Source organism: Leptonotus elevatus, chromosome 1 (assembly GCF_054856555.1).
Source record: "Leptonotus elevatus isolate MCC_2025b chromosome 1, RoL_Lele_1.0, whole genome shotgun sequence".
NCBI classification, from domain to species: domain Eukaryota; kingdom Metazoa; phylum Chordata; class Actinopteri; order Syngnathiformes; family Syngnathidae; genus Leptonotus; species Leptonotus elevatus.
In genome coordinates, this window is record NC_141239.1 from 52,679 (window position 1) to 295,035 (window position 242,357).

Below are 242,357 nucleotides of genomic sequence, written 5' to 3' on the forward strand. Positions count from 1 at the left end.
ACTCCTTTCTATTAAATGAAAGATTAAAAACATTATTATACATCAATTACCTTAAAAAGGAATCTGAGATATAAAATAAAGTATGATGGATGGTGGGTGGACTGTTGTCCGCAATGGGCGGAGACGCCAGCCCACACATCAGTGGAAGGAACGTGACGACGGGAGGTACCAAGGACGGAAGGACCGTGCGATTCCCTTTTGCTCCAGGAGGGGGGGATCAATTCCCCTATCCTGGTCGAGGAAGGGCTCAATCCCTCATTCCTAACCATTTGTTATTTATTCAATAGGAGTGGCCTTTGTTATATATGTAATCACGACCTATTAATATAAAACAATAAAACAAAAACAATCAAAAAATGAGTTGTAATTCCTAATGAGTATAATTAAATGCAAGTGTGCCTTGACAAGGTTTCGGCCGTAAAGAGCCTTCTTCAGGTCGAGCACACGACAATTGTTCAATGAATTGTCTGAGATGTTGCCTCTTCGAACCCTAACCTCAACCCTCGTGTCTGTGTACTATAAATGCGCTAACCCTAATGTGGAGTATGTAGGATGAAACCCTAACCATGATGTCATCCTAACCCTAACGTCTGTAGTATAAACGAGTTTACCCGAATCTCAACCCTAATCCGACATCTGCGTTCATAAATAATGTACATTTGTTTACATAACAGTTGATATAAAATATATCCAATATATACATATACAAAGTGTGCACTATACCTGATGAGGGCCGTGTTGGCGACGTTGGTCCTTCTTCAGGCGGAGTCTCATCCGGATGATTCATTCATTTCTATCAAACAAAAGCGAGCTTCCAAATGACGACCAGGTCAACCAAAACGTGGGGAAGAGAGACGAGGCAAAAACGGGCAGCGTGACACGAGGAAAGACAACCAACCGACACAGACGGAGGGGAGACGGCAGACTAAATACACAGACACTAACGACGCAACAAGACACACCTGGGGCGAGACACACCTGGCTGAGGGCACTGATTGGATGACACTTAAACAAGACCAAGGGAGACACACAAGGACAACACAAGCCAAACATGACAAGGACAACAACATATCCTCATATAAGAGGTTACATGAGGACATCTCAAACCATGGTTCTTTTCCCTTCAACTTTCTATCTTGCACTTGACGTCTCGCTTGACTTTCCTTCTTTCCTTCCTTGCTCTCCTTTTTGGCTTCGTTGCTCTCCTTCTTTCTTTGCTTTCTTACGGACTCCCAAATTCATCCATAACTCCACTCTTAGCTACATATTTAATATATATTTACATTTCATTTCAATTGATAAAAAATATACATACATAAATAAGACATTCATAAAACCATATATTTACATATACAATATATATAGAATTGATTATGTACATAGTGTAATCACAGTCAGTTCACATAAAAGGTTTATTTGAAAAGAAACATCCTGGGAAACACAGTTTGACCGTTAAATGACATTTTAGAAACACTTCATCAAAAGAAATTCATTAATGGTCACCAGAAACCATATTTGAAAGGAGACACAGAACCACCAGCGAGGAGATTCCCGAAAATCCATCAAAATCCTGAGTCTTGGACAGTCCCCTTTTCAGTTCCGCCTGGCAGACCCATTGTCTCGGACTGCGGAAGTGAGACTTACCGGATTGCGGAATTCATAGACCACTATTTGAATCCATTATCCACTAAACATGATTCTTATATAAAGGATATTTGTCATTTCATTGAAAGAATTAAGAGAATTTGAAATCCCCAATGATGCAATATTATTTATAATTGATATAAACAGTCTATGTACAAATATTGACACCCCATCAGGACTGGCGGCTGTAAAAAAAAGATTTTTGAAAAGTATCCCGATTCTAGGTGCCCGGATAAGGAACTCATAAAACTGCTAGAAATGAGTTTAAATAGAAATGATTTTGAATTTGACCAGAATTTTTATTTACAAATAAAAGGCACGGCCATGGGCAAGACATTTGCGCCCGCGTATGCCAATATTTTTATGGCCACTTGGGAGGAAGGAGTCCTTCCCAAATGTCCAAAGAAACCACTACATGTCCTCAGATACCAGATAGTGCCTTGCCCTTGGCATCTTGATAAGCGTCCAGTCGGCGGATGAGGCGGGAGATACCCGGGAGTTAACCCCTTTCCAAAAACCTAACCCTAACCCAATGGGTAGGTAAAGGAGCCGATATTAAAGTTAATATTCAGATGAGTAGGATTGCGCAATCCGATGGTGGAGGATACATCTTTTTCTCATATGGGACTCTTTATAATGTGAACTAAAGGTGAGCCTCACACAAATAAATCATTGTATCCCTGATGACTTTTGTATATAATAATAATAAAAAAATGTGTATGTTGGACTACTTTCACTCTTCTTCCCATTCTTCCCTCAGGATAGGAGGGAGTCAGTGGGAGGTTGGAGTCGCCAGCCCGGTCCGGCGACGGAGTGCTCGGTCCGTACAGACCCCTCTCCGAGACTCGAACCTCTCCTTCTCAAAGATTATGAATCTGCTCTTGATTTTGCTTGTTCTTTTCTTTCGCCATTCTCTCAAGCCTTTTTTCCCTTCCCTCCTTCTCCAACCCCCCCCCCCCTAATTTTCTCATTCTTCTTTCCTCCCTCTCTCTTTTCTTTCTCCCCCGCATCACTTTTTCTCACTATCTCTTAATCCCCCTTTCTTCTATTTCTCTCTCTCTTCCTTCCCCTATTTGTCTCCTTTCTTTCCTTTTCCTCATTAAAAGAAATTTTAACTCAATGATTTAATTAATAAACTTTGAGATTGTCTTCTAACTAACTCGTTTTCTGCAGGAGAGATTGTTTTAATTTGAAGGATTTCTCAGGTTGACCACTTGATGGCGGTAGGGTTCAATATATGGACTCCAAATGAATATAAAAATTAACACTTATGGACAAATAACCATAAAACTGGCACGTCTTAATGGCCTTAAGAAAGTATGGGATTATAAGGTATTTTTTATACAATATAGTATTTTTAGTTCTCCTAAAAGGACTTCGAATTGTAAGTGATTATTGGCGGAAAGAAAAGCACATTATGATTGAATTTATTTATCTCCAAGTTCTTAAATCAGATGATGCGGATGAATAAACGCAATTGGATCGTATAGAATGTGGAGGGGAACGCGAGTAAGTTATGGCAACTACCCATAATGCATTGCCACTACCGTATAGAAACAAGGACATTAATATCGGGATATACGAGTTTAAGGGAGGACGGTCATTAGAAAAAACACGGAAAATGTATTTTTCTTAGGAACTTCGATTTGGAAATAACAAACGGTTGAAAGAAAACCACAATAGGGTCAAATCGTTTCTAAATTGGCAAACCGTTTAAGATGGGGAAATATTTACAATTAATGTTCTCAGGTTAGGGAGGAGTTTGAGAGGAGGTCGTGGAAATGACCCAGAACGCACTGCATATTCCGTTTCAAAATAAGACTTCAAATCGTTTGCAGAAGTAGATTGAATTCGCAGAATTTGGATTTAATAACTAAATATGACAATAGAGATTAAAACCCGATGATTTATTTGAAGAAAAATGACAGCGTAAATTAAAATAGTACTGATAAGAATGACATCCGGGGATTGTGTCAAACATTCATTCATATCCAAATTTCACATTTGTCATTTTTCTTCAAAGAAATCATTGGGTTTTAATCCCCGTTATCATATTTAGGCATTTAATCCAAATTCCCAGAATTCAATCTATTTATGCAAACGATTGAAAGCATTATTTTGAAACGGAATATGCAGTGTGTTATGGGTAATTCCCTCCCTAATATAAGAAATCCAATTGTGTGTATTTCCCCATCCTATCCGGTTTGCTACTTTAGAAATGGAATAATTGAACCCTAATGTGGTTTTCTTTCAGCCAGTTGTCATTTCCAAATGGAAATTTCTAAGAATCCCATTTTCCATGTTTTCTAATGACCGTCCTCCCTTAAACTCATTATCCCGATATTAATTAATTTCGCTGTTTTTATACGGTAGTGGTAATGCATTATGGGTAGTTGCCATAACTTACTCTCGTCCTCCTCCACATTCTATACGATCCAATTGCGTATATTCGCCCACATCACGCGATTTAATCATTTAGAGATAAACAAATTCAATCATAATGTGCTTTTCTTTCCACCATTAATCACTTTCAATTCGAAGTAATTTTAAGAGAACTATAAATTCCATGTTGTATGAAAAACTATACTTTCTTAAGCCCATTAAGACTTTCCAGTTTTATGGTTATTTGTCTATAAGTGTTAATTTTATATGAGTTGAGAGTACATGGATTAAAGCACACTGCCATCCAGTGGCCAACCTGAGAAACGGTTCAAATTAAATCAATCTCTCCTGCATACAGAAGGAGTCGGAGACAGAGTGAGTTCGAAGAAAACCTCAAAGTTTATTAATGACATCATTGAGTTGAAAATCATTTGAATGAGGACAAGGAAAGAAGGGAGAAAAAAGAGAGTTCTGTCTTTGGAAGCTCGTTGGACGCGTTCATTAGTGGAATGTAAATTTCCGCCCGAGGGAAAGTTTGTTCATTTCTTTTTTTACATGAATCGTGTTCGAGTAGTGTCGGTTGTTGATCCCAAATGAAAGAATGACTTGAATGACCTCTTCTGATGTTCTTTTTCAAAATGTTTGTGGCATTGTCTCGTTTGGCCCCCGGGAAGCAGTCAATTTGGACCCTGCTGTGCTCAACTTTTGCTAAATTTGCCATATTTGAATCTCCCATAACAACTATAGGACGCGTCGGAGTCAAAGTCCAGTTATTTAGTTGATCGCGTCGTGTTCATGCCTCTCGAATAACGATAATTGTGGCACAGTTGTCGGAAAGCGTGTCATTGGGAAAGTCGGCGATCGTTACCTCCTCTTCCTCCTCCTCTTCCTCTTCCGTTGGCCAAAGCTGCGCATGTGAATCCAGCCAAAGTGGTTCGGGGCGTTGAGTTTTCGCCCGCCGCGTCTCGGGGTCCAGCGGTTCCGGTGGAGCGTCTGCCCGACGTTTACGTGAAGATTCCATTGGTGATGTCATCCATTGCCGCAATTCCCGCAGTTACGCAATCCTGGTTGACTCTCGTAAGATCCTCGTTAAGCCGTCTTTTTGCCACTGCGACAGCGTCTTCCCACTTGTCTCTCGGAAGACCCTTCTGACAAGACGTGGCAGTTTTAGGACTTCATGGGAGCGGCCTTTTTCCATGCTTGCCTCGGGGGCAAATTGAACCCCCAACCCGAACACCTTCCAACACTTCTGGATTAAAAAAAAAGATTGGCATATACGTTGGACGAAAATGAGATTTTACTAATACTAATGAATTTGATCGGTTACGTGTTGACCGAAAGAACGAGATCTCACATACAAGCGGCCGAAATGAGTTTCCTCCGCAGGGTGTCTAAGCTCTCCTTTAGAGATCAGGTTAAAAGCGCAATCATTGGGAGGGTCAGAGTTGGCGCGAGGAGACAGCTGAGGTGGCTCGGGCATCTGGCGAGGATACCCGGAGACGTGTCCCACTGGCGGGAGGCCCCGGAGACGACCCGGGACACGCCGGAGAGGCGCCTGCCTCTCAGCTGGCCTGGAGCTGATTGAAGTGGCTGGGGAGAAGGACGTCTTAGCGGCAGGCAGAAGATGGATGGATGGAGGTTAGGTCATGTGTTATGTTAATTAGAAAATGACTTTGAATTTAGGGTCGTTTTTGTCATGTCTGATGTTCCCAATCAGTTTTTGAAGGTAAACGTGACCTCTTTTGTTTGTACTTTGCATTGTTTGTGATTTTAAGAACAGTTGCTATGCAACATGCATGGATTGATCAGGTTTTTATCCGAATGGGAAAACGGAAGCCGACTGCGACAACTGCAAGCTTCTGTCAAACTTTTTACTGTGACGAGACAATCGAATACAGACAGTGACACGATCCCGTTTTCATCTCGGCCTTTGCAAACTTCTTCCGTCTTGCAGTCTGGGTCTCGCGTGACTTTTCTCCCGACAAGTCAGGCGAAGGTTCGAAATACAATTTCATTTGTCACTATTACATGAGCATGTTAAAAGAAAGACGACATTACTACATAAATGTCACAACGTGTTGCACTGATCAACAAACAAAACATGAGCACGGCAGCACAACGAAACGTCATCCGGCACATCGCGTCAATGGCGGGCAGAAAATCGGAAACAGACTTTGGGGTGACAACATCGGCTTTGGAGCCGCCGATCACGTAGTGACAAGCCGTAACGTAATCCAAGTCCCGAACCCGCAACCTTTACTTGCGCACACCAGTTTGACGCCAGTTTCGTGAAGTTTGTTGAAAGGTTGAGTTCCAGGACACGGCAAACATTTCATACAACATATGTGATGTTTCTGTGTCCGCGTTGTCGCGCCTCGACGGATTTCCTGTTTTTGTTTCTCGTCGCCATGACAACGGTGGCGAGCAGAACCGGCGCACCTGCTGCTCGTCAACAATGAGCTGGCTTTAAAAGCTGAGCAACTGCGAGCAGGAGGTGTCAAAGTATTCACCTTGCTTACCTTGCTTACCTTGCTCGCAACCCACAAAGAACCTGATCCTTCGCCTTGTTATCGCTCTGGCTTTACTTTTGCTTATATCCTCCCGTCCGCAGCGGCTTCGCCTTATTGTGTTTTTTTCATAAATGAGTATTTTGGCTCCAGATCATCTTCGTTGTACTTTCGGGCTTTTTGTTATTTTGTGTTTTTCCTCCATGGCTCGTTCCTTGCGCTTGCGCTTTAACTAACTCTGTGTTTTACTTAAGATACTTTTGTACTCGGTGGATTTGTCCTGGCGCCTTTTGTTAGCATGAAACCATTTTCAACACGATTGTTGTCTGCTCCGTGGGATCCAAAACGCGCACCGTCTCACACTCTTTGTTTTGTAAATGCGCTTCCAGTTCATTTTAAGCAGCAGCAGACAAACGGACGGACGAGAGATCGGACCAACCATTGAGGGAAATGCAGACAAACGGATGCAGAGAGTCTGACATCGAAACATTTCATCCAAAAACAAGAAGTAGCGATGCACCGAAAATATTCGGCCAAAAACGGCAAAAATAGTCATTTTTGGCATACGGCCGAATTAGGATATTGTGGTGACGCAATCAAAAAAAACAACAACACTGTAACGAAGCGTCTCATTTTTTGGGGCGTTTTTGGTCAAGCATTTCTCGTTTTCGGCCAAAAATGTCATTTCGGTGCATCCATAACAAGAAGTGATTAAAAAAAAGAGTTTGCCAGGCCAGTGACTCAATAATCACCCAACAATGTGCTCGCTTCAGGACTTGTATGACATTATTGGTCAGTTACGTTACGAGGCTATTCCCTAACTTTTTTCAAATGGGTTTGGGGTTATTACGTTGCGGACTTGTAGACCACTTCACACGGGAACATGCACACACAAGCCCGTCGCCATGAAATGGAAGCGACCGGCGGTGACAAGGTTGCGTTGGATCCTGGCAAGGGTTTCCCAAGACCTCTTTGGCATGCGGGCCAGAAAAGTTGTCAGTCCAAACGCTGAGTGAAGTTTTGTGGGAAAAGCCCCTTTTGCGCTGCCGGTCCCAGCATCATCCAGTCGCTTTGTTTGAATCCCGTCAGCCAGCCGGCGTCCTGCAGCGGCATACAAACACGCGTCTTGAACCGGACGGCGCTCTGCCGCGGACGGCGCTCTGCCGCGGACGGCGACTCACCTGATCCTCCAGCGAAGCGGTGGGGACCACCAAGACCACATCGCCTTGCTTCAGGTCCAGCTCGTCGCTGTTGGCCGCCTCAAAGTCGTGCATGGTCTCCACCTGCGCAGTTTGCAGCCCTTTCATGCAGTTTTTGGCGTGATGGCAATTTGCAGACTTGCGAAAAGGTCTGACCTTGTACAGGAAGTGGTCCGGGAGCCCTCCCGGAGCCCAACCGGCGCCTTTGGCCGGAGCCGTGTCGTCCGCCACGCAGTTGTCGCTGACGGCGGCCGGCGAGACGATGTCGGCGTCGCGATCGTCATCGCCTTCGTTGCTGGAGGCGGGTTCGATGACCACGGACGGGATGGCCATGCTTTCCTGCAAAGGACACGCAAGTTGCCGTCAACGCGCGTCGACCTGAAAGCCAAAAGTGGACCTTGGCGCTCGTTCTTCTTTTGCTTGCAAGGAAAGCGCAACGCTAACATATTTAATTGTCGGACATTAACGGTGACGGCCTCGCGAAAACGTTCACACATTAGGATAAAAAAAATTGACAGAAGCTGTTTCAACATGAATTGAAAAGTGTTTTGTGGAGAGAATCCCATTCGGACGACAAGTGACTCCATTTTGGCATTTTCAGCAAGCAGGTGCCATTTATTCACCTTTTGACCCGAAGGAAGGTGTGAATTCTTACAAATTGATGTTTGTGTCTCCTCAGCCTTGAACACGTAAAGCTGGAGCTCCGTCAATATCCGTCAATATTTCACGGACATTTCAAACACGTTGAAACTTTGGACCAGTCCAGATTTGACCAAACTTTCGTCCACAAAACTTTGCTTCTTTTCTTCTGGAGAAATGTCTCAAGTTAGTGCTGGGCTGACCGATGAATTGCATTTGCAATCAAATAGCGGTTTGACGCAACGCCATTACGTCATCATGAGAAGCTGCTATTTAAATGCTCATTGAAACGGAGCGGAAGGCGGGCCAGAACGTCGCCGCTGTAACTGGCGCCGAAGTGCACGTCATTTTGGTGAGTTTTTTTTTGTCTCATGAGACCTTGAACGAGTGTCTAACATGTTTAATCTTGCTTTTAAAACAACACTTCACCGTTGTGAGTTATGACTTTTCGGCTGCCGTAGTGTCGCGCGTTTTGGGGAGCGGCTGATCAATTTGAGTCGTCTTATATTTTGATGCTAAATAGGTCTTGTCTGTATGTGGCCATATGTTGTGTCCGATTTCATGAATGAAAATGAGGACGTACGAAATGATTATTGCCCGTCATTGAGGTGCCGCCGCAGCCTCTTTGAATGCGCATGTGTCGTAGCGTTGGTGAACTAATCAGGCCAAGCGGCAAACGAACAACGCTTTCATGACAATTTGCAAGCAACTGTTGGATTATTAACATTGTTTTTCAGTTTCAATTTATATTTTAGCCGTTTTGGATTTAGGTATAATTATGTTAACTCAGTATAGCTCAATGAATAGTATTGTCTATTGTATTCTTATCTGTCTCTCTCGCCTGAGAAAAGAAGGGCAACAAGTTTCTTTTTTATATTATCTAAAAGGGAGTATAGCTAGTACCGGTCTCAGTCGGTCGAAGAGAGTCCAAGGACAGGCTGATGTATTATTGTTCAAGTCTAATCTGATTTGCATTCATGGGAACTTGATGCTTTTTTGTGCTGAAGGGAGGGGAGAGGAGACTTTTTGTATTCACCCACTTTTCAATAAATAATGATGTGCGAGGGAAGGACGGACACACAATCTGAACGGAACACGGCTTCAGTGTCTTCATTATTGTGTGATCAGAAGCTTCTGAAAATAATTATACTTTTGCAAAGGGACTTCTTCACCAGAATCTCACCATTCAGTTAATTGAACACGCAAAGAGTACAATACAAATATTGTCAACTATAACACAACTGTCGGCCTAACCACGCCAGAACACATCAGGTTCGAATGCCCTTAGCTTACCGAAACAAAAGTTTGTGTTGCGTTCACGCACCGTCCAGACCATGGGAAACCCGTGACCCACCCACAAGGATTGCTACAGAATGCGAGAGATATTTTTAATCAAATCGGAAAAAGCAGCTATAATTTTACTTTGCCTACACTTTAGCATGTGAGTTTACTGACTGGAGAAAAACATTTTATTTTTTTAATACATATATTGCATTGATTTATTGATAAATGCAGTGTTTAAAAAATGCAGAGTTTACATGTCATGTCATGCAACATTAAAAGTTGGATATGTTATAGTAGTATATTGTAACTGTAATTGTAGTAGAATTTTTTTTTTTATATTGTTATGTTTCGATTGTCAGCTGTTTCCGATTTCTCCCTTGCAGTTGCTGGGGAAACAGCTGGAGGGGGGGGGGGGGGGATCCTGCCGACACACCTGCTGCCCATGAGGTCATCAGGCCAAAATAAAAGCCCGGCAGCAACAGAGAGGAGTGTCGGCTTGATGCTCCGTGACGCGACTCGCCATACCTGTCGTTTTGATACTGCTACCTTTCGAGCGGCAATCTGTCTTGGTGTTGTGGACGCCACTAGTAATTGGACTAGTAGCGTTTTTCTTTCATCTACTTTGTGTGCTCCACTCCTCTCTGTCTTATTCGCCCTCCGGCGTGATTTGGTGTTTTCTTGTTTTTGCCCACGACGTACACCTTTTTGTCATCGTCGCTTTTTGTTGGTTGATTACAATTGAGTTGCATGCATCGCTGCCGCGGTTCTCCTGCCTCCCTGCATTTGGGTCCTCCAACCCGACCGAGACAGATATTAAGGCTTCATTTGCCTTTATTTTAACATTCTGTCATCTATAATGCGCATAACAGTGCTAATCAGGAGCTCAAGCTACATGCTACTTGGATCCGCGGCTTCGAAGACGGGGCTAATGTTTACCCGGACCGGACCGGACCGCAGCTCGCATCATTGTCCTCTCAAGTCAAACATCTGACAGCGGGGTGTCAAACATACATTCCCGCGGGCCGGATTAGGCCCGCAAAGGGGTTCAATCCTGCCCGCGAGATGATTTTGTAACGTTAAAAACAAATAATAATAGTCAGACCAAATAATCAGCTGGCCACAATCAAAACATACAAATTCATAATTTCAAAGCAATCCTCAGATGAGCAATACAACTTGTACATGGAATTGCCCTGGATGTCATTATTTTACACACCACATGGTTACGGTTTGTTTAAAAAAAATAATCATAGACCGACAAACATGTTCAATACGACACAAATTAAATAACTGGTAACATGAACACACATAACAAGGATGGACGTCCTTTAACTCCATTAACTGCCGCACAATGCATTCTAGGAACTGACACAGCGAGGAAGGGACGACCCAGACGCCGGAGCAGGTTGGCCTCAACCGCAGCAGTTTGTTCACAAACTCAAAATCACCTCGAGCAGAGGGAAAAAAACGCTGAACACAAATTGCTGAAAACTGGAGAACCCCCCCCCCCCCCCCCCCAAAAAAAAGGGACAACTAAAGGCGCCCAATTCCAACCCTTAATGAGTGTCAAGCAGGGCGGCAATGGGTCCCATTTTTATAGTCTTTAGTATGACCCGGCCGGGGATTAAACCCGCAACCTCCCAGTTTTAGGGCGGCCACTGAGCTGGCGAAGGGAGGTCTGTCACTGTGACACCATCTTCGTCAAATAGCCGCTAATTCCCAGATAAGGTTCAAATGTATCCACATTTATTATGAGTCCATTTTCAAAAGTATTACTCAGACGTGTACGCATCAAATTGAAGCGCATGCACAATTTGATCTTGTTTCGATTCTTTGGCCATCGCCCCTCTTGACTCGGACGTCAGTCCTTCCTTGACAGGCCTGTCGCCGCTGAGGAGATGCAAAATGCTATGAATTCCACGCGAGGCGGTCGGGCAGCGGCAAACGACGGCTTTTGCGGTGACTACTTGAAAGTGTTTGCATCTAAAGGAGTGCCTCTCCTTAAATGGAGGTACGATTAAACCTTGGATCGTGGCAGCCGACCGCCAACGCTCACTCAAGCCGCCGTATCCTTAATATTGGAAAAAAGGACAAGGACGCACTTGATTGCTCTCCCTTTAGACCCGTAAGTCTTCTTTGTTGTGATTGTAAAATCTTAAGTCGCTTGCAAATCATTTGATGGACGTGATTCCGACTGTTGTCTCATTGCTTATGTTAAGTTCTTAGTTTTTAGTCCTGTCTTTTTTGTAGTTGTGCCTGCTTTTATTTTGTAGTTATAGTTCCCTGATGTGTCAGTAGCTTTACTTCCTGCCCGTGTTTGCCGGTTAGCCTGATTGTCTCCACCGCCATAAATAGTCGGAGTCAGTTTGTCGTGTTTGTCGCCACGTCCCGAGCCGGACCGTCACAGCAAGCGGTGCCTTGTTTCATGTCCATGTCTCTATTCTTTTTGTTGCTAAAGTCCGTTTTTTTTAATACCAGCTTATTTCCGCTGCACAGAGGGAGGCTTGCCAGTTTGTCAGCATTTCTATTTGGTTTAGCCACAGAACCTCTTGCTTGTTGCTGTTGCTGTTGCTGTTGCTGTTGCTGTTGCTGTTGCTGTTGGGAGTGACAGTAAAATCAGCGGTGTTACGAAGGAGACACCATTCATAAAATTGCACTCTACGCGGATGATAAGTCTCTACCTCACCTTTGACACCTTTTGGGGGTCTCTCGGGCCACAAATGGAATTGAGAAAAAAGTTGACTATTGCCAATTGACGATGAAGGCAGAACGTTGTCATACGACTCCTTTCCTTTTAAAACTGAACGCCAGGCCTTTAAATACTTGGGTGGAAATGGAACCAGCTTATAAGGCACACTTAAAGAAGCAAACTTTGACAGTCTACGAGGCCCCGGTTTCTCAGCCCCAGTCCTGGAGTACCCCTATCCAGTCTATTTTTTATGTCTCCCCAGCCAACACATTACCGACATTTCTGTATTTGTTTGCGTCCGTTCCCGTTTGGCTTCCGAAGCATTTCTTAATTCAGCTGGATACGAATATTTGGTCCTTGATATGGAATCGTTCGTTGCCGCGACCGAGGAGGATTTATTTGGAAAGGTCCAAGTCTGAAGGCGCATTGGGTCTCCTTAATGTTCTTTCTTATTATTGGGCTGCAAACATTTGCAAATTGTCGTACTGGCTGACAACATTTTCAACAACAATGGAACTCTCATCGCGCTCCTCAGCATCACCATTTTGTTTTGCGACTGCTCCACTGTTGCTTTGCAGGACAACAACATTGTTCACATTCTATTAGGATAGTTTTGCAAACATTTCCGTGTTAAATCCAATGGATGGCCTTTCTCCTTTGTCCCGTAACCATTCTTTTGCGCCTTCTCTGACAGATTCATCGACATAACTGGTTCTCTTTGAGGATCTGTTCGATGAAAAGTCCTTTTTGTCTTTTGAAATGCTTGCATAAGAACCTAATATCCCAAAGTCGCACCGCTTTCTTCAGAGACCTTCAAATCCGTAGGTTTTGCTTCTAAGCGTTTCCACATTTTTCACGTTATTTGCTAAACTGGAATCCCTGGAATAGGGGTCTTGTCTGCAGGACTTATAATCTATTTCCCAACATTGATCCTCCAACACATACGAGAACTCGCGAGGCTTGGGACCAGGATTTAGGCGACATGCGTCACCAACATGATGTATGACATGAGCTAATACAATTTAAGATATTCCATAGGATTCATTATTCTATCCCGACAAACTGGCAAAAATCGAACCCGTGTGTTCGCCGCATCTGTCCAAGGTGTGCAACTCAGTGACTATGTTTACATGCAGGCAAGAACCCGTTTGAAACCGGAATATTGGCAAAATTCTGGTTTTGTAAGGTCATGTAAACGTGCGCAATAACCGGAATATGCTCGTATTCGGTCGGGTTCCCCCTTTCAGAACCGGAATACTGCTTCATATGAACGCAATGGGAATACCTGGAAAGAGTGGCCATTGATTTTCCTCTTCTTCGTCTCCTTTTCTTGATCTTGGCTTAAGGACCCTCGGTCTATGTCGTCACAACTTGTGCGGCTCCGTCCTACTTGCGTAAGGAATCCTCCCTGGAGCGCGTCGATGTCTCCGCTGCGGTGTCGCCTTATTTTGTGTGTCTACGGCGAAAACGCCACAGTTCGTGCCGATTTACAAGCCGTGCTTCTGCCGTGTAAGCCAGCGAGTCGATGTCAACAAACGTGACGCTTGCCGCAAAGAAGCACTTCTGGAGCCGGGAGGAAACCGACGACTTTATATATAAATATGTCTTTTATTGAACGTATAGTAAGTTCAAAGTGCAAATGACGCTATTTACGAAATGATGTTGTGTGTGTTTGTTTTTTCTCTCTCTTCTTGGTTCTCGGGGTGTGTTTGTGGGGGGTGCAGAAGTTGTCTTTATATGAAAATCTTTTAATAACACTGCAGACCCGATCCGCCTGTCGATCTCCTGCCCTCACACGTGAACAAGACCCCAAGATACTTGAACTCTTCCACTTGGAGCAGGATCTCATCCCCGACCCAGAGAGGGCACTCCACCCTTGGTCTCGGATTTGGAGGTGCTGATCTTCATCCCAACCGCTTCACACTCGGCTGCGAAGCGCTCCAGTGAGAGTTGGAGATCACAGCCTTATGAAGCCAACAGCACCACATCATCAGCAAAAAGCAGAGATGCAATGCCGAGGCCACCAAACCGGACCCCCGCAACACCTAGAAATTCTGTCCATAAAAGTTCTGAACAGAATCGGTGACAAAGGGCAACCTTGGCGGAGTCCAACCCTCACTGGGAACGAATCCGACTTACTGCCGGCAACGTGGAGCAAACTCTGACACCGTTCGTGCGAGGACCGAACAGCCCATATCAGGGGGCTCGGTACCCTGGCCTCCCGAAGCACCCCCCACAGGACTCCCCGAGGAACACGATCGAACGCCTTCTCCAAGTCCACGAAACACAGGTAGACTGGTTGGGCGAACTCCCGTGCACCCTGGAAGATCCTGCCGAGGGTGTAGAGCTGGCGCACTGTTCCGCGGCCGGGACGAAAACCACAATGCTCCTCCTGAATCCGAGATTGGACTTCACTCTCGCACGCCTCCGGCTAAGTTGTGATCAACTTGAACAATTATGAAGTTGTAAGTGAAGTGAGAATGAAAAGTGTTGTTGAACTCACAGCAGGATTTTCTTCCAGAGGAGGGGCACAACTTTCTGCTGCTGTATTTCCTTCAGCAGCAGGGGGCGCCAGCGAGGGTTCTTCCTCAGCAGCCAGGGAAGCCTGAGGCGTTTCTTCACCAGCATTCGGCATCTCGGAAGTCTCAGCTGGTCCAGGTTTTACGTCCTTCATGTTCCCAAGACAGACACCAAATTCAATTCTGGAAATTTGATAGCAATCAAGACACTGAAAATGACCAAATGTCGACTCACCATTTGATCAAAATCGGCAAAGAAGGTCGGGCCGGCGACATCCTTCAGAATGCATGTTTAAAAGGAGACAAGAAGAAGCTCAAATGGCGATCAAAAAAACAAAGACAAAGACAGATCACGGGGAAGGTCACTATGGGGTTGCAGGGAAAGGATCCTTCTGCGCTAGGACAGACTGACAGATCCATCAATCGATTGATCGAATTTGTCAGCCGTTCCAATTGCTGCTTGAAGTTGAAAATGCGAAAACCGCAACCACATGCTTGCGAGCTGTCAAACACGGGAAGGAAAGCGGAGGTTAGGCTTGGTAGGAGGGTTCAAATCTCAACTGCGTCTACTTGCTGACAAACGAGCACACTACAAATGGGACCGTGTACCTCTTCCTTTCCTTTCGCTACATCTTCGTGGTACACGTTTCCAAATGGCAGGTTTGCGGGCTCTTCTTGGGACAAGTCACAACTTTGGGCTTCCTTGCGCACTTTGGGAGCATTTAAACCTTGGCCTTGCGTCCTTGAACATCCGTGTTCATTTGGAGGGTCCGAGCGGCCGCTCTTGGCCGCTTGCTCGTGGGACGCGTCACCGTGAGCCACGCCATCGGCAGAAGCTGCACAAAGACTGTTTGCAAACGGATCCCAGCTGCTGCCGACGTCTCCAGAGACCCCCAAACCCGCATCCTCCAAACTGGCTTCTGACTTCAAACGCTGATCTGCATCCTCTCCAGCAAAAACCACGACGCCATCAAATGAATCTCCGTGCCGGGTTTGGGCAAAAGGATCGGAACGAAAGGCACCTCCTCCCGGTGATTCGGCAAACGGGTCCGAATCAAACGCGCCTCCTCCCTGGAGGTCGGCAAAAGGATCCGAATTCAACACTCCTCCTTCCCGTGATTCGGCAAACGGGTCCGAATCAAACGCGCCTCCTCCCTGTAGGTCGGCAAAAGGATCCGAATTCAACACTCCTCCTTCCCGTGATTCGGCAAAAGGGTCCGAATCAAACGCGCCTCCTCCTTGTAGGTCTGCGAAAGGATCCGAATCAAACGTTCCTTCGCCCTGTAGGTCGGCAAAAGGATCCGAATTCAACACTCCTCCTTCCCGTGATTCGGCGAAAGGATCCAAATCAAACGTTCCTTCTGCCTCCTGGGATTGTGCAAAAGGATCAGAACCGAACCCTCCTCCTTTCTGTATGTGGGCAAAAGGATCGGAATCAAACGTTCCTCCTCCTCGCATTTCAGCAAAAGGAGGTGAAGCAAACCCTCCTCGTCCTCCTTCCTGCGTTGCCGCAAACGGATCAGAATCAAAGGCAACTGCTTGCAACGGGTTGGACGCACCTCGTTCCGCTGCTTCCGTCCCGGGTGGTGGCGAATCCTTGCGTGCCGCATCTGCGGACACGACATCTGGCGTTTTTTGCTCCTCATTCACACTTTGTCCTTTTTCAGCATCAGGACGACGGTCACGTGAATGTTGGGCCTCTGCGCCGGCGCAGGCCCCGCCCCATTCTTCGGGGCTTTCGTATTCGGAACCCGAGCCGTCGGGAGAGCCGGGCCGCTTGTCTGACCCGTGCTCAATCCGTTCGCCAAACTCGTTGGTAAAGATGAGGCCAGGGGTGGATTTGCGGCGACCTGCCTCCAACTCCGCCTGCCCTTTTTCCAATTGATCAGCGGCGCCATACAGAAGGTCGGGGTCACTTTGTGACGGTGGATCTCGGCCGCTAACCTCATCGTCTGCCGCCTCACTGTCCTCGGGAGCAGGAGGAGGCGTGGCTTCATCTCCACGATCACCCCCATCCGCTCCCTCCGCCCCCGCGGGAGCTCCGGCGGCAGTTTCCTCGGCGGCAGCTTCCCCGGCGGCAGTTTCCTCGGCGGCAGTTTCCACGGCGGCAGTTTCCCCGGCGGCAGTTTCCCCGCCGGCAGTTTCCCCGGCGGCAGCTTCCCCGTTGGTTGCTGCTGAAGCAAAATCAGCCGACCAGTCGGCGACAAAGCCGCTTTCTGAATCCTGAGCAAACGCAAAAGAATGAAATGAAGTCGCTCGCGTGTTTGCGCTCCAACAAGGTGTCGCCACGCCGAGCGCATCCGGTGTGTGCGGTACTTACAGTCTGGGCCGGCTGAGCCTAAAAGGGAGGAGCAGGACACAGTTGACGTACGCACGCATCCCTTCACCGGCAAATCAAATGCGGCAAAGCCAAATGTACTCACCGACCACGTGTCCCAAGGCACGGCAGTCTGCTCGGGGGGGAAAAAGAGGGGCTTCAAGTTGGGACCGTGTTCCGATTCAGTCCAAAAGACATTCCACAACAGTCAGCGCACTCTATAGCGCCTCCTCTGTTAAAAGCGGAGCTGCGTCGGCAACTTCCGGCGAGCGCTTTCTGGCGCCGTGTTTTGCAAAAATACCCGGACTGAGAAAGACTGAGAAAGACGAAAACCTGCTTCAGTCGCTGCTCAGTCGGTGTCTTTTTTTTTTAGACTTTGCATCAAAAAGCATTCGCCGAAAGTTGGCCGTCCGTCAATGGCGGCCCGACGGAAGGACGGTTTGGCCCGACTCTGGTTAAAAGCATGTTCAGAACCTTCGCGTTCAACATGGACGGCGAAGGGTGAGCCGGCAAATAGGAATGCGTTGAGAACCCGTGTGAGTTTCGTCAACAAGTGCTCATAATGGCTGCCGCCGCTAATCAACTCCTCTTTTCTGTGTTGACGGCACGTTTAAGCAGGACACATTGTGATTGGCTGCCGGCAGGGTTGAGCAAGGCAGCCGCCTCCTTCCTTTGGTTGCCAAAAATGCACTTTTTGTTTGTCCTTCTTGGTGACCAGAAAGGGAGAGAAGGGGGGGGGGGGGGTGTCTCGTTTGGTTTTAGACAAAAGAGACGCGTTACACTTACTGATAAAAAATACCTTCAGTCTCCTAAAAAAAATCAATACATCGGCGGCAGCCGCAAGCACAAGGCCAGAAGTTCACGGCTCTGTTCTAAAAATAGCTCTGCAGTGACATCGTCACTTGCTCAAAATTCCAAAAAAAGAGGAACATTTCGTGGTTGATGGACTTACTTTAGCCTTAACCTTAACTTCACATTTGAATTTGCTGCCGCGGGGATGATCTGATTAACGGAGCGCAAAATGTCAACGGCAGATCGCAATGGATCGCGTCACATGGAAACAAGAACTAAAACGTCTCCATGGAAACCACATTCATGTTGCCGGCATAAGGCGCTAGCTCGCCGTCAGTAATTTGCCTGGAAAATGACGGCCAACACTCCTCCGCGTGTGTGCGTGTGCGTGTGCGTGTGCGTGTAAGTAAAGACCTGCGGTAGCGGCGACACGGTCTCATCGGGCTGGAAGGCGTCGAAGTCCAGATCCAGAAGAGATTCTCCCGGCCGCTCGTTGGGCTGCCGACACACCTGGCGGTGAGCGAGCGAGGCAAAACGGACGGGCAACGGCGCAGCTCGTTTGCGGCCAAATGCTCACAGACCTGCGATGGCGACGGCGCTGGCAAAAAGTCTCCTCCGAACAGGTCGATGATCTGCTCCTCCGCCACCTCCTTGGAAGGCGTGGCTTTGGGGGGCGGAGGCACCGGGGGCCCCTTTTTCATCTGACAAACAGCCACATGCATTAGTCAGCGTTTGGCGTTCTTGGTCTTGTGTGGACGCAATCGCAGCAAGTTTGGCTTTGCCGGAAAATGCCGACGCGAGGTTTAGGGTTCGTAACCCGTCCTGTTGTGGGCTGCGCCGTCTGGCGTCCCCGCATTGTTTACGTCCGTCATCGGAGGTGGACTCGCTCGCGCAAGCGGTTAGCCGGTAAACAAAACGCCACGTTGGCAAATAGTGCCAGTCATTCGCGCAAAGGATCATGGGAGTGAATACGGCGGCGAATGCCACGGAGGAGGCGGGACTTTGGACTTGCGGGTTTCCCACATCAGCTTAGTTTGCGATTCCGCTTTGCGACGTGTCCCGGAGCTTGCGTCTTTGTGCTCCTCGGTCGACGGGTGCGAGCGTGTCGTGCGTCCGTTTTCAGCATTTCAGAGAGCGGAGACGAGTTGGCAGTTTTGGAACGCGGCCAGAAACGGCGCTGATGTGAGGAAGTCGGAGTCCGTGGCATCCAACCCGTTCATTTTGTTTTCTAACCTGTTGCTCGCACTTCCCTCGTCGTAACTGTACGCCATTTTGCACATCGTATGCAACATAATGTACCCGTGTCCAATGTTTTTTCGGGTTTTTTGGTGCTTTTTCTGCCACTCAAGTAGAGAAAATGCGGCTTTGAGCGTCCTCGCTTAGCAACGCGGTATTCATGCAGTTGAGAAGGGTCATGTAGTATCGGCATATCGCGCGTTACTTGACACGGCGGCAAGTCAAGCCATACGATTAGCGGAGTCAGGAAATAGAAAGTTGCGTCGATATTTTCACAGGCTGGCAACCATCAACTTCCAAATCAAATCATCTGTTCGATATTTGGCATTTTGATAAGTATCAGCCTTTTTGTGAATCTGAAGACCGATAAAGCGGACGCCATCTTGCCGAGCGGTGAATGCTAGCAAATGTTGTGTTTCCGTCAGCTTTCGTAAGATGGTCGCAGTTTTTACTTGTCAAAAAGACATTTTAAATGTTGAGACAATTTTTCACTGTCTGTGAAGGTCTATTGAAACCTTTTATGGACCCTGACCTCGACCCCCAAATGGGCCACATTCGCATGCTTTTGTCGCTCAGCGGTAAACAAAGAACTTTTCACTTGACTTTTTTTTCTTTTTTTTCAACCTTTTTTTCACTTCACTTTTTTTTTCTTTTTTTCTTTTTTTTCATTTCACTTTTTCATTTCACTTTTTTTTCTTTTTTTAAACTTTTTTTCACTTTTGATTTTCTCTTTGACTGCAAATGAAGATCGGCTTGAAATATCGGTTATCGGCCTCCTTGACAATTAATAATCGTTATCGGCCATGAAAAAAAAACACATGGATGTATCGCTTTTGGTTCATTTTTGATGGGCAATGTTATCAAATGAGGTTGAAAAGATAGAAAGGCGTTTCAATCGTAAATTGAAATCAAATGATCGGTTTGTTTGAAACAAACAGATTTTCGTCGGGGCTCGGTCCCTCGTCACAAATGGGCTTGACCTGGAAGTTGCCGCACTTTGAACAGGAAAGGACAACATGGGCGAAAAGCAAAGAATGACTGGGAGACGTTGAAGGACATTGGACTGCTGATGATGAGGATGATGATGATGATGATGATGTCACGTCCTGCAGCGGCTTCAAAGACGCATTGACGCTCTTTGGCTTTGGACGAGCAGACAAAACACGACAAAAACACGACTCATTTGCTCTACAAGTCTGATTCCCACAAAAATTCCGTCGGCCCGAGTGTGAACACGACTCGCAATCGATCGTCTCGTCCATCAATATTTTTCTTCCCGTCCTCGGCTGAAATCAGCTCGAGGTCATCGAGGTCATCCTGCTCACGTCCTCAAAGGCAAAGCATGAAAATGTGTTGAAACGGCAAAACTGCAAAACTGCCTCGGACATTTTTTCTTCTTCAACTGCAACGCCGAACTTTGTTGTCAGCCTCAAATATGTTCGGCAAGCACCGATTTTCAACGGGTCGGCAAAGGCCGGCGCGGGGACCGTCCGCGTGAGGCGTACGTCGACACTGCAAAAAACGAGATCTTAAGTAAGATGTCATTTCTTAAATGGAACCAAAATGAGCTTATTTTGCGTTACGACGAGTTACTTTGACTTCAAATGAAATTTGTCGGACGAGATCACCGCTTATTTGAAGATGCTTCTTCCTAATGATTTGATTTGATCAAGCAATCTTGGCAGTGAGTGGAAGCAGCGAGTTTGAAGTCCTGTGAGGCTTAAAAGCAGCATTTTTCACAACTAAACCACATCAAAGGCCCTGAACTGGACTTGATGAATTTTCTCGTTTTAAGATCTTGCATAATCTGAAAACAATCAGACAAAAGTGCAATATAGTTCTTTATTGCAAGCATTTTTTTTCCTGTTTGTACTTTGTTTTGTTATATTTACCAAGCTCATTTTTCCTCTTGCATGTGAAGGCACCACCTGCTCAGAGTGTCTGCACTCAGAATGGGAAGTTGTGGGTTCAAGACAGTAAGAATGGAACACGTTATCTCCCTGCGAGACACGCAGGCTAAAATGGCCAACTGTAAATGAATATGCATGTATTTTAAGAAAATAGTTTGATACATTACAGAATGAAAAAAGTCCATATTACGTCTAAAAATACTATTTTCAAGACTGCTGTGGTTGATAATGGCCTACTATTATTTTCTTATTTTTTTAAATCGAATCTAGGTAAATGTAAGTAAAATGTCCTTGTTCTGTTGGCAGATAATTTTGCTTCTTTGAATTCATCATTTTCTTATTTTACTATTTTTTTCTTCATTTTCCGACTTTTTCTTTTTGCAGTGTAATCACAACAAGCTTGTTTTCTATGTTTTTACAAAATGCCAACAAAACAAAGTTTGCTGAAAGACCAGCGCGAACACCAACATCTCGCTGACTCGCCATCTGCACGAGTGGACCAAGAACATGAGAAGCAGATTTGTAGATTTGCAGACATGTTTGTCCAAATGTGCTGGACAAACATGTTGCTCATGCCGCTACGTCGCTAGCAATCCACAGACCGCAACACACACGCACACGCACACGCACGCACACGTATGTGACACAGGTGACATGTTGACTCACCATCCCAGAGATGAGTGTGCAGCAAAGAAGAACAGCCACAGAACATTAAACCACAAAAACAGCCTGTCTGCTAGCGTGCTAGCATGCTAGCATGCTAAAAGCTCATCATTGGCTGCTTTCAAATCACTTGATGAAAGCGTTTACAAATTGCAACGTAGGGCTGGGCGATAGCAACGGTATAATCAATATAAGGTATCAGGTAGAGATGTTGGCGCATATTGATGACATCACCGCAGAGCGCGTGTTGATGACGTCATTGGATCTGCGTTCTGGCCTTGCGCAACTGTCGACTTCCACCGACGCCACCTCAAAATGATATTCAATTGACAATTGAGGACGCTAAGAAAGTCAATTGGTCTGTTAATGAGTCTGTCGTCGTACGACACGACACGCGTCGGTGGCACGAGCAACTCGCCACTCACGGGAGCGAAAACAAATGACAGCGTTCGGCGATGCATTCAAATACCGTCGGACATTTCAAACTCAGACCCCGTCATTCTTTACGTCATCTGAAAGCACGCTAAGTAAGTATACATGAGCAAATACGATCAAGCTGTATCACCCCAAAAAAGGTGCGACCAAAACCTTTTTCATTTGGTCGCACCAGTGCTACGAGTGCAAAAGTTAGTGTCGAGCCCGGAATATTATTTGTTTGCACTATTTTGCACCAGAGAGTGCTGACTTTTCATTTGGATTTAAGATTTGCACAATAAATGTTGTTATCCAAAGTCAATTCTTCCATTGCTTTTTTTTTTAATCCATATCGCTTCTATAAAGCAAATTATTTCTTAACAAAAACCACTTGTGACATACCGTTACCTTAAAAGGGATGCAGTTTATACCGTGATATGAATTTTGGGCCATATCGCCCAGCCCTATTGGAACGCTTCTTCGTACACCTCGGGTAGCCCGCCCGTGCCCGCCCGCCCGTGCCCGCCCGTGCCCGCCCGTGCCCGCCCGCCGTCCGACTTGTTTACCTGCACGGGAGATTTGGGACGCGACGGTCCCGGAGAGACCGGGCGGAGCGTGTGATTGGAAGCGGCGTCCGGACTCTCGGGCGGACTCTCGTCTTCGGGTGGCGACGGCGTCCGAGCCAGCCGCAGCGGACCCGAATCGCTGCAAGAGCCAAATGGAAATAGGTGACCTCCGACCTTCCCGACTCGCCAATACAATCAATGGACGCGTGTGGATACATTTCAGAAGACGTCCTTACCTTGGTGCTCCTTGGATGGTGAACATCTTGTCGGCATGTTGTTCACTAAGTTGCATCATTACTTCGTACAGCTGCTTACACACCTGCACATCACGCACGCACAAAACCGAGAAACCACTTGGAAATTGGAAAACGGCTTGGAAATCGGAAAAAACGCTTGGAAATTGGAAAACGGCTTGGAAATTGGAAAACGGCTTGGAGATTGCAAAACGGCTTGGAAATCGGAAAAAACGCTTGGAGATTGGAAAACCGCTTGGAAATTGGAAAACCGCTTGGAAATCTGAGAAACCGCTTGGAAATTGGAAAACGGCTTGGAGATTGCAAAACGGCTTGGAAATCGGAAAAAACACTTGGAAATTGGAAAACGCTCACCAGGGAAATCTCTCGGTGAAATCTGGTCTCCAGGCTGGTCACGCTCTTGAAGGTGCCGATGTAGAATCCCACTCGGCTGAAAGGCAACCACTCACAATTTCAGTACACTCAAAATCTGACTAACATCTTGCAAAAGGAAACTTGCAGGATGCTGAAGGTTCGAGTCCATATGATGCAAAATCAACTTTTTGGAGCATTTTAGTCATTGCTCACCAAAAACCTTCCTCCATTTGGCCAAGTCGGCGCATTCCTGCTCTCGAGGCACCAGCCCCGCCCACTGCACGAAAGTCTGCGTCGCGCCCCTGCAGACTGAACGCCCGCCTGCTAATTTCATGACGTCATGGTTTGGATTTGATCTCGTGAAAAGCGATCATCCTCTTTCTGCGAGTTCAGAATGCAAATGCAAGCGAAGGACGTTCGAGCGCATCCCGCCGGGCGGGGCCGACGTTTGCCGTTGTTGATTTCCCGTCAGGTTGCGACAAGGAAAAACGGCTGGCCAACGTTTTGCGGGCGACTTTAGTGAGTCGGCCGCTGGGCCAACATCCAATCATATGAAAGCTTGACATTGCATCATATGGAAACAATTCAAGAATTCAATCTGCTTTCTTTGCGGATTTGAAAAATGCCAGACAAAAATCAATGATATGAAAATGGACGTGACGCAACCACGAGGTGAGACCACCTGTCCCAAAGAGTTGGAAGTTCATCCTGCAGGCCAACGTTGAGCTCGTCAAACACTCGCTGGGCCTTTCGAAGCTCCTCATCGGCCTGAAAAAGGGAATGACACGCACGCCACGCGTCACAAATGACGACGTCAACTTTGCTTCGCGTCATCGCGGACGGCAAACGCCAGCTGCCGTATTGATGTCATCAACATTGGCCCCTCCCACAACAATTAGCATGTTTTCCAATCCCGCGGAGCGCGCAGGAAACCTTTTCCCGTTCCCAATAAATCAAAAGTCAACTTTGTCCGTGCGTTTGTCGAAGGTTCAACTCCTGCCGACGACCGTCGAGAGGCGGGCTACTGCCAACGACCTCGCCATACCGTACGTACCGCCATACAGGGGTCACGATGCGATACGTATCGCAATACATGATCTTCAAAGCGATCCATATCCCAATATTTGACATGACTTGCATTTTTATTTTAACAGTCATTTGTCTGTTTTTGTTAGCAGCTCTTCTGGTTTATCACCAAGTGACAAGCGCGGTCTCAATGTGCGCGCACTGCAGAGCAAGGAGCCGCTTTCACAGACACGCCGGCCGGGGAACGTCGTAAAAAGGCATGGGCCGATAGGAGAACAAATATCAAAGTATTCAAATGACATAATTGGGGAAATAACTGCATTTTTTCATGTAACACATTCTATTTTGTTTTAAAATTTAAAAAAGGATTTAAAATAAACAAAACGTAGAAAAATAGACCAAAAATAGACAAATTGGTACATTAACTCTTTGACCGCCAAAAACGTTTAATAACGTTTAGTAAAATCCAAATGAGGGCCGCCAAAGACGTTAAAAGACGTTCACTATGTTTTTTTTTTGTTTTTTTGAAAACGGGTGGAGGAAAGCCTTGGCAAGCTGTGCTGAAAGTATCAAGCAGGTCGAGTTAGTATAATGACTATTTTTGGGCACTAGATGGCAGCGATGACTCTCTTTGGACAAGATCGGGTAGGAATAAGGTAGAAAATAAGGTAGAAACAAACTTTTTTTTTTCTGATGAAAAATGAGAGTTCAATCTTTCATTTGGTAGTATCTGTGTTTCCATAGTCCAAACACAGAATTTTCTGTGGACCTTGAAAGATCAGTCAAAACGCTTAAATCAGCTGGCACCCACACATCCTCTTTTCTGAAAATGCTTGGCAGTCAAAGAGTTAAGAAACATTTACCATGTTAAGTTTATAAGTGAATAAATAATGTCTGTTTTAATGTTTCCTAGAAAGACACAGTATCCAATCACTGGTGGGCTATTTTTAAAACACATTTCACACACACTTTTTTGGGGGGAATAAGTAGGCTACAATGCAAACTAAACACCCGAGGCACGTGACACGTGACACGTGACGCGTGACACGTGGACTCATTGAAGGCAATGACCTTCAAAGACCGCTTCAAAGGAACCCGTGTCTCTTAACTGCCCATTTTGTCAAATTAATGAGCAATATCCATTCTGACGCCTGCGAACGGAACCGTGTATTGTAATGAGGCCCGCAACGACGCATTGGGACGAGAGGCGGTGTAGACCCTGGACTGATCGCAGGGCACAAATGGACAAACAAGCGGACGTACTCATGGATTATTTGGAATCTTCAATCAAACCAGCAGTTTTGGCACACGTGGACATAAGCCACGCGGTCACAACATGTCAATATTGCCGCAAAAGCGATACCAAGCCAGCGAGACTTTTCCTCACCAAATGGCACAGAGGATTCACTCGGCCCTCGAGACAAACGGAACGGAACATTTTTTTGAAATGCGCACGTGGAAAACCATCCTAGCAGCTGTCCTGCTCGTCCCAGGAAACGCCTGTCAAATGTCGGGAACGTGCAAGCTCATCTTCATCATTATCATCATCATCCTTATCTTCATCATCATCCTTATCTTCATCATCATCATCCTTATCTTCATCATCATCCTCATCTTCATCATCTTCCTTATCTTCATCTTCATCAGTCCCTGCAGCCGGCCTCGCCCCCTAGACGGATGTCGTCTTGCGGCTTGCAGACATTTTCAGACAATTATGCGGTGGGATCGGTGGAGCTGCAACGATGAATGGATGAATCGGAAGCTCAGCGGCTAAATGCTAGAAACGCTCGACGCGCGCATGCACCGCTAGGAACGAGCGTCGTTACGGCAGATTGATTGGCGGGATGAAGAAACAATCGTTAAGATGATCCGCCCACCCGCAAGACGCAGCCACAAAAGATCCTTCAATTTCCTTCCTTCCTGCATTTGATCCTTTAAGGATTTTGTAGATGTGAGGAAAGACGAGACGTTTGTCCAAGAGACACTTGTTGCTAAAACAAACATTTGCCATCATCCAACAAAAAAACCTTTCTATGGAGTAGGGATGAAAGAGAGGACCTGAAAAGGATGTCTTGCCGACGGATGAAAAGAAGAATCCTATTTGCGGAACGGCGCTGTCCGTGCATCGCAGTTTATGATTGGCATTAGCATAAGCGCGGGAGCAACTGCCACTTATTCCGAATCTCTCCAAAATGGGAACACGGATATGGAGGACGTTTCAAGGGAGTCCGCGTTTGCTGGTTTACAAGTCGTTTGGGCGATTTGATTTTGAAGCAATCTGGAACAATCTGGATTAGGAACGCGACGCGTCGGAGGCAAGCAAAACATTTGCGAGGCGGACCTTCAGCATCTTGCGGTCGTTTTTCATGCCGGACGTCTGCAGCGTTTCCACGTGATGGCGAGCGCTGTCGTAGTCGATGAGCTTGCGACTTCTTTTGGCCACGCGGTTCTGAAGGCGGACGGGAAAGCGTCGGTGAGCTTGAAATGTTGACAACAGCTGACAACGTTGACAGACGATCACCTTCAGCTCCGGAAACTGCAGCAAATACGCATCCAGATTCAGCAGCGTGGAGTCCACCAGCTTATTGTGGAAGTTCTCCCACAATGCATCACAATCCTGCAGGGGAAGAAAACAACTTGAGTCAACTTCAAAATAAGAGCAAACACATTCGTGAGTGCGCATCAACTTGAATTCAAGTTGTTGAACTTTTTGCAGTGTTGGCCGCCATTGGCCGCCATTGGCCGCCATTGGCCGCCATTACAAAATCCCCCCCCAGCCCCAAATGGGTGAGGGTTCCCTCCACGACCTGCAGTGTGGCCACAAACTGACACATTTCAACCATTCATCCAAATTTCTTACAGCCACTCATCGTGGAATCAAGACGACTGGTCGCACGAACGGTCGCCTCGCTGATGCGTAAATTGTCTTTTTGTCATTTTGCTTTCGTTTTGACAACCCTTGCACGACTTCCATGCTCAGCATTAGCTCGTGTGCTCTCCACATTTTCTCGCCAACTTTTTGGGAGGAGGAGGAGCGGCAGCATTCGACGGCGGGCGGCGAAGCGAGCCGACCGATCGGCCTGCCGTTACGGTGCCACGCCGACCATTCCCAACTGGGCTCTGAGTTGGCTGCGCGAAGGCGTCACCTGGCCGACCTCCGACATCACCGAGCCGGTCAGAGACAAACACACTTTGACGTCACGGAGCTCGACACACACACGGACGGACGGACGGACGGACGGACGGACGGGCGGACGGACTCAATTGCTTGCATTGGACTGATTGCAAAAAGAATTCAAAGCAGCCGGCAGATGCGCCGTGCACACGTTCACTGGTTCTTATTAGTTTTGGATTTTTCATTCGAGTTACTTTTGATCTCGTTTTTGAAATGTCTCCAGTTTTGGTGAACTCAAATACGCTTGCTAGCAAGCAGCCAGCAGTTTGCGTGACTTGACGTGACTTGATGTGACTTGACGTGACGACGTGACTTGGCGTGACTTGGCGTGACTTGATGTGACTTGACGTGACTTGACGTGACTTGACGTGACTTGACGTGACGTGACTTGACGTGACTTGACGTGACTTGACGTGACTTGACGTGACTTGACGTGACGTGACTTGACGTGACGTGACTTGACGTGACGTGACGTGACGTGACTTGACGTGACTTGACGTGACTTGACGTGACTTGACGTGACTTGACGTGACGTGACTTGACGTGACGTGACTTGACGTGACTTGACGTGACGTGACGTGACGTGACTTGACGTGACTTGACGTGACGTGACGTGACTTGACGTGACGTGACGTGACGTGACTTGACGTGACGTGACGTGACTTGACGTGACTTGACGTGACGTGACGTGACGTGACTTGACGTGACTTGACGTGACGTGACTTGACGTGACTTGACTTGACGTGACTTGACGTGACTTGACGTGACGTGACGTGACTTGACGTGACTTGACGTGACGTGACGTGACTTGACGTGACGTGACGTGACGTGACTTGACGTGACGTGACGTGACTTGACGTGACTTGACGTGACGTGACGTGACGTGACTTGACGTGACTTGACGTGACGTGACTTGACGTGACTTGACTTCTGCATCCACGACGCAAACCAGATCACGTTGACGTGTGACCTCTTTTCAAAATCAATCTCAGGAAAATTCTGAACGATCTTGAACGAACTCTAAAGCGAGCGTGCATTTGCTACCTTGTCAAGGTCGTTGGTCCGGGTTCGTACATATTGCGCAATATGCCAAATGGAGAGCCGGCGCCATCTTCTCATGTCGACCTTCACTTTTTGTTGCTTAGAACGGCTGCTTCCATGAAAAAAATGCATCAAGTGGCCCAAAAGAAAAACTGGAGTGTGGAAAAAATCCCATTGTGACATGATTTGGAATTCAGATCGAGAAGATCTTTGGAAAATGTCCATTCAACAATTCTGAGCTCTTTTTGTCGTCGTCGAAATATCGGCCCAAAAAAAACGTCCCTTTCGTTGACATTTCAAATCAGTAAACTCAAGAAACAACCATTTTCCATGACTCGATTTTGTACCTTTCAAAGAATTCTATTGTATTATAAAGGAAGAATTCAATTGGAAAACAATTAGGGATGTTCAATACCACTTTTTTTTCAAACCGATACCGATGCAAGTACTCAACTCTTCAGTACTCACTGATAACAATTGCCGACGCTGACACGTGAAAATTTCACACACACAAAAAACTTTTTTAAAGAATGACCTACAGTACGTATGCCAAACTAGTAAATGTCCTTAAAATGACACGAAATTAATGGCAATGACACTTTTTCAATTTGCTCATAAAAGACATTTTGAATAGCGCACACAATGAAATCAATTTCAAAAAATACATCAATCCAGTGGCCAGAAAACAAAAAGCTTTTTAAGTGCAAAGAATTGAAGTGAACACGTTTGTTAGGAATATTGAAATGTTTGTCGCTGTTGAATTCAACTGCGGTGTCTCAGTCTGACCACTGGGTGGCGCTCACATAAGCACGTGCGTGAAGAACAACTCATCTTTTGGTGTTTAGTTTGGCTGGACGAGCAACTATTGAGGCCTCATGTGACGGAACTCATTTCCCCCAAAGGCGACCTACTTTCGTGTGTCGTGTGTTTGACTTTCTTGCCGAGTGAAATCACTTCAAAGCGACTTTGACATGAGGTTTTGTAAGCTACATGTCTTAAAGACGTTTCAATCATTTCCAGTGTGTTATTATTCAAAACCCAGCCTACTATTGTCATGTGACGGGGGCGTGTCATCAATCAAAAGAGTTTGACGTCGTATTTGCTATGATGATGTCATTGATGATTTTGCATCAAAGAAGGCTGGAAAAGTCACATTTCAGTTTGCACTTGACACTTAAAGAAACTGCCAGCTCGAAAGGGATTTTTCGAACATGTGCAATCTATTTTTAATTCATTGTATTTTATTTATTGATTCCGTTTTTTTCTTTGTTCTAGTTACGGTTTTGTATTATGATTTATGCAATAAAATAATGCGTTGGTAGCGGGTTTGGTGGCAAGTCCATTCTTGGTGGGGTTGCGGGGGCCCGGTGGTTTGGGGGGGTGCGGCGTTGTTGGCGTTGCTGGCGTTGCTGGCGTTGCTGGCGTTGCTGGCGTTGCAGGCGTTGCTGGCGTTGCTGGCGTTGCTGGCGTTGCTGGCGTTGCTGGCGTTGCTGGCGTTGCAGGCGTTGCTGGCGTTGCTGGCGTTGCTGGCGTTGCTGGCGTTGCTGGCGTTGCTGGCGTTGCTGAGGATGCGTCTGACGTGGATAAGCACGTGAGAGTTTTGACGAGGTTTTTGAGGCGTGTCGGGTTATTGCTCTGCAACGGACGCTACTTGCTCTAGCTGAGGTTTTTGGCACTGCTACCTTCCTAGCCGCAGTCTTTCACTAGTAATTAGACTAGTAGCGTTTTTCTCTGGTCATTTTTGTGCGCTACACTCCTCTCTGTTTTATCCGCCCTCCGTCGTGATTTTGTGTTTTCCTGTTTATGTCCACGACGAGCACCTTTTTGTCGACGTGGCCTTTTGTTAAAGCAACTTCTTGCTGTGCGCTTTTTGCCGTTCCATTCAAACGGAGTGACGTTCGCTCTGGCAGGTTCCGCCCTCTTCAAACACAACCCACACGTGACAATGACCCGGTATTGGTCCAATACCGATACCTGCTATCGGTACTCGCCCATCCTTAACTCATTTACTGGCAGCCATTTGCACTGATTTTGCAAGGCCCACACAATATTGTGTTCTATTGCTATAAAAACCTACCAAGAAAATGTGAGTCTCTTCTTTCATCAGGAAAAAAAAGTATATTTCCAACAGTTTCCGTTTTGCAGCAATTAACATTAGAATATAGCTAAGTTTGATCATTATTCACAAATCTGTTCAGAAGTGTGGGTAAATTGGTTGATCTCTTATACTCTGCTGCCACCTGCTGGCCTTTTTGTAATGACTATCATTGCTTCACCCGTTCACGTTGCGTCCAAGCCTTCGTGTGTGCGCTAGCATAAAGAAACATATCGAAAACGAATAAATGTGTCTTTGTGATAGCAAAACGAACGTATTTCTACGTTTTGGGGAGCAAATGAGAAACTTCTCCAGAAATGATTTTGATGGACTTGTTGATGTCGTGAGTGTGTTGCCGGCAACGGAAGCGACGCGGTACCTTGCCGATGATCATGACGTCGTCCCGTCCGTGCCAGTCGGGCTCGTAGACCTCATGGAGGGACTGGGTCAGGTTGATGGAGGCCTGCTGCATCCCTGCGCAAACGCCACAGCCAGCGCGTCACACCAACGCCAAGTGTGCGTGCGTGACACGTGCGTGCGTGCGTGCGTGCGTGCGTGCGTGCGTGCGTGCGTGCGTGCGTCACCTTTGATGGACGCCATGTAACCCTTCATCTCCCTCTGCAGTCGCGAGCCTTCACCCTTGAGTCGCGCAAAACGCTCGTTAACAGGACAAAGAAGGCGAAGGTGCGCGCCGGCGGCTCGTTTACCTCTTGTCTTCTGAAGTTGATGACAACTTGCTCAAACTGCTCATCTTTGGTCTCGTCGGCTTTTCCCAGCTTCTGCAACACCTGAGCCGTCGCAAAACATTGGCGCCGTTACACAATCATTTCAAACGCGCACGGCACATTTTATGGCTTTTGCACGCCAAGCGTCAACGGAGATCTTCGCACGCACTCGGCAGACGTCGTCCGGACGAGCCGCCGACGATGGAAATGACGCCCTGGGGCCGCAATTTCAATTGGGCCCTTATTATTTGCAAACATCTGCACGAGATGCTCAATCATTTTCATTGATTGAACGTTCCAAAAACGGAATCCATCTGATTGATTTGCTTCATGAAAAAGCCACGCGCTGGCTCGTGCACATGGCCAATCGCGGCAGTGAGGGGCGTGGCTTTGCCAGACACTGGAGGGGGCGGAGCGAGGAGACAAGTGAGGCATACAGGATTTTTTATTAATTCATCGATTTTAATCTCATATCTGATAAAGGTCCCCAAATAAAGACTTTGAATTCTAGGATATTAAACAATTAATATATATATATATATACATATATATATATATATATATATATATACATATATACATGTATATATATATATATATATATATACATATATATATATATATATATATATATATATATATATATATATACATATATATATATATATATATATATATATATATGTATATATATATATATATATATATATATATATATGTATATATATATGTATATATATATATATATATATATATGTATATATATATATATATATATATATATATATATATATATATATATATATATATACATATATACATATATATATATATATATATACATATATATATACATATATATATATACATATATATATGTATATATATATATATATATATACATATACATATATATATATATATACATATATATATGTATATATATATATATATATATACATATACATATATATATATATATATATATATATATATCTCAAATGTTCATCCCCCATCATGTTATGCATGTAGTCACTTAATATGCTATGTACTGTCAATAGATTGAGGCTTAATTAGTCACACATGACGTCATCTCACGACAAAAGGGAACATTCATGCAGAATGAAGTCTCAGTAGAATTTGAGCCAACCAATCAATCGATCGATCTTTTTTGGCGCTTCATGCGTTGCTTTTCGCTCAACGGTGACGTCATCACTATCGCGCTCTAAAAACGTCCCTATTTGACGTTCGGAATCTGCCGCGGCCTGCAAGGACGTCAGCGCCCATCGCGTCGTCCTCCTCGTCCTCCTCCTCGTCCTCCTCCGCTTCATCCTCCGCTTCATCCTCACCTCCTCTCGGTCCCTCCTCCACCTGCTGCCGCTTACCTTCTCCTGCGCCCGGTTGAGTCTTTTCTGCACATTTTTGGCGAAGATTCCCGTCTTGATGTCCGCCATGACGCCGCACTGACATCCGCGGATTAGGTTGCGTCGAGGGGGGAGGGAAGGAGGCGCGTCGAGGGGGGAGGGGAGGAGGCGCGTCGAGGGGGGGGGGGAGGCGCGGGCCGCGGGGAAGGCGAGTGCGCCTGCGCGAAGCCTGATCAGATGGGACACGGAGGGGGCGGGGCCTAATCCTCAACGCCTGTGCGGACGCGGTGAAAACGACCATGCGAGTCGCGCGCACGCGCACATCCCACTCCACTTCATAGCAACATTGATCCGTCTATTCTGCACTTTTGGGTTCCACAAAACAAAAGACAGTCAAACGACATCATCAGAGGCGGGCCATCAATCAATTGTGTCGGTCCGTCATTCTTTCAAACACGAATTCAACCCGTCATCAAATTACAGCCGCTATTTGGAGACTGACGGTAAATTTCACAGGTCATCATTATCATGATTATTGTGACGAACACTTGAGTGGTGATATTTTTGTGTGCGTGACACAAGCAGCTCGAATGAAGCATAAAAATAACGTTTTTATTATATTTCTCAAAAATGGAAATTCTGCAACTTTTCTCGGGTTAGAGTTTTCTCATTTTTGGACCCTTTCTAATTGTTCAAACTTTAAAACTCCAATTTCCATTTCATTCATTTTTAATCTGACCAGGAAAGGATTTACATCACTGCATATTTTACCTTTGGCACAGTCACGCTGTCATTTCTTCTGGTGGCTAATATTTCGAACCCGGAAGTAAGACGCCCGGTTCAGTGAAACCCCGCCACTCCCGTGGGGCTGCTTCGTCGTCCGAACAGGTGACGGTGTACACCGCCCACAAAACAGGAAACCGGAAGACCTTCACCAGAGCCCAGGCCGCTTACATGAAAGAAAAAAAAAGGGGGGGGGGGAGCAGTTATCATGAAAACCCTATCAAACATATTTAGCACTGGCAAAACTTTCATTTCATCCAAGACAAGACAAGGATATTAAAATCAGCAGTTTCTAAATGAGGATTTGATGTAACAAGAGAAGAAAAAGTCATTTCCCTTTCAATCAAATGGTGACTTGTCGCACCTTTGGCACTGGCAGCAATAAGTCCAACCGAACATTTGCTTAAATTGGTGATGAGCGCTTTGAAGGACTTTTGCAGGATGGTTTCAATCACGCCAGCATCTGAAATGCCGACTTTGCCTTTGAGTTTCATTTTCTTCTTGTGGAACCGTTTTCGTGCGTTTGTCAACGACGGTCAATTCATTTTTCCGTCAATCGCGGCAAGTTGTCCTGGTCCTGAGGAAGATTCGACTTCGACAGAAGATGAGGATGCTCCAGTTTGGGTTGATAGGATATGACCAATTTTTCTCATCATACTCAACATCTTACTTAACCTTCCTCTTGTTTTAAAGAAGCTGCGCTCCCCAAAATGTTGGGTTTGATGGACTGCTGATATTTCATCCGTTACATTACTGCCATGATGATCATGTAGCGTATATTTATTTATTTATTTATGTTAGGCAGGGTACGAGTGGGCCGCAGACCGGTACCGGTCTGACCAAGTTGTCGGACCACTGCAGTAGGGGGGCAGGGCAGGTCCCGGACTGGGACTCATTTTCAGCCCTGGAGTTTCAGAGCTTCACGTTTTAAAGAACATTCACAATTTGACAGTTTGTGTATAATAGAGGAGCATTCCCTCCAACAATATTTATATCGCATGTGATCAAAAAGGGGGATCGTATGCCGAGAAGCGTTTCTTGGGAGTGGTAAGATGGCGGCCTCGCGGCATCAAAGTCACGCCATTTCCTGTGCAAACGTAAAAGGTCAAGCTCATTAAATACAGTATATTTCAAATGTTCTACTTTTAGGAAGATTTGCATGACCAAATATACATTGCATTGCATTGCATTGCATTGGACATATATATATTTTTTTCAATCTTAAATCGTTTTTTTGTTTAAAAAAAATATATTTTGTTTTAATTCAACAAACAACCTACATCAATCCAAGTTGAAAGAGTTGAAAGTACAAGCTGTGGTTTGACACAAATAGATGAACGACAGTACCATACTTAATTACAATATTGTTTTTGTTATTTGTGGACCAAATTTTTTTTTTATCTAATTTTTTTTATCTGCATCTGAAAAGAGGTTCACAAATGCAATTGTTATTGTGCGTATCTGACACATCTAAGACAGGGATAGGCAAGTTTGGTCCTCGAGAGCCTCAGTCCTGCATGTGTTCGGTGTCTCCTGCCTGCAACCCGGGTGTTTCAAATCAAATCAGCTGTGTTCGAGGAGGGAGACATCAAAAACATGCAGGACTGCTCTCGAGTTTGGCTTCTGTTTTTCCTTGCGTGTCTGCCTTAATCTTGTTAAGTGTGATCCCGCCCTTCCTCGTGTCAACCAATCCGTGCCCTCAGCCACTTGTGTCTTGCCGAAGGCGTGTCTTGTTGTGTCTTAGTGTGTATTTAGTCTCCTGTCTCTCTTCTGTCTGTGTGGATTCATTGTCGTTTTCCTCCCGTCATGCTGCCACTTTTTTTCCTTGTCCTCCCCACATTTTGTTTCACTTGCCGTTTGGAGTTTGCTTTTGTTGAGTATAATTCCATTTCTTTTTGTTTACATTACCTCTGCCTCCTTGCCCAGCTTCCCTGCGTTTGGGTCCTCCACCAAACTTGACCCCCCTGGCATCTAGGACCAAACTTACCTACCCCTGATCTAAGAATAAGGGAATACAAACAGGTTACACCACTAGGTGGCGTTGCCCACACCTTTTGAAAAGTATGCATCGTTAGGAGGCAATTTGAAAAGTTGCATATTTTAAATACAATATAGCTTAACTCTTTGACCGCCATAAACGTTATAAAACGTTTAGTAAAAACCTACGGAAGGGCGCCGAGGACGTTAAAAGACGTTCACTATGTTTTTGTTTTTGTTTTTTTGGAAACGGGTGGAGGAAAGCCTTGGGCAGCTGTGCTGAAAGTATCAAGCGGATCTAGTTAGTATAATGACTCGTTTTGGCCCCTAGATGGCAGCGATGACTCTCTTTGCACAAGGTTGGGTGGGCCGCCCACCGTGGGCGTCAGTAGAAGACGTGAGGCGGAGCTAGAGTGTTGATGTGTGATAGTGTGATGATACAACAATGGCGACCGGTTGCAAGCAGCTCACGCTTGAGCATTTTTTTCAAAGACGGAAAGCATCGATCAATACTAAAAAGCGCATTGATGTCGACGATGATGATGACTCCGAGCTTGACGCCAAAGTTGGAAGCCTTGACGCGACCGTTATGATCACGTAGTAAGCCTCACCGGCTAAGCGCGGCTAGCGCTGCTAACGCCGGAAAACGCGCACAATAACCAACCGGGTACTTCTACACAAGCGGACATTCGATCGGGCGATGGAGAGTTGTCGAAAAGCATCGACCAATGCACATTGATGATGATGATGATGATGGTGAATCCCGAGGTTGACGCCACAGTCGGACGCCACAGTTGGACGCGGCCTTTATTCTCACGTCATAAAGCCTCACCGGCTAGCGCTGCTAACGCCGGAGCTGCACAAGCGGACATTCGATCGGACGATGAAGAGTACCCCGAGTCCAATGCATATTCATCGGAGGAGCGGGTACAGTCTGATCACGGAGAAGACACTGGTTCTGGACTACGATGCCACCATGAATGGAGTGGATAAAATGGATCAGAACATCTCCTACCACCCGGTATAGCAACTGAAAGACACGAGGAAGCGAGACGTAACGAAACCGTAGCATGATCCTGATATTAGACTTGATGGCAACACACACTGCAGTATATACTTGCTATTCCCCGGAAAAAAACGGCCGGCAAGAAAGTGGAGCACGCGAAGAGGCAATCTTGTGCAAATGCTGTTGCGTCTCCTTGCACGCAGGAGAGTGTTACAAAAAGAAAAACTGTCGTTGAAACATCCACATATTTGTAAATAGCACCACAGTTGCACACATTTGTAAATAGTTTGCCAAATTGTTGTCAAATTGTTACACTGTTGAATGTAAATAAACGTATTTTGCTATCAAAAAACACTTTTTCATTCTTGGTGGTAGTGTTTTATAGAAGTAAAGCACTATTTAGGTGTTTGTGGCATCATTCATGGACAAAAAGAAGTGTCAAATTCACTAGAGTGCATGAAATAATATCGTTTCACTAAAAGCTTGATTTCTCCGTATTTTGGTCCAAAACAACCGCATTTGGGTCAAACTAACCATTTTCTATTATTGATTACTAAAGAACGGAATAAGGTAGAAACAAACTTTTCTGATGAAAGATGAAAGTTCAATCTTTCATTTGGTAGTACGTGTGTTTCCATAGTCCAAACAGAACATTTTCTGTGGACCTTGAAAGATCAGTCAAAATGCTTAAATCGGCTGGCACTGACGGCATCGCTTTTCTCAAAACGTCTGGCAGTCAAAGAGTTAATATAATTGCATCTCTCAGCCCTTAACTGACATTGGAGAGTTGAAAATAAAATTAAAAATCCCCTTTTTCTCTCTTCTCCTCCTTCTCTTCTTCCCCCTTTCTTTCCATTCCCCCAACACAGACGATTGTTCCCGAGCTTAGTTACAGTTGATTGACAATAAGACATCAACATAAGATTACGTGGATGCTCTTTACTTACAGGCTGATTTCAAAATGAATGTGTGGGCTGCTGCCTGCGATTCGTGGCCCACCAGGAATTGTCCCGTCCGTCCAGATGGCCCAGTCCGGGCCCGGTAGGGGGCGTGGGCCCCAGTCGAGCTTTCTGGCTAGCAACGCCCCTGGCACTAGCTACAAGCACTAGCATATTTACTGCAACAACATTGTTGACTCCTCACTTCTTTTGAACTGCCAAGAAAGGAAAACGACAGTTCCGTATGTAACTACGGTTCTATGAGTCCAGAACGACCACCAGGTGGCGGTGCTGAAGCAGCACGGAAATCCCCCACACGCATTCGTCATTCGAGAAAGAATTCATAAAAGGACATGTCCATTGTTCCGGCTGACATGTTCCTCATGAAAGCAACCAGAACCCAGTCTCTCAGAACCTTCTCGCGCAAATCAACACGAGGGCTCTGAGTGACAAGCAATGCTGGCGGTTGTTCGGGACTCATAGAACCGCAGTTACAGACGTAACTGAAAACAGCACGGATCGCCAAATATCACAGACCCTGGAAAATGTACCTCACAGAGGGGCCACTGCGGGACCGTGGGACCGCGAACCACATCCAGTGGATGAGGACAGGTGACATCCAAACTGTAGAATCTGGAGAACTTGCAAGGCGACGACCAGGAAGCAGCCGCACAGACGTCCTCCAAGGACAGTCCTTTCAGAACGGCCCATGACGTAGACACACTCCAGGTGGAGGGGGACCATCAGAGACCCGGTACCTTAGTCGCGCCGTTGCAAGACACTAAATGCTGGCTGGATGTACGGAAACGTTGTCGTAGCATCCGAGTAAAAGTGGAGCGCCCTCACAGGACAACAAAGACCGAGAGCGTCTTCCCCATCCGTCGACGCCGGAGTAAAACCAGCGAGACGAATAGGGTGGCTGGCTTGCGAGCCAGACAAAACTTTGGGAACAAAAGCAGCGTTTGGCCACAATGTGACCCCTGCCCCGTCGGGGTGCTAACAAAGGCACTCGGGGCTAACAGATAGGGCGTGGAGCCCCCCCACCCGCTTAGCGGATGCTATCGCAAGTAGAAACTAGTATTGTTCCGATACCGTTTTTTTGGCCCCCGATACCGATTTCAATACCCAGCTTTGCAGTATCGGCCGATACCGATACCCAAGTTTTTTTTTCTCACATGAAAAAGCTGTCCTGCCATTGGTTCGGAGCATGCAAGGGCCAATAAGATATCTTGGCTCGGCATGCAGTGAACATGGCACACATCAGTGAATGTTGTCGTGCATGAGCCCTATATTAGCGTCAGAATTAAGGGTATCGGCATGTTACTTGTAAGTACGCACCGATACTGATACCACTGTTTTAATGCAGTATCGGGGCCTCTGTCGATACCAGTATCGGTATCGGAGCAACACTAGTAGAAAAGCCATCTTACGAGACAACCAGTGAAATTTCACTTCGGTCAACGGCTCAAAAGGGTCACGCACAATCCGTCGAGCACCAATCGAAGGTCCCAGGCGGTGACTCGAGGCGGGTTCCTAGAACGAAGGCGAAGGGCGCCCCTGAGGAAGGAGGCCACTAGGCTATGGCAACCCACAGACTTGCCATCCACTGCAATATGGCGGGCCAAATTGGCCGCCACGTAAACCTTGATTGTAGAAGTGGAACGCCCCTTATCGAAAACAGATTGGAGGAATTCTAAAACACGAGGAATAGGGCTCGTTACGGGATCGATCCCGTAGCTTGCACACCACTACGCAAACAACTTCCACCTGTTAGCATACAGCAAACGAGTGGACGGAGCCCTGGCATTAAGGATTGTATGCTTAACAGAAGACGAGCGCTCCGTCAGCAATGGGTCTCGACCCTCAGTGGCCAGACACACAGATGGAGCCGACGGGGATTGGGGTTCTAAATCCGATCCCGCTGTTGGGACAGCAGATCCAACCGACTGGGTAGGAGCCACGGTTCGGAGGAGCAGAGACTGCGGAGGAGAGGGAACCAATTCTGGGCTGGCCAAAAAGGGGCCACCAGCAACAATGTGTGACCCTCCAGAAGGACCCTCTGAAGTGTCAGACGAATGGCCCCTGGGCCAGGGGTGTGCCAGAAGCATCCTGGCCTAGCGGGCTGCTCCGTTTCCTCAGGGAAAACCAGAGGGGACTGTGAGTGGACTCCTCGGAGGCAAAAAGATCTACCGTCGCTTTGCCGAAGCGACTCCCAATGGCGTTCACCACCTCCAGGTGGAGACGCCAATCCCCCTGGGGCGGACGACGGCGGGAGAGGGAATCCGATGACTGGTTGACAATGCCCGGGAGAAATATGGCCTGCAGGCTGGCAAGGCGGGGGGCGGTCCGTCTGAGAAGCCGCCGTGAGGCCCGTAGCAACTGGGCGGAGCTCGTCCCGCCCTGATGATTGATGTGATACACAGTGGAGGTGTTGTCCGATCGTACCAGGACATGGCGCCCTGCCACAAAGAGCAGAAAATGAATCGGGGCCAGATGCGCAGCGTCAGCACATTGATGTGCAGTGACCTGTCCCCTGCAGACCACCGGCCTTGAGCAGTCCTGTGTTGCCAAACTGCCCACCATCCGCTCAGGCTGACATCGGCGGTGACAACTTCGTGACGTGCAGGCACCACACCCGGCAGGACTCCCGCTGATAGAACAGAGCGGCGACCCCGAGGTGCGAGAGCACCCATGAACCGACTGGACACTCGGAGACGCTTCCGACGGTCCAGCAGCGGGTCGCCCCGGAAACTGAGCAACCACTGTTGCAATGGCCGCAGCGACAGCAGGCCTAGCGGCACAAGCGCCGTCAGGGACGTTAACTTGCCAAGCAGACGCAGAAAAGGGACATAAGGCAGCGTCCCATTGGCACGGAAGAGAGAGACGAGGCGTAGCACATCGTCGACCCTCTGTGGGGATGGCCGCGCAGTCATGGAGGTGGTGTTCAACGACATTCCGATGAACAGAGTCTGCTGAGAGGGAACGAGAGAGGACTTCTCCAGGTTGACCTTGAGACCAAGTCCTGATGTAGAAGCGTAGACGTGTCTTGGAGTGCCTGATCGCTGGACGGTGCGCGTATCATCCAGTGGTCCAAGTAGGGGAATACCTTCACGCCACTCGACTGCAGGGGTGCAAGGGCCGCCTTCACTACACGTGTGAACACAGCCCGAATGGGACGACTCTGAATTGCCAGTGGGGACCCCTGGAGGCAAAGCGGAAACACTTCCGCAATAGCAATAGGGACGTGGAAGTAAGCGTCCTTCAGATCGATTGACGTGAACCATTCGGCCGATCGTCCGACACACGGCCGGCGTAGTCAGCATGCGGAAGGGAAACACCCTGAGGTAACGGTTGAGACCTCCCAGATCCAGGATAGGGCGTAATCCACCTGTCATTTTTGGAATGAGGAATGAGTAGAGTCATCCGTGAGTCATCACCTTAACGTGGTGGAGGGGTTTGCGTGTCCCAATGAGCCTAGGAGCTATGTTGTCTGGGGCTTCATGCCCCTGGTAGGGTCACCCATGGCAAACAGGTCCGAGGTGAGGGACCAGACAAAGCATGGCTCAAAAGACCCCGATGATGAACACAAACTTTGGATCTTCGTTTCCCTTGCCCGGACGCGGGTCACCAGGGCCCCCCTCTGGAGCTAGGCCTGGTGGTGGGGCTCGAAGGCGAGCGTCTGGTGGCCGGGCCTAGACCCATGGGGCCCTGGCCGGGCACAGCCCGAAAAGGCAACGTGGGTCCCCTTTCCCATGGGCTCACCACCGGTGGAAGGGGCCAAAGGGGTCGGGTGCGCAGTGAGTTGGGTGGCAGCCAAAGGCCCCGGCTACTGAAACTAGCTCTGGGGACATGGAACCAGTTGAGGTGGCTCGGGCATCTGGTTCGGATGCTTCCTGGACGCCTCCCTGGGGAGGTGTTCCGGGCATGTCCCACCGGCGGGAGGCCCCTGGGGACGACCCAGGACACGCTGGAGAGACTACGTCTCTCGGCTGGCCTGGGAACGCCTTGGGATCCCGTCGGAGGAGCTGGCTAAAGTGGCTGGGGAGAGGGAAGTCTGGGCTTCCCTGCTAAAGCTGCTGCCCCCGCGACCCGACCCCGGATAAGCAGTAGAAGATGGATGGACGGATGGATGGGGAGCAGATGAGCCAAGGGAGCCACTGCTTTGATAGCGGACTTGGTGAGGCGGGTCGCTAGCTCCTGATCTAGAGCTAGTGTCTTTTCCGGGTCGCTGATGACCGTCTCCCAAACCCGGTTGGAGAGAGGGGGCCGGTGTCGGAACTGAATCCTGTACCCAAGTTGACAGCAACCATGGGTCCGAAGCGAGGGCAGCCCAGGAGTTGAGCTGACGACAGGAAAAGTAACCGACTGCCGGCGCCTTGGGTTCTAGCCTCGGCCCTCCTGGATTTAGTTGGGGGGGAAAAATACCTCCCTCCTTTTTTTTTTGCCTGCCTCAAAGTGTTCCACCTTTGAGCTGTTCAATTTCAAACAAACGGTTTCCCAAAGGCGTCTTTCACCTTGCAAGAGTCATCAGTCCCGTTGAACCAGGGAACGAAGTTGCGGAGCACTTGGAACATGCTTTTGATGGATGACATGGTGGCCAGCGGTCTGGGCTGCTGCCTCGCAGCAACAAGTGCCCAGGTTTGATTCCGGTTTGAAGCGCTGGGAAAATAGATCGGCCGATGCCAACTTCCTGTCACGCCCACCAGGACTTTCCTTCCGAATGGCGAACTCGCAGTCCCACATGACGATGTGATGTAACACTTCAATCCCACCAGCAGAGGCTGTGTGTGCGCACGTGCGCGTGTGTGCGCGTGTGTGCGTACGCGCTCCATCTGCTCTGCGATTGTAACAAGTTTTCTTTCAAAAAATTTCTCATACCAAGCAAGTCTCTCCTCCACGTGAGGCGATGATGATGATGATGATGATGATGATGATGATGATGACGCGGTGACTCATGACTGCGTGTGTGCGCGTGTGCGTGTGTGTGGCATGAATGAATCAGGGCCACATGGTGGTCCTCCTCCTCTGTCGTGACATCCATTGAGGAGAAAGTGTGTGTGTGACTCACAGGCAGGGAAATTCCGGCGGCGGAGGGCGGGATGAGAGGGAGCGGCAAGTATAATTAGTGTATGCGAGGAGCGCAGCTCACAAGATCGGCGCCGACGTGCTCGCCATCGAGAGCTTGATGGAAACGGACGGGCCGACTTAGGACCTGTTGCATTGTGGGAGATGGCCGTGAATCGCACTCGTCTGCCGGCGGCACTTTTGGCTCTGACGGCGGTGGCGGTCCACTTGTGCCCGGCGGCCTCGCTGGGACCCGCCGTCCGCCAGGGGGAGGAGCCCCCCGCCTGTGCCTCCTGCGCCGCGGCGGGCCAGCTGAGGAGCAACTCCAGCGAGATGGTGGACGCGGTCAAGCGGCACATCCTCAACATGCTCCACCTCAACGCGCCGCCCAACCTGACGCAAACGCTTCCTCGCGCCGCGCTCCTCAACGCCATCAAGAAAGTGCACGTGGGCCGCGTGGCCGCCGACGGCAGCGTGGAGGTCCAAGCGGACGGGACCGCCGCCGCCGCCGCCGAGGTCATCGCCTTTGCCGAGCCGGGTGAGTGAGACAGCGACGCGGTCGAGTGCCGAGCGCTCCGATCCGGCGGGTCCACAAAGTCAAACCCGCCCCAATTTGTCTTGAGCCGCAGGTGGTCGTCCTCCAGCGAGCACCTGCGGCTAACAAGTCCAAATTGGGGCAGACTTTTGACTTTGTGGATTTGATGCCTTCTGACATGTCCGTTTGTGTGACGCGTGATTGCGAGTCGGCCGGTCGGCGGCTGGAAACGCCTCAACTCCAACTCCAAAATTCGAACCTGGTGTACAAACTTGCTGAAATATTGAGACGACTTTTTGTCTTGAGTGCAGCGTAAGACGTTTGCTGCCATTTTCTCTCCATTGACTTTGACATTTTTCTTGAGCCGGCGAAGCCAACATCTCATTTCATGCGCCGCTGCCGCCCGACGCTGCCGACTTTGACGCGGTCCGCCTCCGGCAGCCCCGCCGGCACAATCTGCTGCCGTTTGTGTGTCACACAAACACATCAGTGTAATGAGCGTTGAGTGGCGAGCTATTAATAGCCGCGCTGGTAAAAGGACTCGCTAACGAGGGGGCGACTTGAAGGGAAGAATGATTTCATTCAGACTCACTAATGAGTCGGCACAGGAGACCGTGTGGGGGGGGGGGGGGATATGTGGGGCATCGGGGGGGGTTCTCAGCGTGTCTGCAAAGTGAGGCTAAAAAACGGACGTGTTTTTGTGTGCCAGGAGATGCCGGGAATGACCTGACCTTCGACCTCTCCAAGGAAAGCGGCAAGGCGGCGCTGGTGGAGCGAGCCGACCTGTGGATTTTCCTCAAGCTGCCGCGAGGGAATCGGGCCAAGGGCAAGGTGACGCTGCAGCTCCACCAGGCCGGGCAGGACGCGGCCGTCTCGGAGAAGTCGGCGGACGCTCGGCGCAGCGGCTGGCACGCGCTGGCCGTCCCGCGCTGCGTCCAGTCCTCGCTGGACCGAGACGACGGGCCGCTCCGCCTCCGGCTGTCCTGTCCGCTGTGCGCCGGCGCCGCGCCCGTCCTGCCTTCCGCCGACGGCGACCAATCCCACCGGCCCTTCCTGATGGTGGCGCTGCGCGGCGGAGAGGACGCGGCTCGCCGGCGGACCGCGCGCAGCTTGGAGTGCGACGGCAAAACCCGCACGTGCTGCAAGCGGCAGTTTTACGTCAGCTTTAAGGACATCGGCTGGAGCGACTGGATTATCGCGCCTTCCGGTTACCATGCCAACTACTGCCAGGGAGACTGTCCCGAGCACGCGGCGAGCGTGGGCGGCTCCTTCCACGCCGCCGTCATCAACCAGTACCGCATGAGGGGCTCAGGAACCTTGCGCGGCGTCAAGTCCTGCTGCGTGCCCACGCGGCTGCGCGCCATGTCCATGTTGTACTTTGACGACGAGCAGATGATCGTCAAGAAAGACATCCGCGACATGATCGTCGAGCAATGCGGCTGCTGGTGAACATGAAAATCACACGTCGTCTTTTCCACATTGGAAAGAAAGCAGCCGGCCGGCACATCGCGCCGATGACGTCGTTCGGGCACTTTTTAGTCTCGGCGGCGACTCGAGTTGCGTGAAAGAAGCGCAACGTTGGCTCGTCGTGGAATTTCAAAAGACTTCAAGCGCTTGGATCGGGCGACGTCCAAACTTTTGCCGCAAAACGGAAGGGCCACTTTCAACTCGAAGTTCGTCAAATCAGCCCAGCGAGCAATTTTGCTTTTGGACTTCTTTTGAAGAACTTCAAGTGAAAAGCCTCGTTAACGTCGCTGCGGCAAAACGTTGGACTTTTCGGGCCTGCACTGAAAAGCGGACAAATTCACAATCCGGCAAACTCGTTTGGCGGCCGAGAGCGCATGACCTCGTTTCTACCACTAGAGGCAGCATCGGCTGCAGCGCTCTTCTCCCTTTGAAGTCGGGAGAGCGGACGTGTCCTTTTGTTTGCTTTTGACCGATTCCGGTTCTCTTCGCCGGCGAAATGCATGAGAATATAAACCAGACGGGAACGCGGGCCTCGTGGCGTGTCCTGGAATTGTATTGGAGCGTTTATGCTCGTTCGCCATTGGCGGGTTATGAAATCAACGCCGCCCTTAACGAAAGAAATATTAAATGTCAAGAAATATGTTTGCGGACACGAGCCTGGCTTTCACGGCGACGTGCATTCCGATGAGAACGAGTCCAAACGGACAAACGGAATGAAAAACTCCTCAAAGTCTGAATCGGGAATCAGCAGGTGGTCTGCCGCGTTCGTCAATCCCAACGAGCGCCATTCGGAATGGCGAGGCTGCGTCCGGCATGCGCGTGCTCCGTCTTGACGTAAAGGCGTCACGATGCCGCCATTTCCAGCCACCAAAATGGCGGCGTCTCACCAGCGCGCTTGTCTGCGAGGGCAGAACTTGTTTTGAAGTACTTGACACTTGTTTTGATCAATAAAAGTGTTAACGCATCACAACTGCGCTAAATGACCAATGAACTCCATCTTGGTTGAATCAGGCGGTCGATGTCCGTGCGTCCTGCCGCGGACCCGATCCGATGGAAAGGGGAGGAGCATATAAAGGGCCAATCGGAATCCCGTCACGTGTTAACAGATCTTCGTTCGGAATGATTTCAATCGGAGCGACTCCAAAGTCTCGACGGAACGAGAATGTTGGAAATGTTGACGGCCTTTGAAACCGGCTTCGGAGACGACCAATCATTACCGATCAATCCCTGCAGGTTATTCCAACTCACAGCACGAAATATACCCGCAGATGCCACGCCATGTTTTGTTAAATATTGAAGGTCAATAATAATAAACTTTCAAACTTAGGTTTGTGTGAAGGCCGCAGGCGTAAACTCTGAACTGTTTTGGGAATTGATGTTTCCATCTGCTATTTTGTAATATTTGTGAATTTCCAGGAGAATTTGCATGCGAACAAGCTCAAAGGCATAACAATGTGTTTCTTGGTCGTCGCGGCGTCTGTTGGCACCTTTTTGCTGGTTCTGAACTCGCCTCGCAGGCTGCGTCCATTTTCAGTATTTGTCAGCGAAAAACGGACGGCGGGACTCAAAAGGCCCGGGCTGCAGTTTGGACACCCCTGCAGCCGAGTGACAGGAAGTGGGCGTGTCCCCCCGACTGACAGGAAGCGGGCCGCCGGCCGGTGAGATCAACGTTTCCAAAGTGAAGAACCAGGCCGTCCAAAATTGGTCACCGTGGCAACGATGTGTTTGTTCACTGACCTACAAACTCCCGGCCGAGCGGAGAATTTGATTTCAGAAAGACAAAGAGGGCAACGCGATGCATTGTGGGTAGCGGAGCATGTGTCAATAATAGCAATCAAATATTCTTAGGCTGGCCTAATTGTTGACGTGCGTGCGCGTGCGCGTGCGCGTGCCTGCGGTATTGCGCAATCAACGCCGTGACGACCGATCGTATCGCATCGTCTTCAATCGTGGGACGCTTTTGTCTCAACTGGGAACGTCGCGCTCCAAGAAACCTCAAGGTCATTGAGGTCAAACACGGCCTCAGGCAAGAAATGTCCTTTTTGTGTGTTTGTTTATGTTGCAGACGAGGGACAAGTGGCGTGTCCCGCGCCGCTGTGACGTCATCACGTTGGAGTCTTTACTAAGGTTCGACTGACGACTTCTCATTTGTGGCTGAACGGGGTCAAATAAACCACGCTTTTGTAGAAAGTCTGACAAAGTCCGATATCTTGTCCTGAAAAGCCCGATTGGAAGCTCACTGTGCCATTTTGACTCGCCGTCCCCACAAGATCCGATCGTTGGAAAGCCCGTTCAGGTCTGCTTGACTCACCGTCAGCGGAGGTGCGGAAGCAAATCCTACACGACTCGATCAGAACTCGCCGATTCTGATCGTGCACGCTTGACATCGTGCAGAAGCGGGGACGAGCCGCGGTCAGGAAAGGCAAAGAGGAACGACTCGCCGCTGCCTCCTGGTGGTCTTTCCTGCCTCCTGCGCCTCAACACTCGCCAAAAACAACATATGACGCCACGGCAGGCGAAGATGTGAGGATCGAAACTCTGCTGCCGTCTTTTAACCAATTGTATTGTTTGAATGTCCAAATCTCCAACATGTGGAAAACACGGGCGGGCACTTTTGCAAGACGTGCAGCTTGCGACTTCCGCGGCAAGACGCGACCTTCTTCCTCTTTGTTGCGCTTCTCGGCTCGATGGCAAGTTGATGTGGAGTTGCGCCGTATTCCAAAGATTGCGTTTGCACTCGTGATGGCCAAATGGAAAGTGCGTTGTGGGACGTACCGGATTGCAGTCGCGTTCCTAAATCTCAGAATCAGGACGTCACGTGACTTCAGCAAGTGCCTTTTCTCCAATTCCATCAAACGCGACCATTGCGCTCTCTTCAAATGTCTTGAATGTGAACTCAATCCAACCGAAGTATACTTGCTGTGTCAAATGTCAACATCCTCTTGCTTTGGTGGCAACGCACCCGTAAAATGGGCCCAGGTTCAATTCCCGCTACGGGCGTCATGTTTTTGCAGGTCATTCGTTTTCCTCTCTAATACTTTCTGTCAAAACTTGATGCCCTTTCGCAAAGCAAAACAAAAATGTCGTTTTGTATTCAATGTGCTGGAATTTCATCAAAGCATTTGCGTCAAGTTGAAAAGTATCAGCAACAAAAAGCTCATTTGTACTTCTCGACTTATTTTGACGGGGTGCGGCTTATTCCGTTTTTGTTTCCCATGACATGATTTCTCTCTCGTATGGCGTCCATTAAAATGATGGCCCGATTGGCACTTGTGTCGATTCGGCGATGACAGACAGCCAAAAGTTGGTTTCCTCAAAAAAGATCTGGCAACGCTGAGCTGCTGTTTGATTGTAATCTTTTACACTTGGCCACCAGATGTCGCTGTGGGGAGATGTTCCAAACGTTCCAAAAGATGGATTCTTTTTGCGAATCAATCGTTCCAAAGGATTTGATCGTTTCAATGTTCCATTTCTGCCCTCCCTGGTTTGCACGCTTTTGCACGCTTTTGCACGCTTGCACGGCCAACATCAAGTTTCCTCGTCACATTCACCCCACCAGGTGATCAATGCCAGACACAGGTGAGCCCACTTATTAATAAGCAAGGCCACTCCCACTGGTGACACCGCCAGTCATCGCGGTAGAAGAATGTGCGGACCTAGGGCGCGTGCACGTCACACGTGCACACAACCCAAAACAGGAAGAAACCACCAAAGGTCTTAAACGGCTCCTTCAGTACACGTTTGTTCCATTTTCATTCTACTGTCCATGCTTTAGGTTTTCTTTTCAATCCTAAAATAATAATAATAACAATAATAACTAGAGCTGCGGGCAGCTATTAAGGGACCTCGCAGCCCCCACTTTGGGGTACCGGCACGTTGGGGTACCGGCACGTTGGAAGCAGAATTTCGTTGAAAATGGCATAATAAACCTTTACATATGGATTATAATTTTTTTGCCAGGTGTGATGAGTGTGTTACGCTTTTTGGTCAATGATAAAACCCTCAAAAATCTGCATCCAATTTTATGTTTTGGCAATGAGTTTCCCCCATTGGCATTGTTTTAAAAGTACAAACATATATATATATATATATATATATATATATATACACGTCATAGTTAGTTTTACTCATAGCACAATATTGCTTTTATTGTCCATAGAAGGCATCATAAATAAATAAATAAATAAATAAAAGTACATATGTATGGATTGTTGTGATGTCACTGAACATTTTGAGTGGTGAAAAGTAAAAAGAAAAAAATTCATAAATGATTTGGTATCACACTTACAAAGCGTATCCAAATTTGGGACAAAATACCTTATCAAATACCTCGTCCACCCCCAAGGGCTAGGTGGCGCTATATTTACAACTGACTATGGCCATAGAGATGCCTTCAGGCGGTGATTATAAACATACAAGTGACGTTTGGGATTTTTGGGAGTTATTACGTATTTTGTCTTTCATAGCGAAGGAAATATGAAGCACAAAATATGATGCCCCGCCCCCGTCATATCGTCTTTAGAAAACTCAAGACTTCAGCCCCCCTGTTGATGGCCCAGGTCTTGACATGGTCCAGGCCAAGACTCAAGTCAATTGGATCAAACGTGTCGGAGAAATGAGCAAGACAATGGCCGCCTGCATATGTTCAAAAATGGGCCAAAATTGGACATTCCAAAATCTGACTTCACTTTCTGTACATTTTAGGATTTGGCTTCCGCTGACTTTTTGGTGTTTCTCGCGGCGCTTCACGTGCCTGACAATTTTTGGAGCTCTCGGACAAACGTGCCGGGATTGGTGCATATTTTTCCACGCTAGGGGGCGCTATACGTTATGTTGTTATGACAACTTCATAATATCACAATGTTCACCGAACCCGAGGAGTGTTTGGTGAGTTTTTGTAAATGTTTAGGTCCCCAAAAATGAGATTGTTTAAAAAGAAGAAGAAGAAGGAAAAACAATAGGGACCATAATGCTCGGGTCCGAATAATGATAGTGAATGCAGTGGCGTCACCATGCTCAGAGGCCCCGGTGCAAAAAAATAAATTCCGCCATCCACCGCCCCAACAACACTAACACGCACACACAAGTGCTCCCGCGCACACACGCACGTGCGCGCACACACGCACGTGCGCGCACAGCCATTGGAGAGAAGTGTCACTTTTCGCAGGGCCTCCAATTTGAATATTGTGATATTTATATTGAACATTAAAACATCTTCCAATGCATGATGTTCTATTTGGCAACTTTTAAATCTGTTTGAAATGCGCAGAAGGCTCACGTGTGGCACCAAAAAACAATGAAGTCATTTGCCATCGATTGGAATCCCACCAACTGCATTTGTAAAACAATTTGTAGCTCTAATCGCTCATTCGAACCCGATCTGCGCGTCGCGCTCAGCGAAGTCATTTGCGACGCTCCGATAAGTCCAAAGTGGAGCATTCGTCAGAAAAACATCTGTTTCCGTGGAGAAGGATTCCGAGCGCCTGAGCCAAATGCCATGTTAGCTTTTTGCATTTGCCGTCAAATTCATCCCCTGAGGCGGCGGCGGCGGCGGCGGCGGCGGCGGCGCGTGGAAGCCGCCTTTTGACCTCCGGGAGAAGCGACACGCGGCTGGAGGGTGGCTTCTGCCGCTTCTGCCGCTTCTGCGATGGAGCTAGCTGCCGGCAAGCTACAGCTCGACTCGGGTGGGAGCGGGACACTCGATTTTGCTAATGGCCTGGACTCGAACCGCGTTCATCACATCTCTTCCAATAGCTTGAACGTCATGTTTTTTTGGTCTTTTCTTTTTTGCGTGTCACTTTTTCTTTTCTTTTTTTAGTTAGCAAAGCATCACGGCGACCATGGCACTCACACTATACCACTTTATTTTCAACTCACGTCATCGTGACTGACAGATGCCGAAGTCAAGTGATTAAATGATCATTATTATAAAATAACTGGCCGTTTATTTCCCCGTTTTTCTTTCTTTCTTTCTTTCTTTCTTTCTAACCCAAAAAATAGCATTTTTGCTCAATAGCTTCCAGGTCATGTGACCTATTGACCCCAAATCAGTGCCGCATCATAGTGGCATGCCGGCTGGATGATGCCCGCCTCTTTTTTCTCAATTTCAACCTTTGTCTCATTTTCAATCAACTTAATACTGCACATATCAACGTTGCAGCTCAATACCAGGCCATGGAAGCTATTTACCCCAAAAGAGTGCATACCCAATGAAACGTGAATTAGTGATGTATGATAAACTGTTTTCCATTTGAAAAAGAAAAAAATAATATTTTTAAACTGCTTTTCAGTAAGGTTTTATTTTGAAAATGTGACTTTTATTTTGAAAACCGGATGTCGTTCTCCGCGCCAGCGTCCCTTTGCGCATACTACCGTAAGTCCTATAAAGGGGCAAGAGAAAGGGCGAACTTGAAATGAAGAGCGGCTGGCTTGACTGTAAAAAAGGCGGCAAGCTTTACCGCAGTCCCGGTTTTTGTCTTTCCGGAAGCGGCTTTTACGCTTTTGCGACAACAGAGGCTGACCCGGATGTGACTGACGAGCACTTCCGTGCCGTCAGCCCACTGAGCTGAGCTGGCCGATCGCATTCGGATTCGAATTCGGCTGCGGCTCGGCAGGCGGCCACGCGACGACGCAAGATGACGGCGGGCGGATGGCTTACGTTTTGCGGCTTGCTTCTCTTGTCCCTCGGCCTCCCGTCGGACGCTTGGGACGCGGACCTGGAGCTTCTGGACCTGGTCGAGGAGATCCCGGACACCTTCTACCGCTTCCTGGCGCTCGAGCAGGTTCGTTGCCACTCTGGCCGTCTCCATGGTAACACGCACGTCGACTCGAACCGGCGGTGTACCGCGCGGCCCGGTTCCGATCCATAACGATGAACAGAGACGTCTTTGACAAAACTGGACAAAATCAACAACAGTCATCACATCACAGTCGATTTTCAACTCAAGAGAGGAAAATACGTTGTAAATAATATATTGAAACAAGTCATGCAAATGCAACGTGGCAACACTTTGCCCAAGTTAAGGTCAGGTGGTGATCGCGGAATGCAGGCAAGCAGGGCAAGGAATTGAAGACGGAAAAAGGAATTGAATTAAAGAAAACAAAAGCGAACTCCAAATGGCGAGCGCGATACAAGACGGAGGGGATGACAAGAAGGCAAAAAAGAAAAAGTGGCAGCATGACGGGAGGAAAACAACAATGAATCGACAAGAGACTCAATTCCCGTCCACACGAAAGCCACTTTCAATGAAGCCTCACAAGTTTCTTAGCGTTTCGGCCGTTCGTCCCGATGATCCGTTGGGCCGACATTACTCGGCATCTGACGGGCCCGCGGGCCGTACGTTTTCGAGGCTTGTTATTGTTGTCATTAGGACGACAGGCTGAAAGGTGTGCGAGGTTCACGTCTGAACACAACCACAACACGGTACGAGTTAGGGCGGCGCCATATTGGGAAATACATCGTTGCAGAATATAGCGATATCCATATTATTGCGATATTTAACAACATGCTACTTGAGAAATGACATTTTTATGATTTAATGAAAGAATGACAACAAATTCATGCAGCAAAGTCAATCTATTCTTAGTTAATTCATTGTAATAACCTCTCGATGATGTTCAATTATTGGACGGCGGTGCACATTTTAGTTGACGTCGACTGTTCAAATTCAGATAAAAGCCTAAAATGCCACATGAAACTTATTGCATGTCTTTGCGATATGCATATTGCATGAGCCGATATCGCGATATCGGTATTTTTTCGATATTGTGCGCACGTCAACGCATCCTTGCCTTTCATCCATTACAGCTTCTGATGGCTTTAAAAAGGGAAAACCGTCTCCAACCCAGCAGCCATTTTGTCAAATCTGAACTTTTTACAAGATGTTTTGAAAGGTTTATATATGGCATCTTGCTATTTTGCCGTGAATCGTGCGCGAACGACAAGTACAAATCGTGCGCCAGTGAATGTGTACTTATGCGGTGGCGGGACGGTCTCCTCGAAAGGGTCTCGGGTTTGAATCCTGCTCCGTCCAATTTTTCTTGACATTGACCGACAGCAGCCGAACCGAAACGAAAAGTTGGTGAAAAGAGCGGTTCGCGGCGAAATATATATTTAAAAAAAAAATCCACCGGCACACTTGTGATCTTTGCGGCCAATCGAAGGAGCGCGTCGGTCCAACGGAAGCCACTGGAGTCTCCGCCTGTGCTGTTTTTTTCAGGATGCGTCGGCGTTGGAAATCAAAAAGGCCTACCGGCGCCTGTCGCTGGTTTTGCACCCCGACAAGAACAAAGAGGACGACGCGGAGTTGAAATTCCGACAGGTGACGACGACCCGAGCACACGCGCCCGCCGTGCGCAACGTGTCAAATGTTTTGTGCCGCTCCGCAGCTGGTGGCCATTTACGAAGTCCTGAAGGACGAGGAGAGGCGGCGCAGGTGAGCCGTCGCTCGCCTCTCGCGGGTTCTCGGGAGCGCCAGCCTGACCTCTGACCCCTGGCGCAGGTACGACGACATCCTGGTCAACGGACTCCCCGACTGGCGGCAGCCCGTCTTCTACTACCGCCGCGTGAGGAAGATGAGCAACAGCGAGCTGGCCTTCCTGCTCTTCATCATCGTCACCGTCGGCCACTACGCCGTCATCTGGTCCATCTACCTGGAGAAGATGCTGGTGAGTCGCACGCCGGCCGGCGGACGCGGGTGACGAGCGAGCGGGTGACGAACGAACGCGCGTCTGCAGGATGAGACGCTGGCCCGGAAGAAGAAAGACAAGAAGAAGAAGATGAGCGCCAAAGAAGACGTCAAAAGCGGCGCGGCCGACAGGTGCTCGTCCGAGGGTTCCGGTTCCCGCGCGTTGGCGTCATGGGCGCTGACGTGTGTGCGCGTGTGTGTGCGTGCGCAGGGCTCAGGAGCGCCCCCACTGGCAGGACCTTCTTCCTTTCCAAGTGGGCGTGTGGATCTACCTGTCAATCAAACGCATGCCTCAAACCCTGCAGGTAGCCGTCCGGTCAAGGTGCCAAAGTTTGCGGAAGCTTCTTGTGCTCGTCCCTTGCAGGAGCTGCAGCGCCACTACCAGGACTACGAGCGCGTCAAGCGGCAGCGCCGGCGAGAGGAGGAAGAGCGACGGGAAGAGAAAGCGCAACTGGAAGCGGCCGGCAGTAAGAAGTTTGCTTCCTCGTCGTCCTCGTCTTCGTCACCTCGGCCCATGACGCGAGCTTGCGCTTTCAGGAGACAAGAGGTCAAAGGTCAAGAAGCCCAAGATGGACTTCCCCATCTACCAGCCGGCGACGGAGCAGCCCAACTTGCAAACTTACCAGCAGACGGGATCCATCCAGGAAGTGGAAGAGCAGCTGGACCAATGGCTGCAGGGCCACACCGCCGCCAGGAAGAAGGTGACGTCCTCTTAGCGTTAGCCTTAGCGTTAGCCTTAGCGTTAGCCTGGACCAGGGTTACGGCGGCTTGCTGTTCCTTTTGACTCTTGTCAGCAGGTCAAAAAATAATAACAATAACAAATCCATTGAAACCAAAATATTCTTTTCAAGCACAGCTGGTCATCTGCACTGCAAAAAAGGACAGTAGGAAATTGAAGACCAAAAATAAATAAATAATAACGTTGTTAGACTAAAAACATGTCATGTTGACTTTTTTAATAATAAACACAACTCTCTTCTTAAAATACATAAGTCTTTCTTTTTAAACTTTGCCTGAGTGTCAAGCAGGGAGGGAGCAGGGTCCCATTTTGATATGGCGCAGCCAGGGATTGAACCCACAACCTCCAAGTTTGAGGCCACGAGACCACTGAGCTGAGCTTCGCACCGACCACTCACTTTGATCTTATTACTCGATGATGCAAAATGTTAAAAACAAGAACATTCGACTTGTGAAAGTCCAGTTCAGGGTCTTTGATGTTGTTTCGTTGTCATCTTCAAATGTGGCCTCAAAATACTTCAAACGGAACGTTAACGTTCAACACGGCAAATGGAGCAAAAGTTGACGTGTCGTCATAAAAGGCTGGAAATGTTTGACTTAGACATTTTAACCACGTTGTTTAAAGGTCGTTTTGTTGAAATCAGCACACGCACAAAATGGACAATTTGGGTAAACTTTTTTTTTTGCCTTAAAGCAACACTAAGGAGCTTTCAGTTTATGTTGACTATGGCGGCACCTTATGGACAAAAGCGGCATTCCCATTTTGGAGCTCCCGCCAACCAAATCGACTTCTGCCTTTGTGACGAATGGGAAAAGGGGGCGGTGACGTCTGCCATCAAGCAGTCGGCACATTTGTCCTTTTTTGTGCGCCGGAGTTCCTCGCATTCTCCTCAAAGTTGTTTAGTGGCAGTCAAAAGGAAACGGACCCCCTCGGCCACGACAAACGGGACCATTCCACTCGCTTGAAGTCCACGTTTCATCACAAGAGTTACGAGAATATCAGTGCTACTTTAATACATTCCGTACAAAATACGTAGAACACATGGCAGGTCCACAAGATGGCGTTTTTGTTTCTTTTTCACGGTTGACGTTATTAGTAAAGACATGAAAGGAGCGTTTTGTGTCCGCGGCGGCAGGTGTCGGAGTGGAGCGCCGACGACATCAGCCTCCTCAGCAGACTGATGGGAAAATTCCCGGGAGGAACGCCGGGTCGCTGGGAGAAAATCGCCCACGAGCTCGGGAGGTCCGTGCCGGACGTGAGTGACGCCCGCGTTAGCTCGCTCGCTAACTCCGCCGACTTGAAACTTTGGGCTTTTTTTCCATCATCTTTCCCGCCGACAGGTGACCTCCAAGGTCAAACAAGCCAAAGAGCTGAGCCACCTGAGCACAGGTGAGCACGTCGCCGGCCGCTTGCCGTCGCCTTTGCGCCGCGCTCCGGCATCCGCTTCAGCCGTTGTCCGCCCGCCGCCCGCCGCAGGTCTGGTCAAGCTGTCCGACCTGAAGGGGCCGTCTCGTCCCGCTTGCGACGGCGAGCAAGTGGCCGCGCTCAAGCGCAGGAACAGGAAATGTGCCGACGGGGAGGAGGGGGGGCGCCTCAGGTCCCGGCGGCAGAAAGACTTCGACCCTGACGAGGCGGACGAGGAGGAGGCGGAGGCGGCGCGGGAGAACAAGGACAAGACGGAGGTGGCGGCGACGGCGGCCTGGTCTCAGAACCAGCAGAAGCTTCTGGAACTGGCCCTGCAGCAGTTCCCCAGAGGAAGCGCCGAGCGCTGGGATCGCATCGCCAAAGTGGTTCCCGACAAAACCAAGGTGAGCCCAAGTTTGGCACCACGCGACAAAATTGGAAACATCACGCAAGCAATCTGGCGTGCTGGCGTGCGTCTTGTTTTTCAGGAGGACTGCATGATCCGGTGCAAGATGCTGGCAGAGCTGGTCCAGAAAAGGAACCAAAGCAAGAGCTGATGAAGGCCGACCGAGCGATCCGGGTTTTGGCTTTACGGCAGGACGGACCCGGTTGCTTCATGTGCCTTACTCGGCCCCTCCCTCCCGGCGTGCTGCCTGCCACTCACTTTTTGGGGGACTGATTAATAAACATATTTATTATCAAATCCAAAGTTGATTTCCTGCATTGCTCGTCTGGTTTGATTGACAACCGCTGACGACGGATTTCGGGGATATTTGCTTAACTCTTTACGGATTAAGATGGATGACAAACAAACGGATGGTGAACGCTTGGCGTTGACTTCCGTGTTGTTGAAAGGACAAACTGCAACACGCCATCGGACACGGGTGAAGATTTTCATTTCCTATTTGGGTTCTGATTAAACGCTTGCCAACCAAACCTTTAGTGAGTAACGCATCAGATTTCTATCGCACTTTTCAGGACACTGAAAGACGCTCAGCAACGCATACGTGTCATTCCTGCAATCACGCATTCACACTCTGGTGGCGCTAAATGGCGTTCGTAGCCACAGCCGTCTTGTGGCAGACTGACAGAAAGAAGCGTGGCTGCCAGCGTGTGCCAGTGGGCTCGCACCTGCTTGGCGAAGGCCGGGGGGGGGGGGCTTGGCGCTCCCTGGCGCTCCCATCCGCCCACCGTGGCAGGAAAGGAACTGGTGTGCGAGGTTGGCAAGCTCCGTCCGGATTTCATGGTCCGGCGGTCTTGGGCTCACGTGCAGAGTGGACGGAGTCTCTTGGGAGTCAAAGCAGCCGAGGCTCCCTCTAGTGGTTGCTTGTAGTTTTGGGAAGACGCCACACGCCGGCCGGCCACCAACTGCACGTGCATGTGCCGACGGGGCGGCCATGATGGTGAGGTCGACGTGGCGGCCATGATGGTGAGGTCGATGTGACGGCCATGATGGTGAGGTCGACGTGGCGGCCATGATGGTGAGGTCGACGCGGTCCCATTTACACCTGCCTGCGGCTGCGCAAATTTGACTTTGGAACGAAGACGTGATTTCCTGAAATCTCACAAGATTTTCATGAGGTTCAATTTTTTGGGGCCAACAAAGTGTGAGCTATCAATAAATGGGTCATTCCAGAATTGGAGAATATTTTGCATACCGCCCATCAAATGTGCAAAATTCTAAAATATGCGTACACTGACTTGTCCTGAGACTCAACTTTAAGAAGAAAAACGTGAAGGAATGCTTGCAAACATAGTTACCCTTGCTTGTCTCACTCGACCTCATGCAACCCTGCTGTGATTAGGATCAGAATAACGTTTTTCTTCTTTTTACAAACGTTTGTAGCAGTAAGAGACGCTAAACGGTTAGCTTCTACTCCTGAGAATTAAGCAAACATTCGTCCAGATTTGACACACTTGCTGTGATGAGAGTGACGGCTAGTGATTAAAAAAAATGGTAGCATTGATCTGTAAGCTGAGCTAATCAAGCTTTTGATAGTTTATTAGCTATTATTGATGAACCTGTAGTAGAAAAATCAGAAAATGTTTATTTTAATTCGTTTTAAAGAATTTTGAAGCCCAAATGTCTTCCGATTCTGGAAGGACCCAAAAGACGCCGAAGGAAGCCAAAACAATACTTGTCGTAGCACTTCTTGCGACGTCAGCGCCACCTTTTGTCTTTCTGGATTTTGCGGGCGTATTCTGACGATTCTGGCAGCTTGGAATTGGGAAAGGGGGCGTGGCCTACCTATTGGTCCTATTTGGCTGGTTCCTGGCGAAGGCGGAAGCGGCTAACAGTTAGCATCAGACGTCAAGACTCGCCGCCGCCGTAGTGAGTGAGTCTGCCTCCCTTCTGTTCCCTTTTCGCGCCTTTCTCCAGTGTTTCCTGTGAGCACATCGCGTCCGTTGAGCTGCTTGGCTTCTTTGAGCTCGCGCCGTTGAACAAGAACGACTCAAGTCAAGTCCCGCTTGTGAATGATCCTTGTTGTCGGAATGAGCGCTACTGAGCATGCGCGCGGCCCCAAGTCAGTCCTAGTTTTCACCTTGACGTTTCGTGCCTTTTCTAAGCATGTGAATAATACGTGTACCCGAAATATTGACGATCTCGCGAGATAATAGCGCAGCATCACGTGCTTCCCAATGCTAACTTCCGCCCGCTATTATGAGGCTATTTCGGTCCTCGAGGGCAGCCGGCAAAACCGCATACCGGTTGAACTTGGTGGCATACGTCGCAGTTCGCACTTGTGCGCATGCGCAGTGGGAACGGCTAGGATTTGGGGCGAGGCGACCAAGAGGCAGGTATGCTGATTTGATTTCCCTTCTCCAACACACCTGATTCTTATGATCAGCGAGTGTTGGAAGAGGTGTGGTATATTTTCACATATAATAACTAACATATTATATGAAAGTAACCTTTGTTTTCATTTAGTTACGTTAAGAGAAGGCGCTACACCTTCTAACAAAGAATGTAGGTCATAAATTGGAATGTTTTGACAAAGGGGATGAACCTTAATGAAAACGATGAGATAAGAGAACTTTGGAGCCAGTGTGACCTTTAGGGTCAGCACAGGTGGGAAATTACAGGGGGGGGCAGCAGCGACCACATGGCATCAGCGACATTTGTGAGCACAAATCCAATCTTTTTCCAAACTGGCAGTCGTGAGGCCTTTTCTTCCATCGTCAACCAGCGATTCTCTCCGCGCTCACAGAACTCGGACCGCCGAGGGAAACCCCCAACCGCTCGAGGACCGAGTTCGTCAAACTCAACCACTATAAATGAAATCACGTCAAAAGTAGTCCTGACTTGGGGTCTTTGTGCGCGTGCTCAGTAGAGCTAAGAAGCCCAAACTGACACCCGCCAACTTTCACCACTTTTTTCCCGTTTGTTTGTTAAATCTCAAATGCTGCAAATGTGAACGCGGCGCACGACTGCCTGTTGTGCGCCGCTTGGGGCATTTGGAAACGGCGGCGGCGTCTTTCTCCTTCCTGTCTTCATGTCTTGTGTACCCGCAGGTAGGATGCGCGCGTCATGACTCTGCAGGACGTGTTAGCCGAGCGAATGGGCGTGGCCAAGGCCTTGTGCCAGCGCGCCGAGCAAATCCCCGCCGCCGTGGAAGGCCGCGGGAAGCTGTGCGGCAAGCTGCGCGCCGAGCTGCGCTTCCTGCGGCGCGCGGAGGCCGGCGAGCTGGCGGTCAAAGAGTCGCACCTGCACAGCACCAACCTGACGCACCTGACGGCCGTGCTGGATTCGGCCGAGAGCCTGCCGGGAGTGCTGGCGGTGCTGCACGTCTTCTCGTACCGCGCCGCCGGCGGCGACAAGCGCACGCTGGTGGTGGACGTGGTGGGCGACGGCGGCCACACCTGGGTCAAGGCGGTGGGCAGGAAGGCCGAGGCGCTGCACAACATCTGGCAGGGCCGCGGCCGCTTTGGCGCCAAGAGCGTGGTGGGCCAGGCCCAGGACTTTGTGCTGGCCAGCCGGCAGCAGCCCGTCCAGTACCGGCACCCTCGCGTGGTCTTCGCCTTCTACAACGGCGTGTCCAGCCCCATGGCGCGGCGCCTGGAGGAGATGGGCGTGGCCGTGCGCGGGGACATCGTGGCCGTCAACGCCGTGCCGGCGGAGGGCGAGGACGACGAGGACGACGAGGATGACGACGAGCGGCGCGGAGAGGAGGAGCCCGAACCCGAGGCCAGCCGAGTGGACCGCGCCACGGTGGTGGCCAGCCTGGCGTTCCCCGCCGCCGTCCACGCCGAAGAATGCGGCCGCGTCAATCTGGACATCACGGCGCTCATCGCCTACGTGTCGGCGCTGAGTCACGGCCGCTGCCGGCTGGCCTTCCGCGAACCCGTCCTGACGGAGCAGGCGGCCCAGGAGCGCCGGCAGCCGGTCCTGCCGCTGCTGGACGCCTTCATGGCGGGCAAGGAGCTGTACGCCTGCAACGCCGCCGTCGGCGACTTCCGCCTGATCCTGGACACGCTGGGCGGGCCCGGCGAGAAGGAGCGCGCCCGCCGGCTGCTGGCCCGCCTGCGCCTGGTGGACGACCGGCCGTCGGAGCGGGCGCTGGCGCTGACGCCCAGCGCCAAGGTCAGCCGCCGCTCGCTCTTGATCTTCGGCACCGGGGACCGGCTGCGGGCCGTCACCGTCACGGCCAACGCCCGCTTCGTCAGGGCGGCGGCCAATCAGGGCGTCCGCTTCAGCGTCTTCCTGCACCAGCCGCGAGCGCTCACCGAGGGCAAGGAGTGGCGGGCCACGCCCGTCCCCCTTGACAACGCCGCTTCGTGACCTCGCTGGCGCTTTCCTTGCTGGAGGCCACGCCCCCATCACAAAAGTCAAGCTTCCCGCAAGTGCTCGTACTGGCTGTCAAGACTTTTTTCTTGCCGCTTGCAAAGAATCCTTTTTCAACTTCACTGCCTCCAATTTGCTCTTTTTTTTTTCCCGCCTTCTGGCCGCATAACGGAGGGCGGAGCAAGACGCGATACTTTTTGCTCTGATTAATGTGCATTGTCAAAATAAAGGCGTCAGCCCCAAGGGCAACATGAGTAGCGCACAGGTGTGTTCTAAAAATGGTGATGGGACACTGTGACTTACTGAGAAGAATTCAAACGTCAACACTGATCGAGAGTTAACGTGAGAACTGTTTCTCCTGCACCAAATAGTCTACATTTTCTTTCAAAATAAAATTTCAAAATTGAATGGGAACAAAAGTTGCTGGTTTCAAATATTCCAAAAAACCATCCGCATGATTGTATTTTTTCCAAGCTGCTATTTTTAATACAACGACCGCGCACTATTTTTGCTCACAATCCACACGTCGGCCGCCGTCAATCTGATGCTAACAATGCTAACGCGTCAACTGGAGCACATTTTTGCCGGAGGGTCACCGCGCACGCGCGCACGCGCACGCACACGCACAGTCAGGAGTCGGAAAAGTGTTTGCTTTATTTGTGTCGTCAACACAGAACTTTTGTCACGTGACGTACCGAGACTCATCAATTCAATCGATGGAATGTTTGATGATGGACGGAATTGTCACGTCGGCAAAAGCGGCCGTGAATGTTGCGTCATCATCCCAGAGGCCGTTTGCGGCACTTGGCAAAATACCACACACACCAAATTGATCCAAATTACAAACACACCAATTTTAGTAAGTCGTCAATGAGGCAGATAATCGATCAAAGCGAAAATATTGAATACAAAATTAAAAATACTACAAATGCCAACTCGGGCTGGACGATTAATGGAAGTTTTATCGTGATCTGGATTTTGGCTACTTGATCTGTCAAACGTAAAAAACGAAGACAAATGATTCATGTGCTCACGCTGTGCAAGTTCCTACGTTGTAAACGTGCCCTGAATGCACCATGCGGCTGGTAGCAAATCAATGCATTGTGCCGTCCTTCAAGATCATTCAAGACACTCCGGTTGGAGTTACGCGAAAAACCGCACACAAGAAGAATCGCAGCCTCGTGCTAATGCTAAAGAGAATGGAGTATCCCATGCAAATGCTAACAGGAAGTTAGCATGTCCTTCGAGAGTGATAGTCCTTCAAATAACAAATATAAAAGACAAATGCATACCCACAAGTGAGACAACACTTAAAGGCACATTTGTGAAAAACGAGTTTAATCGAATTTCATCGCAACTTTCTTGTTCTCATTGTGAGCGTGCACTCCATGGACGATGCATGGCACCACACTGCCCCAAGTGGCCAAAATGCGCACGAACGCCCACTTCTTTTCAAATGCTTTGAGTATATTCCTATTTTACTCTCTTACTCATTTCCTTTCTCGCTGTCCTTTTGAGTCATTTTTAAAGAAGAGTTTTCAAGTCATTTTCTTATGCTCAAAATTCAAGGATGCAAATATCCAAGGATTTATTTTTTGGGCTCATGCAACACACATTTCCACTTGACACAGCACAAAACAGAAGCCCTGAGGTCAAAGGTGAGCCCGTGAAGTCCCCAGATAGTGAACAGAAGAGCGCCAGGTGGCGGACAGGTTGGCGTGGGTTCGCTTCCCCGCCTGGGAGACCGAGTTGGCACGCGTGTTGGTGCGAGTGCAAAAAAAAAAAAGACGTGAACATAAGATGAAATAAAAATGCTCAGGAGGCTAATAATGTAAGAGACTTGAATTTCTTCGAAGGTTAACTTGCCAAAAAGACGTTCAAAAATAAAGTTCAACGTGGAGAGGAATCGGCGGAAGGCAATCGTCATCGTCTTTTTATGAATCGTGATTCCACTCGCAATCAAAATGATCGTGATTATTGTATTTCCCATCCTCGTCCGGCGCTCACGCCAACTCTTAACTTGATGGAACGCGGCAGAAGTTTGAAAGACGCTCAGCAGCATCGGAATTTCAAAGGGCGCTAAAAATGTCAATTAAGTTGCCGGATGTCTCGCCGGCCCCGCCCATCGCGGAAAATGTGCAGATTGGTCTCCGCCCGCCGCCGGTGACGCACCGCCTTTGTTGCTGACTGACGTCAGACAAAGGCGGCGCCGATCAGGAGGCGTCGTCGTCTCGCCGCACGCTGAAGGCGTCAATTTCTTTGACCAGACGCTCGGCGACGCTGCGGCTGTTGGCGGCCAAAACGCGGCGCGACATCAAGTCCAGCGGGCCTCCTGCGCGCACACACACACCACCGACGTGAAAGCACGGCGGCGCGTCACCGCGACGACGACGGCGCTCTCACCTTCGACGTCCATCAGGACGCCGCCGGCCTCGGAGACGATGAGCGAGCCGGCGGCGACGTCCCACACGTGGATGCCGATCTCGTAGTACGCCTCCACGCAGCCGGACGCCACCAGGCACATGTTGATGGCGGCGCTTCCCGCGCTGCGCACCCTGCAAGCACACACGTACGGCGTGACGGCGTGACGGCGTGACGGCGTGACGGGACTCCCCCGGATGACTGGCGGCGGCGCTTGCGGTACCCGTGGACGGGAATGCCGACCACCCTCTTGAGGCTGGAGAAGATCTTGTCCAGCGCTTGAGGGTCTCGGTTGGAGCCGAACTCGGTGGCGATGACGGCCTGCCGGATGTCTGACGGGAAGGCGGGTGACGTCACTTCCTGCTTACGGAACGACGGCGGGGCCGAATGCGCGCGGCAGACCTTGCTGACGGGAAACGTGCAGAGGGCGGCCGTCGCAGAAGGCGCCCTTCCCCCGCCGGGCCGTGTACATCTCATCTCGGAGGCAACTGTACACCACGCCAAACTCCACCTGCGGCGGACACGCACGCACGCACGCACGCACGCACGGCGCTTGAGCCACGGCTCGCCGTTTGGCGGCGCGAGAGGGGGCGGGGCTTCTCACCTGCTTGTTGACGGCAAATCCGATGCAAACGGCCACGAAAGGGAATCTGCGGAGGAGACGGACGGACGAGCCGGTCAGCGTCGCGACCGGCTGCCGGCAAAAGACGACGACGGATCAACTTCACGTGTGAACAAAGTTGGTGGTGCCGTCGATTGGGTCGATGATCCACGTGGGACCGTCGGTCAGGACGCAAACTTCTCCCGCCGCCACCGACTCCTCCCCGATGAAGCTGACACGCAAACGGCAACATTTGACGAAATCCAATTTAAAAGCACAAATGTGACGAAAAAACTGAAGTTCATAAAAGCAACTTTAAGCCAAAGAGTTTTTGCTTTCCTCAAAAACCTTCAAGCTTCATTTGAAATGTCATTTTGTTCCAAAAAATCTGGGAAAATGGCGTCGCGCACGAATGCTGTTTTTCGACCGCAAGGTCACGTGACTTCGGCCACCGGAACCGGAAGGTCAAAATGAAGCCGGCTGGTTGACGAGCAATGCAAAAGTGCTGCTTGTTTTCTTCTCGTTGATCTCGGGGGGGAAAACGCCGAAAACGGAGTCAACGCAGCTGTTGCGCAACTTTCAGAAGCGACTCCGGAGTCGCGACGAGCGTCCGCAGATCAACGATGGATTCTTGATTCCCGAACGGCAGCCAAGTGAAGACGTTCGCTCGCCTTCATATGGAGTCAACATTTTGTTCCCGTCACAATCGCAACCCTCACCGCCGGCCAATGACGTCCCCAAAAGAGGTCAGCCATTTTTTCCCCCTTTTTGTCTGTTTGGCCGACCGCGACTGCCGGACGATAACGAACGACGAGCAAAAAGGCTCAAATGGCTGTTTTGTGCCTTTCGTTTCGCTGCGACATGACGAAAATGCCTTTTCTGAATTCAAGCGGTTTCTAAGCGACGAGGACGTCATCGTGGGAAGAATTGAGGTCGAGCGAGTGTTGTCGTTCGCGGCCAAGAATTTCCGAGTTGAATTGCGACGCTCGCCCGAACCCGGTCAAAATGTCCCCCAACGACTGTGAAAGACGCAAGACAAGCAGATAGGACAGGCGGAAAAGGGCCGACGGTGCGAAAGGAAGGAACCGAGTGCAGAACGTCCGTGTCAGTTGCTACGACGATGTTTTGAGGGGAGGAAGAAGAAAAACGTGACCTCTGGGTCAAGTCGTCTCCTTTTCGCGTCTTTTTCAGCCCTCGACACTCAATAAAAAGTGAACAGGAATGAAAAATGCTGACCGATTCCAATTGTATTTTCAATGGAGGGAATTTTGTGTTTGGATCGAAAGAGTGGAAGGTGATCACGCGGCAAAACATTATCTTGTGGATCCGTCCAAATGTTCAGCAAGCGTCCATTTTGTTCTTGTCAAACATTTGCCCAAGTCCGGTCGTGAGGTCCCCGAGCCTATCCAGCCTGTTTTGCATGTCTCCCTCCTCCAACGCAGCTGAATCCAATGATCAGCTCAATCAGGTGCTGGAGACAAAATGGAAAACAAAAACAGGCGGGGGATCGCCAGGACCCGACTTGGGCACCCCTGTTTCCGATGCTTTTCACGCAATCGTTCCACTTTTGCCGTGTGTGTGTTTGCAACAAAGACAGCAGCCACGTCCAGGATTCCGAAAAGAAAAAGTGTGCCTTGTTGTCCGCGCACCGATTTTGCTGCCTTTTCCCAACGAGCACGCACGCACGCACGCACGCACGCACGCACGCACAGGACGGCATACCAGTGGGTTGGGAACTTGTCCTTGAGCGCCCGGATGATGAGCTTCTCCACTTTCTGGTCCGTCTGCGTCACCAAGTCGATGGGCGAGCTCTTCACCATCACCGCCTCCTCCCGCACGCCGCCCGCCGCGTCGCGCACCACCTCAACAAGCACAAGAGCAAACGGGCCATGAGAGGAGGCGCCCGCCGTCCCTCAGCCGCCGTGCACGGCGCGCGCGCACCTGTCCAGCTTTTCGCGCCACGGCGACGGCGTGGTCCATGGCGCTCTGCCAAATGTCCTCCATGCTGGATGGATGGGCGGCCTGCGTCACAACACACAAGAAGGCGTGACAAATATTCACGCGTGCAATGACGACCAATTGTTTACCAAATGGGATCAGCAGCTGCAGTGGCAACACACCGACGCTAGGTGGTGTAAACCGTTTCTCGAGTTAGTCATATTCTTCATATCTCCAGCGCTTCTGACGTCATTGACGATTTGTCGTCGATTTGGCATAAACTGCGTCACGTCGAAATCGTTTCAAGTACGTAGAGGTCAAGCAAAGGTTGGGCGAAAGATGGTGATTTATGTGTGTCCCGACTCGAAAGAAGTCACCCGTCTTAAGCTTCGAGCCCAAACAACATAGTCAAAGTTGACAATGACTGACTTACGCGTGTCAGCTTGAAGAAAAGGCAAAAAAGGACGGAATGAGGCTGGATTTGATCTTGACGCTGCGGATCAACGACGGCGCACACTTCCGGGTATCGTCTTCTTTGTTCTTCAAATCCGCCGGCGGCGTCACCGCCCTCTGCTGGTCAGTCACAGAGTGACACTTTTTCTTCTTCGAATGTTTTATTGGCTCATTTCAATACCGCCACATTTTGCCCATTAACACAAAAGAGTGATTGATGTCATGTGTCAATCATTATGAGTGATGTTGGAGTGGATTGTGAGAAAAGGACCTAAAACAAGCAGAGACGTCTGGAAGGAAATCCAATTGTTTGGACATATTGACGGCCGCGAAAAGGTTATTTTTATTGTCAGAACACGTTCATAGGCCATGCGATGCGAATTGTTTGGTATCATCTTTCATCAATCTCAAGCTCCTCCTCCAAGCAGCTCCGATGGCTCAACCATGGTTCGGTGTCGTCACGGCGACAGGGAAAGGCTCGTATCGCTCGACGAGCCCGCAGCGATGTCGAAGGGGGAGTCTGCGGAGGAGGACACGTGACGTGACGTGACGTGACGTGCGGGCGAGAGGCGGCAAAGCGAGGCGGACGCAAGCGCCCCCTCGGTATCCATGACGACGCCTCCGGCTTCCTGGACGATGATGGCGGAGGCGGCCATGTTCCAGCAGTGCATCCCGACGTGTTCGGAGACGTCAGCGGCGCCGTGCCCACCTGGCACGTGTCCACCGCCGCCGGTGCCCAACGCTCGCACCCTGCAACGTCGCCAAAGATGCCAGGATTTGTTCTCGTTTTGTTTGTTTGTTTTCAATGAACAGCTGGCACGCTCCACGTGACAAGAACCGCTTTTGGCGAAGAACGTCGCAGCCAACCACGTTGAAGTAAGTCGGCCTAAATGACAGCCAACGTCAACGCTAACCCGAGGAGTGCTTTGGTTTCTCAATCGAAGAGCTCTCGGGGCACCGGAGCTGCAAATGGACGAACTTTCTCGTTCTGTCTCGCTCTGGTGCCGATTGTGCTCCTTTTTCACATTTCTTGGACCGTTTTGTAGCTCGCATAAAGATCCATTCATTCATCACCACGAGGGTTGTCAATAGTAAGTCGAGATTCTGAAAGATGCGACGGTACTGCCTTTTTCTACAATACCCGAAGTACCGTTGGTACAGAGGCGGCAGAACCCACCCACGCAACGTCTAATGACGTCACGTGACGACAAGAAGGAAAGAGAACAACAGTCAACGCATGCAACATGGCGGGAGGTCGCACATCTGGTCGTCTTCAACTGCAGCGACATTTGCCCTCAATTGCCCTGAAATAATATAGCAAACATTATTCGTTATGTGTGTGTTGGTAAATAAGAACAGGATTATATTTTTTATTTTTTTAATGCTGCATGCACAGTATTGTATTTTAATGCTTTAAAGCGACTTGCCAATTGTTCCTTTTAAGCACACAGTATTGTTTGTTGTTCATTTCTAATAAAAGGAGTGCATGTTAAAGTACATGGGATTTAATGTTTATTTTCTATTTTTACCGTGGTATCGAAATGGCATCGACAATCGTGGAATTGAAATGGTATCGGCGTCGACTACTGCATTTCTGGTATCGCGACATCATCGGCGAGCGCGGTGACCTTGCTGTCGGGAGACGCGCAGCCGGCGTCCGTCTTCTACGCTCCCCCAGCGCGGCGAGCGTAGAAGAAAGACGGTTTGGTCCACGCAGCTCAAGACGATTCCAAATTCCGTCTAAAAGGTCACGGGCACGTCAGTCGGCATTTGACCTCCGACCTCAACAGACCCGTGGGGCCTCTTACCTGCTTGTTGACGCAGAAGGCGACTGAGACGGCCACAAAGTGAAACCTAACAGGAAGTGTGCAAAATTGACACGTGTGGATGACTTTGAATGCGGAATTGAATTCAATGCGTCAGAATTCCAAAGCTGATGCTTGGCAGCCAATTGAAGGCGTGGGATAGAGCAAAGTATTGTGGGAAATGAAGTCCTCTTCCTCTACCACCATTCAAAGTTTTTGTTCACAATTGGAACAAACCGTTTTTTTCGTCGGAGGCTTTCCATGTAAATTCGAAAAAGTCCTGTCAATAATACTTGTATGAAATCTAATTTTCATTTCACTACTTTGAAATGTGTTCAACTGCAATTCTACTTCCTGCAATTGCAATTGCGATTGTGATTCTGCAATTCGAGCCCTAAATTGGAATTTAGGGCTCATTCTCAATTCAATTCTGCATTTGCTGCCTGCCAGCGTCAGGGGGGCGGAGCCTCTGACCTGTGGACAAACGTCAACTCCAAACGCTCGCCCACCACTGACTCCTCCCCCAGGAACCTCAAGCCAGGAAGACAAAATCCAAAACAGGAAGCTGGCACTTCAACCAAAACCAATTGCAGCCCCAAGAGCTCTTTTGCCAGCAGATTTCAAAGGCCAGCCCGGCCGTGGTTACCATGACGACCAGTGGGCGGGAACTGGTGGGGCTGCCCAAAAAACTGGCACAAGCGGAAGACTTGCGTCCAAGTCGGAAGAAAGCGCGTGACCGGTGTTGCGGATATTTGGCGAGCGATGGCCGACTTGAGGAAGTTCTCCAGCTTCACGTGGTTTTGTGTCACTCGGTCGGCGCCGGAACTTTTACACGCAAACTCTTCACCTGGCCGCTCGTACGCCTCCATCGCCACCTGCCGCCAGCCACAAAAGTGTCACCTCTTACTGATGACATCACCGTGATCAAGAGATGTCAAAGGTCAGACCTGACTGGCCTGCTTGGCCACTGAGAGGCCAAAGGTCAAACCATCGCTCCAGTCGGCGGACATGACGAGCCGAGGAAGAAAAAGCTCTAACTTGTCAAATGATCGCTCGTTTTTTTGTTTTTTCCACTTGGCCAATCACAAGGCAGCATCTAAGTCAAGTGTCAGCAAACCAATCAAAGTCAAGCGTGGACCTCCAAGCTCCTCCCTTTGTCATCTGCTGCGTGCGTAACCTCGTTGAATGTCCAAATACGTCACTTTTGCCAAGCGTGCACTTGCCTCATCCATTGTGGCGTGCGCGTGCGCGTGATCTCACTTTTGAAGGAACGCCGTTCGCAAAGACGCGGCAGGTCGGCACGCACGGACGTGACCGGCGCATACGACGAGCGTTCAACGTTTACATTTGCAGGTTGCTTGCCGCGTTTCCTTTCTTTTCTTTAGTTTGTCGTGATGCTGCGAATGAGGAAAGGCGCGTGAATGTTTGCCCAAGATTGATTTAATGAAGGACTTGCTGCAGGCCGCCGAGCGGACGGAGGCCGACCTCGCCGTTGGTTCATCTTCCCTTCTTGCTCTTGGCCACTTTCTCCTTCCTCTTCTTCACGTGCTTTGGAACTTTGGACTTCCTCTTTTCTCTCTGGGCTTCTTTCACCAGCTTCTTCTTCTCCTGAACCCCCAAAAAAAGACAAAAAAAACACTTGGTCAGTTGTAGTGTTCATTGTATCCGCCATTTTGAAATGTAGTCTCAGTTGTAGTCCAGTTTCAATCACGCTTGTTACTTTTTGTCATAGTCAACATCATCTCTTTTTTTTTTGTGGACTATAAATCTGGCATCTTTAAGTCCAAAAAACATCATTTTATTACCGTAGTCTAGTTTTAGCCTCCCGGTAGTTTTCGGCCCAAACGCATGACTTCCTTTTCACCCCGAACCCTCCCGTTGTCTCGTTGACCCCCCCCCCCCTTCTCCTTCTTTGGGGAGGCGAAGACAACAAAATCCTCTCGGAATTAAGGGACTATCGCTATCCAATGCGTCCGCTACGTCGTTACCCGGAGCCGCCGCAGCTGCGTGCCGGTTGTGACATAACGGACGCGACAATAGCGAGCGTTGACCAAAACACACAATCGTGTCCATTTCTGCCAAAGTATACAAGACTCGATATCGTTCCTCTGACATTCAATAAATACGAGCACACTTCCATGTACGTGTCTCCTGCGTTTTGTTATTTCATGCTGTCGCCATTGCTTCCCGCGGTGTCGCCGAGGGGGCGTGACGGTAGTAAGGTGGGCATCCGTCTTCGTGAAAAGGCACCCGCAGCCCTCGTCTCTAACCCTCCCCCGACATTTGACGGTGAATTGGGAAACTCCTTTGTCGGCGCATGCATAAGGGGGAGGGACGAGAGGAGGGCTCAGGGGCGCTATTGGGATTGGGTCCGAGTCATGACAACCCTTTGACCCTGGATATATTTTCTTTTGTCAGCAGATACATTTGGGATGTAAAACTATTTCCCATCAAATGATTTGTTCTCATCTTTTTGATGAAAACCAACTTGACACACAAGGAGTCTATCACAACAAGTGGCTATTATGGCGCCACGCTACGAGCTAGTAAGTTAGCCGGCGTCCGTTAGCGGTCGATTAACAATATTGTTGCAACGTTATAACCGTTGGATTCATGCGAGAAAACTTTTTTTTTTAACCTTTCACCGTGAAGTACTGACATTCTCTACTTGAGTAAAAGTACAATTACTTGTGTGAAAACCAACTTTGGTAAAAGTACTCAGTCAAATAATTACTCAAGTAAAAGTACAGGCTCTTTTTCCCGTCTGTTCCCGCCTACGACAATTTGAAAGAAATGAGCGGTTTGTGCTCCGTACAATCGGAGACGCATCGGCCGATTGCTAGCGGCGAGTTCAAATGATTCTCCGTCGCGGCGGCTCATATTTGCCACTTGTTCCGATGCAGCCAATTGCACGTCATGGCCATGTGATGGCGTGTCATAGAGCCAATCACAAGCCGGGATGGAGGAGGCCATTTTTTCTTCCAGGTCAAGTCATTTAAAAACAAAAGGAACCACCTTGTTTTGAAAAAGTAAAAAGTAAAAAGTAAAAAGTAGACTCATGACGTCCAAATGTGATGGGCTCGGCCCACGGGAGGCGGCATCGCTCGCTCAATTCCTTTCCATTGGACGCGGGGCGACAAGGCGGAAATCGCCTCCCCCCCCCCCCCGGGGCGACACGCAACATTCGTGCATGTGAAATTTGCCGCTGGTACACGTAGACGTGCGCGCGTAGGCCCGCCACGCCGCACTACAACGTCGAAACATGTTCAACTTCTGCCGCCGCCGCCGACAACCAATCAGCAACGGTTTCATTGAAGAGCCAATCAACACGGACCACGCTACGCAGCAAAATGGAGGAGATCATTTGAGTCCATCATTTTGTCAAAACAAAAAACAAACATTTTGTACGATACTTGACGCAATCATTCCTGTGACGGTGCATGAGAGCTTGTTGGTTTGCCCGGCAAGTTGTCGTTACCATTTTTGTAACAGTTAATAATAATAATAATATTATATAGGAAACGGATGTCTCTTCTTAGTGGAATAATGTACTCCGATGAAAGTTCCAAGGAAAACCTTTGGATTCCCTCAAACCGAATGGACAACCGAGAGCGCCGTCTGTTGCCGCGGCCGCTTATCACATGCCGCGTGTCGAGAGCTGGGCGGCGGCGACGACGCACGTGTTGCGCCATCGCCTCCCGTGTGCCGAGCACATGACTCAGGAAAGTACTGAAAAAAGTATTTGTACTTTGTTACTTACTATTTTGTGAATTTATTTTGTTTGTTCTTTACTCGTTTACTTCACCTCGCGTCTGTCGCACGCGTTTGTGCATGTTGCACTCGCGAGCTGCAGGTTTGAAAGGGGGCGTGTCACATGACAGTGTCGCAGATGTGACAGATTAGCAGAGACAAGATTTGACAAAATCCTATCATTTTCCTCTCGTTTCTGGTCATGAACTATTACTAAGGATTTGAACAACATTTTCCTCTGGACTTCATTCGTCCAAAATGCAGACTGATCATGTCCCACTTTTTGTTTATTCACGAGGGTTTTAGTCCTGTTTTCGTCTGGTGAAAAATGTGTGTTGACAAACCGATTTTTGTTTAGTCAGTTGTGACTTTCCTGATGCTATCGCGGCTAACAAAAGCACCTTTTTGTCGTCGTCGGCGTCGTCGTCGGCAGGCGGCTGCCGAGCGGCCTCGCCGCCGCCGCCGCCTTCTTCTTCTGATTCTTCTTCGGACTCTTCTTCCTCCTCCGATGACGATGACGACGATGACGACGAAGCAGCGTCGTCCTCCAGCAGAGCCGGAACCTGAAGACGGAAATTGTGCTCATTTGGAGCAGCTGCAATCCAGTCAACATCACCAAAGGTTTGCTTTTGTTTGGCTTTTTGTGGCCATTTTGAAAAAGACTTCAACAAACGCTTGCGTTTCGATTTTGTGAGTGTGGCTTAAAAAGCAAGCGCGTGTTTGCGGCTGAATCTGAAGGTCACGCTACCATCTGAACGCCGGAAAGATCCTTCTTCAGGCCCGTCAGCGTCTGATAGAGAACCTGCGGAGGAGCAAGAAGACGGCGAGTTGATATTGCGATTTTGGCTGGCGGGCGCCGTCGCCTCCTGCCCGACTCACGTTGTCGTGGCGCCGGCCGTCGGCCGACTCCGCCGTCCTGACCAGGTCGACGTCTCGCTCGTAGTGGCTGACCTCGGTGAGCGTTCGCGGGATGTACGCCTTCTTGAACACCTGGCGGCGAGGTCAAAGGTCAGACGCACGCCGACGAAAAGCGCACGAGCGTCCCTCACCTCCTCGTCCACTCGGTCCCGATCCGAGCGCTCCGCCAACGTTCGCTGGGCCGCCACCGCCATCATCTGCATCGCAAAGGCGGTCAGGCGAGCGGCCAGGAAAGGTCAGAGGTCACTGGTCGTGTGCCGGTCACGCACCTTCTCCAAGTACTGGTCCATGTTGTCAGAGGTGATTGACAGGTCAGTGATGAATTCAAAGAGTTCTCGGACCGTCATCACCGCCACGCCGCGTTTCCCAAAGAAATCTGAAATGTCAAAACAAAATTGGATTTTTTTTCTGTCCTTTTCCTCAACTTGCAATCGCGTCGCACGCTCGCTGCTGCCACCTTTTGGGCATTTCAGGACATTTTCTTGACTCCGCTCCGTCTTTCAAAAAACTGAATTCACGCACGTTTCTTTGATGTTATGAAAATGAGTTTTTTTTTCTTCTTTTGAAACTTTTCGTAGTCTGCGAACTTGCTTGTGGTGGATTGTGGGTAATGGAGCGACTTTCCTTTCAGAAGCGCTTGGGATCGTTGATGCGTGCACGCGAGTGGACGGTGCGAGTCACGGCAGGCACATGCGACACCGCTGTCTTCATTTGACACTAAATGCGTGTGGGCGTGGTCAAGCATTGCCGCCATTCACAAAAAGGCACTTCCGGCCAAACCGATCGCAGAAGACGACAGTCGAGCCGAGTTTCATCACGCAATGAAAATTGTCACCAAAATCGATATGCCGAACAGTTTGAAAATAGGAGAAGGAAACTATAATAATGTTCATGTGGACAACTTTATTATGCATACGAACGTGCAACGAGGCTTCTGTCATAAACAATCGGCGGTCATATTTTCAGACTGCGATGCGCACGTACGTTTTGGTGACGAGCCGTCACGGTTCGTTTGCACTCGCAAACGCGGGTTGGATGTCTGCTTCCGCGAGAAACCTTTGGGGTTTTTTTTCCTTCTCAAGGGAACAATATGAAAGTTGCGACGGGTACGAATGCCACCCGAAAACATTTTTCGGGCAGGAAACGGGTCCAAAACCAACGGGCGGGGCCGTGTCACATCACAGGCATGACGTCTGCGCACACACAAAAACAGCCGACGTGCCATGGCATCATTTTGGCACGCCTTCAAATTTTTGTTGATGGAGTTCACGTTCGCGTTCGCGTTCGCGTTCGCGTTCGCGTTCGCGTTCGCGTTCGCGTTCGCGTTCGCGTTCGCGTTCGTCCTGCCAGACGAAACATCTTGTTGGCTTTTGGAGGAATTTCGCCGACGCGACTGAACATTCAGCATTTGTCAAATATAAACTGCAACGTGTTCAACGCAGCTCCATTTTTCAAATGTGACAATTATAGCAAACGTTCAGTCATTAGACAAGCCCCGCCCCTCACTCACCGTTAACGTTGGTGCAGTCTTTGCGCAGGAAGTGGAGCGCGTGCGGGTGGTCGTGTTCCACCGACTGCGACACGTCGATGATGTAAGCGTCGCCGTGGTGATACCTGGAAAAAAAAAGTTGCTCAGCGATCGAGTTGCTCCGCGATCGAGTTGCTCCGCGTGGGGATGTAACGATATCCAAACATCACCATACGAAATTTAGCACGATATGAAGGTCACGATACAATAATTATCACGATATTGCGGGGGGGGGGGGGGGGGGTTTGGCGATACAAAAAAAATAAAAACAGGTCGCTAATTTTTTCCCAAAAATGAGCTCATACAAAAAAAATTAACAAAAATTGTGCTTTTGTACACAATACATGTAAACAACCTACAATCCTAATAACACTTAACATTGCGGCACACTTTGACAAGCATGACGTTCCCCTTCAGCTGACCATTAGTGTGGATTTTTAATCGTAGAAGGGCCAAAACATGCCTTGTGAAAATTAAACTGCACTAAAAAAGTAGCCACCAGAATGTGCTCGAACTGCACACGTGAAAATCAACCTGACTTTTTCAACAGCTGCTCTTAATATCGCGACATGACGATGACGACATATTGTGGCAGTTTTAATATCGCGATATCACAATATTGCGGTTATCGTTACATCCCGAGTTGCCCGCCCGCCGCGGCGTCCTTACAGCATGTTGAACTCGCTGAGGTCGGCGTGAACCAGTCTGGCCCGGTGGAACATTTTCCTCATGTTGTGGACCACCTGCAGGTAGAGCTGGCGGGCCTTGGACTCGGACAGGACGGCGTTCTTCAGCAGCGGGGCGGGCCTGCAAAAGCAGGTGAGCCGTGAGAACGCCGGCCGGCCGCTCGCTCGGCGGGCCGCCGACGTCGTCTCACGTGTCGTCTTTGCCGATGAAGCTCATGAGCAGCACGTGACTCCGCAGCAGCAGCGGCGCCGGACTCGGGATCTCGGCCGCCTGCAACCTGACAGCGTTTGTTAGCTCGGGGTCGGCTCGCTCGATTGCTCGCTCGCTTCCGGAAAAGCCGGCGGCACCTGATCAGGTTCCTCATCTCCTTCTCGGCCCAAGTGCGCACCATCTTCCTGGGGTTGCCTTTGCAGTAACCGCGACGGAACCTGCGCGGCCGCAGCGGAAAAGCGCCAGTCAAGCAACGCGCGACCTTGGCCGACCGGTCGGCGGACGCGGGCGCCACACCTGAACTCGCCGCTGACGTATTTGTCCCGGTCCTTGAAGTGCAGGATGGACGTCTTGTAGATTTTAATGGCTCGGCTGTCTCCGCCGGCCGTGCCGGCGTGGTAGACGTTGGCCTGCCGAGAGCGGCGCATTGAGGGGAGGCGGCGCTTGCCACCTCGGGGTCAAAGTGCAGACGGGCTCACCTCTTTGCCGGTGCTGATGCAGCCGTTGATTTCCGAGATGATGCCGCGAGTCAGCATCTTGAAGAGGATCATCCGGGTTCGAGGATCTAAAACCTGAAAGCGCACTCGCCGCCGTCACAGCGCCATCCAAACGCCATCAAAACATCACCACGTTCATCGTTACCTGCTCCACGGTGGCCCGGTCAGATTTGTCCTTCACGCGGCACCTGCGGGGGGCGACAGCGCTCGTCATTCCGACACGGGTGCCGGCCACACAAAATGCTAACGTTTCCTCGAAGCGCGTGCGTCTGCGGCCGGTGGACGCCGGCCGGCAAAAAAAGTCTTTCAAACACGATCCAACAGGATTGGATCTGCTCCCAAATCTGGAAAATTCTAAAAAATGTCACGATTTGGAAATCCAATCCTGCCATGAATTCAGATTTTAAATTTGGATCAATCCGGCATTTGCTTTTCCGGGAATTGCATTATGGACGTTATGTCTTCTTCATGCTCCATTTTTCTTTGTTCCTTGGCAACAACAATTTGCTGCCGTGCACTTGCCACCATGATCACTTTTTGCTCCTCCTCCTCCTCATCATCATCATCATCATCATCATCATCATCATCATCATCATCATCCTCATCACGTCTTGTTTCAAATGAAGCCAACGTTGACTCCGTATTTGCAAGTTTTTTTTCTTCCAACTTTTGCATTTTGCCATCCTGACGTTTGAAACTCTCGATCTGGACAGGACATTTTCTGTCTCTTGTCTGCCATCCGGTGGAAATCGACACAAATCAGGATTCGTCACTTTCAAAGAGCGACATAAGAAATCTGGATCGAACGTTTTGATTTCACGCGCCGTTCAAACGAGCCCTTTCGGAGCAGCTGTTGCGTTTTCAAGATGGCAAAATTGTGCCGGGCGGGTTCGGCCGCACGTTCGAGCGGACAGAACAGGTGACGGTTGGAAATGCGCGGACGTACGTGTTGGCGTCCTTCCGCTTCTGCATCGCGGTCACTTTGTTGACCACCGAGTCGGACAAGTTGAGCTGATCTGCAAAACAAGCAAACGCGTGTGCCAAGGGTGCGCCTTACGCGTGCGTGCGTGCGTGCGTGCGTGCGTGCGTGCGTGCGTGCGTGCGTGCGTGCGTGCGCTACCCAGGTTGATCTTGTGCTCAAACCTCCTCAGCGACCTGTCCGTTGGAAGCAGCGCACGATTGGACGCCGTCTGTTTGTTAGCCTGGAAAACAAGCGAGCGCGGGATGACGGACAGCTGTCAATCATCAGCGCCGTCAATCGTCTCACCTGGCCGACGCCATTCCTGTTGTATCGTTTGGTCAGATCGCCGCCTCCTGCAGACCACGCCCACTCGTCGTCGTCATCATCGTCGCTATAGTCATCATCATCATCATCACCTTCGGCGTCGTCGCCGTTGCGGCGAAGGCCAACTTGATTGGCGCAATCGCGCGGGACGGCAAACGCTCGGGATTGGCTGCGGCCGATCACATGAGCAAAAAAACCAACTGCTCAGCGGCACTCAGGAAAGGCAACTTTGCTTTTGATTGACGCAGCGTTCGCGCTACCGACAAGTAGAAAACATTTGCTTTGTTGCTGACAAACTTGCAGTGGAGACAACAAAGACTTTAGCACGCGTCCCAAATCTGCCAAAGCGCTGACTCATCGTGCGGCCATTTTGTGACACGCTTATCCTCAGGACTGGTCGCCAGCCAACCACAAATCAATGATGTTCCCCACAGACTACTTTGGCTCCTATTTTGTGGTGAACGTGGCCCCGTCAAGCAAGCATTGGGCCAAAGGTCCATTTTGTGGATTTGCACCATCGCCACTGAGGCTTCAGGTTTTCTGGGGGGGTTGCATTCATTTTTTGAACAAATGAAGCTTTAAGAAAGCTCCAAATGAATAACACCTTTGCATGTCATCAAGACATTTCAAGAAAGTCACGTGAATCCAGCATGAATTAAGGTGATTAAGCGCTCAAATGATTTTGAAAACTTCCAATTCCAAATGTCAACTTTTTTTTTCTCGCTTATGACACAAACGTGTAACGTTTTGCCGCGGCACCAGCGGCTGAATGATGAGACCAACACCCGATTGGCCGAGTAACATCACGTGACATTTGTTCACTTGGCATTGTGGGCTGCTGACTTTGCTTGCAAATTGAATCCACTTTAAAATGTGATTTTGGAAAAAGCTGCGAGAAACAAATCATTTGAATAAATAAATGAGCTTTGAAGTGGATATTTTGTCGCGACTGGCAACTCGCAGTGCGTCGTGTGAGAGCTACAAGTAGAAATTCTGTGCCAGTGTACGTGTACTCGCTTGTGGGTTAACGGTTGAGGCGTCAGCCCAAAAGCAAAAGCGCAGGGTAACTCGCTTGAGTCACGGTTTCTGCCCCCCCCACACTTATAAAACCGATAGCGACCTAACTTTGTGAAACGACAAAGGGGGGAGGAACCACGCCCAGTCCCGCCCGGCGATTGACCAATTCCAGCCATTCAAGTTACAATAGCGCGAAGAGGAGAGTTGCCGGTCACGGCAAAACACCCACAGCCAATAAACTTTAAAAGTTGAAGATTCACGAACGAGATGATTTGCAAAAACTAAAGCAGATAGATACGTCTGCTCCGCCCACTTCCAAGCTTACGTCACAAGTCAAAATGGCGGTCAATTGGGTGAAATGACCTCTCCGCTCATCGAAAGGCTTTGGATCCTTGTAATTTCATTTGTGAGGATTATTTTGCTTTCAAAATGTGATGAGATATTGTTTGATTACTAGAACGATCAGACTGCGAGGTTCGTATGATGGTCACGTGCAAAAGCAACACAATAAGACGCCATTTGTTTTCAGGAAGCATTTGCATTGCGTTGCATTTGGGGGTATCACAATGCCCGGATGTTCGGAATGATCAATTAATGGACTGTGTGCTTTTCCCCATGTAATAGGAAAAGGTGCCTTGGTGCAAATATTAGGTTGGGAAACTGCCCTTGAAAAAAAACAACTGCTAAACATGCCCACAACTAAGCTCATCTTTTGTAGGCAGACTTTTTGGTGATTATTTGACCAAATACTGTACCTTCGTACACACGGGACGTACGTAACGACAGGAAGGGCGTAAGAATAATAAAATCTACTTTGACGCCATTATTAGGGTGACGTCAAACGTGTTTATCAAGGCGAATGGTGGTCATATACTGTACAACAAACACACACGCACGCGCCCTTTACCTGTTCTCTTCCTCCACGTCATCAAACTGTCCTGGAACAGAGTCGACCGCCAACGCCATGACGTCATATAACGTCCAACTAATGCTTGTGTGTGTGTGTCGATGATCAGGAAAGTCAATCGAGTGTGAATATTTTTCTTGTGTTCAGTCACGAACACGGCAGCCGCGTGTTCGGTTGACTTCCGGGTCTGGACACGTGACCAAGGCTCGCGAGAAATACTTTTTTTTATTCGAACGAAGCAGTAAGACACAAACAGCAACAATCAAGCTCGCGAGAAAAACGTGTGCGTCGTCATTTAGCTCGACAGCTTCCTGTTGAGCAGGAACTTTAAATTAAATGTCTAAATTAAATGTCTTGTTTGTTTAATAATAATAATAATAATTATTAGTTGTAGTAGTAGTAACCTTTATTTAACCAGGAAAAAAACTATTTTCTAAGGGAGTTGTTGTCGTGAATCAAAGGATATACCGCGAGATGCCAGTAGAGGGTGCTAGTGTTCCGTGTATAGAACAGTTACCCCCGACCGAGTCTCGCGTTTTTGTCGACCTGTTTGCAGTGTTATAGTGACCTGCATTAAAAGCCAACACAAATGGACATGAAGCGCGTGCATCCATTCATTACCACATCTCAAGACATTACAGCCTGTAATATACAGGAGTTTTTATTAGTTTTTGAACATGCTGAAGTTGCTGAACTGTACGTTTATTAAAAAAGAGCACAGAACATTGTGTTACACTCATGCAGTAAATCAGTTCATTAATATTGTGTGGGAAATGTCATGTTATGAAAAATAGTAGTCCTGTAGGAAATATGATCGCAAATAATGAGGAATTGCTTGCATGGAAACTATCATGGGGACTGTGCTTATGGATACTGAAATGATGGTGATTAATTGTGCTTATGAGTGCAGATAGTTGTTACGATAGATGAATGGTTAACAAATGTGATTGTTGGTGCGCGCCATGAGCGCACAACAAGCACTTCACCTTGCAATGCAAATGACATGTGAGTTTTCAAAGTAACGCATTGTGTTGACAAACCGGGGGAAACGTTCTTCTTCTTTTAGTAGCCCCCATGATTTAAAAACAAAAACAAAAAAACGTCTTAGGGGCAAATTTGCGACGCTCAAAACAGCCACTGACGCGCCACTTTAGCGAAGAAGCATTGCGCTTAATATGCTGCGCGAAACTGCAAAAGTCGAACCACTTCCTGGACCCATGAAGGGTCTAACGTAATCGGTGACGTCATTTCCCCGGAATGAATCACGCCTCGACACGCGCTTGAGAAATTTCTTCCTGGTTGCTCGACACGCGCTTCGAACCCCCGGCACATGACGTCCCATCACTCCCCAAAAGTGGTCGAAGCGAAGATGAGCAGCAGAACTCTGCTTCACTGTGAAACTTCTTTCCTGTCGCATCCAAACAACAGACTAAGCGCGCACCTCGAGCAGCTGCCGTTCATCTACAAGGTCAGTCGCTAACGCGGCAGTAGCATTAGCATTAGCATTAGCCGCCAGCTCCTTCGTCACGTGGCGTTGCAGTTGACATGGAAACCAAGCAGCGTAACTCATTGCGCTGTATGAAAAAGCGGGTTCGCCGCCCGTCCCAACCGTCGAGACGTTCAAAAACAATAACACGACACCACTCAATACCCCAACGTGATGTTTTATGCTTTGGAACCAAATTGATTTGAGAAGGTTAGCCTAGCATGCTAATGTGTCACGTGACTTCTCCGTTGTTTCGCGCAGGCGACTGTGCTGCTGCCAGATTGCGAGCGCGCGCCCCCGCAGCTCGATGCGGCATCAACAACTTTCCAAAGTTTCTACCTGGTCCGGAAGCTTCCGCTCTATGAACTCCTCGACAAGCACCTGAGCCGTGGTAGGCGCTCGTCACGTGAAGACAACGTCATAATAGCGTGACGTCACTGACGTGTGTGATTCAGGAAGCGTGTGCGGCCTGTCCTACAAGACTCGCATCAATGAAGACAATTGTGCTTTCCTCAAGTCAAATGGTAACACACACGCACACGCACACACACACACACACCTGGGGAAGCGCGCCCCCTGCTGCGTGCACATATAAAAGTGATTGGCGCGTGTGTGCAGGACGTCTGTGTCTGTCCCTGGACAAAGACTCGTACGAGCTGTTGGGCGTTGAGGGCAAAGCGTGCAAACCGAAGAACAGCCGATACGGTGCGAAGCGCTTCATCTTCTCCATAGCAACGGCACCGCTGCATGATGATGTCACGCATAAGGAAGCGTTAATAACGTTCTCGCTTGACTTTGGAGGCTCCCATCGTCCAAGTTTGCAGTTGCGACTCATCACATACGTGATTTTTTTTCCTTTTGTGACAAAATGAGTTGCGAGTAAGTGAAGTGGAACAAACAATGGAGCTAACGTCCTTCGCACTTTTATTTCTCGGCAGTCTTCACCCAAGAAAAGTGACCGCGTTCATTGGATTTCAATGAGGACGATTGATTCGAGAAGGTTAGCCTAGCATGCTAATGTGTCACGTGACTTCTCCGTAGTGGTCAGTGTGGATTTGAGTGACAGAAGCATGGCCCCCGGCAGGCCAGGCTACGAGCGTCTCCTCTGCGGTCTGACGAGACGCCTTCCGCTAAAGATGGACTTCCTGTTGGCGCCTCGTTCAGGTGACTTCCCCTCATGCACTTTTTTTTCCCCAACGTAAACATTTCCATGTACAGCCCAAGGGGCGGACATGGTAGCGTTGTTTCAAACTTTTCAACAAGTTTGCGAGCTACCCGCCTGGCAGGTTGTCGTCACCCGCTTCAAGAATTTGATGGGTTCGAATAGTGAAGGCACGAATGTAACGCGCAGGTGAATTTGCACCCAGGGGAAAGCGAGGCACTGCAGCCGCTGCTCTCAAGATACGATTGGACGCGGCACACGCCGAAGGTCAACGGCCGCCTTCTGACCCATTCCAGCCGTCCCGCCCCGCCCGCCCCGGACCCGCGCTCCTACGACCCCTTTGAGCTTCTGGAGTGGCTCGGGGCCGTCCAAGCCGACATCAGCTGGTGAGGAGGCGAGACCGGACGACTTTTGTCCGGTGGCCTCATCTTCGTGACCTTTTTGTCCTTTTGTCCTTGCCAGCGACAACGCCGCCGACAGCTTCCTGTCGGCCATGTCGTGCCCTCACCCGTCCGCCGAGTCTTCTCGCGGCTCCTTTCTGCTTGACGTGCGCGGCCTGCTGCTTCCCGAAAACATCAGCGCGCTCATCCAGCAGCTCAGGTAACCTTTGACCCCGCTTGGAGACCTCGACTGCCAATCAGCCGCTGTGTGTGTGTGTGTGTGTGTGTGTGTGTGTGTGTGTGTGTGTGTGTGTGTGTGTGTGTGTGTGTGTGTGTGTGTGTGTGTGTGTGTGTGTGTTGCAGTGGCTTCCTGGAGCAGCCCCGCTCGGCCCCCTGGGCGGCCATGACGGTTTACGGCTTTGCGGACAGTCTGCACGTGCACGAGCGACACTTTTACACACTGATGCTCTTTCCTGACCACGCCTACTGCCTGCACCTGGCCACGCCCTCCTCTTGACCACACCCACCTCATGAAAATATTGTCTTATTTGAAACATTCAATTTCATCAGATTGAACCATTTGAACTCGTGTCATCTTTTGTTCTCTTGACTGATTTTATTTTGCTACATAAATAAATCCAGTGGAGTTTGTTGGGAAGTGGAGTTAGTTGTCATTTATTTGTAAAGAGCCAAAAGTAAAAACAAAAAAAGGTGATTTTTACAGTACAACATGAAGAAGGAGGTGAAGTTGCAAGTTGAATTCTGGCCAAGAATCCATCTTGTGCCGAGCCTTCCTATTTGCGTCCATCCGTACACTTTCTGTATGGACCAATCACAAAGCAGTATTGTGTTTGAGGGCGGGACACGTGGCTGTGCCGAAGCCGTGGGAAACAAACAAACCTAAGATGGCCGCTGCAATGAATTGTGTTGTGGCAGAATTCCGTTTCCGCCTTTGAAATTGGAGCAGATGGAGATTGCGGAGATTGAAGTCCCTCGTCGGGCGAGTGACAATTTTCAATCTGGCTCTTGGCAGGTTGGTCCAAATCGGGTCCTTTCCCGATTCACGTGATCGGCGAGCTCCCGTCATTTGAATCAGGGGTGTTGGAGGAGGATCGTGTCCCTCCAGGCGGGGATTTGGCGAGTCAAAGTGCAGAAGGTGCACGCCACCTTTGATGTCGAGACCATCAAAGAAAGCGATGGATGGCCGGCAAACTTGTTTGACTTTGTGGCGTCTCCACAATCTTTTGCCTCGTCGTCTTTTTTATTATTATTTTTTTCCCAACTGCAGATGCTTTTGTTGTTTGAACTCACGTTTGCTAGCTTGCGGGCTTCCGGCAACGCGTGTCATCGTCCTCACGCAAAACTTTCTGGAGTCCTGGCGACTCCAAAAAGTTGGTTGGGGGTCGCGCATGGGCCAAGGTCAAAGGTTGTAATGACGCATGATGACCAGCAGGGGGCTGAATGAAACCTATGCACTTCTTCCCCCTTTACTTGGCAATGTAGAAAAGGTACAAATATGTCGTCCGCAGTCAAGCGACATCCAAAGGAGCTAGCTGTGCTAGCCTAGCATTGCATCAACGTCCAAACATGGACTTCCTGTCAGGTGAGCTCATCACATAACCTAACATCTGCACTCAGACAGAGTCCAGTCCACACGAAGACGCACAAGCTGGTCCGGGTCCCGGTCCTAGTAGGGATCTTTGCTTCTCTGCAGGTGCTGCAAGATGGCGTCGGTTCCCTGCGACGAGCTCCAAATTCTCTTCAAGGCTTCGCACTCGCACTCATTGGTTTGCTCCAGGGAACTTCGGCTGGAGTTCCTCAGCAGGGCTTTGGATTCCCGCAGGACCTGAGACACACACATACTTCAAATGATGTGGGGGAGGGGCTTGCAAAGAGGCTCGTCGTCCTCCAAAGTCAAATCCGCTTTGATGGAACGATAAGCAACATCACGTACGCCCGCCATCAGGCTCCGCCCACTGCAATCAAGACATCACAATAATAATAATGATAATGACTGAATCAAGGATGTGGGAACAGCTAAAAAGTGGGAGGGACCCGGTGGCGGTCGCACCAGCAACAAAGACAAACAAAAGAAAAAACGTCCGATTTGAACTTTTTGTGTTCTTTGGCAAGCGCCGGCGCTTTTACAGAACGGAGAAGCGAAGCAAAACTGACGGGAATGTTTGTTTGCTTTTCGAACCTCTGAAGAGTGCTTCCGTTCTCGGAAGAAGCTCAAAGAAAAACAAATCCGGGTGACGAGATCTCCGTCGGATTTGCTCACGTTTGGGACGTGCCGGCGAGACGCTTCGGCGTTTACGTGACCCGCCATTCGCTCCGGCGTCCGAACCGTTTCGCCCTCATCGTCCGCCGGCTGAAAATCACGACATTTCTTTCGTCACTAGCCAATGTCTACTCAATCCATTTTTCAATAGAATGAATGTGATCAAAATGTTCTTTTTCCCCGTTTTGGCTTTTCAAGTTATTTTGTGTATCAGACGATCGGCAACCTTCATTTGGCGGTCGGCTCGTTATTTTGCAACGTAAAAGCAGCAGTTTGCAAAAAGTCCCGTTTGGATTCGTCAAATCTGCCTTCATCAAAAAGCACAAAAGCACATGCGGCTTCCGTCCGCAAACGATGGCTCGGGATCGCTCAAATGTTGTCATTCTTTGGATTTGTTGAAATTCCAATTCTCGCCATCTGAAAAGCGCAACGGATGAAAATGATGAGTGAGCAGAACGACGTTGTGAGGGGAACCTGAATGCACCGCATGACAACCCACTTGATGACGACTCCACTCAAACTAAACGCTATGCTAATGCTAAAGTCAATGTAAAATGGCATTGACCTGCTAACGGGAAAATTAGCATCGTCTACCGGGAGAACGTTTTGACATTTGTTCAAAATGCTGTCAAACAATTACATTTTTTAATCACATCTTGGATTTATGGTTAAGCGCTTCATTAAAAAGGTTTTTATCAAAAAAATTGCCCGCCAAATTTGAAGAGCACCTGTTTGTTATTTCTCTCAACATTTAACGTTATGAGGACGTCTTCAACATTTATTTTTTATCCACTGCACGCTCATCCTCTTTTTCTAATAAATTAATGACTTAATTTAAAATGAAAAACAAATATTTTGACCAGAACAAATATTCTGAATGTCATCATGACATTTAGTAAATGCTTCACTTGAATACTTGGAGTTAACCTGCCATTAATTAATGAGTTCATGTTTTAACCTTGACAGCAATAAAACAAAGGTAAGATAAGAAAAAAGAAAGTTGAAACAACTTGTTGCCAATGTGAGGAAAAATTGTCTCCATGCAAGCGCGGCACCACACTGCCCCATAGAGGCCAACACGTGCGCTACACAGGATTGGAGTTATTGCTTTATTTTCGTTGCTATCGTTGGAGTCGATTTGCACGTTATTTTTGCTGCGATTTTTCGAACTCTCGTTTGTTCTTGCAAGTTTTGAAGATCCCCGAAAGGTCCCAGCAAGACTTGTGAACATTCCGAATCAATTGAAAAGAACGCAAATGACTTTGAGGTGACTTTCGACTTGACGGCGAGTTTGAGAACGGAATGTTGAGCGCGCACGGGTCAACTCGCGTCGACGACACTTCTTTGAAGTGGATCAATAACGCTCGGATGTGATGTGATGATCGATTGACTCACGAGAGAGTCGACGGCGAGCAGTTCTTTGACGCGCAGCGCCACTTCCTGCGTGAAGGTTCCGGGCCAGAGGACCTGCGAGACCAAGCCTTTGGCGCAGGCCTCCTGCGCCGTCAACTTCCTGCCGCTCAGGAGGAGCTCGTTGGCCTGCAAGCAAAAGCGGCGATCAGGCCGTTGGTTTGCAGACGGACGGACGGACGGACGGCCGGACGGCGCACCCACCGCGGGCGGCCCCATGATGCGGGGGAAGGTGAAGGTGGAGCAAGCGTCGGGCGTCTGGCCGTAGGCGGCGTACGGCGTCTGGAACCAGGCCTTCTCGTTGGCCCACACCACGTCGCACAGCGGCAAGATGGCGGCGCCAAGGCCCAGCGCCGGCCCGTTGACGGCCGCCACGATGGGCTTGCGGAACTGGATGAACGTGTTCACAAAGGTCCTGAGGCACGTCACAAAAGTCAGCACACCCCTCCTCAGCGCTATGGAGACCAACCGCTGACTTACCTGATGGTTTCGGCCATCTTGACGCTCTCCTTCTTCCTGTCGTCCGTCAGGCGTGCCAGCAAGTGGAGCAAGTCCAGGCCGCCGCAGAAGACGCTGCCGACGGCGCCCAGCAGCACCAGCTTGCTATCGTCGGACGCCGCCGTCGCCATGGCGCTCTGGATCTCCTTCATCACCTGCGGCCAGCACACGGCAAAGGTGAAAGGAGGAGGCACGGCGCGCTCGGCGGCGGCGGCGCGAGACGGCGGCGGCACCTCGGGGTTGAGCGCGTTGTTTTCCGAGCTCTTGGTGGACAGCAGGATGTGCGTCAAGCCGTCTTGCCTCTTGACCACGATGTCGCGGTAGCGGTAGGCGCTCTCCGTCTGGCGCACGCTGAAGCGCAAACGTTTGTCGAAAGCGGCGCGCTCCTCCGGACGCCGCTTGGCCGCAGCGCCCGTCGCCACGGTGAGCGCAGACGTCCCGCCGCCGTCCTCCCTCGTGCCCGCCGCGCCTAAGCGGACGCAAAGTCGGTCGGTCGGTCGGTCGGCAACCCGGACGCGGCCGCCACCCAGCTCGCTCTGCACCCGACCCCTTTGGCCCCGCCTACAGGCGGCGGGTGAGCCCATAGGAAGAGAAGAGCGCCAACTCCTCCCCTCACAATTTTCAACCCCTCGTCAACACACATTTTTCACCAGACTAGATTCGAACCCTCATGAATAAACAATCAGTGAGACTAAATCAGTCTGCATTTTGGCCGACTAATGAAGACGAGACGAAAACGTACTTCATAACAACTGGACTCAAATCTATGGACATTTTATTTCATCAACAGAAACGAAAATTCAACGATTTTGTCAAATCTTGTCTCCGCTCATCTGTCATGTGACACAGTGACACGCCCCCTTCAAATCTGCACGAGAGAGCAGGGAATGGCTGGTTCCCGCTCGCTGGCTGGCGGAAGCCGTTCGGCATGGGGACGAGCCCCGCCCCCCGCTCCCGCCACCGTCGGGGGCCCTTGGCGAGAGAGCGCGGGGACCGGCTCCGCTCCAAGCGGGGACCGGCTCCGCTTTCTCTCGCAAAAGGTACCTACTTTCAAACTAAAGGCGAGGGCCTCCGAATATGGTCCAAAATTTGGTGTGCAATTTCCCAAAGTGGGCGTGGCAACCAAACTTTGACGGGCCACAACTGGGAAACGGTTTGAGCGAGGAGGCTCAAACTTGACGAGAAGAGCCGAAAGGAACACAAATTGCAGCCGCGTCTGAAGTGAGCACCTGATCGTCCTCTTACCTGCTCCTCCATTGAGGGCTCGCACGGCAGCGAGCGTCTGGGCCGCGGCGTTGTGGCCCCGCGACCTGATCCCCATGCGGGCGCGCAGCTCCCCCGGGCCCAGCTGCACGCCGGCCGGTTGCTCCAGGGCAACCTCGGGGGGCACATCGTGGGCGTCGCGGGCGCCGGCGTCCGTGTTGTGGGTCGCCTCGCTGGGCGCCGCCTCGCTGGGCGACTCCTCGGCGTCCAGGGGGCTGTTCATGGGGCTTCGGGGCACCAGGATCTTGATCCCGCTTTTCGACAAGTCCAGGCTGCGGCGGGCGGGGCCCACCAGGGGCGCCGGCATCAGGGGCGCCGGCATCAGGGCCGCTGACATCGGGGACGCCGGCATGTCGCCTGCCGACGACTTGCCCTCCAGTCCGTTGGGCGGATGAGCCGGGGCGGGCCCCGGGTCCAAGACGGCTTCCGGGCTGGCGGGCGGAAGTCGCCCGACGGCGCACAGGTAGCTGCGGGTGGAGCGCATCATGGTGGCGTCTCTGTGCCGCCGGTTGAAGTCGTGCACGAAGGCCATGCAGGTGGTCAGGTGACTCTCGGGCTCCCACGTGTCGCCTTCGCAGCCGTAGCCTCGCCAGCGGACCAGGTACTCGGTCCGCCCCTTCCGGTTCTTGCGCTTGTTCACGATCCGCTCCACCTGCGGGCAGCACGCAGCCCAATGAGTTCATCAACTTCCTCCCACGTCCACATTCACGTCAAACTTTCACTTAGCTCGCCTATAAACGCGTCGCGCCACGCACGCCGCGCCACGCGCGCGCCCCAATGCGCATTTGACGACATTGAGTTGACATGACGTCACTCCGCGGCCCCTCTGCAACTTTTCTCCAAGTTAGCCCGCGTTAGCATGTTAGCGTCACCTCGTAAAAGTCTTCCGTTGCCATGGAGACGGCGCACGAGAGCCCACAAGTTCCTGGGGCGACGTCAGCCGCTCGCCGGCATGAAGAGCGTCCGGCGGTTCCGTTCGGTTGGACCTCTTAAACGTCACTTTGGCTAAAACACTCGGCTAGCAGCCTGTTAGCCGCTAGCTAGATGCTTGACTTGCGCCTCCAGGAAGCGTCCGCGGCCGCACCGACCTTTCACAATAAGGGCCTTCCCGTGCTCTTTTATTTTGATAGAATTGAACGTGACCTGGAAAGTTGTTGATTACGAACAAGCGAAAAGACACAAAGCTAAAATACATAGCATCTTCTAAATGGATGCGTTTTCAAAAATGATTAAATAATTATTTAAAGAAAACAGGTAGGTAATACCATGAAAATGAACACCTGTACGGGGGGTTAGTACGGCCTGACCCCAATTAACCCAATTAACCCAATTAACCCAGGCAGTCGTGATGAGGAGGAGGATCATGAAGAGAACCCGAAACAATTCCTCTTTTTTTTCATCCATTCCTCATCCATCCATCTTCTTGGGCTTATCCGGGTCACGCGGAGGCTGGACTTTCCTGTCCCCAGCCACTTCATCCAACTGGGTGGGATGTGCCTGCCTGGGGGGCTCAGCCGCCCTTGCCCAAATTGGAGCCCTAAGGAAGATTTCAGTTTGAGGGGCCCTTTACTTCCAGCTCTGTATGTCGTTTTTGCTTTTTGAGAGCCCCATTCGGCAGCTCGTCTTCTTGGGCTGCCAAATTCATTGCAATCCATTTTTAGACACACACAAAACAATCAATAAATAAAACCTCAACGTCAACACAATTAGATACGATTCAATAGATAACTAATACAATATCAATATCAATATTAATCAATCAATGGATTGTTTTGAGCTTTGAGCAATAATGATCCCAAATAAGTCCTCAAGTATCATGACGACGTGTTCCCTCAGAGGTCAGAGGTGACATGTTGCAAAATGCGGAGGGCCCCATGAATGACGGGCTTCGCGATCCGATGCCCTCGCCAGCTCATCTGCCCCCCCCCCCCCTAAAATCAAGTTTTTTTCAAATCCAAGAAAAACGGACGGACAAACAAACAGACTTCCAATCGTTCTTCAACACGAATCAATGTCTCATCAAGTACATCCACTTTTTTGTCGCATTTTTTATTGTCTCGCGCTTACAAGAACAACGGACACAAATTGGAGCGCTCACGTGACAAGACAATTGACAACACTCGACGTCTGTTCAACTCGCAAAGTTGCTCACGTTGGAATCTGCGGCGTCATTTTCGCTTCAAAAAGACATCGGGAAGCCGAGCCCGTTTGTTCGTCTTGTCACGTGCCGATCGGCGTCAATCGGACTTCTTGTCGGGTGTTTGTCTCCGGGAGAAGACGGTCACGCGTCAGTCGTCGTGGTCGTGGCCATTGGACCGGGACTTCCGGGACTTCCGGCCCAGCGCGCCCAGCGCGCCCAAGAGACCCAACGGGAAGGCCAGCAGGAAGCAGGCCAGCAGCGGCGCCTCACTCAGCAGCAGCTGGACGGACACAAAGCAGACGGTCAGGCGCGTGCGCGCGGCCGGCGCCAGGGCGCTCGGCCGCGCGCACGCACACGCGCGCGCGTACCAAGAGCGTGACTTTGGCGTCGTAGAGCAACCGTCGGACTCGCTGAGTCAGCCCGTTTCCTCCGCGGGCCTGAAAGAAGACAAAAGTGGCGTGAGAAGCTCGTCCGCTTTTCTGCCGGCGCTTTTTGGCGGACTTGCCTGGATGCTGCCGTCCAGAACCTGATCCACAAAGTCCAGCAGGTGGCGCTCCGTCTCCAGCGGGGCCGGCGGCAGGAAGTAGCTGTCGCTGGACAGATTCAACATGACGACGGCCGGAAGCAGCAGCTCGCTGAACGCGCCGCAAAACACCGGTCACATGCGGCGCAAACGTGCACGCGCGCGCGCGCACGTACTCACCCCATGATGAGCCCGTTGATGTATTGGTCGCCCTCCATGAAGCCAAAGTGAACGTTTCTGTGGGAAGGGAAACAGGATCAGCAGGTGCGCTAGATTTTCACAATAAAAGCCTGACCACTTGCTGACCTGCTGTAGACATCTTTGTAGTCTTGCGAAACTTTCCACACCAGACTTTTGTAGCTGAACGTGCGACAAGAAACGAAGGTCAGGCAGGAAGTGCCTCACGCAGGTCGGAGGTCATACCTGAGATTTTCTTGGCCGGCGCCGTCGTCGTCCAACAGCGCCAACAGAATCAACTTCCCTGCGCAAACACAAAAGCGGGTCGCAAAAGCGTGTGCGAGTTATTATGGCTTTGAAATCGTCATTTTCGTTCGTTTGGAGTTTTGTTTTTTTAAATAGAGTTACTTGTTATTAGTTTTCAGGGTGGTTCTGTTAGTTCTTATTCGTTTGAGTTATTTAATAAATGTTTAGTTTTAGTTCAGTTTCAGTATTAGTTAGAATAACACAAATCAAGTGTATTACTTGCGCGCAATATTAAAAAAACCACCATGAGAGCGACGTCATCGGAAGGTGCTTTCCTATTGGCTGCTGCTGGATGACGTCACTTGTGTGTGACACTTTCAAATGCGGTTAATATAAAAAATAAATCGACTTCAAATCGCATTCAAAATCATCCCCAAAGGCTCATGCATCAAATTCATGACCAAAGACTAAAACCAAGGACATTTTCGCTATCATTTGTTTTGTAAACACAAAATGTAGTTTCAGTTAGTTTTCGTTCTTTTAAATGCATTTTTTTTTGAATTTTATTTCATTAACAAAATTGTTTTTTGTTGTAGTCATTTTTGTTTCGTTAGTTTTAGTTAACTAAAAGAACCTTGGTGCGAGCGCGCTCACCCGAGTCTCCCATGGCGTACAGCGAGTAGTTGTCCACTTGGGCAAATCTGGCAAATCGCTCCGTTTGGATCCAGGCCTTCAGCGAGCCATCCTTAGCCTCTGAAATGTGTTGAGCAGGTCAAAGGTCAGCGTTCAAGACCCAAGGGTCCGAGGTCGGGTTCATTCCCACCGTCGTAGCTGAGACAAGCGCCATCTTTGAAGACCGCCACGGCCGGAAGAGCGGGAAGCGACACGGCCTGAAAAACACCACGTCAGCACGTGCGTGCGCGCGCGCGCACGTGCTCATCTTGACATTCGGACCTTGGGAAGGACGTCTCTGCTGGCCGAGAAGAACAACGTCGATACGATCATCTCCTGAGCCACTGACGCGTACTCACCCTGCAAACACAACTCACAGGTCACAGGTCACAGGTCACAGGTCGGCGTGCATGCGTGTGCGTTACTTTGAGTGGTGATGATGCTCCGATATACACAAACATGACATCATGGCGACTTAAAGCGTGCTGGAAGAGTTGCACGCTGGTCAAAGGGCGAATCAGCGGACTGAAAACAACACAATAATTGTTAGTGTGTGTGTGCGTGTGCGTGCGCGCGCGCGTGTCACCCTCACCCGCTAACTCTGTGAGCAAATTCAATGATGGCGTCGGTGGTTCGGGGGCCCAAGTGAAGATACTTCAGGTCCTTCTTCCACCTGAAATGTGACCATGATGACATCACGACGATGACGTCATCATGACATCACAACGCCACGTGCCGCAAACTCACATGAAGATGGCGGGATACGTGCGAACTTTGAACTCTTTGGCCAAGCCTGCGGGCGGAAGGCGCGCAGCGTTACCGTGGAGACACGATGGCGACGGCGGGGGGCGGGTTCGGGGGGCTCACCCGTGTTGGCGGTGGCGTCGCATTTGCCCACGTTGACCGGCGATCCGGCGCTCTTGAGCTCGGAGCCGATCCGGTGCCAGGTCGGGTCCAGCTGCTTGCAGATCTGGCACCAGGGGGAGTAAAACTGCACACAGGAGGTCGCGGGGACGGAGACGCGTGACATTTGCGGCAGTCGCGATGGAATGGCTAACTCGCGGGTTTTGAGATATGAGTGGAATTTGTTTCGTGGCCCCGCTTGTATGTCAAGACGCCCGACAAGCTGGAGGAATGATTTTTTTTTTCTCTTCCGTTTTTTTTGTTTTGACTCTATCACAATCTCCACGATCATGACTTAACTGTCAAACTTGAAGCCCCCCCCCCTTTTTTTTTTTTTACAAAATGGAGGGCAGTGAATTTGGCCGAGCGTCTTTTATTTTCCCACATGTGGACTCGCGTCATCTACTGTCGTTTTCATGCCATCATCACACGACCCCTCCCTTTTTCTTTTTTTTTATCTCCAAGTTCTGGACTTTTGAGCAGACGACATCGTAGTCCACGATGTCCAATCTTTTTTGTCGTGATGAAGACGTTGGAAATCGTTCACTCGATCGCTTGTCCCACTTCGCTACACTGTCAGGATGTGATCGTTCGCTTAATCTGTATTAATTCCACACGCGGCACTGTCTAGCTCCGCCCATCAGGTACCCGCCCCTCCCCTCCCCTCCCCCTCCCCCTCCCCCTCCCCCACCTGACCGGCAAACTTGTCACAGCAACGACGACAAATGATAATCGCGGTCGACGTACTTTAATCAGCCAAACGTCTTCCAGTTGTCTCGTCTCCAGCAAACTGTCGGAGAGGAAAAGAAAGAGTTGCCGGCGGACGATTGACAGGTGACGAGGGTTCAACGGCGCGGAAACAAAAGGTGGACTCACGAGTCGTCCAGCTCGTCCACGAAGGCCCAAAGCGGCGCCACCCGCGCGCACAGCAGCAGCGCTAGCACAAAAAGACGCCACGTCAGACAACAGACACAGCTTTTGTTTTTTTTAAAGCCCCCCCCCCCCCCCCCGACTGTCATGACAAGTTTGCTCTATATTATTTATTTGCTTGTTACTAACATCACTATGAGATGAATTTAAATAGATGAAAAATACGTCCAAATCAAGTTTCCACAAAATGTATTCAAGTGGAAGTGATTTTTGAAAAATAAATCTCATAGTTACAAGTAACGAGCAAATACTTAATATCGAGCAAGGGACCGATGCCTGCCCCTCGTCACCTTTGACCTCTGCAAACTGAAACAAAAAGACGAGGACGGCTTGATTTTGCGTGACGGCCCATCGGGGCAGACGCCATTGTTGTTACGCCGGGCGGTTCCGAGCCGCGCCAACGCCGTCCCAACGTTACGTGACAACTGACGCTGCTCGGACCTCGATCGCGTCCTAAATGCTGCTTTTTGCTCCACTTTTCATCTTTCCTGGGACAAAACTCCTCACGCGTTCCTCCTTGGACAATAACGTTGCTTGACATTTGAACGAGAAAATGGCGCCAACGAGGATAACAGCAAACGAGTGGCGCGCCTTTTGCGGCCGCTTTTACCTGCGAGCATGAAGATGGCGCTGCCGACCTCCTCAGACATGTTGAGCAGATTAACGGCAAAAGCGTCTGCGCGCTTGTAATCTCATCAGATTAGCCGCTTCTGTTCAAAGGCCTCAAACTTTATTAACAAGCGGACGTGGCACACAACTAAGCTTCCTGCTTGACAGTTTCTTATTATTTTAATCATAGAATCGTATATATATATATATATATATATATATATATATTTATTTTACATTGAACTATTCATTCTGATTAAAGATTTGTTTTGGCCCGTCTTGGATCCACGTTTTCCCTCCAAAATCCGCCGAGGCAAGCAAGCGACTCAATGGCATATGCAAATTGGCAGTGCAAATCCCTGCTCCTGATTGGTGGGCTGGTTTCACACTCGTTCCCGGTTGGCTGCTGTCCTCAAGCCTCAGTTTGGAATGCAACAGCGATCCGTGGGACCAAACCTTTCAAAATAATGTGTCAAATCATTTGCAAAATAATGTCATGGGGCCCACATGAGCGCCATTAATTCACCGCGTGACCGATCATATTCCATCCATATTTCATACACGTTAGTCAGATCTTGTTGCACTGCAGGTCATTCCAAGTTCTCATCCCGACTGTCAGTAGGCCAATTTCTAATATACGGTGGCAAACCTCATTCCAAAATATGAAAGAAAGAATTTGAGCTATATTTGTTTTAAGCTTGTAATTAAGTAACGAGACTAACAAAATAAGTTGTTTTAAAGTCAAGCAAACGACAATAAACAAAATGAACTTTTTTTTTTAAATCATCAACCGACGTGGCCGGCGGTGCTCTAAAGTTAAATCCTAATTTCTACCAGCCTTTTTATTATTATTATTTTCATAGTTCTGCTGTTTCAATCTATACCTCCCTCCAACTTTCTCTCTTCTTGCATTCTGGGCCACCCGGGTTCTGTCCATATGAGCTTCCGCCGAATGGCGCTAAGCGAGTGCAAAAGGGGAGACGCTTATTGTCCTGAAAATCAATCAATCAATCAATCAAGGGTAGGTGCAAACTCCTCAAGGACAACATGAGTAGCTGGGGTCTGTTCTAAAAATAGCTCACCAATGATGGGACTCTTTTTTTACTTCAACTTAGCGTGGTACGCGATTCTTAAAGGGATACTTTTCAGCAGTGAAAAGTTCCTATTTTGTCCACAATTCATGTGACAACTTGACTTTATTTTTTTTGTGTGTGTGAACTCCCTCGCAAAAACAGGGTCTCCCAGGCGGGGATGCGAACCCACGCCAACCTGCATCGGAGGCAAGTGACGGTACCACGCCGCCACCTGGAAGTAGATAACGGCTCAGTTTACTAACCAAACCCAGGAAACAGCTGAGCCATGATTGGTCGTTCCCTACTTCCTCAGCACAGGTGATGTCATCATCAGTCGACAATAAGTGGATTTTTTTTTAAGGTATTCTGGGCCAAATATGAACTTTTCACTGCTGAAAACGACTCATTGAGTCAAGTACCCCTTTAATGAATTATATTTTGTTTAAAAATGAAATAGAATGTGTTGAATGGAAAAAAAGACGTTTTTATTGAGCCCAAAAAAACAAAAACAAAAAAAGACACTTTAGAGCTGGATTTCTAATACGGTGAGCCCGCAATGTTGTTGCTGATCATGCTGTCGAAAATCGAAAATCGAAAATCAGCCCCGAGGCCATTTGCGGCGTGACGCGCGCGTCAAGGTGAGGCCGAGGCGTGCCGAGGATGAGGATGACGAAGAGGATGATGTCGGCGCGCGTGCCTCAACAGCAGCTGGCGGTCGGCGCTGGCGTAGTCGCAGCGTTGGCACGCGAAGGTCTCGCCGGTGTGATGGCGCCGCGTGTGAAGATCCAAACTCTTCTTCTGGATGCTGACAAGCGCACGCAGCGAGAGTGAGCGCCCGCGTCAGCGTGTGTGTGCGTGCGTGCGTGCGTGCGGCGTGCGTTACCTGCTGTAGTCGCACTGCGAACACTTGTGAGGTTTTTCTCGGCTGTGCGTTCGGGAATGTCGGCGCAGAGAACTGCGGTCGATGGCGGCGTACGGACACAAGGCACACCTGTACGGCTTCTCACCTGTTTACACACAAACAGTCACGCACCTTCCTTTGAGCGGCGTGCGTGCGTGCGTGCGTGCGAGCGAGCGACCGGTGTGCGTGCGGACGTGCTGCTGCAGCGACTCTTTCAGCCTGCTGGCGTACGAGCAGGTGGGACAGGAGAAGAGCTTGATTGCGCTGTGGACCCCCAGGTGGCGCTGCAGCGTCACTTTGCTGGACAACTTCCTGACAACAACAACAAGCAGCTCTGTGATTGGTGCAGGTGGCACAGCACGGCGAGGATGGTGCGTGACGGACTGACTTGTGACACAGCGAGCAGACAAATTCCTTCCCTCCTTCCGACCATCCTTGACCGGAGCTGTCAATCAAGCAATCAAGCAATCAAGCAATCAAGCAATCAAGCAATCACGCAATCGGTGAGTCGGGAGGCCCTCGGCAGTGAACGCGTCGTCAAGTGTCAATCGTCCACCTGTGCAGGTGCGTCGTCACCTGCTTCTTCTTCTTCCCGTCAGCTCGTCCAATCACACGTCGGCTTCCACCTGCAGGCGACACACCGTCAACCGACGGATTCAAGATGGCAGATGATCGCTCGGAGACGTTTTTACCGGCGTCGCCCAGGTCCCGTGACTCCGCCCTTTTCTCCTCCTCCTCCGTCGTCCTCCTGCCAGATTTTAGCGCCGCCCGCCTCTTCGCTTGCCGTCTCTTGGACGCACGTCCAGCGTCCTTTTTCGTTTTAGAATCCTTCCCGGCGTCCCGGGCCGGCGGATCGCTCGACGGCGCCTGTGCGCAGGCGGGAGGCCGCGGCGGCGTGGCGGGCGACGCTAATGTCTCCGGCGGCGGTCGCGCGGCGGCGATGCGACACAGCCCGAGCGTCATGAGGTGGGCGGATTGCGCCGTCTCCTCGCCGGCGCCGTCCTCCACACCCGACGCGGTCTTGACGGGGAAGGCCGACGCGTCGTCCTCAAACAGGCTGCTGACCTGCCGTCCAGACACGCCCACATCAGCACATCGCATACTAACAACATCCAATCATAAGCGAGGCTGTCAAGTGTTTAAATGCGACCCAATTTGATTTCCACGACGAGCTGCAAAATGATTAGGAATGGAACCAGATCCAAATGTCGCCATACCATAATGATCACCATATTGTGGGACCGTTGGCGATATAAAGACAGCTCACAATGCTGTATTCATTTTTTGAATCTTGCTATTGTTTCAAATGAAAAAGTCATATTGGAAAGCAGCACAATATTGTGATTTTGTCACGGGTGATTGTCGCGTTCCTATTGGCTCAGCAGTGCAAAGCATCATGGTCCGTGTAGTTCCCGATGCCACGTTCAGTGAAAAGTCGTGGTTTTTTGATGGAGCTGTTGACAAATATTTGCTAGTATGGCTGACTTATGGTTGTGAAACCGCCGCAGTGGCCAAAACATCCCCAATTAAAATGCATCAGCTCACCACCACCGTTCAATTTCCCTCAACGTTGGAAGAGAAGCTGCTGACCCTGGGAAGTCATTTTGTTTTGGTTTGAGAAGTCCAATTTTAATACTGAAAGATATTTTTAAATTTTGGAAAACTTTATTGACTGTAGAAAACAATAGGGAGCTATTTACTTGTTGAAGTGTTTATTTGACTTTTGAAGACACGCTACTGGCCTTGGGAGATCCAGCAACTTTTTGTTAGAAGTTACATGTTTTTCTTGACTCCAATATTTCACGAATCCAAAAAGTTGCTCAATAAACAAATGCTGAGAAATTCAACAAATTTAAGAGCTGGAGTTTGTCATTTTTTTGTACATTTGGATGCCAATATGTTCCTTTTTAGCGGAAACGAGTATCGGCTGCAAATAACGGTAATCGGTGTCCTTGGCTCCGAAATGACCACCAATAACACATCGGGTGAATTCTTTGCAGAAAAGTGCTTCAGTCCGCTTGTTTGGTCCGGACCAGAAGCCGACTTGATTTTTTCCGTTCGGTGCGGTTCATATTCACACTTTGCTTTTTGCAAGTGGACACTTTTTTCCTAATCACGTCGACCGCGAGACGGTCTGTGCTCCTATTGGACGAAAATGACATGACCAAACCCGGGAATGGAGGAAAACATGAACCGGTGCCGTGCTGCCTCGGCCCTGCATATTTGTGGCGTTATTAGAGAACGCAAGATATTTGCGAGCGTCACTGGCCGCTCATTCAACGCAAGTTCCGCGACGCCGTTTCTAATTTCGGAAGGCGTCGCCGATTGCGTGCGGTAACCGCAGTTGTTGCTCTCCGCAACACGCTGGCAACGCCGCGGCTAAACACAATACGGACGATTAGGAATGAACCGAGCACAATATTGACTGGTGGGCAATACCCCCCCGCCCCCCCTCGATGCGTGGCTACGACTGCGAAGCGAACCGCACCGAGTACGTTTGGAAGGGGGGTCTCGGTCCGCTTGTTTGGTCCTGACCTGGGTTGGTTTGTGTGTATTCAGACTTGCACAAAAGGTTCGGATCGGCGTGGGAAACCAACTCCGGTCCGTTTAAAGCAGGTCTGACTACACCCATAAACTAATGTTTGAAGTTGTGTGTGTGCGCGTGCGTCACCTCACAGTTGTGCGCGACCTTTAACCCGGCGTGAGCGCCGATGTCACGCAGCATGTCGTAGAGCAGGAAGTCGTCGTCGTCGTCGTGGTCGTGCTTGAAGTCGAGCGAGTAGGCGAGGGGCGGGCGCTGGAGCCCCGCCTCCTCCGGCGAGCCGTGAGCCAGCAGCAGGTGGCTGCCGATGGCGCTCTTGAGGCCGCAGGTGAAGCGGCACAGCTTGCAGCGGAAGATCTCCACCAGGAAGACCTCGGCCAGCCCGCCGCCGCCGCCGCCCTCCGCCAGCCCGTCCACCGCATCGCAGTAGAGGCGGGCGCTGGCCGGCCCGCCTTCCAGCTGTAGCGTGACGGGGCCCACGTCCCGGAAGCGGCGCGCCCAGCTCCACGCCGCCGGCCCGGACGTTAGCTCCGCGTCGTGGCCTTTGACCTCGTCGGGCGACCTTGTGGTCATGGCGCGCTTCCGCGTGGATTTCCCGGCGATGCCTTGGCAGACGCGGGCCGTCACCAAAGCGAAAAGTGTTTCCGCATTTGGCTGGGCGGCGCTTTCTTCTTGTGACCCAGCCCTCTTCAGCTTTCTGATTGCACCTGTTGACACATTGATGGAAGAAAAAAAACCTGAACAAAGCTTAGAATAGAAACTTCAATGGTCCGACTGCAAAGCAAATCTTGTTGATCTGCTGGACTCAACTAAACATCGAAGGTGAAACCATGAAATCTCACATCTCGCTATTCATTGCGCACGCTGACGCAAGCTGAAGAATGCTGGAGGTCTTCACTTCCTTGGTATGTTGCGAGGATACCTTTTAAGATATCACAAGATCTTTTTGGCGGCAAATTCTTCACCTAACTTTTCTCCATTTGGAACAATGAGTGCATTTCCAGGAGGAACAAATCCCTCAAGCTACAAAATTGGGTGTCTAACAGATCTGAAAGACGAAGCTAACCTCTGTCATTCATAGTGAATGATTCCACACAAATATCAGAGTGTCAAACAAGCACTGAAAAGTGTTATCAAGAAAGTGATCAGTATGAGTGGCAACGTAAGATGGCTGCCGTCTGGCTTCAGCCGAGTTTCTCCAAGCTGATTCACGCCACAGCGCCAACGTGACGTCAGTCATCTTGCTAACCGGCTACAAACGACGCTTCCAGGATGCTAACCTGCGAGCTAACACAAAACAGCACTCAAATAAATAATGATAATAATAAATACGTCTTTACAACTTTTCTGAAGTCGGTCCTGTTGTCGTTAACCACCACAACGGTTTCTCTTTCTCCGTGACGTCTCGTTGTTGCTCGTCTTCGTCTTCTTCCTTCTTCCTCTTCTTCTTGAGTGGGACTCAATGGCAGCCGGCTGCTATACTGCCCCCAGCAGGCGAGGCGGGCGACGGTGAGAGAAGCGCTCAGGCACAAATCAGGAGGGAAAGATTAGCTTCCTTTTCATCAGGGAGGGAAGAACTCTTTTTTCTTTTTTTTCATGCATGAGTAGCACTAGTACTGCGGCTACATAACATTCGTTTTCAACCAAAGAGAGATTATTTGAAAGACGTTTTGTTTGAATCCAATAAAAAGTGCGCAATTGGTACTGAAGTCCAAAATGCTTGTGGACATTCTCCTTCACGTCACAACATTGAAGAGATGGCAAAAGTGATGTTTGGTAAAAACCACACCGGCCTGATTGGTGTGCAAAAGTTCCAACCCCTTCAACCGGCTGAAGAAAGAAATAAAAAGAAAAAAAGACATTTCTTGTCACCACTAGGTGGCGCAAGATTTGTAACCGAATCTTCAGTCTGACTATTAACATACATGTGAAGTTTTTGGGAGCTTGTACAGACGTTTTTTGTTGTGGTTTGTTTTTTAGCAGCATTTGATGCCCCGCCCCCATCATATCGAATTTTGAAAACTCAACATTCCCGCCACCCGCCTGTTGTTGTGATGGCCAATTGGACAAATTGCACCTTTTTTTCTTTTTATTTTTTCTTAAAGAGCTCAGTATTGTTCATTCGGTTATTTTACCGTCATCATCATTGCGCTTTTTTTAATTTTAATTTTTAATTATTTTGTATGTGCGTGAGAATGTGTATGTGCGTGCGTGCGAGTGTGCGTGTGTGTGTATTCATTAGTTCACCAAAAACCTATTAAAAAAAACCATACCGTTCACCTAAAACGAACACCGCCGTCAGGAGACCCGAGGAAGGACCAAAGAAAAGAAAGGAAAGTGAAATCCAGCACCGACTAAACACCGCCCACCGGGCCACCCACCAGAATTATTCACCAACCTCGGAAACATCTAAATTCCAACAAATCAGGGAGACCTCAAGAGACCGAAGGAGAGACTGAGGAAAGGAAGGAAGGACAGACGAAGCCGAGCGAGATCCACAAACCTCAGACCTCCACCGATTCAACGACCCGAGGAAGAAGCCGATTGTGTCTGAGTTTCGATAGATGCTGGTGCGGTGGTTCTGGCGTGCATGAAAACCTCCACCAAAGAGGGGAGCCGTCGACCCCCGCCAGGACAGAGCAAGCGCAACACCTCAGGGCCCCCCAGGCCGCGGCAGCGCCAAGGGACGACCCCCGGGCCCCGCCGGGGCCACCGGCCGGAGAGCAAACCCAGGAGCAGGAGCGCCCCCCGCCCCGACACGGCCCGCGCCCCCGACCCAACGCAGCAGGACGGCACCCCACCGGTCCACAGCCCCCGCTACCCCCACGACACCCCACATCCACCCCAAACCCCCCAACCAAGCTGCCCCCCCCCCAACCTCACCCCCACCCCCACCAACCGGCAGCCCCCGACCCCCAGATCCTAGGGACCCCCCGCGCCCAGGCATCGGCGCCGAAGAGGGGCCGGACAGCGGAGCGGAGAGGGCAGCCGCGCCCACCCCCCGCCGCGTGGAGGGACGGAACACCGGGGGCAGAAGGGGGCACCGGAGGACGGGCGGCACCCCCGAACCCCAGGCCCAGCGGGGAAAGGCCCCGGTCGTCACTCCAGCGTTCTTTGTGAAAATTAACCCCGTTACTGAGTCCGCCGGCTCGCCGACTGGCGAACTCTAACCCTAAACCTTGAATGTGACCCCAATTGGGAGCAGGTGAACCGGAGCAGAGGGAAATGAGATCCCCGCTCCGATCCACCCGCCTCCAGGCATGTCAGTGAGTGTCTGTGGTGCGACCCGGACAGGGGACCGCCGCACTGCTCGATACTGCGGCTGCCCCAACCGATGGATTTCTATACATTTTGACATTTGGTTTTTATTTGAGGCAGATATTTTTTCCATTAAAATGTGATTTATGAGGAGGTTCGACCATTGGTCGATATTCAGAGTTTGTTTATTTTTCCAGTTAACAAGAATTGTTTTTTTTGCGATAGTAAGGGCGACGAGTGTCGATTGAAATTGTTTATGTGGTAAGTCGGTTGTTGTTAAGTCACCGAGCAAACACGTTTGGAGAGAACGGGATCCCGCAGTCCAAGACGGCGCAACGGGATCCCGCAGTCCAAGACGGCGCAACGGGATCCCGCAGTCCAAGATGGCGCAACGGGATCCCGCAGTCCAAGACGGCAGAACGGGATCCCGCAGTCCAAGACGGCGCAACGGGATCCCGCAGTCCAAGACGGCAGAACGGGATCCCGCAGTCCAAGACGGCGCAACGGGATCCCGCAGTCCAAGACGGCAGAACGGGATCCCGCAGTCCAAGACGGCGCAACGGGATCCCGCAGTCCAAGGCGGCGCAACGGGATCCCGCAGTCCAAGACGGCGCAACGGGATCCCGCAGTCCAAGACGGCGCAACGGGATCCCGCAGTCCAAGACGGCAGAACGGGATCCCGCAGTCCAAGACGGCGCAACGGGATCCCGCAGTCCAAGACGGCGCAACGGGATCCCGCAGTCCAAGACGGCGCAACGGGATCCCGCAGTCCAAGACGGGACGGCGCAACGGGATCCCGCAGTCCAAGACGGCGCAACGGGATCCCGCAGTCCAAGACGGCGCAACGGGATCCCGCAGTCCAAGACGGCGCAACGGGATCCCGCAGTCCAAGACGGCGCAACGGGATCCCGCAGTCCAAGACGGCGCAACGGGATCCCGCAGTCCAAGATGGCGCAACGTTTTAGTCCAGAAAAACGGCCTCACCACACGTCCAACTTTGCATGACATTTACTTTGTGGTCGTGAAATGTCCACAAGAGGGAGCCTCGGCCTCTTGCGACCGGTATCGGCCGCTGTCGCAACACAGGCCCGATACCAGGTATGGGTACTCGCCCGTCCCTCCGGAATGGTGTTGTTTTCCGGATCAAGATGGAATATTTCGAAATGGACCACTTTGCGCATTTCATGTCAGGGTTGTCAACAAAGCAGGCTTGCGTGCGAGCTTCTCGCTCACTTCCTGTTGCGTAAGAGCGCCGCTGCGGCTTCCACGCTTGAGTCACGCAACAGGAAGTCATCTTCATCCTCATCTTCGTCGTCTCGCGTTTGTTCCGACGTGCCTCTCTTGCTCGGCGGCTTACGAGACATGTGCAGAAGTATTGGGACGCGCGCAGTGTGCGGCCCAACGTTGACCTTGTGAGACGTGGCCAAAGGTCAAGCACACGCAACGTTGAGCGTGTCAACACGTTGGCACGCAACCGGGGTGAGACGCCCCCCCCCCCCCCCCCCGCCACGTGCAGCGCAACGTGAGAGAAGCAGAAAATGGAGGGAAGTCATCGGGGAGCTTTGTGGCCCCGCCCCTTCGTCTCACTTCTGCTTTGACTCGTCCAACCGCGTTAACGACATGAGAACGTCCGCGCCGTCGCCGCATCGAGACGTCCGCAACGTTGCTGTGAGTCCTTCGGCGTGTGCGCGCGTGCTTTGGGTCCCGTCCAAAGGCCTTTTTCGCTTGAATTTCCTTCCGGGCTTGTCGGCAGCGCGTCGGGCCATCTTGTCGGATGTCTTCCCTCGCCACATCCGACAACCTTGTCAGCTTTTGTCCCCCGAAACTTGGGCTGTCCTTCTGACGAGCTCGTTCGGAATCCCAAACAAACGGTGGACATCTTCATATGCGTCATCATGGCCGACCTCTGGCTCGGACCTCGCTCGACCCCGCTGACGCCTTCCGATTGGATGCGTTCCTGAGCGCATTGAGCGCGCGGCGGCCTGACGCGGCGGCGCTCGTCCGTACGTTCGCTCGCGTTTCTGCTCAACGAGGTCTGCGAACGTCCCCGGGGACGAGGCCGGTCCGACAGCGTGACGTTTGTCTTCGAGCGGATCCTCGAGGCAGACCGGGCTCCGTCCTCAAGGCCTCGGTCGCACCTGAGCTCACCTCGGCAACATTTTTCTGCCGTCACTTTCAAAATGTCTACAACGCTTTCGCTTTGATGGGTTTTCAGTCTCGTTTCAAAAATGCAGCGCCAGAGAAGAAAGTTTTCTTGTGGTTGTCAATCAACAGGCTCGCATTTTGAAAATCTTCCCGGTTTGCGTGACGGTCGACGTGCTCTTATTTTGAAAGTCTTCCCAGTTTGCGTGACGGTCGACATGCTCTTATTTTGAAAGTCTTCCCAGTTTGCGTGACCGTCAACATGCTCTTATTTTGAAAGTCTTCCCAGTTTGCGTGACGGTCGACATGCTCTTATTTTGAAAGTCTTCCCAGTTTGCGTGACCGTCGACATGCTCTTATTTTGAAAGTCTTCCCAGTTTGCGTGACCGTCAACATGCTCTTATTTTGAAAGTCTTCCCAGTTTGCGTGACGGTCGACGTGCTCTTATTTTGAAAGTCTTCCCAGTTTGCGTGACCGTCGACATGCTCTTATTTTGAAAATCTTCCCAGTTTGCGTGACGGTCGACGTGCTCTTATTTTGAAAGTCTTCTCAGTTTGCGTGACGGTCGACGTGCTCTTACTTTGAAAATCTTCCCGGTTTGCCTGACTCGGATGTTGACATCTGACGAAGGCGCGTTTTGTGTTTCAGCTGAAAGCAAGCCGAGCCGGTGACCTCATGGACGACTTCATGATGGAGCCCGCGACGGAGGTAGGAAGCCCCGCCCACAAAGGTAAGGCCGGCGGCGGGACGTGATTAGTGAAGCCCCGCCACCTCCTTTTCAGGACCCCCTGTACGGCGGCCCGACGGCCAGCACGGCGGACTACGACTACAGCTTCGTGATGTGCGACCTGTCGTCGGTGCGGGCCTTGCGGCGCGCGTTTGAGCCGCCGCTCTTCTGGATGATCGCGCTGGTGGGCGGCGCCGGCAACCTGGCGGTGGTGTGGATCTACCTGAACTTCCGCCGGCGCCTCAAGACCATGACCGACGTGTTCCTGCTCAACCTGGCCGTGGCCGACCTCTTGTTCTTGGTCACGCTGCCGCTGTGGGCCGCCGAGGCCACTCACGGATGGACCTTCGGCGCCGCCCTCTGCAAGGTAGTTTCACGGTCAGGCTCCGTTTTGCCGCCTTTGTCTTGACGGCCGGTGCGTTGGCAGGTGACGTCGGCGGTGTACAAGGTGAACCTGTTCAGCTCCACGCTGCTCCTGACGTGCATCAGCGTGGACCGCTACGTGGTCATCGTGCAGACGGCCAAGGCGCGAAACTCGCAGGCCGAGCGCCGGCGCTGCGGCCGGCTGGCGTGCGCGGCCGTCTGGCTGCTCGCCCTGCTGCTGGCCACGCCCGAGCTGGCCTTCGCCACGGCGGCGCCCGCCGAGGCGGACGACGGCCCGCGCCACTTCTGCCGGATGCTGATCCCGCCGCACGTGGGGCGGAGCACCAAGATGGCCACGCTGTGGGTGCAGGTGGTCATGGGCTTCTGCCTGCCCTTCGGCGTCATGGCGGCGTGCTACGGCGCCGTGGTGGCCACGCTGCTCAAGACGCGCGGCTTCCAGCGGCACAAGGCCATGCGCGTGGTGCTGGCGGTGGTGGCGGTCTTCCTGGCCACGCAGCTGCCCCACAACGCCGTCCTGGTGACGGAGGCGGCGCAGGCGGCCAACGTGACCGTCACCGACTGCCGCCAGCTCAACGGCTTGCTGAAGGCGGGCCAGGTCCTGAAGGGCGTGGCCTATCTGCACGCCTGCCTCAACCCCTTCCTCTACGCCTTTGTGGGCGTGCGCTTCCGCCGGGACCTCCTCCGGCTGCTGCGGCTCTGCGACTGCCGACGGCATCCCGCGCCGGCGGACGCGCCCGGCCGCCCGGGCAAAAGCACGCTGGCGTCCGCCAGGGCGTCCGACAGCGACACCTCGCAGGCGCTGTCGCTGTAGGCGGGCGGCAACAGGAAGTGTGACGGACGGATGGCAAACAGACAAAACAAGTGACAGGAAGTCGCTTATCACGCCTTTTTTTTCCACTTCCTTTCTATACTTCCTGTTTTCACCTCAACGCCGTCTGAGGACTGTCTGTGTGTGTGGGGGGGGGGGGGGGCTATGGAGGACCAAAACTGCCAAAATTAAAAATAAACAAATGAACAAATAAGTAAATGACTAAGTGAAAATAAAAACGGATATAAAATATATAACAATATAAATGGAAATGAAAAACAACAAAATACATCCATAAATAAAAGTAAAAATAAATCAATACAAAAATAACTCGAACTGCGTGGAGAGACATTGCTGCTCTCTCCTTGTTCGAAAAGGAAGTCCAAGCCAAGACACGCTTATATATTAACTTTGGTATTTATTTCCACATTTATTTTTGGAATCGCTTTCTTTTCTTTTATTTATTTATTTTGATGTTTTCATTTCCATTTATATGTTAAATTTTGCATTTCATTTCAGAACCATGTTTTTTATATCCGTTTTTATTTTCATTTATATTCATTCCTTGATTATCATTTGATTCATTTCTTTTATTTTGGCAGTCCTCCTTTTGGGGGTCTGCCACTTTTTGCAAACGTCCGTTTTGACCTCAACAACATTTAAGGACACAAAAGACGACGAAGAACGTTGTGGGACGTTTCGAGCAGAGAAATCAAACCAAAGCAAATTTGTGGCGTTGCAAATAAAAAGAGTTTGTCCTCACGTGACATGTGCAGAAACGTCTTCGCGGCGTGCCGTTTGTCACTTCCTGTCGCAAACAGGAAGTGACGCTCGAAGCCAGAATGTTTCTTTTGAGAGGAACAACAAACAAACAGCTGACTCACAGCGCATGTGTTTGCCTCGCGTGTGTGTGCTGACGCAGCGCACGCACACACACAAAGGTCAGGGGTCGGCGCATGCCGCAACACAAACACGGGCCGAACAAAGGCGCCATCTTTCCAGAATCCAGGCCTGGCATAAATGTGGGCGCGCGGGTCCCTCTGAGGTTTAGTCGGTCATGCCTCTGCCGCGACGCCGCTCCTCCTTTTTGGGCCAGTCGGCGTCCTCGTCGTCCTCGTCCGAGCGCCCCGGCGCCGCCTGCGTCCGGGTGGCCCCGGGCGGGGTCTCGTCCCGGGGCGTCTACGTGGGCGCGGCCTTCCCGGCCGGCGCCGGCGCCGCCCTGGGCACGCGCGTGTCTCGCAGGGCTTTGGGCATCAGCAGCATCTTCCTGCAGGGCACCAGGAGCAGCGCCGCGCCCCTCCTGCCCCGGGCCGGCGAGCGGGCGGCGGGCCAGGGCGGGGCGGGGGCCGGCGCCGACCTCAACAGCTGCCTGATGGAGTACCGAGACAAAGTCCAAGCGCTGGAGCAGCTCAACCAGCAGCTGGAGGAGCAAATCCGCATGAGTCTGGACCGCAAGGCGTCTTGCGCCGGCGCCTGGGGGCCGCTCAGGGGCCAGTGGGAGGAGGTCTACAGGCAGGTAGGTCAGAGGGCTTCGAGGCAAAAATCACGCCGCGGCTGCCTGCATGTGGAGCCTTCGGGTCGACAAAGTCATTTGGGGTTGGACAAACACACAAACGGAGGTTTTGCAAAACGTGCTGGTTCCAATATTTCGCTTCAAAAGTTCATTTGGAAATCAATACTTTTGAAAACATTTTGAAAAGTGGAGTCAATTTGCAATTTTGGTATTTCAACAAGAAACACGAAATCCATGCGCACACTTTGCTTTGATGTGGCGGGCCCGTTTCGGACCCCGGGCCCTTCGTTTGACACCGTGGTGGGCGGTGTCCAGCAAGAGACGGGAAAAAAAAACACACCGCACCAAACGAGAGGTGCAACAATGAATCCATTCATTGGCAACTCATTGATTATCTGATCGTGGACAACTATTTTGGGTTCGAATCATTTGAGGCCGCGTTCCACTTCAAAATACCAAATCATCAATTTTCTCTGATTTCTGTCGTCCTCCATCAAAGCAATATAGTTCTTTTTATTGGGAATCTTTGAATGTCTCACGATTCGATTCGGAATCGGTTTTCGATCGGGAACGCTTTTTGCTTCAAAATGATTTGACTGACAATGATTTTTGCTTCAATTTATGGATGTTCAAGGAATCGTAATGATCTACCGCAGTCTGACTCGCTAATGCTAATTAGCGCGCTACTCGCGGCACTTTTATCGCTCAAAAGAACGTCTCCACGCTGAAAAAAACAAACTTCTATTGGCATAACTTGAGCGTGACTTTTTCCTTCGATTCTCTAATGTGGCTCCAACTTAACAGTGTATCAGACCGTGTGGAACCACACTGCCCCTAAGTGGCCAAATTGGGTACAACATGAACAGCGCTCCCAATAGGAAGACGGTATCAAATAAAGAATTGGATTTTTTGGCACACTCCCAATTTTTAGGTTGACAATGTTGCAAATATTTGCTTTGACTTTGGAAAACAATCATCATTTTCCGAGGAAGTTTGTTTTGCTTGTTTTTGCCAATAAACGGCTCTTAAAGGAGAACTCAAGAGAAAGTCAGACTCTTGCTCAACCCCTCACTAAGATTTGTTTCTATAACTTTATTGAACAATTTTGTACACGTTATATAAACAACTTGTAAACATTACAGAAAAAAACAAGGCAGGGGTGATATTGAAATAAAAACATTAAAAACAGAGCACAAAGCCACACTTTTCATGGCTTTCTTGTTTATCGATCTCAATATTGTATGAATGAATTGTTTGGTTTGCAATTGATAAACGAAAAGCAAAGATTTTGAATGACTAACTTTGGATTTGTGTATATGAAATTTGGGCAAAATCATTCTCAAGTTAATCGGAATTTTTTTTGTTTTCTTTACTATCACAATTACAGAAACCAAATGTTTCCAGAAAAGACAGAAATGACATTCAATATGATGAATAATAAAACGAGACACATCTTTCCAGACGCTGTTGGTGTTAGGACAATGCCAGAATGTTTCAGGGGACATTTCAGGGACAGAATGAGCAATCAACGCGAATGTCTTTGTTGAACCTAAGAAGATGATTTTTGACAGGATCAACAATGACGTGTTGGATTGTTTTTGTTTGTTTTTGCCCGGGACGTCGAGCGTAACACAAACCAGACACAAGCAACAGTTTGTCCCATTTTGAAGTCAAAATCATCCCCACAAATCAAATGACAAGGATCCAAAGTCCCATTATTTCTTCCTTTCACCGCCATTCGTCGTACTATGTGGCGCTTATCAGTTTATCGATGACTGAATTAGCATATAGCATTTTCAAGCCGGTGGCTAACATGGGCTAACTTGTGCTCAGTTGTTTGTGCTGTGCGAGACATCGCGACAAAATTATTAGCGGGAAAGAACAGAGGGCAAAACAAACAATACAATTGGACTGGATTCGTAACTCAGTTACCTGGCTGGCGTGGAAGGAGACGCGTGCGTGCGCGCGCGCGTGCGCGTCTGACCCACACAGCGACCGTGGCTCATTAATTAGCGTTCACGTGACAAAGGAAGCCAGCGAGAGAGCAGGTCGGGTCGCATATTGTTGTTGTTGTTGTTTTTATAATCCTAATGCAGCTTTTCTGAAACATCGTGTCAACTTTGACCTGTCCTCACGAAAGTGTTTCTAAAACACACGCAAAGCTCGCCAAAGGGCAGAGAGAGAGCGAGGGCGCCCTCTAGGGGCCTGCCTGTGCACGCCACTGTCTTTTACTCATGAAAGCAGACTGCACTTGATCAATTACTGGATCCAGCACACCTTTAGCTCTTTCAGCGATTATAGAAGCGGACATGTTGTAGTCGTTGCCGGTCCATAAAGAAACGGGCCTCCAGTTATCTTTTTGTTGTGCTTTTCAAATGGAATTTAGTTGTAAATGGAATGACGAATTAATCGTGTACCGCAAAACGGACGTTTGGCTCATGTTCACAAGCGTCATGCCGTTGCCATGGTTACTGCCAGGCGGCCTTGACGTCGGATAGCTTACGTGGAGTGATGACGTCATCCAACCCCCAGCGATTGACAGCAGCGTCTCCGCGTGTGTTCAGGTCAGCGAGGCCATCCTGGACAACGCTCGACTGACGCTGCAGACGGAAAACGTGCAAGCCAACGCCGACGACTTCAAGGAAAGGTCAGAGGTCGTGAGCGGCCGCCGCCGCCAGGGGGCGGGGCCGCCTAGTCACGTGTGCGCTGCGCTGCCTCCGCCGTAGGTTCGAGAGCGAGCGGCCGTTCCGGAAGGCGGCGGAGGACGAGATGGCGTCGCTCTACAAAGTGTTGGAGGACGCCGGCCTGACTCGGACGGAGCTGAAGGAGCAGATGGACGCCATGAGGGCCGAACTGCAACAACTGGAGCGGCAGCACGAGCAGGTCAGACGCGGGCCCGAACGCCGGGGCAGAGGGGGCAAAATCGAAATCCCGCCATCGTCTGCTCGCTTTGAGCCGCGTTGGCCTGGCGGAGGTTTTAACCGCACGGATTCAGAGCAGATTCGGGTTATTGCGCGTGTTAACATTTGCAATATTACAGTTTTAAAACAGTGGAGGAAAGTAGCTATTAACTGTCCTAAAAGTCGCTAAATGACGTCATGGCCAAATTTGCTGATTTGGCCCTCGGCATGTCATTGTAAAAAGGCGCGGCTACAAAAGTTGTTGTTTTTTGCCTTTTCAGACCCACATTATATAAATCAATTTTTTCCTGAATCAAAAAATATTTTTGTTATATATACATATATATATATATATAATAAGAACAATGTCAGTCTCCAGAACAACAGAAAAAGTTGCTAGTTGCTTTTGACAAAAATAAATACCCCCCCCCCCCCCCCCCCAAAAAAAAAAGTTGTAGAAAGGCTTTGTAAAGTGGCCAGACTGTGGCGGGAGTTTCTGTTTCTGGACCTGGATTTGCCACCTGTGCCAAAACGGCCAGTAACTTTTGGACGGAAGACTCGCAAGTGCATTTCAACACCAGACTCGAGACCGACGAGCTCCAACTGACCCAAAATATTCCCGTCGCGTCCATCAACTGCATCTCGTTCCAAGCGATCTCATCCAGAACCAAAGCCACGAAAAACGCGCAGCTTGGCGTCGCTCACGTTTGTCACGTGGCCCCGCAGGACGTGCGCCTCCTCTACAGCCAAATGTCCGGGCGGGAACTGGACCAGCCGGACGCGCCCATTGAAACCAGCCTGGACCAGATCCTGGCCTACATCCGCAAGCACTGGGAGAAGGTGACGGAGAAGAACCGCGCCGAGACGGACAGCTACCAGGAATGCAAGGTGGGCCGCCGCCGGACCGCGCGGGACGCCGCGTGACGCCGCGTGACGCCGCGTGACGCCGCGTGACGCCGCGTGACGCCGCGTGACGCGCTTTGCGCCCGCAGGACGCCAAGTGCGTGAGTCGGCTGAGTCCGGAAGAGGAACAGCTGGAGGCGCTCAAGGTCCAGTGCGCCGACGCCGGCGGCAAGATCCAAAGCCTGCAGGCCGAGACGGAATCCATCCGAGCTCTGGTGAGATCCGCGACGCCGGCCGCGCGCGTGCGCGAGCGCGCGCCTCCTCGCTGACGGCGTTTTGCTACCTGCTCCAGAAGCGCGGGCTGGAGAACTCGCTGGGCGACGCCCGGCACTGGCACGACATGGAGCTCCAGAACCTGGGCTCGGTGGTGTCCAAGCTGGAGGCGGAACTGGCGGACGTGCGCGGCGAGATGGAGCAGCAGCGGCGAGACTACGACGCGCTCCTGGCCAACAAGCAGCGGCTGGAGCAGGAGATCCGCCTCTACCACGGGATCCTGGACGGCGAGGAACGCCGCTTCCAGCCCGCCGAGTGAGTCGGTTCGGGAAAAACAATTGCCGTCCGTCAGTCGCTTCCACTGATCCAAACGTCCTTCAGGTGTTCCGGACCGCAGAGCCATCGCGGCGACGGACTTTCCGGGACGCCGGCAGGTCAAGGACCCCCAGCGCAGTGCGGGCCCCAGGACCCCTCGGACCCCAGTACGCCTTCAGGGAATTAAAGAGGAAGTGGCGTGAGGTTGGCAATTGCACTTCCTGCTGCTGCGAGACACAATCAATAAAAAATCTTCTGCCTCTCAACCGAGCTTGTGGTCGCCATTATTCACTGCTTTGTTCCCTTATCGGGATTTCCATTCAGTCCAACCCCCGAGGCCCATAAAGGCGCCAAGGGAAGCTTCCTTCATCATCATCATCATCATCATCATCACTCCACGGCAGGGCGAAACTGGTGCTGTGGCTTCGTTCATCTTGTCGACGTTTTAACCGAGTTTTCCAGGAAAGAAAAGACTTCCTTGTGTGACGCGTCTTAAAAGCTCCCACGCACGCACCCGGGACACTCAAAGCGCAGTCCTGATTGGGTCGGAATTTACGATACATCACACCAGCAAGTTGGACAGGTCTGACCCAGGCTGAAGGGACACCTGAAACTCAGCAAGCTAACATTTGTATTCTTTCAACTCATGGCTGGACTGGCGCAAATAATCAACCCTGCCATTTTGATTGAGGCCGGTCGGCCGAGCCCGACTTTTGGCTAGCACCTCGCTCGGCCACTCTTGTTGAGTGGTTCTGTTTGTCCTGTCGAGTGTTAATGGATGAATGGGCTAGCCCCCCCCCCCCCCTCTATATTGTGTCAAATGGAGGAAAGTTGTCGGCCCAGCAGGCACGTGCCCCGTAGGCCAGGTGGCCGGTCCGGCCCTGTCCGACGGCAATTTGTAAAAATGTGCTTGGCTGGCGTCCGATCAAAAGCAAAAAATGTTTTGGGATGCGATTGCGGTCACAAAACGTTGCCAGTTGCTGGAGCCGACATCTTGATTGCAGTAAGAGACAAAGTACGTCACGCCATGTTTGATTTTGATTTCCTTTTGCTAACTACGTTTCAAAATGCATCAAGTTTTTTATTATTATTTTTTTGACAAACGAGGCGACAGCAGCCATCATCATCATCTTCATCATCATCATCATCATCCTGTAAGCAACTTTATTTCCTTTTCACTCCCACATTGACCTTGTGCCCGTTTGGACTGCCGAGGACACGGCTGTATTTCCTGTCCTTTCCAAAATAAAAGCCTTGCGAGCGCTTTTATTTTGGAGCAGATGTGCCACTTCCCGTCCCGGCCGAGAGGACGCGGCCAGCGCGCGACGGCGACGGCGCCGCCCGCCCGCCTGCCTGCCGCCGCTCGGAACGGCCACGGGCGCAATGCTAACCGCTAGCCGCAGCGGCTAACGCTACGGCGGCCTGTCCCAGCCTCCTCACCCGACAGCGGACCCGCCCGCCCGCCGGCTGCGACGGGGCCCGTTTAGGCGGGCTGCAAGGGGACGCAAGCCACGCCCACTCCGCCCTGGTGGCAGGCCATGGGCGCCATGAAGGTCCATCGGGCCGTGTCGGGGTTGAACATCTCCACGGAGCCCAGGTTGGTCTGGCCGTCGTAGCCGCCCACGGCGTACAGGCGACCCGACGCCGCCACCAGGGACACTCTGCTGCGCCGCGTGTTCATGGCCACCAGGTGGCTCCACTGGCCCGAGGCGGAGCTGAAGACCTCGGCGCCGCTCAGGAAGCCCGAACCGTCGTAGCCGCCCACGGCGTACAGGTGGCTGCCCAGTGAGGCCGCCCCGTGACGGCAACGCTTGTTCGACATGGACGTGGAGGCGTGCCAGCGGTTGGTGTGATGGTTGTAATACTCCACCTACGGCACGCGCACGCAACTGATGAGAAAGAAGACGGCAACGACGACGAAGGTGCGACTGACCGTGTTGAAGATCTGTAAGCCGTCATGACCTCCGGACACGAAGATGCGGCCGTCAAAGACGGCGACGCCGGCGGCGCTGCGACTGGCGCTCATCTCCGTCACCACAGACCACCTACGACACGCCGGAAGTCACCACGCGGACGCTGCGGCTGGCGATGGCGCCGACAAATGCGGCCATGGCAAAAAACCTTGGCAGCGGATCGCCGCCATGAGGCGGACCGACAATTTGTCTACTGCTTGTCAATCAAATCTTTTTCAAATTGATGATTCCGTTGAATAATTGAGGCTTTGCCCCTCCCCAATTTATTCCACTAAGATTGGATGCAAATTGAATTGCTGCTCAACAGTTCGCAATCACGATTAGAATTAGCGCTCTGGCGATGATCACTTCATCAAAAAAACAATTTGGGATTTTTGGATATGACTGGGAGCCAAAAGTGTATCTCGAAATTACACGTGCAAAAGATTTCTCCAATATATGATGGTTTCGGGGTGCCGCCATTTATTTGTTTTGTTGACTATTAGTCAATTGTGGTCAAAGGACGCCAAAGCGATGTGAGGTCAAACCAAAGACTGCTTCTCAAGAAACTGAAGTTTGAACCTTCATTGTTTCAGTTTGGGTACGTTACAGTCGTATTACTTTTTAGCATCATATCTGTTGTGTGTTGTTTTTTTGTTACTTTTACAGTCATAGAGGCCTCTAAATAGTTATTTTGTGTTCATTGCATCAAGCTAACATCAGCTAGCAAACGTTTGCAAAACCACGGGTCGGCTCGTTCATCAAACCTATTCAAAAATGGTGACATCATCATATGTTAAGATGGACCAGTAGCTTTTTCTGACCCTGATTGATATTAAATGCTACATTTGTGACTGTTAAAAGAAACAAACCCGTCTTATAGCTAAAATGGCCCCGAATAGCGACTGGTAATGACCCAATTAATGTTGACTACATTACACGATCATATCTGTAATTGTGTGTGTGTTTTTTAAAAAACCTTTACAGCCATTTAGATCTTTATATAGTTATTTTGGGTCCATTACATAAAGCTAACCAAGCTAGCAAAAGTTTGCTAACCAGTTAGGTTAGTTAACAAACCTATTTTAAAAATGGTGACATCATAACGTGTTAAGCTGGTTTCTCTGTTTCACGGTTTGATATGAAATCTTGACAATGAACTCTCAAGACGTCATAAGCTTCTTTTTGTGGACAGGAAGGTCCGACGCGGCTTCCGACTGAACGATTCGACTTGACTGCAATGCGATTGAAACGAAACGGCCAGCAGGTGGCAGTAAGTATGTTGCGCTTGAAATGCTTGTTTCACAAAAAGCTCTTTTTCCACCTTTTTCTCTCTCAGGAATTGGAATTTCGACAAAACTTGGCTTTTCATAACGGAAAAAGAGAAACTTTGTTTTTACCAACGAAAGAAGAGAGTCTAATCTTTCTTTTGGTAGGTTCCATGTTTGCATGGCAATCATATTCTGCGCGCTTTGCAAGATCAGTCCAAATGCAAAATAACGGCTGGTATGGGAGGGGGTCGCTCCAAAGAAAATGGCTGCCGTTCAACGAGGTCAAAGAAAAAACATTTAGCAACAATGCTAAAATGACACCGAAGCTAATAGAAATGACCCGATGGTTGCTAGCAATCGTGATTAAAAAGTCCAATCAATGTACGTGCAATCGATGTGATCAATGACTGTGCCGAGCGCGGCGGCGTCAAACTGGCATCCCATTTTGTTGCCGTGGCCGAGAAGAAGCCGCACGTGCAGAATGCGCTACGGGAGAGAGTTGAACGCGCATGCAGGTTTGAGTTGGTTCCGCCCACGAGCACACCTGATTCATACAATCAGCACGCCTGATAACGATCCTGATCTTTCGAACCCTGCTTTCGTTAATGTAGCCCTCTTATTTTTCTATTCGTTCGCCGCTAACGAGAAATCGTTCCTGTGTGTCAGCATTGCTCCTAAAAATCAATTCAACTTTATTTGTGTCTAATTTCCATCACGACTTCAAAAAATCAGGCTCAGTCCACACATGTATATATATATATATATATATGTGGGTATACATACACACATATATATACAGTAGTCTGCTCGCGAGATGGGAGGAGCAAGATGGCCGCCCTGTCGCTTCAATGGCTATCCAGTCATATATTCAGATCAGTGTGCTGCACTAACAGATTGAATACAGAATCAGACCACAACCGTGTGCCAAAAAAGAAAAAAGTCCGTGTATAAAACATGGAGGGCCCAAACATGGTTCCAGCAGAGCTTTGAGGCACAACATTTTGGTCAACCTTTTTTAAAGCTGACATATCCCAAAACACAGGAAAGGAAGCTAACAGCGAGCGAGCTAGCTCTTCTACCGTTGTAATAATGTTGGAGCGTGACGTTTACATCATGTCAATTACATGTGGAACGCACAGAAAATGACGCGTGAACTCAACGCTGGTTAGTGTTTGTTTACCTGAAGTGGTCATCGCTTGCACGCTAATGCTAATCGCAATTGCTAACTGTTTAGCATAGGCTCATTTTGTTGGTGTTTAATCATGCATAAGTATTAAAGAAAGTCAATTATGAGGTTTTACCCACTCAGTTCAATTGATGTCCAACCTTTTAGTAGTTTAACAAACAAAATAAACAAATAAATGATGGGGCGGAGGTGATTACTTGATTAATCGATGGGATTGGGTTTTTTTAAACACCGAAACACCAAAAAATAAAAGCGCAAAAAAGACAAAAGGGATCAATAAAAACACAAATTGAAAATGGAGCAAGGTTCGAGAAGAGAAGCGACCCTTAGCACACACGGTGACCAAATTGACATAAAACAGTCATCATAGCAAAGAAAGTCACTCACGCACACACCGAGGGCGAATGGATGAAAAAAAGAATTGATGGCATGCGCGGCCCCCGAAAGGAGGACGAGCGTCCCCTCGCCAGCGACGGTGCGAGCGGAGCGCCGCTCACCTGTCAGTGTGCGGCGAGTAGCGTTCCACGGAGTTGAGAGAAGATTTGCCGTCGTAGCCGCCGCATACGTAGACGTGGCCGTCCATCACCACCGTTCCCATGGCGCTGACCAACAAGCACAACAACGACAAGAGTCAGGTGGAGGCGTCGCCCGCCGGCCCGCCCGCCCGCCCGCCCGCCCGCCCGCGTCCCAGGACCGACCTGCGTTGGCTGTTCATGCTGGACACTCTGGTCCAAGCGTCCGTCTCGGGGTTGTACACCTCGACGGTGCTGAGTCGCGATTGGCCGTCGTAGCCTCCGATGGCGTAGAGGAGTCCGTTGACCACGGCCACGCCCACCCTGCTGCGGGCCGTCCTCATTGGCTGGCAGCGTTCCCACAAGTTCCCCGCCGGATCAAACACCTCCACCACGTTCAAGGAGTCGCCTACGGGCGGGAGAACGCCGGCGGGTTAGTCCCGCAAACCGTCGGTCGCACAAACTGCCGGCAAAGTCCCGCCCCCTGGCACCGGAGCTGTTGAGTCCTCCCACGGCGTAGATGAGCGCCATGATGGACGTGCAGCACCTCTGGCGCGTCTTGAAGGCAGCAAGGTGAGGACGGCGCTCCGACATCAGGTGGAAGTCTTTGGCCTCGTCCAGGAGGTCTCTGGGGGCGGGGCAAAGGAAGGAAGCAAGTCCAGTGGAACCAAAAGCAGCTCCTCCATCTTGCAAACGGGTCTGACCTGCATTTATGGCAGCAGCGCACCAGTTCTTCCTGCTGGACTCGCTCCGTCAGGAACTGCGGACGACAAAGCGGCAGTCGCACCTTGGACAGCAGCTCCGGCAGCAGCGATTGGCGCTTGACGCGGTCGTGACGGACCCACGACAGCGCCGCCTCAAACACCTGCAACAAGACGTCAACGTCAGCACACGCGAGAAACCCGAAGGAGGAACGCCGCCGTCGTCAGCAGCGCCGCCGCTCATTGCGCTTTGACGCCACTTTTCTTCAGCGCCCGATGCAATTTCTCCACATTTGGTTCAGCCGAGTTTTCCCCGCCACGCGTAGGCGGCGCGGCGTTCCTTCTCGGCGCGTCTCACCTGCTCCTCGCTTTTGACGTTGAGCTGATCGCAGGCCACCAGTTCCAGCAGCTCGTCGGCGCTCAGCGCGAGGAACTCGTCCGACAGCGACGCGTCCCGGAAGTGCCGCTGCAGGAAGTCGTTGGCCGAGTCGTAGAGGGCGGCGCACATCATGGTCTCCGCAAACTGACGCACCCCCAAGCAGTTCTTGGGATGCAACCTGAGGAAGACGCACGCCGGTCAACGCGCGCCGCCGGCCCGAGGGAAGGACGGCCAGGTGAGGCGACGTCACCTGTCCTGCAGGAAGGAGCAGCAGGCGTCTTTCACGCTCTGCAGCTGCAGGAAGCTGGCGCCGATGAGAAGGGCCTGAACGTTCTGCTGGTCGATGGCGACGTGGCCGCTGTACGCAAAGTTGATCAGCGCCTCCAGAGCGCTAAACAAACGCACACAAGTTGTGGGAAGGGCTCGGGCGCCGCGTGGGCCGCGTGGGCCGGGCGGGCCGGGCACTTTGCCGTACCTGGGGTCCATCCCTTGCATGAGGATCTCGTCCTGTTTACACTCCACCATGTCGTTGGTGAACATGGCGTGGAAGTACGGGATGGAGGCCGCCAACACGATGCGGTGGGCGCTGAATTTGTGCTCGCCCGCCTGTCGATGACATTCGGCCGCCGTCGCGTTGACGTCAACAAAACGCGTTCAGACAACAAACAACCATCGCCTGTCCGTCGCTAGCGAGACGAGACGTGCGCAAGCGGCGACGTCACATTCATCATGGCCACCTTGTGAGGAAAACCATCTTTGTGGAATTTTCCAGAAAAATGCAGCACGAACATGGCAGTCGAGTGCCACGTCGTTGAGTTGTCCCAGTTAAGCAACAAGTCGTCAATTGTCAAATCGAACGGCAACTACGACCGTCAGCCATTCATCGTTTGGAAATGTTGTTTCACTTGAAAGTGTCCACGTTCGAAATTTCAGCCTCCCAAAAGGAAATCGTGTCCAATTTATCGAGTCGTCCTTCAAAGCAGACCGAATCAATGAATCCTATTTGTAATTGTCATCACGTATCATTTGCTTCAGCTGTGCTAAAAGAGGGAGACCTGGAAAACAGGCTGCTGTAGAGCATCTTTGAGTATCATTTAATTGAAGTATTTGGAGGCCAGGACGAGTCTCTTTTTTTTTGGGGGGGGGGGGGGGGTCACCCTCAAGTTTCCAGTCCAATCACAACCGCACTCAGCTTCTCTTTTTTTGATTCGCTCTCATTTTGCCATTCATGCCATTTTTGTTTTGTGTTTTCTTGGCCCTCCCCCCAGTTTGACAAGCTTTCACTCACTCTTGTGTCGAAGTAACACACAAGTGACAATCTTCATTTTTCAACAGGTCAAAGGTCAGTTCGTGTTGTGATTACAAAAAAACAACATCTTCTAGATTTGTCCCGGTGACATTTTGTCGCTAATAATGTGACGACTAAAGTAAGCCGCTGTTAATTCCAGTTAGCATGAGCTCAGCACTAAATGCTAGACGAGGCTAGGCTAACGTCCGGTAAAACGTGCGGTTGTACCTTGAGCGTGACGTCACAGAGTTTCCCCTGCCGCCGTATTTCCTCCATGACGACATAACCCCTGGCCGGCAGGTCGTGCACTGAGAAATGAACCAAATCTTCGAGCTCCTCGCCAACAAGCTCTCCCATCGTCAGCGTCGCTACCTGCGAGCTTTGAGCCCAAGCGGCCGCCGTACCACACCACCGGCGACACTTCCGCTTCCGCTGCAACGCGAAGGCGTCAATCGACAAACTCGTTGCTCATCAAACGTCAAAATACATTATCAACGTTTCGGAATGGGTATTCAACAATTTTATATATATATATATATATATTTTATATATGTACCCATGTTTTGGATTTATGATCATGTCAATTGGTTCAATTTTTTTTGTTGTTACCGCCTTCCCGGAGGAAGAGGAAAATATTTTGCTCCTGCTGTGGATGTGCAAATGACACTGTTCTAGTACAGAGGAGGGGAGGGGGGGTACGAGAGGAGACACACACGTCACCCCTGGCACCATCCCGCCCCCTATTTGAGAAGGACAGTAGTTATTTCGATATTCAATGATTTCACCATTTACTGCCATTTGGCACTTTTGCGTCTGCGTAATTGCATCTGTGGGTCATCATTGTTCCCATCAAACGGGCGCCAATCAAATTGCTTGTTGCAGCATGAGCTCTCCACCAGATGGTGCTCGAGTGCCAGCAAACAAACCAAATGACAACGTTTTGCTCATTTTCTTTCTTTGCTTTAATATAAAACCAAGAGAAACATTTGCAAAGTGTTGACGGACATTCTTCGACGCTCAAACACTCGTAACTTGTTATTAGCCAGGTGACGTCGCACGGAGGACAGTTGCGTAATTGCCGAGAGAGGTCGCCACGGCGACCGCACAAACGTCATCGGCGCTCTTTGCGTCCACTTCCCGTCTTCTTACAGGTTGCAGGTGCCGCTGCCAGAAAACCAGCGTGGTCATGTAGCTGCTCATTCAAGTCCCAATTGTGATTTCCAACCCAAGAGGGACATTTCACCGCCGCCGATGTGGCGCGTCCATGCCGGCAGGTCGGTGCCGGCGCGTGGCTACGCCAACAGGTCGCCTCGCCGTCCTCAAAGCGTGCACGCCGACACGTTGCCGTTGGAAAGCGTCTTTGCCGACAGGTCGCCGTTGTCAAAGGGTCAGCGCCGACAGGTGACCGTTTGGCTCGTGCCAGTACGTTATCATTGGTGTGGGTGGGGCCAACGGGCCGCCATTGGCCAGCTGGCGTCCGCGCTGACAGAGCCCCACGCTGGCCGGCGTCGACGCCAACGGGGCACCCTTGACCGGCGTCCGCCCCCGATAGATGGCCTGTGGCCAGAATCCACACCGACAGGCCGGCGTCTACGCCGACAGGTCGTTGTTCTCGAAGCGCTCCTGTTCGTACGCCTCGGCCGCCACCTTGCGACCTCCGAACCAGCGGCGGTCGAGAGCCCGGACGGCTCGGTTCATCTCGGCCGTGTGGTTGAACTCCACGAAGATCTTGATGATGACGGCGGCGGCGGCGTCCTCTCCCTGCCGCTCCTGGTAGATGACCACTCGCTTGACCTGGCCGAACTTGCCGCACTCCTCCGTCACTTCGCCCTCCAGGTGGTCGTCGATGTCGTCCTGGCCGACCATGTTTCTCAGGACCATCACGCGCGACTGCGGGCACAAAAGCGCGTGCAACGATGACATGCGAGCGCCAACCAATACCCGCCGCCAACGAAGCGGCAAACAAAACAATCAACTCTTAAGGTATCCCAAACCGTGGCCGCTTCACACAAGGTTCAAGACTCATTGAACCAGAGAATGCTTTGTTATCGTTACGCATTTGCTCGATTGTTCCGCACTTGACCGATCGCATCCAAGTGCGGGCGTGCGCCTGCAAAACCCATTTTGCTGTCACAAAAACATGCTAATCGCGTCGTTTTCGGCTGTGGATACAGAGATCGCACAAAGCCAATATTCTTACAACTTTAACTTTAAAAATGAATGAAATGATGGGATTTAAGCGCCTTAAAATAATGACGCCCATCATGAAATCTTCCAATTAACATGCAAATCTTTTTTCTTTTGAAAGGGAAAGTGAGTACAAATGAAGAGGAACAGGTATTTGAAACTAAAACCAAACTTCATACAGAACAAAACAAAAAGAACCATTTACTTCAACTCAAGGTGTCAGTTTGTGGAACATCTCAGTCAATTTGTATTTTTTAAAAACGTATAAAATATATTTCGCACAAGGCCATGTTTTGTCTTCTTTCTGGCCTTTTCATTTCTTTGTCTTTGAAAGAATGAAATACATTTTGGGAAAAACCTCGTATTCAAGTAATTCCGATGATGTCGTTGGTGTTGTGTCATTCCTGTTTTTTGGTCCCTTCTGAGAGAAATGTCTGTCAAGGAGACCAACAAAGTCGCCTCATCTAACAAAGTAGCCCTCAATAATGCTTTTATAATCTGTGGTCGTCCCAATGGAATCTTCATGCAGTTCCAAAGTCATCGCCAAGCAAAGCTAATGTCGTGCCAAAGTCATCCCAATGCAGCCCTACTGGAAACAAAAACATGAATGTCCAATATGGTCCCAAATCATTTCAAAATGGAATGGAAGTAATCCCGTATTGCAACGTCGACCCCCGCGCTAACGACCCCCGCGCTAACGACCCCCGCGCCAACGACCCCCGCGCGTGCACCCAAAGTGAGCTTTTGTGTATTTTTGGTGTTTACTTTGTGATTGCGTACGATCTTGTTGACGTCGTGCTGTCCGTCAGCTGCCTTACTAGGGTCCAAGTGCGCCCCCTCGTCGTCCGTCCTCAGGCCAGGGGGCGTGGCCAGGACGGGATTGACCAGAGCCACTTGAGGCAGGCCGGGTCGAGCCGGGGTCACGCCTGAAACGGTGACATCACACTGTGGGGTCAGGGAGCGGGCGGGGCACCACGCGGCGGGGTTCGAGCGTTCCCACCTGTGATGACGCCCGGGGCCTGAGCCGCCATGACGCCTTGCGGCAGGCCGGCCAGCGCTCGCAGCACCGACGTGCTAATTGGATCCTGAAACCGTCAAAGGGTAACAATCACATTTCCTTATTTGAATCCCGATTGGCCGGTCGGGAACTTTGGTACGCGTTTGGTACACGGACTCAGCCAATCGGAGAACGTCGAGGGTAAAAGTCGCAGAGTCCGCAGCGACCGACTGGCCTCCGGGCCGAGTGCGACCAAAGCGCCGACATGCCGACGCACCTGTCCTGTCAAGTTGCCGGCCATGGCCAGGCCTCCGCAGGCGCTGATGAGCGGCACGGGCGGGGTGACGGCCTTCCCGACTCGCAAGTACTGGCCTCCGAGGTCAAACAGGTTCATGGAGGCCACCGCGTCCACGGAGGACTGCGGCTTGTCGTACTCTGGAGGGAAAGGCAAAGGCGTCAGCGCCGGACGGGGGCGGGACACGGCGGGACGGGACGTCTCACCGATGTAGCCGTAGCTTTTGTGGCGGCCGGTGGTGGGCTCGCGGGCCAGCATGCACGACTTGATCTTGCCAAAGGCCTCGAAGACGCTGCGGATGTCGCCGTCCGACAGGTCGCGATGAACGGACGCCACGTAGATCCTGTTGAAGGCGCGCGCTTCCTCCGCCAGCTGCTCGATGATGGGCACAGCCTGCCCGATATTGCTGGGCCGGCCCACCTGTTCGGAGTGGATTGTTTGACACGGGCGGGGGCGGGCGCCGACGAATGTTGACCTCGAGCCCACCTTAATGTTTCGCCCTCCCAGGACCACCGAGTTCATCTGGTCCAGAGCCAGCTGGGCCGCCTCCGGCGTCTCGTACTCCACGAAGGCGAAACCCTGAACAGGCAAACTTTCGTGGCGGCGGCACATTTGGGGTGACGTAGGCTCATGTGACCTCTGACCTTGTGCTTCATGGTGACCGAGTCCCAGGACATGTCGATGCTTTTGATGGGTCCGAAGGGGACGAAGGCCTGCCTGATGGTGTCCTCGCCCAGCTCGTAGTAGATGGAGCCCACGTAGACGCGGCACATGATGGCCAGGGCGCGCTGGCGTTGAGCCGCCACCTCCGCGGGAAGGCACCGCGTCATTTACAACTTTTCAGTCACGCTCCACAAACAAACAAATGACCACTTACTGACTGCAGAGGTGAAAGTTCTCCTAAACCCACCGACAAGGACGCCATCTGACACACACACACGCACACACACGCACACACACAGGTAAACATGAACACGAAGTGGTGCATGTTTGCTGGCCGAAGCTGAAAATGAGCACACGTCGTTGACCTCTAGGCTGGCTGAGCTTCGGGCTGGCCCACGTGGGCTTGGCTTTCGCACCTGCTTCATGTGTAAAACGACCGCTGGTGTGATTTGGCGCAATTGCAAAATCGAGCTAAATTCTATGACGAAAATTGTTATCAGGGTGCGAAAAGAACCTCATTGTCTGAGAGGCCACGAAGGTGTCTGAATGTGATTGGATGAGCGCCTCACGAGGTGGGGCCAGTGCAGCTGAGGACGGCAGCCCGGCGGGTACAGTTAGCTTAGCTTGCACTTGCACTTGTTGACATGTGAAAAAACATCGCCGACGTCCTCAAGTGGTCGATGGCGACTCCACGGTCATCGCCAAACCGGCGTGCGTGTGCGCGTGCGTACCTGCAGTCCGCTGAGCTGCTGCTGTTGCTGCTGAGCCAGAGTCTGCCTGACCAGGACATTCCGGATGCTCTGCTCCATGGCATACTTCTTGGCCTGCCCAGGGAAACGGCCAATCAGAGTACAGGAGTAACATTTCAACGACAGCTAATGGATGATCAAATGAATCAAAAATATTTTGATTAATGGTTCAGAGACCTTGTTCAACTTGCTTTAGTCCAAAGCGGTGATTTCTGTAGTAAGTATTTATCAATGAATCCCACACCAATCACCATATTGATGATTTTTCCCCAAATAAACGTGAGTTGCAGAACTTGAAGACTTCACTCCACTTTGGGAAGGAGCGGAGCGGCCTTACCTTCTGCAGCGCCTCCTGCTGGTCGGGGGTGAGCGGCGGCAGGCCGAGCCTCGTCGTCGTCGTGGTGGTGGTCGCGTTGCCCTGTCCGTTCTCCATGACGAGCATGCGCAGTGGCATCACAGCGGCCGCTGGCGAGCCTTACTCCGTTACCCTTGGCGACGCCATTCAAGTGGATTTGCACTTTCAACTTTTCACCATCAATGCGTTGCCTTTTATCAAACGTGACACAACTTTCGGGAGGCTGCGACTCCTAAATTGTCAGCAAGTTTCATAGTTCAAAGTGTCGACAAGCTACAGCGAAGTCCAACGTCTGGTCTTCAAAAACATCTTCAGTTTTTGGAGCTGGGAATGTTAATAATGTTGACGAAAGGTCGGCACGCAACGTCAGCGACAAACACACACACGGGACGGGATCACTCGGTTAGCATTAGCTTAGCATGCCACCGTCGAAGGGACAATTGTCCAAAATGAAAGCGTTTCATGTTCCTACCGCACACGCAACGAGCGTCCCTAAACTCAAGCTTCAGTCCGGTTCCGAGTGTGCATGTAGCTGCGAGTGTTCGGTTCGGTCCAACAACTGATGTTTTTTTGTGTGTGGCTAATGTACGCGTCCAGGCGTCACTAGTGTGACTGAGCAGCTCCGGGACAACTACGTCACTTCCGCTAGCCGCGCTTGAGTCTTTCCTTTATCTCGTACACAATAAAACTTACAAATCCCGGTAGAAATGTCAACAAATGAATCTCAAGTTTCTACTTTTTAATTTTAGTATGCTTGTTTGACCGTTTTAGTTCTGATATCCACGTCCCGTAAACTGAAATGACTGAAATATGTGTCTCGATTGTCCAGTGAAAAAAATCGATCCCCTTCCCATGTCATTTTGTGTTGGAGATGATGTACATTATAGTGACAGCCCACCATCCACAGGGGAAAGTGACAGGCCGGTGAGCAGCAAATATTTAAGCATTATTTAGAGAGAAAAAACTGCTATCACCTCCAATAAGCATTTTCCACACAAAACGGGGATTGGCTTGCAAGGTTCCAATTACGATGAATAAAATATTTTTGTTCCATCACTCTTGGGTTTTATTGGATTGTTAAAAAGTCCTGGGATTCACTAGTCTCAGAACCCCCTTCCCCCACCAATTGTCAAAAAAGTTGCATGCACCCCCACTAGTCTTATGATGAATATTGCATTTGTGGACTATGAATGAAATGGCAAAATCAGCTTGCGAAGGTCACATGAGCAAACCCAGAAAAGAGGTGAGCTGTGATTGGTCATTACCTGAGCCTTTGGCACAGCAATGTCATCTTCTGTTGCCCCCCCCCCCTTCCCCATTCCATTCCATTCCATTCCATTCCTATTCAAAGCAGGCAACATCAATCCAAAGCCCAAGTTTAGACCAGTAGGGGCGCATATCATTGGAAAAAAAGTATTTGATTCGACTTCCCTTGAAGTCCATGACGACGTCCACACGGTTATTGTGTTGGTGACGCATGAAACAATATTTAATAATCAAGCGAGTTGCCGTTTGACTTTCACATTTCTTCCGCGCTGTAGCGGGTCAAATGTCCGCGTAAGATGGAAGTGCTGGCAATGAAGGAGAGCACGCCGGATACCTCTTGGCGTCATCAAACATGTCACGTTGCCAATAGCAGATGCTTTGAGCGTTAATCGGTAAATAAGCGCTCAACACGTGATTTGTCAACGTTAGCAAACGGCACTTGCAATGAGCAAGGTGCTGATTGAGCTCTATAAATAAATCAAGTCTCGGAGTCCACCGGAAGCTTCTTGACGGCGCCCGCTTGCGATGCCGCCGGCCCCATCTAGAAGGGCATCCCTCCGGAGACCTGCCGGGCCACCTGCTCGTCCGGGCTCTCGTCCTTGTCCTTGTCCTTCCTCTCGCGGTTCCAGTCCTTGAGGCCGGCAGGCAGCGCGGTGTCCTCGTCCTCGCCGCCCGTGCCCTCCACCAGCTCCTCGTACGTCGACTTCTCCGAGAAGGGACGCTTGCCCAGCAGCTCCACCATGTCGCTCTTGTCCAGAACCTCCCTTTCCAGCAGCCGCAGCGCCACCTGGAGGAGGACGAGCGCAAACAGTGCAGAAGAGCGCAAGCAAGCGGCCGGAAGGAAGCCTCGTTCCTTGCGCTCAAAGCGTCACCTTTTCCACCTCCGCCTTCTTGTCGCTGAGCAGGCGCTGAGTTCTGAGGTAGGCGTCGGCGATGAGGCTGCGGACCTCGCTGTCAATCAGGCGCGCCGTGGCCTCGCTGTACGGCTTCTCCAGGACCATCTCGCCCTGCCGGGGGAGATCGAAGGACACCTGGCCCACCTTGGAGTTCATCCCAAACTGCACGATCTGCGAGAGGCACAAAGGCCGCCGTGACGGGGTTGCGTGGCCGGCGGCGGAAGAAACTCCAGGTGTGGCGGCTGACCTGCGCGTAGGCGCTCTGCGTGACCTTGCGGAGGTCGTCCTGAGCGCCCGTGGTCACCCTGCCGAAGAAGATCTCCTCGGACACGCGCCCCCCCAGCGTCATGCACATGCGGTCCAGCAGCTGCTCCGTGGTGTACAGGAACTGCTCCCTGGGGAGGTACTGCGCGTAGCCCAGGCCGCGGCCCCGGGGGATGATGGACACCTGGACATCGCAACCAACGTCAGCGGACGGCGGCGCCAGACCTTTGCCGAGTGCGGGCCCACCTTGAGCAGCGGGTCGGCGTGCTCCAGGAACCAGCCGGCAACGGCGTGGCCCGCCTCGTGATAGGCCACCGTCTTCTTCTCCTCTGGCTGGAGGACCTGCGTCTTCTTTTCCAGGCCTGAAAGGGGAACGGACCGGCGCCGTGTTTGCGAGTAGGGTGGAGCCACGCGCCGTCCCGGCGGCACGTACCTCCGATGACCCTCTCGATGGCCTGCTCAAAGTGCTTCTGCTCGATGGCGTCGCACAGATGTCGCGCGGCGATGAGGGCCGCCTCGTTGCAAACGTTGGCGATGTCGGCGCCTGGTGACGCGCGGATTCAAGCAAAAGAAAAGAAAAACAATTATTCCGACTGACTTTTTGGGGGATGCCAAATCGAGTCACATGCAAGGCCTTCCTTTTTGCTTGCCAAAGGTTTTCAAGTCAAAGGAGCTTAGGAACGATGACGTTGCGCTCACTATTCGGGTTCAGGTGAAAATTGCGCTTTGTGAAACATTTGACGCAACCCGTTTTCATGTTTGACTGCCGTAAGTGAACCTGCTCATTATGCTGACTTGGAATCTCCGCATCGAAACGTCTTTCAACTTTGTACGCTCAAGGAAAGACATTACGTTCATGCGGGTTTCCTTTCCTCCAAAAGTCTGCTTCCTTGCTGCCTTGTCCAGTTTGCTGACTTCTGGCTGTGCATTTCCACGGACAATTTCCGTGTATAAGCGCGTCGACACTGTGGATTTCTTGCCATCGAGATAGAAAAGCATGTGAAAAACACGGCGAAGAGAAATCACTGCATTCAAGTGAGGCTGTCTCAGCAAGTGGGTCGGCGCCACACAAAAGGCCGAGATTTCTTAAAGGAAAGAAAAAAAGAAAAAAAAACACAAGCAATGTGTCGCCCAATCAAGCTCCTCCAATTGCGTTTATATGATCAACTATTCCATTAGAAACCTTATTCGTGTACATTCTGGCCTTTCAAAAGCCAAACATTCAGATTTGGACATCTCCATAACTTTTGAGTGCAAGTTATTTACTTGACTTCAAAAGTCTCCCGCACTTGATTTCAACGAGCTATTTTTGACTCCAACCACGCTGGCGTCCGCAATGAGCTCGTCTCCAAGTAGCAAAAGTGCGGGCGACAGTTGAGACGTGTCGGCTACAACGGCCGTCAGAAGCGAATGGAAAGGAAACCGCTTGCTGACCGACCGCGACATCGTTGAGGCAGAACACGGACGCGTCTGTCGTGGTCTCACACAAAAAACCCAACGACGACAACTCACAGCTTACCTGAGAAACCTGGCGTGAGCGCCGCCATCTTGCGGGCCAAGGCGTCTTTATCCGTGGCGGGGTTCAACTTGAGAGGCCGAAGGTGGACTTTAAAGATGGACACTCGTCCTTTGATGTCGGGAGGACCTGAAACGACAGCGACCGTGACGACGGCGCTCGACACGGCGCTCACGTGCTGCTCACCGATGTAAATTTGCCTGTCGAAGCGTCCCGGCCTCAGGAGCGCCGGGTCCAAGATGTCCGCTCGGTTGGTTCCCGCCAGCACCACCACGTTGGTTGCCGTGTTGAAGCCTGCAACACGCATTGGCGAGCTTCAGGCGATACCGTCAATCGGAATCGGAAGAATGCAGCGCAATGAGCCGGACTTCAAAATATCGACGGCCGCCGCCGCCGCCCTCCGGCGGACCGAGCGAGCTACGAATGATAAGAACGAAAAGACTTCATCTCAGGCAAACGGATCCTTTTTGGAGAGATTGTTAGACCACGGGCCCACAAACATGACCCGTTTGGAAGTCTTCAAATATCCCTTGCTTAAAGGTTAGAAAATGATTGATGCTAACCACTAGCATGCAAACGGGGGTTTTCCATGGACGTTAGCATGAGCTTTGTGCTCGCTTTCAAGAACCAATTCTGTTTGGCTTGAAGCGTTTTGTTTTGTTTTTTGGAACGAATTGTTGACTGTTTGCAAGTCAAAGCAGAAAAATTGCCAAAGATCGACTCGTATGTCGGGTCGCTGGCATTTCGAGGCGCCGCCGTTGGCAGCGACGAGAGAAACGCATCCACATCGCGACTTAGCGACAGGATGCCTCGCGCAAGGCGGCGACGGCGTCTGACCGTCCATCTCGACCAGCAGCTGGTTCAAGGTGTTCTCCTGCTCGCTCTGCCCCCCGAAGTTGCCCCGCCCGCGCTTGCGTCCCACCGCGTCGATCTCGTCGATGAAGAGGATGCAGGGCGCGTTCTTCCTGGCCATGACGAAGAGATCTCGGACCTGCGCGGGAAGCGTGGTCAGCTAGCGTCCGGCGAGACGCCGACGGAGACGAGCGAGCGCTCACCCGGGCCGGGCCCACGCCCACGAACATCTCCAGGAACTCGGAGCCGTTGACGGTGATGAAGGGAACGTTGGCCTCGCCCGCCGTGGCCTTCGCCAGGAGCGTCTTTCCCGTTCCCGGAGGCCCCGTCAGGATGGCGCCCTGGCGATGGTGAGGGCAGCGTCAAGGGACCCGCTATGACACCCCCCCCCCCCTTCTCCGCCCCGCCCCGCGCTGACCTTGGGGATCTTGGCGCCGAGGTCCTCGTACTGTTTGGGGTTCTTGAGAAAGTTGACAAACTCCATGATCTCCAGCTTGGCTTCCTCGCAGCCGGCCACGTCTTTGAACTTGACGTCGATTTCGTCCTTGAGGATCTTGGCGGTGGTCTCGCTGACGCTGAACAGACCGCCCATGCCGCGGCGGCCGGGCCGGCCCGCTCCCGCCGTGCCTCGCCGCAGCATGAAGAGCAGGAAGCCGATGATGAGGGCGGTGGGCAGCATACTCAGGAGGAAGCTCCTAGCGCCCCCCCCCAAAAAAAGACGACATGCCGTCAACAAGACGCTTGACGCTCCACGTCAACTTTCTGTGCCGAATCACAATTCTAGTCACGGCGCCTAAATAGCACCCGTTTCCAAGGATTTTTTTTCTTTGTGTGGCCAAACTACTTTTGAATGAGATCTTAGGCTTAGCGACGTCCATTCAATCCCAAACCTTTCGGGACGTGGGCATGTTGCGCACCAATCCGTCACTCTCTTCTTGTACATTCATAAGTGACGTTCATGTTTGTTCTCAACGCTTACGGCGCCCATAAAGTCAAAAAGATTGCGGCTATCGGTCCAATATTTGCAGGTAGACGTAAGGATGCGGAGGTGGCTCACCCGTCGCTCTCGGTGGAGTAGACCACGGGCACGCGGCTCTCGCCCTCGATGCCCAGCTCGTACTGGGCGCTCTCCAGGTTCCGCTCAAACGTGTCCACGCTGCCGATGTTGAACCACACGTACTGCTGCGACAACAAACACGACTTCCTGTCATGTGACTTAAAAACGAAATTGAATGTGTTTTTTTCATTTCCCCAAATATTTCAAATAAGCACATTAATTAACATTAACATTATGTAATGTTAATACTTTTGATCTTTTTGCTCTTTGTAAAGTTTGCCGGCGTGTCTGTGAAAGCGGATCCTTGCTGTGCAGTGCGCGCACATTGACAACAGACATGGCGGGAAACCAGAGGAGCTGCTAACAAAACTATTTTTGCCATCCGGCGCTTGAAATGGCGACACTTGTGCCCATTTAACAGCAATCTAAATGCCAGCGGTTTAATCTGAAGACAGCCACATCCCCAGAGGGTGTGCAGACTTGTGCAACCATGTTATACAGTGGGAAACGGTTTGAAAAAGGTCCAAGGGGGCCAGTCCTGGCCTGGGAACGACAAGATGCAAGATGGCCGACTCACCCCGTCCACGGGCATCTTCCCGGGAGAGAAGACCACTTTGACGTAGCGCTTGTTGACCACCTCCAGTCGGTCCACCTGCGGCACAAAGACGAGGCGCGGCGTCATCGTGGGCGCCCGCGGCCAGCAACGCCATCCGTGTCATTGTTGCCTCACCGCTCCTTTGGACAGGAAGTTGTTGACAAAGTCCTTCCAGGTAACCTCTCGGCCTCCATCCCTGAACAGCATGTAAAACGTGACGGTGGTCCAGAAGGCCACGCCGCTCAATAGGTACATGCGGAACTCCTTCTCGTCCCACGGAATGTCGCCCTGTAAGCAAAGTACACACTTCTCATCTCCTCTTGATTAGCTTTGGGGTCATGTTGCGCCACGTAGCGGTCGGTACCAGTCCAGTATCGTACAGCAAGTCAACTTTAGCCGGCAAAAATGACACAATAGTATCATTTCCAAATAGCGGTTTAGGAAGTCCGGAAAAGAAAAACGCTCAAACTACGCGCACTGAAGCCTCTGTGACGAGTGTCAGGGTAAAATGTTTGACTTTTTACTCCACCGCCAAATTTACTTGGCAACAGTCGAGTAGGGCGAGTAGCAGCACTTTTGTTTTATTTCCTCCCCTGCTGTCATTCACAATATCCGGCTGGTGGCGCCCGACGACCCTCACCTTCTGCAGACGGCTGTACCAGTGCGACTCCTTCCGTCCTCCTCGTTTTCCACCTCCTCCTCCACCGCCGCTTCCTGCTCCACCACCTCCATTTCCTGCGCCTCCCCCTCCGGACGACTCCTCTCTGGGCGCGTCGTCAGCTTTACCGTCTGTTGACACAAAAACAAAAATGAAGGCACAAAAGATGACTCGCGGCTCGTGTGTGGGAGCGCCGCCTGCGCGGGGCGAGTGTCGGCATGGCGAAGCAGCTGACGCAGCGTCAACATCTGCTCAACTTGTGCGGTTACGGCGAGTCCGTCAAGCGTCACCTTTGTCTGCCGAGTGAGTCTCCTTGGCATTTTTCTGACTGTCGGGAAAATACTTTTCAAATCCTGCAGACACAAACAAACTTGTCAGTGCTTATTTTTCAGCAGAGGAAATTGATGATGATGAAGAACCTTTGGGCGGTCTGGAGGTCAGACTCCTACAAGCCACCAGCAGCTCGCTCACCAGACTCCGTCCACTCGCCGCCCGTCTTGCCACCTGCGGACAAACAAAAACAAAAGGCCAGGCGACCAGGAGTCATGATTTTGTTGGCAAGAGGTCCAAAGACTCAAAGTTGTGTGAAAGAAGATGAGCAGTTCAGAGCAGTGCAGATCTCGATCAACGTGAACTTCCTTTCGCTTGAGCGTGATGACGTCACCGGTGTACGCGGATGCATGTGACGTCGCATCCCGTTTTATTTTTCCATATATCCTCGTTTTACCTCTTGATGACGCAGCATCAAGAAGAGCAACGAGAATCTTGCTCAAGGACACGTCGACTTGGTGACAAGACAAGGGTGCGGATTGGGAGACGACCACTCGCCCACCTGGGCCATGCCGTCAAGTTTGAGCTTGAGCGACGTTTCGGGGTCAGAGTTCGGCCTTGTTTGTCGGTCCGGCTAGCAGTTAGCATGAGAAGGAGGACCACCTACCAGCCTGCTGGCGGCGGGCGAAGGAGCGACGAGAAGCCGCAGCGTGTTGCTGCAGCCCGCCGACAGGCGAAGGTAGCGGTGAGCCATGGTCACGTGGGCCGAGGAAACGACGACGGCAGCGCCTTTCGAAAGCTGTCAAGTTAAGGGCGACTTGTCAAGTTCGACATGGTCGTTCCGTAACCGTCCCAATCCGCCATGTTGGCGACTTCTTCTACGCGAGGACAGCTTGTGGCTGGGAAAAGGGAGTGAGCAGCGGCGCAGCGCCCCCTGCCGGAAACAGCGTCATGATCGCATCCTGGTCCGCCGACCAGGTGAACTACACTTCCCATAACGCACCCCTTTGCGAGGTCGCCAACTTTGGCGAGTCGAGGCGCAAGTGAACGCAAGAGTCAAATGAAGGTTTCGGCGGAGGAGAAAATGGACTCGACGTGACGTGCCCCGGGTGCATTTAAACGTCGAAACGGACTCGGAGCGGCGCGCGTCGTCGTTGGCGCAGCATTTGTGAAGGAGCGGGAGGCGGCCGTTGCATGCCGGGTAGCAGAGGCGGTGTGCGCGGCGCGGCGGCGCGGCGGCGGCGGCCGCTCGAGTTTAGGAATGAGACGGCTGACCGCTGCCTGCCTGCGCGGTCACCGAGCACCGACAGCGGCCGCCACTCTTTGAGACAAGCGATGAGGTAAGGCTACCGGGCGGGTTCGACTGGGCGCACTTTGCCATCTTCTGCTTCTTGTCGCCTACTGGCGAGAAGGATACGTCGACGCGTTGCTAACGTGTTAGCCTCTTAGCAGCTAACGCGACTTTGCTGTCTTGTTTCAACTTCCTTGACGGCAGCGTTAGCCGCCGATAGCTTCGCCCGCGCTAACTGTCACTTGCGGCGGCAACTGTCAGCCGCTGCTAATGGCTAGCAGTCGCAAACAACCATCAGGTGTGACGTGTGATGACGTAGCTGCAGTCCATATGAATGGCGTTCTGGAAGACACTCCAGGAGCGAGATCATTCCCGAAAATGTCTACTGACATTTGTGGCGAAAGTTTCATTCATCCCTAATCACTACATGACTTTTTTACTCAAATCCTGCACTGAAAGTCCTCAATCACCATCTTGGGATTGTAATTTATAACAGGGGATCGCCGCAAGATGCATCCAGTAAAAGAAGAAGCAAGACGACGATCGTCAGTCTTGGCCAGGAACTCAACCTGCAGCAGATTCTGCTCCCGACATCGCCACTTTTCAACTTTTGCAATAGCTTAGTTGTATTTTTCTCTTAATTGTTGTCCAAATCAAGGGCTGTGAATCCGTAACCCGGCCAAGCATTATTTGACTTCTTCTGATTGGTTAGCCTTGTTTTTTAGCTGACAGCATTCCCCTCCCACTTTATACGAGACTTTCGAAGTGGGCTTTTTTTTAGCTATCGGAACCTGCGTGGGCACCATAAAAAAAAAAACACACACACACAGGAAAAAAAAGCAACCTTTGTAGTGACTCGGTAATAAGTTGATGTTGCGATACAGAAAATACGTTGTCGTCCCATGTAGGAGCACAGGGGCGCGTCCATCTGGTCTGGCACCGGCACCGGCACCGGCACCGGCACCATGCTGCGTTGGTCCACCGGTTGGCGCGTCCTAAGCCGAGTTGCCTGCGTCAAATTGCCCGCCATGTACGCCACGCGCCTATACGGTGCCGGGGGCGGAGTCAAAGCGGGGAAAAGAGGAGGAGGAGGGCTGGCTGTGCTGGAGATGCCGCCCCCCCAGCCTCACCAGTACCGGCCGGCGCTGCCGTACCCGGGGCCCAGGGGAGCACGCTTTCAGTCGCAGGCCGCGGCCCCGCCGCCGCATTGGGCGCCGCCGCACACACACCTTCACGCGGGAGGCAAAACCAAGACGTGGAACTTCATCCACGAGAAGATGAGCTACGACACCTTCTTCACCATGAAGCGGCTCATCCAGCGCTCGCGCCGCCCCGACGAGGTTCTGCGCTGGCTGGCCCAGAACCCCACCAAGATCTCCCACAACCACTACGCCATCGCGCTGCACAAGATCGCGCAGCTGCTGCAGGCCGCGCCCGGCGTCGCAGGCGGCCGGCAGGTCCTGGAGCAGCAGGACTTCCTGTCGCTGTGCGACGCCATCGTCGGCGGCTGCGCCAACTTTGACAACTTCAGCATCGTCAACTGTCTGTACGCCGCCGCCGCGCTCGGTAAGTCGCCAGGCCGCAAACGTTGCAAGCTTTTATGAAGGCGCTTTTGGGGTCGCGCTTGGATTGAAAGGTCAAAGGGGCAGAGGTCAGCATGCGTGTGGAGTCGTTGCGGCTTTTCGGGGAAAGTTTGCCTTGCTGTCGGAAGCTAACGTGGCAGGTGTGCGTGCGCCTGTCAGGACTCTCCGGCGACGGCGCCATGGTGACGGCGCTGGAGGCGGAGTGCCACGGCCGCCTGCCGCACTTCAACCAGAAGGACGTGTCCATGGTGTTCAGTTCCAGCATCAAACTGCACCCGGGCAGTCAGCACGCGCTGGCCGAGGCCTGCCTGCCGACTCTGGAGAAGAATCTGGAGCGAGAGCGCCACCCGCAGACGCTCTTCCTGCTGCTGGCCTACTACCGCCTCAAATGGCGAGCCCGGGCCGACGACCACCAGCGGGTGCTGGCCAACAGGTAAACGCCTCCGGCGGGATGGCTCGTCTCGCTTCTCGATTGGCTGAAGACCGCCGCCGCCCTTTTGATTGGCGGCGTCCATCTTGCAGGAAGATCCTGCGTCTGGTCAAACACACGCTGGCCAGCGTCAGCGCCATGCGCGACCAGGAGATGGCGCTGTTGGACGAGATGTTGGCGGCCTGCGCCCGGGAAGCCAACAACAAGAGCCTGGAGTTCATCTTCAGCTCGCATCTTTTCTACCAGAACCGGCAGGAGAAGTTCATCAGAAGCCTGGCAGGTCCGTTGGCAGCGTTCAGTTCGGCTCACCACTTCCTCTTGTTCCCCAAAGTGGGCGTGGCTTGCCAGGCTCAAGTCTGCTGGGATTGGCCCGAGAAAAGGTCAACTGAAATTCACCAACATTTGTGTGTGTGTTAGACGAGCTTCCCAAGAAGGAGGAGAGCCTGAGCGCGTTCAGCATGTCCCTCATCGCCAAGTACGTGGCACGCCATCGTCTTCGGGAGACGGCCTTGCTGGACACCATCGCCAACTTCCTGGTCAGGAAGGCGGAGCATCTGGACAGCAAGGTGGGCGGAGCCGGCGGCCGTCCCACCTCTGAGTCCGACTTGACGTAACCCGAGTGCCGCGTGCGTGCGTGCGTGCAGGTGATCCAGAAGCTGGTGTTTCCGTTCAGCAGGATGAGCTACCGGCCGCCCAACGAGGACCAGTTCTTCCGAGTCCTGGAGGAGGTTCTGGAGTCCAAAGCCATGAGCTCGCCGCTGGCCACCGTCAACATCCTCATGTCGCTCCTCCAGCTGGGCCGCTTCCCGGGCGCCGTCCTGCACCGCGTCTTCTCGCCCGCCTTCATCGGCAACGTCACCAGTCGGTAGCGCCCCCGCGAGCGCGGCGTCCCGCCGTGCCCCCGCCCGCTAACGCTTGCCACGCCCCCCCCTCTCCCGGCAGACAGCCCCGCCGTCCTGATCGTGCGCCGCTACCTGTCCTTGCTGGACGCCGCCCTGGAGCTGGAGCACCCCCACTACCGCGGCCCCCGCCTGCACCCGGACCTCAAGGTGCTCATGTTCCAACAGGCGCTCACCGCCGACGAGGTCAACCGCAAGTACAGGTAACGCCAGCGCCAAAAGTGCCGACGTCGCGTTGGCGTCAAAGCACAAAACAATTCCTTTCAAACGTTTTTTTTTGTGAGTTCGAGCAAACGTTGCAACTTGCAATTTGTGTTCTCATTTTCTATTCCGTAAAAGTTTCAAATGAAAAGAAAGTGTTGAAAAGTTGTTTTAACAAACTTGCTTAAATGGCATTTCAACAAAGCTCATTTTGACTGCAAATGAATATCGTCTTGAAATATCGGTTATCGGCCTCCTTAACTGCTATTAATCGGTATCGGCCCTGGAAAGAAAACAATATTGGTCGATCACTAGTTTGGAAGCTTTCAATTTGAATTTCAGCCTCTCGACGCGTTTTTGTGGATGCAAAAGGAAGACGCCATTTGCAAACATCTGGAACTTGCAAGTTTGCTTCACATCATTTCTGACATGAGAAACATTTTTTTTTTTTGTTATAATACATTGTGGGTCGTGAGGTGGCGCGGTTGTGCGCTACAATAGCCGCAGCCAAAAGGATGACGTCATCTTCCAAACCAGGAAGTCAATCATCAGCACTTTTTGCTACATCGTTTGAAAAACGTATTCCAATTTGATGACTGGAAAAGAAAAATTGAGAGCGAAAGGACGTTGTGTGAAAAGTGTGTGCTTGAGTTGCTAACCAACGTGCCGACTGTCAGTTATAAAGGCGTGGTGGGCGAGGCTCTGCGCCAGCTGCTCGGAGAAGACCACTACAAGCAGGACCAAGTCCTCGCACCCGGATACTTCACAGGTACCGCACGCACGCACGCACGCCGCCACACGGGACAGTCCGGCCCACGCAGGTCGTCTTGTTTTTGTCCAGACTTCATCTTGCGAATGGACTCGTCGGGTCGAGTCCTTCCCATGCAGTCCGGCGGGGCGGCGTGCGCGGACTCGGCGCGCGCTCCGCAAGAAGTGGACGACATCGGCGACTTGTCAAGTTCCTTCGCTGCGCTGGACGCGGGCGCTCAGGAAGAGGCGAAAGCCACCGGGACCACGACGGAGGCCGCGTACGGCGCCGGGCTCAGGGACGCGGGCGCCCCCTCGGACCCGGGCCCCCTGTACTACCCGCCCGTGGCCGAGTACCGCTCGCTAGAGAGCCAGGACAGCTCCACGCTCAGCAGCCCCCCGTCCAACGGGGATCCGACACCCGCTGCCGCCGCCGTCCCCGCAAACGCTCTCTTCCCGTTCCCCGTCGGGACGATGCCGGAGGACGAGGTCAGCGCGGGGTCGCCCGCGGATCAGGGGACGTCCGGCGACGGCGCCGCCACCGAGGAAGACAAGCAAATAAGGAGGTGGGTCCGTTTGCTGGTCTGGCACGTGTCGCCGACTCGAATCGCAACAGAAACGAGAAACTGGCGCGGGTGCGAGCTTTTGGCAACGTGGCGTGTGATGCGGGCGTGTCCCCGGCCAGGTTGGTGATCTCGGTGAACGACAAGTGGCACTACTGCCACAACTCCAGCGTCTTGGTGGGCTCTCGCTCCATGAGGGACCGACACCTGAGGCTGCTGGGCTACGCCATCCTGCAGGTGCGAGCGCGCTAGCCGGCCGCTAACGGATGCTAAGCTAGGCTAACGGCTCACGCCATGTGTTGCAGCTGCCCTACCACGAGCTGGAGAAGCTGAACGGCATCGAGGAGATCAAGACGTACCTCGGCGCCAAACTGCTCCACGTGCCGCCGTGACGCGCATCCAGCCACGCTTTTGGGTTTTTATTTTCACAGGTGGACGCAACGCTTTTCAGGAAATGACCGGAGGGTCCGCGGGGGCGCCTCGACTGACGCGTGCATTTTGTCATGGCAGGCTAATTGCTATCCGCGCATGTTTTGATTTCAAAACAAAAACAAATGGTGAGGCTGCGAGGGATGATGGGGTGAAAGGTCAGATTATTTATCAGGTGATTGTAGTCAATAAATTTGATCTTGTCACATGACCTTGGCCTGATGATGTCATAGATGAGCACACGATCAAAGGAAAAAATGCTTTTATTCCTTAATGCGTTTTCAAGAAGGCCCCTCCCAATTCCTGTACAAACCCCACCCACCCAACTGTCAAATAAGAACTAAGCCCCACCCCCTATGTTGAGGCGGAGCTAGTCGGAGTCACTGGACTGCTCAGAAGTCGTGTGGTCGTCGTCGTGCTGTGCAGACAAGAGAAAGTACGTTCAAATCATTACTCGAGTACAAAAAGGATTTTGCCAACCTTACAACTTTTTCTTTTGACATTATTTTCATCTGAAACTACAAAAAAAACCACTTGACACGTCAGCCATGCGCAGGTGACAGAGTTAAAAAAATAAATACATAAAAAGGTTTCCCGTGACTTTGAGATTGGTTGGCTGGGCCGGCGGCAGCGGGAGTAACGCCTCGTATGATTGGCCGAGCCCGCGGCTGCTTCTTTCCGATCAAATCTGTCCTCGAACCTCGCTCATGCATTCCAAACGGACAAAATGAAGCACTTTTCTGTCAAGCGGTCAACGTTGAGTCATGCGGTTGCCATGGCGATCGCGTGCCAACGAACGAAAGGTCACCTCGTCATCCTCGCTGTCGCTGCTCCCGGACGTGTCGTCTTCGTCGTCGTCGTCTTCGTCCGAATCGGACGAGTCGCTCTTGTCGTCGTCCGAGTCGGACGCCACGTCCTGCTGTCAACGCAAGTCAGCCGTCAGACGGCGATCGGCCAGCAACCGCCACGAACGTTACCTTGGCTCGGTACGCCATCGCCCGCTTGGCCGCGCCCGCGGAGGGAGGCGTGGCCTTGGAGGCTGCCGCTTTGCCCTTGGCCGTTACCAGCATTTTGTGGGGGGGGCTACTGCCGGCTTTCGACGTGCTGCGACGCTTCTGCCGGACGGAAAAATCACATCGGAAAAGTCAAAACAATCAACCTCATTACGCTTCAATTGTCCTCACAATCGCCAAGTAAATATTGTCCGAGGTTCGAAACGGCCTTGTGAGGAAGCAAAATCATTTTGGACAGATTAGTTTTTTTGCCGTGAAAAGAAGAAGGGAAGGGAATGGCAACAATTGAAGTGAACGACATCGCCACGCGCGTTTCCATCAACGACGGGCAAATTGTCTTTCGCAATCGAAAAAGTGGAGCCAAGTCAAAAGAATCCACTTTGATTGCACTTTGACATCATTTGCCCTCAAAAGCAAAGGGTCCCCGTGACAGAGCCCAGGGGTGCACCCGTGGTCAGCGGCAGATTGAAACGTGGCACGTAAACAAACGGCTAGCGCTAGCGTTAGCGTGAGCAACGGACAAAGACGGCCGCTCGTTTGTGGACTCACCGAGGAGGAGAACTCCTTGTAGGCGTCTCGATCCTGCGGAGACAAAGACTAAGAAGCGGCGTGCGGTTACTGATCCGTTTCCTGGGACGGCGACGGGGCGGCGGCGGGGTACCTTGAGCCACGCCTCCAGCAGCGTGCGGTATCGCGCCTGCGTGGCGTCCACGTGCTTCTTGTAGGCGTCCTTCTGAGCGGCCGTCAGCGTGTGCCAGCGTTTGCCGATCTCCACCATTCGCTCCTTCAGGCTGAAGTGGTTCAGCTCGCCGTTGGTCAGCAGCTCCTGAGAGAACATCTGATAGCCGCTCCTATTGGACGACAAGGCCGCTGGGTTGGCGGGTTGGCGGCTTGGGAGTCACGCGCGCGCGCGCGCCAGACTTCCTGTGCACTCACACCGGCGGTTTCTTTGGCTCTCCGTCAAACTTGGGCTTCTTCTGACTGGGCCGCCGCTCCAACAGCTCCCTCTGCGAAACGCCACAAACAAACCGTCACGCGCTCAGCTGGCCGCCACCGCCGTTTCCGTGACGACCACAAACGTTGGCCGCGTGTCGCGCCGCCCTTTCTCGTGGCCGTCCCACAATGCGTCTTCCACCTCAACTGGACTTTTGACTTTTGGCCAGTTTCTAGCGGGTGACAAATGTTGCACACGAAACATTCGCACATTTCCAAGTCGAGTCTTCCATGACGGCAGAAAGATTTGGGGGTTTTCAAAAGAAGACCTTTGCAAACATCTACTTTTACTTTGAAAAACAATAAACTATTTTGCCGTATTTTTGTGTGGACCAAACAGTTCTGGAAACTAAAAAGTAGGGGTGTGCCCAAAAAATCGAGTCAGAATCAATTTGACACTGCAATGCCTTTTGTTTGCGTGTGCCTTTATTGGGAGCGCTCTTCGTGTTGTACACGATTTAGCCACTTAGGGGCAGTGTGGTTCCGCGCGTTCTGATACACTGTGAAGTTGTAGCCACATTAGAGTCGCCATCAAATTATGCCTATAAAAGTTGTTTTTTTGCAGCGTAGGAAGAGCAGATGCCGGCGAGTCGTTTTTTTTAGCGTTTTGTATGAATAGCCGCTCTTTTGAGTATGAAAAGTGCAGCGAGTAGCACGCTAATTAGCATTAGCCAGTCAGCCTGGAGTCTCATCAAGTGAAGCACAAATCATTCTCCATCAACGACTAGCGTGTAGAAGAAGAGCGGAGGAAGCAGAAGATAAGCCATCGGCGGAACCAGAGTTATTAACCCTGCACGATTGCTTTTTGGGCTTTCAATTTTTTTTTAAAAAAAGCATCCTCATCGACTCATCGAAGCACGACCAGGAATGACGCTTGGTTCATCGAGCGATGGTTAACGGCTCGTTCCGCCCGTCATGTCGAACCCTGGACCGCCGGATGCTGCGACAGAGTTGCAGTCAGAGCAGCCAATTGTTTATTTTGATGTGCAAAAGCACTTTTTGGAATGTTGTCTTATTGCACAAAAACATTATTTACAAACGAAAAAATAGTGTTGAAGTCGAAATGTTTCTACGTTTTCTTCTCAGGAGTTGGAATTTCGACAAAACTTGGCTATATTGTAACGCCGATAGCGAAAGAGCGGAAAAAGATCAACTTTTTTTTTGGACTGATGAAAGAAGAGAGCCTAATCTTTCTTTTGTAGGTTCCAATCATATTCTGCGCGCTTTGCAAGATCAGTCCAAATCCAAAATAACGGCTGGCGTGGAATGAAAATGGCTGCCATTCAACGAGGTCAAAGAAATTGGTTTTGTTTTTGCTGCTGTCTCCGCAAAGCCGGCACCTCGTATCGCTTCTGGTCCTCGGCCGCCTTCTTGATCCAGGGGATCTTCTCCTTCTTGTCCATGGCCTTCCACGCGTCCTCCATGGCCGCTCCCGCTCGCCTGCGGTCGCTCTGCGCCCACAAACAAACAAAGAAAAAGTGTGAGCGGCCACTCGGCTTTTATTGTGAAGGCCGCCGGGACGCACTCTGCACTTGCTCAGGAAGTCGCCGGCCACGCTGCGCTGCCACATCTCCTCCGCCGTGTTGGGGGTCTCGGGAAGCTTGCCGCTCTTCCTGGCGCCGCGCGGGGCCCAAAGCTCGGACTCCTCTTTCTGGGGGGGGAGGGAGGAGTGATCATGTGACAATCACACGCTGACCCGCCAAAGCGACCGGAAGCGTTCGTGCCGCTCATCCAAATCATAACACGGCAAATACGCGCTCACTGCTGCCACCTCAGGCGGCGGGCCAACAGTGACAAAAACAATCGATAAAAGCCCAAATGAAAACAGACATAAAAAATATGATTTAAAAATTAAATAATAAAATATGAGATAAAAAAATACAAAAATCTATGTATAAATAGAAATAAATACTCATCAATAAATAAAACGTTCTACTCTCATATTGGTTAATTTCATGCTGATGAATTGGGTCATGAAATGTTATTCAAATGAGGGGGCGGTCCATTTTGGAGGCCAAAAGGCAGCAAGTGGCTTAACATGATGTTGCAGGGTCATGTGACCTTTTGAAACGCGCTGCCGGACGCCAATCGCGCACGGGCGCTTGAATGGCGAGCGCCTTCTACACGTTGCGATGTTGCCGTTGAGCAACGTTAGCCAGGGGACCGCTGTGACCCGCGGGGACCGCTGTGACCCGCGGGGACCCCTGCGGTGTTTGTTGAGCGGCCCGAAGCCCGTTTGAGCAGGAAAAGCTAAAGTGTGTGACCTTGACGGGCGGCGACTTGGCTCTGTGCGGATTGGAGGCGGCGCCCGCCGAAACCCGAGCTCCGCCCGGCTTCTCCTCGCTCACGACTCGCTCTCGTTCCTCTTCCGGGAGACTCTGCGAGACACGCGGACAACATTTTCAGTCCACCGCGTTCACCAAAGCGCCTCTCGCGACGCTTTCCGAAAGAAAGATGGCCGATGGAGCGCATAAAGACGCCGGCCGAGAGCTCCGCAAAGATTCCCCGCCGGACGAGAGCGTGACGTACCTCCAGAAACCTCTGCAGGTCCACGTCATACTGCTTCTTCCTCTGAGGACAAACGGCAACGTCAGCAACAGCGGCAAGGAGCTGGCGGCCATGTTGGCGGCTCCCAAACCTGCTCGCAGCGCTTCTGGAAGGCGTCCTTCTCCTTCTGGGTCATCACCTTCCAGCGTTTGCTGCACAAGACCATACGCTCCGTGCTCGGGACGTCCTTCATGTTCACCATCAGCTCGGCGCAGTACAGCGAGTAGCCGTTGCTGCCGCAAACGACACACGACAAACTCACTCTCATTTCAATCCCTTTTCCCCCTTCGCTTACAGTAAAAGCGAATGAGAATCATTTGCTTTGGGCTAAAAAGGGGGATTCTTTTTGAGAGATTACAATTTCCATGATGAGAGAAACCCGGATTTAAGAGACTGGTCCATTCGTTGCCATTGGCCGTTACGCCAAAGCACTTCTTTTTTTTTTACCCTGGTCTAAAAACACTCGATACGGGGTTGAAGTTGGAAAGTTTATCCAAAGTCGCTTGTGGCGGTGGTGATGTATGGAGGGCCAAAAGGGCCAAAATTCAAAATCAATCAATGTAATTCGGGGTATGGCAAAAAAAAAACGATTTTCATTTTGTACAATTCAGAATCAATTTTAAATGTCCCAAAATCAATGTTATTCAAATTATTTTATACTGTCTTGCCTTTGTGCGTGCCTTTATTTGGAGCGCCGTTCATGTTGTACCCGGTTTGGCCACTGAGGGGCAGTGTGGTTCCACGTGGTCTAATACACTGTTTAGTTGTAGCCACATTGGAGAGTCGAAGGAAAAAGTCACCATCAAGTTATTGCAATAAAAGTTGTTTTTTAATTTTAGAATTATATTTCTTTTATATACGTTTTTATTTTCACTTTTAGTCATTTAGTCATTTTGAATTTTGGCAGTGGTTTGGTCCATACGGAGTGAGCGGCTCGGCGAAGAAGGAAGTCTTGCCGGCTTGTACGGAGAGCTCCGGCAACGGACGCCACCGTCACCTCGACGTGTTTTCCAGCAACTCAAGTTGCAAGTCGAGGTGACGGTGGCGTCCGTTGCCGGAGCTCTCCGTACAAGCCGGCGAGACTTCCTTCTTCGCCGAGCCGCTCACTCGGCCAACGAAAGGTAGTCCAACCCACGACACGCTTAGGACCGCCCCCTCATTTGAATAACATTTGACCTGGCAGTATGGACCAAAACTTACAAAATTAAACATGAATAAATAAATTAATGACTAAAAGTGAAAATAAAAACGGATATAAAAAATATAATTAAAAAAGTAAACACAAATGTGCGTATATTATATATATATATATATTGTTGTTTTTATTTTCGTTTATATTTATTTTTGGGGATTTAATTTTCAAATGATATTTTTTTATATCCTTTTCTATTTTCACCTTTAGTTATTTATATATTGAGAATTTTAACAGGATTGGTCCTCCATATTGATGGGTCCCAAGTTAGCGGCAACATCGATGCTCCCGAACATTTGCCAGGATGGACGAGTCGCAGTCGCGGTCGCGGTCGCGGTCGCGGTCGCGGCCGCTGCACATTCCTACACTTTTCATGTTGCGCGAGTTTCACGCTCAAGCACCAACTTGGACGGGATTGGACCAATAATGCCGCATACTCGCCGTCACCACAAGTGAAGCTACCGGCGGCCATCTTACGTTGCCACTCGCTAACAAACTCGCTTTCTCTGATGTTGTTTTCTGTCTCTACGGAAAAAATGCCACCGTGTGCGGCGTACGCTTAGCTTAGGGTTGCCAACCGTCCCTTGAAGTACGGAATTGTTCTGAACAAAGAAAAAAAAATGTAATAAAGCACAAAAATGCTCATGAGTGTTTTTCACATAGCAGCAACGATATGCATCCTGTTCAACAAAATAAATTCCCGCCAGCAAGCTTGAAGGCCATCCGGTGGGCCGTCCTTGTGGACGAGGTGTCCCTCATTCCGTTTCCAGGCAGTTGGCACCCCCGCATACGCTTGAAGCAAAAAGTGTGGCAGAAGACGACGTTTCATGCCATTTGAAATGTTCTCTTCTCGAGCATTTGTGAAAGATTGCTCCTTCCGCGTCACGAGCGTCAACAATACAATCAAAGTCTTTCTTTGCAAGAATGTTTGCTTCTTTGGGGAAAGCTGTAGCGCCCCTCTGACGGCGGCCATCTTGTTTGTGGAAGCAGCGCACATCGGTGCAACCATGCAAACCGCAAAAAGACAAACAACAACAAAACAGACCCAACATCAAATAGCAGCTGCTAGCTTGCTACTAGCAGGCACTCGCTAGTTAGCATCTGAGAAAAGCGTGTGCGTGTGCGTGTGCGTGTGCGTTGCTCACGGAGGAGGTTTCGTTGGCCGCCCATCAAATTTGTCCTTGAGTTGTCTTTCCGCTTTGGTGAGGACAGAGCGGACGTGCTCGTCCGAGTGGACGTCCGGATGAGCCTGCTGGTACGCTCGCATGTTGTCCTGAACACGCACACGCACGCGGTGTCAAAGCGCAGGTGTGGCGCCGGTTGTGGCGTGCCGACCGACCGCGCCGTTACCTCGTAGTCCTTCTGGAGCTCCAAAGCTTTGCTGATCCACTTCAGTCTCCGCTTGTCCGACAGCTGCGACCATTGTCTCCTCAGAACCTCCTTCAGCTCCTTCGGACTCACCTGGAGACAAAATCATCATCATCATCATCATCATCATCATCAACAGGGCCCAACCAATTCATCTGCTCAAAATGATCAGCAGCGGACCAACTCTTTGGCCATCAACGTAATATTTATTTCTTGAAAACTTGAAATATGAAAATAAATACAAAACAAGTGATAAAAACAAATTCCAGCCGCTCCTGCTGTACACACATTGGCCTCTTTGAGGCAGTGTGGTGCCATCACATGAGTAGAAGAAGAACTTTTTTGAATGCAGATTGTCAACAATATGCGCCTTCATGTCTTCCTGTTTGTGTGTGAATTTCATCTTTTGAAGGAATATCCCTCCCAAGTCGATTTCCTGTTAGCATGTCAACGGGATTTGACATGAATGACAAAGGTGATCTTTTTATTCTTGTATTGAGACATACGTGTCGTTTTTCAATTTTTTAGTTTGACCGTCAACTTTTGGTTGAAGTCCTGCTCAGGAAGGCAGAATATATATATTTTTAAAGCCATAAGACACACGCGTGCGTCACATGCATGCTAAGCTAGCAACATGGTGCATTCAGGGTCATCATCATCATCATCATCATCATCATCATCATCATCATCATCACGCTGCTGCTTATTGTGCTGGCGCTGACCTCGGGGTGAATCTTCATGTAGGCCTTCTTCTCGTGGTTGTACCAAAGCTGCTGAGGCGTTTTGGGCTTCTCGGGCAGGTCCGACTTTTTCCTCTCCTCCATCAGCTCGGGATGCTCGCGTCTGCGGCGGACGGCAAGGCTTACGTTCAACAAGCGGCCGTCGCCACGCCACGCCACGCGGGGCCTCGGCCGGCGCCTTACTTGAATCGCGCCAGGTTCTTCTCAAAGGCTCCTTTCTCGCTCTGGAAGTCCGTCACGTACTTTTGCTACAAGAAGAAGACAAGACAAAGGCGAACAAGTGGCACGGCTCCTCCCTCCATTTTGGGGGATTTGCGAGCGAGCGAGGCGGAGGTGCGCGCTGTTGACCTTCTTCTTGTCGGGCAGCTCCCGGTACTTCTTGGACAGAATCTTGGTCAGGTCCAAGTTGCTCATCTCCGGGTGGATTTTGGCGTACTTGGCCCGTTTCTCCATGAAAAAGCGGAAGTACGGCGTCAGCGGCTTCTTGGGGAAGTCGGGATGCGTCTGTTGCCACGACACAAAAACCGCAACGCTTAACTTCTCTTACAGAGGTTGTTTTTTTTTTTTTTTTTTGGCAGCAAACTCCACAAGACGAGATTCAACGAGCAAATGGCCACTGAGATGCAACATTTGAGCTCGCCGTCAGCGCGGCATGCCCCGCCCACTCAATGCCACGAGAAACCCCCTCCGACATTCAGCGGTCAAGACGCGCTCACGCATCCACATTCGTGGCAAACGTTGTCAGATCTTCCTCGACGTTTGCTTTCTTTGGCGACGGCCATCTTCGCTCCCTCGTCATGCAATTTTGCCCCAAAACTTTGGCAAATGCACGTCGCTGTCCGCTAACGACACAAGTCAGAGGAAGACCGCTCACGCCTCACTCGGACCGATTGTCAGCAAAAGTCAAGTTCTTGGACATTGTTGCTGTCAAGCAGGGTTCGAATGGATCGATAGGACTTCGTGGTTTCAATGTTTTGTTGGCATTCAGAGTAAGTCGCGAGTCAAACGCGTGGGCGGCTAACGTTAGCATTTGGCTGAAGCGTTTTGGATAACCGCGCAACGCATCGCCGCGAGCTCGACCGCCATGTTTGCCGATGTGACGTCTTGCGAGGTCATGCGGGCGGGCTTTGCGGTAAAGTCAATTGGCCCATCGTCAAGCGAGGTAACCGACGGCCATTTTGATGGTTCGGAGAGCTCGGCGCACAAGAGTCTGGCTCCGCCCCCCATTCTGTGGCCCCTCCTCCCCGCATCATCAACATTTGTCTGATACAATCAAATTTGTGTTTGTGCAATTTGCAATCCGGCGATTGGAGCGTTTTGTTTTGACGCGATGGCAAAACGTGCCAATGGTTGTTGGTCTGCGTGTGCCCTGCGATTGGCTGGCAACCAGTTGAGGGTGTGCCCCGCCCACTGCCCCTGGGATAGGGCTCCAGCGCCCCCCGCGACCCTTGTGAGGACAAGCGCTTAAGAAAACGGATGGATGCAAAAGGTGACTTGTGGACTGACCTTGATCTTCTTGCCCTTGTAGGGATTCTTCACAAACTCGATGGCATCCACGATGATCTCCGTCATGGTTCTGTACTTGCGCACCTGCAGACGACACAGACGTCACGCGAGGCCGACCTCGCCGCGACCTCGCCGTCGAGGACGCGTACCTCGGTGGACACTTTGCTCCACTTCTGCCGGCACATTTCTCCCGTGAAGCTGCCGAAGCCGACTTTGTCCCAGTCGAAGTGCGACTCGGTGGTTTTGTACTTCATGGCGTCGCTGTCGGGAAGGAGGCCGCGAATTCTCTCCAGCAGCGTCAGACAGTCCTCCTGACGCCACTCGTCTGCAGGCGTGCACAAGCGCCATCCCGTCACGCTCGCTCGACCGCCCGCCCCTGTCATCGGCCGCCATTTTTACCTGTGATGATCTTCAGTCTGCCGCTCTGAGGCGCAGAGACGCCGCTGCCGCCGCCGTTCATGGCGTAGCGTCCGATAAGAGCCGACTCCGCCCCCTCCGCTTTAACACAAAAGATGCGTCGACATGTTAAAACGTGCGTTGCTTCGTTCATGAAAGGTGAAGAGCAAGATGTTCCGTCAGTGCGTCCGTTTCACTGGTGACACCCGCCCGGCTTGTGAGGAATGCGTTGACCATATTTGGAAACGCTCTGCACTTTCCGTACAGTAGGTGGCGCTATGCACGATGCAGCAAAGAGTCATCCATCCATTATCAGAAAGCGACAGCATGGAAACTGCTCATTAAGTCAGGATAATCCCATGCGGGCTGTTTTGGAATTTTTCTGGATTGTTTTGGAATTTACTTTCTGATTTTAATCATATCATTTTGCCGGATTTTGGCGTTCTACGGGATCTTGGCTAAAGGAAGCCATTTTGAACTTGAAATGAAAACTTTCCCCCCGGCGTGATCGCGCTGCACTTAACACTTCAATCCATGAAGTTGGCAAGTCATAAATATGTTGATGAGAAGCTTTGAAAGCTCGTTGGGCAGCCGGAAACGCGGTCGAAATCACCGTGACGGACTGACGCTGACGGACGGACGGACGGAGGCCCGGACCCCCGGCGAAACATTCTGCAAATTGTCCCCCTCTGATAATAACGTATACACATGCAATATATTTGTGCATACATACAACGTATATTAACAGGTTGTCTGCTTGTTGGTGTATGAAAAGTGGCGCCATATTCACTTATTGCGACATCTTCAACGCTTAACTTCGGACTTCTGAGATTGATGGAAATGTTTCCATAGGATCCCAAATGCTGCTTTTCAATTTGGCGTTTTTGTTTTTCAAGGAGGAAGGACAACTTGCAAACACGAGGCAAGATTGCGGCCCTCAAAGGGTTTGAGACGATGATCTCAGTCCACTACATCAAAAAGTGATTCAGGAGCAGCCAATGAGCGAATGAGCGCCTGTTTGCAATCATTTCCAAACCCTCTAAGACCACTAACAAGGGGTTTTGGTGGACATTTTCTTTTCTTTTCTTTTCTAAGCTAGATCGGTTCACGGGATGGAGGCCCTTAAGGACCCTTCCGAAAAGCGGACTGAGAATTTTGACTTCTTTTGTCCTCCTCCCCAAATGTTGTCACATTGTGACACCAATCCTGGAACTTGTCTGACATCTCAACGATGCAACATTTGTGTCGTCGAGTAAAGTAACGTTTTCATGTCGGCCACGGATGATGACGTACGCTGGTGTGGCGGGACGGCCGGAAATGGCGCGAGCTCTCCGGCAGGAGTCAGCACAGCCTCCGCTGGCACCAGCGCGAGCTGCCGTCGACTTTTTCCACTTCTCGAGTGAAGCCAAACGAGACGACAGGAAGGCCGCGGATCAAAAAGATGACGTGGGGGGGAAAACGCTGGCGACGTGGAACGAGTCACGTGCGCCACAAAAGAAGAGGAAAAGGCGGGATGAAACATTTACGAAGCGCAAACAACAACATCACAACAACACACTCCGTGTTGAAAAGTGTTCCGTTCGCGGTTCTGCTGGCGCGGACGGCGGCTGAGCGCGACACGCGGCGAGGCCGCCGCCAACAAGCCTTCACCGAGAGGCCGCCATGAAGAGAAGACGAGGAGGCCCCAAAAAAACGCCGCGAAGTAGGCAAAAAAAGGAAGACAAAGGCCGCCTTTGGACTCACCTCGCAGTTCCGGTGGCCGCTGCGCACGCTCGTCGACACCGTGTGGCGATTCGGTGGCCGCGCTCGCATCCGAAGGCTCCTTCCTTCGTGCCCGAAGTCCCGGGGAGTCGGCTCGAAAGCGATCCGACAAAAGGAGCGTCTGGTCCGGGATGAAACTCCGCCCAGCGCCGCAGGGGGAGGACCTCCGCGGCCAAACATGAAGACGAGGCGGAGAAAGGCAGCGCGCGCGACGGATACGACGCGAGCCCGACGGCCGCCGCGCACTTGCGGGACTTGTCGGCTTTGCGTTTCAAGCGAGAAGCCAACCAAGTCGGCGGGCCGGCGGGCGCCAAGGGTGCCAAGGGTGCCAAGGGCGCCAAGGGCCCCGGACCAGCGGGGTTGGCGCGACGGCGAAGCCGGTCGGAGGCACCCGCTGAAAGCGATGACAGCGCCGGTGTCGGCCGCTCCGGAACGCCGACCGGGACCTCCCTCGGACCCAAAAGCACAAAAAAGCTTCGCCTCTACCTGCTGCTTGCCGGCCTCGCGGCTGCCCGCTGAGATGTCCGAGTAGCAAAAGCAAGCCCGAACTACAAAACGAGTCAAGCCGCACGAAGCAACGCGAGCCGACAGTGGACGAGAGTCGGTGCTGGCCGAAAGCAACCAAAAGCAACCAAAAGCAGTCAGTAAACACTCGGATGTCACCGATGCACCATGGCCGCCGTCTCTGTATCTTCAACGCCCCCTGCTGGCCTGGAGGAATAGCACATCTGCATATAAAGACCTTCTTTTTTTTTGGGGGGGGGGGGGTCTCCCAGGCGGGTAAGCGAACCCACGCCAACCTGCATCCGAGTGATCACTGTTGTGTGCCCACATAGACGGGTTATATTTCAGGTTTGTTGCAACTTGCTAACATTCGCAGGGATAACTGCAGTTGTCGACCACACAGGGGCGCTGTTTGTTAACAACACAGCTGTATTTTGAAGCTTCAACTTTGATGTGTTGTTACTCTGTTTAGAAATGATCTCATGTTTTGACTTGTCATGTGCCTGTGTGTATATTATTCACATGCGGCCATTTTATTGTAATTAAAAAACATGAAAATATTGAGTCATTCTTGCTCCGCTGACAACGCTGTCGGATTTTCAAAGCAACCACTTTTCAGCAAGGCATTAAGAGAAATGTCACCGCTGACGACAACAACGAAAATCAGTCGAGGCATTAATTACATCTGCTTGAAAATATTGACGAGGCAGAGATCGTCGGACTTGGACGAAGAGGAGGCGACAGACCGGAGAGTTGTTGTTGGACAATTGATTTATTGAACATATCAGCACATTACAAAATATACGTTGAAATTGCGACCGGTGTTCACTTTGGAAACTTGCTGAAGGACCGATTTATCTTTAACGCAAATGTTTGAGCTGAGATTCCAGCGGCATGCTACGCGCTGTAGCTTCTTGCTAGCTGGCCCGCTAGCCTACAACCATAACGTGAGTTTCACCTTCCGTACACATTTCCCTCCCACCAATTCACTATTTTAACGCCCATACACAACATACACGGCTAAACTCGGGACCGGGAGAAACGTTTTGCCGCTGATATCACGCATGGTCATCCTCATGTCAGCGTACGCGCATGCATGGCTTTGGTTGAAATAAGAATTTCAAAAGCACATTTTCCATTTTCTCCAGCAACATCTAACTGTCTGTCTGTGAGGCGTGGTTGCTTTCAGTGACAGTTCAAAACAGCGTCTGGCCTTGAACCAACCAACCAAGCCATCTTTTCATACATTTTAATGATGCACGCGTTTTTTCTATTTGTCGGCTGCTCGTCTCTATCGACCGCAAACAGCAAGGACGCACTTGTATAGAAATATATATTGTGGTGATATTTACATTTATTTTGTCTTCATGAGCATACTTGGTATTGGAGTCATCCAAAGTAATCAAGTTACAATATTTTAATACCATGGTACTTGGATTACGTTACTAACTACATTTTTTTTATCAGGTGACACATTTTAAAAGTAACCCCCCCCCCCCCCCCCCACAGCGGTGATCTGACATGTTAATGAGTTCTCACAGTAACTCTTATCATGATTTAAACACAATTAGCAACACTTTTTCTATCCGTTTATGCAAGTGTTGACATTTTTCAAACATTTTTATCCGATCGTATATGCACAATAATGCATAGAAATCTCGAATGATCTATCCTCATTGAATCAAGACGTCAACCAAAAGGAAGAAAAGTGTGCTTTGGTTTAGCATTCTTTAATATCATACTTTATCAAATGAACAAACACATATTGTTTAATGCGCAGATGTTATTGTGGCTGCTGTTACTCGTTAATTATGATTAGGTACAAGATGACAGCAAAAATAACAGGAACTTTTTTACAATCCAATGAAAAGCAAGAACGATTGAAGAGAAATATTTCATTTGATTTATTTCATTGAAAGTTTAAAACACGCCATTTAACAAACAGCCCATCATTGCTGGGACGTTGCGGCGGTCAATGAGGAATCTCAACGGCAGATTTCAAGAATGCATCACAGGAGGTCATTTAACAAAAGAAATCCCATCATTGTCGGATCAAAACAAGCAAACGTGATATCAATTCAAGTGTCAGTCACGCACACACACTCGCACCCTGCTGGTTTTGTTTCACATATTTCAATTCATATTTGTATTTATTTGTACAGAGATTCACTGTTGTATCACTTTAAATTCAATTTGCAGAACAAACATAAAAGATGAAATCATTAAAAGCTCATCCGACAATAGAGTTTTTTTTGTACTTTATTTTGTAGCTCCACATTCAGAAAATGGCGCTTTTTTAATACATTTTATTTGATAAAAATGTTTTTTGTTTTTATCAATTTAGCTTCACTTTGCCGCTTCAGCCCACACAATGTGAATTTAATGATTGCTTTTCAGAAAAAGAAAACCAATTGTTCATTACGTTGTCCCAAATAAAAGCTTTGCTTCGGTTCTCTGCAATTAACCTTAAAGAAAAAACATCGTCCTCCATGTTAGAAAGTTGCTCTTCAAATGAAGCATTGATTTGTAAAACTACTGCGCAAAGACAAAAACCCAATATTTTCATCCTTGAATATTGCCGGCAACCTGACAGGTATCAAGACGATGACGCAATCGGCATGCCGAGCGCGGGAATGTGTTGCCGTGCTCATTTCGGCAACTTGCCGTTCTTCAGACAATTTGGCAGCTTCCAATCCAGCATGCTCGTCATCTCCAAGATGGCCGCCGCCCGGACGGCTGCTGCGAGCGACAATTAACGGGCGTCATAAAGGGAAGCCGGCGCTCCTCATCGGAACCGACTCGAGCCGGCGGAGGCTCAGGTTTGAGCGCGTCCGTCCGGCACGTCGGAGGAGTTCTCTTCACGGATGACGACAACCCGGTCAACGGGCCGAGGGTTGCTGTTGCTTGCGCTGCCGGCAAACGGTGGCCGTGCACATTGCACAACACAATTTCAAATTGCGTTTAAACTTGGCCTATTAAATATGTATGAAAATTCATCGTTATCAAATGAACTGAATATTGACTTTTTACTGCTGCAAATGGACTACCAAAGTTTAGTCGCCATTTAAACATCAAAGGAGCTCGCACAAAAATGTCAAGTTTCCAAATTGGATTTATTAGCTTCCCTTTCAAACAAGCCGCACGGACGGGAAACAGGACAGGCACAGGACAGGCACAGGACAAAGAAGAGGACGAGGAAGTCACTCGTGGTTGAGCCAGCTGAAGGAGAAAACGTGTTTGTTCGCATCGTCGGCGTCATCGGTTCGAGCAGAAGTCGCCTGTGCCGCGCACGAGGAAAGAAAGAGGAGGAGGAGGGTGATAATGACGAAGACGAGTCAGCCAATCCAGGGCTGTGCTGTCATACCTGTGGGGCGGAGTTTGCGACGGGCGGGGCTGGAGGGGGCGGGGCCCGGCCCTCTGGAAGAGGCGCTTTGGTGTGTGGGGTCAGAGGGGGCGGGGCCTCAAAGTGTGAGTGCGAGGCAGGCTGATGATTGGCTGAAGCTGCTGGCGTTGCCCCGCCCACTTTCAAAGTGCTACCGGCGTCCACAACCTGGTCCTCTTCTTTGCCGCCATCCACTAGAAGACAGCGCGCTCGCACTTGACTCCACAGTTAGCTTGCAGCTAGCCTGCTAACGGGTGACGACATGCTCACCAATGCATGGCGTGACATGCTAAGTCACACGCTAGCAGTAGAAATGGTCATTGCTCACGATAAGCACATGCTAAAACAGATGCTAGCAGATTTTTGCTGGTCCACACGCTAACAAGCGAAGACGTGTACAGAAATGATGACATGCTAAATCACATGCTACGAGTAGCAAATGTTAAATGCTTGTTGTTCCACATGCTAAAATGCTAACAATTGATGACGTGCTAAAACAGATTCTAGCAGCCGTTGTTGTCAACTTTTTGCTGGTCCACAAACACATGCTAAAAAGTCATGCTCACAAATGATGACCTACTAAAATCACTGATGCTACCAGTAGCAGTTGTTGCCAAATTTGTTTTTTTTCCACATGCTAAAACAGACGCTAGCATCCGTTGTTGTTGTCGTCAACTTTTTGCTGGTCCACTTGCTAACAAGTGAAGACACGCTCACAAATGATGACATGCTAAATCACATGCTATCAGTAACAGTTGTTAAGTGTTTGTTGTTCCACGTGCTGAAGTGCTAACAGATGCTAGCAGCAGTAATTGTTGTGGAAAGTCAAGCGTGTTACTTTTGACGAAGTTGACGGCCATCAGCGCCCTCTTCTGCCGCTCAAAGTTAGCACAGAAGTGCTCCATCTTCTCATATCCCGGCTGAACTTTTTCCATTTTGGACGTGTCGCTTCCCTCCGCGATCCTGCACACACGCCGACTTCACACTTAGCGTCACGGCGCCCAACAACGACGTCAGCCGGCAGGCGCGAGCGAGCGTGTTGACCGGGTCTCACTTTTGCAGCAGCTGCTTGCTGTCCTGAGAGAAGAACAACATTTGGCATCGGTGATCCAGCAACGCTTCGTGACGTCTCATGACACAATTTCATCTTTTTCATGCAACGTCCTTTTATTTTTCTTGGTTTGCCAGATCTTGTCCATAATGGCCTTTTTTCAAGCGCTTCAATTTCTCATTCATATGCAAATAAGCTTTGCTGTGACTGCATTGTTGTTGTTGTCCTTAATTGGATCTGGAATGCAGATTTCCTCCGATGGGCAGTTGTCGATTTGTGGGCCGCCGTCCCCGCATTATCGTGTTGAAATTCCGCAGGCCGTCTTGTGGCTGGCCGCGGAAGTGCAAGAGCGCCCGTAGGAACTCGTGTCCAACATTGAGTTTTCTTCCGGTGTGAAGCGACAGGACCCCCGACCGCTTCTTGACTTGACTCAAATCCGCCTCCGCTGGCGACTGCCACTGACCAATGTGTGTGCGCCCTTTTTAGCGTGTGTGGACGCTTCTGATGATGAAGCGGTCATCCACGACAAACAGCACAATTGTGGTATGGAAATGCTCCGGAGTTTGTCCCATGAAGAGAACCAAGCAGTTTGTGACGCAGCTATATTCAAGGTGGGCATCCGGCAATGTTCCGTCAATCGTCACCAAAACGGGACGGATTACGAAACCCAATTTGTTGACGGATGGCCGATGACGTTGACGGACCAAAACCCACTTCCATCAATGCTAAATTCGTCCATTTTTAGAAGTTTCCCGTGACGGATGTCCCATTTTGGTGATGATTGATGGAACATTGCCGGATGCCCACCTTGAACATGGAAACATTGACGGACGCTCATTGAGTTGCGCAATCGACAAATGACGGACTGCCGATGACGGAAATCAGGGTATCCCAACGGTGGACGATTGCCGAATGACGGCCGCTCCAACGTCAGTGACGCGCCCAGCTCTGGATTTAGCGTTGCTCCGCCCAGACGCAGGTGCGTTGATGGCGTTGCGTTAGTGCGCCCGTAATTGAGTTGTGGCTGACAAATCGAGGACACAATTGAAATGACTTTCTGCTTGGCTGCAGATTTTGGTTCTGCCCTCTCGCCACTGCGCTTGCTCAGAACTTGTTCTTGTGCTGTCGTCATCCTCGTGACGACTCCTGCTGTACTTTTTTCCCTGAAATTGAACCGTGGAATTGCTCAGCTGCACACTCGGCTCAATCAACAGAATTTTCCCAAACAGCAGCAATTGAGGAGCTTTGTTGTCCTTCGGGGACATTTGCTGCTGGCTTGGATTCCTGGAACAAACCGATAACGGCGTGCCCATCAATTGTGTCCATCCAGGATGTGGAGGGAGCGAGCGAGGGACCGAGGACATCTCCATACAGCGTCTTCGTAAGGGATCAAGTTGCCGCTGTTTCTGGATGCGCGGGCCGAGCGAACGACACTCAGAAACTCACGCGATGAGCAAACTGACTGGCAAGGTGGAGGCCATGTTTGAGTGCCTTCGCAAAATGGTTGCCACCGAGGAGCCGTTGGCGTCTCTCTTGTCTTGAAGAAAACATTGCTCAGTGGGCTACTTGAAACCCCACTGAGGCACAGAGTCAAGGTTCGACCCAATAGTTGTCCCAAAACGTTAGCTGTCTGGACTTTCCCCTGGATGGAATCGACGGCTTGGACGCGGGTTCCCAAAGAGCGTCTTGCCTCCTCGTTAAAGATCTCGAGGCCTGACAAGCGAGTCCCGACAGGCTTTTCCGTCCTGCCTAAATTTGTTGGTCATCGTTTTTCAGGTTTTTTCGACGGTGTCAGAATCTGGCCGTATTATTATTATTACGTTGAATATTTTTCATAGCGGTGCACATTTAGTATCTAAAATCATTGACCAGTTGGAAAACCCCGTTTGTAGCCACTTGAATTCTTTGTATACGAACATGTCAAGGGCAGAATATTCCAAAAATAGCTGCGCGAGAAGCAAGCAAGCCCTCCCAATCAGGTGACGCATCCATCGAGCTCCGAGCCGGACGACCCGACACGACCCACAAAAGGACTTGGGGAAGAAGGCGCTGGCTCTCGTCTCTCGTCTCTCGCATGCCGCATTGCTGGATGACAAGCTCGCCATCCCAAATGTGTGCTCTTGCTTTGGAAGATACAAAAACGGCAACAAAAAAAATTTCCAGGCTTGTGCCTATTAAGTCCATTTCGTTGCTCTGTCCTTGTGCAAAGACAATCAGGATTCATTCATTCATTCATTGAAATGGGCTGCAGTTGTGAGCCTTTCAAACGGCACGGACGGCAAACTTGAAAACGTTGTCACAGACTCATGTCGACTTTTGTCGTGCAAAAAAACCCGACCAAAACTGTTGGGCAAAACGCATTTGGATGGCGTCTTCGGGCAGGTTGCGGAATCCAAAAAGTAAAAACCATGCAACACTTTGGCTTCGGCCGCAGGTGCTTCTACTCAACAGGTGCAGACGAGCTGGCTTACCTGACGGTTGAGGAGCACCTGCGGCCGAAGCCAGTCTGTGTCGGGTTTTGCGGCGGATGGCGGCTTGAGGCTGACCTGCAGAAAGACGGCCATCTCGGCGCGGTCCATGGCGTTGATGGCGTTCTCCAGCAGCTTGGCGGCGTTCTCCAGATGTCGGCCGTACTTACTCCGGAGTCCCGCGATGTAGTCCAGTTTTTCCTGCTGCTTGGCGGCGATGCGGGCGCTCAGCTGGCCTTTTCGCTCCTCCAGGACGGCAAACAGGCGGTCGAACGACTCGCACACCTTGGACTTCTGCCGGCGACCGTTGTCCTGCAAACATGGCCGTCGTTTATGGGAGGGCTTACGTGCGGCGTGCCGAAGACCAACTGACATCCACCGCGCGGCACGTGTCATCCAGCTGCATCATGATGGCCTGAATCCTCTCGTTGGCGCCCACCAGCAGGGAGACGCACTCGCTCAGCTCGTCCTGGTGACAAGCACGCAGAGAAGGACAAAGCGTCTTTGTCTTGTTTCAAACAGTCAGAAAGAGAATGTCACGAAATGAGACGTCTTTTAGGATTCGTGTATGGACGGCAGTATTTGTTGATGCGCGCCTGTGAGGGGAGTGGTCTAGTCTAGTTCTTGTGTGTTTGACGGTTTTCGTCTGGGGGACATTTCTGTCTGCAGACGGACCCTCGTTTGGATGAGCTACATCTCCAAGCGCTGCGTGACGCCAGCGCGCGGCGCCAGCGGGCGTTACCTTGTGCTTGGCAAAGACGACGTCCAGGAGCGCCACCTGGCAGTCTTTGTGGGCGCCAAACACTTTGCAGAGCGAGCAGGTGGGCACGCCGCAGCTCAGGCAGTAGATGTTGATCTTCTCCTTCTCGTGATGTTCACACACAGGATGCTCCGCCCCCACGGCAGGAAGTGGCGTCGTCGCCTGGCTGACAGACGTGACATGTGAATGAACTTTTGGAGGCAGGACGCATTTTTACAAGGCATTTTTGGAGCGCCGTGCCTCAGTGGTTAAGGGGTCGTCCCCCAGCCGTAAGGTTGTGGGTTCGATCCTCACCACTGGTGACCTTGTCGAAGTGTCCTTGAGCAAGACACCGAACCCCAATTGGCTCCCAGTGGACCTGGCAGCGTCTTGCATGGCAGCAGCCCACCACTGGTGTGTGTGTGTGTGTGTGTGTGTGTGTGTGTGTGTGTGTGTGTGTGTGTGTGTGTGTGTGTGTGTGTGTGTGTGTGTGTGTGTGTGTGTGTGTGTGTGTGTGTGTGTGTGTGTGTGTGGAATGGCTGAATGTGAGGCCTCATTGGAAAGCGCTTTGGGCACCACATGGTGTCGTTCAAGCGCTCTATAAATGCAGTCCATTTAGCATTTCAAGGGGAGGGACGAGGAAGTTTGCATTATTTATTAGCGTATGCGGCACAGACGCAACCAATCACAATCATTTGCTGCTAATTATTTTGCGGACCCTCAAGTCTCCGCCCATCATGAGCTCCAGTCTGACAAACTGGTGCGCCTGAGACAGCAGTGCGGAATCCTGGTCCCCAAGAGAAGCAGTCCCGCCCCTTTTAGATGTTGCCGTCCTCCAACACACCTGATCCAAGGACGCGAAGACGCTAAAACATGCGGGACTGCGGCTCTCCGGGACCCGGGTTGCCTACCCCTGGCCTAAGGTCTACACACCCCAGTCAAATGCAATTTCAGCTGGAAGTGGAGCCTTCTCCAAGATGGAGGCAAGTGTGAAGCGTTCCAAATAAGAAGAAAATGCCTCGACTGGAACTTTGTGGCACTTGTGCTGACTCCTATTTAACATGAAATGGAGTGTGATTGGTTCATTTCGAAAACATCTCCAGGAACAGGATAAGAAGGTGTGCACACTTTTGCAACGTGCCCTAAGTTGTTTGTTTGAACTTACCCACTTCCAAAGATTTCATTTTTTTCACTTGAGCTTTTCAGGTCATAGGTCACATGACGCTGGACAAAGTCTGTCTGCAATCCAAAACTGAACATTTCCGCATGGGTGTGTTGACTTTTTCTAACCGCTGTACGTGTATTTGTGTGCGTGTACCTGCCGCTTCCTTGTTTGTACATGTCAATGATGTTCTCCACCAGCAGGTTCCTCTGCAGCCCGTAGACGCCGTGGCGATCCAGAAGCACCTCGTGGCGGCACGACGGGCAGCGGAAGCGACCGCCGGATGGCGCTGTGGAGCCAGTCCTGGAGCTCAGGTAGGGGTTGGCTGCCTGCGGGGGCACCAGGGGGGGTTACACAGTTTAGCTTCGGGACCAGCGCTCACAAAACAATTGGTCGAAGAAATCCCAGTCCGGTTTTTCGCCGGCCCACAGGGTTAGGGTTAGCGGCCGACCGGCGGCCGACCGGACCGGACCGGACCGGACCGGCGGCCTGTCCACACCCACTTTCTTTCTTTCCAGAAAGTGGGTGTGGCTTGCCAGGGTGCATCTTGTCCGCTGTGGGGACTTGACAAGTTTTGCTCTGACCAACTAATCGGAGGAGAGAAAAATGTTGAGGACACATCGTTTGGCGTGGGCCAGTTCCGGGCAGATTACACTGACATGGCAACACCGAGAGGCTGACATGTGATTGGACAAAAGCAAAACATCAGCTAGCGCATGGGTAGGCAACTTGGGTCCGAGAGAGCCTGCATGTTTTTGCTGTCTCCCTCCTCCAACACAGCTGAGAGGCTCCTGCAGAACGTAACGATGAGCTGATGATTTGAAGCACCTGGGTCGGAGGCAGGAGACACCGAAAACATGCAGGACTGCGGATCTCTAGGACCCAACTTGCCTACCCGTGCGCTAGCGGAAGCAGAAACGCTACCAAGTGACGAGAATAAACTGTTGGGATCCAGTTTGATGGAAAAAAGATCCATGGATGAGGACTCGGCTTGTAAACGTCGTAGGCTTGCTGTCCCTGACCCCCCGCCACTCTATTTGGATGGACTGGCATAATGATGCCACTGTTTTCTTTCAGTCAAACACGATAGGAGGGGCGGCGTGGCTCAGTGGTAGAGTGGCCTGTCGTTTGCCAACCCAGAGGTTGTGGGTTCCATCCCATGCCATTGCGACCACCGTGACGTTTTCTTGAGCAAGACAGCCAACCCCCAATTGCGCCCGCCAGTCGTCCAATGGAAAGCGCCATAGAAATCAAGTCCATCAACGGACACCCGCGGCCCTTGACCTGCCTGCAAGACGTCGTTGGCACACTTGCGGCACAGGTTGTGTTGGCACGGCAGGATGACCACCGGCTTGGAGAACATCTCCAGGCAGATGGGACAGATCAGCTGCTTCTCCAGACTCTCCATGACTCTCGGCGCTCCGCCACCGGCACGCTGGAGACACGGCGCCGACACCGCGGAGACCCGATCCGTGCCAAGACCACCGCACGGTCCCGACCGGATCCTTGCGTGGAGACCGCGACTTAGCGCAGAAGGCGATCCGGACGACAAACCCCAAAGAAGTCAAGCAAGAAGAAGACCGTGTCGCATTCGAGTCTGTTTTTAGACACGCGCGCGCACACGCGCGCGCGCACACACGTGCGAGCACGTCAGCTGTTGCCATGCCGACATGTCCATATATGCCCAAAGTCACGGGAGGCATGACAGAGTGTGTGTGTGTGTGTGAAGGGGAGGGGCTGCGATTCCGGCATGGCGTCTCGCGCACTCGGTCACCTTTGGGTTTTAGCGGGGGTGGTCGCTGTTTTTGAACAAGTGAACGCTACGTGCGGTTCCTTGGACCCTTTAGAATATTACATTTGCCACAGGCAGTACGGTTATAATTCTTTCATAAAAAAAAGTTTCCTCCTGTAAACATCATCAATCATATCATTTTTACATGTAATTAAGGTAAGTAAAAATGTGTGAAGTCCTCTTGTTGATGTTGAGCAAATGTCAAACATGATCAATCTCGCTGTTTCTACGAAGTACGGCCTTCAATGTTCTCCAATTTCCGTACTGTAAATGCATCGGATCGTATGCTCCTTGGGAGGAGCAATATGGCGGCCTGGCGGCTTCAAAAGTCTTGGCCTATCCAGTCATATAAACAGATCAGTGATGACTGACACAGGGTTGGGGGGGGGGATAGCCAAGTTTGTCCCGATGGGCTTAGCTTTCATTTGATTGTTGATTGTTGACACGAGAACATTTCAAATGGCATTCCTGCCGATCATATGACGTATTGGTTCAAGCGTGTATTTTATATTTCTATTTTCACAGGAAATACGGTGAAAACATCGCAGAGAAATCAATAATGCATCCATAGTATTCACGTGACGTCACCGACCCCCACCTTTCCAGCCAGCACGCCTTCGGTGGAGCGAACAGCCAGCGAGACGACGTTGCTTACGTTCATTCATTTTGTTTTGGATTTTCACCAAGCGCAAGGTGCACACGTGTGCCGTTCGCGGGTGCAAAATTGGGCAATGTGAAATGAAACTTCCAGATAGTATTCACGTGCCCCACTTTGTGTGCTGCTGTACACCGACCGGTCCATGGGATGTCGAACGGGAACGACAAAGAAGAGTCCGCAATTACAAAGATACATCGAAAGCATTTATTTCCGACCGACAAAGTGTGTTCTGAACATTTTGATGAAGGCGTGCGTTGTGCTTCCACGCCGTCTGATACGCTGTTAAGTTGCAGCCACATTAGAGAGTCGCAGGAAAGAGTCACCATCAAGTTATTCCAATAAAAGTTGTTCTTAGCAGCGTGGAGCCGTTCTTTTGAGTGAGTGCCGCGAGTAGCGCGCTAATTAGCATTAGCGAGTCAGACTGGAGTAGATCATTACAATTCCTTGAACATCCATTAATTGAAGCAAAAATCATTGTCAATCAAATCATTTTGAAGCAAAAAGCGTTCCGGATCGAAAATCGATTCTGAATCGAATCGCGCACCCAAAAATCGGCATCGAATCGTGAGACATTCAAAGATTTCCACCCCTGCCAAATACCCTCCTTAAGGTCTCTTATTTTCCTTTCCCAGAAGCCAAAAGTTGAAATTGTTGTCAAAGCGTACGAACATAAATGATGAATCAACAATGTTGTTGTTGTTGTTATGTTGTAACATGCTAGCGCTAGTAGCGAGCTAACTTGGTATAACCTGAGATTCTTCACCTCAAATTCACAAAGGATAATTGCACATAGCAACCAAAAAGAGCCGAAAGACAGAAGGCGCACGAATGTCCGCGTTCTGAGAACGAAGCCATCCTACCTTGGAGCATACGTTGCCACGTCGTCCGGCCCGGGCAGTATCGGCGAATGTTTGTATCCAATCGATACCACTAATCAAAGGTTTTAACGTGTACCGCTGCAAGGAGTGTTGAGCTAAATCTTCCGCATACGTCTTACACAAGCGACGTGAGAGGACGTGACGTTCATCAATAACAAGAAAACCTTCGGTGTAAACACAACAGAAGCCAAGTCGACCCACTTTGAGGAGCCGACTGGCCGTTCCGTGACGGCGGTGAACGCCATGCGATGTATTCAAGTTAGGCGGCCTTAGCGCGTGGCAACGCAAGATGGCCGCCGGTGGCTTCATTCCTCCAAGTAAGCGGCATGGTTTGTCCAATCACCTGGAAGTGATGTGAGCAGAGGAGTGCGCCCCCTGGCGTTTACCCAAACAGTCCACAGACTTTTGTTTCTTCAACAACTTTATTGATTCCACTGAAATTGAAATCTTGTGAGCAAAAAGGAAAAAAGATCATGAAAGTCTGCGTTGGGAATGGTTGACTGAATTGTTTGGATATTGAAGACATGACTGGATTTACTGATTGGGGAAAGATGAACGAAGAAATCAACCACTGCAAATGTGAACATTTGGATCTGTCGGTCCACCACACAAACTTGCTTTGATAGAGCTTAGAAAGCAGCCAAGTCACTGGAAATGCTATTTTTTGAGGGATTCCCAACACAGAAGAAGAAGAAGAAGAAGAAGAAGAAGAAGAAGCTTCTTTTTTGTAATTGATTCATGCAAAACATACAACAATAGCCGTTCTTAATCCAGTGATGACAAACCAATGACTGAAACAATTGTCGACGACGCAGAAGAAGAAGCCGCTGCGTCGGTGACCGTAGTCATGACGACAGACGTGCCTCGATGACATCATCACGTGTAGGTGTCTCCATATCTGCGCCGTCCGTCTGAGATGAGTTGCGTTTTCTCGCTGGCGTTGGTCGGCTGCTGAACGACCGGCGCGTTCACATCTGTTACAAACAAACAAACACTTCCTGTTTGACTTGAGCGCACATCCGGTCCTTGAGGTTTTTGGACGCTACTAAAAAAAGTACATGGGAATTTGTCATGTCAAAAATGACATCAATCTCAAGTTAGGCTTGAAATCTTTCTTTGAGTGAACGAACGATTGCGAAACGAGCAGATGGATGAATGAACAAATATGGACGGACAAATTTGCGACCGAATGTTTGGCTGACTTCTCACCGTTGGGCAGGTGTTGTAGCTCCTCCCCCTCCTCCTCCTGCAGGTCGCCGTAGGGTGTCTCGGCCTCCTCGTGGGCGGGGGGCGTGGCCTTGAGGCGGCCGCAGCAGCAGTCGCAGCAGCAACACAAGCAGCAGCAGCAGTAAAATCCCGTCAGCAGCCCACACAGCGCAAACAAACCCTGGACAAAAAAGCCGCAGGCGGGGTCACAAGGTCGCGGCCACAAGGTCGCGGCCACAAGGTCGCGGCCACAAGGTCGCGTTCACAAGGTGTCGCGGCCACAAGGTCGCGGCCCCAAGGTCACGGCCACAAGGTCGCGGACACAAGGTCGCGGACACAAGGTCGCGGACACAAGGTCGCGGCCACAAGGTCGCGTTCACAAGGTGTCGCGGCCCCAAGGTCACGGCCACAAGGTCGCGGCCGGCCGGCGCCAACGTACGTGGCTTCTTTTTTCCGCCTACCTTGGCCCACCAAGTGGTGAGCGTGAAGTAAGCGTTGACGTTGTCTTCGCCAAACTGCTGAGCCACGTACAGGCCCAGGGAACCGTAAGCGTCGTAGATGTTCCTCTTGCCGGGGTCGGACAGGACGGCGTGGGCCGCGTTCACCTCCTTGAATTTCTCCGCCGCCTCGGGGTTGTCCGGGTTCTTGTCCGGATGGTAGCGCAGCGCCAGCTTCCTGTCCACGCGTGCAGTTGAGGCAAACGCACACACACACACACACACACACACCTGGCTTTGGCGCCGGGGTGGGCGCGGCTCTCACCTGTACGACTTCCTGACGTCATCGTGGCTGCATCCCGGTTCCACGGCCAGGAGCGCGTACAGAGACTCGCCCGACGCCGACATGGCTCGCTGCCTGCCATCCGACATCCTGACACCATCACCTGACCCCGCGACAAGCGGTGTCACAAAAGAAGACGGGAAATTGTAGAGAACAAAATGGAAGATGAGAAGAAACGACAACAGAACGGAAGGCAAGAAAAGAGGGAAGAAAATAAAATAAGTCAAGTGAGATGAGAAGAAACGACAGAAGACAAGACGAGGAAAGAAAGATGAGAGGGAAAGACAAGAAAACAGAGGAGAAAAGTGGTACCTGTGTGCCTGCGTCAGGTTCTGGTTGGTGGCGCTCGTGTCCTGCTCCGGAACAGAACAGAAGACAGGATGAGAGAAAAGATGAGTAGAGAAGACAAAAAGTAAGAAGAGAAGAGAAGTGAACCGAGGAGAAGAAAAGACGAGCGCTCGCTACCTGTGTGCCCGCTTCAGGTCCCGGTGGCGTCTCCTGGTCCCGCTCGTGTGCATGCGAGTCCATGAAACATTCAGCTTGCGGGCTCGGGTGTCCAGCAGTGGCATCGTGTTGCTCGTCGCTATGGCGACCAAGTGACGAGGAGTACGAGGGAGAGGTCACCTTGATGAGCAGGTGAGTCGCCAGGAGGCTCCTGTGACATCTGCGTCGACTCCTCCGGACTAGCAGGGCGTGCTGCTGCGCAAAGCAACATAACCAACCGCTTGACACCACACAAAAAAGACAGACATGAAAAGGTTCTGGTAACACATAACTGGTACGAGGAGGTTGAACAAATATGACAAGAAAGAAAAATGAAGGAGTCTACTAGTCCTTCCGTCTCCAGCCGAACCCAACCACCCCAATCTGGACCTCCAACATGGCGGACAAACAAACGTGATTGATTGATTGATTGGTTGATTGATTGACAGCTATCCATTGCAGTGTCCTGAAAGAAGCAGTTGGTGCACCCCCGATCTGGCTTGTGGTCAGGTGGTTTCAGTTCCAAATCATCCATCCAAACATGGCTGCAGCGTGTTGTTGTAAAATATTACTTCGAAGGACTTGTTTTATCTTATTTGATATTCTATTATCTTTACTCGTTTATGTCTTACGTCTGCACCAGTCACCGAGATTCCTAGTCATGTGAAATGTATTCACTTACATAGCAATAAAACCGATTCTGATCCAGACGCGGGTCACCGAGGCCCCCCTCAGGAACCAGGGCTGGAGGTGGGCCTCGTTGGCGAGCGCCTGCTGGCCGGGCCTGTACCCATGGGGCTCGCCGCCGGTAGGAGGGGCCAAAGGTGCCGGGTGCATAGTGAGCTGGGCGGCAGCCAAGGGCGGGGACCTTGGCGGTTTCGATCCCAGGCTCCAGAAGCGAGCTCTGGGGACATGGGATGTCACCTCTGGCGGGGGAGGAGCCCGAGCTGGTGTGGGAGGCAGAGAAATTGCGACGAGGCACAGAGCAGGTGTGGGCGTACTTATTGCACCTCAGCTTGGCGCCGGTACGGTGGAGTTCACCCCGGTTGACAAGAGGGTAGCCTCCCTCCGCCTTTGGATGGGGGGACGGGTCCTGACTGAAGCTCGGAGTACCCAGCCTTTTTGGAGTCCTTGGAGGGTGTGCTGGAGAGCGCTCCCTCTGGGGACTTCCTAGTTCTGCTGGTGGTCTTTGCTCACGTGGGCAATGACAGTGAGACCCGGAGGGGCGTGATTGGGAGGAACGCCCCCCCCGATCAGAACCCGAGTAATGTTCTGTAATAGGACTTCTGTGCTCGTCACGAATTGTCCATAATGAACACCCTGTTCAAACATGGGGGTGTCCAGATGTGCACTTGGCACCAGGACACCCGAGGCCACAGTTCGATGATGGACTTTGCAGTCGTGTCATCGTTTTGGACACTCGGGTGAAAAGAGGGGCGAGATGTCAAGTGATCACCACCTGGTGGTGTGTTGGCGCCGATGGTGGGGGGAGATGCCGGTCAGACCTGGCGGACCCAAACGTATTGTGTGGCTTTGCTGGGAAAGAGTTTCGACGCCCACCTGCGGCAGTCCCTGGGGAGGTGGCGGCCATTGAGTCCGAGTGGGCCATGTTTCGCGCCTCCATTGTCGAGGCGGCCGATCAAAGTTGTGGCCGTAAGGTGGTGCTCGTCGTGGCGGCAATCCTTGAACCTGCTGATGGATACCAGCCGTAAGGGATGCCGTCACGCAATGATGACGACATGTCCAATCGGTAAAATCACCCAATGAACAATACTGAGCTCTCTCTCCCTCAAAAAAAAAGGGATGCCGTCAAGATGAAGAAGGAGCCCTACCAGGCCTTTTTGTCCTGTGGGATGACGGACGCGGCTGACAGATACCGGCTGGCCAAGCGGAATGCCGCTTCAGCAAAAGGCAAAAACTCGGACATGGAAGGAGTCGGTTGAGGCCATGAAAAAGAACTTCCGGACGGCTTTGAGGAAATTCTGGTCCACCATCCAGCATCTCAGGAGAGGAAAGCAGTATTTCGTGGAGATACGGTGCTGCCGACCTCGACTTGGGACCTCGTGAGTCGGTGGGGAGGAGACCTCCTCAATTCCACCGACACGCCTTCCTTTGCGGAAGCAGAGTCTGCAGACTCCGAGGTGGGCTCTCCTCTCTCTGGGGTCTGCAGACTCCGAGGCGGGCTCTCCTCTCTCTGGGGTCTGCAGACTCCGAGGCGGGCTCTCCTCTCTCTGGGGTCTGCAGACTCCGAGGCGGGCTCTCCTCTCTCTGGGGTCTGCAGACTCCGAGGCGGGCTCTCCTCTCTCTGGGGTCTGCAGACTCCGAGGCGGGCTCTCCTCTCTCTGGGGTCTGCAGACTCCGAGGCGGGCTCTCCTCTCTCTGGGGTCTGCAGACTCCGAGGCGGGCTCTCCTCTCTCTGGGGTCGAAGTCACTGAGGTGGTTGGAAATCTCGTTGGTGGCAAGGCTCCGAGCGGCTCTGGATGTCGTGGGGCTGTCGTGGTCCACACGCCTCTGCGTACTGTATTTTTGTTGTTCAAATATTACTTTGAAACTGTATGCTTTATATACATATTATATCTTTTTTATCTTGTTAAAAAGAACACATAGTAAATATAGATATTGTTGAATTATTAACATTGTTTTTCTGTTTCAATATATATTCTTCAAAGTATTTTTGATTTTAGTTAGATATGTACAACTGTTCCCATATGTCAGTGGAATGTGGTCTGTTTTTCCCCCTAAGGAAGTGAGGTGTCGGAATCCACAAGGCAGATATGCGGGAATCTCTGGTGCGAAGCTGCTACAGAGTTCAATAGTTTATCTAGGAAGCCAATAATTTACCTCACATCTGTTAAGGACTGAAATAACTCAATGGGAGATGGCCTGATTGTATTTCACTCTGCTGACAGGACAAGATCAAAGGGGGGGCACAGTCTCTTCCTCGGGGGCTGTGCTCTGTGTGGGGTTTTATGGGGGGGTCCCTGGTGCAGGGAGGTGGAGGGGGCAAGTTGCCCACATCCTTGAGGAAGTGTTTAAGATAAGGAGAGGGGGTGTGTAGACTTGTTTTGACAGGAAATGTCACATGTTGAGAAGAGACCAAATGGTACTTTCTTTGTCAATGAAGGGGGAGGGAACGATTTCTGTATATATGCATGCATGAACTTTGAGAAGAACACATTTGTGGGTGAGCTGCATGATTGAGCAGTAGCTCCAAGTGGCTTTCAGAATCTGAAATAAAGCTGGCAAACTTGTTCACAGATTTCAACTTTGAATTTATTTGAACACGCAGAAATCAAAGAAATGATTTCCAACAATATATATATATAGATACTCAAAAATATTGGGGGTGCTATTGTTCACTTGGTGCTGAAAATGGCCTAAATACGCGTCTGATTGTTTCTATTTGTGGACTAAAGTTTTGCTACTTTCGGTATTCATTTATTGTAACTTGATGACGCCCTTAGTAACAAAGGCAGCCTTTCAGTGCTATAGATAATATGATGGCCCACGGAAGAAGCATTGGAGTTACAGTTGGTCGACGATGAGACAAATGAAGACGACGTGGACGCTCTATATTGATGGGCTGATTTCAAAACAAATCGGTGGCCCGTAATAGACGGCCTACCGGAAATTGTCCCGCTCCTTCAGATGGCCCAGGCCGGGCCCAGTTGACCGCATTGGGAAGAAGAGACAGCAAAAGTCGCTTACAAAAATGACGACATTAAGAACATACACTGACAATTTTAAAACACATTGACAGCGATGCAATACAAGCTTTAAAAACATCCAAGAGTAAAGAAATGAGTAGTTTTCTAAAATGATTAAGAAAGAAAAAAAACATCATTTAAAAATGTTTATTAGAAGACCCTAATCAAAGGTAAATGAGAAAAAAAACAAAGTTTGTAACGTGAATCTCAACGCTTTTACACAAATGTCAGACTTCACTTCTGTTGGCAGTTTATTCCATCGTGTGCAGCATAACAGCTAATGTTTGTTATTATTGTGGTTCTTGCAGTGCCAAGTATTGTCAACATTTTTTTAGGTGGTTCTGTAACAACAAGTTGGAGCACTGCGCGGCTTTCAACCACTTTTGCGGTCCGTTTTAGGTGATCGTCATCCAACCAGCAGATGGCGGCAATGCGCAAAACGTGCGAAGAAGAAGAATCACAAACAGAACATTTGGAGAAGACGAGCGACCGACAATCGCTCCGGAGCTACGACGCAGACGCTCACAGGTTCAACTTTTGAGTTTTCGTCGCAGGAGCAACAATAAACGTGAGGACATAAACGCTCACCTGTGACGATTCCCGACGGAAAGCAGACGCGAAAGGCAGCAAACAGTCGCGCGGTTCAGGCTAGTTGGGAAAAGGGCTAACTAGCGTTAGCTCCCTTAGCCCATTCATCCAAAACGCGTTGCTAGCAAATCCCTTTGTGCGAGCAATTGCATGCAATAATGTCGCAAATCGCTGCATAACATATTTGGATGTCCTAAGAGTCGAAGCTAAAGCTATCAAATAAAACCATACAGAAAAGAAAGCGAAGATGCTTGCTAGCTTGCCCTAGCACAATTAGCATGAATGTTAGCGTTCATTTCAATGTGTACATTTTCAGGTTTTCATTCATTTTCACGATTAGACAGAATTTTTTTTTTAAACCAGTGTTGCAGCCAGTTATCATTTTTCTTGTGATAGATGTAAAGTTCCTAATCCATAAAGTCGGGGAAAATGCAGCAATTTCTGTCCAACTTTAGTGAGACTCAAGACTTACAAGTATGAACTTTTTTGTTTAATCCAAGTTTAAAACTCACAACATTTTCTTCATCTCTAACATGTTTTAAAAAGGTGATTATTGTTGGAAAGCCGAACACGGAAAGAGCTAGCATATATAACGATTTCATTATTTTGTATTTAAGAACCCCCCCCCCCCCAAAAAAACATGACTTGTGGAATGATGAAGTAGCCTGGTTCCTAAAATTCAGGTATTAAGCGACAGGAAATGAGGAATCGAAAAATCAAGATTATTGTATTATTAGTAATACTATACATTGTTTCTATACTTTGTGTTTATGGACCGCCATATGATTAGCTTTTGCACACTGCCATCGCTGATGGGGATCCACTAACAATAAACAATTGTCTGGCTTTGAAAAAGGATCTTACTCACCTTTGATGTGTTTGGCAACTATAAATTGGAGAAATAACTTTGGATGAAACCAGGATGTGCGTAATATGTCATCATCAGTGGGTCGTTTAGTAGTGTGGTGAAAGAATATTGCAAATGCGGCAAATCTCTTTTGGATGGCTCCTGGAATTGCGCAATCAAGAAGAGTGTCGCTGGTGGAGTTTGCCACCGTAACGAGATCAAATCACGCCGTGGCCTTGAGTGAGCGCGCACCAACCTCCAAAAGATTGTCCAAAATGTGTCGAATGGCGATGATACTCTGCTAGTATCTGGAATGAAGCCACGTTTAGGCTACCGGTAGCCGCAGGAAGGACCAAAAAACAAACAAGGTGAACATAATTGTCTGTTTTGTGCTCGGGCAGAGTCGCCGCAAGAGGTGAGGACGTCGGTCCCATCTTGGCCATGGCCGACATCAAGAACTTCCTGTACGCCTGGTGCGGCAAGAAGAAGCTAACACCGAACTATGACATCCGCGCTGCCGGCACCAAAAACCGATTCATGTGTGAGGTACGTAAATGCTCCTTGATTTCGCTGGCGCTTTCCCGCCTTACAAGGCCCTCAAAGTGCTTTACACTTGACGACCGATGACATCAGCGGCATCGGGAGCAACTGGCGGTTCGCTATCTTGCTCAAGGATACTTCCGCGTGGTCGCAATGACATTGGATCGAACCCACGACCGACCACTGTAGCACTGAGCCACGCCGCCCCATGTTCATCTGCGGAAAGGTGTTGCTGCCACACCCCCCCAAAATAAATAAATAAATATATAACTCACTTTGATTCATAACACAAAATGGACTCCAGCAGTGACCTGACTGTGAAGGAATTGCTTTGTGTTGTTGTGACCAACGCGTAAGCCAAACGTATCACATTTCAATATGAAACTTTTCTTGTTACGACGTCAAGTTGAGCTTTGTGTTTTTTTTTCTTTTCTTTTTTCCTTGCCTGGTGTGGCAGCAATCGGCTTGTCGGTTTTTGGGTCAAACGACCGCTCAACTGTGTCGTCGGGACCGACGCGTGTCACTCGCTTCTCACGTGGCTGACTCTCGCGTTGTGTGTGCGTGTGGCACGCAGGTGCGCGTGGACGGCTTCAACTACACGGGGATGGGCAACTCCACCAACAAGAAGGACGCTCAGTCCAACGCCGCTCGGGACTTTGTCAACTTTCTGGTCCGAATGGGACAAATTAGCGCCGCGGAGGTTCCGGCCCTCGGCGTGAGTGACGCGGCCGCGCATCCCATAACAAGATGGCGTCGCGCGTGTAGACGAGTGCTTTGTCCGGGCAGGTGGGCGTGGCCGAGCGCGCGGGCGTGCCGAGCGGCGATCAGCCCGACGGAGAAGCCAAGACCTCGTTTGGAAGTCTGCCGTCCGGCGGTCCGCTGCCTCCTCACCTGGTGGTTAAGGCGGAACAAGGTAACAACATAACGCACGCACGCACACACACACACACACACACGCACACGCACACACACACACACACACACACACACACACACACACACACACACACACACACACACACACACACACACACACACACACACACACTAGTATTCATTTCGTCAACGAAAACGAAAGAAATATGATTTCGTCAGCACACGTTTTTCACCGGACGAGTGAGACGAGGTCAGTATGCGTTTTTGGCGACTCATGAAGACGAGACGAAAATGTGCCGCGACTCCACATGTGTCCGTTGAAAAAGGGCAGCTTGTCGCCTTTTTCCGACATCGGAGTTTTTCTTACCTCTTTTGAAGTCGTGTCTTTGTTTGTCAACTGTGGCTGTCGCTTTAAGATCGCACCATGAACGAGCCTGACGCAGATGATGCAGTTACGTTTTGAGCCAGACGGGGCAGTCGCGAGTCAAAAAGTCACAAACTCCACAAAGATCCTTTCATAAAAACTGGACTAAAATCGATGGACATTTTAGTTCATGAACAAAAACGAGACGAAAATGATATGAATTTGTTTGTCAAATCTGCAGTTAGAGAGACAGCAACGTGCACAAACACATGGGACAGACAGGAGGAGGGGTGGGAATTGATACGATTTTTACGATAACGATTCCATTCTTTATCGATTCTTTTGGGGGAAAACTGATGTATAAATATTGATTAGCATCCACTTTTTCATGTCTTAGTTGTATCTGTAAACAAGAGACAAGTTTAAAAGTGACGTTTTAAGGTCCACATTCGAGGACTCCCCAATGGGGTCCCGACCCCTGGTAGCCCGCCATTCATTTCAATGGGGGATTTCAACCCCTGGTAGCCCCCCAGAAAAAAAAGTAAGAAAAAAGTTTTGAAAATGAACAATTTCAAATTTTATGGGTCTCTCGTGGCCAACATGCAGCACTAGCAAACATTTCGTACCGCGCCGGAGTGTCGTTCGGATCCTCCTCCAACTGTCTTTTTTTGCGAATTGGGTTCGAATTCATTGCGCTACGTGCAGCAGGCACGTTCTTGAAAATGTGTTAAAACAACTGCACAAGGAACCAAAAATAATTACACTAATTCAAGTATTTTTCTTCTCTTCTTGTATTACTCCTTAACTTTGTTCTTTATTATGTTCTCACTTTGTAATTTGTAATATTAATTTATTCTTGGTATTATTTATACTTTATTAATGTTATACCTTGATTATTATTATTTTTTACTCGTCCGTTTTATTATTTGTCAATTTTATTGAATGAAAAATAACTGTTAAAGTGAATGTTCTCTTATAAAATTATTATTTTGTCATTCAATAAATGAACATTTATTACCACAAACAACAGAACAAAAGTACAGAAAATTGGTACTGTTGAGTACCGGTACCGATACCCCGATACTGACAATTGGAACCGAAGCGGTTCCAATACGAAAAGTACCCCTTCCTATTGGAACGCAGCGCATGCTGTTTTTTCAACATCCGTCCGGAGTCCAATAAAGGTAGCAAAGATGTTGCCATTCGCAAACTCTTTTTTTCTTGACACGTCAAATTTGGATCATTTCAATTCGACATCCCTTCGTCCACTGCATGCCCCAAACCCGTTGGACGGGTGCCCGACGAATATTAACGGGCAAACATTTTGGTTCAAGCGCTTCGCACCTTTTTCACCCGGGACCCGTTTTCATGCCTGGAAATTCACACACACGCACCTTCAAATCAATGTGACATTTTCTCGCTATCAGTCTGCTTTCATGGAGATGACAGAAGTCAAAGGTTGAGCCTTTGAACGATTTAATGTAAAACGATTGCCTGAAACGATGACTTGAAGATCAAAGTAGTCGTTGCGCCGCTCCAAGCAAATCTTCTTTGGAAGTTTCCCACCGGAGGGGAGACAAGCCAGTCCAACTGTCAAAAATAATCAATTATCAAATTAATTGACAACTATTTTAATAATGGAGTAATCGTCCCATTTAAAATTGTCCAAATCCTCTGATTTCTGCACATCAACAGTAATTGAGGAAAGACGACTGATTATCTTCTGTGTTTAATTAAAATAAGACATTTGCAAACATCTCGTTTTACTTTGGAAAACAATGACTTGAACCGGTTACATAGTACAACATCAATCGGCCCTTTAAAAAAAAACTTTTTTTTTTATCACTATACGAATGCAAAGTACAAAATAACAACAAGTATTCAGGGCAAAAAAAGAAACTTCTGTAATACACTTTAATGCAAAATTCAAATGAATGGGATTAGTTGATTCATCAATTGAATAAACGACTCGATTCAAAAAATATCGGATAGCGACAGGCAGCACCGCAAGCCAGCACGAGTCGTCTTCAGCATGTTTTGCGTGCGTTGCAGAGGAGACGCAGACGGGTCCGGTTCCGGGCGTCACGGGACTGGGCTACTCGGGTGCGGGCGGAGGCGCTGACTGGGAGCGCGGCGCCAACCTGAAGGAGTACTACGCCAGACGGAATGAACAGGAAGCTCAGGCGGTAGGCCCACGCTCGCTCCACACGGATGGCAACGAGACCAGCTGACCCGTCGCCTCGGGTTCTTCCCGTCCGTCCGCAGACTCTGGAGTCCGAGGAGGTGGACCTGAACGCCAATCTTCACGGCAACTGGACGCTGGAGAACGCCAAGGCCCGTCTCAACCAGTTCTTCCAGAAGGAGAAGACCAGCGCCGAGTATAAATACAGCCAAGTGGGGCCGGACCACAACAGGTCTGCAGCAGAACCTCCCGGCCCAAAAAGTCCAGACGGACGAGCAGCATCCGCGCTCTGAAATGGCCTTTGCGGTCCTTCAGGTTCTGGCTCAACTTGCTTGAGAGCCACAGTGGACCGGCCTCAGTTCTGACTCTGAACTAACGTTCCGGCGATGCTGCTCGTCCGCTTCTGGTGACCTTTGACCTCGCTCGCTCACTCGCTCGTGTGTGTTTTTCTGCTGGGACGGCCCGGCGTCATCAAAACCCTGAGCGAAGACACCAGAATGGCTTTGGAAGCGCCAAAGCGTTCTGGTGGCGTTTTGAGATCTGTTCTGATGACGCCCGGCGGGCCACGCCCGGTCAAGCTCAAGTCTGGCAGAAAAACACACAAAAGTAAACAGTCAGGTGAGTTGACTGACGGCGTGACTGTCAGATGGCGCTCCGTTTCATGTGCGTGCGTGCGTGCGTGTGTGCAGGAGCTTCATCGCCGAGATGCAGCTGTTCATCCGACAACTGGGCCGCCGTAAGTTCTCTCGCGCTCTCTCCCTTGGCCCGTGTTGGGAATCGCTTTTCATTCGTGTCCTCTCCGAAAGTTCAAAGAAAATGGCCGACCTGCCATATAGTGCACACGAGGGAGGGATTCCCAACGCGGCCTTGACGTTTCCTCAGACCGCCGTGAAGGCTGCGCATTGACGAGCGTGCGCGCGTGCGTGCGTGCGTGTGTGTGCGTGTTCCCGCAGGTGTGACGGCGCGTGAGCACGGCTCCAACAAGAAGCTGGCGGCGCAGTCGTGCGCCTTGTCGCTGGTGCGCCAACTCTACCACCTCGGCGTCATCGAGGCCTACTCGGGAGTCACCAAGAAGAAGGAAGGAGAAAGTGTACGCGCTCGAAAAGGCCTTCTTTGAAATACCATTTTTTGTATTTGCCGTTAAAGGAACATAACGAGCGGCACCATTTTGCACGCGACAAGGAGCCGTCAGGCAAAAAACACGCTGCCCCTTTGTTTACAAACGTGACACGGAGCCACGCCTCGCACCGACGGACGTGCGGAGCATGTTCCCATATTTCAACATTTAAATTGCAGAAGAGGGAAACGCACTTTGGTTCGAAGGCCACGTGGCCCCGCGCTCGTGCCGACAGCTGACGTGTGATGCGTTTTGTTTCCATCTCCAGCTGGAAGTCTTTGATGTGACGGTTTCTCCGGACCTGCAGCAGCAGCTCGCCGTCGTCAACGAGGAGCTCGGAGTTGAGATCCCCCCGCCTGTGAGTCACTCGGACCCCCGGCAAAATGGTCCCGGCGCTCCTAATGACCACTTCCCGTCCAGCCCGCAAACCCCAGCGAGCCGGTGTCTTTGGTTCCCGCCAAGATGGCGGCGTTTGAGCCGTCCCAGCGGCAGAGCGCCGCGGGCGTGGTGCCGTGGTCGCCCCCGCAGGTCAACTGGAACCCGTGGACCAGCAGCAACATCGACGAGGGCCCGCTGGCATTTGTGAGTAAGCGGCGAGTCGGTTGATGGAAATAATTGCCTAATTGATCAAATAATTGTCCAATACGGCCATGTAAGATTTAGGAAGACAACTTGAAGTGCAATCTGAGGCAGAAACATTCTTCCTTCCTTCATAAATGCTCCATGCATGAAGGAACAAGTTGCGTTCCTAAAAGCTAAAGGGCGGCGTTTGATGTTTTGAGTTGAATGTTGTTCTTTTTCTAATGGGCAAAAGTGTTTTATAAAATAAATGAAGACAAAGTTCTATTTATCTTCTTTTTTACTTTTTTTTTGCTTTTAACGAATATTATTAACAACATACGTTTCCTTTTGCTTACACGTACATTTACATCGCACAGTCAAAAAAGAAAAAGAAAAAAAAAAAGGCAAAATATTGTCCGTTCCATTACAAGCGTACAAATAGAGCGGGGGTTGGGGGTGTAAATCCTCTCTGAATGCTCAGTGCTGTTCCAAGGTCCCCATTGTTACCCGCTTGTTTACAGTCCAATAACACAACATGTAACGTGTTGGCTGGCATGACTTGCCTATTTGCTTATTCATTGTATTAGCAAGCGCACGATGGACTTCCAACGTTTGGTCAATGCAGATTTTTGGAGCCTCAACAAATATCTGATATTTGATGCCGTTTATGGGCCAATTGAAACCACTTAACAATTTAGCCTATTGTTCACATCCATGGCTTGTGTTTTCATTCACTTTGTACCCCGAGTAATACCCGAATGTGGAGCTCCTTTGGACGTGATGCGGGTTCTCTCAGATATAGTAAAACATCTGCATAGAATGATATGTTATGTTCTTCTCTATTTATTATAATCCCTTTGAATTTTCTCCCTGTCCCTAATAAAGTGGGCCAGTGGTTCAATACTAATAGCTAAAAAGTCATCCGCCAATGCACCTTTAAGTCGGTCCCTTTCGTATTGTTGAGAGATCACCGCTCAGGGACGACATGATATCTTCGTTAATCGCTTCAGCGTTTTCAGGCAGGACGGGCGAAGGTGGATCCGTCGTACTTGGTGTACGCTGCCGCAAATTGCTAGCTTGACCGCTATATTGGTATTTTTGAAGCTTTTTTTCCCCGCCATTTAGTTTGTAGCTTTACTTTGGGCAAGTTCCGGGTCGGTTCTTACGCATATTTGGCCGTTTTTAATGACAATTATTTCCGGATTTGCAGCAGCTCTAAAAAATGCTTCCTACTCCATGACTTGCTCACGAGCGCCCCTCCTATTTATCTTATTTTTTACTAATGAAAAAAGTGCAACTGCTGAAGGCACATTTCCTTCCTTTAAGCATGGACAGTGAATGACAAAGTAGCTTTGGTCCACAATATTGAGAACGAATTCAAGTAAGCCAGGTAGCGGCTACCAGCCAGGCACTTGTTGTTAATGCTAACAGCTAGCTGCTAGCCCGTAGCCACTTACATCAGAGACTTCTGCCGAACCATACAACGGCGGCGGCTTCATGAATTAGCGGGCGAATGTTTGAATACGAGTTTGTGTTGATGTTGGTCGCAACTTTACTGTCAATCAAAACGACAATAAAGCACTGCTAAACGTGGAGAAGGGAAGTCAAGCTCGCCATCGCGCCACAACGTGGGCCAACTTCAAAGTCAACGGCTATTCGGCGAATGCTCGATTGTCTTGCCAGAAAGTTTGAATGTTAGGATGTTGCCGAAATTGTTGTTGTGCCTGAAGTTGCTTCCTGTTTGTTGCAGTGCACTCCAGAGCAGATCAGTAAAGATCTCCAGGATGAGATGACAACACGGCTGGAGCACGACGACCACCTTCACAAGGTTAACCGACATTTATTGACATCAGGCACATATTTTCGCTCAGCACAGCAAATCAAAACGTCACCTCAGTAGGAACGTCCCAAATATTTTTCAAAGGGAAATTGACGTTTTTGTGTCTGTGGGGAGGGAAAAAAAGTTATTTTGTGTGATCTCACTCAAATCTGCTCCTTCCAACTGTATTAGTTCTCAGCCTGTGTTCTGCACGCGGTGGTTTGGCGCGCTAGTCTCTGATTGGCTGACACGTTTGCATTGAAAATCAATCCACCAATAATAATAATAAAGGGCTTCTCGATCTGTTCAAGAGTTTGTCACTTGGCATTTTTGTTTTGTTTGTTTTTTGCGCACAGATGCTGAGCGAGCGCAAGCAGCTGCCCGTCAAGAAGTTTGAGGAGGACATCATGTCCGCGGTGGACACCAACTCGGTGGTGATCATCAGAGGAGCGACCGGCTGCGGCAAGACCACGCAGGTGCCTCAGTACATCCTGGACCGCTTCATCCAGGCGGGCCAAGCCTCCCACTGCAACATTGTGGTCACGCAGGTAAGACGCTCGGACCCACACTCAACTACAGCCCAACCGATTAATCGGCCGCTTACGACGAAAACCAAAGTTTCTGATGCTGTGAAAGTACCCTGAATGCACCATTTTGTGTGCGTAGCATTAGCAACAAGCAAGTGTGTAGCTTATGTTCATTTGGTTATTCTGATGTGCGTCCTTTCACTTGTTTAATGACATCCCAGTTGGAATTAACTGTAAAACTAAACACGCAACATTAAGAATTACATCCAATGTAGATTTAAATACAAAACATGCTTTGTTTTTAAAACATCGCTAGCTAGCTTACTTAGCGCTAGTGCCAAAATCAAAGGGAATAGCCCATCCAAATACTAACAGGAAAGCTCGCATCAACTTTGTGTTTGTTTTTCCTTCAAATAACAAACATCCACCCACAAATGTTGTGGGAACAGCTGAGAGAGATAACACTACGCTAAGGCTCAAATTCTTCTTCTGTACTCACTGTAAGTGTGTACAACATGGATGCACGGCACCACACTGCATTAAATATATATATTTTTAAATAATCGAAAGATGAATCTGTATTTTTTTCTGCCCAAAATCGCCATCGGCTTCAAAAAGTGCAAATCGGTCGAGCCCTCCACTCAACAACTTCTTCTCTTCTTTTTCACTTGCCTAATACTGTCGTAACGTTTAAAAAAAAAAAATGCCGTTTGTTGTTGCGTTCAGCCCAGACGCATCAGCGCCGTGTCGGTGGCGGAGCGCGTGGCCATGGAGAGGGCGGAGGATCTGGGTCTTAGCGTCGGCTACAGCGTGCGCTTCGAGTCCATCTTGCCCCGCCCCCACGGCAGCATCCTCTTCTGCACCATCGGTACGTACGTCCCCCACGGCGGCGGCGGCGGCCTCTCCCGCTCGGCGGCGGCCTGACGCTTGCGCGCTCCTTCAGGCGTGCTGCTGAGGAAACTGGAGGCGGGAATCCGAGGAATCAGCCACGTCATCGTGGATGAGATCCACGAGAGGGACATCAACGTGAGCTCGCGCTGGCCGCCGCTTTTCGAAAGCGCTTGGCCTCGCTCACCTTTGGCTCCCGCCTGCGTCCGCAGACGGACTTCCTGATGGTGGTCCTCAGGGACGTGGTCCTGGCCTTCCCGCAGATCCGCGTCATCCTCATGTCGGCCACCATCGACACCAGCATGTTCCGAGAGTACTTCTTCGACTGCCCCATCATCGAGGTGTTTGGACGCACTTTCTCCGTGCAAGGTAGAGCGGCGCCATTTTTCACTGCTTGGCTCGTTTACAAAAGGGTTGACAACTTTCTTTCCTGCCAGCAAACACTTAAGAAAAACAGACTTCCAAATTAAGCAAATCAGGGTTGGGAAAAACACAAGTACAAAAAACTGGACGTTGTGTTTCTGTGTGAGAAATCGGGCCATTTGATTGTGCGCTTGTAAAAGTTAGCGTGACCACGCCCGCCTCTTCCTTGTGTGTCGCGGGCCAATCGTGCTTTGACGCGTTTGTTTTTGTTGTGTTGCGTCCAGAGTACTTCCTGGAGGACTGCGTCCAGATGACCAACTTTGTGCCGCCCCCGACGGACCGCAAGAAGCGGGACAAAGACGAGGAGGGCGCTGGAGACGAAGACGTAAGTAGGCGCGGTCGCGTGCGGCGGCGGCGGCCAGCTGACGCCCAGCTGACGCCTGACGGCCTCGCAGGTCAACTGTAACCTGATGTGCGGGCCCGAGTACTCGGCGGACACCAAGCGCTCCGTGGCGCAGCTCAGCGAGAAGGAGATGTCCTTCGAGCTGGTGGAGGCGCTGCTCAAGTACATCGAGACGCTGCAGGTGTCGGGCGCCGTCCTCATCTTCCTGCCCGGCTGGAACCTCATTTGCGCCATGCAGCGCCACCTGGAGTGCAACCCCCACTTTGGTACGCAACCATCGCACGGCGGCCATTGGGGACCGCGCGTGACGCCGCTCGGCTCGCTCTTTGCTTCCAGGAAGGGGCCGCTACCGCATCCTCCCGCTTCACTCGCAGATTCCCCGAGACGAGCAGAGGCTCGTGTTTGAACCCGTGCCGGACAACATCAGGAAGGTTGGTGGCAACGCCGTGTGGAAATGTCGTCCCGTTGGAGCTTGATTTAAAAAGCGGATCCAGTTTGTGCTGAAGGCACTTTTGGAGCAGCTTTTCTGTCACTGATGACTCGTCATTTCACAACCCGTGAATCCAAAACTAAAAACTCTATCCGATTGCCTGTTTGTGAAGAGACGCCAACCCTGGAAAATGAATTCTCCAATTCAATCCACTTGATTTCTTTCGCACATTTTCTAAACAAGCGTTTCCAAAGTGCTGCGCATTGAGAGCCGCACGCAAGCATACGCATCAAATCTAGCAAAACAAACATAAAATACAAAAAGTTACTTAAAAAAATACATTAAAATGACATTTTAAATGCATCAAAAAATATAGAAAAAATTTAAAATAATTATCATTAAAAAAAACACACGAAAAAACCCTTGAGAGGAGCACACAATTCATGCTGAACTAAAAGAAAGCCAGAAAATAAAAGCGTGTCTTGACGACGAGACTTAACGGCGAGAGTTAGCGTTGCATCATCAAAGTTATTTTGGTCCACAATTTGCCAAAATAACCCGCGCGCAGACTGACCACCAAGGTTATTTTACTTCACAAAAACTAACAAAAAAACAACTAAAAAAAAAAAAAAAAAAGAACGAAATAACATAAAAACAAAAACTACATTTTATGTTTACAAAACGAACTAAAACGAACTATAATTATAGCGAAAGTGTCCTTTGTTTTAGTCTTTGGTAATTAATTTAATACATGGGGCTTTGGGGATGATTTTAAATGTGATTTATTTTGATATTAACGGGAATAAAGACGTTTTCGAGTGTGTCGCACAGAAGTGATGTCATCTAGCAGCAGCCAATAGGAAAGCACCTTCGGATGACGTCGCTCTGAGGAGACAAATTTGCCAACGTAGCCAAACTGCAACGCTCGCTGTGACTTTTCCCATTTGACCGTTGTGTTTATTAAATATTGCACACAAGTAATGCAGATGTTTTTATATAACAAAAATGAAAACTGTTACTGAAACTAACTCAAACAGAACAGAAATGAAAAGTAACTCAATTTAAAAACCAAAACGAGATAAAAAGTAAACTAATTCCCAAACTTGAATTAAACTTTGCTGCCCACTCAATATGCAAATATGTCCGTTGGCCAGCGTGTGCACTTGGCTTTCTGCATGAAGTGGCCTCGTACCCGCGCCGCATGTCATCAGCAAACGGTGATGATGTCATAACGCGCGCGCTCCTCTTGTCCCGCCCGGCAGGTCATTTTGTCCACCAACATTGCCGAGACCAGCATCACCATCAACGACGTGGTCTACGTCGTCGACTCTTGCAAGTAAGTCCTGTCGCGGACAAACATTGCGTGACGCTCCGGTCCACCCTGTCGAACCGTGTCGTGTCGTGCCGTGCGGTGCAGGCAGAAGGTGAAGCTGTTCACATCCCACAACAACATGACCAACTACGCCACCGTGTGGGCCTCCAAGACCAACCTGGAGCAGAGGAAGGGGAGGGCCGGCAGAGTCCGAGCCGGGTTCTGTTTCCACCTTTGCAGTCGTGCGCGATTTGACAAGTACGGCCGCGTCCGCTATGAAGACCACGCCCCCTCCCCCCAAATTGATGAACCGTGCGCATGTGTAGACTGGAGACGCACATGACTCCGGAGATCTTCAGGACGCCGCTGCATGAAGTCGCCCTGAGCATCAAGCTGCTGAGGCTGGGCGCCATCGGTCACTTCCTGTCCAAAGCTATCGAGCCGCCGCCGTTGGACGCCGTCATTGAGGCGGAACACACGCTCAGAGGTACCAGCCCGCCCGCACGCACGCACGCACGTACGTGCGCAGTGGAGGCCAGACAAAAAGCACGCGTGTTTGTGCACAGAACTGGACGCGCTGGACTCAAACGATGAGCTGACGCCGCTGGGGCGCATCCTGGCCCGCTTGCCCATCGAGCCTCGTCTGGGGAAGATGATGATCATGGGCTGCATTTTTCAGTCAGTTTCCTCCACTTCCTGTTGCTGCCGCTCAGCTTCCTGTCTTGATGCGAGCGTGTGTGTGTGCGTGTAGCGTGGGAGACGCCATGTGCACCATCTCGGCGGCGTCCTGCTTCCAAGAACCCTTCGTCAGCGAGGGAAAGCGTCTGGGCTTCGTCCACAGGAACTTTGCCGGCAGCCGCTTCTCGGACCACGTGGCGCTCTTGTGCGTCTTCCAGGCCTGGGACGAAGTCAGGTGGGTGCCACGCCGCCGCCGCCGCCGCCGCCAGCCAGAAGGCACGTGCCACGTTCGTGCTCCGTTTCAGGGTTAACGGCGAGGACGCGGAAAGTCGTTTCTGCGAACACAAACGTCTCAACATGGCCACCTTGAGAATGACGTGGGAGGCCAAAGTTCAGCTGAAGGAGATTCTGGTCAACTCTGGATTTCCCGAAGGTACCTCGTTGGCCTTGCGTGCCAAATTGGAAAAGTATCACCGTCAAAATGAAACGCAAACCCGACCAAAGACACGAAATGCATTCAAATATTATGTAACAACAACACACGTTATTGGAGCCGTCGTCACGGTTACCGCGCGTCTGCGTCAGCTGAGCGAAAACCTGCCGATCGCTCGTCGTAGACCCACCGACGTATTCCTCGCTTATTTTAAAATGACGCTTTGCCGTTTTCTCGTCCGCGCCCACAACATCAACGAATCTTTTGAGCGGTTCTTTTTAATGAACGGATTTCGTTCACTTAAAAGAACTTTCATGCCCACCACGAGGCCCGTCTGCAATCCATTTTCTCTTCTGCACGTGAGCGTCGAGAGACGAGTCGAGCTTCCGCTGCTTATTGGCTGGTAGCGCTGCACGAGCAACCAATCAGATGGTGCGGTGGGCGGGCCAATGCTGCAGGGACTCAAAAGCCGATGAAGGAGAAAGACGCCCGTCGGAGCAAAAATAAACGTTTTTAATACATCGGCCATCAAAACAAAACAAAAAAAATGCCTTTTATGAATATCGGTGGTGATTTAAATTTTAAAATAACTCATTTAATAAATTGTGTTTCATCCAAAAGGAACTTGCATAATTATATATATATATAAGTCTTAAGCATTTTCTTGTTTTGTCCCCCCCCCCCCCCCAAAAAAAGATCATCCTAATCATGATTTCAATTTTCTGGGCCCCACAAGTTCAGACCTCTTTTGGAGGGTCAAGACTTGTTTTTTGGTTGTTTTTTGGTTGAGGTTAGGGTAAGGAATGAGGGTAGGCAATCATTGCCGATGCTTGGGGTTCGGGGCTCGGGAATGCATCATGTCAATGAGACGGCCCCGCATTGCGTGTGTTGTCAGAGAGCCTGATGACGCAGACGTTCACGGCAGTGGGTCCGGACAACAAGTTGGACGTGGTGGTGTCCCTGCTGACGTACGGCGCTTATCCCAACGTGTGCTTCCACAAGGAGAAGCGCAAGATTCTGACCACCGAGGGCCGCAACGCCCTCATCCACAAATCCTCCGTCAACTGTCCCTTCACCAGTCACGACCTGGCCTACCCGTCGCCCTTCTTTGTCTTCAGCGAGAAGGTGACGTCCTGGCTGGCACGAGGCATCGAGCCCCTGACCGCCTGACTGCCTGCCTGACCGCCTGCCTGCCTGACCGACTGTTTGTTGTCAGATCCGCACGCGAGCCATCTCGGCCAAAGGGATGACGTTGGTCAGCGCGCTGCAGCTTGTGCTCTTCGGCTGCAAGAAGGTCTTCTCCAACGGAGACGTGGTGGAGCTGGATGAATGGTGAGCGGGGGGGGGGGGGGGGGCAGCTGCCAATTCCACGGCAGGCTTTGGACATTCAAGTAGGATGTGATCACGCTTTGGCAAAGGAATTCGTGTTGACTTCCAAATGCATTTGTATCGTTTGCACTTTTGGGAAAAAATGTAATCCGGCAGATGAAAAAGCAATTTGATGAAATTGCTCAATGTTGTTGCCGTCTGTCGCGCGTGCTTGACTTGTTTCAAGTACAGCAGCAGCGGCCACTGTCATGAACATTTTGATCCCAACTTCACGTCAAATCATCTTTTTTGCCATATCCAAAATCATGCAATCATGAAAATGAACATTTTACAGTCATTTCCTGGTACCTAGATGTTAAATTAAAAGGCGTACTTGCGTTCCAATTTCATACACGGGGCAAGTCGATAGTCAGGTTTCCATCCAATTGTTTCAAAAAATGTAAGCCAATTTACTGACGATGCGCAAAAGGGACATCTGCCCGTCTGTTCTTCTTTTGCGAATATTGAGAGGCGACTCTGCCGCTGCAGGTAGGTGGCGCTATACACCATCGAGATGTGATCCAGCCGTCATTTAAAAGAAGACGGCCAGGAAATGACGTCGTATGAGTTTTGGTTTGTAATTCTTCATCAACCGTAGCGTTTCTTTGCTGTTTTCCGTCTAAAATGACATTCGTATTCGCTTCTTTAATGAATTCCAAAAAGATTTCTCGTCCGACATTGCTTTGGGACTAGAAACGTACGTGCGACGCGTATCTGGTCTCGCCAGCGCTTTGTCGCAAAACCCGTTTCCATGGGCAGAATTCGCATTTGACTTTTTTCGATACGCTCCAAAATCCAAGCGTAAAAACCTTTTTGCCAATTTTGGGCCCTTTTTCGAATTTCTAGCATTTTTATTCTTGAAGATTTGAATAAAAATGGGTGGATGGAAAGCCAACTATTGTGCTTTCCACAATGAAGGAAGCAAAAACAAAACATTAGTTAACAGAGCAAGAAAACTAAAGTCGCTTAAAAAATGTACTAAAAGAACATACACTGACAATGTTAAGACATGAGACAGCAAACTTTAAAAACATGAAACGTCAGGAAGTAAAAAAAAAAAAAAAACAATTAAAAGGAAAATGTTTAAAAGACCTTCATCAAAGGTCAAAAAAAGCAGCGTTTTTCACCTGGATTTCATTTTTTTTGTAAATGTACCTGGTGTCCGGAACTGGTTGGGAGTAAGGAAAGAGTGGGTCGGCAATGGCGCCGGCGACGACTTTTGAGGCGTCATGTGACTTGCACAACAGGATCAAGCTGCGGATGGCGCACGAGACGGCGGCTCACATCCTGGCTCTGCGGGCTGCGCTGGAGGCGCTGGTGGTGGCAGTGAGCAAAGAGCCCGAGTACGTTTCCCAGTTGGACCAAAGCAACCAGCGGCTGCTCAACGTCATCCGGCACCTTTCCAAACCTTCCGCCGCGGGAATCAACCTGGCCGCCGTCAACCACAGGTCAGCCGCTTTTCTTACCGGCTTAGCAAACAAACCAGATCATTCGATTATTCATTGGCGGAACTTCCTTTGCTGCGCTTTGACTCCTCTTGTGCTTGAAGCGAGCCGTCCGTCCGTCCGTCCGTCCGTCCGTCCGTCCGCCCGTCCGTCCATCCGTCCGTCCGTCCGTCAGTCAGCACCTCAAAATTTCCAACTTGCTGACGCCGGCCATCAGGTCTTTTCTGACCACAATCCTCTTTTCTTTATTGACAACAACACATTTTGCTGTGAATTTACGTTTACGATGCGTTCATTGAACTGCGGTCGTTTGGGAACGCTGATGAACGTCGTTGAGTTTCTTCTGCATCTGCATGACGGCGTTTTGAAGCATTTGAGCCAAAGCGAACATGTTTGGACGGAAGACAAGGGTCCAAGGACTGACCCTTGGGGTGGGGTGGGCCCCGCATTCCGTCAGATTCCACATTTGCAACGGTCACAACAAACTTCCCTCCAAACATGAACGCAAGCATTTTAGGACCGTTCCTTTGAACCCCACCCAAGTTGGTGTCGGAAATGCTGCCCATAAGGAATTCATTCATTACAATCCTCTCGAGAAAAGAAAGTTGGAAGAAAAAAAACGTCACATTTTCATCACTACTAATAATTGTAAATATATCCACAATTGTACAATTACGTTGTTTTGTTTATGATGTCATCCTTGCAGCGCGGTATAAAATCTCATTGAATATTTAATTTAGAATGTTTTGAATGACTCCCGAACGGCTTTGAGGAAATTCTGGTCCACCATCCGGCGCCTCAGGAGAGGAAAGCAGTGCGCCATTGACACGGTCTCGACTCGAGACGTCGTGAAGCGGTGGGGGGAATACTTCGAAGACCTCCTCAATTCCACCGACACGCCTTCCTTTGAGGAAGCAGAGTCCGGGGGCTCCGAGGTGGGCTCTCCTCTCTCTGGGGTCTGCAGACTCCGAGGCGGGCTCTCCTCTCTCTGGAGTCGAAGTCACTGAGGTGGTTTGAAAGCTCCTCGGGGGTGGATGAGATCCGCCCGGAGTTCCTAAAGACTCTGGATGTTGTGGTGGTGGTTGACACGCCTCTACAACATCGCGTGGACATCGGGAACAGTGCCTCTGGATTGGCAGACCGGGTTGCCGGTCCCCCTTTTTAAGAAGGGTGTGCTCCAACTATCAAGGGACCACACTCCTCAGCCTCCCTGGTAAGGTCTGTTCGGGGGTGCTGGAGAGGAGGGTCCGTCGGGAAGTCCAATCTCGGATTCAGGAGGAGCATTGTGGTTTTCGTCCCGGCCGTGGAACAGTGGACCAGCTTTGCACCCTCGGCAGGATCCTCCAGGGTGCGTGGGAGTTCGCCCAACCAGTCCACATGCGCTTTGTGGACTTGGAGAAGGCGTTCGATCGTGTCCCTCGGGGAGTCCTGTGGGGGGTGCTTCGGGAGTACAGGGTACCGAGCCCCCTGATACGGGCTGTTCGGTCCCTGTACGACTCAGAATTTGGTCCGCATTGCCGGCAGTAAGTCGATTTCCAGCGAGGGTTGGACTCCGCCATGGTTGCCCTTCGGTCACCGATTCTGTTCATAACTTTTATGGACAGAATTTCTAGGCGCCGTTGAGGGCTTCTGGTTTGGTGGCCTCAACATCGCATCTCTGCTTTTTGCAGATGATGTGGTGCCGTTGGCTTCATCAAGCCGTGATCTCCAACTCTCACTGGAGCGCTTCGCAGCTGAGTGTGAAGCGGTCGGGATGAAAATCAGCGCCTCCAAATCTGAGACCAAGGGTGGAGTGCCCTCTCCGGGTCGGGGATGAGATTCTGCCCCAAGTGGAGGAGTTCAAGTGTCTTGGGGTCTTGTTCAGATAGTCGGGAGCGGGAAATCGACAGGAATCACTTTGGGTTGTGACCCAAGGAACAAGAAGAACAAGATTCCGGATACAAGCGGCCAAAATGAATTTCCTCCGCAGGGTATCCGGGCTCTCCCTTAAAGATAGGGTGAGGAGCTCGGTCATCCGGGAGGGATTTGGAATAGATGCCGCTGCTCTCCTGCATGGAGAGGAATCCGTTGAGGTGGCTCGGGCATCTGGTTCGGACGCCTCCCCGGAGAGGTGTTCAGGGAATGTCCCACCGGCGGGAGGCCCCGGGGACGACCCGGTACACGCTGGAGAGACTTCTGTCTCTCGGCTGGCCTGGGAACACCTTGGGATCCCGCTGGAGGAGCTGGTTGAAGTGGCTGGGGAGAGGGAAGTCTGGGCTTTTCTCCTAAAGCTGCTGCTCCGCGCCCCGACTATAAGCAGTAGTAAATGGAAGGATGTTTTGAATACGTATATACGTGAGCAGTTGGAGCATGGCTTGTCATTAAGTCAAATAGTAATCAAATGTACAATTATGAATGTGATTGATTTTAGTAGAAACTTGATTTGGACGTACGCCACCATTGTTATTTACGAGGCAACGCATTCGGTGCATAGTGACGTCGAATGGCGGCGATAAAGAAAGCGAGGTGAGCCTCCGTGTCGTTCCTAAAGGGACGATCAAAACTCTTGAATGAGGGAGGGTGACTCCGCCCATCGCGTTGTTTCTTTAGGAACGCTGCAGAGGCTTACCTTGCCTTCTTTATACGCACTGAATGCGTTGCCTCGTAAATAACGATGGCGGCGTACGTCCAAATACAAAATGTATTCAAGTGGGAAATGAATCTCGTTATGTTCGTAACAAGCAGATAAATAATATCGACCAAACTTGTCATGACAGTCGCTTTCCTTTGAAAATGACAAATTTGCTTTTAGCGATTTGTTCTAAAGGCCGCATTGTTTTGACATTTGTACGAATGCATTGAACGTCAATTTTTCTTCTTTTTTTTTTTTAATGCCACCTGATGGTGACGTCAATAGCTCCTCCCATTCTGAAGCTCGATGGAGAGCACAAGACGAATCCAAAGTTCATCCGCTGACTTTGACACACAAGAATTGCATTTCCGCCACCCGACCGTGCACGTTTTGTGCGCACGACAGCGTTTTCAATTCCACTTGCGGACAAAATGGAGACAAGCGTGAAATGGAGCGTGAAAAGTCGGAAGCAGGCGTGTTTTTTTGTTTGTTTGTGACTTGAAGTGAGGAGCGGCTGATGTTTGCCTTTGGCTTGACTTGCCGCCTTGTCGTGTGTGTGCGTGTGCGTGTGCGTGCGCAGGATGGGCGACGGCCCCCGACCCCCCAAGATGGGCCGCTTGGACGGAGGAGGCAGAGGCGGCTACCAGGGCGGAGGCGGCAGGGGTTACAGAGGAGGCTACAGAGGGGGAGGCGGCCACAGAGGGGGAGGCGGCTATGGCGGAGGAGGAGGGGGCTACAGGGGGGGAGGAGGGGGCTATGGAGGCGATAGAGGAGGATATGGCGGCGGGGGGGGCTACAGAGGAGGAAGAGGCTGGGGCGCTCGAGGGGGCTACGGAGGTTATTAACGACAAACCTTTGTTTGCTTTTCTTTAGTAAACAAACAAAGACAAACTTTTTGTTTTCATTTCAACTTGCTTTATTGTCCGCATAGATGAGGCTCACGTTTCTAGGTGGCGCCTTGCTCCGCCCCCTGGCGGCCAGGCCGGGCCCGGTCGAGGCCCCGCAGGATGTGCCGGACGGCCTCCCGGTCGTCCGCCTGCCGCGCCAGATGGAGGGCCTCGCGGAAGGCGCGCACGCCGTCGTCGTGGCGACCTGAAGAGGCAAACCCGCAAAGATGGCTCGCTGCCGTCGGACACGCCCACCTTTGGTCTCACCTGTGTGCAGCAGGACGGCGGCCATGTTGGCCAGGAAGACGTGCAGTTCCTCGTGTCCCGAGGCCCGACTCGTGTCCACCGCCTGGCGGATCAGCGCCAGGGCTTCGTCATGTTGACCCTGCATATCCAAAATGGTGGCCAGGTCGCTCATCAAGACCAGAGTCTGCAGGTGGCACGAAAATGTCATTTCAGACTCGCCACGAGTACGTCATGCGACAAGTTGTTGAAGTCGTCCTACCAAGCAAAAGAAGAAATCGGGGTGGGAATCTTTGACTGTCTCACAATTCAATTCCGATTTTTGGGTCTGCGATTCGATTAAGAGTCAATTTTCGATTCAGAGCGATTTTTGGTTCAAATGATTTGATAAACAATGATTTCTGCATCAATTTAAAGATGTACAAAGAATCGTCATGATCGACTCCAATCTGACTGGCTAACGCTAATTAGTGCGCTACTCGCGGCACTTTTAACGGTCAAAAGATCGGCTATTCATACAAAACGCTTCAGGAATGTTTACAGAGAAGCATCTTAACATTACTCACCGGCACGCTCTTCCACGCTGCAAAAAAACAACAACTTGACGACACTTAACAGTGTATCAGAATGCGCGGAACCACACTGCCCCTAAGTGGCCAAATCAGGTACAACATGAACAGTGCTCCCAATAAAGGCACACGCAAACAAGGGCAAGACGGCATAAAATAATTTAAATAAAATCGATTTTGGAACATTTTAAATCTATTCTGAATCGTACTTAATGAGAATCGCAGTTTTTTTCCCCGTTTTTTTTTGGGGCACACCCCTAAGGAACAAGTGCAAAGCGATCCAATCCAAATGCAGTTTGCTAACGCAGGACGTGATTGCTAACAGGAAGGAGACGGCAAAGAAAAATGCACGACGGCGAACGACGTGGTTGGCACACAGATGACACTTTGGACGGTTAGCCAAAGCTGCTAGCAGCGCCAAAACGCAAAATGGCAACAGAACCCGATGACGCCGCACGCGCGCCTCGGAAGACGATTTGAAGCCGTCCGAACTTTCGATACGGCGACAACATCTGCCGCCATTCGCGTTGCGTTGCCGCCGATTTGTGGGCCGCACGCGACTGCCGATGAGTTTGCTCGTCGGATGCGGTCCGGTTGCAGACCTGATGGTGCTGCGGGCCCTGCTCCTGCCGGCAGATGTCCAAGGCTTTGCGGTAGTGGGCGGCCGCCTGCGCCACTCGCTTTGTGGACGCCAGGTAGCGAGCGTGCGAGTCCAAACACAAACCCAGCAGAAGACGGGTGTCCTTCCGCAGAACCTCTTCGGCCTCTGCGTCCGCCAAACGCCGGCACGGGTGGTCAGAAAGAGAAAAGCCGGTCGTGAGGAACGACCCGACGACCCGACGACCCGACGGACGGACGACGTCAATGTCGAGCAGTCGCGGTCACCTGTCAGCTCAACTGCCGGCTTCTCCTCAAACGTTTGCACTTTGGCCTCCAGCGTCTCCAAACAGAACCTGAAGCCGTGCTCTGCAAGCTCCGCCCTCACGCACGCACGCACACACACACACGCCGTCAAGCCACACGACCTCGGCGTGCTTGCGCGAGCGGCCGGCGCCGTTCTTACTTGTTGTCTTGGGCGTACATGGCGGCCAGCTTGAGTGACATCTCCACGAAGGCGTTGTCGTCCTGCAAACGCAAAGTTGCTGAACGGCAGGCGGGCGAGCGGCCGCAGCGACCGCTCGCCCGCCCGCCCGCTCGCTCACCTGCGACATCCCGCCCGCCAGCATGTAGCTCATTGCCGCTTTGAAGAGCTTCTCCGCCTGCCGGTGCAAAGAGGGGACGTCACCGCGGGCGGCCACGCCAACGCCGTTCAAAGGTCTACTCACCTGAGTCAGGTGACCTTGAACGTACGCCAGGTTGGCCATCTGAGGAGACAAGAAAGCGTCCCAACAAACAAATGAAAATCCTGCCGCTGCCGACAGGAAGTTGACAAACGTGAATGCGAGTTGCCGGCATTCGCTTTTCCGGACGGATGCTCCAGCGCGTCGCGACGGCAGCGATCGGGTACTTGTGAAGGCTGCTGCTACCAGCCACCGATACGTCGCAAGGCCAAAAATCTCACCCGGACGGAATCCTCCTCGTCAATAGTTGGCGCTGGCTCACGATTGCAATTTCTTCAAATTGAGTTCACTTTGATTCCATTTTTTTCCAATTTAATCCGATATCGATTCATTATGACTTCGATTCTTCTGAAATGTCAAGTGCGCGAGAAAAACTCCACAAATATGAAATTCCAAATCCAATTTTGTGGATGCACTCATTGGTCAAATGATTGAGTTGAAGTAAGACGAGTTGTCATCGCTTGTTACGGAAACATTGACGACAGCGCGGATCAAATGGAAATATTTCAATTCAATAATGAGAAAAAAAAAAATCTTAATTGTCAAAGTGCAATAAGTCGTCTTTTGTTAATGGAAGAAAATACTTTTCAATGGCGTCGCGCACGAATGCTGTTTTTCGACCGCAAGGTCACGTGACTTCGGCCACCGGAGCCGGAAGGTCAAAAATGAAGCCGGCTGGTTGACGAGCGATGCAAAAGTGCTGCTTGTTTTCTTCTCGTTGATCTCGGGGGGGAAAACGCGGAAAACGGAGTCAACGCAGCTGTTGCGCAACTTTCAGAAGCGACTCCGGAGTCGCGACGAGCGTCCGCAGATCAACGATGGATTCTTGATTCCCGAACGGCAGCCAAGTGAAGACGTTCGCTCGCCTTCATATGACGTCAACATTTTGTTCCCGTCACAATCCCAAACCTCGTACCGTCCGACCGTGACAATCCTGCGCTTGCCGGCCCCGAGAGCGACAGCCATCGTCAGCCATTTTGACGAGAACAAATGCTCAAATGGCGTCGCCGCTGTCGTTCGGACCCGTCTTGCTTTCCACCTGATTTTGTTATTTATTGACGTTCTGCTGCTGCGACGTGCATGAAAATGTGCGTGCGTGCGCGCGCGCCACCTCTGAGCCCGGCAGGCACGTTTTCCCACCTGGCTGTACGTGTAGATGATAGCAGCCTGGTGGCGTTCCTGCTGCGCCATGACGGCGGCGGCGTGCAGGAAGGACGAGGCCGCCTCCAGCTGACCCCTCATGATGCTGAGCTGCGGATGAGGTCACGTGACACATGACGGTCAGGCAGCTGACGCAAGCGCTTGGAGGGAGGGAGGCGCCTCGCTCGCTCGCTCGCTACCTTGGCCTTCTTCAGAAGCAAAATCAACTCGTCCTCTTTGCTCGCCGCCGCCGCCGCCTTCGCCTCCTCGGGTGAGCCCAACAGCGAAAAGGCTGAAACCATGGCGAGAAAACACAAATGAAGAAAAGAAGAAAAGCGGGACGACATCGCTTACCGACAGCTGCCACCGTCAATGCTCCTCCTCCTCTTGGTGCCGTCACGGCAGCGTTCCGACAAACGGCATTGACCCTGAACACAACACAAGCAAACTCGATTGACAGGCAGCCGATGAGTACACGAGTAAACAAACGACTCCAACGAGCTGAATTTGAATATTTGTTCCATGAAAAAGTCTATTTATTTCCAACAAATCCATTTTTTTGTCCTTATCCAATCAGATTTCCGCCTCTTTGTCTGTTGCCACGTCGACGTAATCTGCCATGAAACGTAAACAACTTTCTGCGCAATCAAGACCGACGACCAATCACAATCACGTTTATCCTTGTCCGTCACGTCACCATTTTCTTATCTGAGCAAAAGTAATGGGACACAAAGGTCGCCAGGTGCGCGCATGAATCATTTCCTAAAGTCGTCATGACGTCATGTTGGACATTTTTGCCGACAGCAAGTGCTGACGTCACTGCACGCTTACGCCACAGGAGGCGGCGGAAGTGGAATCGCACACGGAAGTCAAGTGTGCGTTGTTGTACTTGAGTCGAGGTGGAGCGTCGGTTCGGTGCTTGTGTCCTTATTTGGTCCTCACCTGCTCAACGGCGCGCTGAAGAAGCCAACAGACGACAAAATGGAGGCGCTCGGCCGCAAAACGCGACCTCCAAACGAGCGCGCGCGCCTCAACATTTGCAGGCACGTCGCCGCCATCTTGACGCGGAGGGAATTCTGGGGCGGAAGTGACGTTGCGAGGCGTGGCTTGTTCCTCTGAAGTTAACAGGCATGTTTCACGTTTTGTAAATAATGACTGATGATGAAGTGTTGTTTTTGTAAAGCTGTCCCAGAAAGTGTAACACGTTTATTTGTTGATTGCTGCGTTTTGGAAGGATATTGAAAATTATTTTATGTGTGAATCAAAACATAAGATTGTATTATTTGGTAAAAATATGATTGCGCGTTTTGAATCCAAGAACAAAAAAATGGTCACATTTGGTTCATTCAAGTCAATTTCTAAACTCAAAACTTTTATTCAATTATATTTTTGATTGAAACTGACAATTATTTCAAGTCTATTAAATTGATAGCGAACAAGAAATGTCAATTAAAGCAGTGACGAGCTTACTTGTATTGATTTGCCCAACCCAACATGGCGGATTTGTGAATGGCAAGAAAATATCAAAACTTATAAGGGCGTTGTCGTCCCTGCAGGGACTTTGCGGAAGTGAACCCAGACAACAGATTGCCTTGTTCGCAATGTGTTACCAGTGAGTCGACAGTCTCGTAAACTACGCAGCGAGCAACAATAATTAGCTGATAAACAACAAACTGAAATCAGATCAATAGAACTTTGCCTTCGTTTATTTTACAAAATGCTTTTGCCTATTATTTTTTTTAAATATATCAACTTAAAATGTCTAATATGGCCATTAGGATTTAGGAAGACAACTTTGTTTTCGACATGTCCGTGTCTAAAATAACAAGGTATCCTGATCCTGCCTTTTGTTATATAGCACTTGAAGTTGTGTTCCTAAAATCAAAATGGCCGTATTGGACATTTGGAATGTTTTTTTGTTTTTTTAAAGCTCGTGTTTTATAATATCTGCTTATTTATTTTCATCATGAAAAATACATCTAAGTGCAATTAAAGGCACATTCCCTTGGTTTAAACACGGACAGTGGATTAGAAAAGAGCGCAGGTCCACAATAGCTGTATTGAAACAATAAGAAAAGCAAGCGAGCCAAGCAGCAGCTGTCAAACTACTGTTGCTCGCCAGGCACCCGATGCTAACGCTAACAGTTAGCTACTAGCCACGAACGCCGGAGACAAGTCTTGCACCGTATGGTGCAATGACGGCGTAATTAACTTGACGTTATTAAATGAGCTTTTTAATATACTTTCGTTTCATAAGATCACGGTGGTAGAAAAGATGTCATTAGAAATGGACAAATTGATTTGTTTTACTGATAAGGACGGGAATTTTTTTTGTGGATGTGGATCCAAAGCTGGCAAAAGAAACAAGTGCTACGGGAAGAATTTGTTCAACTTTTTGGGTGTCTTAAGATCACAAGATCTGCTGGAAATGATGCGTGCTCAAAATAGCCAGAAATGTTGGATTGTTGTGTAAAACTAAGAATGTTATTAATCACACTCTAAAAAATGGATTGGTAAAAAAAAAAAAACGACCAATAGTTGTTTAAGCTCATATTGGCTTGATTTCCCAATCGATTGGTCAGACGTTGATCATTCCGGGTGGTTACGGGCGTCGCCTTTTTGGGGGGGTCAGCAAGTCGGGAACAGCCATTGAAAATGATGGAAAGCGACGATGCAAACGCGTTGGGGGAGCCTGGACGGAACCGATACGCTGGGAAAAGAGATTTCTGCAAACTGGTGTCGGGTTTGCCAAAATCGACATCGCCAACGACCTCGCCCTCCACACGTCGTCCTACGCGGCGAGACAAATGAAGCTTACAACAATTTGGTGCGCGTTCGGGTCGGCCAACTCGGGTCAAAAGAAGCCCTGAACGCCCGTCGTCTTGTTTTTGCTCGGGTGAGCAAATGCGATTGGGAATCATTGACTTTTCAACTCAAATGTACACAAAGCGGGCGGCTCGCTCGCTCGTCGTGACGTCCCACGAAACCCACCGGTGGGCGTGTCCAGCTCCCTTCCGCCATATTGCCTGGCGGCCGGAAGCGACGCCTGGACCATCGCATAAACGAGGCGTATTCATTCGGCCGAATTGACGGCAACGAGCGCGCAAAACGTCCACGTTGTCCCGGGAAAGCCTGCCGGCAAAACAACGGCAACGATACCATGCTAAAATTGGTCCGATCGCCGGCATTTGTACATTGAATTTGGAAGATCACGCCAGCCACCGCTCACGTACACGGACGCCGTCAATGAGCTTTTAAAAGCGTACGCCTTCAAGCAACTCAAGCACATCAATCAAGATGTCGGACGTCACACGGGAACGATCGAAGCGTTTTCAGACAAGTGCAAAAATAAAAAGTGCTCAGCCGCCATTGTCCGATGTTACGTGGACTCTTAACTACAGTGGTACGTTTGAACATAATTCGTTCCAGCCAAGTGTTCAAAGTCGGAATTGTTCAACCTCCGAAAAACTATTTCCCATAGGAAATAATGTACATGCAATGAATTCGTTCCCGAGCTCCAAAAACGGAAAATTCCTATGTCAATTTCTATTTTTGACATTTACAGAATTTGCTCAATTCATTGAAATGTCAGCCTTCAACGGGGGTTGAAATGTGTGTGTGTGTGTGTGTGTGTGTGGGGGGGGGGCTATTGGAATGGGATTTTTTTTTCCAGGTGTGGAAAGTCTTACTTAAAAAAAAAAAACCTCACCACACCAGCTGACGTCATTTCAGAGCGCGTATTCGTGTGGATGGGGTCGATGCCACCGACTTCCGGGTTTTACACATCAGCGGCGTTCCAACACTCGCACCCCCAACCGGCCGTCTCCACTCTCTGAAATGCTTCCGGCAACTGAGACAGACACACTGGCAGCCTCGCACCCGTCGACGGCAGCCGAGGGGCTCAAAGGCGCGAGCGCAAGAAATGGCCCACGCGGCCCGCACGTCGCCAAGCGGAAACGCAAACAAAGTTGATGGGAGAAAAGCCGGAAGTCCCGCCTCCTCCGTGGCATGTGGCCCATGGCATGAAGTGTTTGAGGTGCGACAGGACGCGGGGTTGCGTTCTCCAGTCAAGACAAACAAGATGGATTTGAGCAGATGTGTTCTTCCACATCTGGCTGGCAGGTAAACGAGCTCGTCTCCAGCTGTGTGGCCAAATATGTGGGGGGGTTCGACTTTTTGACTTCCCCAACCCTGGTCATCGAGGGCCCGAGTGCTGCAGGGTTTCTATGTTTCCATCCGCTAACACGCCTGATTGCCATAATCAGCTCAGCAGCAAGTTCTGCAGAAGCCTGAAAATGAGCCCGATCCGGAAACATCGAAAACCTGCAGGACTCCGGCCCTCGAGGACCGATTTTGGGGGTATTGATTGTTTGATGTTCATTCTGGCCATGTTTGCTTTGTAAATGGCAAACAAAGTCAAATAAATAAATACATAAAAAGTAGACGTAAATTCACGAAATAAAAAACTCAATAAATCATAAGATGACGGCAGGTCACTTTTTTTGTACTTGTTTTCGCCGCGCTACGTCACCGACAAAAGGTTGAGAACCACGAGCCCAAAAGTGACGCATCCAAGAAGAAATCTTGTTTTGGGTCAAGCGCGCCAACTTTATGAGCTGCGCTTGTTGACAAACGCGAGCTTAGCAGCTTGGACGGTTCGTGAAAAAAGAGTCTTGCGGTGGGACGACAGTTTACGACTCGGTGGCTTTAATGGCCGAAAGGCGGAACGAGTGGGCGTGAACGGCTTGGATTCCCTGCGGGTTCAAAGTTTACGGAGGACGACGGCGCTTTTTTGGTCACGGAAGTGGGGTCCGGAGGGTCTGCGCATGCGCGCGACGACCCTGCCTGCCCGCCCGCCCGCTTCCAGGGAGTAGTCGCTTTTTCTCGCAGACTCGCACTTCACCAAGCGCCGAACTCGGCCGAACTCGGCCGGAACTCGCCGCAACTCGCCGCAACACGTCTTGGGATCGGCCCGCAGCTCGCTCCCGACTCGCCCGCAACTTCGCCGGCCCGGTTCCGCTCACTTCGGCCCAGCGCGAATGCCGTCGCGACCTCGGCGGAGGAGCGCGAGGAGCGCCGACATGGCGGCCGCTTCCCCGCGGATGTCTTCCTTGGCGGCGGTCGCGCTGACGGCCGCCCTGACGCTCGGCTTGGACTTGTTCGGCGTCGGCGTCGGCGTCGGCGCCGCCACCGACGAGTGCGCGGACGAGCGCGGGCGCGCGCAGCGATGCATGCCGGAGTTCGTCAACGCCGCGTTCAACGTGACGGTGGTCGCCACCGACACGTGCGGGAGCCCCCCCGAGGAGTACTGCGTCCAGACGGGGGCCACCGGGGTCACCAAGTCGTGCCACATCTGCGACGCGCGCGACCCCCGCAACCAGCACGACGCCGCCGACCTCACCGACTACAACAACCAGCAGGACACCACCTGGTGGCAGAGCCAGACGATGCTGGCCGGGGTTCAGCACCCCAACGCCATCAACCTCACCCTGCACCTCGGTAAGGACGCCCGAACCCGAACATGGCAACGGCGTCTGTGGCGTTTCCCGAGTCATGCCGCCATCTCCGGTTCGAGGTCTGTTTTCAGGCTTTGAAGATGGAGGCCAAGCTGGCGTTTCCTCCTCTAATGACCAACGGCTTGCAAATGGCGTCTTGCGAGCGTTCAACAACCGCGACGACGTCATTCCGCAACCTGTCAATCGCTCAAACGCGACGCGTTCCGAGTCGGCTGAAGCAGCACACGTAAACAAGCAAACGGCATCGAAACACTGATTGATAAATACGAATAGCGCACGGGAAAAAATTCGTACGTTGACGTGACCTCGTTTCCCGTTTTTTACGATGACGTGGCGACGAGCAACAAAGCTTTTCTTTCTTCCGTCTTCGTATTCGTCAACGAAATTGGACGACGCCTTCTTTGGGCCCTCAAAATATAGCACCGCGACATTTTTAAAAAAATCCCCTTTTTGAGCTCCTCTTGATGAAAAGCGCTGCCGGATCAAATCCGAGAGGTCGGAAACTGGCATCGGCCGCTGGCGCCGGTACTCGCGATATCGGCCCAATACCGATACCTGCTTTCGGTACTCGCCCGTCCCTACGATGTTCACCTCAAACTACCGCTACAAAGTTATTAGCAAGTGTGCGCGCGGCGGTCCGCGTGTGGCGACTCCGCCGTAAAGTTGCCTCGCTGCTGGCTGAACTTTGACCCCGAGCGCCGGTCATGTTATTTGCGTGGGCGTTCTCGTCTTTCGGGGCGTTTAAAAAAAGACCTCTATTTGCGCGGGGCGCTCGCGGGCCGGCGCCGCATTCCCCAGGCCTGCGCTCACGTCGCTGGCGAGGAGGCGCACGTCTCGGCGCGACGTCGGAGGCGGGATCGCTTTACTTCCTGCTCGCTGACGAGAGCGGCCAGCTGAGGCTCCCAGTGTGGGAAAAAACGGCGGGCTGGCCGGCGAACGAGCAGCTGTTGACAATTTGACTCCTCCTCTGCTCCCCTTTGGGCGTGGGAACGTGATGCGGAACATCTGGAAGCGCCGCTGACCCGCGCCAATTCGCAGAAGCGGCTCACCTTTTCTTTCCTCCTGCCGGCATTTGCGCTTCCCGAGACGGCGCCGACCAAACCGAGACGATGGCGGCGCGTGACGTTTGTGCGCGCGACACTTCCTGCTCCTCTTTGCGCCTTTCAAGTGCAACAACCTCCGCCGCGCTAATTACAAGATGCGCGTCAACTGGTCCCGACAGGAACCGGTTGACGCGTTTAAGACCACCGCGATGACAATTCACACGAGCGAGTCGGGCTGTTGAAAGAATGGAAATCCAATGACCGATTACACGATTACAAAATGGCCACAATCGTACAAAAACGACGATGAATGCTCGGCTGCCTCGGAGATTGTCGCAGTCAAGCTAACGGCGGTATGCGAGTACACGGGGCTAAACCCAATTTCAAAATAAACCGTACCTTCCCAAGTAGAATATGGAGATCAATGCATTGTCGCGCTTTTATTTTGAAGTTGTTTCCGGAAGCGTGTGGTCGCGGCGCGAGGGCTGACGACGACTCGTCTATTCCGAGTTTGTCAACAGCGGCAATCGAAAGAAATGTCCCAAAGTGTTGCGACAGACGTCGGCAACGCAACTTGGTCCCGAAGTCACGTTCGGGCTGCGGGTACGAGCGCGAAGACATCATTATGCTGACATTGTATTGTACGGCGCCTCTTGCCAGTGTTTGGCGGCGACTGCTAGCTAGCAGCAGCAAGCTAGCCGTCGCTAGCTAGCAGCGGTAAAGAGCAGCAGCCGTCTGAAGACGTTTCCGAGGCGTCCGTCGCGGCGGGGTCGGCTTGACCGCGCCCCTCGTGACGATGAGCGCTTCACTCAATGGATCGATGGCCCGCCGGACTCGTTAGCGGTTCCGAAGGATCGCTCGTTAACAAACGCGCTTACTCAAATGTGCTATTTCTTGTGACGCCATTTTAGTTCAGAGAGGAAAATAGTTTGCTGGCAAGCACAGTTGAAGTTGAAAGAAAAAAAAGTTGATTATCTAAAAATGGAAACCAGTGGGTTGCTAATTGTGTAATTAACAAGCAACCCACTGGTTTCGTTGGCGTGTTTTATGCTTTTTATTTTGCCGTGAAACGACTTCCGATTTCCACTTCACGCCTTCCCGGGAATATATCGTCTATTACTTGCAGACGTTGAACTTTCACGCGTACGACTTCTCGTCAGCGAGCGCCGCGCTTGGGAAAACTCATCGTCCGGTAACCGGGAGGTTGCGGGTTCAAATCCCACCCCCAACTGTACATTGCAAATGTATCCAAGGGATTACATGCTAACCAACTGACTCTCATAGTTGCGCTTTTCCATCTCAATGAATGGAGGGTATTGCATGCCTAGGTGGCGCTATTGAGTGATTTTCTTTTTTTTCATTTTTCCATTGGATATCATTCGTTGCACTTTTCCATCTCAATGAATGGAGGATGCTTTCAGATAAGACTTTTTAATATCAATTTCAACTTTTTATTCGTTTATCTTTCAACTCCAATGAATGCGTCACTTAACTTTCCACATCCGTTTTCTTTCAATTGACTTCTTTCCGCTTTCCCAGTAAGATTTGAACTTCTATCCACTTAATTCTACTCGCGTTCAACTTTAGTGGATTCATTAAAAACAAAAAAGCAATAAAAAAATCAAATAAAGTGTCATTAAAACGTTCAGGAAGTGGTCTGTGCCACTTCCTGTCTCCGTCACATGTGCCACCTGCTCATTTTGGAATGTGTGTGCGTGTGGCTCAAGTTGCTTTCCCAGCTCATTTGCATATTTTGACTGCAGATTCCCTCAGTTATTTGAGGAATGTCGAGGCGTTGGGCTGACTTCCTGTTTTACGGGAGGAAGGGGCATTGTGGGAATTTTTGGACAGAAGCAGCTGGTGGGATCGGGGGGGGGGGGGGGGGGGGGCTTATCTTGGCCCCGTTGGGAGATAGAACATCACCTCGCCATTTGCAAGCTGTGATATCACAGGGGGCGTGTCTTCAAGGTCAACATCCAAACACGTTGATTGACAGGCTTTTTGAACTGGACACAAGTACTTGAAATGGGGGGGGGGTCATGATAAAGGGGTGCTGGCGTCCCACTGGGATCTACAACGAGGTCACTGATGTTTGTTCCTGAATTCTGTCTGTGATGACACCTTGGGGGGGAGGGGCTTCTTTGGTGGTCTCTTTAATTAGCACGCTGATGTTTACACGCACACGCAGAGCGTTATCACCCGCAGTCGTCCGTCACATGACTTTTTAATCCCGTTTCAACCCACCGGAGATTTGCTTTGAGCGTTGACGAAGGTCCGATCGTGCGTGTTGTGTACGTTTGTGTTGAGTGTGTGTCTCACATGTTGAAGAAAGATGGCCGCCACAAAGAATGTCGTGGGCCGGGCGAGGGCCGTCGTGCGTGACCTTTGCCGTGTGCGCGACTGCGCGCGGCATCCACGTTGTGCGATGTCACGATTGGTCGCAAACAAATGTCCACTGTCGAGGAGGAGGAGGCCGCGCATGGCCGGGCTGACCTTTGACCCGCCCACGCGGACGCTCAAAAGCCTTCTTTGATTTGTTTGGAATGCGGTGAGGTCATCGAGACGGTTTGCGCCCCTCCCCCTCCCCCTCCCCCTCCCCCTCCCGCTCTCCCTGGAAGTGCTTCCCAGGAATGCTTATGGGAACGTTCCCGACGGGAAACCATCACGTGATTGCAACCGGCCCAGCGGCGCCAAATCCTGCGAAGAACGCACCTGTGGAGAAATCCGCCTTTCAAAAAAAAATCCCCTTTTCTCCCTGCACTTGTGTGTGTAGCACACCCTCCGTTTGCTTTTATAATCAGTGTGTTTTGAAATAATGACACCATGTGAAGCGTATCGAGTTACTTCAGTCGGGCTGGATTTCAAAAAGGTTTTGATAGAAAATCCAAATTTCTTGCTTAAAGCTCAGTATTGAGTCATGAAAGCATGTATTGATTTTTTTAACACGACGCCCCCCCGTAAATTCATGTGCTTCTCGCGTCAAGCAAGAAATGTATTTGAGCCCAAAATAGGCCCGATCACGCCTGTGATTTTCAATTCAATTCAAAAATGGACATTTTTCATACTTTTGAAAGTTTTCTGCCTTTCTGTCAAATTGCCAACATTTTAATGACGTAAGGCCATACGGCCATTTTCTGCCTCTCTTCCTTTTTAGGACATTTTATGGCTATTTTTTGACTTTTTTTTGTCTTTCGTTATCAATTTCCTGACATTTTATGGTCATTTTCGGGATAATTTTTTTTTTTTAAATTTTTTGGGACAAGTGATCGTTACGTTTTAAACGTTTTCAATAAAAAAACATAACATTTTCTGACTTTTTTTGTGTGAAAATTTCTGTCCTTTTTTTGGTAATTTTCAGGTTTTCATTTTGTTTTTGAACATTTCCTGTTCTGCCTTTTTGATTAAATTCTCTGACATTTTTTGGGGCAATTTCACGGACATTTTCTGGTCATTCAATTTTCTGCTTTTCCTCTTCCTTTTTCGACATGCTATATTAGGGGAAGGAATCTTTGACTAGCCCACGATTCGATTCTGATTTTTGGCTCTGCTGTTCGATTCAGAATGGATTTTTGATCGTCAACGATTTCTGCTTCAGTCTGTCGATGTGCGAAGAATTGTAATCATCGACTCCAGTTTGGTTTACAAGACAGAATTGAGACCGTAAAATGTATTCTTTCTTTCTTGTTTGTCATTCTTGAATTGCAAGGAAAGTGCCTTTCACCTCAAAAACAGCGTGTGGTTCTGCTACTCTTTTGTAGTTGGAGTAAAAAAAAGAAGATTTTTCGAGCTTTCGTTCAGTGCTGAGTTGGTGTATTTTCCACTGGGCATATTGTTAGACTACTAAGGGGTCCTTGCGCGTGCGCTGTTGGTCAGGCACAGCCAAGGGTGGTCCTGGCGCCAGTATTTACGCAAGTTGTCACCGACTCGGCTCCATTCGGCTCCATTTGGCTCCATTTGGCTTTACTTGGGTGTTCGGACTCCCACAATGAGGTCAAACTCGGAGGTATTTTTTAATCCGAGTTTTTGGGGGTCAAAGTCGGATCTGTACGAGTTGTGAGACGTTCCAACTCGGAGGTTCGACTGAAAATGGCAAAAAGCCAAAGTCATTTCTGCATTTCCCCCCTGGAGATTCTCAGGTCCGTGGGCCTGAAGAGCCACATTTGGCTCCAGAGCCGCAGGTTGCAGACCCCCTGCCCTCGGTCGCTGGTTGTTGCTGAACCTCACCACTTTCCTATGCGCATTCATCGAACCTGCGACCGTCGTAGGTTGACATGATCATATGCAAATGAATGTACTTTTTGTAAAATGCCAATATATGAGATTTGCTGACGTTTATTTTGGATCCCGTCAAACGTACTTTTGTAGGCTGGTGAGAAATGCAGCTTGTCCGTTTTTAAATGATTATTATTGTTATTAAAAGTTAGGTTGATAAAAGCAGGGGAAATGATTGATCTAAATTGACGATTGTGTTGTGAAACGATGTCATCGTTTCTGATTTGGGGTCGATTTGTTTTGTTGTAAACGAACGACAATTTGCGGCGTTTTCCAAATACTTGCAAATTTGCTGGCACAATCCTGGCCTTTCTCGTTCCCTCTTTCTTCATCCTGTCGTCACCTCCGTGTTGCGTTGGCTCGGAAGGAAAAGTTCTTGTCGGGGCTTGTCTTGTGAGCGGGGGCTGGTGGCCTCCCCTTTCCCCCCTGGAGGGGGCTCAGTTGGGCGTCTGCTGCCGGTCGAAGGGGGGGGGGGCATCGGTCGCTTTTCGACACTGGAAATATATTTGGGGGAAAAGAACAAAACAAAACCTTTTTATTAGCATGAAAAATAAATAATCAGTCAAATACAATTATTTGATAAGAAGACAATGAAAAGATGTGGCGTCAAAATAAAAGAAGAAGACCTTTTCACTGAAGTAAATGCAAATAAAAAACAAACAAATCAAAGAATACCTCATAAAAAAATTGTGTCAAAGTGCATTATAACTTATAACTTACAAGTTGCAAATACAAAATCTCAAATGAAAAAAAGCAAACAAACTGCAAAGAAGAAAAATTGCCTCAATGGAAACATTTTTGCTTGTGAAGCAACAAGAATCAGAATAATATTTTGTAAGCAAACCACCGTACAAGTAAACAAAGTCGCTCCAGTTGTTTATTTTGGCTCGCATGTTCGCTGCTTTTTGAAGAGCGGATCTTGAGCGCGTGCGTGTTTTATGTTTTGTCTCCGCTTCAGTCGGCATCTTGAGGAGAAAAAAACACCTTTGAGTCACGTTAGCAAGCTGAAGGCTGCTAACCGCTGGCCTGCGGCTAACGGCTAACGGCTAATTCTCAACTCAACTACTATAATTGCAAAAGAAACGAGGGCATAAAGCAAACCGCGACGACCGCGGAAGAATTCTCCCACCGGCTAACGTCCGTTGAATGCCGTGCGGGAAAAAAAGAAAAAGAATCGGCAAGTTGCCTTGAAAAAATGTATTTGTTAGTTGCGGCAGAATCCCGTTCACGCCGCCCTTCGTGTGGCTACGCGGACCTTTTTAGCAGAAGGTACGAGGTTGCCAGCTCAACTCCACCTTGGACTCGTAAAATGTCATCTTGAAGCGCGAGCGACTTCCAAGGCAGAACGACGTGTCGATGTTGTGTGAACGGACCGCTTGCCTTCGTTGGTCATCGCTAGCGCACAAATGCTAACACGAGAAATGAGAAATGATATGAATACAAAGTTGCCATTTTTAACGACAATCATTTCAAATTCATTCCACTCATACATTTCAAATTGTAAAAATACTTCCACGTTGTTCACGTTGACCGTGACGGAGCGCGACAACGCGTCGTCGTCGAGCTGGAACGGGTCAAAGTATAGCAAGAGCTCGTTTTGTCTTCCAAAAGACAAAACGGTGACTTTAAGAAGTCCAAGACAAGACGAACATTTGGAGCCGCTGTTGAGCTTTTCTCGCGATTTGCGCGGGAGCCAAACAAAAGCGTGACAAAGCGTCCCAACGCGGCCATCTTTGGCCACGGCAACAGAACGCCAAGCCAACTCAACCTGCCAAGTCCAGCGGATGGACCAGTTGATGGGTTTTGTGGGTTTTGCCCCCCCCCCCTGGGTTTTGCCCCCCCCCCCCCCCCGTTAATGTCAGAGAAAGAGATGCAAACTTTACATGCACATTTTTTTGTTGGTCGGCGTTTTTCCCTCCAAAAGCATTTCAATGGCCGTCAATCAGACGCGGATCGAGCGATGGAAGACCAAGACTGACAAAATAAAAAATTAATGACTAAAAGGGAAAATAAAAACATGTGGAAAATATCGTTACAAAATTAAATACAGAAACACATGTATAAATAAAATTCAATATCGATCAATAAAAATGCTCCGCGCTCACATTTATTGATTTCATGCTGCAAGCGCGCGGTCAAGTCGAAATGTTATTCAAATGAGGGGGCGGTCCTAAGCGTGTCGTGGGTTGGGCTCCGCCGTTGCAAACTGCCTTTCATTGGCCGAGTGAGCGGCTCGGCCAATGAGGAAGTCTCGCCGCCGCCGCGAGCTCCGGCAATGGACGGCCATCTTGTTCACTTGTTGAGCAACTCAAGTGGCAACTTGCCGACAAGATGGCCGTCCATTGCCGGAGCTTGACTTTTCCATTGCTCCCTTTTTTGACACCATGAAATTTACAATCAACATCTTTTCCCCTTCAAATTTTCTCGGTTTCGACTTTGGACTCGTCATCCATCTTGTATTCTGAACAAAATATTGAAATGTGGCGCTTCCACATCGTTGCATTCACTTTTTATTCACAATCTGTAGAGCGTCCCAACTTTTGGGGAATTGGGTTTGTATTTATTTTACATTTTGGCAGTTTTTGTTGTTTAAAAATATAGTTTTCCATCTTCTGAGTGATTTGAAGATGAAGATGATACAACCCCCCCCCCCCCCCCCCCCAAACGTGTTAATTAAACAGACACATTGCGGAATCTTTTGATCTCGGATCGGTGATGGGAACTGTTTTTTATTTTTTTACTGTCTGATCGTTGATCGTGATTGGTTCCAACAATCCTGATGCAAAAGGTTTGACGTGGCAGCCGTTCCTTTTGAAAACGCGGCGCTCGCCACGCACGACGTCACGCTAACACGTCCGCAGGCGTGTCGTTCGCTTCGAAGCAATTGCCGGAAGAAATTCCACCCTCTTCTCTTTTATTTGCACTCCATTGTAAGGCCCCAACTGAGACCCCCTGAGACGCCCCCCCCCCCCCCCAATCACATTGTTTACACAGCACATTCTTCACGCACGCACAGGCCTGCTCACACTTGTCAGGTATGCGTGTGCGTACGCGTCCTTCAGTGTGTCTTTGTCACAAGATGGACGCTCGTGTGAGAAGCCGACGTTCAAATGTGACCCGGACGCTCGCTTGCATTTGCTGACGTCACACGCTGGCGGCTGATGATGTCACATTTCCGTGTGACGATGTCACCGTGGTTGCGTTTGATGTCACGTTTGCGTTTGGTCGGGTTCCGCCCACAAGGGAGTTGCGCAACCAGTCGACATGTGCTTTGTGGACAGAGGTGGCAAATCCAGGTCCAGAAATTCAAACCCCTGCCACAGTTTGGCTTTAGCCCCTGATGCTAGCTAGCTCGTTTACCTGCTAGGGAGCTAGTTAGCTAGCTAGCTAGCATCAGGGTTTAAAGCCAAACTGTGGCAGGGATTTTACTGCCCGTGTCCCTTTTGGGAGTCCTGTCAATTTCCAGACACGAGGGCTGTTCGGTCCCCGGACGACCGATGTCGGAGTTTGGTCCGCATTGCCGGCAGTAAGTCGGATTGGTCCCCAGGGAGGGTTGGACGCCGCCAAGGCTTTCCTTCGTCACCGATTCTGTTGACAACCTTTATTGACACGATAGTTTGAGTTCTTCTGTGCAAAACAAAACGTATTCGTTTGTTCGTGAGTGAGTAAATCCCGTTTTTGTGCGTTTGTGGCTTTTGGCATGATTTGAACTCCATAGAAAATGTCGAGGTCGTTTTTGGTTGCAAAATGACGTTGCGCTGGCTTGTGTTCGGCGGCGTATTAAAAAATGTGCCACTTGCAACAAGGTTTGACGACGTGCGCGTGCGCGCGCGCGTCTGCCCGCAGGCAAGGCCTTCGACATCACGTACGTGCGCCTCAAGTTCCACACCAGCCGCCCCGAGAGCTTCGCCATCTACAAGCGCGGCAGCCAGGACGGCGCCTGGACGCCGTACATGTACTACAGCGGCTCGTGCCAGAAGACGTACGGCAAGACCAACCGCGGCTTCATTCGCACCGGCGAGGACGAGCGCCGGGCGCTCTGCACCGACGACTTCAGCGACATCTCGCCGCTCACCGGCGGCAACGTGGCCTTCTCCACGCTGGAGGGCCGACCCAGCGCCTACAACTTCGACCGCAGTCCCGTCCTCCAGGTGCGTGTGCCGCCGCCGTCGCCGCCGCCGCTGCCGCCGCCGCCGCCGCTGCCGCCGCTGCCGGCCTTCCTCGTTTGACCCCCGCCGGCATCTTATTTTGGGCGCGCGGCTGTCGGTCATATGACCTGTCCGCTCCCTCCCGGCAGGGGCGGCTACACGCCGAAGAGCGCATGCACGAGCGCTTCCTAGCGCACGCACACGCGGCGATGTCATATTTTATGTGACTTCTGATTTACTGTCCCGTCAAGTTATTTTGGACAGCAGTGACGTGGCTGCCGTCTGCGGGGGGCGGGGCTTTACACCTGCTCGGCCCCCCCCTGCTGTGCCGGCGGCGTCAACGCGTTGCTGCGCTCAATCGTGGCGCGTTTGATAGCCGCTATTTGAAGCCTCGGGCCCGCCGGCCTGGCGCTGATGTCCGGCCGTCAATCAAAGCGCACTTTGGGACACTGCTAGCCCGTTAGCACCTGCTGGTGACAACAGGAAGTACAGCCAGCCGCAGCTGGAGGAAAACATGTATTTTTCCATTGAACAAAAGTTGGATGGTTTCGAGAAAAAACTTTTCATGAAAAAAAAAATTGGTATATTCTTAATAAAGATGATGATAAACGCCCAGAAAGTTCCAAAACTTTGACGAAAATGTTTTTGCTGAGAAAAAAAAAGTATTTACATTTTTTTTGAGACGAGTGCAGCCAGCATACATAAATGCATTGTTGTGAAATAAGCTGTGTGCAAAAGAAGTTGTCTATTTTGGGGGGAAACTTGTATCAAGTCGTACTTGGATTGAGGAAAAAAGTCAGACCAAGTCTGAGAAATTGACTTTAAAAGTCGGTGGAGTGAAAATGTCTGCCTCGCATCTGCGGCGTGAACGCGTTTGTCCGCCGTGCGCGTTTCCGGGATCGCGCGCGTCGTTCTGGAGCTCGCGACGAGGCAGCTCCACTTTTTCGCTCGAAGTAACACGGAAGACACCTTTTTTAATGTTATCATAATAATAATAACGTGTGTTTGCCAAGGTTATTTTAGTCAACGATAAAACTACAATTCAAAAAGCAATTTCGTAAATAAAAATGAAAATGCTTTAAAAAAAAAAAGAAAACTAACAAACGACATTTTATGTTTACAAAACGAACTAAAACTAAATAAACACTTGACTTATTAATTTAAATAATTAATACATAAATAAATGACATTAAATAATGAATACATATTAATTATATGATAATTATAATTATGATTAATAATATTATTATTAATTTAAAAATGCTTATTGGTTCATTTTACCAAAGTGTTTATTAAATATTGTAAACAAGTAATACACATTAAAATAAAATAAACTAATACTGAAACTAACTCAAACTAAACCAAATCTAAGCATTTTTAAAAATAACAAACTAATAAAAACTACATTTAAGTCACAAAACTCAAAACTAAATAAAAAATGTACTAAAATTACAATTCCAAAAGTATAATAACGCTGGTGTTTGCCAATAATATATAATATTATTGTCTTATTGTACATTTCCACTCAAAAGCGTTTATGTCCCTCACTCGCCCCAAAAAAAGCTAACATGTTGCATTCCGTTCTCTGGCAGCAAAATGTGTTGTTCCGATACCGTTTTTTTTAGGGGCCCCAGATATCGAATCCGATACCCAGTTTTGTACGATACGATGGTTGTTGTGCGTGTGTTTTCCTCAACACGACAAAGCTGCCCCGTCGTCGGCCAATAGGATGTCTTGGCTCGGCACGCGGTGAGCACGTCACGCATCCGTGAGCGTCGTGCGCAAGCCAGACGCCAGATGCTGCGTTCAAAGTCCTCTATTAGCGTTGGACATCTTGGTTATTATCAGGAACTAAAACTCCATTCCCAAAAATATTTTGTTAACGGAATAAAATAACAACGAAAATTTTTTTTAGAAAACAAACTAACTGAAGCTACATTTGATGTTTACAAAAGTAACTAAAATTAATGATAGCGAACGTGTCCTTGCGTTTACTCTTTGGTCATTCGTTTAAAGCCTTTGGGATGATTTGAAATGGGAAGTTTATTTATTTGGAGATGAACCAGAATAAAGTCATTTTCAAGTGACGTCATCGAGCAGCAGCCAATCGGAAAGCACCTTCAGATGACGCTGTTGCGTTTCCGTTTGACCACAACGTTTATTAAATGTTGTCATGCAGGTTTTTTTGTTTTTTTACAAAAACGAAAACTAATACTGAAATCACTTTTTTAATAAAAACAAACAGAACTACATTAAAAAAACGAAACTCAAAATGAAATTGCAAAACTTTAATCGCCCTGGTCGGTTTGGGCATTTTACTTGTTAGTATTCGCTGACGCCGATACCACGGCCTCCCATCGGAACATCATGACCGGCCAATGGGTCAGGCAAGGCACTCGGATTCGTCGAGCACATTTCGTACCCGAGGCAAAAAAGAGACAACACAGAGAAAACAAAACCCAAGCAGAACGATATGAAAAGGAGGCGTCGCATTCCCAGGGAAGGACGCGTCCCGAAGACGGCGTGATTGATTGCACACTGATGGCGCAGCTGCGGGGTCGGGGGGGGGGGGGTCGGTTGTGGGGGAAGCTTGAGAGCACAACGCCAACGTTGACACGGAAGCGCTCGTCGGCCCCCCGTCGATGATTGACGCGTGGGCGTGACGGCGCCGTAACAAAGGCCGGCGTGTTTGCTGCAGGAAGTCAAGAAAAAGAAGCGAAGCGTGCAAACACCTGCTCAAACAAAAGCTCCCGGCTAACGACGGCCTTCAAATGTTTTGGGCCCGCGAGAAGGATTATTATTATTATGTTTTGTGGTCTCCTTAAAAGTGCGACGTGACTGGACACGACTTTGAAAGTTGCCAGTGAGCAAGTCGCAAAGTCAGAAGAACATTTTTGGGGTCAATGAACATCGGCAGTGAAAAACGTCAAATGGCCGCCACTTTTGGACGAAATGACGGAACGCGTGACCAAACCCGCAAATAGAAGAACGTGTCGCATTACTTTACGAGCGGGCAATATCACAGATTGTTTTTTTCCTCCACGGTTGAGAAAAGCCTGAATTGAAAGCCGCCGGGGGCGTCGCCGGCCAGAGTGACGCAATTGGCTTTGCGGCCCACCAGATGGCGCTCGCGGCCCAAACGTCGCGGTTAAGAGTCGCTGCACGACATCCGTCCAATCCATCCAACCGCGACATCCGTCCGGCCATCGCAACCACTTAGGCAATTTCAAAATCACGACGTCCGTTATTCACACGGTAGGATTTTCATATCAATAGTGAACAACACGCGCGCCCCAAAAAAAATTGCCTTTAAAAGACCCTTTTTCAATGAAATGTGATTTTTTTAGAAACTAGATTAGAATTTTTACCAACTTTAGATTTAGCACAATTGCATTTTTAAAATGGCAATGAATTGCCTTCATTTGCTTTGTTGCGCAACCCGAAGCCGTTTGCCGCCATTTTAGTGCGATTTGAATAGTTTCACTTTCCAATTTGATGTCTTTTATGTATCTAATCTGATTCATCCATTAATGCAGACAGAATAATCAATTGTTAACTCATTCACTCGCTGACATTTTCACTGAAGCAATCCCCTTCGCTCCCGGCGGTTTGACAGGATTTGGACTGATTTTGCATAGAATATTGTGTTCTGTTGCTATCAAAACATGGAAGCGAGCAAAAGAACGATTCGAGTCTCTTCTTTCATCAGGAAGAAAAAAAGTATATTTCTATCTGTTCTTGTTTCGCAGCAATTAGCATTAGCATTAGCTAAGTTTCAACATTATTCACAAATCTGTTTGGAACTGTGAGCACATTTTTCAACAAGGCCCTGGTTGATCTCTTATACTGCCACCTGCTGGCCGTTTTTTGTAATTACTACCATTTCTTCAACCGTTCTTTGCAGTTGTGAGGCTGCATCAAAACCTTCTGTATGCTCTAGCATAAAAAACAAGCAAACATAAAACGTTTAAATACGTCTTTGGGACACTTCAAACGATCCGTTTTGGGGAGCAAATGAGTTAAAAATCAAATGATTGTCAGTTGCAGCCCAAATTGTAATGTCACGCTTTAAATTCTCCAAAAGGTTTCTTGTTTGTTGGAAAAAAAGGAGAAGACGTCTTTTTTCTTGAAAAGCACAACTTGAGTGATTTGTGAGATTCCGTCTTAGCGTGTGCTCGCTAGCGGCGCGGCGTCAACGCGAGCGCTCGTTTGTCACGTCCCCCTCGCCAACGTTGGCGTCCCGTCCTGCGGCCAGACGCGGATTGCGTCACTCGGAGCAGCTGCTGCGCCGGAAAACAAAAAGCCTCCCCCGAGAGCCGCGATAAGCTTCCCGCCGATAGCGAGCGCGAGGTATGCTAACGCCGGCTGGCGGCCTTCGCGGCCCGCTGCCACATTTTTCTGGATCGGCCGTGACGAGAGCAGAGCGGACGTCTCAGGCCGAGCGGATGTTTTGTTGGCCGGCGGATGTCTTTCCCAGCGCAGGCGTTGCCAAGGCGCGCCAACGCCGACGACGCGTCTCGTCGTCTCGTCGTCTCGTTACGAGCGCTCGCACGCCGTGTTGGGACGGACGCTTCGGCTCACGCGGGGGAGCCGCTTTGACTTTGACGTGATTGTCGTTGTAGGAAAGTAAACGAGAAGAATTGAAAACACACTCAAGCATTCACTTGACATTCAAAGCGTTTCGCGACTCGTTATTGCACAAGTCATTTATTTGGTTTAAATGCCGTCGCTTTTTGCTGGCAAATTAGAGTAAAGGTTAAAGTAGCACTGATTGTCACGCATTGGCCATCTGAGGGGTTTCGTGAAATTGGTTTTCTGCGTTTGCGCCATCCGCTGAGGGAGCAAGCGGTGAGCAGCAGCAGCAGGGGGCGGTGGGGGGAATCTTGCGCTCGCTCGGGGCTCATCGACGACAAAAAGAATATTTGACAACAACAGCATCCAAAGTTTTTTGATTTTTTTTCCTCTTTTTTGGGGTGAATGTTTGGACTTTGTTTTTAGACTTTTGTGATATTTTATGGACACGTTATGGTCATTTTCTGTCTCCTTCCTTTTTTTGGGACATTTTATGGCTTTTTATTTTTTTGCTTCAATTTTCCGGCAATTTGGGCAATTTTCATGGTCATTTTCACGTTGACACTTCAACGGTCACCAGGGGGGAGGATCGAACCCACAACCTCACAAATGGGAAACGGCCACTGTACCACTTAGCCACGCCGCCCCACAACTTCTTTTTTGGACATTTTATGGTCATTATTTAAAACGTCGTCATCTCGCTTTTGTCTGTTTTTCTTTCTTTTACATCAAAATGTGGACTCTCTATCTTTGAAAAAAAAATCTAAGTCATTAATTCATTTAAAGAATGTTATCTAAAAAAACTATGAATAAATATATGAAAATAAAAAATGTGGTCGTCTCCACACAGGAAGTCAAACTTTACAAACAGGAAGTGCTCTTTTGCACCCGGTTTGCTGTCTTGCTGTCAAAATGTGTTCCGCTTGAAAGCCGCGTTGTGTTCCGCGGCAGGACTGGGTGACGGCCACCGACATCCGCGTGACCTTGAACCGCCTCAACACGTTTGGCGACGAAGTCTTCAACGACCCCAAAGTGCTCAAGTCGTACTACTACGCCATCTCCGACTTCGCCGTGGGCGGAAGGTAAGCGGTGCGCTCTTGAACCTTTCCTTCCCGCGCTTCTCTTCGACGGCCGCAGGTGGGGCTTCCCTTCCTTCGGAGGGGGAGGGGCCAGGGGATTTTCTGCGTGGATGAAGCCGGAACGCTCGAGCTGGAGCCAAGCGGCAAAAATGAGCTGCTTTTCAGAGCGCGTCGGGTTCTAATGTATTTCTGTTCATGTATCGACGGAACACACGCCGCCGATATAAACGGAATGTTGATGTCGATACTTAAAGCAACACGAAGCAACTTTCAGCTTGTGTTGATTATGGCGCCGCCATGTGGACAGAAATGTTATGCCTGCAGGACGACCACATTTCCCACGAGGACGAGCGCGTTGCGTCGTTTTTGAGCTCATGCCAGTCAAATTGACTTGCGACTTTGTAACGAATGGGGAAAGCGGGAGGCGACCATCGAGCAGTCGGCACGTTTGCCGTTTTTCTGGCTGGCGTTGTTCCTAGCGTCCTCCTCGAAGCTGTTTCGTGCCAGTCAGAAGGATGCGGACCCCTCAGACCGCGACAAACGGGACCATTCGGCTGCTTTGAAGTCCGCGTTTCACCACAAGAGTTGCGAAAAGATTTGATTGAGGTTGAAGAGTTCCTTAGTGCTACTTTAAGGACAACGATTTTGTGCAATATTAGACCGATATAAATGACTTGATTTTTTCCAATATGGGTCCGATGAGTTTCAGCCCCGCAGTTATGGTTCGCATCATTAATCAGGATCGATTTGTTTCTCATTATTTCACGTTTAGCGTATTCAGATTGTTTAATTAAAAACTGCAGTTTTTATTGTATTGTCGTGATAACAAACGTTGAATCTCGACAGGATACAAAAATCGATACCGACAGCTAATTAAAAAAAGGACATTTACTGCAGCAAATTTCCTTCAAATTGAATGAAATTAACGGCAATTCTCTTTTTTCAATTTGCTCATCAAAGTCATTTTGTACGGAGCAATAAAATGAAAAAAAAAAAAGCCCCAATGAAAATATGTGGTTGTGCAAAGAATTCAATTCAATACGATCGCGTTTCAAGTCATTTCGTAACGTTAAGAAATGAAGCGTGTGCCGTTTAAGCCCCTTTCACGCTGAACGGCAAACGTCGGCCAACGCTGCCAATGTTGACTTTTGCAAACGATGAGGTTGTCGTCGTCATTTTTCAACACATCTGCACGTGTTGACCTCAAATCGGAGCGAAATTGACCCAGAAAACGTATTTTCCGTTCGCTTTTCATCAGAAGTTGTGATGATTGGACCTTTTTGTCCAGTCGGTCGTCGGCGCGACGCGACCCATCTTCAGCTTTTTCCTTTTCTTCCTTGGAGAGCAAGAAAGGGGAAGACGTGCCCGCAGCGGAGGGCGCCACATCTGCCAACATCTGCCAACATCTGCGCGCCTTTTGGAGAAAGATCACACGGCCGGACGGCGGACGGACGGCGGACGGACGGCGAGCGCTCGTAAAACAGGAAATCCAAACGAGAACGAGAAGTCTCCAAACGAGCGTTCGGCCATTTTGAAATCGGATTTCAAAATGGCCGCGCATTCCCAAACGGCGCTCCGCCTGAAAACAAGCGTTCTCTCACGCATCAGCGCCACATCTGGTGAATTTGTGGACCTCGCAAAGACGCAAATTCGGATGAAGTGCGACGGGACGACCAGCAAATGCGCTCGTTGGTGAAAAAAGGAGCAAATTGCGACGATGGCCACGAGTCACGGAAATGCGAGCCGTTGCGAACGCTCGCAACTCAGCGGGAGAGCGCCGGGAATGACATCTTGGTGGCAAATCTGACAATTTGTCTTTTTATGGATCTGCAAAAGCGAGCAAATTGGAGCACACATTTCCAAATGAATCAATGACTTTGAAAAGTTCCAAAATGTGAAGCCGACGCTCTCGTTTGCCAATCATGAGGATTCCGCGCACATTTAGAGGATGAAGCGGAAATCCTTTAAATCAAAAATGGCTTTGAAGCCAAAATCCATTCTGGATGGAACGTCAGAGCCAGAAATCCAAAAGGACCGAATGTGGAGGCGGTCCAAGATTGCCAGCCTTGCCGGTAATTGCTTGGAATGTGCGGCGATGACGCGTTTGCTGTCGCGTCACGTCAGGACGCGTTTGTGGGGACCGACGAAGCCTCCGGCGACGTTTCCTTCCTCGACACGTTTTCTTTCCACCGCGTCTGCCAGCAGCAATCGGCGAAAGCGACAAAGAGCACAACGAAGACTTCAATCAAACATGTTTTTGTTTTTGGTCCCCGCCAGCCAGTCTCAGCTTGTCCTCTGTTGTTTGGTCTTCATCTCCTCGTTCTTGTCGTCTGCTCTTCGCATCCAACGCGTCAAAAGCCGAGCATTAGGAACGATACGCGCACTCGTGGGAATGCACCCCCCCCATTTTGCTTTTTTTGCTCCCCGAGCTCCCCCCGTCGGTGAGACGGGACGCATCGTGGACACCGACGGGACGCAATATTTGCCTCAAGCAGTTCCTCCATAAGGAAGTCGGCCGACTGCATTGCAATAAAAAGGACTCCAGTCGGCTCTCGTTTGAGAGACGTTGATCTTAATTGATCTTAAAACAAGTTTGTTGCTAACTGCTAATATTGCCGAACGAAGTCTTTCCACTTGCATTGTTAAGAAATGCTCAATTCCACTTTAATAAAAGATCGTGACAATTATTCAAAGAAAAAAAAAGTATCGCAAAGTGTTGGAAAAAAAAGGTGTGGTTTGTGGGCTCTCCTGTTGGAGGTCCGAGGTTTGGGACCGACGGCAGCGCTCTGATATGGAAATGCGTCAAGAACTTAGCAATGAATTCCATTTTGCCAAATGGTTCGGTTTTGGACGCGTGCCTTGACCGTACTTGTCGTCTTGCTTGCGAGCTAGCCAAGGGTGGCTAACGCCGGAGATGCTAACCCTGAAGTCGATGCTGGTCGCAGGCGCCGGAGAAGACAAAGTCAACGCAATTAGCGATCCAACCTGATTTCAGGACGACGTCGTGTTGTCGCCGTCTGCGGAAAAAGTTTGCAAGATGTGCGACGTCGGCGGGAGACGAAAAACGAGCCAAGTTGGCGCCGCGCAGATGCTAACGACCTCCAAACAAAAGCGCGTCATGTCGGCTCGTTCCTGCATTTGAAAACATTTGATGATCACCAGCGGCCACGTTTTTCGTTTTTCGTCTTTCGTCTTTCGTCTTTCGTCTTTCGTCATCATGCTTCAACAAGGGTTAGACTTGGACTTGTTTTTATTTTGGGGATCCCTTTGGGAGGACCCCTTCTGTGAAATTGACATTTGCAGCAGCAATGCGAGCAAGCAGGAAGAGCATCACACAGACGAGAACACATTTGAACATAACAAATGTAGCCCCAATTTCCCCCCCACTTTAGTGTCTCTATTAGCTGCTACTTTTTTCACTTGCATTGGAACCCGCGGATAATACCAAGGTGCGGCTTAGCCATCAGATCACAAGGGGGCGCACTTTAAAGGAAGAAGTGAGAATGGATGAAACATCCGATGATGATGACGAAGATGACGATGACGATGATGATGATGACGACGATGATGACGATGATGATGACGAAGATGACGATGACTATGACTATGACGATGATGATGACGAAGATGACGATGATGATGATGATGACGATGATGATGATGACGATGATGATGATGACGGCGATGGCGATGATGATGACGATGATGACGATGATGATGACGATGACGACGATGATGACGATGATGATGACGAAGATGACGATGACTATGACTATGACGATGATGATGACGAAGATGACGATGATGATGATGATGACGATGATGATGATGATGATGACGATGATGATGATGATGGCGATGATGATGACGATGATGACGATGATGATGACGATGACGACGATGATGACGATGATGATGACGATGATGACGATGATGATGACGAAGATGACGATGACTATGACTATGACGATGATGATGACGAAGATGACGATGATGATGATGATGACGATGATGATGATGATGATGACGATGATGATGATGACGGCGATGGCGATGATGATGACGATGATGACGATGATGATGACGATGATGACGACGATGATGACGATGATGATGACGATGATGACGATGATGATGACGAAGATGACGATGACTATGACGATGATGATGATGATGACGATGAGGATGATGATGATGACGATGATGATGATGATGACGATGATGATGATGATGATGACGGCGATGGCGATGATGATGATGATGACGATGAGGATGATGATGACGATGATGACGATGATGACGATGATGATGACGAAGATGACGATGACTATGACGATGATGATGATGATGACGATGAGGATGATGATGATGACGATGATGATGATGATGACGATGATGATGATGATGATGACGGCGATGGCGATGATGATGATGATGACGATGATGATGATGACGACAATGACGACGATGACGATGATGACGATGATGACGACGATGACGATGATAATGATGCGAAAATGACGACGACGATGATGATGACGACGATGACGATGATGATGATGATGATGACGATGATGATGATGATAGCAACGCACTTTTAATATTGTAACATCCCTAATCAATGCTTCTCTTTTTCCCTGATTGTGATCTGGCAGATATTAATGGCGGCTTGTGAAATATGGAAGCAGCTGCTCCCCCAAATAAGACGCTAACATCCTGTGTTTTGTTGATGTGTTTTGTCCCACCGTGTGCGTGCGTGCGTGCGTGCGTGCGCGGCAGGTGCAAATGCAACGGCCACGCCAGCGAGTGCGTGAACGACCCTCGAGGTGTTCTGGCGTGTAATTGCAAACACAACACGGCGGGAGCCGACTGTCAGCTGTGCAAAGCCTTCTACAACGACCGGCCGTGGGGGCGGGCCACCGCCGACAACGCCAACGAGTGTCTGCGTAAGACCCCGCCCGCCCGCCGTTAAGCCGCCGTTAAGCCCGCGTCGCTCGCCGCGTGGCGTCACGCCGGCTGACGCGCGCTGTGGCCGTGTGTCTTGCCAGCGTGCGAGTGCAACGGCAAGAGTTCCGAGTGCGACTTCGACGCCGAGCTGTACCGGGCCACGGGTCACGGAGGTCACTGCAAGAACTGCGCCGACAACACGGACGGGCCGCGCTGCGAGCGCTGCCTGGAGCGCCATTACCGACGCCGCGACGACGGCCAACGCTGCCTGCCTTGCGCCTGCAACTCTGTGGGTGAGAAACAAGAGCCCCGCCTCCAAACGACACGCGTTTCATCACTTTCGCAATCGTGCCAAAAATCGATTCTCATTTCAGAATCCAACTGTGCCAAAATCGATGTTACTTTATGCTCTGGTTTGTTTGCGTGCTTTTCTCGGGAGCGCTGTTCATGTTGTACGCCATTTGGCCACTTGGGGGCACATCGGGGTCCAAAAAGTTCCAACCCTGCCACAGTTTGGCTTTCGCCATTGATCGCTAGCAGGTAAGCGAGCATCAAGGGAGCTAGCGAGCGAGCTAGCATCAGGCGCTAAAGCCAAACTGTGGCAGGACTTTGGCTTTGTAGACCTGAATGAGTTTCTTGTGCGCGCAAGTAATGCACATTTCAAAGAAACAACAACGAAAACTAATCCTGAAACTAAGAAAAAGTCGACTGAAACGAAGCATTTTTTTAGATAACTAAAACTAACCACCCTGAAAACTAACTTTAAAGAACAAAAAGTGGAAACAAAATAAAAAGTAACTCCAATGAAAGTTGCAAAACTCTACCCACCCTTGAATGTAGCAAGCAAGATGGCGGCTGGAGCCTCATCAAGCCCACAGACGGCGAAGAAGGTCTCCGGCGTCCCTCTTCATTGAAGCAGAAGTCGGGAGCCGCAACAAAATGGCGGCTTGTTGCTCTCAGCTGCTTTCAGCGTGCAGTCGATAGGAAACGCGTGCAACATAAAAGGTCACAGGTCAACGCACCTCAGGCCCGCCTGACCTCGCACGTGCAATCCCAAATGCATGAATTGACATATTTGCGGGAAATCAATTCTTTTGAAATGTCAAGGATGTTGTGATCGCAAGTCCTTGAATTCCAAATGAAATGAAGTCGAGGCAGGAAGCGCTCAAATGAGCTCAAGTTTATTTTAGCTCATTAAAGTAACACGTTAAGCTGTATTACTTTCATAATTGTAAAGATCAATAAAAAGATTGTGAATTGCGTTAAACGGCAGTCGCGTCTTTGCTAAATGTAAGAAAATGCAGGAAGTCTCAAGAAGCTCCATCGAAAGGCGTCGTGTGGCGTTCAGGAGGACGAGACGTGTCCGAGGACACGTCACAAAGTATGCGCTCATTTTGTACTCGGGACAGGAAAACGTGGGCGGGGCTTCTGCCTGCTGTCGACGGTCACGTTCGGGAAGACAGAAGTCCGTTTTTCCAATCCCAAATCATTCCTAGATACGATTTGACTCCCGTTTTCAGGCAAGGGACAAAACATGTCAAGCGGATAACGGTGGTGACAAAATGGTTAGCATTTAGCATTTAGCATGACGGCGTGTTTACAACAACATCGACAGGTCGGCCATTGCAGGCGTCAACTATTGTGACTGTCGTGACGGACGCTCAAAATTCATTGGACAAACAATATTTACAATTCCGCTTCTCAGCATGAGGTGGCGAACCCGGGTCCAAAAGTCACAAGCCTGCCACCGCTAGCTAGCGAGCAGGTCAACGCGCTAGCTAGCAGCTGGGCTAAAGCCAAACGGTGGCAATGTGGTGACTTTTGGACCTGGGTTCGCCACCTCTGCGTTGAGTGCGGGCGACGGAGGAAGCTGCATCCAACGTGCGCACGTTCTGCCGTCACGATGGCGTGCGTGTGCGTGCGCCCGCAATGGGAGGTTAACGTGTCTCCTTTTGCGCGCAGGGTCCGAGTCTCCCCAGTGCGACAGCCGAGGCGTGTGCGCGTGCAAGCCTGGAGTGGCGGGAGAAAAGTGCGACCGCTGTCAGCCCGGATTTCACAGTCTGACCGAGGCCGGCTGCAGGTAAGCCGACGCCCGCCGACGCCCGCCATCCGATGAATTGGATGTATTTCCCGTCCGTCCGTCCGTCAACCCTCGCTGCTGGATTCCCTCTTTTTTATTGGAGTCCGCAATCAGCCAATGGCAGCCAATGGCAGCCGCCGTCGCGCCATCGCAATCCTTCCTGCCACGTTGGCGAGCGTTGATTGATTTTGAAAGCCGCCTTTTTGTTTGTGCGCAGGTCGTGTTCGTGCTCGGCGGCGGGAAGCACTCAGGAATGCGACGTCAACACGGGACAATGCCGCTGCAAGGAAAACGTGGAGGGCTTCGCCTGCGACAGGTAAGGCGCGCGCTCGCGCCGGCCGTCCGCACACGCTGACCTTTGACCCCGGCAGGTGCAAGCCGGGCTTCTTCAACATGGACGCCGACAGCGCCCAAGGCTGCTCGCCGTGCTTCTGCTTCCTTCACTCGTCCGTGTGCGAGAGCGCGCCCGGCTTCGCCGTCCACACGCTGACCTCCACCTTCCAGCGAGGTAGGCGGGACCGTTTGCGCCCGTTTGCGCCCGCGCGCTGCCGCTTCCGCGCTGCCGCTTCCGCGCTGCCGCTTCCGCGCTGACCCTGCGTGTGCGCGCGCGCAGATGACGAGGAGTGGACGGGCCAGCGGCGCGACGCGTCGGCCGTGCCGGTGCAGTGGTCGGCCCTCGGCCAGGAAATCTCGCTGCAGTCCGAAGACTACTTCCCCATGTACTTCGTGGCCCCAGGTAGCGTGCGCGAATGCGTGTGCGTGGGTGCGCGAATGCGCGCGCGCGGCGGTGCCTTGACGTACGGGTTTGAACGGCAACGACGTCGGTCGTCGGACCGCGTCCAAGCTCGGAGAAGTCGACGTTCAAAATAGGCGGAGTGAAAATGGAATCTTTGTCCGAAGCGTTTTTGCGCCCGCCGCCGCCGTCCTCCATGTTTTTACGCCAAGCTTTTTTTGGGACAGCTCACGGTCGCTAACGGGCAGCTAACGCCACTGGTTTACGTGAAAGCATCGTCGTCGGCAAGACGCGATGACGTGTGCCCGGTGCGAATCTTTGGCCGTCTCGCCATTTGATTCCGATTTTTGGTTGAAAATGATTTGATTTCTGCTTCAATTTCTAGAATCGTAATAATTAGCGCGCTACTCGCGGCACTTTTATCGCTCCAAAGAACACTTTGGGAACGTTTACAGAAAAGCATCTCAACATGACTCAGCGGCAGCTGCTCTTCCTTACGCTGAAAAAAAACAACTTTTATCGGCATAACTTGATGGCGACTTTTTCCTTCGACTTCGACAGCGCTCCCAATAAAGGCACGCACAAACAAGGGCAAGACGCTATAAAATAATTGAAATCAAATTGATTCTGAATCATACTAAATGAGAATCGTGATTCTTACGAGAATCCATTTTTTTGCGCACACGTTGCGGATGGTAGTTAGTGTTTGTTTATCTTCAAATTTGAAATGGTAAACACGAGAGTTTATGCTGTGTTAAGCTTCGGCTACTTTTGTTGCCGTTTAATGTTCACGCTTTGAAGATAATCAATAATGAGTAGTTATATCTCGGGATGTGCAATTCATTAAAACTTCAATGATTACATTCCACAATTATATCATCAGCAAAATCATTTAAAAATATTCGTACTCATTTTTGAAAAAAATCAATAAGAAATATTTTAAATAGACTATTTTATACAAAACACACGGAATTATGCTATATTCTAAAATATCCATTTTAAAATAACAAATTGAATGAATTTGCCGTACTGTTTTTTCCGTTCTGTTTTCCGTTTGCTTTTCACGCGAAGCTCAGTCGGGAGCAGCAAAAACAAAAAGATGTCAAAGCCTCTGAAAATGGCAACTTTTTGTTGTTGTTTTTGGAGAAGTCGGTTCACTCGCATGTCAAGGCGCCGCCGGCCGACAGGAAGTGCGTCGTGAGGCTGACGTGGGCGCGGTCTCGTGTCCAGACGCGTTCTTGGGCGACCGGCTGCTGAGCTTGGGTCAGAACCTGAGTCTGAGTTTCCGCGTGGACCGCCGCGAGAGCCGCCTGTCCGCCGAGGACCTGGTCCTGGAGGGGGCGGGCCTTCGGGTGGCCGTGCCCCTCATCGCCCAGGGCAACGCCTACCCCACCGACGAAAAGCAACGCTACGTCTTCAGGTACGCCGGCCGCTCGTCTTCCTCCTTCATCTTCATCTTCTTCACCTTGTATCGGAATCCCGTAACTTTTGTGTTCACTTTCGATGTTGTCACCGAAAAGGTCATTTTTCAGCGGACTCGAACTCGACTCGACTCAAACCCTCATTAATCAACAATAAGTGGGACTAAATCAGTCTGCATTTTTGTCGAATAATGAAGACGAGACGAAAATGATTTTGGCAAATCATTTTGCTAACCTGTCGCTAACAGGAAATGCACTCACCGTGAACGGTTCAAAAAAAAGGAACCGAACTTGAACCCAACGTTCCAACAATAATGTTAATGTGAGCGCTAACTTACTAGCATGTAGCATGTAGCATGTAGCCACGCGTGTCAAGTTGTTTGTCATCAAAAAGATGAGAGAAGATTTGTTGCGAAATCGTTTTACATCCCAAATGTTCCATTTTTTGTGTGCAGCCGTCGAATTCCAACTTGATGATTATTTGCTCAAAACGATTCCGTCCATCAGTTTGTATATAAAATATATATAATGAAAACGAAGATGATTTGCAAATGACGGCATTGTGTTTTTCTTTTCTTCTTCTTCTTCTTCGTTGGTCCTGCAGACTCCACAACAGCGCAGACTACCCTTGGCGTCCCGCCATCAGCCACGCCGACTTCCAGAAACTTCTCCACAACCTGACGGCCATCAAGATCCGCGGGACTTACAGCGAGAAGAGTACGTGCTGCCGCGGCGCCATCGCCAAAAGGGCCGCCCTGCGCGGCGGACCCGGCCGGCAATTCCGCAAAAACTGATTGCGATTGCAGATTCGTTTTTCCCAAACTCCTCGCGTCCAATCATGACATCATCCATGGAGACGTCTGGCTTCTCCGTTCATGTTTTGCGGTTTCCAATGCAAGCGAACGTGCCGGACCGCAGCCCCGCCCGAGCCGGCCTGATTGTCGGCTGGCCAATGAGCTCTTTGCACAAATCCAACACTTCCTGAACTCGATACCAAAAGAAAAAAGGATTTGAAAAAAATAACGATTCGTCTGATTGTTGACGACATTACGGCCAATTTCATCGTCTGATGGGCAAAACCTGTTTCCAAACTCCAAGTGGATTTTCCCCCCCAAATTTCTAGCATTTTTCTTTTTTTCTAGCATTTTTCTTTTTTTCTAGCATTTTTCTTTTTTTCTAGCATTTTTCTTTTTTTCTAGCATTTTTCTTTTTTTCTAGCATTTTTCTTTTTCTCTAGCATTTTTCTTTTTTTCTAGCATTTTTCTTTTTTTCTAGCATTTTTCTTTTTTTCTAGCATTTTTCTTTTTCTCTAGCATTTTTCTTTTTCTCTAGCATTTTTCTTTTTTTCTAGCATTTTTCTTTTTTTCTAGCATTTCCATTGCATTTTCTTTTCGTAATTGTTGCCGATGATGAGATGTTGTGCGCCGCCCTCGCGCGTTTGGGACCGCCATCATTTACAAATCCATTTTTCGGAAATCCTGCAGGGTTTTTTTTCCCGTCCTTGAAGCGTGTCATCAACTTGCACCAGCGCCATCTGACGAAAGGCTTTTTATTATTATTATTTTTTTTGTATGGCCGTAAAATAACCGCTTGGCTGCGGACGGGAAGTCCTCCTGACGTTGTCCCACTTTGTCCTCCAGGTGCCGGTTACCTGGACGAGGTGTCGCTGGTGACGGCCCGGCGGGGCCCGGGGGTCCCGGCCCGCTGGGTGGAGCAGTGCACGTGCCCCCGGGGCTACGAGGGCCGGCGCTGCGAGGGCTGCGCGGCCGGCTACCGCCGGGCCCGCCCCCCGCTCGGACCCTTCAGCGCCTGCGAGGCCTGCGACTGCAACGGGCACAGCGACGCCTGCGACCCGCGCTCAGGTGAGCTCGCCGCCGTCTCCAACGCTGCTCAAAGCAATCGATGGGTTAGCAAAATAGTTGCCCAAGGGTTCATTGCGGAACTCGTTTGCTCGCCAAAAAAAACGAACCCTTTGACGGCCACAAAAAACAATTTCAAACATTTTCGCTCATCTTTCGAGGCAAACTGAATATTGTGGACTAAAGCTGGGTTTAAAAACATCCAATAATTGGGATTTTGTTTCATAAAACCATGAATCAGATTATTTTAATATCTACTTTTCCAATAAATTAACAACAACATCGAATTTTAAATGACTTTTTTTTTGTATCTTGCTGTTTTCTTGAAATTTAATGTTTACGTGAAATTCAAAGTATTTTCTTATATTTATAACAAAATAAACGGATTTATTGCACTTTATGACAATTCAGAAATGTTTTGGGTATTACAAAAAAAACGGCCAGCAGATGGCAGCAGAGATCAACCAGGGCCGTGTTGGAAAATGTACCCAGTTCGAAACAGATTTGTGAATAATGATGAAACGTAGCGAAATGCTGCAAAACGGGAACACATTTACCAATTCTTTGGAATCTTTCTTTTGGTAGCTTCCATGTTTTGATAGCAATACAACACAATATTGTGTGGGCCTTGCAAAATCAGTCAAAATCCAGGGAAAAAAATAAAATAAATAAATAAAATAAATGTTATAAAATCTGTCCAAATCCAGTGAAAAAATTAATAAAATAAAATGAATAAAAATAAATAAATAAATCAGTCCAAATCCAGTAAAAATACATGAATAAATAAATCAAATTAATACATAATTACAATAAATAAAATCAGTCCAAATCCAGTGAAAAAATGAATAAATAAAATAAAAGTAATAAAATCAGTCCAAATCCAGTGATAAAAATAAGTAAATAAAATACATCAATAAAATAAGTTATAAAATCAGTCCAAATCCAGTAAAAAAATAAAATAAAAATAAATAAATAAATCAGTCCAAATCCAGTAAAAAGAATAAAAATAAAATGAATACAAAATTAAAATAAAAAATCGGTCCAAATCCAGTATTAAATAAATAAACAAATAAAATAAAATCAGTCAAAATCCAGTAAAAAAATAAAATTAAAATAAAGAATAAAAATTAATAAATAAATCAGTCCAAATCCAGTAAAAAGAATAAAAATAAAATGAATAAAAAATAAAAATAAAAAATCGGTCCAAATCCAGTATTAAATAAATAAACAAATAAAATAAAATCAGTCCAAATCCAGTAAAAAAATAAAATTAAAATACGGAATAAAAATAAATAAATAAATCAGTCCAAATCCAGTAAAAAGAATAAAAATAAAATGAATAAAAAATAAAAATAAAAAATCGGTCCAAATCCAGTATTAAATAAATAAACAAATAAAATAAAATCAGTCCAAATCCAGTAAAAAAATAAAAAAATAAAAATAATTTAAAAAAATAAATAAATAAATAAAATCAGTCCAAATCCAGTAAAAAAAAAAAAAAATTTTTTAATAAAAAATAAAAATAAAAAATACAAAATCGGTCCAAATCCAGTAATAAATAAACAAATAGAATCAAATCAGTCCAAATCCAGTCAAACAGCCAGGAGCAAAGGCGGTTGTTGCTTCAGGGAAAATGGCTGCCAGTCAATGAGTTAGTTAAACAATTCCTATCCAAAATCGAATGTGTTTGAGTTGACCCATTTGTGTTGTGAACGCACCAACCCTTGGTGAGTAACGTGCGTGCGTGCGTGCGCGCGTGCGTGCGTTTGTTTGTTTGTGTGCGCAGGCGCATGCGACTGTCGCGACAACACGGGGGGCCTGAGCTGCGAGCGCTGCCGGGACGGTTTCTACGGCGACGCCACCAGCGGAACCGACTCGGACTGCCTGCCGTGCCCGTGTCCCACCGGCGCCACCTGCGTCCTGGTCCCCAACAGCGGACAGGTGGTCTGCACCAACTGTCCCGCCGGAACCACAGGTAGCCAACGTGGGCGCGAAGCGCGCTGGTGCCCGTCGGGGGTCGACAGCTGACACGCACGCCCTTCCTGGAGAGGCGCTAAGAATAACTTTCAGACCTTGGAAAACATTGATCCTTTGGCGAGTACGTTTGAAGGTAAACGACATTTGATTGCGAGACGGCGTCTCGTTGTCTTCGCAGGCAAACGCTGCGAGCTGTGCGACGACGGCTTCTTCGGCGACCCCCTCGGCCAGGGCGGTCCGGTGCGCGCGTGCCGCGCGTGCAAGTGCAGCGACAACATGGACCCCAACGCCGTCGGCAACTGCCACCGCGAGACGGGCCAGTGCCTCAAGTGCATCTACAACACGGACGGCTTCTTCTGTGACCGATGCAAGGAGGGCTTCTACGGCAACCCCCTCGCCGCCAAGCCCGCCGACAAGTGCAAAGGTGGGTCCGGCAAACCCGTGACGTCACTGTCGTTTGTGCTGTCGCTATTGAATATTTCTTGAATCGCTTAATCTGTCGATTATTCGGTCGATCAATCGACTAATCGGATTCATGTAGTGCTGTCACTATCGACTATTTTTGGAGTCGATTAATCTGGCGATTATTCGGTCGATCAATTAATCTGTTGATTATTTGATCGATTCATCGACTAATCGGATTCATGTAGTGCTGTCGCTATCGACTATTTTTGGAGTCGATTAATCTGGCGATTATTCAGCCGATCAATCGACTAATCGGATTCATGTAGTGCTGTCGCTATCGACTATTTTTAGAATCAATTAATCTTGGCGATTATTCGATCGATCAATCGACTAATCGGATTCATTCGCTATCGACTATTTTTAAAATGGATTCATCTATCGATTATTCAGTCGATTAATCGACAAATTGGATTCATTTGAATTTTGCATGAAAGTGTATTACAAAATCATTTATTCCCCTGATTACTGTTTAGTAAGCAGTGATTGGTGGTTATTTTGTACTTTGTATTTCATATAGTGATTTAAAAAAAAGGGGGGTAGATGTTGTACTATTTCATCGGTTCGGTCATTGTTTTCCAAAGTCAAAACAGATGTTTGCAAATGTCTTATTTTGATTAAACATAGAAGATAATCAGTCTTCTTTTATGAAGGACGACAGAAATCAGCAAACAATTACTGTTGATATGCTGAAATGAGAGGATTTGGACAATTTTCAATAAAAAAAATGGCTCAAATAATCATAATCATAAAAGTAGGAGCAGAAGCCAGCGAGCTGATAACGTGAGTGGAAGGAGACGCCGCGTCGGTCGGTCGGTCGGTCGGTCGGGGAAAGGTGAAGGCAAGAAAGCGTCTGGCGCAATCCAGATAACGCTTGTTTTGTTTTGGGAACAGCACTTGACCTCGACTTTTCGACTTTCCGACTTTCCGACTTTCCGCCGTTCAGAGGGCAAGAAACGTAGAAACTTGTGTCTGTGTCCAAAGGAAAGCAAACGCTTCAGGAACGTTGACAGAGAAGCAACGTTAACATGACTCAGCGGCAGCTGCTCTTCCTACGCTGCAAAAAAACAACAACTTTTATTGCCATAACTTGATGGTGACTTTTTCCTGAACAGTGCATCAGAATGTGCGTGGAACCACATTGCCCCTAAGTGGCCAAATTGGGTACAACATGAACAGCGCTCCCAATAAAGGGCAAGGCAGTGTAAAATCATTGAAATAAAATCGATTTTGGGACGTTTCAAATCCCTTTTTAACAGATCCCCAAGGAGGTTTTTTATTAATTTTTTACAGCCGGCAGGCCGAAACGCAGGATTTGGACCAAAAACCAAAATAAGCTTCAGCAATGTCTGAAATGACTTCCGCCACGATTCAAATAGTCGGCATCATCCGTGAGTCGCCGATGAATTTTGATGCGGCGTGCGCATTGGACGCGTTGCGATGTCACGCGATCTGCCGCGTTGCCAAGCGAGGTCACGTGATGCGCGCCGTCCAATCACCTGCCGTGTGCCTTCTGCTCCTTTCGCCAGCGTGCGCGTGTTCCCCGCTGGGCACGGCGGGCGCCCAGACCGGCTGCTCGGCGGTGACGGGCCAGTGCCCGTGCTTGCCCAACGTGGCGGAGCGAGACTGCAGCGCCTGCCAGCCGGGATTCTTCAACCTGCGCAGCCGCAGCGGCTGCGAGCGGTAAGGACGAAAACACGCAACACGGAACACGGAACACGGAACACGGAACACGGAACACGGAAGCAGTCCAGTGCCGCCGCTGTGGGATGCTTTTACAATCCATTCGTCTCCCTGGCTCGCTCCCGTGGTGCTCGTTTACCTGCTGGGGAGCTAGCTAGCTAGCATCCATGGCTAAAGCCAAACTGTGGCAGGGTACACTTTTTTTCTTTTTTTTTACTAATTCTGAAACGACCTAAAAGTCAACTAAAAGTAAGCATTTTTTAAATAACTAAAACTAATAAAAAAGTAACAGAACCACCTTGAAAACCAACTCAGTATTTTTTTTTTTTAACTCAAAATGAAATAAAAAATGATAAATCCCAAACTATAATAACCCTGACGGAAACCGTGAACTAAAATAATTTTGTTCCCAGTGGACTTTTACTCGTGATGCACCGAATATTCGACCACCGAAAATTTTCGGCCGAAAATGGCAAAAAATATGCATTTTTGGCATTCGGCCGAAATAAAATTCAAGCCGAAAGAATTTGTCCGAAAGAAGATATTGTGGTGACGCAAGCACACAAAAACCGCGGGAGGGTCGCTTGCGAAACGATGTGGAAAGCGAGCGCTGTAAAAGGTGAGCCACTTTTGCTCCTCCTTCCTTCCTGTTTTCCTGTGATGAGCCTCCTCGAGCGCTTCCACTTTTTCACCGTGCGAAATATTTTCGCTAACGTTAGCACTTTTGCTATCAACAGTTGTAAACAAGTCAACACTTTCCACTATTTCCGGGTGACGACGGATCTGCGAGGACGCCGTCCGTCGTGTGGGACTTTGCCAAGAAAATGGATTTATTTATTGTTAAACGTTGGCACGGCGTTTCGTTCCAAATGCGCTCCAAATGCGGCGCACGCGTTCGTGGCCGCCGCGCATTTGCGGTTTTGCGTCCCATTTGGCTGACATGTCTCCGATGTCCGCTGCGTGGACGCATTTCAATCGATATTGTGCTTTGTTAAAATGCGAAATAGGCCTAAATATTTTACAATAATATTCAAATTTAATGAATTAGAATTAATGCAATGATAATAAAAAAAATGGACATCATTTTTTCCCGGTTTTCGGTCGAGCATGTCTCATTTTGTGTTTTCTGTTTCTCGAGCAGAAGGCAAATTGTTGGCGTGTCCGTGTTGAGGGCAGTTCTGGCGCCATTTCAAGTTGGATTTGAAACGTTTGTGACTTTGTCAACTGCAGCAAATTGAACGCGTTGAATTGTTGAAAATCAACTTTGACTTTTGACTCGGGCATTTTGATTGGGAGGACGGTTTGCGTCACGTCGTCACGCACGCGACCCCAATCGCGGGCGGCGTCCAAACCAGAGGACGCCACTTCCGGCGCAAACGGCGCTGCCCGAATTGGGTGGCCTCGGTTTCCATGGAGACGGCGCCCGGCGGAAGGCGCTTTGCCAGCTGCGCGATTCTTCCAAGCGTGCGTTTTGCGTTGCCAAATGTTTTCTGCGGCCCGCCGGGGAGGAGGAGGAGGAGCCGACCCGCGAAGGCCGCTTCCTCCGCATTTGGACGCCGCCGCGGCGGGAATGTGCGCGGCGCTCCTCACGCCTCCTCCGCATCCACAGGTGCAACTGCGACGCCATCGGCTCGGCCAACGGCCAGTGCGACATCGACGGCGGGCAGTGCGAGTGCCAGCCGGGCGTGACGGGGCCGCGATGCCAACGCTGCGAGGTCAACTTCTTCGGCTTCGGCTCGTCCGGATGCAAACGTACGTACCGAGCGGCGAGCGGCGAGCGCGAGCGAGCGGCGTCCGTCTCGCTGGCATTTGAGCTCTGACCTTGAACTGACCTCCGCCAGCCTGCGACTGCGACCTCGAGGGCGCCCAGTCGGGGCAGTGCCGGGACGACGGCCGCTGCCGCTGCCGGCCCGGCTTCGTGGGCGCCCGCTGCGACATGTGCGAGGAGAACTACTTCTACAACCGCTCGGCGCCGGGATGCCAGCAGTGTCCTTCCTGCTACAGTCTGGTCCGGGACAAGGTCAGAACCCGACGCCGGCTCTCTCGCGTCCAACACGGGACGCGACTGACGTACTTTTCTCTTTTTCGCACGTCGTTTCAACACTTTGCGGCATCGTGCACTCGAAAAGCGCTCGGGTCAAAATTAGGGATCGCAAATGGCGCCATCCACTTTAGGGGTCACTCGGACCCACGTCAGGGATCCGACCACTATTTTCGAGTTGTTTTACGCTCAAATGAGCATTTCTTGACTCAAAGTTGGGTCCAATTGACCCAAGTGGAGGATCGGTCCACTTTTGACCCAACTGTTTGACTGCTTGTCATTTGCAGTCAACAAAATGGCCGCCTTCATGTTCCGAATATCAATTGCTCTGAATTTGACAAGAAAAATGGACTGTTTCGATCACCAACGTCCAACATGAAGCACGAATGCTAGTTTTTTCCAAGACACCAAGATAGCATCAATGATTAATTAATATATTGACTTTTTGAAGTACGCAAGTCGTATCGTTCAAGTCCGGCACAACATTACACCATGAGAACAGGAGGGGGCGCTGTTGTTCGGGTTCTAATGCCTGCAAAACAGGACTGGACAGATGGTCTGCGTTGGTGCCGGTCCACTGACGTCGAGTCGTCATGCGAGCTACCAAAAACAAAAAACAAAAACACCGCGCTGATCTGTTGTCTTGTACGTAACGCTTTGACTTTGTGAGCGCAAACAGAGTGAGCGCGTGCTCGTTTCCGCCGGAAGTCCCGCCTCCTCCGGGGTCGACAGCCCAGTGGAAATGCTGAGACCCACCGGTGGCAAATGCAGGTCCAGAAAGTCAAAACCCTGCCACCGTGTTTGGCCATTGATGCTAGCTAGCTAGCTCCCTAGCAGTTAAACAAGCACCATGGGAGCTAGCTAGCTAGCTAGCTAGCACCTGTGGCTAAAGCCAAACCGTGGCAGGGATTTGACCTTCTGGACCTGCATTTGTCACCTCCTGATTCCCGCCTGCGTCTCCACTCCACTGGACTTTTCGGCTCGCGCTCCACAACCTTCGGACCGGCGCGTACTCGCTGGGCGCCAACTAAGCCGCCGCCGTGTTTCTGCTTCAGGTGAACCAGCAGCGGCAGAAGATCCACGAGCTGCAGACGCTCGTGGACAACCTGGCGTCCGGTCAGGAGACGGTCAGCGACAAGGCCTTCGAGGAGCGCCTGAAGGAGGCCGAGCGCGCCGTCCTGGACCTCCTGGACGAGGCGCGCGCCAGCAAGGGTACGCAAAGTCTCCCTTCTTTCATCCCGCCCGGCAACAAGACTGCTGGAATGTTTGTGCGTTTGTGGGCTTGTTTGCGTTTGTCTTTTTAAGCAAATGTCTTCATTTCTTGTATTGCGTCAAATGGGACATTTTACACTTTAAAAAAAAAAGAAGCATTTTATTAAATAATTAATTGATAATAAATAATAAAAAGGGTAAAAATGACAATGAATGTCGGTCGGTCGAGTTCATCATTGATGTGTGAAATAATCATTGTGAATAAATAATAACAATGATAAAAAGAGTTTTTTTATTATGGAGACAAATAATTTGACGTGGCCGGTGTGACGTTTTCTTGTTTTCCTGCTTTTGACTTTTGTTGCGTTCTTGTGTCGGCGGTCCCGCTCAGACGTGGACCGAGGCCTGCTGGAGCGTCTGAACGCCATCAACGGCTCGCTGACGACGCAGTGGAACCGCCTGCAGAACGTGCGCGGCACGGTGGAGCAGACGGGCGCGCGGGCGGACGCGGCGCGCACCCGAGTGCGGCAGGCCGAAAACCTGATCGACCGCGCCCGGCAGGAGCTGGACAAGGCCAAAGACGCCATCGCCAAAGTGGTGAGAGTCCCGCCCCCGCCGCCGCCGCCGCCGCCGTTGCGCAACGCGTTCTGAGGGTCTGCTTTCAGGACATCAAATCTCCGAGCGGCGACGGCGGTCCCAACAATTTGACGCTGCTGGCCGAGGAGGCGCGCAAACTGGCCGACAAGTAAGAAGGGGGGCGGGGCCGCTTTCAAAGTTGAAGCCGCTGCTCTTAAGCCGCCATATTGCTCCTCCCACAAAACCTTTCTCGCCATCCAATACATTTACAGGAGGACATTTGAGACGCTACTTTGTAGAAACAGCGAGATTGATCGTGTTTGACATTTTGTTCAACATCAACAAGTTTTACTACTTGCCTTAAATACATGTTACATGACGTGCTTCATGATGTTTACAGGAGAAAACGTTTTGTATGAAAGAATTGTTACTGCAATTCAACAAAAGAGGCCAAATCTCATGTTGTGCTGTCAGGAAGTGAAAAAGCGCTCAAAGAAAAAGCGTCTCTTCAAAGCCGCTCGTACCGTCCACTTGTGTTTTCGACGTCTTTTCTACTCGTTCAAAAATTGCGACCAGCCTGCCACGAACCCTCGGCCCCTCCCCCCTCGGCTGTATGTGTCTCAACTGTACGCATACCGTATAGCTTGCAGCAGGGGTGCCCAAGTCGGGTCCCGGAGAGCCCCTCCCCCATCCAGCCTGTTTTCTAATCGTCAGCTCATCAGCAAGCTTTGCAGATGAATCGTCAATCAGGTGTGTTAGTGGAGGGAAGCGGGCTGGAGGGGGGCACTCGCGGTCCTGACTCGGGCACCCCTGCCTTATGCAGCAGTGCGCTCGCGAGATGGGAGGAGCAAGATGGCCGCCCCGTGACTTCGGCGGCCCGCGGGGGCTGTCGGCTATCCGGTCGTGGATTCCGCGGCGTGGCGGAAGCGCGCGGCGTGACGGCTGTCTTTGGCGCAGGCACAAGATGGACGCCGACCAGATCGAGAAGATCGCCAAGGACGCCAACGACACGTCGGCCAAAGCGCACAATCTGCTCCTCAAGACGCTGGACGGAGAAGCGAAGACGGCGCAACAGATAGACGAGCTCAACAGGAAGTAGGTGGCGAAGGTTTTGCCGGCGTTTTGGACATGAGATGCCGATCCGTCGGGTCTGGAGGCGGGGCTCGCCGACCAGCGCCCGGCGGGGGGCCGGGCTCGCCCCGAAGAGTCCGCGCTTCCCTCGGGCTCGCATCGGCGGCTTTTCCGACATTCGCTCAACCGAAGACTGAAAACTCTTGACGACGACTTGCAGAAGACAAAAGAGAGAAAACGCTTGCAAAGTCCCGCGAGATCTCAAGACACGTCAAAGAGTTTTTAGTCTTCAGCCGAGTCAAAGGTTAGTTTAGTTTAGTTTAAAAAATAACGCTTCGTTAACGAAATGCGATTTAAAAAACGGAAAGTACATTTTATGTTTACAAAGCTAACGAATATTTAATTATAGCCAAAATGTGCTTGGTTTTAGTCTTTGGTCTTTCATTTAAGACACGAGCCTTTTGGGATGCTTTTAAATATATTTATTTGGATATGAACCGCAATAAAGACGTCTGAAAGTGACGTCATCGAGCAGCAGCCAATAGGAACGCACCTTCAGATGATGTCACGACCATTTTGCATGCTTGACTTTTGACTCGCCTGCTTTTTCATTTCGGTCTTACTTTGAAATATTGCGCACAAATAATACACATTTAAAAGAAAGGGAAATTTATACTGAAACAAACTAAAAGTAGAGTAAAATTAAGCATTACAAAGAAAACTAAAACTAATAAAAAGGAACAGAACCACCCTGAAAAGTAATTACATTTAAAAACCAAAAGTCAAAACGAAATCCAAACTTAAGTCAAAAGAAAATTCCAAAACGAGAATAACTCGTCAAAGACGGTGAATTTTGAATTTTGTAAAATCGCGACATATTGCCGAATCGACTTTTCTTTTCTTTTTAACATTCCTCTCAAAAGTTTGACCCTGCGAACGTGAAAGCGAAGCGTGAGAGTTTGCCGTCATGCCGCCATCTTTCTGCCGCCAGATACAAAGACGCGCTGGAGTTGGCCAAGAGTTTGGACAAGCAAGCCAACAAAGTCCAAGCGGAGGCCGAGGAGGCCGGCAAGCACGCCATCGACATCTTCGCCAACCTCACCGGCCTGCCGCCCTTCCACACGCTCGCCCTGGAGGTGCCGCCGCCGCCGCCGCCGCCGCCGCCGCCGCCGCCGCCGCCGCCGCCGCCGCCGCCACGCCGCCACGCCGCCCGCCGCTTGTAAACGCGGCCGCTTCCTGTTTGCAGGAGGAGGCCAACAAGATCAGGAAGGAAGCGTCCGACTTGGACGGTCTGATCGACAAGGCGGAGAAGGAGTACAACGAGCTGAGGGACGACCTGGCGCCCAAAGAGCGGGAAGTGCGCAAACTTCTGGAGAAAGGTCGCAGCGAGCAGCAGGTGACGGACGCCCCGAGCGACCTCGCGCGACCTTGCGACGCGTTTGCCGCTCCGACTTGCCAGCTCGCGCGCTGCTCGTTTATCTGCTCGGAGCTAGCGAGCTAGCATCGGGGGCTAAAGCCAAGCAAGAAACATCTTTTATTTGGACGTCCATCACATGGCGATGGATGCGCATGCTAACGCGCGTGCGCTAATTGTAGCGTTACAAGCTCCGGCAGCGTCCTCGCCGTGAAAGGCGGCTGAGCTTCCTGTCGTTTTGTTGAAATGCGTGACAAGCGCTTCCGTTTCCAGCACGTCCGTCCCACAGCACGACAAGCGGGAGGCTGGCGGCCGCTTGGAGAGAAAAGCAAAGCGGCAAATCACTAAATATGTGCGTAAAGACGGGCTCATTCAGAAACAGTATTAAGTATTAAAACGATATTCACAGACATGAAACATTTCAATTCATGCTTTATTTTGCATGAAATGAAACTTGATGAGACCCCCCCCCCCCCCCGCCGGGCCCCCCCCCCCCAACGGACGATTAAATGAATTGTCGTTGATTTTGGCAGCTCGATTATTCAGAAAGCAAACAATGTCATTTTCAAAGTTTTGAGTTACAAGCATCATGGTGGACCGAATGCAACTCGTATCTCACAGGCACAACTGCAATCCCTTTTCCCTCCTGTAGGGTGGCAAGCTTTAACTCCGTTTTGACACCGATAAGTATTGCATTTTTTTTCTTGGGAGCTGAAGTCACGTTTCTCGTCAGACGGCCGACCAGCTCCTGGCACGCGCCGACGCCGCCAAGGCGACGGCGGAGGAGGCGGCCAAGAAGGCTCAGTCCACCTTCCGCGAGGCCGAGAACATCCTGGACGACCTGCGAGGTGCCGGCCCCGCCCCCGCCCCGCCCGCAGCCGGCCTTCTTTCCAGCGACTCACGCCGTTGGCCGCTTCTTCTTCTTCTTCCTGGCAGACTTTGACCGGCGCGTGAACGACAACAAGACGGCGGCCGAGGACGCGCTGAAGCGGTTGCCGGCCATCAACGCCACCGTCGCGGCCGCCAACGCCAAGACGCGGCAGGCCGAGGCGGCGCTGGGCAACGCCGACGCCGACGCCAGGCACGCCAAGATCAAGGCGGAGGAGGCGGAGCGCATCGCCGGCAACGTGCAGAAGGTGGGCGGGTCGCCGCAAAAATCACTTCTCGGCCTCCTTGACGACGAATGATCGGCCCTGAAAAGCAAAACATTTCCGTCGCGTTCGTTGTGAATTTCGTGAAACGTTGCGCTTTTGTCAGAAACGATTCGCGCCGGACGGAACGGCTCGAAAAACGCGCCGGACTCGTCAGATTCCGAATCCGAAGAAATACGCGCTGGCGGGTTTTGACATTTCAAGTGCCGGCAGGAGGAGTCGACATTTTCCTGCAAGCAAAGTCACCAAAAACGGAAACCTCCGCATTTGATGTTGCGCGTTTCAATCACGCCTTCGATCAGTCGTGTTGATCGAGCGGCTTGAATTGGCCGCTTGGCTCGTCGGCATCATCATCATCAAAAAGGGCCAAAGTGCGGCTTTTGTATTGAATGCAGATTAAAAAAGAAATCAAAATCACGAGAACTCGATTCTTGTGTTTTGATGAGATCAACCGATCTCCGGTCGCGTATTTTCAAGTCAACATTTTTTCCATCGAATGATAACTTATTCCAAATGAGCACATTTTTTAATACCACCTTCCTCCATTTTTGGGATCCGTTGCTGTCGTCTTGAGCCAAATCCATTTGGATCGTTCGCGAACATCGCAAACGTCAATCGAGGGTCAGAAAGGCCTTCGTGCAAATAGGAACGATATCTCCTGATCGGAAATCGCAAAGAAAGAAATTGAGCAAAGAATTGATTCATTATTTCTCAAGTTATTTTTATAATATAATAGTATAACGATAAAATAGAATCGAGGAAAACAAACGGCTACAAAATCAAATGTTCTCGGTTAAAGGACGATAAAAGAATAAGATATACCGATTTTAAAATCGAAATCGAAAATGCCGTAGTCCGTTTCAAAAGTGGGTCTTGAGTGTCGCTTTAAAAAGAAAAAGTGGACTTGACAAGCAGAAGATCTGAAAATGGCAAGTTTGCAAATTGACAGAAGGTCCGATGAAAAAGTCATTTGTCGTCTTACGCGAGACGAGCTCGCCTGCGCCGAGGAATCGGCAGCGACCTGAGCCGCGATTGGCCCCGCCCGTTTCCTCGTCTTGTTGTGAAGTTCGCTTGGCCGTTCTCAGATGACTTTCGATCAGATGACGACGTCACCATCTCATGAGCTTCGCTTTGAAAAATGTGGACGAGCCCCGCCCTCCCGGGGCCGCGCCCCGTTTCCTCTTGGGTCGGAACTTAGCGCCGCTTTCGAACCCGAGCGGGCCGCTGACGTCTCGCCTCCCGGCAGGGCTCGGCCCAAACCAAAGAGGACGCCGAGAAGGCCCTGCGGGACGCCGACAAGCTGGACGGCGAGGTGGGCGCCATGATGGAGCAGCTGAGCGCCGCCGAGGAGCAGCTGAGCAGGAAGAAGGTCGAGGCCGACCAGGACATGATGATGGCCGCCATGGTACGAACCAAGCACGCGAGCGTTACGCAATCTTGCCGGACGTCGCGTGATCAGGCGACGTCCGGCCATTTAGCTTAGCATTTAGCCATTTAGCTTAGCATTTAGCAACATTTTGCAACACATAACATTTTGTTTATGTATTTGTGGGGACCGGTGACTGTGATTGACAAGGAACACAAGTTGTTTCACTTTCCAGTTAATTTGAAAAGAAAAACGTACTGTTCCTGTCACCGATGTCCAACGTGAAACACTTATGCCATCGAGTGGCAGGAAATTACCTCAACGCAAATCCATGTTTCACATTCGTTTGAACAGTTTAGCATCTTTGTTTCTGGAATTGCTTGCGATAAAATGAATATTAATCAACGAAACGAGGACACATTTTGATGTTTAATTAACGCCAGTAAGAAAAAGTTGAAAACAAAAATGCATTGTAATCATTTACTGTACATTAACACGATTGTCATTTGAGGTCATGTGACGTCACTCGACGCCATTTGAGGTCGCGTGACGTCACTCGACGCCATTTGCGGTCGCGTGACGCGTGCGCCAACGCGGCGGTTTGCTGAATGTCGCTGATATGCCGGCCGACTTTCCCGCAGGCGTCGGCCAACGCCAAGGAAGCCGAAGACAACGCCCGCAAGGCCAAAAGCGCCGTCAAGACGGTCCTCAGCACCATCGCCGCCCTGCTGGAGCAACTCGGTAATTAAGATGAAAGTCTGTCAAGTTCAGAGATGGCGTCAAAAAGCGTCTTTTTTTTTTTTTTCATGTATTCGATGAATTTCAAAGACATTTTGTCAACTTCCCTCTTTGACGAGTGAGCTTCGTTCCCAAAAATACCCGCAAGAAGTGAAATCCACAAAGAAGTCGACGCAAAAGATCATCAATGAGTCGTAATCAGTAGATGGCGACCTTTAAAAAAAAAAAAAAATTGTACATTTAGAACAGATATAAAATGTGGGATTAATTGTGAGTTAATTTGTGAAGTCGTGATTAATTGTGGTTACAAATTTGAATCCCGCGACGTCCTGAATTCTGGCGAATCAAATTTTCAATTATAATTAATCGCATGACTTCAATCGTTAACTCACGATTCATCACACATTTAATATCTGTTCTAAAATTCCAGCTTTTCACACTCTTGTTAACAAAAGTGAGAAAAAAGTAGTTTCGATGAATTTTTGACGTCTAAAATCGTCAATGGCAGTGAATGCGTTCCAAAGATTCAACAGTGACAGCCGTGAATTGGTGGCACTTTTTTTTTTCATAAAGTTCAAATGTCGTTTGATTTGAAAAGTCTTTTGTTCACGAAGGCCTCGTTAGTCGTCATCGGCTCAAAACTTTCTTTTTGGTTCATCTTTGATTGGATGTCGAAACGGAGACGGTCGCGTTGACAAAGTTGCGCGAAAGACGGCGACGGTTCGAGCCGACTTTTGTGTTTGGCGGCCATTTGCAAAGGCCGAGCGAGCGCCCGTCTGACCTTTTGGCGGCGCGTGTCCCTCAGGCAACATCGACAAAGTGGACGCGGGCAAACTGACGCAAATGGACGAGTCGCTGCGGCGCGCCAAGGACAAGATGGCCGACGGCGAGCTGGACAGGAAGCTGAGGGAGCTCAACGACGTGGCGCGCACGCAGGAGGCCATGATCGGCGACTACGACCGGCAGATCCGAGAGATCCGCGCCGACATCGCCAACCTCGACGACATCAAGAACACGCTGCCCGACGGATGCTTCAACACGCCGTCGCTGGAGAAGGCGTGAACGCGCGCACGCCAACGCACGCCAACGCACCAAAACTACACCTTGATTCTTCTTCTTTCTCTTTTTGTTTGAACTGCGCGCAAGCACCGCCCACCGCCCACCAACCAATCCCACGAGACTGCACCACGGGAAGCCCCTCCCCTCCACTGCCAGCTTCCCGCTCATATTTGATGGTCGTCGGTGGCGTCGTCGCCGTTGACGTCGTCCCGCATTTTCCCGCTTGCCGTCGGATGCCGTCGGATGGCGTCGGATGGCGTCGGATGTCTTCCATTTCCAGCTTCGTGCGTTTCGTTCCAAACGACCGCTGACGATGAAACGATGAATGAAAGGAAAAACAAACAAATTTTCTCCCCAACAATCTCGATTGAAGTCCGTCGGAAGGTTTTTTTTTTTCAATAATGTTGCGCAACTTCATGTTACTAATGACATTTCACCGCACGAGTTGGCATCCAAATGCTACTAGTACACACTAGTGAAGCACTTGATGTGAACTCGTCAGATTTGATCATGTCAGTAGTCACGAGTAGTTCTAGTAGCATGCGGTTGGCAACTAGTGCACACTTTTGCCTCGCGAGTGACATAATAGTTGTCCTACTAGTAAGTGCATACTAGTGCAGTGCACTAGTGTTACATGGCCCTTAAATTAAAATACATTCCCAAACTCGTGTGCTTGAAATAAAAGTTGACTTTGCCTGAGCATTTATTGGAGCTCTTTCTGAACTAGTATTGGGTCCAGGTTGCACTAGTACCGTCTTTGACCTCACTCTTAAAACTATTCAAGAAACGAGTACAACGGGTGTGCACTAGCAGAATAACTGCATGTGACTGGTGAGGCAAAACTGTTGACATCTGCTTGCTACTAGTACAAGTGGCGGTCAAGCTGTAAACCAGTCATTTGTGTCACGAGGATGCCAAAGATGTTGAACGAGTACGTGGACCTTAACAGGATAGCAGCAAAAAGACATTTTAAAATGGGGGGTTACTAGTGCGTGCGTGGAAAATGCCTCGTGTTGCAGCCTCGTCGAGTTGCTAGTGCGGCACAATAGTCGCTTTAATGAATTAATACTCGTAGGCCGCAAACGTAACGAGGACGATGCCGTTGTTCCACTAGTGCACTGAATGATCTTACTAGTGAGGACCGGGTACGAAAGACGGAGCCGAAGCTGGACATGGAAGAAATGAAGATGTTCAATAAATCGGATATCAATTAAAAAAAAAAAAACACTTTGATTGAGTGCAGAAAGAAAAGACCAACTTTTGTGCAGACCAACGTGACCTCTGACCTCAACTCATCCGATCGCGTTTCCCCTTTCAAACAATTTCCAGCAAATCCACGATTGGTCACTTTCCCGCAATAATCGCTCAGGTGGCGTTTGGTCACGTGATGTCATGTGACTTCACTCAGGAAGTCCCTCCCACTGGCGGTTTCCCGCCATCATGGCCGCTGCCTGACGTTTGTTTGATGTTGCGGTCGCGCGTGACGACGTGGCCTCTGCTAGCGACTGAGCTAGCGCTCGATGCTAAGCTAGCGAGCCGCGTTTGCCAAACACGCCGGCGAGCGGGCGAGCGGTCGCTCATCCCGGTCCCGCCTCTCCAGTCACGTGATGACGTCACTCGGACTCCATGCGACTTTTGTACATTTGCTCTGATACACTGGTGCTAACGCTAACGATGACGACGACGACGACGATGATGATGACGACGACGACGACGATGACGATGATGATGATGATGATGATGATGATGATGATGATGATGATGATGATGATGATGATGACGTCATGTGCATACAATATGTGTGAGTGTTCCTTTTTGATTTTGACATTTTTGCGTTGCCTTTTTTTTCCCGTCACGCGACTGAAGTGAAGACGTACTTAACCTGTGATTTGTAACAACTTTGTGCCTTAATATTCATTTTGTGTGTGTCATCCAAACGAGAAGACCGTGACCTTTGACCTCCATGCATCCATCCACGTATAAACATGTAAGCACACGTGTGTAATAAACAGTATTGTTAAGTTATCGGGCGGTTTTTTTGCCTGCTGGAGATTTCCGCTATTCGTCGCAACAAATCCAGTATCGGAAACCAAAAAAGAATGCTCTATTCGATCGAGTTCAATACCACTTTAATCATTCAAATCAAGTCAACGTCGTTAAAATAGCTCAAGGTTTTGTTTTGTTGGGATGCTGATCCGGTAACCGCGGCAACGGCCGGCACGACAACAGCTTCGACGCTTGATGTCCTTTTGAAACTTCGAAGAGAAACGGAAGATTAATAACGATTGGCGTTTTTGTTCGAACGAAGTTGGCCGCTAGGTGGCGGTGACGTCACGCGAGAAGCACCGTTGCGATCCGCTTCTGCCTAGCAACACAAACACGTGCGCGACTTGAGCGGAATTAAACGGAAGCTCGAATTCAGTTGAAAAAACTGAATTTCTGCCCCTTCAAACAATAGCAAATAAACGACGACCACTCATCCGGGCTCGGGTCGCGGCGGCAGCTGCTTTTAGGCGGGAAGCCCAGACTCGAACCCGAGCCGCAGAGGACACGCCGCCCTTTTCCGTCTGAGGATTTGGAGGTGCTGATCTTCATCCCAAGCTCTTCGCACTCGTGACAGTCGAAGATCACGCCACATCATCTGCTCAATCAATCAATCAATCAATCAATCAATCAATCAATCAATCAATCAAATCAACATCATTTGTTAATCAACGGTCAAAAGAATCAAATGAAATTGTAATCATTTGATTGATTGACGGATCATCCATAGAGAAATGCTTTTGTGTGGATGTTGAAGGTCGTCCATGGACGAAGTCTGAGGCTGCGGTTGCCATGACGACCATCACCACCCGCAACAGGCGAGTACCGCCACAAGAGGTCGCCAGCTGGCCTTCAATGCAATTGTCGTCTTCTTCTATTGTTCGTTTGTCAGAGTTGCCACTCTTGTGACGTTGTGACTCTTTTTCTTTTTCTTTTTCCATTCTTCTCCTCTTTTGTCACTTGTTCTTTCTCATTCTTTTTGGACTTTTTCTCTCACCACTCTTCTTCGAATCTTTTTTCTGGCCTTCTTTTCAAACCCTTCTTCTCTTCATCCTTGACTCTTTTGACTGCCCTCGTCCGACTCTCCTTTCTTCATCTTCTTATCAGGCTTTTCTGTAAAGATTCGTCTCTCCGACGTGACACTTTTCTGACTCGTCCTTTCTGACTCTTTTTTTAACTAACTCTTCTTTGATTCTTCTTCTCTTCTTGTCTTCTTTTATGACCCTGTTCTCCGACTCGTCTTTTTTTCTCTCTTCGTCCTTCTCTGACTCTTCCTTCAAGGCTCTTCTTTTCTCCCGACCCTTCTTATTTCATTCTTCTTTTCTGACTCTTTTGTCCAAGCCTTTCACGACTCTTCTGACTCCTCTTTTCTGACTCTCTCCTGCCTCTTCTTCAGGATGTTTTGAAACCTATTTTTGGACTCTTTTTTTCAGACTAGTATTTCCTGACTCTTTCCTGACTCCTGTTCAGCTTCTTTTCGGACTCTGCTTTTCCGACTTGTCTTTTGTAACTCTTCTTTAAACTTGAAAAGACATCACCAGTTTGGCTATAAGCATCTCACTGGACAAGACGAGTCCAAAGAATCTCCTTCTCGGCCACGAAGTCAAACCCGCAAACGCATATTGTCATCTACGTGCGTGCATTCATACGCTATCCAACGCAAATCCTAAATATTTTTCAATGACGAAAGGTCCACTTATTGAGGACGCATGCAACGCGATTTTGGATTTAAAATAATGATTTGAAATCACAAAAATCTAAAGTCATTTCCATGTGAACTACAAATAAACAGCTGAAGAAAACAAAATCAATCAAAAACAAATATGCTGGGGGCAGCATAAGAACAATTCTCTTTTCAAGCACAAAAAAAAACCAAATAAAGCGTCGAGTATTTCAGGAGTCCACAGATTATTGGCGTGTGGGAATATGTCTATGGTTTTATTGTTTTTTTTTTTTTGGGGGGGGGGGGGTCAAACACTTTATGTTGCTTTTAAAGTATGAAAGGTGCTATCCATATAAAGATTTGATTGATTGATTGATTGATTGCTTGATTGGACGCCACTTCATTGATAGAGCGTGAAAAAGAATAAGTAATTGGTAAGGAAAGCCAAACATTGAACTCAAAAAGAATCAAATGACTCCAAATAAGATCAACGTTTGCTTCCGCCACATTTACACAGTTAACTTCTCACTTCCTGTTTAACTTCTATTAAAAAAAAATGTCATTAACCAAAAAAATAAAAATCGAAAATGCTTTTTAAAAAACGAAAACGAACTGAAATGACATTTTATGTTTACAAAAGTATAACTATAATTATAGCAAAAATGTCCTTTGTTTTAGTCTTTGGTCATTAAAGTAATGAATGAGCCCTTGGGGATGATTTTAAATGTGATTTGAAGTCGATTTATTTCACCGGAATAAGAACGTTTGAAAGTGTGGGACACCGAAGTGACGTCATCTGGCAGCAGCCAATAGAAAAGCACCTTCAGATGACGTCGCTTCCAGGAGACAAATTGGCTACTCATGATTTGTCTTTGTGCTCATGTGAAATGCGAAGAAGCTTCGAAAGCTGTCATATAATAATAATAATAATAATAATAATAATAATAATAACAATAATTCATTTGACTTCGATATAACTCCTCCGCATTTGCATACTTCCCACTTTTGTTGGTTACAGAGCGCGACGTACCAGAACAAAACCCAGAGAAGAAAAGAAAAGAAAAAAAAGGTGATGTGAAATCATGACATTTAAGACAAAAAGTGTAAAGACAAAAACAATGAAACATTGTGACATTTACATTAAACTGCAACACTCCGAGCCAAACACAACTGATGATTTGCCAGTAAGAATGTTTTTTAAATCCCTTTTTTATTTTGGGAGAATTCACAAATTGCTGTAATTAAAACAAAAAACATTGGGACAAAATGACATCATAGCTTGGTTCGAATGACATACCTCAGCAGGTTCATTTTGTTTATGCCGAAAGAAATCATATTTATATTTTACAAATTCATTTGACAGAAATGGTGGGGGGGGGGGGGGGGGGTCGCGTGTCACGCGTGGGCGGGGCTTCGGTCAGCCTGGTCCCAATCGAGCCATTTGAAGAGAGCGCAATGGTCGCATTTGATGGAATTGGAGAAAAGGCACTTGCTGAATCAGGGTGTCACGTGACCTCCTGATTCTGAGACAGATTTAGGAACGCGATTGCAATCCGGTACGTCCCACAACGCACTTTCCATTTGGCCATCACGATTTGACAGTAGTTGGACGTCATGAGAAACTCCACAAGTTTTCTGCACCAAGTTTCCAAGTCATCATCCGTACTCTCAGGTGTGCGCGTGCGCGTGTTATTGTCACGTGTGTGCTTGTATGTCAATGAGCCAGAAGAACAACTCGGACTGTATTTACATTTGTGTGATGGCAGGC

General features: G+C 50.1%; 22 protein-coding genes across 40 annotated transcripts; 9 read left to right on the plus strand and 13 right to left on the minus strand.

The window, feature by feature from the left end:
• Positions 1–5,883: 5,883 nt before the first annotated feature.
• On the minus strand, positions 5,884–32,957 carry amph (amphiphysin). 3 transcript variants are annotated; one of them, XM_086071305.1, is made up of 20 exons: positions 32,817–32,957; positions 31,414–31,494; positions 31,291–31,345; positions 31,086–31,180; positions 26,917–27,012; positions 26,737–26,844; positions 24,052–24,137; positions 23,370–23,445; positions 22,998–23,080; positions 22,762–22,900; positions 18,554–18,664; positions 18,387–18,470; positions 17,287–17,313; positions 17,184–17,201; positions 15,473–17,086; positions 15,099–15,140; positions 14,848–15,012; positions 7,889–8,071; positions 7,715–7,816; positions 5,884–7,634 (listed from the first exon to the last, which is right to left on the minus strand). In XM_086071305.1, the coding sequence occupies exons 1-20, from the start codon at positions 32,883–32,885 to the stop codon at positions 7,530–7,532; spliced, it is 3,339 nt and encodes a 1,112-aa protein (XP_085927431.1). In that variant the 5' UTR covers positions 32,886–32,957; the 3' UTR covers positions 5,884–7,529. The 3 variants fall into 3 exon arrangements, with proteins under 3 accessions (XP_085927431.1, XP_085927438.1, XP_085927421.1); XM_086071312.1 differs by having other exon boundaries at positions 16,808–17,086; positions 18,554–18,673; XM_086071295.1 differs by having other exon boundaries at positions 18,554–18,673.
• A 9,589-nt stretch (positions 32,958–42,546) lies between these two features.
• On the plus strand, positions 42,547–48,681 carry LOC147180189 (inhibin beta A chain-like). The gene is made up of 2 exons (XM_086093860.1): positions 42,547–43,101; positions 43,808–48,681. The coding sequence occupies exons 1-2, from the start codon at positions 42,729–42,731 to the stop codon at positions 44,545–44,547; spliced, it is 1,113 nt and encodes a 370-aa protein (XP_085949986.1). The 5' UTR covers positions 42,547–42,728; the 3' UTR covers positions 44,548–48,681.
• A 2,262-nt stretch (positions 48,682–50,943) lies between these two features.
• dnajc1 (DnaJ (Hsp40) homolog, subfamily C, member 1) lies at positions 50,944–56,109 on the plus strand. The gene is made up of 12 exons (XM_086096544.1): positions 50,944–51,347; positions 52,785–52,886; positions 52,954–53,000; positions 53,067–53,232; positions 53,302–53,384; positions 53,464–53,557; positions 53,617–53,719; positions 53,790–53,953; positions 55,127–55,246; positions 55,332–55,380; positions 55,468–55,799; positions 55,884–56,109. Exons 1-12 carry the CDS (start codon positions 51,201–51,203, stop codon positions 55,950–55,952), a joined length of 1,476 nt encoding a protein of 491 aa, XP_085952670.1. The 5' UTR covers positions 50,944–51,200; the 3' UTR covers positions 55,953–56,109.
• A 448-nt stretch (positions 56,110–56,557) lies between these two features.
• c1h7orf25 (chromosome 1 C7orf25 homolog) lies at positions 56,558–60,586 on the plus strand. Of its 4 annotated transcripts, none has more exons than XM_086096581.1 (2): positions 56,558–57,920; positions 58,909–60,586. In XM_086096581.1, exon 2 carries the CDS (start codon positions 58,925–58,927, stop codon positions 60,173–60,175), a length of 1,251 nt encoding a protein of 416 aa, XP_085952707.1. In that variant the 5' UTR covers positions 56,558–57,920; positions 58,909–58,924; the 3' UTR covers positions 60,176–60,586. The 4 variants fall into 4 exon arrangements, with proteins under 4 accessions (XP_085952707.1, XP_085952684.1, XP_085952690.1 ...); XM_086096558.1 differs by having other exon boundaries at positions 56,560–57,731; XM_086096564.1 differs by having other exon boundaries at positions 57,715–57,735.
• Positions 60,587–61,749: 1,163 nt separating this feature from the next.
• On the minus strand, positions 61,750–65,696 carry LOC147180192 (inositol monophosphatase 1-like). Of its 2 annotated transcripts, none has more exons than XM_086096605.1 (9): positions 65,572–65,696; positions 65,142–65,222; positions 64,923–65,062; positions 63,328–63,432; positions 63,204–63,249; positions 63,002–63,110; positions 62,823–62,931; positions 62,582–62,733; positions 61,750–62,510 (listed from the first exon to the last, which is right to left on the minus strand). In XM_086096605.1, exons 2-9 carry the CDS (start codon positions 65,202–65,204, stop codon positions 62,392–62,394), a joined length of 843 nt encoding a protein of 280 aa, XP_085952731.1. In that variant the 5' UTR covers positions 65,205–65,222; positions 65,572–65,696; the 3' UTR covers positions 61,750–62,391. The 2 variants fall into 2 exon arrangements, with proteins under 2 accessions (XP_085952731.1, XP_085952721.1); XM_086096595.1 differs by lacking the exon at positions 65,572–65,696 and adding an exon at positions 65,321–65,546.
• Positions 65,697–65,766: 70 nt separating this feature from the next.
• On the minus strand, positions 65,767–68,667 carry LOC147180193 (inositol monophosphatase 1-like). The gene is made up of 7 exons (XM_086079687.1): positions 68,344–68,667; positions 68,043–68,271; positions 67,871–67,967; positions 67,400–67,445; positions 67,220–67,331; positions 66,836–66,895; positions 65,767–66,648 (listed from the first exon to the last, which is right to left on the minus strand). The coding sequence occupies exons 1-7, from the start codon at positions 68,404–68,406 to the stop codon at positions 66,050–66,052; spliced, it is 1,206 nt and encodes a 401-aa protein (XP_085935813.1). The 5' UTR covers positions 68,407–68,667; the 3' UTR covers positions 65,767–66,049.
• A 151-nt stretch (positions 68,668–68,818) lies between these two features.
• riok1 (RIO kinase 1 (yeast)) lies at positions 68,819–78,408 on the minus strand. The gene is made up of 17 exons (XM_086096530.1): positions 78,196–78,408; positions 76,254–76,440; positions 76,107–76,188; positions 75,933–76,002; positions 75,132–75,174; positions 74,969–75,061; positions 74,787–74,899; positions 74,627–74,707; positions 74,470–74,556; positions 74,262–74,399; positions 73,575–73,678; positions 72,334–72,440; positions 72,196–72,261; positions 72,026–72,136; positions 71,895–71,948; positions 71,548–71,709; positions 68,819–69,004 (listed from the first exon to the last, which is right to left on the minus strand). Exons 1-17 carry the CDS (start codon positions 78,252–78,254, stop codon positions 68,894–68,896), a joined length of 1,668 nt encoding a protein of 555 aa, XP_085952656.1. The 5' UTR covers positions 78,255–78,408; the 3' UTR covers positions 68,819–68,893.
• Positions 78,409–79,447: 1,039 nt separating this feature from the next.
• Positions 79,448–81,881, plus strand: rpp40 (ribonuclease P/MRP 40 subunit). The gene is made up of 8 exons (XM_086074979.1): positions 79,448–79,663; positions 79,943–80,072; positions 80,137–80,205; positions 80,300–80,386; positions 80,723–80,845; positions 81,049–81,229; positions 81,306–81,443; positions 81,587–81,881. Exons 1-8 carry the CDS (start codon positions 79,526–79,528, stop codon positions 81,738–81,740), a joined length of 1,020 nt encoding a protein of 339 aa, XP_085931105.1. The 5' UTR covers positions 79,448–79,525; the 3' UTR covers positions 81,741–81,881.
• A 1-nt stretch (position 81,882) lies between these two features.
• On the minus strand, positions 81,883–87,739 carry cdyl (chromodomain protein, Y-like). 2 transcript variants are annotated; one of them, XM_086074976.1, is made up of 7 exons: positions 87,548–87,739; positions 86,658–87,327; positions 85,646–85,881; positions 85,395–85,567; positions 85,119–85,329; positions 84,900–85,043; positions 81,883–83,069 (listed from the first exon to the last, which is right to left on the minus strand). In XM_086074976.1, the coding sequence occupies exons 1-7, from the start codon at positions 87,569–87,571 to the stop codon at positions 82,911–82,913; spliced, it is 1,617 nt and encodes a 538-aa protein (XP_085931102.1). In that variant the 5' UTR covers positions 87,572–87,739; the 3' UTR covers positions 81,883–82,910. The 2 variants fall into 2 exon arrangements, with proteins under 2 accessions (XP_085931102.1, XP_085931103.1); XM_086074977.1 differs by having other exon boundaries at positions 85,115–85,329.
• Positions 87,740–88,703: 964 nt separating this feature from the next.
• Positions 88,704–92,972, minus strand: LOC147180197 (protein disulfide-isomerase tmx3a-like). The gene is made up of 16 exons (XM_086074978.1): positions 92,877–92,972; positions 92,213–92,273; positions 92,084–92,126; positions 91,301–91,424; positions 91,181–91,226; positions 91,026–91,106; positions 90,859–90,958; positions 90,716–90,793; positions 90,585–90,651; positions 90,416–90,514; positions 89,762–89,819; positions 89,645–89,698; positions 89,519–89,575; positions 89,321–89,450; positions 89,184–89,252; positions 88,704–89,095 (listed from the first exon to the last, which is right to left on the minus strand). The coding sequence occupies exons 1-16, from the start codon at positions 92,914–92,916 to the stop codon at positions 88,964–88,966; spliced, it is 1,239 nt and encodes a 412-aa protein (XP_085931104.1). The 5' UTR covers positions 92,917–92,972; the 3' UTR covers positions 88,704–88,963.
• A 1,439-nt stretch (positions 92,973–94,411) lies between these two features.
• On the minus strand, positions 94,412–109,305 carry LOC147180198 (uncharacterized). 2 transcript variants are annotated; one of them, XM_086072858.1, is made up of 8 exons: positions 108,156–109,305; positions 97,521–98,098; positions 95,542–95,914; positions 95,406–95,475; positions 95,238–95,294; positions 95,028–95,161; positions 94,832–94,955; positions 94,412–94,753 (listed from the first exon to the last, which is right to left on the minus strand). In XM_086072858.1, exons 2-8 carry the CDS (start codon positions 97,962–97,964, stop codon positions 94,582–94,584), a joined length of 1,374 nt encoding a protein of 457 aa, XP_085928984.1. In that variant the 5' UTR covers positions 97,965–98,098; positions 108,156–109,305; the 3' UTR covers positions 94,412–94,581. The 2 variants fall into 2 exon arrangements, with proteins under 2 accessions (XP_085928984.1, XP_085928981.1); XM_086072855.1 differs by lacking the exon at positions 108,156–109,305 and adding an exon at positions 98,732–98,915.
• On the plus strand, positions 102,236–105,714 carry LOC147180199 (C-C chemokine receptor type 9-like). Its single transcript, XM_086072882.1, has 4 exons — positions 102,236–102,317; positions 103,440–103,499; positions 103,574–103,885; positions 103,946–105,714. Exons 1-4 carry the CDS (start codon positions 102,270–102,272, stop codon positions 104,711–104,713), a joined length of 1,188 nt encoding a protein of 395 aa, XP_085929008.1. The 5' UTR covers positions 102,236–102,269; the 3' UTR covers positions 104,714–105,714.
• On the plus strand, positions 105,733–110,820 carry bfsp2 (beaded filament structural protein 2, phakinin). The gene is made up of 7 exons (XM_086072869.1): positions 105,733–106,226; positions 108,788–108,870; positions 108,950–109,106; positions 109,850–110,011; positions 110,116–110,241; positions 110,319–110,554; positions 110,621–110,820. Exons 1-7 carry the CDS (start codon positions 105,768–105,770, stop codon positions 110,739–110,741), a joined length of 1,344 nt encoding a protein of 447 aa, XP_085928995.1. The 5' UTR covers positions 105,733–105,767; the 3' UTR covers positions 110,742–110,820.
• Positions 110,821–111,704: 884 nt separating this feature from the next.
• klhl18 (kelch-like family member 18) lies at positions 111,705–118,270 on the minus strand. Its single transcript, XM_086094534.1, has 10 exons — positions 118,072–118,270; positions 117,031–117,161; positions 116,806–116,946; positions 116,535–116,733; positions 116,180–116,340; positions 115,967–116,103; positions 115,662–115,884; positions 115,461–115,565; positions 112,488–112,599; positions 111,705–112,424 (listed from the first exon to the last, which is right to left on the minus strand). The coding sequence occupies exons 1-10, from the start codon at positions 118,198–118,200 to the stop codon at positions 112,038–112,040; spliced, it is 1,725 nt and encodes a 574-aa protein (XP_085950660.1). The 5' UTR covers positions 118,201–118,270; the 3' UTR covers positions 111,705–112,037.
• Positions 118,271–118,781: 511 nt separating this feature from the next.
• puf60a (poly-U binding splicing factor a) lies at positions 118,782–123,797 on the minus strand. Of its 2 annotated transcripts, XM_086095757.1 has the most exons (10): positions 123,072–123,797; positions 122,717–122,809; positions 122,200–122,247; positions 121,967–122,128; positions 121,809–121,901; positions 121,529–121,742; positions 121,305–121,462; positions 121,031–121,115; positions 120,796–120,956; positions 118,782–119,733 (listed from the first exon to the last, which is right to left on the minus strand). In XM_086095757.1, the coding sequence occupies exons 1-10, from the start codon at positions 123,186–123,188 to the stop codon at positions 119,434–119,436; spliced, it is 1,431 nt and encodes a 476-aa protein (XP_085951883.1). In that variant the 5' UTR covers positions 123,189–123,797; the 3' UTR covers positions 118,782–119,433. The 2 variants fall into 2 exon arrangements, with proteins under 2 accessions (XP_085951883.1, XP_085951891.1); XM_086095765.1 differs by lacking the exons at positions 120,796–120,956; positions 121,031–121,115.
• A 656-nt stretch (positions 123,798–124,453) lies between these two features.
• afg3l2 (AFG3-like AAA ATPase 2) lies at positions 124,454–131,508 on the minus strand. 2 transcript variants are annotated; one of them, XM_086095702.1, is made up of 17 exons: positions 131,131–131,508; positions 130,613–130,697; positions 130,484–130,546; positions 130,176–130,324; positions 129,671–129,823; positions 129,518–129,592; positions 128,941–129,062; positions 128,302–128,578; positions 128,087–128,224; positions 127,869–128,022; positions 127,218–127,325; positions 127,035–127,160; positions 125,949–126,059; positions 125,762–125,877; positions 125,499–125,699; positions 125,228–125,422; positions 124,454–125,142 (listed from the first exon to the last, which is right to left on the minus strand). In XM_086095702.1, exons 1-17 carry the CDS (start codon positions 131,215–131,217, stop codon positions 124,897–124,899), a joined length of 2,406 nt encoding a protein of 801 aa, XP_085951828.1. In that variant the 5' UTR covers positions 131,218–131,508; the 3' UTR covers positions 124,454–124,896. The 2 variants fall into 2 exon arrangements, with proteins under 2 accessions (XP_085951828.1, XP_085951820.1); XM_086095694.1 differs by having other exon boundaries at positions 128,941–129,065; positions 131,131–131,506.
• Positions 131,347–136,817, plus strand: fastk (Fas-activated serine/threonine kinase). 2 transcript variants are annotated; one of them, XM_086095722.1, is made up of 11 exons: positions 131,347–131,803; positions 132,251–133,320; positions 133,497–133,770; positions 133,860–134,047; positions 134,185–134,333; positions 134,412–134,628; positions 134,710–134,869; positions 135,545–135,636; positions 135,709–136,180; positions 136,300–136,414; positions 136,483–136,817. In XM_086095722.1, exons 2-11 carry the CDS (start codon positions 132,720–132,722, stop codon positions 136,567–136,569), a joined length of 2,355 nt encoding a protein of 784 aa, XP_085951848.1. In that variant the 5' UTR covers positions 131,347–131,803; positions 132,251–132,719; the 3' UTR covers positions 136,570–136,817. The 2 variants fall into 2 exon arrangements, with proteins under 2 accessions (XP_085951848.1, XP_085951839.1); XM_086095713.1 differs by having other exon boundaries at positions 131,348–131,803; positions 132,663–133,320.
• A 68-nt stretch (positions 136,818–136,885) lies between these two features.
• Positions 136,886–148,247, minus strand: ubtfl (upstream binding transcription factor, like). 2 transcript variants are annotated; one of them, XM_086095746.1, is made up of 20 exons: positions 148,105–148,247; positions 146,365–146,463; positions 146,115–146,290; positions 145,966–146,049; positions 144,808–144,963; positions 144,643–144,707; positions 144,442–144,562; positions 143,702–143,812; positions 143,497–143,624; positions 141,251–141,392; positions 141,142–141,183; positions 140,877–140,990; positions 140,138–140,263; positions 139,953–140,063; positions 138,556–138,626; positions 138,281–138,470; positions 138,169–138,216; positions 137,584–137,721; positions 137,415–137,525; positions 136,886–137,024 (listed from the first exon to the last, which is right to left on the minus strand). In XM_086095746.1, exons 2-20 carry the CDS (start codon positions 146,423–146,425, stop codon positions 136,977–136,979), a joined length of 2,043 nt encoding a protein of 680 aa, XP_085951872.1. In that variant the 5' UTR covers positions 146,426–146,463; positions 148,105–148,247; the 3' UTR covers positions 136,886–136,976. The 2 variants fall into 2 exon arrangements, with proteins under 2 accessions (XP_085951872.1, XP_085951862.1); XM_086095736.1 differs by lacking the exon at positions 136,886–137,024 and having other exon boundaries at positions 137,031–137,525.
• dhx9 (DEAH (Asp-Glu-Ala-His) box helicase 9) lies at positions 147,671–188,801 on the plus strand. 6 transcript variants are annotated; one of them, XM_086095664.1, is made up of 32 exons: positions 157,221–157,384; positions 157,473–157,536; positions 157,632–157,742; positions 167,332–167,460; positions 168,769–168,913; positions 169,482–169,622; positions 169,694–169,820; positions 172,200–172,333; positions 172,413–172,561; positions 173,019–173,065; positions 173,283–173,419; positions 173,715–173,804; positions 173,867–174,028; positions 175,758–175,835; positions 176,183–176,374; positions 177,080–177,221; positions 177,297–177,379; positions 177,454–177,610; positions 177,889–177,989; positions 178,060–178,273; positions 178,344–178,438; positions 179,700–179,773; positions 179,855–180,007; positions 180,076–180,236; positions 180,316–180,427; positions 180,501–180,662; positions 180,733–180,860; positions 181,756–181,985; positions 182,077–182,192; positions 183,476–183,676; positions 186,865–187,121; positions 187,216–188,801. In XM_086095664.1, exons 4-32 carry the CDS (start codon positions 167,354–167,356, stop codon positions 187,755–187,757), a joined length of 4,437 nt encoding a protein of 1,478 aa, XP_085951790.1. In that variant the 5' UTR covers positions 157,221–157,384; positions 157,473–157,536; positions 157,632–157,742; positions 167,332–167,353; the 3' UTR covers positions 187,758–188,801. The 6 variants fall into 6 exon arrangements, with proteins under 6 accessions (XP_085951798.1, XP_085951774.1, XP_085951790.1 ...); XM_086095672.1 differs by lacking the exons at positions 157,221–157,384; positions 157,473–157,536 and adding an exon at positions 147,671–149,573 and having other exon boundaries at positions 157,629–157,742; XM_086095648.1 differs by lacking the exons at positions 157,221–157,384; positions 157,473–157,536 and adding an exon at positions 147,671–149,573.
• Positions 151,721–159,018, minus strand: LOC147180207 (tripartite motif-containing protein 54-like). Of its 2 annotated transcripts, none has more exons than XM_086095777.1 (9): positions 158,713–159,018; positions 157,585–157,753; positions 156,270–156,453; positions 155,901–155,996; positions 155,606–155,839; positions 153,063–153,085; positions 152,847–152,971; positions 151,991–152,202; positions 151,721–151,904 (listed from the first exon to the last, which is right to left on the minus strand). In XM_086095777.1, exons 1-9 carry the CDS (start codon positions 158,834–158,836, stop codon positions 151,827–151,829), a joined length of 1,245 nt encoding a protein of 414 aa, XP_085951903.1. In that variant the 5' UTR covers positions 158,837–159,018; the 3' UTR covers positions 151,721–151,826. The 2 variants fall into 2 exon arrangements, with proteins under 2 accessions (XP_085951903.1, XP_085951913.1); XM_086095787.1 differs by having other exon boundaries at positions 157,585–157,757; positions 158,324–158,840.
• LOC147180208 (dnaJ homolog subfamily C member 5-like) lies at positions 161,217–163,162 on the minus strand. The gene is made up of 5 exons (XM_086095798.1): positions 163,055–163,162; positions 162,725–162,845; positions 162,424–162,637; positions 161,966–162,143; positions 161,217–161,730 (listed from the first exon to the last, which is right to left on the minus strand). Exons 2-5 carry the CDS (start codon positions 162,829–162,831, stop codon positions 161,633–161,635), a joined length of 597 nt encoding a protein of 198 aa, XP_085951924.1. The 5' UTR covers positions 162,832–162,845; positions 163,055–163,162; the 3' UTR covers positions 161,217–161,632.
• Positions 188,802–195,259: 6,458 nt separating the features above from the next.
• Positions 195,260–238,908, plus strand: lamc1 (laminin, gamma 1). Its single transcript, XM_086074325.1, has 28 exons — positions 195,260–195,962; positions 205,141–205,445; positions 210,966–211,096; positions 215,873–216,039; positions 216,142–216,333; positions 218,003–218,120; positions 218,338–218,436; positions 218,492–218,628; positions 218,734–218,856; positions 220,084–220,273; positions 220,879–220,991; positions 221,915–222,136; positions 223,920–224,108; positions 224,289–224,534; positions 226,102–226,255; positions 227,865–228,007; positions 228,097–228,275; positions 229,352–229,508; positions 229,900–230,105; positions 230,174–230,253; positions 231,042–231,179; positions 232,147–232,291; positions 232,402–232,551; positions 233,303–233,417; positions 233,506–233,705; positions 234,967–235,125; positions 235,728–235,827; positions 236,630–238,908. Exons 1-28 carry the CDS (start codon positions 195,503–195,505, stop codon positions 236,884–236,886), a joined length of 4,875 nt encoding a protein of 1,624 aa, XP_085930451.1. The 5' UTR covers positions 195,260–195,502; the 3' UTR covers positions 236,887–238,908.
• The last annotated feature ends 3,449 nt before the right edge of the window (positions 238,909–242,357 follow it).

Bases quoted from the DNA above. Each gene is read 5' to 3' on its own strand.
- amph (XM_086071295.1), bottom strand. From the start codon at position 32,885: ATGGCGGACATCAAGACGGGAATCTTCGCCAAAAATGTGCAGAAAAGA. The intron at 17,314-18,386 runs GTCTTTACTTAC...CCCCCCGAGCAG, and splicing joins CCGTGTCGCCGCTACCGCAG to ACTGCCGTGCCTTGGGACAC. The intron at 8,072-14,847 runs GTGAGTTCAACA...TGTCCTTTGCAG, and splicing joins CTCTGGAAGAAAATCCTGCT to GAAAGCATGGCCATCCCGTC.
- LOC147180189 (XM_086093860.1), top strand. From the start codon at position 42,729: ATGGCCGTGAATCGCACTCGTCTGCCGGCGGCACTTTTGGCTCTGACG. The intron at 43,102-43,807 runs GTGAGTGAGACA...TTTGTGTGCCAG, and splicing joins CATCGCCTTTGCCGAGCCGG to GAGATGCCGGGAATGACCTG.
- dnajc1 (XM_086096544.1), top strand. From the start codon at position 51,201: ATGACGGCGGGCGGATGGCTTACGTTTTGCGGCTTGCTTCTCTTGTCC. The intron at 51,348-52,784 runs GTTCGTTGCCAC...TGTTTTTTTCAG, and splicing joins GCTTCCTGGCGCTCGAGCAG to GATGCGTCGGCGTTGGAAAT. The intron at 52,887-52,953 runs GTGACGACGACC...GCCGCTCCGCAG, and splicing joins CGGAGTTGAAATTCCGACAG to CTGGTGGCCATTTACGAAGT.
- c1h7orf25 (XM_086096581.1), top strand. From the start codon at position 58,925: ATGACTCTGCAGGACGTGTTAGCCGAGCGAATGGGCGTGGCCAAGGCC.
- LOC147180192 (XM_086096595.1), bottom strand. From the start codon at position 65,416: ATGCCAAATCGACGACAAATCGTCAATGACGTCAGAAGCGCTGGAGAT. The intron at 65,223-65,320 runs GTGTGTTGCCAC...GTTGTGACGCAG, and splicing joins GTTTACACCACCTAGCGTCG to GCCGCCCATCCATCCAGCAT. The intron at 62,511-62,581 runs GTGAGAGCGCCG...GTGTGCGCGCAG, and splicing joins CGTCCTGATGGACGTCGAAG to GAGGCCCGCTGGACTTGATG.
- LOC147180193 (XM_086079687.1), bottom strand. From the start codon at position 68,406: ATGTCCGCCGACTGGAGCGATGGTTTGACCTTTGGCCTCTCAGTGGCC. The intron at 67,332-67,399 runs GTAAGAGGCCCC...GTGACCTTTTAG, and splicing joins CCTTCTGCGTCAACAAGCAG to ACGGAATTTGGAATCGTCTT. The intron at 66,896-67,219 runs GTCACCGCGCTC...ATATTATTTCAG, and splicing joins GCGCGTCTCCCGACAGCAAG to GGCAATTGAGGGCAAATGTC.
- riok1 (XM_086096530.1), bottom strand. From the start codon at position 78,254: ATGGCGTTGGCGGTCGACTCTGTTCCAGGACAGTTTGATGACGTGGAG. The intron at 76,003-76,106 runs GTAGCGCACGCA...CTTGTTTTGCAG, and splicing joins TGAGCACAAGATCAACCTGG to ATCAGCTCAACTTGTCCGAC. The intron at 74,708-74,786 runs GTGTGGCGCCCG...GCGGCCGCGCAG, and splicing joins TACGTCAGCGGCGAGTTCAG to GTTCCGTCGCGGTTACTGCA.
- rpp40 (XM_086074979.1), top strand. From the start codon at position 79,526: ATGACGTCCCATCACTCCCCAAAAGTGGTCGAAGCGAAGATGAGCAGC. The intron at 80,073-80,136 runs GTAGGCGCTCGT...TGTGTGATTCAG, and splicing joins CGACAAGCACCTGAGCCGTG to GAAGCGTGTGCGGCCTGTCC. The intron at 80,206-80,299 runs GTAACACACACG...GCGTGTGTGCAG, and splicing joins TGCTTTCCTCAAGTCAAATG to GACGTCTGTGTCTGTCCCTG.
- cdyl (XM_086074976.1), bottom strand. From the start codon at position 87,571: ATGGCAACGGAAGACTTTTACGAG. The intron at 87,328-87,547 runs GTGACGCTAACA...TGCTGCCCGCAG, and splicing joins CAACGGAAGACTTTTACGAG to GTGGAGCGGATCGTGAACAA. The intron at 85,044-85,118 runs GTGGGTGCGCCG...TTTTGCTTGCAG, and splicing joins GCATCATGGGGCCGCCCGCG to GCCAACGAGCTCCTCCTGAG.
- LOC147180197 (XM_086074978.1), bottom strand. From the start codon at position 92,916: ATGTCTGAGGAGGTCGGCAGCGCCATCTTCATGCTCGCAG. The intron at 92,274-92,876 runs GTAAAAGCGGCC...TTTTTGTGCTAG, and splicing joins CGCCATCTTCATGCTCGCAG to CGCTGCTGCTGTGCGCGCGG. The intron at 89,253-89,320 runs GCAAGTCCGCCA...GTCTTCTTTCAG, and splicing joins TTCTGGACGGCAGCATCCAG to GCCCGCGGAGGAAACGGGCT.
- LOC147180198 (XM_086072858.1), bottom strand. From the start codon at position 97,964: ATGACCACAAGGTCGCCCGACGAGGTCAAAGGCCACGACGCGGAGCTA. The intron at 95,915-97,520 runs GTGACGCACGCG...TCTGGACGGCAG, and splicing joins AGGTCGCGCACAACTGTGAG to GTCAGCAGCCTGTTTGAGGA. The intron at 94,956-95,027 runs GTCGCTCGCTCG...GTGTGTAAACAG, and splicing joins GCACGTCCGCACGCACACCG to GTGAGAAGCCGTACAGGTGT.
- LOC147180199 (XM_086072882.1), top strand. From the start codon at position 102,270: ATGAGAACGTCCGCGCCGTCGCCGCATCGAGACGTCCGCAACGTTGCT. The intron at 103,500-103,573 runs GTAGGAAGCCCC...CCTCCTTTTCAG, and splicing joins TGATGGAGCCCGCGACGGAG to GACCCCCTGTACGGCGGCCC. The intron at 103,886-103,945 runs GTAGTTTCACGG...GTGCGTTGGCAG, and splicing joins TCGGCGCCGCCCTCTGCAAG to GTGACGTCGGCGGTGTACAA.
- bfsp2 (XM_086072869.1), top strand. From the start codon at position 105,768: ATGCCTCTGCCGCGACGCCGCTCCTCCTTTTTGGGCCAGTCGGCGTCC. The intron at 109,107-109,849 runs GTCAGACGCGGG...GTGGCCCCGCAG, and splicing joins TGGAGCGGCAGCACGAGCAG to GACGTGCGCCTCCTCTACAG. The intron at 110,012-110,115 runs GTGGGCCGCCGC...TTGCGCCCGCAG, and splicing joins ACAGCTACCAGGAATGCAAG to GACGCCAAGTGCGTGAGTCG.
- klhl18 (XM_086094534.1), bottom strand. From the start codon at position 118,200: ATGGGAGAGCTTGTTGGCGAGGAGCTCGAAGATTTGGTTCATTTCTCA. The intron at 115,566-115,661 runs GTCGGTCCTGGG...CTTGTTGGTCAG, and splicing joins AGCATGAACAGCCAACGCAG to CGCCATGGGAACGGTGGTGA. The intron at 112,425-112,487 runs GTCAGTCGCACC...CGCGTGCCGTAG, and splicing joins GCTTACAGATCTTCAACACG to GTGGAGTATTACAACCATCA.
- puf60a (XM_086095757.1), bottom strand. From the start codon at position 123,188: ATGCCACTGCGCATGCTCGTCATGGAGAACGGACAGGGCAACGCGACC. The intron at 122,129-122,199 runs GTAAGTGGTCAT...CTTCCCGCGGAG, and splicing joins AACTTTCACCTCTGCAGTCA to GTGGCGGCTCAACGCCAGCG. The intron at 121,463-121,528 runs GTGAGACGTCCC...CTTTCCCTCCAG, and splicing joins CAAAAGCTACGGCTACATCG to AGTACGACAAGCCGCAGTCC.
- afg3l2 (XM_086095694.1), bottom strand. From the start codon at position 131,217: ATGGCTCACCGCTACCTTCGCCTGTCGGCGGGCTGCAGCAACACGCTG. The intron at 130,698-131,130 runs GTAGGTGGTCCT...GTTTGTCCGCAG, and splicing joins CGCCCGCCGCCAGCAGGCTG to GTGGCAAGACGGGCGGCGAG. The intron at 126,060-127,034 runs GTAAGCTGTGAG...GCGCGTCACCAG, and splicing joins GCTCACGCCAGGTTTCTCAG to GCGCCGACATCGCCAACGTT.
- fastk (XM_086095722.1), top strand. From the start codon at position 132,720: ATGCTGCGTTGGTCCACCGGTTGGCGCGTCCTAAGCCGAGTTGCCTGC. The intron at 134,870-135,544 runs GTAACGCCAGCG...GCCGACTGTCAG, and splicing joins GAGGTCAACCGCAAGTACAG to TTATAAAGGCGTGGTGGGCG. The intron at 135,637-135,708 runs GTACCGCACGCA...GTTTTTGTCCAG, and splicing joins CGCACCCGGATACTTCACAG to ACTTCATCTTGCGAATGGAC.
- ubtfl (XM_086095736.1), bottom strand. From the start codon at position 146,425: ATGAACGGCGGCGGCAGCGGCGTCTCTGCGCCTCAGAGCGGCAGACTG. The intron at 143,813-144,441 runs GTCAGCGCCAGC...TTTTGTCTCCAG, and splicing joins ACATGAAGATTCACCCCGAG to GTGAGTCCGAAGGAGCTGAA. The intron at 138,471-138,555 runs GTGAGTGCACAG...GTCGTCCAATAG, and splicing joins GAGCCAAAGAAACCGCCGGT to GAGCGGCTATCAGATGTTCT.
- LOC147180207 (XM_086095777.1), bottom strand. From the start codon at position 158,836: ATGGAGAGTCTGGAGAAGCAGCTGATCTGTCCCATCTGCCTGGAGATG. The intron at 157,754-158,712 runs GTCAAGGGCCGC...CCCCGCAGGCAG, and splicing joins CAACGACGTCTTGCAGGCAG to CCAACCCCTACCTGAGCTCC. The intron at 155,840-155,900 runs GTCAGTTGGTCT...CCATGTTTGCAG, and splicing joins ACACGTGCCGCGCGGTGGAT to GACAACGGTCGCCGGCAGAA.
- LOC147180208 (XM_086095798.1), bottom strand. From the start codon at position 162,831: ATGTCGGATGGCAGGCAGCGAGCCATGTCGGCGTCGGGCGAGTCTCTG. The intron at 162,638-162,724 runs GTGAGAGCCGCG...ACGCGTGGACAG, and splicing joins GACGTCAGGAAGTCGTACAG to GAAGCTGGCGCTGCGCTACC. The intron at 161,731-161,965 runs GTGAGAAGTCAG...TGTTTGTAACAG, and splicing joins GCTACAACACCTGCCCAACG to ATGTGAACGCGCCGGTCGTT.
- dhx9 (XM_086095672.1), top strand. From the start codon at position 167,354: ATGGCGGCAATGCGCAAAACGTGCGAAGAAGAAGAATCACAAACAGAA. The intron at 177,990-178,059 runs GTAAGTAGGCGC...ACGGCCTCGCAG, and splicing joins AGGGCGCTGGAGACGAAGAC to GTCAACTGTAACCTGATGTG. The intron at 183,677-186,864 runs GTCAGCCGCTTT...GTGCGTGCGCAG, and splicing joins CTGGCCGCCGTCAACCACAG to GATGGGCGACGGCCCCCGAC.
- lamc1 (XM_086074325.1), top strand. From the start codon at position 195,503: ATGCCGTCGCGACCTCGGCGGAGGAGCGCGAGGAGCGCCGACATGGCG. The intron at 218,629-218,733 runs GTAGGCGGGACC...GCGCGCGCGCAG, and splicing joins GACCTCCACCTTCCAGCGAG to ATGACGAGGAGTGGACGGGC. The intron at 230,254-231,041 runs GTAAGAAGGGGG...TCTTTGGCGCAG, and splicing joins GCGCGCAAACTGGCCGACAA to GCACAAGATGGACGCCGACC.